The 258,595-nt window shown below is 41.6% G+C and overlaps 4 protein-coding genes and 2 long non-coding RNA genes across 15 annotated transcripts; 3 read left to right on the top strand and 3 right to left on the bottom strand.

The window, feature by feature from the left end:
- The first annotated feature begins 4,433 nt into the window (after nt 1-4,433).
- Nucleotides 4,434-36,569, top strand: CASP7 (caspase 7). The gene is made up of 7 exons (XM_041745999.1): nt 4,434-4,551; nt 11,895-12,007; nt 29,220-29,353; nt 29,812-29,940; nt 30,685-30,860; nt 31,252-31,381; nt 34,988-36,569. The coding sequence occupies exons 2-7, from the start codon at nt 11,895-11,897 to the stop codon at nt 35,209-35,211; spliced, it is 906 nt and encodes a 301-aa protein (XP_041601933.1). The 5' UTR covers nt 4,434-4,551; the 3' UTR covers nt 35,212-36,569.
- Nucleotides 36,570-50,440: 13,871 nt separating this feature from the next.
- PLEKHS1 (pleckstrin homology domain containing S1) lies at nt 50,441-71,748 on the top strand. Of its 2 annotated transcripts, none has more exons than XM_041736055.1 (13): nt 50,441-50,546; nt 52,263-52,309; nt 57,016-57,104; nt 57,216-57,322; nt 57,924-58,058; nt 60,376-60,451; nt 61,151-61,273; nt 63,292-63,417; nt 64,499-64,605; nt 65,764-65,970; nt 66,714-66,815; nt 67,870-68,005; nt 70,830-71,748. In XM_041736055.1, exons 2-13 carry the CDS (start codon nt 52,282-52,284, stop codon nt 70,998-71,000), a joined length of 1,407 nt encoding a protein of 468 aa, XP_041591989.1. In that variant the 5' UTR covers nt 50,441-50,546; nt 52,263-52,281; the 3' UTR covers nt 71,001-71,748. The 2 variants fall into 2 exon arrangements, with proteins under 2 accessions (XP_041591989.1, XP_041591978.1); XM_041736044.1 differs by having other exon boundaries at nt 61,148-61,273.
- LOC121479943 lies at nt 67,451-71,882 on the bottom strand. Its single transcript, XR_005984863.1, has 3 exons — nt 71,746-71,882; nt 68,172-68,292; nt 67,451-68,060 (listed from the first exon to the last, which is right to left on the bottom strand). It is a non-coding gene; the product is annotated as an uncharacterized LOC121479943 (long non-coding RNA).
- A 1,338-nt stretch (nt 71,883-73,220) lies between these two features.
- On the bottom strand, nt 73,221-131,563 carry DCLRE1A (DNA cross-link repair 1A). Of its 6 annotated transcripts, XR_005985982.1 has the most exons (11): nt 129,684-131,181; nt 126,029-127,717; nt 124,236-124,369; nt 123,001-123,119; nt 119,691-119,831; nt 118,013-118,158; nt 117,060-117,214; nt 113,080-113,221; nt 111,497-111,695; nt 96,163-96,242; nt 73,221-76,389 (listed from the first exon to the last, which is right to left on the bottom strand). XR_005985982.1 is itself a non-coding variant. In XM_041743342.1 (10 exons), exons 1-9 carry the CDS (start codon nt 130,144-130,146, stop codon nt 111,535-111,537), a joined length of 3,150 nt encoding a protein of 1,049 aa, XP_041599276.1. In that variant the 5' UTR covers nt 130,147-131,181; the 3' UTR covers nt 73,221-76,389; nt 111,497-111,534. The 6 variants fall into 6 exon arrangements, 5 of the variants coding, with proteins under 5 accessions (XP_041599276.1, XP_041599277.1, XP_041599274.1 ...); XM_041743342.1 differs by lacking the exon at nt 96,163-96,242; XM_041743343.1 differs by lacking the exons at nt 73,221-76,389; nt 96,163-96,242 and adding an exon at nt 131,421-131,563 and having other exon boundaries at nt 110,890-111,695; nt 129,684-130,830.
- Nucleotides 131,564-131,676: 113 nt separating this feature from the next.
- Nucleotides 131,677-188,774, top strand: NHLRC2 (NHL repeat containing 2). 2 transcript variants are annotated; one of them, XM_041743344.1, is made up of 11 exons: nt 131,677-132,117; nt 134,924-135,076; nt 151,103-151,558; nt 153,757-153,878; nt 158,567-158,696; nt 170,966-171,065; nt 173,772-174,003; nt 174,594-174,716; nt 175,860-176,069; nt 177,027-177,246; nt 181,057-188,774. In XM_041743344.1, exons 1-11 carry the CDS (start codon nt 131,838-131,840, stop codon nt 181,311-181,313), a joined length of 2,283 nt encoding a protein of 760 aa, XP_041599278.1. In that variant the 5' UTR covers nt 131,677-131,837; the 3' UTR covers nt 181,314-188,774. The 2 variants fall into 2 exon arrangements, with proteins under 2 accessions (XP_041599278.1, XP_041599279.1); XM_041743345.1 differs by lacking the exon at nt 181,057-188,774 and adding an exon at nt 178,361-178,869.
- Nucleotides 179,850-222,153, bottom strand: LOC121484305. Of its 3 annotated transcripts, none has more exons than XR_005985985.1 (6): nt 222,053-222,153; nt 220,618-220,833; nt 189,607-189,683; nt 189,132-189,189; nt 181,042-181,216; nt 179,850-179,910 (listed from the first exon to the last, which is right to left on the bottom strand). It is a non-coding gene; the product is annotated as an uncharacterized LOC121484305 (long non-coding RNA). The 3 variants fall into 3 exon arrangements; XR_005985984.1 differs by having other exon boundaries at nt 222,030-222,148; XR_005985983.1 differs by lacking the exon at nt 222,053-222,153 and having other exon boundaries at nt 220,618-222,013.
- Nucleotides 222,154-258,595: the final 36,442 nt, after the last annotated feature.

Here is a 258,595-nt window from a genome sequence, read left to right as displayed (position 1 = left end):
TATTCTCTTTTTGAACTTAAACACAGCACTTACTCAGCTCTTCAATTTCCTCCAGTTGAGGGTGGCCCCCTGGCTTCAGCTGGGCAAGATCTTTTGGTACCTTGGTTCTGTCATCCAGAATATGAGGTAATTCTTCCTGGCTCTGAGTCATTTCCAGTGCCCTCCAGGGCCGTGGATGTGAAATGGTTTTAAAATTGCAGACATGACCAATTCAGAATGAGGAGAAATCTCCCTACCCTTTGCCATGTCACTTTGCTTGGACTGGAGTTGTTCCTTCAATGCTGGGGAGGAGGGAGGGGGGGTGTCAACCTTAGTTTAGGTTCCCTCAAAAGCAGAGCTTGAGGCAAGGACTTGGATGCACATAGTTTATTTGGGTAGTGCTTCCATAAGGCAGGAGTGAGAGTTTAAGTGAGCCAGAGAAAGAAGAGCTAATAAAGTCAAATGTATTATTCTGAGCTAATTACCACTGTGGGAACATAACAGCTACCCCAACTTAGAGCTGGGATAGAGAGCACCCCACCCTCCCTACCCCAAGGCTGAGATCCAAATCTTGTTGGAGAGTATGGCTGTGGCTCACTCGGTGGCAGAGAAGTCACTGTGGTGCCACTCTGGTGGAACTTGCTAGAAATTTGTCCTCTAGAACTTTCTGGAAGCCTACCCTCTGGATGCTAGAGAGAGCTGTTCATAGGGAGGTATCTCAATGGGAGAATTCTGCTACAAAAGCATCTGAAGGAGTGCCAATGTTGCTGGGTTCTGCTGACTACCAAGCATAGCAGTAGCTGGGCACTGGAGAAACTTCTATAAGAACCTGATTCTCCAGGAGCACACCTAGACACACCAGAACCAGGAAGCAAAACCTCTTCCTCCTGCAGCCTGGCCTAAGCTGTGCTGTGAAGAATGGGAGAAGTATCACCGGTGGCACTCCTTGGGGGTGCTGTGCCTATTGGGAGGAGGGCTCACCAGGGCCGTAGGGAAGGACCAGAAGAACGTGCCAGAGGGACCAGCCCAGGAGCACCCACGAGCTAGCCCTCAGGAAACCAACTGAATAATCAGGTTGGGGGATTTTTCTGGGGTGAAGAGGAAGACTCATGTGGCAATCATGTGAGTATGGAAAGGAAGCTTAAAACAATGACATGGGCCAAGATTGGAGAGATACACGAAATAGAAGAGAATTGTCTTTTAGATCCAAAGTATAATTATTATAAGGGAAAAATTCAAAATTATTTCTTCCCTTCCATTGTCCCACGATTTTATTTGTTAATACTGTGAACAAGAACTTTGTAGTTCCCCAGACCAGAAAGAAAGTGCAAAAAGAAAGAACTAAGGAACTGAAAAAGAAAAAAAAAAAGGTTTTCCTTCAAACCATCTTTCTACGGACACCTGAGTAGCTCAGTGGTTGAGCATCTGCCTTTGGCTCAGGGCATGATCCTGGAGTCCCGGCATCGAGTCCCACATCGGGCTCCCTGCATGGAGTCTGCTCCTCCCCGCTGCCTGTGTCTCTGTCTCTCTCTGTGTCTCTCATGAATAAATAAATAAAATCTTTAAAAAAAAAACACACATGTTTCCTGAGCCAGCAATGAATTCCTGTGTGCAGTACGTTTTAACGTTTGCATTATATAACCTATGGTAGAGCCTTCTTGTGAATGGAAAATTCATTATTTTTTAGGCAACCTGGTCCTGGCTCTGCCGCTAGCCAAGTCTGGGATAGGGGCCACTCCTCTGAGCCTCAGATTCTTTTCCTATAAAATGAGCAGAGGGATTTGTTGCTAAGGCCCTTTCCAAAATCTAACATTGTGTTTCACTCTCTTTCATGAATAACTTGCAAAAAATTTAATTTAAATTAAATTTATGGATCAGTAGCTAATTTTCTTTACTGAAAGGGAGTTTTCATTTCTTAAATGATTCACAATCAAATTCCTTCAAAAAGCAAATTATCTCAGTGTCTACAGGACTTAGTTACCACCTACATTTCAGGAACATGATTGATAGAGTAGCGCAGCCTGTCTTAGCCAGTCTGGGCTGCTATAACAAAATACTACAGACCGTGTAGCTTATAAACACCAAAAATTGATTTCTCACCATTCTGGAGGCTAGAAAGTCCAAGATCAGGGTGACAGCATAACAAGCTTCTGGTAAGAGCCCTCCCTGGGGATGCAAACAGTAACTTCTGCTTACATCCTCAGAGGGCAGAAAGAACCAGAAAGCTCTGTCCAGCCTCTTTTTAGAAGGGCACTAATCCCACTCACCAGGTCTCCATCCTCATGATTTAAGCACTTCCCAAAAGCCCCAACTCCTAATACCATCACGTTGAGCATCACGTTTCAGCACATGAATGGGAGTGAGGCACACAAACTTTCAGCCTATTCCAGAGTCAGTGGAAAAATAAGGAAACTGCTTAAAATTTTTGCAGAAGTTAATAAATTATAATTACGCCCTGACACTTACGTGAGGCCAGTCTTTCTTAAGCCAAGAAAGTGTCCTCACCTGGGCGAGATCCTAGAGACAATACTGAAATCTGAGGCCCAGGGTAAAGCAAGCAAACAAAAAGACAAGATGTGGTTCTTGCCCCATCTCACGCCATGAAGGTTTCCATTCATTCAAGGCCCAGGAAGTTCTTTAAACGCAATTATTTCTGGTATAAATAAAAGTGCCATTTTGGGGATCCCTGGGTGGCTCAGTGGTTCAGCACCTGCCTTTGGCCCAGGGCGTGATCCTGGAGTCCCGGGATCGAGTCCCACCTCGGGCTCCCTGCATGGAGCCTGCTTCTCCCTCTGCCTGTGTCTCTGCCTCTCTCTCTATGTCTATCATGAATAAATAAACAAAATCTTTAAAAAAAAAAAAAGAGTCCTTTCTTCTCAGAGCCTCAACACGTCATTAGTTCATTAGTTGCCGTCCCTGAGGCGTCTTGGAGAGAAGGGCATTGCAGGCGCCGGCGGCGGCCCACGGGTGAAGGAAGGCAGAGCGCGGGGGTGTGGGAGCAGCAGCCGGCGGGACCAGGGCGTGCAGGGCCCCGCCGCGGTGGACGGGGTCACGGCCCCACGCCCAGGGGCCGACACTTGGGGGCGCTCACTGCTCTGGAGGGACCTCCCGACAAGTTCGCCGCGCTGCGAGGCGGGAGCGCGCCCCCGGAGAGCGGAGTTCGAGTCCTGCCGCCCCCGCGCGAGCCGAGGCGCCCCCGCGAGCGGACACCGCACGCCCACCGGCGACTCCAGGCCGGCCCCGGAGACGGTGCCTCCAGCTGCTGCGGGCGCCGAGCACCGCCTTCCCAGGGTCGGGGGCCGAGTGGGGGCGCGGACGGGGGGCCGCAGCGGGAGGGGAGAAGGCGGGAGCCCGGCGGGCGCCGGTCCTCGAGCGCCGCCAAGCCCGCGGGCCTGTGCAGAGCGCGCCCCGGGTCGCTTCGGGCGCCGCCGCGGGACCGCAGAGCTGTCGGCGAACTCTCCGAGGGCGCCGTCCGGGTGCGCGGCCAACTTCGCCGGGGCGCCTGCCCCGTCCCCGCCACGCGCGCGGCCCGCCGCGTTCTGCAGGGCGCGGGGCGCGCCAGACACCTCGGGGAGAGCGCGGCCGCGGGAGCGGGAGGAGGGGCCCCGGCCCCGCCCCCGGCCCCGCCCCGCCGGGAGGACTGGCCCGCGCGACTCCGACCCCAGGCCCCGGCCCCGGCCCCGCCTCCAGCCCCGCCCCCGCCCCTCCCGGAGGACTGGCCCGCGCGACTCCGCCCCCAGGCCCCGGCCCCGCCCCGGGCCCCGCCCCCGGCTCCGCCCCAGACCCCGCCCCCGCCCCGCCCGGGGAACTGGCCGGAGCGACTCCGGCCCCGGCCCCGCCTCCAGCCCCGGCCCCGCCCCAGGCCCCGCCCCGCCTCCAGCCCCGCCCCCGGCCCCTCCCCTCCCGGAGGACAGGCCCGCGCGACTCCGCCCCCGGCTCCGCCCCAGACCCCGACCCCGCCCCTCCCGGAGGACTGGCCCGCGCGACTCCGCCCCCAGGCCCCGGCTCCGCCCCAGACCCCGACCCCGCCCCTCCCGGGGGACTGGCCGGAGCGACTCCGGCCCCGGCCCCGCCTCCAGCCCCGGCCCCGCCCCAGGCCCCGACCCCGCCCCTCCCGGAGGACAGGCCCGCGCGACTCCGCCCCCAGGCCCCGCCCCCGGCCCCGCCCCTCCCGGAGGACTGGCCCGCGCGACTCCGCCCCCAGGCCCCGGCCCCGCCCCGGGCCCCGCCCCCGGCTCCGCCCCAGACCCCGACCCCGCCCCTCCCGGGGGACTGGCCCGCGCGACTCCGCCCCCAGGCCCCGGCCCCGCCCCGGGCCCCGCCCCCGGCTCCGCCCCAGACCCCGACCCCGCCCCTCCCGGGGAACTGGCCCGCGCGACTCCGGCCCCGGCCCCGCCTCCAGCCCCGGCCCCGCCCCAGACCCCGACCCCGACCCGCCCCGGGGACCCGCCCGCGCGACTCCGCCCTCGGCCGCCCGGGCTTTTACTTTCGCTTTCTTGCGGGCGGCCCCAGACCTATCCGCGGAGGGACCGAGACGGACGCCAGCCCCGCCGCCCCGCCGCTGCCGACACGGTAACCTCGCGGCCCCCGCCCCCCGCCCGCCCGCGCGCGCCGAGTCCGGGGAGAGGGCCCGGCCCAGCTCGCCCCGCCCCGCCCAGCCCCGCCGGCCCTCGGTTCCCTGCTGGCCGCCGGCGGGACAGCCCCGCAGCTCGGCTTTTGGGAAAGGGGGCGTGGAGGGAGCGGGGAGGGAGGGGGTGGCGGTCTCGCCAGGCCGACAGCGAGCGCTCCGCTGTGGGACCACCCTGGGCGCTGGTCCCCGCGCCCCTCTAAGTCAGCCGCGGGCCTCGCTGTGCCTGTCTGTTAAATGGGAACGGTGCTGATCGCGGCCTGAGGGGCGCCGGGAGGATGGAAGGAGGTGACCGGTGCTTGTAGCAGGGGGGCCTGGGTCAGGGCTCAGTGTGCAGGAGCTGCTGACTTCCTGCCTGGGGCCGCTGGTGCAGGGCCCTTGAAGATCTCTTGAGGAGGTGAAAAAAACAGGACCACAGTCGACCTTGCAACCTTTCACCGCTGTGTTCAAGTTTATCGTAATGGAGCAGTAAAATTACTTGTGGGTTACTCTGTGTGGGCCATGCTCAGGCTTTTCCCTTGAACTCTTGCTCTGGTGGACTGTGTGGCCCTGTCCTTTATTTACTTACAGGCTATTTCCTCCTTCAGGGGCTGCTGACCTTCAGCCCCTATGAACAGCCCTCACCTGGGTTCACAATCCACCTCTGCTTCCTGTTAGTTGTGTGGCCTTGGGCAGGTTACTTAAACTCTCTGAAGAAACCCAGGTTTCTTCTGCAATGGGCAGGGGCTCCAGCCTCCTAGCAGTGCTGCGAGCCTCTGGTGACGGGGGTACCCAAGTACCAGGGGAGCCTTCTCCAAGTGCCAAAGGTGAAAGGTCCTCAGGGCTGCTTCTCTTTGAGCCTTTTAGGGAGATTGTCTTCACTGGGGCAAGAGTGGGGGGCAAGTTGTATTATGCCACTTTTCAGAGGAAGTAGATGCAATGAGTCCTCCCACTCATGGAAAAAAAGTTCAGGATATAGCCAGAAGTGCTTTCCTACCAGATATGTACCAGTCGCCTATTAAAACATGTTTAGAAACAATCACTAGAGAAGTATTTTTTCATTCTCTGTAAAAGCTACTTAAAATATCCGTGAAGGTTGGCAGTTGAATGTTTTCTTGGTCTTGAGTTCTGCTGACAGTGGCGATAATAAGGAATGTTTATTGAACATCTAGAATGTGCTATACTGTACTTAGTACTTTACATGCGTTTTTCCATTCATCTCACAGCCTGTGACTTAGGCATCATTATCTTCCCAATTCACAGATGAGGAAGCTGAGGCTCAAAGAAATTGAGCCCTTTGTTCAAGGTCCCATGGCTAGTAGATGGAGGAGCCAGTTTAATCCCTGATCTGCTCTTCCCATGACTGGGCTCTCAACTTGGTTTTGTTCTCTGTCCTGTGTCAATAATTTATTCAGACACTGAATGATTTAAACATTTTAAGTACATTTTAATTAAAAAATTTATAAAAAAAATATTTATCGGGGCAGCTGGGTGACTCAGTCAGTTAAGCATTCAACTCTTGATTTCAGCTCGGGTCATGATCTCAGGATCCAGCCGCTGCGTCAGGCACGGCGCTGGGCATGGAGCCTGCTTAAGATCTGTCTCTTTGCTCTCCCTTTGCCAATTCCCCCCCATCCTTCTCTTAAAAGAAAAAAAAAGGAAGGTTTATTTATATTTTTTTAAGATTTTATTTATTCATGAGAGAGAGAGAGAGAGGCAGAGACACAGGCAGAGGAAGAAGCAGGCTTCATGCAGGGAGCCTGACGTGGGACTCGATCCTGGATCTCCAGGATCACGCCCTGGGCTACAGGCGGCGCTAAACCGCTGAGCCACTGGGGCTGCCCAAAAGAAAGATTTTTTTTTTTTAATTGATTTATGACAGTCACACAGAGAGAGAGAGAGAGAGGCATAGACACAGGCAGAGGGAGAAGCAGGCTCCATGCACTGGGAGCCTGACGTGGGATTCGATCCCGGGTCTCCAGGATCGCGCCCTGGGCCAAAGGCAGGCGCTAAACCGCTGCGCCACCCAGGGATCCCCCAAAAGAAAGATTTATTGAGTGTCCACTATGTTCTGTCCAGAACTTTTCTATGACTGAAACAAAAAAGGGCAATTAAGATACACTCTAGTTGAGATACGCTCTCTGTCCGCAAAGAGTTCGAATCTTACTGGATACTAACGACAATAAGGATGACAAGAGCTAACCGGGAGTGCTTACGTGGAGCTCCTGGCAGTGCCAGTGCTTTTTGTGCATCACGTACTGATTCATTTAGAGAGAAGATCGACACGTGTAATTGAAGACAGATGCGCTGTTGGATGAGCGGGAACACTTGTGTGATGACTGTTCTTTATGGCCTGAGCCCTAAAAGAGGATGAACACTGGAAAACAACACTGGGCCTGCCCCATCCAGGCACAGCAGAGCTGAGATAGATAGATTTTCCTAGTGGGCTCTGAGTATGAGTGGAAATAGAGGGTCAACACCACATCTTGGCTTGGCTGAAATGATGTGGCCAACATCAGGCACCCTGCTGGGTCAGCACCCTTGTTTGGGTGAACTTGATTTTCCCCAGAAATCAAGCCTGGCCTCATGGGAGTAAGAGAGTCACTGAATGTTTGCTGTCCCCCTACACAGTGCTCAGCATCAATCCAGAAAGAGGCCGTAGGTTTCAGACGGAAGACCCTTCTTGCCTCATGTTTGGGGGAAAAGCTCATGGAAAGCCTCCCACACTGAACCATAGAAGTGAGACTGAATTTTATGTCTTGGTAGCCAAGTCCAAAGTCCCCTCCATGTGGTTGGGAAGGACAGGAGTTTAAGCTGCACCCCTGCTTTGATGGAGCATGTGTGTGCAGTTCCCCTCTGCCTGCAGCACCCCATCCCCGCCCTCTCGGCTTCCCCTTCTCAGACCTCAGGTCAAATATCTCCTTCCCTGAGAGCCCTCCCTAATTCTTCCGAGGCTCAGGAGGGTCCCCCTGGTATGGCTTTGGATGGTTGGTCCCTGTGGCACTCACCACAGGGTAGCTCGACATTTGTGCCATCCTTTTATCAAAACCTCCCTGTCAAGGCAGCACCAGGTCAATGTGGTCCCAGCTTTATCCTCTGCTCCTAGCACACAACCTGCTGTGTTATCCCCCCAGTAAATATTCAATGAGTGAATGAAGGGGAGTTGCCAAAACTCTTCTCAGCATTTCCCGCAATATCAGAACAAACATCTGGCTTTCTTAGGAGCTGTTTGCTTAGGATTGTCCTTTTTTAAAAGTTGGTCACGTTAGCATCCACAAAAGGCTCAAGGCTTAAAGACCACATGTCAGAGGTAGTGTCTTTTTCTGATGAATCTTGTATGACTTTAACTTGTTATTTTTAAAAATGTTTCTGTGCTTTGCTAACAACAATGCCCATGAAAAGTGACTAAGTCGGGGCAGCCCTGGTGGCCCAGAGGTTTAGCAGCGCCTTCAGCTCGGGGTATGATCCTGGAGACCCAGGATCGAGTCCCACGTCAGGCTCCTTGCATGGAACCTGCTTCTCCCTCTGCCTGTCTCTCTCTCTCTCTCTCTCTCTCTCTCTCTCTCTCTCTCTGTCATGAATAAATAATAAAATATTAAAAAAAAAGAAAAGTAACTAAATCTGCATAAAGGAGATGAAATGAAAACTATGAAGAGTTTCTGCATGCCTGAATTTATGTGTATCTGATTTAGGGACGGGGCTATCTCTGTTTTCAAGAAACATTGCACTCTAATCTGAAAAATCTAACTGCCACCAACCCGACACTCATTGGTGGCAATGGTGGGGGGGCTCATGAGGTGTTGAAAAACAAGTTGGCCACATGGCTCCTCTCAGTCATTGTAGAGAGCTGCTGTGGGACCTCTCCCCCACCCACCCCATTCTCTTCACCCCACTAAGGTAAGCTGCAAGGTGACATGATAATGCCACTCAGAATTCCATGAGGTGGGCATGTTGCCATCTTGGACGCCTCCTCTCAAGCTGGATTCCTTCTCCTTCCCACCTCCAGAAGTCCTTACTTGTGCTCTGGGGCACAATGTGTTCTGTCAAGTGGATGCCTTCTTGTTCTCCAACAGTGATAATATCCCAGGGTGAGCCTAATGGGAATGCAGACCTGCATTTGCCAACTGTGGCCCAGTCTACAATCTCTTAGAGATCAAAACAGAAGAAATTGGGCCCTGGTGGGGCTTTCCTCCATTACTAAAAGTTGAGCCCTTCATCAGGAAGGAAACAGGATGTGATTTAGGAAAAAGGACTTTAGCACAGGCTCTACTCCCAACCTGTTACATTCCTTTTGGCTGTTTCTCCTCCCTTGGACATTGGTTTCTTCCAGCTTTCCATTCAATTAGTATTTATTCAGTAAGCACCTTTTGTGTGTTGGGTGCTTAGAATTGTTGTGTTTGAGCTGAACAATAAGCAGAGTGAAAATAGAAGACAGGGAGAAAGGGGGTGGGGGGACTGATGAGATCGGTGTAATTAAGGCGGACCTCCCTATGGAGGTGACATTTAAGCTGAATTCTGAAGACTGATTATTAGTGAGCTGGGCAAAGATGTCATGTCCAGTGAATGTACGGGTGGTGACTTCCAGAAAGAACTATGAGCCCTGATAGAACCTGAAATGAACATAATATGCTTCAGGACACTGAGAGGGTGCATGGTATGATAGTAAAGGGGGGGAGGTCCTCTGGGGTGGATATGGCTGGCTTCAAATCAAAGTTTTACTATTAATTATTTATGTAGCCTGGGACAAGCTATGTAACTTTTTCTTGCCTCACCTACCTCATGTGTCAACAAGCAGTGATCACAGGGGTGGTCTAACAGCATTATTGAGAATATTAAATAAGATAATGCTTATAAAACACATAAATAATGAGTCAGTTTTTATTCTTTTTTTAAGATTTTATTTGAGAGAGAGAGAAAACAAACGAGCAGGGGGGAGGGGCAGAGGGAGAGGGAGAAGCAGACTCCACACAGAGCAGGGAGTCTGACGTGGGGCTCAATCCCAGCACCCTGAGATCATTACTTGAGCTGGAAAGCAGAAGCTCAACCAACTGAGCCATCCAGGGACCCCAGTCAGTTTCTATTCTTATTGTTATTTTTAACTCTTTGAAGCAGAGAAAGTAGTAGATTAGTAGGAGACCCTACTTTTTTTGTAAAGGGCCAGGTAGTAAATATTCTAGGCTTCTTAGGCCACATGGTCTCGATCACAATTGCTCAATTCTGGTTGTGAAAGGAAGGCAGCCATAGGCAATATGTAAACGAATGGGTATCTTTGTATTTCAGTAAAACTTTATTTGTAAAAACAAGTGGTGGGCATAGTTTGCAGACTCCAGTACTAGATGATGAAGGGTCTTTTTTTTTTTTTTAAGATTTTATTTATTTATTCATGAGAGACAGAGAAAGAGAGAGAGAGAGAGAGAGGCAGAGACACAGGCAGAGGGAGACACATGCTCCATGCAGGGAGCCTGATGTGGGACTCGATCCCAGGACTCCAGGATCACGCCCTGGGCCTAAGGCAGGCACTAAACCACTGAGCCACCCAGGGATCCCATGATGAAGGGTCTTAAAATCTAGGGAGATCAGTTTAGATTTGAACTTTGTGGGGGTTTTTTGTTTTTTTTTTTATTTTTTTGAGGATTTTATTTATTTATTCATGAGAGACACAGACACAGAGAGAGGCAGAGACGTAGGCAAAGTGAGAAGCAGGCTCCCTGTGAGAAGCCTGATATAGGACTCGATCCCAGGACCCCAGGACCCCAGGATCACAACCTGAGCCAAAGGCAGATGCTCAACCACTGAGCCACCCAGGTGCCCCAGATTTGAACTTTTTAGACGGTAGGGATCTCTTGAAGATTCTTGAGTAGGAAAATAACTTGCTGGAAATCTATTTTGGTAGAAACATGTAATAAAAGAATCTAATACAGAAAGCTTACATCCCAGATTCCTACTGTTTTTTAATTGGGTTTGAGTGATGCCAGGAAAAGGCTGAGCACTTTATAGCCTGTCAGAAATATGGGGGGAGTTTCTTGTTGCTACAGACCTTGATGGACTTTCCACAGCTTCTTGTTTTTTTTTAAAAACATTTTTTTAATTTAAATTCAATTTGCCAGCATATAGTATAACACGCAGTGCTCATCCCATCAAGTGCCTTCCTCAATGCCCATCACCCAGTTACCCCATCCCCTCACCCACCTCCCCTTCCACAACCCTTTATTTGTTTCCCAGAGTTAGGAATCTATCATGGTTTGTCTCCCTCTCTAATTTTTCCCACTCAGTTCCCTCTCTTTCCCTTATAATCCCTTTCACTATTTCTTATATCCCACGTATGAGTGAAACCATATGACGATTGTCCTTCTCCAATTGACTTACTTCACTCAGCATAATACTCTCCAGTTCCGTCCACGTCAAAGCAAATGATGGGTATTCATCTCTTCTGATGGCTGAGTAATATTCCATTGTATACATAGACCACATCTTCTTTATCCATTCACCTGTTGAAGGACATCATGGCTCCTTCCACAGTTTGGCTATTGTGGACCTTGCTGCTATGAACATTGGGGTGCAGGTGTCCTGCTGTTTCACTGCATCTGTATCTTTGGGGCAAATCCCCAGTAGTGCAATTGCTGGTTCATAGGGTAGCTCTATTTTTAACTTCTTGAGGAAGCTCCACCCCGTTTTCTAGAGTGGCTGCACCAGTTCACATTCCCACCAACGGTGCAAGAGGGTTCCCCTTTCCTCACATCCTCTTCAACATTTGTTGTTTCCTATCTTGTTAATTTTCGCAATTCTCACCCGTGTGAGGTGATATCTCATTGTGGTTTTGATTTGTATTTCCTGGATGGCAAGTGATGTGGTGCATTTTCTCATGTGCTTGTTGGCCACGTGTATGTCTTCTTTGGAGAAATTTCTGTTCATGTCTGCTGCCGATTTCATGATTGGGTTTTTTGTTTCTTGGGTGTTGATTTTAAGAAGTTCTTTATAGGTCACCCAAGAAACAAAAAATCCACAGCTTCTTATACACATGGAACTTTTAACAAAATCTTGGATGTCGGATGAGAAGCTCCCTAAGGGCACAGATTTTGTTTCCTTTGCTGCTGTCTCATCCATCTCTGGAACAGTGCCTGAAATAAAGTTGGTGCTCAAGCATTTGAATGAATTGTTGATGCAATAGCCCTGGAGCCTGTGTATGCAAGATTGCTCACCTCCAGGCTTAATTAAAAACTGTTAACACCTAGGAAGTGCTGCTTAAAAATATCCTGAGGCCAGCAATGCCACTAGATACCAATGTTCTGGTTTGTTTTTCTCTTTCCAGATGGCAGATGATCAAGACTGTGGTATGGAGCAGGCAGCTGGGGACTCAGATAGCCCAGATGCAGTTGATGCGAGGCCAGACCGGTCCTCCTTTGTCCATCACTCTTCAGGTAAGTTTCCTTCTTTGCAGGATGAAAGAGGGGCCCTGGGCTTCCTCAGCCCACTATGCCTCTGCCAATCTGCATGTGTGTGGGGAGAGGAACATTCTGGGCAGGACACCTGTGCTGAGCGTAGAAGATTTGAACAGAGTCCTGTCAGCTGTATGTGACAACAGGAGGGCTCCCATGTGTGCTCCCTGTCTCGTAGGGCAAGCCCAGGTGCAGGGGAAACGAAACTATGGGGGCGCCCTGCCCGGTGGCGTTGCATCTGGATGGCAGCCACCCAGGAGGAAGGAGCTGTCCTGGGCAGAGATAATTTGCAGCCAGCCTCCTCTGGGGCTGAGCATGGGCTGCTGCTGCCAGATAGGACCAGGTTTTAGCTGAAAGGTAGAACCCAGGGACATGGGACAGAGGTTTTAGGGTAGCACTCCATTGAAGGAAATATCCTGTCTACTGAGTCTCGCCTTATCTTTTCTTGAGTTCACTTCTAAAATTCTAAATTTTGCATTTAATAATAATAGGAAGGAAGGTTGAATGGATGAATGGAAAAAAAGAAGATTGGATGGATGGATACAAGAAAGGAAGATTGGATGTATGCAAGAAAGGAAGGTTGGATGGATGGATGGCTGGATGGATGGATGGATGGATGGATGGATGGATAGATGTAGGTTGGAGAAAGAGGGAAGGAGGGAGGAAGGAAAGGGTGTAAAGAAAACCTAGTGCTGTGTTTCCCTCCCTGAGTCAGTGTCTATTTGCTTTGCTGTCACAGAACTCTAGCTCAAAGATGATAGTGTTAAGAAATAATAAGGAGGTAAAAAGAGCAAAATCCTTATATAAAAGCCACATCACTCCCATTTCATTCTACTATATATATTTTTATTAGTATATTTCTTAAACATATACATGAACTTGGAACAGCCCAGTGTGGCCCCAAACAGCCCCATTTCTAATGCCGTCCTTCACTCTTACTAGATTATTGTATACATAGAAAAACCATTGCACTGCCTCATTCAAGGAGACCCACAGATACTGAATTGTCTGTTTGTTAGACAATGTGGAAGTTTTGATATCATCTAAGAATTAGGATGGATGAGAGTCTGTGCTTCTTTCATATAGTAGGAAACAAGAAACTGAGAAAGGGGAGGCAATATCTTAAGCAGTCCAGTTTTAGGAAAAATACATATAGAGGTTGAGGATCTGATCAATCATTTCCTTAAAGCTGCTGGTGTCTGTACCCCTTGGAAGGTCTTCGAGTGCCTTGTTTGGATACATCTGCCTTACAGATGCATCATTTTGCAAAAATAGATATGGTCTGTGATACAGGTGTTTGTTTGTTTGTTTGTTTGTTTGTTTGTTTGTTTTTTACCCCCTTAGGTCCTTTGGAAAGGTCAATAAGCCCAGATAGTCTTCTGTATTCTAGTTCACTGTACCATTTTTTATAGCATGGCTGATGTTGACCTTAAGCTACATGTTATGAAGATAAACAGTAATTATTCTTGCAAAATCCTTGAATTATATTCCTTTTTCCAGTTAAATATTTGAATTAAATTAAATGGGCAGGAGCCAGATTTAGAAGGGCTTGTCTGCAAGTCATGTCAAGGATTTGGAAGCTGTTTTAGTTATATGGATTGTAAGAAGTGACTGTTGAATTATTAAACAACCCTGAGCTATAGTAAATGGCAATTTAGTATCTTATTCTTCCAGGTTGTAGATTGTTGGTTGCTTGTTTCCTGTACCTTCACTAGGCATCGGACTTGAACCCTATATTACATGATGCACAGACCACCTACCAAGGAGGCAGTTGATTCACATAAACTTCTACTTGGATTTGTGATATACCCTTAAAATTTAGGTTTTTCCTTTCTTTTTTACTTAAGTAAGATGGAATGTTCTTTCATCTGGCTTTAAAATTACCATGTCAGGGGTGCCTGGTTGGCTCAGTCAGTTAAGTGTCTGCCTTTGGCTCAGGTCATGATTCCAGAGTCCTGGAATTGAGCCTGCTTCCAGCTCCCTGCTCAGTGGAGCACCTGCTTCTCCTCCCTCTGCCCCTTCCCCTGCTCATGCTCTCAGTCTCTATATCTCTCATAAAATCTTTAAATATATAAATAAGTAAAATTAACTATGTCTAATGCCATTTTGGGTCACTAATTCATTACTTCAGTCACTCATTAAGTATCTGTGGAGCAACAGAGAGAAGTCCCCTGTACCAAATTTGAACCTGCATTCACCTGTCTCTCACACCGAGCTCTCAACTAGGACTCTAAGCTGCTGCCTTAATGTGCCAGGCTCTGTGTTTGGCCTAGGGCTGCAGCTGGAAACAAGGTCAACAAGATCCACATGGCCCCAGCCCCAGACAGTCACATTCCTGCAGGGAAGGTGGCTCTGCAACAGGAAACTAAGGTATGCTGCTGGTATGGAGGCAGGACAGAGCAGGGCACTTGGGGAGTAAAATTGAAAAAGGGACCCACCCTGGTCTTGGGTGAAGGAATGTCCCCTGGGAGATGTGATGTATGAGACTTGATAGAGGGAAGAAGTTGGGGAGGGGGTGGGTGGGTGCCTGAGATCAGGGTGGTGGTGCGTGCTGGCAGGAATGTGGGATGTGGATGGCTGGCAGAAGAGAAGACAGGAGAAATAGGCAGGGGCCAGATTTAGAAGGACTTGCCAGTAAGTCACATTAAGGATTTGGAATCAATCCTAAGAGCAAGGAAGTCATGAAAGAATTTTAGAAGTAGAGTGACTTAGGGGCATTTGGTGGCTCTGAGTTAAATGACTGGCTCTTGGTTTCTGCTCAGGTCATGATCTCAGGATCATGAAATCAAACCCCACACTGGGCTTCCTCTTTCAGCACAGTCTTCTGGAGGTTGTCTCTCTCCCTTTCCTTCTGTCCCTACCCTATCCCTGCACACTTACACACACTCTCTTTCTCTTAAATAAATCTTAAAGAGAAAAGTAGGGGTGCCTAGGTTGTTTCATTGGTTCAACGTCTGCCTTCAGCTCAGCTCATGAACTCAGGGTCCTGGGAATGAGCCCCATGCCGGGCTCCCTGCTCAACAGAGTCTGCTTCTCCCTCTCATTCTCCCTCTGTGCTCACTCTCTTTCTCAAATAAATTAAAAAAAAAAAAGTAGAGTGACTTTTTTTTTATATTGTTTTTTAAATTTCTATTTATTTATTTATGATAGTCACACAGAGAGACAGAGAGAGAGGGAGAGGGAGAGAGGCAGAGGCATAGGCAGAGGGAGAAGCAGGCTCCATGCACCGGGAGCCCGACGTGGGATTCGATCCCGGGTCTCCAGGATCGCGCCCTGGGCCAAAGGCAGGCGCTAAACCGCTGTGCCACCCAGGGATCCCAAAGTAGAGTGACTTAATCAACCATATCTACCTACCAAAAAAAGAATGAAAGAATGAATGAAAGAAAGAAAAGAAAAGAGAGGAAGGAAGGAAGGAAGGAAAAAAAAGAAAAGAGAAGAAAAAGAAAGAAAGAAAAGAAAAGAAAAGAAAAGAAAAGAAAAGAAAAGAAAAGAAAAGAAAAAAGAAAGAAAAAGAATCGTTCAGGATCGCCAGAGCTGCAGTGCGGGGCAGGCCCTGAAGAGGGCAGGGAGCTATTGCAGCTCTTGGGGGCCAGATGCATCAGGTGGAGAGGAGCGGCCAGACCCCCAGAGATGCCGCAGGTCCCAGAGGTAAAAGGAATGGGACTTTGTGACCAAAAGGAAGGAATGGCCGAAGAGGGGAGAGACGATGAGGAAAGTGGCACCTGAACCCCAAGGAAGAGTGGAAGTCAACTGCTGACCCCTGAGCCCTCTGATTAGAGAAAGAAGTGAAGAAATCCCTATTTCTATCGTCATAGTGTCAGAATGGCACCAGCGTTTGCCACCTTTCATAATTTCCCTGAACATTCCTGCTGCCTTGGCTCTGCTGCGCAAGAGCACATGACAGTTTTGGGTGGTGCCAGGGACTTGGCCTGTGATGGGCCAAGACTCTAAGTGCAACTCTGAACAACGGGACTTACCACAAAGAGCAGGTGTCCACGGTCACACCTGGCCTGTCGACTCCCTGCACCTCCAGCTCTGTGTCTTGAGATTCTAACGGGGATTGTTTCTTCCACTGAATTTAACTCACTGCGATGACCTGAATACGGCACCCCCTCCCGTGGTCCCCTCAGCAGAGTGCAGGACAAGAAGTATCCCACCTGTCAGGTGTGTAGGTGAGTCAGGAGCTACTTCCAGTACTCTCCGCCCCTGATGGCAGGGACCCCACCCAGCCTGTCCCATCTCCAGCTCCCTTCTCCAAAGTGTCAGAATTACTGTCAGGTAAGGCAAGGTGGGGGGGACAGTTGGCACCTCCTGCCCATTTGTAATTGAGGACACTCGCCTTCCCCTGAGGACCTCAGGGATTCTGGGAAATGAGAAAGAAGTCTCCTTCTCTCCCCAGAGCCTTGGGAGGACTCCCTGGCCCCCGGGTAGTTTTAAGCTTTCAGACTGATCTTGGCTTTGTCACCTCAGTGTCACTAGATGGCACCACAGCATCGTTTTATTTCCATTCTGTTGGGCCCTGAGTAAACACTGCTGTTCTTTAACTTACTTTAAAAAAAAACAATAACAACAAAAAACTCCACTAATTTTATTAAAGTATTTTCTAATTTCCTCATCATTGAAGAACATTTGGAAAACACAGGAAACCACAAAGGAAAAATATTCAAGATATTAATTTGAAATGAATAAAAGTGTTTGGACTTGTAAACAGAAAAGACTTAGAAGAAATCAGTGTGTCCATTCATTATGAACCACAGTTTATGGAACGAGGCCTAGAATCATCTGTGCATTTGAAGAGGGCTTCAAGGTAACCCTAGCTCCTGGCACAGGGTACCTGCCCTCCAGGGTAGTGGTGTGGTCCCTGCCCTGGTGTAAACTCGGGTTCTTACTGAGTGTCTAAGCGCAGCTACAGAAACGGCTGAAAACTGTAGTGTACTGGGAAGCGTGGGGTGTAGGGGCAGGGAGGGAGGGAGGAAGGAGGGAGAACCTGATGCATTGGAAGTGGAGTTAGTAGGGGATAGGAAGAGCCTGCCTGCCAGGGCCAGGCCACAATGGAAAGTGATGATCAGACTGTGCCTCAAAGGACAGGTTCTTGGGATGTGGGTGGAGGCCCATGGACAGGGTGAGTTGGGACCTGGTGACGCCACCGGGAGCCATGGCAGGTGCAAGACGGCCCCTGCCCAGCAGCCTCCCGCATGTCCTCTCTGGGGCACAGTGGAGCTGTGCTTCTCCCTTTCTCAATTCTGCCCGAGGTCAGTATTAATTGGAAATAGAAGACAAAGTAGCAAACAGATTTTACCCACTCAGATTTCCCCACAGCCTTCTGTGTCCCTGCAGAGGGGTGTGTTTATCCTTCCATTTCCCAAGGGAAGGGGGCTGGGGGAAATCCTTGTTTTCAAAACTTGATAAACTCCCACATTTTGAGACACTTGTTCAGCTCTCCTGGGCTTTCTGCTTCGTGTCATCCTTGTGTTCCTCCCTTGGTGCTCCTCAAGTGTATTTAGGGAAGGCCACTGGCTTCTAACTCTTTCTCCTCCATTGCTACTCGGGTTTCTCCACCAGCTAAGGGCTGTATGTAAACAGATCCCTGTAAGACTATGTGTTCTTTGTAGAATTATAGGAAAGATCCAGGTGGCTTGTCTTCTCCTGTGGAGGGGAGGGTGTTTCAGAAGAAGCAATGCTGGATCCCTGGGTGGCGCAGTGGTTTGGCGCTTGCCTTTGGCCCAGGGCGCGATCCTGGAGACCCGGGATCGAATCCCACATCAGGCTCCCGGTGCATGGAGCCTGCTTCTCCCTCTGCCTATGTCTCTGCCTCTCTCTCTCTCTGTGACTATCATAAATAAATAAAAATTTAAAAAAAAATTAAAAAAAAAAAAGAAGAAACAATGCTTTGGAATTAGAGAAAAGAACAAAGATCGCAGACCTTGAGCTCATTCCAAAGACTATATTCCAAATGAAGCAAAAGCCATTTGATCACACTCTGGTTAAAAGGGGCTAGGTCTGGCTGGGTACCCCAAAAGAAGAGGAATGTTAAAATATACCCAGGGAGTTGACTTTTCCATAAAGGAAGTCTTCAAATTCAGACTGCAGAGCACTGGATGCCTGGCTCCCGAATTTGTACATAAACGGTACTAAAGGTTGACTGCTGTATTTGCAGCAGTGATGACACCACCTAAAACGACAGCAGGGGTGATATGGAGGCTGACATCCCAGCTTCTGGTCCTGGCCTCCCAATCACCAGTTGAGGGACTAGCAGGTCCTTTGACTTTGTCGAGCCTGTTTTCTCATTTGCATAATAGGGACGTGAATACCCTCCATGAGATTGTTTGTGAGAATTGAATAAAGTAACCATCCGCTTGCTGAATTGCCTGATGAAGAAACCGTATGTCATTCCTGATGGGGAAGAAATCATACCGTTGTAATGTTGAAACTGGAAGACTCCTGAAATTGTGCTTTGTCCAGTCTCCACCTCCAACGGTCAAGGGAAGTTAAGACCAGAGAGGTTAAGTGCTTTACCCATAGTCACCCAGCAAGACCAAGACCAAGACCCAGGTCTAACTTGGGTCCAGTGCTCCACCCCTTAAATCAAGTGCCAGTCACGACTGCAGTGGCGTAGAGCCTTTCAACCACAGTAATCTACCAGCAGAGCGGTTTTTTTCTCCTACCCAACTGGGTCAGCAAATTTAATTCTTCATTGAAAGTGCTCCCTTTCTGCTTCACTTCAGCTGAGGGATGGACAGCTTTCCAACAGGGCTAGCGATGGGCTTTCTGGTAAAGAAAGCCAAGTACCCATTACAGGAGCAGGGAGCCACACCTCTAAAGCATGGACACAGGATCTAGAAACTTTGAAGCTCCACACATGTAGAATATCTCCAGTCATGTTAGGTTATGGCTCTCCCAGAAGGGGAAAAATGAGCTGTACGGTTAAAAGAAAAAAATGAAGAAGGAAAGTAAATGACCGGGTTTTCATAGTAATAAAAATGTTAAAACACTCTTCTGGAAGTAAGTCTAGTCATAGAGAGGTTACTCTGAGAGGTACTGGGGGGGCTCCATTGATTAGGTGTCAGACTCTTGGTTTCCACTCAGGTCATGATCTTCAGGGTCATGAGACCGAGCTCCCACATCAGGGTCTGTGCTCAGCGGGGAGTCTGCTCGAGATTCTCTCTCCCTCTTCCTTTGCCCCTCCCCACCTAAAATAAATAAGTAAAATCTTAAGAAGAAGGAGGAGGAGGAGGAGGGAAGAAGGAAGAAGGAAGAAGAAGAAAAGTACTTTGAAACTAAGGCTCCTGGGGATCCCTGGGTGGCTCAGAGGTTTAGCGCCTGCCTTTGGCCCAGGGCATGGTCCTGGAGTCCCAGGATCGAGTCTCGCGTCAGGCTCCCAGCATGGAGCCTGCTTCCCCCTCCTATGTCTCTGCCTCTCTCTCTGTCTCTATGTCTATCATAAATAAATAAATAAATCTTAAAAAAAGAAAAGAAACTAAAGCTTCTTAGTTTAGAAGGCCTGTTGCTTCTCCAGGACACATGTGGTCACAAGTAAGAGATGTACAGTGTGGCCCTGCATGTTCAAACTCCGAGCTTACTGGAGCTCTGGGTGTTGTCTAGCATGCACCTGTTGTGGAGAATTGCTCTGCCTTTCCTCTGAAAGTGGAAAAGATAAATGCAGTGACTGTGTAAGAACGCGGGCCGTCCTGTTAGCCGTTCTAAGTTCTGGAGCTTGCAGCCATAATACAGACATCAGTTCTAAGCTATTGAAAGGGAATTCTGTTCTTGATTTACCCCTGGCTGATTTTTTTTTTTAGTCTTTTATCAAAATATTTTTCTTTATTTATTTTTCTTTCTTCCTTCTTTCTTTTAGAGAGAGAGAGAGAGAAGGCAAACACAAGCAGGGGGTGGAGGGGTGAAGAGAGAGAAAGAGAGAGGGAGAGTCTTCAGCAGGCTACAAGCCCGGTACGGAGCCCCATTAGGAGTTTGGTCCTATGACCCTGAGATCATGACCTGAGCCAAAATCAAGAGTCAGTTGCTTAACTGACTGAGCCACCCAGGTGCCCTTTTTATCAATTTTTATTGTCAGAGGTCTCTCTATTTCATTTTTCAAAGGGGGAGGAGGGAAATGTGTATGTAGATAAGTTTGGGGGAAAGAGTCTTTTTCTCCCTAGCATATTTTAAGCAACTCTGTTTCTCAAAGTAGGTGTATGTTTGCAAATTTGAATTTCAGAAAAGAATGTACAGAGCCAAGTTTCTCTATACCTGAGGACAGCAATTGGTTGGGTTTGCCTAGAGTAGCAGGTGCTGCAGCTCCACTCTCTCAGTTTCACACCCTTCTACTGCCCAAGACCTTGAACCAGGAAGTTGAGAAAAGCAATGTTGAAACATTTGCTTAATAATTGTTTCATTTTTATGTGTCCACATTTTCCTCTTTGCATGTGGAGGTACAGTAACTGCGAGACCATTCACTTTACTCCAGACCATTAAAAAAGTTTATATGCCTTATTTGAAAACTAAGGCCATTTGGTCCACCTTTTCTTTCATTTGTGTTAGTACCTTGAGCACCTTTATAAGGAGAAAAATAACCCAAAGAATTTGAACAGTGATCCTCCACGAAGTCACCTCCTATTTTTGTTCATTTACTTACATATAATTTTCCACTTTTGCAATTTCTGCGTGTGCTGTTTTGCCACCTTTTGTAGACTGGCACTTTGGTGGGTCACCCACATCTGCATGCTCATCACTTTAAATAGCTGTGTGGGATTTTGTTCTTCTGATACTCAGTCTCTTGCTTAGCCATTCCCCTGTTTCCATGTTATCATTCTTAAAATGATGCTTCTGGCTGCATCTTTGTGGACATCTGGGGTTCCCCCCACCCACTTTGGATTCTGTGCTCCTAGAAAGTCACTTTGTCCCTAGGGAGCTGTCCCGGGGTGGGGAGGATGCGGCAGTGTGGAGCCTGGGCATTTCTGCCGGTCAGCAGAGAAGGGGAGGCCAGTGTGACTTTCCCAGCCTCAGTGTGAATGGTCCTATGGAAAACTCTAGCGTGCAGTTCACTGCTGATTCAGTCACGGGCCTTCAGGGCTGGGCGGGCTGTGCCAGTCTGCTGTCCCCTGCTGAGCCCCGAGCATGTTGAGTTTTTATTATTACAGAGAAGAAGGAAACTCGCTGCCCATAGTTGCTGGGCGAAGCCTAGTTCTGATGCACAGGGGGGTGCTTGCGGATGGAGACACGAGGTACCACCTTCACTCTTTCCTTTCCTCTCTGCCTCACTCTGTGACTTGGTATGTCCGGACTGTCGGGGATACCCACTGCTAAAATGTTGAAACCATGAATGAATCATCCCAAAAATATTTAGACAAAGCAGCTACGAAAACCAGAGCTCTAGTTCCGAATGAAACAGCCCTGGGGAAATGTGTGCCTGGTGGTGTGTTTACTTTCCTGCTGATGAATGTCTGCAAACAGATAGAGCTTCTGGGGATCCTATTCATGGAGACGTTTTAGAAAATAAACAGTAGCAGGTTTGCATGTTTCTATTCCCTTCCGAATATAGAAAGGTATAATTCACATTTCCAGCAGCCTAGGGGATCCTGTAAGAGGATAAAACCTGTATTTATCCACTCCGGTGATGGGGAAAATTATACTCACACCCAGAATGGATTGTAAAAATTCATTGTGCACTCTCTGAGGTTTTTTACTTCTTCATAAAGTAGGCAGAGTATTTTTATCCTGTGATGTTTCCTGGTATGAGTTGCTGTAGGCTCTCCAAGGATGTCTTTTTGTACAAATAACCATCAGAGCTTGGTTGTAATTTTTTTGCCTCTTGACTTTGTTGAAATGACTGAGTTGGCCTCACTCCGTGGAATCTGAGGTTTCAAAAAAAAAAAAAATGGGTCTCTAACCTAAGAAGTTAGGATCATCTAGTTTCTTCCTAATAATCAATGCTGTCATTATCTGTGTTCCTAGCAGAGATTTGAGCTTATCTGAATATGTCTGGGAAGAGAAGATAATGGCACTCGCTCCTACTGGTGAGGAAATGCAACACCTAGAAACAAGAAAGATGGTTAGGAAGCATTGTAGTAAATTAACCACCCGTTGCATTTTAGCTCACACTTGCGAACACTTGCTAAATTGTTCTGCTAGGCTATCGTGGTTATTGCACTCTTGCTTGTCTGGCCCAAAGAACAGCGATTTTATGGCCAGATTTTTTTTTTTTTAAATCTGTAGCCAGTTATGAAACACAGGAGCTTTTAAGAGGATTTAGAACTTTTAATTCACTGTTCTGGCTTACCATGATCCTTATCCTTAATAGCACGTTTCAAAACACATGTTTCTTCTTCTTCTTCTTCTTTGGCATAGTAATCTTGGCCAAAGTCTTCATAAGGTGAAAAAGGTCAAGATAAAAGCTGGATTTATCAGCAGAGAATTAGCAAAGGCAGAGGAGAAGGGGTGGGGGTGGGGAGGGCAGGCAAGCAGGTAGAAATGGGAAATAATAGAATCTGACTTAAAAAATACCATGGCCAGCTTGTATTTGCAATGTCTTTCTGTACCCCTCATCTGTACTTTGCAGAATAAATGGGATAGTGTTTATTAACAGGCTTTGTAAAGCATAAAACATTACATAAATATTATTGATACTTGTTGCTGGTGACGTAGGGAAATGGGAAGTGGTTCTTCCACCGTTTGCCCTCTTGGTCAGATTCAGGAAAAAGGCTGGTCTCCATTGACCTAGTCCAGGAAGCTCATGCCCTCCTTTTTGGGGTCTGTGCCATAGCAGCGCATACATGTTCCAGGATCTTCTGCAGAAAAGTCATATGAACTTAGGACTACAAGAATGACTACTTTTAGAAGATCTTATCTTGGGGGGTGGGGGAGGATCATCAGCTGAAGAAATTTCTCATCTGGATCTTTGAAAGCTTCTTAGTACCCTTCTCCTTCCCCACCGCTGGGCAAACCTGCTGTGCTGTGGACTGTTGCCATCTTCCTGCAGTGGCTAATTAATTAGCACAATCTCTTTGGAGCCCTTGAGGCCCTCATTCCTGTCCGAGGGCAGTTGTTTATCTGATGATCTGCTTGGCCCTGGCAATTGATTTCCAAACAGACAGTAACTCTTTATAAGCTGCTGGTACTAGGATTGCAAAGCTTCCCTCCCCGACTCTGAGTTACTGCGCCACCAGGGCAGTGCAGGGGACTCTCCAAACACTGTGCAAACAAAGGAGAAGTGGGGGTGGCATTGCATGCAGGGTGGCATTTCCTGGAAGCATTTCGGTTGTGCTGTCAAAGTAACCTCAGCTTCAAGCTCTGTGTGACTGCCCCCCAGGAGACATTGCAGGTTTCACAGACAGTTGTAAATCACACCCATGACCCCGCGTCCAGTCTCGCTGCTGCCCAGGGGCACCTTCCACCTTCCACCATGTATCTGGTTCCACCTCCTGGCCATGAACCAAAGGTACCAAAGGCAGCACCCACATTGAAAGTGGCCTTTGACAGGAGGGGGCGAGCTAGCTCTCTGTCCTGTGCAGGGGTCGGCAGGGGAAGGTTAGAGTCTAGAGGGTCCACACAAGGGTTCATGGGAGGCTTAGTTGGTAAGTGTCTGCCTTCAGCTCAGGTCGTGATCTCAGGGTCCCAGGATCAAGTCCCACGTCAGGCTCCCAGCTCAGCAGGGAGTCTGTTCCCCCCTCTCCCTCTGCCCCCGTAGCCCCTGGCTCATGCTCTCTCTCTCTCTTTCAAATAAATAAATAAAACCTTAAAAAAAAAAAAAAAGAGGACCTAAGAGGTGGGAAGACAGGCTAGTGCTGAGGCCCTCTGACATCAGAGGATGTGAACATCTCCAGGAAAACACCCAGGCCTGGCTCTGATTCTCTTAAGTCTACGGTGAGGCCCAGGAATCTGGATTTTAACAGAGGTGAGAACTACTAGAATAGGGGACTTGGTGTTGGACCTGTGAGTGAGTCTGGGCTCTCACTCCTGTCTGGCTTTGTGTTCTTGGACAAGCTAATGTCCTCTTTTCCTATGAGATGGGGCCAGTGCCTTACAGAGTTATAAAGACCATTTGAGGTCATGTGTACATGGTAGTGAGGATTCTGAAATGGTACTTATTAAGACCATATTTATGACTGCCGTTGTTACTGAGGTGGAGAGGAAGCAGCAGCCCAAAAGGCTAGGAAATCCAATCACATGTGAAATCACAGTGAAAAACAGAATCACGGGGTCTCTCAGGAGCCCTTTCAACGAGTGGCACAAAAAAGTAGGAATCCAGTAATCTCCAAAATAGGCCAGATAATTAAATCCATTTGCAGCAGGTGATGTTTAACTACTATATAATTTTTATTTTAATCCTTTGAATAGTTAACTTATTCACATGTACTAAAAAAGGAGATACAGTCGAGTTCTTCCTCCATCCTGCCACCCTGGCCCTGGCCCCCTATTATGCAGGGGACCACTCTTTATGATAGACAACAAATACCATTAGTAATAATAATAACATTTATGTACTATCTGCTCCAGGCCACACACTGTTCTAAATGCTTTGTGACTATCAACTTGTTCGTAAGCTGTGAAGCAGAAGGTGTAATTTTGTCCTTTTTACAGAGGAGGAAGCTAAGCATAGGGAGGTTAAGTAGCTTACCCATGATCAGTCAGCTGTATGGTGCCATCAGGTTTCAAAAACCAGCAGTCCGGCCCTGGAATTAATGGGTTTATCCATTATGTCACCTTTCAAGAGTCTTTATGCAAATACAAGCAACCATAAAGATACAATATTCCCCCTTCATTTTCCCCCAAAGGATAATACACAGTTCTCATTGTCCTGCTCCTCTGTTTTCTTTCATACTGAACCTACGTCTTGGAAATCCTCCCACATCAGGACATAGAGAACTTCCTCATGCTTTCTTGCAGTACTATGTTAATTTGACTAAAGACCCTCCCCTTCATGGTTCAACCTGGAAGTAGAGGCTGAAGTGGATCTTTGCAGCTGTCCTGCAGGTCATGATGGAGTGGCTAACTGGACAAATTTTAGGTCTGCCAGCCAGCTCTTTTAACTGAGGCATGCTATTAAGGTTCACCATTGGAAGTAAGAGCAGCAGGGGGAAGAGGGGAAAAAACTCGCCAGTCCACAAGTGTTTCCAAATAGCATTAGGTGTCACACACAAGAGGAATATTCATGCAAAACCCCTCTCCTGTGTGCATGCAGAAGCAGCAAGCAGGAGCTACCCTTGAACAGTTGTCTTTCAGAAATCATGTCTCTTCCTAAACGTGACACTGTACTTCATATCTCTGCAGCAGCCTTGCAGCCAGAATTGGCAAAATGGAAGTAAAGGCACTGCTCTCGTTGGGGTCTTGAAGGAAAAGTAGAATAGAGACGGTGCTCATCCCTGGGGGAGAGGGTGCCCGGAAGCCTCACAGCTAGTAGGTGGCCAACTCTGATCTCTCAGACTCTGATTCTAAATAACACAATGTATCTATCAGGCAGTGGGCTTCAACCCACTTTTTTTTTTTTTCTGGTGCTTTCTGCATCTTAATCATTTCTTCCTTGTGTTTGTCCCTCCAGTTACGTGCTTTAACCTGATCACAGGGATTGCTTCCCCAAAGTTAAGCTACAGATGGAGTTGTCCCAAGGCCAACTGTAGGAAGAAGACAAAGCTGATGCGATTGAAGTGACTGCTCCCTAAGACATATCTGTGGTCTGGGAAGACCCAGGTTTAGCAAAAAGAAGGAAAAATAAATATTAACTGACTCAAATCCGGAAAGAGGAAGCAGACGCTTATTTCATTTTGAAAAATGAGGGTTCAAATTGGGGGCAGGCTAGGTAAGGGAATTCCCTCCCTTTCGAAATACTTACCAGGAACAAGAATCACACATTTCATATTCAATTTTAAGGTACTTTTTATAAACATGGGAAGTATTTTCTTTAAAGTGTGTGTATCTTATTCCCCTTTTGGAATCCTTTAAAAAAAAAAGTGTTTTCCAAATCTATTCTGGTAGAAGTAGAGTCTTTTTTTTTCCATGTAACTTATAACCAACCCTGTTTTTCTTATAAAAGATGCTCACTGGTTTTGTTTTGCTCATCATTGTGGATGGGCTAGTGACAGCTTTAAAAAAATCACAGTGTGTTTAGTACTTGGATGTTGTTGTACAGTTTCAGAATAATTCACACTGCAGAAGATAGAAGTAGAGTTTTATCTCTTAAAGACTTCCAGCCTGTTAGACTTAATACTAGTCTTATTAGGGTCTTTGAGTGGTCTTACATTAGCTAAAGACCTGTCAGGAGGAAATGAGAAAATGCAGGGAGAATTTTAAGGGCCTGGCAAATGTTAGTTGTTATTATAACCTATAAAATGGGTATAATTAAGTCACATTCACGTCCTTCAGAGGCTTCAAGATTTTGTGTGCATATGAAAGACAACGTGCAGGGATCCCTGGGTGGCTCAGCGGTTTAGCGCCTGCCGTCAGCCCAGGGTGTGATCCTGGAGTCCCAGGATCGAGTCCCACATCAGGCTCCCTGCATGGAGCCTGCTTCTCCCTCTGCCTGTGTCTCTGCCTCTCTCTCTCTCTCTCTCTCTCTCTCTCTCTCTCTGTCTCATGAATAAATAAATAAATAAATAAATAAAATCTTAAAAAAAAAAAAAAAGACTACGTGCAGATAATTTTCCACATGCACAGAGGACACTGTCAGTATGGGTTATTGACAGGGAATTCAGAAGTAAATCCTAGTCACCCCCCAACCCCCACATGGCATGTCCTTGAATGCTACAGAAGCTCACTTTACCAATATTTGTCCCCTCTGAGCTTTTATGGAGACCCAGGAGAGGGAAAAAACTCTACAAGAGTATTACTGCCCATGAATTGGCCATATTCTTCTGTGACGGTCACAGAAGGCTCTGTTTTCTAGGACCTCCAAGGAGGTCAGTGCTCTGTGAAGGGTCTCGTGGGCAGATATCTGAGTCCCAGTCCAGTGCTTGTTTGTGCTGCCTTCCTGGGGAAAGAAAATGTAGGGAGGAAGAGTCCAGAGAAAGTGGAACAAATTGAGGCTATATCTCTTTTAAAAAATCAGGTGATATTACAGAAGAACGTTGGCCTTGTAAAAGTGGAGGATAGAGTGGGGTTACAGTTGAAAAAAAGCAATAAGCAATCTGGAGATTGGACACACAGAGTCACTTTGTAATCTAGACCCAGGTAGGGGGGGTAACAGCAAAGGCCATGTCCTTCCAGAGATTTTGAGAAACTACTACAGGTGAGGTTCAGTGAAACTCAGAATGAAATGCCCACATTTGTCAGGTAACAAGCTGAGTTTTTATTTTCACCTTCTCCTCCCAATGTTTGACCAAAATTTTGGCATCATGCTGGACTAGTCTTCTGACGAATGCTCTAGGGTGTGGGGCTCTGGAGCACCGACGTGAGATGCTGATATCACCTGGGGCCAGTGTGGTGGTCTTTGCTCATCACTACCTGGCTGACCTTGAACAACCCCTGCCCCCCTGTGGACCTGTTTCCATAACTGTAAAATGAGGCAATGCACTTGATGCATTCATTCATAGAACACCTCTTTTTAACTCTAATTCCCCTGACTGGAACCTCTTGTACGGTATTTAACAGAAATGGCAAGAGTAGACATATTTGACCTTAGAGGGGAAAGCATTCAGTGCCTCCTCACTAAGTATGATATTATCTGTGAGTTTTTCATAGTTACCCTTTTCAGGTTGAGTTAGTCCCATTGTAATCCTAGTTTACTTAGCATTTTTATCATAATAGAGTATTGGATTTTGTCAGTTGTTTTTTTCTGCATCGGTGGAGCTGTTTAGGTGGTTTTTGTCCTTTATCTTTGTCTAGTAATATAATGGATTACATTAATTGATTTTTGGATGTTAAACTAACCTTGAATTACTGGGATTGGTCACACTTGTTGATGGTGAATAATCCTACTCGGAGATTGCCAGATTTGGCTTGCTAATGTTTTCTTAATGTTTATATCCAGGAACAGCTGGATGGCTCAGTCGGTTGGGCATCCAACTCTTGATTTTGGCTCAGGTCCTGATCTCAGGGTGGTGAGATCAAGCCATGTGTCCAGCTCCACGCTGATCATGGAACCTGCTTAAGATTCTCTCCTTCTCCCTCTGCCCCTCCCCACTCACATGCTCACTCTCTCTCTCTCTCAAATTTTTTTTAAATTTTACATCTATTATTCATAAGGAATATTGGTCTGTAGTTTATAAAAAATATTTATTGAGCAACTTATGTGCCAAGCATTGTTCTAGGGATTGGGGAGTCAGCAATTTTTCAGAACAGAGAGAAAAATCTTTTCTCTCATGGAGTTTACATTCCCCTGGATGACTAGCACAGCTGCTTTCAGCTCACATTCTGACATTTTTTTCTGTGTCTGCTCAATGATGTTGCGTGTTCCAGCCTCCATGCCAGGCTTCTGGTAAGCTGGATGGCCAGCATCTGGAGATTGGAAGGGGATGGCTTTCTTTTTTAAATTGCTCCTCCATTCTTCCCCCTTTTAAAGTAACCACTTCTAATATGAGGTGTCAGTGTTCTGAATATGAGTTCTTTCATCCAATACGATAGTCATGAGATTCATTGATGGGGCTTCGTGTTGTCATGGTTTGGTCATTCTTACTGTTATATGCTATTTCATCATGTGCATATTCAGCAGTTTATCCACGACACTGTAAATGAGATTTGAATTATTTGCTGCTTGGGGCCCTTGCTGAACAGCACTGCTGGGCATATGTGTAGATCAGTTTCCCTTTTTCTGTTTGCTCGACTGTAGGATGCAGGGATGCACCTGATCTATGCATGCGCCCAGCAGTGCATCCCTGCACTCTAAACTGCTGTGCCACGGGCTGTGTTTAAATTCAGTTTGGGTAGATTCTGTGAGTTTTCAACAATGAGGGTAAAAAGTAGGTTCCCACCAGCAAGGAATGACAGCTCCAGGTGCTATAAACAGCTCCAAGTGTTACAAACACATTGTAGCCATCCCAGCCAGTATGCCCCAGGATCACACTCTCTCTGGCATCTAGTAAAACAAAGCAGGAGATCCTGTTCATTTCAAATATGACCAATTAAATGGAGCCATCTGCCCACCTTGGGCCTTTCCTCACAGGTGGTACAGCTTTCCTGGGCACCCCTGCCATGCTAGCAGTGGAATCCAGAGGCCGTTTGTGTCCAGACATCCTTCACGGTCCCTGACTGGCTTTATATTTTCCTAGTAGGAAGAAGAAAAATGACTCCGGGAGATCAATCAAGACTGCCCAGGACCAAGTGCCTACATACCAGTATAACATGAATTTTGAGAAGGTGGGCAAATGCATCATCATAAACAACAAGAACTTCGACAAAACGACAGGTAAGTATTGTGGGCCAGGGCTAACCTTTCCCGTTGCCTTCAGCTTGTATCAGACTTCACTTAGAGAAGGGCTGTGCCCACCTGCTGTGGCAGGCAACACCCCGCCTGATGCTGTTCATGGCCCGGGAAGAAGGCATGAGGGATGTCAGGAGCTTCAAGTCTAAGGTCCCACCTGGTGCATGAGCTGATGGGGGATGTGAACAAAGGGCTAAGAATCAAGGGGAGCTGTTTGGCCTTGCTGGGAGTAGATGGTTGCCGTGACGAGGCTCACCTTCTGTGGGCAGGCTGGATGATCTTCTCCTTTGAGTTTGCTTCTTATTTCAGTTGCTCATGCACACAGTGACCTTGGGGGAGCATTTACACCAGAGCCAGTAAGGCTACGCTTAGTGCCTCGACCAGATGCTGCTGGCAGGCAGGTCTCAACCAGGGATGGCTCATCCTGGGCTTCCTTCCCACAGGGATGGGCGTCCGAAATGGAACGGACAAAGATGCCGAGGCTCTTTTCAAGTGCTTCAGAAACCTGGGTTTTGATGTGGTCATCTATAATGACTGTTCTTGTGCCAAGATGCAAGATCTGCTAAAGAAAGGTGTGTATGTGTGTATGTCTCCCCGCCTCCCACCCTCCCACCTCCTCCCTGCTCCAGGATGGAGCAGCATGCCCCTCTTGGGAGGGTGCCTCTGTGTGATGGAGCGATTTCCGCCTGGGCACCCTTGCCATCCTTAGGGTTACTCGGGCCCAGGCAGGGGAGCTTTTCAGGAAACTTCGATCTCTCCCCTAAAAAGATGAAATCAGTGCCCCTGACAGCAAGCGATAGGTTTGGTATCTATAGAACGGTCTCAGTTTCAGAAAGCTAATTCATAGAGAAGGAACAAGTCTGTATCTTCCTGTCTAGAACACAGCTGAAAGTGTCAACATTTCCCTGGTGGCAGATAAATAATCTCCATATATTTAGAAGTACCTTAGGTTTTAGAAAGATTTTATAGATAGGGGAATAAAGGCACAAAATGGTGAAGTCACTTGGCTGGCATCACAGACCTAACAGAGAGCAGGGCCAAGCCCATCAGCACCCCTAGATGCTGCCTCCCAGCAGCCACCTGAACCCCGCCCACACATGGGGCGCACCTCCTCAAGAGGCAGCACCGGCTTGGTTTCAGACTGAGTGAGAATTCTACTTCTCTCCACTGGTCTTCCTTCTCTCCACAGAGGTGCTCCTTCCCCTGCATACGTGTCTGACAGTTGGTGGCCACTGCCAGTCTGGAAGGGAGGACCCTTTGGAGGTCCCATAGGACTTTTATCTTAACTTTTCAGTCCTCAAATCATTTGCTTGCAGCCTCTGAAGAGGACCACAGAAATTCTGCTTGCTTCGCTTGCATCTTACTAAGCCACGGAGAAGAAAATCTAATTTACGGAACAGATGGCATGACAGCAATAAAGGACTTGACCGCCCATTTTAGGGGGGATAGATGCAGAACCCTTCTAGAGAAACCCAAACTCTTCTTCATTCAGGTAATCACTTTTCAAAGCCAAATACCACTGCAAAAGATAAAAGAGTACAGAGTGATTACAGAGTGACTTGGGTTCTAACACTTTTACACATGTAGGTGCAGTTTCGGTTGAGGATGGCAAACTTGAGTTTTGTTTTTCTACCTCTAGATGCTTGGCATCTGTATTTGCATCAGATCACCAGCTGTGAGGACTTCTTTAAGACACTGCAATATTTTCATTTGCTTTGTTTGCTAATTTGACACAACCTTTGTCCATTATTTACTTATTTATCAAATTCTCATTGAGCTGCTAGCACATGCTGGGCACACCCCTCAGCACTGGGCCGTGGCAGTGAAGAGCACACAGGTTCCTGTTCCTGACTCCATGGAGTGATCTTTGCTTTGGTATTTAGGCTTGCCGGGGGACCGAGCTCGATGATGGGGTCCAGGCCGACTCGGGGCCCATTAATGATACAGATGCCAATCCTCGATATAAGATCCCCGTTGAAGCTGACTTTCTCTTCGCCTATTCTACAGTTCCAGGTATCAAATCCATTGCCTGTTAACCAGACCATGCCATCCCACCATCACAGTGCAGGCTTGGGGCTATATTCGTTTCCTATTGCTGCAGCGATAAACTCCCCAAAACATAGTGGCTTCACAGAATTCCAGAAGGAACATTCTGGAGGCTTTTTCCAACATGTTAGAATTCCCTAGTTTGTCGTCCACTGCCTCTGACCGCAGCTGGGAATGGTTCTCCTCTTTTAAGGACTGCTGTGATTAGGTTAGGTATCCCACCTGGAATACCCAGGATACTCTCCCCACCTCTCATTTCCATAACCATGATCACATCTGCTAGAGTCCCTTTTGCATCTCAGGTAACATTCACAGGTTCTGGGGTTAGGGCATGGACATCTCTAGGGACCATGATTCTGCCTACCATGGGGATGTGTTCACTGTTCTCTCCAAGTAAGCTCAATTCTTACATTTACTACTACTATTATTGGTCATAGTAAGAACAAACATTTCTATAGCACTTGACATTTTATAGAGTGTTTTCCTGTCTCTTACCTCATATCATTTCTATAATAATTGGGAAGTTAGGAAAGGCATTAGTATCTTAATTTGACAGATTTAAAAAAAAATGAGCTTGGGTGAGTTTCAGTGATATGCTCCAGGTCACATAGAAATTTCTGTATACAGCTGTGGCTATAGCTCAGACCCAGATTCCTTTACATTGCAGCCCAGAAACAGGCACCAGAAAATGCCAGAAATGAGCAAGCCTACTCATTTCCCAAGTTCCCATGTTTGCCTTAGTTCAGTGGAATTCCTTTCTTTGTTTTAAGTAAAACCTATCACTTGGAACTCCCGCACATGGGTAGTAGTTCTGTAGTAGGTCTTGGTTATAATAAATTGGTTAGTATGTTTGGAAAACCAACTCTGGCAGGATCTACCGGTGGGATTTCGTAAGAATGACAACTTCACAAATTTTAAGGATCAGGACACCTGGGTGGCTCAGCGCTTGAGCATCTGCCTTTGGCTCAGGTCGTGATCCTGGGGTCTGGGAATCGAGTCCCACATCGGGTCCCCGCAGGGAGCCTACTTCTCCCTCTGCCTGTGTCTCTGCCTCTCTCTGTGTGTCTCTCATGAATGAATAAATAAAATCTTTTTTTAAAAAAAAAACAAGTTTTAAGGATCATGTGAAAAAATAATTTGGTCTTCCTTCTCTCAAGAGGGAAACAGTGTCATGGGGGCATGAACCTGGATAAACAAACCCAATGGTAGAGCTATAGGCACTCTGAGCAAAGTGTGGCAGAGGTAAAGGAAGAAGGGTGAACTCTAGGGAGGCAGTAAGAGAAGCTTTCCCAGAAAGTCGCTGTAACTGAGTCATGAAAAAAATCAAACAACAATGGGAGGGAAAGATGGTTTACCAAACAGCATGCCGAAGGGTCAGATGCCCAGTGCTTTGGTAACACTCAAAAGGCCAGATCACGCGGTGTGTTAGCCTGCTTGGGCTGCTGTAACAAAATGCTACAGACTCAAGGGTAGGAATACATTTCTTACAGTTCTGGAGTCTAAGAAGTCTGCGATCAAGGCCCAGCCCTTTTGGTTTCTAGTGGAGCCCTGCTTCTTGGCTTGTAGACTGGCTACTTCTAGCTCTGTCCCCACAGGGCAGAGAGATGGTGGAGGTGAAGGGAGCTCTCTGGTGTCTCTTCTGATAAGAACACTAACTCTTTTGGATCAGGGCTCCACCCTTATAACCTCGTTCAACATTAATTACCTTCTAAAAGGCCCCGTCTCTGAATATAGTCCCATGAAGGGTTGGAGCTTCAACATTTGAGTTTTGAGAGACACAGTCCATAGCACAGGATGTGACCAGGTATGGCATGGATCAGACCTGGATGGGTAGGCAAGGGGCCGCATCTTGGTGAGTCCTCTGTGCTATGAGGAGCTATATCCTGAGCAGCCTAAACTTCACCCTGATAAAGAAGTACAATGGAGCTATTTTAGGTAGGAGAGCCACAGGATGAGTCTGTGTTTCAGGCTGGTTCCCTGGAAGACCACGTAGGTCAGGGGTTAGGGGACATGAGGGCAGGGGCAGTAATGAAATGGGGTTGGCAGCACAGGACCAACCTCATTAGTTCATTTTACAGAATGAGATGAGTTATTCGAGCCCCTCTGCAAGCGAATTGCTTTCTGGTACTTGGGGCTTAAATCCCCTCACTGGTGGTTACCAGTGCTCGGTGCTGCAGGAAGAATTCTAAGTGTGCCTCAGTCACTTTACCCACATAGGTCATTCCTAGACTTACTGTACATCTATTCAAAATTCACGTGATTGTTATCAATTATAATGGCGTTGACTGAATCTCATCAAACTGGTGAGACCATGAGACCACTTGGCAGTAGGAGCACAAAGCACAGCTTATCATGTAAGCCAAATACAGCTTGATTTTGTTTTATATGTTCCTTTCCAACTGGGGGTTGGGAGTGATGGAGTCTTCCCTTGACCATCACCAGGTCCGTGGTGCTCACACTAAGATATTAGACAGTATGGTCTCTCTCCAGGTTACAGTCACAGCACTGTAACCAGAATATCCAGACTGAAATAATAACTAAGACCCAGAACCCAATTCGGCCTTAAATTTCTTCCAGGTTCTGATCAGCCCTGCTATAGGTCTAAGGTGCTAACAGGGCCTTGATTTTTTCCCTTATTCACCTCCTTCACCATATGCCGGTTCCTTTTTAGACTCTTTCAGAGTCAAAGATGGGAGAAAGTTAGGGGAAGCTCCGAGTTGCATGGTTACCTGGCTTCTTGTGCTCTGCACCAATGAGATGATTAAAGCTGGGTCCTTTCTTCTTGGGCATGTTCTCGAATCCCTTGGTTTCCTGTGTCTTGCATCTCCTGGACTTTGATTTGCATCTCCATCCCTGGCTGTGTATTGTGATTCCTTCCTCAGCTCCTGGGAATCCTCCAGGACACTTGACCAACCTCTTTATGCTGAGGTTTCCTTGTCCCTCCAAGAAATCCTGTTGGACAGATAGAGCGAAAGCTTCTTCTGGCATAGACCAGATGTGGTCCATGAGAAGCACACCCCTTGCCCTTATGGTGTTGGCCTTCTCAGAACAGCACGCTCTCTTGGCTTTACCCTTAAGGCAGTAGGTGATCCAGCCACCTCTCACTTCCAGATTTCTTCATAAGGAGTCAGGCTCCAGTTCTGTGTGCCCCAACAACAGGAACACATCTCAAAATTCTCTAAGATCTCCTGAAAATTCCTCTCTTGAGGCTTGGACTAGAACGTAGCTCTCACCTCAAAGGGCGGTGAGGAGTTCCAGAGTGCCGGAGTGCTTTTCCAGCATTTCCCTTGGAAAGCTCCACGTGCCCATTTGTCTCATCCACACTTAGGTATTTGGTGTGTATCGTTCAGGAACATATGTGTTAAGCATCTCCATGCAGCCTTCTAAACTGAAGATGTTTGCTCTCTGAGCACACCAGCGTAATTCTCACTGGGAACTTGCAGGAAGAGAAGAGTAAGATAATTTCGGGAAAGCAGATATGAAGGCCCCATTCACTGAGAGTCCATTCCTGGTGGTGCATGGGGCAGCGGCCAGCTCAGCTGATCTGATCTTCTCCTTTCTGTCTTGTTGAAGGCTATTACTCATGGAGGAGCCCAGGAAGTGGGTCCTGGTTTGTGCAGGCCCTGTGCTCCACCCTGAATGAACATGGCAAGAGCCTGGAGATCTTGCATATCCTCACCAGGGTGAACAACAGAGTGGCCAGGCACTTCGAGTCCCAGTCGGATGACCCCCACTTCCACGAGAAGAAGCAGATCCCATGTGTGGTCTCCATGCTTACCAAGGAACTCTACTTCTGAAAAGATAACCATTTCAGGGATGCATTCTTGCTGAAAAACCATGGATCATTTGTTCATGAGTCTTTTTTTTTTTTTTTTTTTTTGATGCTTTTGAAATACCTAGAAATTCTAAAGGTTTTTAATTCAGGAACATTTATTGATTCAAAAGGAAAGAAACTTTCTGGTGCTGTCTTATGTTCGTATGTTTTCAGAGACTCTCTCTCTCTTTTTTTTTTTTTTACAATGTATCCATTTGATGGCTTTGTAATTTCTTCTTAAGACTAATTTTTTTGTTTGTATTTATCTGCTTATTGTTCCATGTAGCACATACAACAGAAACAACCTCCGCAGACTCTTGGCTGTGTCCACCATGATTGGTGGTGACACGGTAGATGGGGTCTACTTGGCAAAGAGCATTGCAGGGCAGAAAAAAAAAAAAACAGCATCTGTTCACCAGTGTTGCAGAAAGTGGATATTGAGTGTGATTTGAGTGATTTTTCATTGGCTTAGGACAGATTCTCATGCAAAACTTTCCAGATAAAGGGAAAAAAATGTTAATGATTCTAATATGTATCAAACAGGAAACAGAAACCATTCTAGGTGTTTCAGTAGAGGAAATTTAATAGAGGAAATTGACCACAAAGATGATAAAAGAAACCCCAAATAAAAGGAATCTGTTACCACGTAAGGCTATGAAAAGGTGTGGTCCCCTTAGTCTAGAAGCTGGGGTAGCCCACAGAAGTGGCAGCATGTTGGGGGCTGCCTGGTAAGAGCCGGGACCACCAAGGGATTGTGGGAATTGGAGCCCTGGCAGAGACAAAGCCCCTGCCTGAGTTGGGGCAAGACCAGTTGAGTCAGATGTAAAGAAATACCGTAGCTTCATCTCTCCTGCCCTCGACTCTTCCTCCACCACCTTACCTGGAAGCCAGCTGACAAGCGCCTTGGAAGCATGATTTCCTGCAAATACAGAGCACAGCAAAGCCAAGTGAGGTGAGGCAGGAGCAAGGAGTGGGTATCAGAATGGTCCATAATGTGAATATAAGTAAACCTGTTCCCTGAGGTTCAGCGATTCCTCCCTTCAATCATTTATTCATTGAATTGTCCGATAATCTCCGTATTGACCACTATGTGCAAAATAATTTTTTTTAGCTTTGAAATCTACCTGGAATTTTTTAGATTATTCCAAGCCTTATTCTGAGTAAATTTTTTGTTACCCCTAATTCTCTATGGGGGAAAAGTTTATGGCAAAGATTTTTCCACTTTGTTTTCAAGGTTACCTTTTGGATTCTTGATAAGTTACGATTTTATTCTGGCCTAATAACTGGTTAACACACAGATGTTCATATTTATTGATTAAAAAGTGGTTGCTTAATTCCTAACCTGCTCAGTTTGCTTTCTTTTCTTTTCTTTTTTTTTTTCTCAGTTTGCTTTCATTCTAAAGTTTTTTTATGGCAGTAGAAAAAATGGGAAAACGGGATAAGGATTCACCCTCACTGACTTGACCTCCACACAAAATATAATTCATGTCTCTTTTGAAGCTGGAACACTAACAGAAGAGCAAGTCAGTCACTTGGGAAACTAAAATTGTTCATGTAAAGGGTTAATTAATTTATAAAGCTGTTCACAATGGGCTACCATTTATCTTCTTTCAATAAGAAAACTACTTTACGGCCAGTTTATTAGATCTGTCTCTGGTTTCCTGCCATCTAAAATATCCAATTGTACAAAATTTAAGTGCAGATCATGAATCAACAAGCATCCACCCTACCATTCTCAGAATTCATCAGCTGTTCTTTGGAAAACAGACTATCCTATTAAAGGAACCTCTTGTAGAAATGAATGTGCCTAAGTACATTGTAACTGGAAGTAAAAATTCTAGTACTCTAGTTATTTCCCTTGTAAACTTCATTAAAGATTCTAAGTGTCGGGGTATTGGGTTTCTTTAAAAATTCTCTTGAGCGATCATAGGTATTGAGCTCACAAATAATATTCCTTTGTGTCCTTTATTTTTTATTTTTTTAATAAATTTTGTTGTTTATTGATGTTCAATTTGCCAGCATATAGAATAACACTCAGTGCTCATCCCGTCAAGTGCCCACCTCAGTGCCCATCACCAGTCACCCCCACCCCACCCCCGCCCACCTCCCCTTCCACCACCCCTAGTTCGTTTCCCAGAGTTAGGAGTCTTTCATGTTCTGTCTCCCTTTCTGATATGTGTCCTTTAGACCAGAGATAGAAGTGGCTGTCAAGAAAGAGCCTTCTTTGAATACTTCACTGGGCAGACACTCTTGTTTATCAAGATCAGAGATACTGTTCCAAGTTGAGTATGTGCTTAGTCACTTCTCCCCTCTTAACCTTTCTGATCTTTTTATAAACCAAAATTCTGATACAAACCCAATCTGGTGAATACATGTTCCTAGTTCTCTTTCTTATTTAGAACTCAGCCTGCCCCGTACCAGAGGAACCAGCACTTGGTGAAAGCCAGTGCAGGTGGATATTATCCTCGTGAGCATAATGGGCTCGTAGCTGGGCTTCTCCTTGTTTTTTTCTCAAGATACCATTAGCCTATTTTAAGTGTTAGCTCTTGATATGTTCACAGTCAACCTTAGACTCCACCCTGAGCCATTTCCTTGAACAAATTTCCATAAACCAGCTAAGCCTATTGTGTTTATGAATTGCCCAAAATAGGCCTCAAAGTATTGGAGTTCAGTGTATTCACATGGTTCAAAGCCTCCAGGAAAGGAAGGCCTCTCTGTGAGAAAGAAGACGATGTTTTCTGGAAGGGCACAGGCCCTAGGAGACAAATCCTTTATCTTGTCCAGTCTTGCAGCGCATTGCCTGAAAATCTTGTCACCAAATACCCTGGGATCCAAAGATTGCCTTTGGACTCCCGAGGAGCACACCCTACCTGCCTTCTAGCTTTTCATCTTTCATGCCCTTTTCCGGCAATCATGTGGCCAAGTGAGATGCTGTGGTGGTCACCAAATTAAAGCAGCAATTTATCTGTGTCATTAGCAGGGAGTGTAGTAGCAGTAGGCTAGGTAGCACTAGCCCGAAGGAATGTGATCCTTAAGAGGTCTTCAAAGATACTCAGATCAGAAGGTTCTTTTATATTGTTGGCCTTGTAGATAATGTAGTATCTTGCAGCATCCAGTGTGTGCACAGTGTTGTCAGCATCCCCTGGGAGCTTGTTGGAAATGCAGGATGCCGGGTTCCACCCCACACATGCTTGACACAAATCTGCACTGTAACCAGGTCCCCAGAGGATCCAGGTGCATGTTACAACTTGAGAAGCTCAATTCTGAGTTCTTAAACATTTTTGCTTCCATTTTGCACTTCTGAACGTGGAGCTGATCATATAGAATAGGCCTAAAAGGAATTAGTGAAAGAACATGTATATTTTGAAGCATCCACAGAAGACATGTTTTTAGGCATTGCTAAACCTTCATATCTTCTTGTGAAGTGATATAATGCCCTGAATTTACATGATAGGCTTTCTATGCTCTCCCCCCCGCCCGCTTTTTTTTTAAGATTTTATTTATTTACTCATGAGAGAGAGAGAGAGAGAGGCAGAGACACAGGCAGAGGGAGAAGCAGGCTCCATGCAGGGAGCCCGATGTAGGACTTGATCCCGGGACTGCAGGATCATGCCCTGAGCCAAAGGCAGGCTCCAAACCGCTGAGCCACCCAGGGATCTCCCTGCTCTCCCCCATTTTAAGTGAACCTTCTGAGCAACATAATAGGACTGCTTATATGTTCTCAAAGTGTCTTAAAATATGAATTGCAGCCTTTAAAATGTCCACACAAATAGGATGGGATTAAGGGAGCCAATCCTTGCATGTTTTCATTGGTGCAGGAGCTGTTGTGCATTGAAGTCTCAGAGCTTATCTCTTTCCACCTTTCCTCAGAGCCCAGGTGGACACCAAGAGAATTTTAGTTCTCCCTGCCTGTGTCCTCAGGCCATAGATCACCCTTTGATAGACCTCAGAGCTTTCATTTTGGATCAGATGGCAAGTAATTATCTTTGATTCGTAAGTAATTAACACAAACACACCAAGAACACATTTGGAAGGCCCCAGCTACCACCACAGTGCTCATGTGGACATGGAAACCCCATAGCTTGCAGGTTCATGCATGAATAGCCATTAAAAAATCACTTGGTCAACATTCAAAACCACAGAAACTAAATATGATGAGTTGGCTTTGCCATGAGTTTTGACTTATAACACACTGTAAACCTGTATGGCAAGTTTCTAGTAAGTTTGTTTTAAGCATTTAAACACAAACTATGTCAAATATTTAGATTGAAGCACATGGTGTTATGGCTGCAGATAGACAAGGCTGAGCACCTCTTGGGTTTTGATGGTCTGACCAAAGTAGATGGCATGAGGTTCAGGGAGGATTTGGGAAAGAGGAAAATATAAACAGTCTGACAGTTTTGGTCTAAATTGCTGATTCCAGCTTAAGTAGTTCAAGCATATCTCAACCAGCATGGCATTATACTTATTTCTTAGGATCCAAGATTAGCAAAGGTGTTTTAACCATTAGTGTTTAGAAATTTGGTTCTGAGTGCCATCTGAGTTCTAATCTCAGCTCTGCCATTTGACTACTTAATATTCATGTGACCTCAGGCAATCCTTCAATTCCTCATTTGTACATGAGGGTAGTAATATCGTGGAGATTAAGGTATGTGAAGTGCTTATTAGCACAATGCCTGGCACAAAGCACTCATAGAAAGGTACAGGTCAAAGATGGTGATGATGATAATGACACGAAGCTTGTAGAAAAACAAAAATGGAAGATGCTCCACTGGACCCTCTATTTCCCCTCAAGGACTGTTTTTTTGATCATGTCTTCCAGTCTATGCCTTTCAAAGTGAGGTCTCCCAGAAGTGCAGTGATGACACCAAAGATTGATTTATGCAGCTGTTGAAAGAGTCTCACTAACCGCCAGGTGTTGTATTAGGGGTGGGGCTAAAAAGATGACCAAGAAATGATGTTTTCCCCAGAGGAGGTTAACAAATCACTCCAATAAAATAGGAGCTGTCTTGTGCTTTACTCCAGAATGCAGAGGAGGGGTGTTCCTTGCTTGGAGATTCAGAGAGGGGTTGCTGGAGGAAATATCTCCTACTCTTTCATCCTAGACACCCCTGAAAGGCTGAGTGGAGGCAGTATAGAAGGGAAAAAATTAAGGTCAACAGATAGAAGATGACTTTTTTACTTAAGAGATTCTCAAGCTTTGGGTACCTGAGGATCCTGCAGGATCTGTGTATGAAGCAGATTCGTGCACCCCATCCCACTCCCATTGTAATTCAGTATTCCTGGGACAGAGACCAGGAATCTGCTCATTTAACAAACTTACCTGGATATCCTGATGCAGGTGCTTTATACTGATATCAGAAAGGTCCCTTGAAGATCACAAGTGGCTGCAAAGCCTAAATTAAACAGCTGGAAAAAGATCACCAAAGAGCCAGCAATGCCCTGGCTATTCACAGACCTAGCTATGCAGAGTCTTAATCAGCTCAGGTTGCCATAACTTCACCATGAAGTAGGTGGCTTAAATAACAAACATATATTTCTCACAGTTCTGGAGGTTGGGAAGTCCAAGATCAAGTTGCTGGCAGATTCCATGCCTAGTGAGAGTCGACTCTTGGTATCCTAAATTTCACCTTTTTGCTGTATCCTCACATGGCAGAAGGGGGAAGGAGCTTTTGGGGATATCTTTTATGAGGACACTAATCCATTCATGAGGACTCTACCCTCATGATCTAATCACCTCCCAAAGGCCTCACCTTCATATGTCATATTTAGGGGCTAGGATTTCAACATATGAATTTTAGGGGGACACAAATATTCAGTCCATAACACCTGGCTAGCCATTTTACCCCAAGATTGAATGGCAAAGGATCAAAAGCACAGGTGTGCTCAGGACTGGAGAACACTTGTCCAGGAACGTTGGAGGCGATACAGGAGCTTCAAGGCTGTGACAACTTTTGAGGAAGCCCATGATGTACAAGGGAGGAGCGGACAGTACACAGCTTGCAGTGCGTGGGCCCAGGTGCACTGCTTCTCCAGCTAGTGTCAGCAAGCACACTCTTTCCTCTTCCTCTCCAATCACTTAGGCAATCATTTCTAAACAGCATAGGCCACTGATGTTTTCCCTCCTCCAGTACATCATGGGTACCGCAATGCAAAATGCTCCCTTTGATGACATTACTAATATGTTTAAAGGAACTTTCCTCTACAACACCTTTCATAATTAGTATTAACTGGATTAATGTTAAGTAGGGAAGGGAAAAAATAATTTTCAAGTGAATGTTTTTTATACTAGGGTAAAGGACCAACTTAAAAGCTTAGGAAAACCAGCTTTTGCAAATTATCTTTTCTGAAGCTTCCAGCTGCATTAAATACTGACAGTTTTTAAGCACGGAGATGAAAGAGACAAATTCTTTTTCTTTTGTGTTGCTAATTACAATTTTGCTTGGCATTATGAAGCCTGCTTTCCTCTTGAGACATTTGCCAGCATACATTAATTGCACAAATATTTACAGACTGCTAAAGCACAGGGGCAGCTTATACCAAAAAAGATATGGAACACTTGAAAAAAAGCCTCTCTGACACATTACATTTGTGGCCAGCTACCCAGAATCAGTGTAAACTATTTGCCCCTTAGCCTCAGCAAACGTGTTTAAAGAACATTGTCCCTGGGTTGATTTAGCGTTTACTTGGCTGGCAACAGCCACTGAAGTCTTTATTCAAAAGCCTCCTCTTTCTCAGGGTTAAAAATAAGGTTTCCAAAAATGTATATTCATCTTATGGATTGCTATTTTGTCAACACTTAATCTATCAGGCCACCCACATGGCACGGAAGAGGTCTATCCAGGGGTTGATCCAAATGCCAGGGGCTTCAGAAAGCTAAGCTGAACAAGCTAGAAGACTTGACTAGCAACTCCACAAGGCTCCTGGAACCACCTTGTTTTCCTAGCATGCTAGTTAAGAACAGAGAGTCTGGAGTCAGACAGCCCTGTTCCAATCCTAGCTTTGGCAGCTTCCAAGTTGTATGCCCTTACAGAATCTCTTAACCTGCATAAACCTTTTTTCCATATTAAAATGGAAATAGTCCTAAATAGGTACCTAGGAAATGGTATCAACCTCCAAGAGCCATGGAAGGAGGAAATAAAATAGTGAATGCAAAGCACTTAGCACAATGCCTGGCACACAGAAAGTACTGAATAAATGTCTGTGGGTTTTTTTTAAGCCAGCCTAAACTTATAAATAATTTATGCCACAGAAGGAGAAAGGAAAAGGGGGAAAAAGGAAGTGTAAGTGTATTCTAATATCCAGAAGAGGCTCTTTCTGAGGATAATGGCTACCTATGCAGAAACGAGGAGAAACGTGGGCAGGAGCTCAAGCTGACGAGTCGCTAGGAGATCACAGGAAGGCAAGAGAATGGAATAGCCACCAGCCTGAGCCTCAGAAGAGGAACAGGCTCTGAGTGTACAGATGCCCACTAAAATACAGGTTGCCTAGGTCAGTTAGAATCTCAGAACAATTTTTTTAAGTATAAGTATGTCCCAAATATTGCATGGAATATACTTATATTAAAAAAATTACTGTTTACCTGGAATTCCAATTTAACTGGGCATCCTGTTTTTGAAGGGTTTTGTTGTTTTTGTTCATTTTGCTCTATCTTGTTCTGTTAGTCTTGTTTTGTCTTTGTTGTTTTATTTGTTTTGCTCACTGTGGCCGCCCTGGCCCTAACGTTGCAGACAGCTGCTCCAGCTGCCATCACCTGCTCCTGACCCTGAATTCCCACCTCCCAAGGAAGTAGGGAGGAGTCCGAGAAATCATGTGTGAGAAATGGCTTTGCAAACTCCAAAGAACCATAAAATCATGATTTTAAGACATTGCCTTCTGTGGGCAGCGTTATGAAAACTCTGAATCATCAAGCAAAAGCCGGGTCTTTGTAAATTTAAGGAGACATATGGAAAGTTCCAAGGAGTTTGGGGAGTGTACTCAGAAGGGGAGGATTCTAAAGACCCCCATGAGAGGGACTAGATGTGATGATTCTCAACCGTGGCTGCACCTGACATTCACCTGGAGCACTTTTCTAGTCCCCGAGCGGGACCCAGACCAACGAAGCCAGGATCTCCGCAAGTGGGACCAGGAATCAGTGTTGTTCAACCCCTCTGTGTGATTCCAACTTGTAGCCGAGCTTGCAGAGCAGTAGTAGACTACACCTGTGAAAGGGAAGTTGAACAGGTTAGAAACCTTGAACCCTGGGGAGTGTGCTAAGGGGTGTTACACCCTTTACTGTAAAGGGTGTAACTACCCCTAGGAAGGGAAGGTGAAAGAAAACTAAGAAAAACAAGGGAGGAGGGAATTTTTAAAGATAGGTATATTCCATCTGCTTTAAAAAAAATTTTTTTAATGTTTTAAAGTAAGTACTGGGGCACCTGGGTGGCTCAGTCAATCATCTGCCTTCCGCTCAGATCATGATCTCAGGGTCTTGGGATCGAGCCCCATGCCAGGATCCCTCTTTGGCAGGAAGCCTGCTTCTCCCTCTCCCTCTGCTGCTCCCCCTGCTTATTCTCTCTCTCTCTCTCTCTGTCTCTCTCTTTTTTCTCTCTCTCTCTGTCAAATAAATAAACTCTAAAAAAAGAACAAAAATAGAAAAAAATTAAGTAAGTACCAAGAATAAATGAGAATGGCTACTTTTAAAACCAGAAGGTTTGAATGTGAGCAAAAAGTGGTGGGTTAGATAAGAAAAGCAGGTGAGAATTTTCTATAATTAATCCACCAGCATCTAACAGCCACGTACCCACTGGGAACAGTGGTCCCTCTCATTTGAGAGGGCAAAATGATCTGTTTGTGATTGAAAAGAGCTGTGTTGGAGGATTTGTACTTTCCATGAAATCACAGATGGCTCACAATTTTTCTTCTAACTTCTGACAGGACTTGTGGTAGCTGAGGACCAATTTCTCTTTCAGGCATAAAGATTTAGAAGGTGTGGGTGGTTATATAAAAATGCAGGAATTCATGTGCTGAGTAAGTCACACCTACATGAAAAACCACCACTTGTCTTTGACTAACCATGATAGTCACCTACAGGGAAGTAGCCTTTTATATATACATTTTTTCAATCAATAAATATTTGTTGAACTATGTGCTAAGCACTGTTCTTAGCACTGGGGATAGAACAGATAACAAAACAGTCTCAGTCCTCATGAAATTTATATTTCAGTAGAAAATGCAGATAGTTGATATAGTTTCATATAGGGACAGGTGTTATAAAGAAAAATAAAGCAGGATAAGGAGCTCAGGAATGGTGAAGTAGGAGAAGGACAAGTTAGGTAGAAGGCTGGAAAGCCCTTTCTAATGCCTATACCTGGGCAGAAATTTGAGTAGAGTGAAGAGGTACACCATGTGGATATGTGAAAAAGGATGGTTCTAAGCAGGGTAAGCAGCAAGTGCAAAGGCCCTGAGGTAGCTACCACCTGACCCTGTTAAGAAACATCAAGACAGCCATACTACAGAGCAGGATGGTGGAAAATAAGGATGAAAGGCAAGCAGGGCCAGATCGTGTAGGGCTTTCAACCATGGTGAGCACCTTGGATTTCATGCTAATGCAATAGGAAGTCATTGGAGGGATTTGAGCAGGGAAGTGGTAGGATCTGATGAACTGTTGTAAAAGACATTGTGGAGACTGGATTAAAGAGGGAAAGAATAGAAGCAGGGAGCCCAGGTGGGAAGCTGTTGTTCCCCCCGCCTAGGTGGGGTGATGGCAGGTTGGAGTGGCCACAGAGGTTGTGAAAGTAGTCAGGTTTGGGCTTTATTTTGGAGGTAGAGCCATGAGGATTTGTGACAGATTTGAAGTGGGATTGTGAGAAAAAGCTAGAAACAGGATGACTCCCAGGTTTATGGCACAAGCAGGTGGATAAATGGTGCCATTTCCTGAGACTGGGAGCATGTTTGATGGGAAGGGTGAGAGTGGTGAAGTTAACCTTTCTGTTTTGCATGGGTCATGTGATCTACCTATGAGAGCCCTGAAGTAGACACTTCCATTAACCCACCCAACATCCGTTCCCCCTGTATTAGTTTCCAATAGCTGCTGTAACAAATGAGCACAAGTGTAATGGCCTAGAACAACACCAATTTATCCTCTTAGAGTTCTAGAGGTCAGAAATCTGAAATCAAGGTCTTGACAGAGCTCTGTTCCTTCTGAAGACTTAAGGGGAGAATCTATTTCCTTGCTTTTTCTGGCTTCTAGAGGCTGCCCACATTCCTTCCCCCGATCCCTCTCTCTATCTTCAACCCAGCAATATAGCCTCTTCCCTCTCCTATGACCAAATGCCTCCCTCTTCTAAGGACCCTTGTGATCACATCAGGTCCACCTGGCTAAGCCAGGATAACCTTACTGTCTCGAGATCCTTAACTTACACCTGCATGTAAGGTAATGTAGTCATAGGTTCCAGGGATTAGAATGTGGACATCTTTGGGGGGGTCATTATTTAGCCTACCCCATGTTATGACTTTCTTATCCTCAAAAACATGATTGAGGTCAAAAGAGCAATGTGCCTAACTAAAATGGCACATTTCACAGACCATTCGCACGTAAAGGTGACCAGAACATCTTGCCAAAGGAAACTGGCTGATACTGGTGGTGGTCACCCCTAGCCCTTCATGGTCATCATGGTAATGCGGTGGCTTACTCTCAAGTGCCGACAGTCATGTGTCTGCCTGAGAAGTCCCTCTGTACATGGGCCCACTTTGCTACATGTGTGACAGGCCAGAAGTGCCAGAAATTAATGTCCTCTGATGATTGACAGGAGTTGGTATATAAATACCCCAACTCTGTCACCCCTGGATGGGATGACAGGCAGATGTGTTGGCTCCCAGAGTTTTTCAGTGGGATTCAGTTCCAGTTACCCTCAGTAGTAACTTATCTAATATCAAACCTTTCTCTTTTTTTTCAAACTTTTTTTTTTTTTTTAAGATTTATCCATTTATTTGAGAGGGAAGGGAGAGAGGGCATGTGAGCAGGGAAGAGGGGCTGAAGGAAAGGAAGGGAAATCCTCGAGCCGACTCCCCACTGAGCATGGAGCTCAAAGCAGAGCTCAATCCTAGGACCCTGAGATCATGACCTGAGCTGAAATCAAGTCAGATGCTCAACCCGCTGAGCCACCCAGGCACCCCTAATATCAAATATTTTATCAGCTAGTTTCCTTTCCTGGTTGTAAAACAGGAAGAATAACATCTGACTTGACTCCCTCAGAAGGCTTTTGTGTGAACAGGAGACACTGCAAATGCTTTATAAATGGTAAAATACAGTATCAATTAAGATGATATCATGAGACCCATAGACTCATAGGGTTGTTAAGTTCCGGCAGTCATTTTGTTGCCTCCTGGCCCCAGAAGAAGAAAGAGAAAAACTCCAAGTGAATTGAAGCAGAACACAAGCATAAATTTGGTGTCCTGATTCTAGATCTGGTGGGGTTTGGCTCCATCATGATGTTTGTTACCAGGTTCTCTCTTAGATGATTTCTAAGCCTGCTGGGGCCTCTATTTATTCATGTGAAACATAGAAAGAATGACCTGGTGCCCACACTGTCACTATGTATTTTGGAGAGTCTTCAAAATCGGGGAGCTCAGCCCCTCTCATTAGAGGTGAGACTCATGCACAAACTCAGTTGGAAATTGCAGACACAGCACCATTGATTTATTTGACAAACACTTGTAAAGTACTTACTACCTTCCAAGCTCTTACTATTGTAAGCTCTTTACAAATATCTGCTTATTTAATCTTCGTCACAATTTAATCAAGTAACTACTATTATCATTCTCACTTTCAAGAGGAGGAAACTGAGGCACAGAGATGTTAAGTGACTTCTCCAAGTTCACAGAGCATAGCAGTGAACCTGGAAAGTTTGACTTCATGCTCAAAAATAGTATGCTGTCTTCTTTTTTACCATGCCTTTTTTTTTTTTTTTAAGCCTTTCTCTCCTTCTAAACTCCCTCCCCCATCTCTATCCCTGGGTCAGTTTCTAATGTTCAAATCATAATGTCTCTCGATCAAAATGATCTCCATTTGCACAAGACCATTTAATGTAAATTGATTTAAATAGTCAAGGGAATATCAGTTTCTCCTAACTAGTGAGTCCAGAGGAAGGATGGAATTCAACCATGATTTGACCCAAAGTTTGCCAGTCATTGAGAGGAATGCTCAGCATCTCTGTGACTATTTCAGCTCTATTCTTTCCTTATGTCAGATTCATTTTCATGTTGGCTCCCCTCAAGGAAGCAAAATGCTCTTCCATCCACACATTGCACCACCCAAGGGAAGAAAGGGAGCCTTTGCCCCAGCATCCCACTCACAAGGTAGGTTCCTTCTGCCTCTGAACCCAGTGGGTGAGGCCAAGGCTGGGATCAAGAGAATGTCTACTATCCAAGAGTCACATGTGCCCCAGGGATAACTGGGGAGTGGAAGGGTAGGAAGGCTTCAAGACCTAGATGAGGTGTCACCTCCTCCCATGAGATCTTCCTCTTGAAGGAGGTTTCATCCTCTCCCATCTGTGGAAGAACAGCTTCTTCCTCTGAGTTCCCATGACTCCTAATCTGCATTTTCCGAATGCCACCACTTCATATTCTTCATTTTGGATTCCTTTTGGGTCATCTTCACTTGCTTCTCCAAAGCAACTCTCCACTAGTCTCGACTCTTCTCTGCTATGTTCTGCACCCCAGAAGATGGACCATTTCTCTTTTTAACTCACTCCCATCAGATTTTCTACTCTATACCACTCCACTAAAATAGCTCTTGCCAAGGTCATGATGGCCTTCACCTTCCCAAATCCAGTGACCAGTTCTCAGTTCTCATCTTGCTCACCCTCTTGGCAACATTTGACGTGAATGAACCCTCCCTCCTTCTAAAACATTTGCTTCCACTTCCATATACCACATGCTTCTGTGTTGTCATGTACTCCTCTGCTCCCTCTAATCTCCTTTGCTGGCTTCTCCCTATCCTACCCCACCTTTACCCACCTCTGCTTTCTCCATAAGGGCTGTAGTTTTGACAGTAGCCATGTTTGTCTTCCTACGACCACTGCTTCCATGTCTTGGAACCTCACCTACAGCTACCACTCTTATCAGAATCTGGAAGAACTGCTCCCTCCTCTTATCCCAGCAGGCCTGGAGGTGGTAAAGGCTTCCCATTATTACGAGACACTGAATGCTTCTCCACACCTTGTTGAGTCTTAATCAAGCCAACGCCTCTATAGATGTTTCCTTCAATAACTCTCTTCCTTAAAGTGTGCTATTCCCTGCTAGGACTCTAATGAACACTCTGCTTATTATTGCCATGCCACTTATCTCCCATATTAGCTTATAAAGTCACTAAGAACAAAGTGTGCGTTTAACTCTTCTTTTATCCCCAGTAATGCTTGCTATCCAACTGGTACCAACAAATGCTGAAATAAAATATTCTTTCTTATTAACTGCCTTCAACTTGAACAGAAAATGAAAGTGATAAAAGCATTAAAAAATACATGCACACACAACATACACACATACACACACACCCCTCCCCGGGCAAAAGGCAAAAGAATGAAATAATGCTAAGGACTGAGTTTTGCCTGATTCCTCAAATTCACAACTTATTCAAAATCCATATGGAACATGTGTTTTTTTTTTTCCCTCCAGGACCAGAAATGAAAGATAGTTAATTCTGTTACAATAGAAATTGAAGTACAAATAAACTGAGAAGCAGAGTAGCCCCATTGCTGACCAACAGGAGATCTAAGAAACATAGGGTGCCAGGAGTTACCTCATACCCTATGCATGAGATGGGCTTAGGGGAAAGAAGCTACTAGGTGGAGTCCCAACTTTTGAGAGTCTCCTTCCTACTTTGTTGTTTCTCTCTCTTTCTATTGTGAGCTACATTGCCACCCCTTCCCTACCTGATCCCGTTGTTCTAATGCCACCCAAGAGGCAACTTGCTCCATCTTTCTTCAATCTCACCAGTACTTCCTCCCTAGGAGTCCCCTTTTATTCTCTCTCCTCCTTATGCCCCTCTCATTCCAGGCTTTTGCAAATATCCTAAGTTCCCTTACTCCTTTGTCTATCTGTGGTATCTCTCTGGCAAAAACAAAACAAAACAAAAAATATTAGCCTGAAATAAACCTCACTTCTCAGCTCTCCCATTCTGCTCCTGAACAGCTGAATGCCAATAGAAAAAAAAAAAAACCCATATCAGTCAGGCAGAAATCTTGCTAAATTCAAGGGCACCAATTTCAAGAGACTCTTAACACTTTCAGCATCAAAAAATACTTGTAGAGTGGGGAAATACATGAGGAAGAAACTCTGGAGATTCTGAAATGAATGCGCTGCATGCAGATAGAGGAGCAAGCAAAGAGACAAGACAAATAGATCAGTGCAGAAGAGACAAAATGAGAAGAGTACATTGGAAGCAAAAAGAAGAGAGAATTTCAACAAGGCTTGACTACTATTGCCTCTTATGAGCAAAATTCTCATTTTTAAAAAAGATTTTATTTATTTATTTGAGAGAGAGAGTCAGAGCACATGCACACAAGCAGGGGGAGCGGCAGTGGGAGGGGTGAAGCAGGTTCCCCACAGGGTAAGGAGCCCAGTGTGGTGGCTTGATCCCAGGACTCTAGGATCATGACCAGAGCCAAAGGCAGATGCTTAACCAACTGAGCCAACCAGGCACCCCCAAAACTCTTATTTTTAAGAGTTGTTGGGTGGCTGTAGAGGAGAGCCTGCCTTGTGCCACCTGTTGATAACAACTCTGTTATGGATGAAGAAGCAGATCATCTGGAGGCCCTTGGTATGTGCAAGTGTGTTGGAGAAGTCGGGCTTTTGTTTCCTCATCTGGAATCCTCCCTACTTTCCCCAGGAGGGACACACTGAGAGGGTATGGATGGGTGGGAAGCAAAGGAATTGTTTCAACAGCAATGAATGTATGAGGTCAAGGCAGGGCTGACACTGTTCTCAATAAGGAGCATTGTGACTATGAACAAAGGCTAGTGGGATTTTTCTTCATTTGTTTGCTTTCATTTCTTCATGCTAGACAGCTGGAATGCCAGGGGCAGTTCTGTGCCAAGCCACAAAAAGGATGAAAGCCCAGGACTTCCCCTAGGACGACAGCTTCCATTTTAGCTTAAGGCAAGCATAAAATCTGCCCTAAGGTAGTAGTTTAGGAACTTCCTGTTGGTTCACATTTCAAACAGATTGTATTTAATTTTCACCTTACCACTCAGAGCTCAGAGTGAACAGGGGTAAGGTCAGGAGACCCAGGGACGGAGTACTCTGCTGAGAACTGAATCAGTGACCACCTGGCTTCCAGTAAGTACTGCTTGGTCTGAATGTCTTAGGTTCTCAAGGCTGTGCTAATCTGAAATTTTATTTGAGCAAAATTGCTGTTTTGGGTTCTTGGTTCATAACTGTAAAGTCAGAAGGAAATCGGATCTTTTGGTATCACACTCATCAAACCCCAAATGACATTAAAATAAACAGGTTATAGGCAATGATAGTGGGTACATTCTCCTGAGTGAGATCAAAGAGATAAATCTGAAAGGCTTTTTTGTTTGCAGGCAAAAACAAGAAATGCAAGTAGAACTGTGAAAAGGTTTAATTCTTCTTTCTTAAATAGAAGGAAAAGCAAAGCGGTTCAGACGACAACTCTCAGAATTCCGTCTCAGCTTCTTTTTAATTATGTGGTCAAAGGCAAATTGCTTAGTATCTCTGATAACCGTTGTCTCATCTGTAAAATGGGTATTATACCATTGAAAAAGTAATGTCAGTTTTATAGTATTCTATGTAAAAATATATGTGAAATCTATATATTTTATAAATAAAAATAAATATGAAATTAAATGAGATTTCATATATCATGTATAATTTTGCTTATGTAACATAAGCTTCTGCTTATTTTGCTTATATAAGCAAAATTTATATAATAGGTTTCCTATATAATGGATTTCACATTTATATACATGTACTGGACTCATTATGTAGAATATGAAATTAATATATATAATATGAAATATATATTATGTAGGAAACACAGCATTTATTTACATGGACAAATGAATCTTGAACAATACGGGGGTTAGGGGTGATGACCCCCCATGCAGTTGAATATCCACATATAACTTTTGACTCCCCCCAAAACTAACCACAAACAGCTTACTATTAACCGGAAGCCTTCCCCGTAACAGAGTCAGTTAACACATATTTTTGCATGTTAACACATATTCTGTGTGTTATATATAGTATATATATATAGTATAAAGGGCCCTTTGCCCCCTCCCATTTTTCTGGCACTGCCCTGGCACTGGCCTGCTTGATGCTTCCTTCTATTTTGAGAGTCTTACTAATTCAAGGTAAAAATTGATCACCAGCACATCCCAGATGTCACAGATCTCCCCTGCCCTGAGGCCCTTTACCCTGTGGGATCCCCCTTCTCACAGGACCCCACAGGGGTCAAAGGATTGCTGGCACAGCTGCCCAGGAAGGAGCTCTGCCTCTTGGAGTCAATCTCACCCCAGAGCCTGGCAGACACCTGAGGTAGTCTGAGAACAGGGATATGCCTTGGTCCTTGCTCTTTAGTTTCCCTCTGGAGAAAGCAAGTTCCTGGCATGGAGAAGGGCTTATCTCAGGCTTCCTTTTGGCTAGTAATGCTTTCTCAGCTGCATTGGGTCCACAGCCTCTTGCCCTCTGGCCTGTTCTTGTCTCTCCTCCTTGGTGCTGTTTCTGGCAGGGACTTTGTTGTCAGAGTCACTTATGGAGCAGGAGCAGAGAAAGTCCAGGGAACACGGCTCCTTCTGTCACACTTAAGCAACACCTCGACAGAACTGCCATGTGAACGCAAGTTGCTTGGATGTGTCCTTGTTACTGTGGCTACTCTCAGCTTTGGGAGCAGAAAGGAAAGCAGGAGGCTGATAACCCAGTACAGCAACATTCACAGGCACCATCCTAATGCTGCATGATCATGTCACTCATCAGTGAATCACATTGTTGTTTAAGGACTAACTGGTGTTTAACTCTTCCTTTTGACAGATGAGAACAGACAGCCATAATGGAACCCAAACCTCAGAAGAGTCCAGGTATCCAGGGGGGTATACTCTCCGAAGTAAAAAACTTTATTGAAAATAACCAACAATTCTCACCAAGCTAATCAGGGTACAGAAGACAGTTTAGTGAGGCTAATGGGCAGCATTTCTGGGACAATGACTCTGGGTATGGAGAGTGGCAGGAGCTGTCGGATTTGGTTAATTATTTTGTAAGAGCTCACCTATGTAGAAATTTGACATTTTCTGATTTTCATTAACCAAATGTTCCATCTGTTGCTTGGAGATGGTACTAAAACCCAGAAAAGACTGAAGAGTATTTCATAATTTAGTAAGAAATTCTCACTTGGAAAAATTGCCTATGTTGTTATCATAGAGGTAGCTCGAGCTATATTATTCAAAGGTCCTTGTTCATGTTCATATAGTTCATTGCAGGTGGGTAGTTAGGAAAGCTGAGTTTAGGATGAAATAATTTAGAAATCAAATTATCCAATTCAATTGAAAATTAAGTATTTTGGGGATGCCTCGGTGGCTCAACGGTTGAGCATCTGCCTTCGGCTCAGGGCGTGATCCTGGAGTCCCATATAGGGCTCCTTGCATGGAGCCTGCTTTTCCTGTCTTTGCCTCTCTCTCTCTCTCTCTCTCTCTGCTTCTCTCTGTGTCTCTCATGAATAAGTAGATAAAATCTTTTTTAAAAAAGTATTTTTGAATATCTATTCAAAGCATCTATTATTAGTAAGGCCACTGTGCTTCATATTGCAGTAGATATACAGATTAAGTAATAGGGTCATTGCTCTCAGTGAGTTTATAGATTTTGTTGGGAAGTTAAGATCAACACATTTGAGTAGCTGTATTGAGAAGCTAAGATAAGCACAAATAACCAAGTTATGACAGGAATCATGAAATAAGTGTGAAATTTTATGGGAATCTGAGGAAGAGCTTGTAAGTAGTTGTGGGAATCCAGAGAGGCTTTATGAGAAGGCATTTAAACTAGACTCTGAAAGATGCATAGGATTTTAAAAAGAGATTGGAAAAGGGCACAACTGAGCAGAAAAGGGATGGCATGAACAAAAGCAATGCGTGGGTTAGAGACAGGATGTGTCAGAGGACAATGAGTATAGAAAGTAGAACGGGGAAGTGTAGAGGATGAGGCTGTGGCACTATCCTGTGCCAGACCTTGACCTCATATGGCCAGGAATCCTTGAAGCCTTTTGAGCAAGAGAAAGGTGTCATTAGATTTGCATTTTAGGTTGGTCATACTTTTTGAAATAGCTTTTTGTGGTGAAAATGATATACAATAAACCACATATTTAAAATGTATAATTTGTGGGGATCCCTGCGTGGCTCAGCGGTTTAGCGCCTGCCTTTGGTCCAGGGTGTGGTCCTGGAGTCCCGGGATCGAGTCCCACATCGGGCTTCCTGCATGGAGCCTGCTTCTCCCTCTGCCTGTGTCTCTGCCTCTCTCTCTGTGTGTGTCTATCATGAATAAATAGATTTTAAAAATCTTTAAAAAAATAAATAAAAATAAAATGTATACTTTGATAAGTTTTGATATATGTATATGCCTGGGCAACCAGCACCACAATCAAAAAACGGGCAAATGTATCACTCTCAAAAGTTTTGTGTTACTGATTTACAATTTGATTCCATTATGTTCTGAAAATATACTTGGTAAACCTTCAGTGCTTTCAAATTTATCGAGACGGGTTTTATGGCCCAGAATATGACCTATCTTGGTAAATGTTGCATATGCCCTTGAGAAAGGTGTGCATTCTGCTGTTGTTGAGTGTTCTAGAAATATCAATCAGGCCAAGTTTGTTGACAGTGTTGTTCAAGTCCACTATATCTTTATGATTTTCTGCCTATTTTTCTATCAGTTATGAAGAGAGGGATATTGAAATCCCTGACTGTTATTGTGGATTTGTCTATTTCTCTGTGCAGTTCTATCAGTTTTTGCTTCATGTATGCTGAAGCTCTTTTATTAGGTACATAAATCTGTAGCATTTTTATGTCCTCTTGATTAATTGACCCCTTTATCATTATAAAAAGATCTTGGTCCCTGGTAATATGTTTTTTGCTTTGAAATCCATCTCAGTTCCCCTTTCCTATGTTGGAGCCTGGAAACTCTCTCAGGGGAACAGTAGGGCCCACCTTGATTGCTTCCTGTCTTTTAGGGATCAGTGACTTGAAATGTCCATGCTCAGTGTCTTGAAAACCACTATTTTATATATTCTGTTTTGTAAACCTAGTCCCTGTTATTCTCTCTTTGCCCCAAGTGCTAGATCAGTCATATTTGTCATTTAGTCTCAGGGGTACATCAAGGACGGATTTGAAGATGTCAAGACTGGAATTGGGAGGTCAAACTGGACCACCACTGAAACACGGTGGAAAACATATAGAGGTTTCAAGTTCATGTGAATTGAAACATACTAAAAATGTTTGAAGGTCTTGAAGGAAGTGCTGGTAGGAATAGAGAAATAGGGATGGATCCTGAAGTATTCAGGAAGTGAAAATAGGCATGATTTAGTAATAGGCCATAAGGCTGATGGAAGGCTAAGAGTTAAGGCGATTCCTTAGCATAAGTTCTGGAGAAAACAATGCCATTGTCATGGTCAACAAATACCATCAGGGTTCTTGTGCCCTGGAATTGGTAGTCAGTATGAATACTGGGGACACCCTGGAAGTGCCCAGCCAAGGCAACATCTTCACAGATATTTACTTTATTTAAGATTCTGCTAATTGTAGTGGCGCCTGGGTGGCTCAGTCAGTTAAGCTTCTGACTCTTGATTTCAGCTCAGGTCATGATCTTAGGATTATGAGATCGAGCTCCACATCTGGCTCCATGCTAGGTGTGGACCCTGCTTGAGATTCTCTCTCCCTCTTCCAATGGCCCTCCCCGTCTTAAAAAAAAAAAAAAGATTCTGTTAATTGTATACAATGTTATTAGACACACATTTTCATAAAATATCTACATCTGTTGAACCCTCTAAATTTAATACCACCAAAGAGCCTCTATGTTATAGGCAGATGAGAGACTGGTTTATTCAGCATATGATAAAAGCTAAAATTTCCTCTCTTATTCATAAGAGCTATTCTTCAGCGAGCCCTAGTGGGTGCCAGGCCCAGTCCTGAGAGGTTTCCATGCATTAACTCCCTCAGTCCTCACCACAAATCTCTAAGGTCAGTGCTACTGTCTCCATTTTACAGATGAAGAAACAGGGAGATTTAGTGATCCGAGCTGTGCTATAAATACTTGTTCAGTAAATAAATCTGTGATTTATGTCCAAGGCCAAACAATGATTTTTAAAGAGGAGCTAGTTGCAATATTGTTGCCTTCTGTTCTTCTTTTCTTTTTCCGTGTGTGTGTGTGTGTGTGTGTGTGTGTAGGGATGAGGAGTGAGGAGAACCTAGAGTAGTTCTGGAGCAAGGAGAAGGAGGCAAAGTGAGGACAGCTGCCTAAGAATTACTAGATTCTAGGGGCACCTGGCTGTCTCAGTTGGAAGTCACCTGGCATGTGATTCTTGATACCAGGGTCATGAGTGTGAGCCCCACACTGGATGTAGAAATTACTTAAATAAATAAACTTAAAAACATGTTAAGAAGGGGACACCTGGGTGCCTCAGTGGTTACGCATCTGCCTTTGGCTCAGGTCATGATCCCAGGGTCCTGGGATCCAGCTCCATATCGGGCTCCCTGCTCAGCCAGGCGTCCGCTTCTCCCTATGCCCCTCCCCCTGCCCATGCTCCCTCAATCTCTCTCAAATAAAGTCTTAAAAAAACTATTCTAAAAAAAATGTTAAAAAAAAAGAATTACTAGATAGACTATAGTACAATGTGCCCATTAGCTGTGCTCCCTAATCCTTATTCTGTTTTCACTTTTAAAAAAGCTCTAACTCTTTAGTAAAGGCTGTCTTTTACAAAACCACGGACAAGCTACAACTATAGCCTGGATGCAAAAGCAAAACCAAGCTGGTTTTTTTTTTTTTTTCAAATAAATTTTATCTTAACAACATTGTGTTTTTCTTTTTTTTTTTTTTTAATTTTTATTTATTTATGATAGTCACAGAGAGAGAGAGAGAGAGGCAGAGACATAGGCAGAGGGAGAAGCAGGCTCCATGCACCGGGAGCCTGATGTGGGATTCGATCCCGGGTCTCCAGGATCGCGCCCTGGGCCAAAGGCAAGCGCCAAACCACTGTGCCACCCAGGGATCCCACATTGTGTTTTTCTAATTAATGAAAGGAGTGCATATGTCTTGAAGACATTTTTGAAAATACAGGGGAAAAAACTATAAATTTCAATACTTACTGAGAAGCTATTAACATTTTGGAGACCTTCTGATTTAATCACTCTGCCACCTGATTTTCAGGAGCAGGTGGTTTTGCTTTTGTTTGCTAAGCCAAGGTAAAGCAGAATTATCCTGCTCCTCTGGCTGGCTCCTCAACAAGGATAGAGACAAACCTTTGCTCACATCTAGAAAGCCAGCAACGGTGCCCCCAGAACTCAGAGCTAGACATTAAAGAGCTGCTACATGTCATCTGAAGCAAGGTCCTGGATGTGGATGGATAAGAACACTGTTGGTCATTTGGTTTTCTGTTTTCATGGCCTATCCTATTATAGATGTCCTTTTTCATAACTGAATAATTTGAAGACCTTTCCAGAGGTAAATAGTGTTTTCCAATTGAAGCAGTTCTTTTCCACAATTTACAGGGAACAAACTGAGTCTGTTCACTTTCTTTTATTAGGCAAACGATTTACATTTTATTATGAAAATGAAGTCTGCAAACAAGATTACTTTATTAAATCACCACCTCCTCAGCTTTTCTTCTCCGCTGTAAGTATTCACCATGATTTAACAGGCCTCCCACCAGGCTTATGAACATTTTTTAAATCCTTTCTCTTCCTCTGAGATTTAACTAAGATGCAAAATGGTTTCATTTTTCAGTCTTCTTGGAAAAAGCGGTTTTTCATTCTTTCAAAGAGTGGGGAAAGGAGTCTTCGTCTTTCCTATTACAAAAACCAACATCACCGAGGATCCATTGAAATTGACCGGTGTGTATCCAATCGGGAAAACCGTTTATAACCGTAAATACTAAAAGGTGCATGCAAGTTGAAATCTAAATCAATGACTGGAAAAAACAAAGGCTTCACACTTACAATTTTTGTTGCTGAAAAGAAGCTAAAATGAACGTTTTGAGTAAAACATAGCTAAATACCTATTTTGTATTGTATACTGTAGTTCATAAGTTATTAATTAATAAGCATCTAGTTACAAAAAGTTTCAATTCACTTAATTTATGGATGAGAGCAGATAAAATCATCATTTCATAAAGCCAAGATGGATTTTTCAAAAAGCATTTAGTTTGGCTTTTTTGTCCTCTCTTTCAGAAATTATGTACAAAAAGAAAATTAGGAAACATGATACTTTGTAGAACAAAGAATCTACATGAAGAAAGAATTTCTGAATTAAGTTTGAGGATGAACAAAATGTTTTCAATCAGTGACAAACCAGATCTAAACTTTTTATCTAAAATTATCAGACAACCTCCAAAATGTCGATTAAGCAGATCTAAATTTTATTCAGTTTGAAACCTAATATAAAACATTAGTTCTCACGTTTAAATGTTTAATACTCTATGTCTATATCTGACAGAAATTCCAGTGTAGAAGTTGGCATAAGTAGCCATGAAAAAATGCAATCTGTACATAAAATGTTTAAATGCTGCTCTGATGAGGTGATGTCCATCAGAACCACCAACAGGGAATATTTCCTCATTGGCCATGACAGGTAAGTGGTAAGATAGCACAGAATATTTCCCATGTGCACAATAAAAAAAGACAGACAAATAAAACATTTTTTAAAGATTTTTATTTATTTATTCATAAGAGACACACAGAGAGAGGCAGAGACACAGGCAGAGGGAGAAGCAGGCTCCCCACTGAGCAGGGAGCCCGATGTGGGACTCAATCCCAGGACTCTGGGATCATGCCCTGAGCCAAAGGCAGACGCTTAACCACTGAGTCACCCAGGCGTCCTGACAAATAAAACATTTTAAACCAATAAACAATAAACATACTTTGAACAGAAGCCCAGAGCCACATACTGTTCAACACCATCTTGACAGTCTTCATTATTTGTCAAAATACCTTGAAAAGTCACAGTATTCATTTCCTAGGGCAGCCATAACACCACAACTGGGTATCTTAGAACAACAGAAATAAGGGGGTTCGGGGGACAGGGCACATGATGTCATTAGCACTGGGTATTTTTTTTTAAGATTTTATTTATTTATTCATGATAGACATAGAGAGAGAGAGAGAGAGAGAGAGAGGCAGAGACAGAGGGAGAAGTAGGCTCCATGCTGGGAGCCTGACGTGAGACTCGATCCCGGGTCTCCAGGATCACACTCTGGGCCAAAGGCAGGCACCAAACCGAGCCGCCCAGGGATCCCCAGCACTGGGTATTATATAAGACCGGTGAATCACTGACCTCTACCTCTGAAACCAATAATACATTCTATGGTAAGTAATTGAATTTATTTTTAATTTAATTTATTTATTCATGAGAGACACACAGAGAGAGGCAGAGACACAGGCAGAGGGAGAAGCAAGCTCCTCGTAGGGAGCCCGACGTAGGACTTAATCCCAGGACCTGGGGATCACAGCCTGAGCCAAAGGCACACACTCAACCACTGAGCCATCCAGGTGCCCCTTAAGTAATTGAACTTAAATAAAAAATAAATTGAAACAAATTTAAAAACAACAATAGAGATGCGTTGTCTCTCTGTTCTGGTGGCTAGGCATCTGACAGCAGGGTGTCACAAGGCCACACTCCCTCTGAAGCTCTGGGGAAGGTCTGTTCCAGGTCTCTCTCCTAACTTCTGGTAGTTCCGGGGCTTGTGGCAGAACCGTAAAGTTCACACAGCCTTCTCCCTGTGTGTGTGTCTCTGCATCCAAACTTTTTATACGGATGCTTGTCATACTGGATTAGGAGGTCAGTATGACCTTGTCTGAGCTAATTACATCTACAATAACCCAGGCCGATTTCCAAATCAGGTCACATACTCAGGTACTGGGGGTTGGGGCTTCAATATCCAAACTTTGAGGGGACACAATTCAACCCATAACCCTACCACCATCACCCCAGATGCATCTCATGTAAAAGAACCCAATACACAGGGGCACTTGGGCGGCTCAGTCGGTGAAGCATCCAACTCTTGATTTCAGCTCAGGTCATGATCTCAGGGTCCTGGGATCAAGCTCCCTGCTCAGCAGGGAGTCTGCTTGTCTCCCTCCCCCACCCCCTACCGCCCTGCTCTCTACCTCTCCCTCTCTTAAAAAAGCAAATAAATCTTAAAAAAAGAAAAAGAAACCCAACCCAATACACAGATTATCTGCCCACGCTCCCTGTGTTCAGGAGGGGCAATGCTCATCCCTGAAGGGGTCTTTAGTTTTTAAGAGGGGATGTCCTGGTGCTAGCAAAGGTGCCTTAAATGGATCCGTTATAAATGATCAGCTGCTTGGCAGAGAGGCTAAGGTCAGGGGAGGAAGCTGTCAGAGGAGGCAGCGCAAGCTAACACCAAAGTGCGAAGAACCTTGATCTGTTGCCGACGAAGCTCAAGGCAGAAAGCTCTCTTTTTACGTTGTCATGAAAAGTCAATAGAAAAGAAGATGTGATTTATATAAATTCATTCCAACACCTTCTTCATAAACACATGGTTCCCCAAAGGGAGGCACACCTGGATAGCTACACAAAAGTGGCGCTGACAGGTTAAGGGGCCCGCTTAAGAACACAAAGGAAATCAGTGTCAAAGCCCAGAGCTCCAAACCCTATGATTATTACTGTTATTTTCCAGTGTTCTTCCCATTTCCCTGAGCTTTCCTCACAGAGGTGGCGTGAAGATTAATTCTAGTGTGCAAATGTGGAGGTGGTGAGGAGCCAGTGGGTCCTTTAAGCTACTTTGGAAAAAAAAAAAATCTTTATTTCCCTGGTACTTGCTCCCACGGCCTGTTCCAACCTTAATAAAAGAGCCCTTCTCTGGTTCAAAAGGAGCACAGGTGCTATTGTTGCCACACGCCAGCTGAGAATTTATTCCTATCAACAGGGAGAAGATTAAAGACTGGGTCTCCTTCGTGTCTTCGTTCTGCTGGGATGTGGAAGCAGCACGCCAGGATACAGAGGTGACTCTACATCACTAATGAAATAACAGTGAACACCACCCCTTTCACGGGGACACAATGGCAGCTTTTTCTTTTCCTCCTTAGCAACTGGCCTCAACACAAGGGATAAATAAGTGAGAGAATGTACAGCCTTGTTATTTTTATGATTAAGAGTAGGGGAAAAAATACTTTTGTCGTTTTGCAAGAGACCTAAAAATACAGACACTTCCAATCTTCATTACTGGGGTTGGAGGAGCGAAAGGTAACTGTGGCATTTTTTCAAGAGTGGCCGAAACTATAGTACTTGCCATGATTGTCATGCAAGGTGCATAACGGCTGCCTTTTGAATCCACTGGTAGACATGCCTTGGCTTCCCTCTCCCTTGGCCTCTGCTTTCATCATAAGCATTGAACAACTTAGAAAACGTGCCAATTCAAATGATTAGAGCCAAGGGGCGGTGTGCAGAGGGACATAAGCTTAAAAAGACAGGTAGAGGGAAACTCAGGGCGTCTGCAGGCCCGGCTGAGAGTCCTCAAGGGTTTGGAAATAGGAGAGAGGCATGATCACGTCATGTCTTAGTGAGTTCCAGAAGGCTGGCTGGGGGGTATAAATGTTAGTGGTTAAAGACTGGAGGCAGGAAGCCCCTCAACAAGGCTGTTGTTGAATTCCAGGTGAGAGATCGATCATGCCCTGACTGCAATATTCCTTTTCCATAAGCAGGAGAAATTCTCATCGGGTGATAAAAGGCCCTCTTCAGACCCCAGCCCTCTCTTTAATCTCTCCAGCACATTAGAGGCTGTCACCCGAGGCTGTCAGACACCAAGAAACAGTCTTCCGGATGTGGTAATCAGACTTGTGTCTACCAATCAGGACGCTTTGCCTGGGGGTCAGCTCATGCTTCAAAATTCTTACGATGTATCTGACACCTTCCTCTGAGTCCAAAGCACCAAAGAATGATGTTTAGCTCTAGTGTTGATATTATGTTCAGTCTGTTTCTTATACGGTGAATGAGCCTTCCTGCATGCCCTGACTACCTCGAAATGTATTCATTCATTCTAGGTGTTTCTTGCATGCATCTGGGCGTGTGGGGTGGAGAACTTTCCAGCTAACCCAAAGCCTACCTGGCAACCTTGGTTTCACTTTACCACAGAGGGCACAGATTACTCCTATAAAGAGATTCCTGAAACATCACTTGTTTTCTGCCACACAACCTATACTTCTGGGGTAACATCAAGGTTCTTCTTTCTTTTTTTTAAAGATTTTATTTATTTATTCATGGAAGACAGAGGGAGAGAGGCAGAGACACAGGCAGAGGGAGAAGCAGGCTCCCTACAAGGAGCCTGACATGGGACTCGAAACTGGGTCTCCAGGATCACCTCCTGGGCTGAAGGTGGTGCTAAACCGCTGAGCCACCTGGGCTGCCCAACATCAAGGTTCTTATTAATTTCCTTCATTTACCCAGATTGATCTTGTTTTTCTCTCTGACTTCATCTTCTAATGAAATCCATTTGAGGGGGGGAAAAAAGGACATCTGGCCCTTGAAGATGACTTGTGATGATACTCTCTGCTCTCTCAGATTTGTAATCTTTCCAAGTTTGGATAAATGGGCCGATTAGTTGTTTGGTTGTTTGTTTTTTTTCTTCTGCTATGGATACCATCTTGTCCTTTCGAGATGTAACCACTGACTTTCCCTCCTCCCTGGGCCCCCAGCACATCTTAATATGGCATAACCTCCTATTTTATCTAGTTGGGAGCTCTCCAACTATTTTAAAAGCTTTCTGCAGCAGATCAAATTCACCAGGCCAAACACCTCATTTGGTATTTGTAGGAAATGGGTTGCAAAAGAGAACTCTTTTCAGTAAATTATGTCTTGTTTTTCACTCATGATATCCCTTCTGCCTAGAGATAAGATGGCTGGTCGTCTTGCCCTTTTTTCACACTCTGTCTTCGAACTCAGTGCTTTTTCAACCAGTCCCAGTTAAGATTATCGTCTGCCTTGTTGGGGTTTGTTGTTGAAATTAGGTGGGAACCCTTCTTCCTCCCTAGTTCAGCCTGGTCTAGCCTCATGATCTTGGCCCTAGAAAAATGGACACAGTTGAAAGTATTATGTTTTAAAATCACTTTCCTTCAAGGACTTCTTAGAGCACATTCAAGATCTTGTCAAACCCCCCTGCTCTAAGGCATTGTTCTTAGAAGAATCAAGTTGTACTTATAACAATTTCCCTGGCATGCAAAGCAGCTGCTTTAGTAGTGTATTTTGTAGCTACTGTGGAGGGAAGGCAGTAACTAGTTGAACCTACATTACCTTGAAGACTATAATTCATACTATCACATGATCAACACCTAGCAAATTGCATTGCTATGGAAACAATAGAAGTATGTGAGCAGAACACAAAAGGGGAATATTGAGCAGGAAGAGGAAAGGTGTGGTGCCTTGACCACGGGCTAATTACCTTCTCAGATGGCACTGAGTGAGAACTAAGCAGGTGGGGGTGGGGGTGGGGGTGGGGGCCTCTGTTCCAGAGCTTCCTGCCTTAGAACACTGCCCCCTACTCCCACCAGAAAGAACCACTTGTTCTGAGTTTCAGATCCCAAGGGTACAGAAAAGCCTGAATGATGGGCTAAATTTTTAAATCATCAAGGTGACCCAGACTCAAGAGGCAAGTTCAAGTTGTGTGGGCTTCTGCATGTAACCTTGGAAGATTCTCTGATTTTCCCAACACAATTAATCTATTACGGCTTTTCCAGAGAGCATGTGGTTTAATTCTGTCCCCTGCAAAAAAGCAAAGAAAGAGAAAAAAAGAAAGGAGAGAAGGAAGAAAAAAGAAAAGAATTAATTCTGTCTCCATCTCCTCATTCAGCATCTAATGGGAAAAAAATCTCCAGGACTCAGACAAGCTCATTTACCACACGACTTCTTGTCAGGAACTACTGAAGATACAGAAGAAGAGAGTCATTATATCAGTCCTCAAAGTATTCTTTCGGAGGTAACCCCTTCCCTCCATTAATCCTTCATTCCTTGCACAAATATTTGCTGGGCCCCTGCTGTGTGCTGTTCCTGAGGCGGCGCTAGGCTGGGTTCAGTGGCACAGAGCAATGAGTCAGGCCCAGGTGACGTGCTCACAGTGTTGACGCTTGAACAGGAGCCAGCCACCATACGAGACAGAAAGGGCCCCGCGCTGAAGAGAGATGCTTGTAATATGCGTGCAGGGCATGAGGGAAGGAAGGCAGGCGAGGTGATTTCCAGACAGAAGGCCAGCGGAAACAAAGCTGAAAAACCATTGAAAAAATACTCCCCCCAAAATTAAGTACAAAACGATGCAGTAGAAGTTCAGAGAAGAAGGAGATTGGCAATGGCTGAGGTGGTCAGAGGGGGCTGTGGGGCCTCACAAGGCCAGAGGAGAGGGGGCACTCCAGGTGAAGCCAGTAGCATGAAAGCTGGCTCTGGAAGCCCACCATTCACAGGGGAGCAGCGGGAAGACTGGCTTGACCGAAATGGATTTTTCCAATTATGGGTTAATGATTGATCTGTTGGGCAGGCAGTTAAAAGCCCTCAGGGTTTTTGAGCAATCATCCCCCCCCCCCCCCCCCCCCCCCCCCCCCCCGCAATGACCTAGCTATGAGGGGCTAGTTGAGAGCCTCCTGGGGCCAATATTTGCTAGGACCTTTACAGCTCCTTGAAGCAACTTGGCTAGCCTGTGAGCAGAATAGCCTGAGGCCAGCTCTGTGTTTGTGGGAGCCTCTGACCCAGCCAGGTGACATGATTCTACAGTAGCACTGGTTGGGAAAAAGAGTTTATATCATGAAGTGCCTAGTGATGAAATGGAAAACTAAATAGCAACGTAGTCTGATAAAACACCGTATTGGAAGCATTGGGGGAAACCAGAAAGAGAAAACAGACTTTGCGTTGGAGAACTTCTGCCAATTCAGTCTCCAAGAATGAGCACCACTGTTCATCCAATGGTGGATGTACTTACTATTTCAGGGCCCAGCACCATCATGGAAGGGGTAAAAAGGTATCGATTATTGGTAGATTTGCATCCTTACACCTGTTCCTCTTGTCTGTAGTTGGATTCTTTTATTGCTTCCAGTGATTCTGGTGAATCTCCTGAACCTGGTAGTCCAGACCAGTTCTCTGAGAGAACTGAGCATCATTACATGTCAATGAAATCCTGGTAGGTAAAATTGCCATGTTCTTTTTTTTCCCTAATGATTCTTTTTTAAAAAATTATTTATTTATTTATTTATTTATTTATTTATTTATTTATTTATTTATTTATGAGAGAGAGAGAGAGTTCTAGCAAGGGGGAAAGGCAGAGGGAGAAGCAGACTCCCCACTGAGCAGGGAGACCAACTCAGGGCTTGATCGCAGGACCCTGGGATCGTGACCTGATCCAAAGACAGCTGCTGAACTGACTGAGCTACCCAGGCACCCCTAAAATTGCCATCTTATTAAAATTGATTTTAGCTAATGCACTTTTATAGAACAATTACTGTTGATATATTAATATAAAGAAGCATTACCATAGACCAAGTTCAACACATTATTCCATAATTCCAACACAAAAAGAAGTGAGAATGGTTTCTCCACCCACTGAGAGCCATTTAGTGACCTCCTCAGGCCATATTCTGTCCCCCTGGGAACTTATTTTCTATTCTGAATTTATGTCTCACGCTCTCACTTCTGCCTTCCATGCCCTCCCACTGTAAAGGGTTATTTTGCCTCCATATCCATTTCAGAAGGGAAGTTTGTTGAATTTGATTCTGTGATTCTGAGGGTTGGGCACATACTTGAAGACCTTGTTAGTTTTCTCTTCTTAAGATTTTATTTATTCATAAGAGACACACACACAGAAAGAGAGAGACAGAGGCAGAGACACAGGCAGAGGGAGAAGCAGGCTCCACACAGGGAGACTGACGTGGGGGATCCCTGGGTGGCACAGCGGTTTGGCGCCTGCCTTTGGCCCAGGGCGCGATCCTGGAGACCCGGGATCGAATCCCACATCGGGTTCCCGGCGCATGGAGCCTGCTTCTCCCTCCTCCTGTGTCTCTGCCTCTCTCCCTCTCTCTCTCTCTCTCTCTCTCTCTCTCTCTGTGACTATCATTAAAAAAAAAAAAAAAAAAAAAAAAAAGGAGCCTGACGTGGGACTTGATCCCAGATCTCCAGGATCAGGCCCTGGGCTGAAGGCGGTGTTAAACTGCTGAGCCACCGGGGCTGCCCACTTGTTAGTTTTCACATGACTCCTAATTACCGAAATCTGATTCACACACCATAGGAAGTTGAAAACAGACATGCTGAAGGAGGGTTATTGTATTAACTTCTTATACACTAGTTTTTTCAGAGAGACATCCCACGAGTCTGCTGATAACAAAGAGGAATCCCAGGCCCTTCCAGAGATCCAGAATGAGAGCCTTCACTTGCAAGAACAGGGCTCACAAAAGGACTCTTGCCTTCCACCTGCCAATATGGAAGCACAAACCACAAATGACAGAAAGGAGTTGGCATCACTTACTGTTGTGCAATTATCTATACTAATCAAGTAAAGTTCTAATTTCTAAAACTTTCTGGGCCCTTAGAGCAAGGCAGCCTTCCTTTTTTTTTTTTTACTCAGAGTTTGAATTTTAAAGTAGTTCCTAAAAATCTCCAAGTCAGCCAATATTTTGACCAGCTTCCCTTTCTCTCTGATGTGGTGTCCAAGGACAGTGAGTAACGGAGCTGGAACAAAGTGGTCCCCTGGGCTGTGGGTAGCATTTCAAATAGTTCTAAAAGTTCTCCCCTGGCTGGTCTTTGAGGCCCTGGAACTTTGGATCACACCGAACTAGGTAGCATGTCACCCAATGTCTACCATTAAAATTATGGGCACATAAATGCATGAGGTTTGGATATAGAATAGGAGGGGGACATGTAGGTTTTAAGTGATGCCAAGATGAGATTGTTCTCCATTTTAACTCTTTCCAGGGTCGCCTTCTATGGAATCATTTCTATGGAGAAATGAGCAGATGGATGTGATATATAATCAACTTAGTCCATTTCTAAAAAAAACAAAAAACAAAAAAACAAAAAACTTAGTCCATTTCTTACACCACTGTCTGCCATCCACTACCACATTCCAAGAGGGGTGTGAGGGCATTAATGAGTAACAAATTCATAGTCTCCAAATTTAGGGGACAATCTTAAACTGGAAAATACCAACTTAGGTGTAGGAGGCCAAAGTATACTCAGAAAGTACAGTTTAGAGCCAGAGACAGTTTCCTGATGTGCCTTTCACATTTTATCTCATAGTAACATCCCTGATGAAGACCAAGTGGAGAAACTAAATGTGTTCCTTTCTCCTTCTGACATCATCAATTATCTCACTCTCACAGAAGCTGCAGGACGGATATGGTAGGTTGGAGATCTGAGGAGTTGGAAGATAGGGAGATGACAATTATATCTTGAAACTCTGTATGTGGCAAAACAGAGAGCTTGGACTGTGGTGTTGCTGTGATCACCAGAGGTCTTTGGTTGAGGGAGAAATAAGGGTGTTGCTGTTGGAGCTGGGAAGTGGGTTGCAGATAGGAGGACCCACAAGTACAGTCAGCAGCAAGTGTCTGATTCTTTGAAAGTAAGGAAAAGCAGAAAGGAATAGGTATGGCCCAAGGAAATTATTCCCAATCAATGAGCAGTGATTATCCGATAAATGAATGACATTAATGAAGTCAACAAGGATATAAGGTCTAAAAGAAAAGGGTGGACCAAGGTCAAAGACTTCCAGATACCAGTTGGTCAAGGACAGATACGAAAGAGAGAATTTTCTTAAAATCAGCACCGTTTACGTAATTGTACATCATTTTTTAAACTTTGCAATTTATTTTGGTGGAAGATTGCATTTTTACAAGGCAAGAAATCCCTTTAATGTAAAGGGATGACAAGTTATATAAGAGGGCAGGAAACACCGTCTTCAACTTTTCCAAATTCCCTATACTCTCAGAGGCTCAATTAATACTTGACTGAGACTATAGACTTCTCTGTACCTGAGCTTGCCCATTCATGAGTTCCTTTATTGTTCATTAGATAGTCATTGTATAATCATCATGTGCTCACTCTCAATAAATACTTATTAAACACCTTCTGTTTACTTGGAATTACATAGCTATAAATTTTTTTTTGAAGGTAGCACTAGATTTCTGGGGTCTCATAGCCTGGCAAAAAAGACAGTCACATAAACAAGCAAATATAAAATGCATGTTATTGAAATATAAAATAAGTGGGTGTTCCCACCATGCAATAGAAGTCCAGGGGAAGGGGAGAGTAATGAGAGAAAGTGGAGGTGGGAGTTTGTCGGCCTCAGATAGGGTGCAACATGGCTGAAGAAGCTGATGATGATAATGAGGGAACCCCATTCTGCGTCCTGTGAGCACAGTCTCACACTTGCATTGAATGCTGTGTCCCATTGCAGTGTGGCTCAGTGGCAAGGTCCCCCACGCCTGGGATGTATATTTTCTCATGGCGACCACCTCTTGGCCGTGAATGATCTGAAGCCCCAGAGCCTGGACGAGGCCTCCTTATTTCTCAGCCGGTCTGTCAAGAAGGAGGTGAGTCTTGCTGACCAGCCCCGGCTGGGAATAAGATCAAAGTCTTGGGTGGAATCTGAACAGTATACATAAATACATGTAAGTCACACAATGTTATTTTAGAAACTTTTCAAAATTCTTTCACATATAGTAGTATCTGGAGAGGGCCCCCAGGTAGGAGACTAACCATCAGGATCCAAGACCTCAGACACAGCATGAAGATGGCAGAAGGAACTTGCAAGGGAATCACATTGGCTCAGGGTTTGTGTTTCTTCTCCTCTAGCCAATTTGTGCCTTGGCTTTCTCTTCTGCAAAATTGGGAGTAAGGATAATACTCTTTGGAGAATTAAGTGTGATAATATCTGTCACATGCTTACAAATGGGACTGGCACCCACTAGGTGCTCCATAGCATTACTGCTTTTACTTCTCCAACTATTGGCTGGAGAATGTTGGCCAGGGTCACCTTTTTTACTCTTTAGACACCTCATCTGAGAAATGGGCCTCACCATACCTCCCTCACAGTTATTGTAAGAATTAAACAAAATGTGTGGGTACGTATTAATGATGTATGTTTTCAAAGGCCTAGCCATGACTCTGCCTATGAGTAGGGTCTCCATGGGGCAGATTCCTTCCCTGGCCTATGTTTATTTTTAACATGCCACATGACCTTAGGAAAATCACTTTCTCCTCTGGGCTTTGGCTTTTTTTTTTCTACAGTAAGATGGTTTTCTTTTCTTTAATTTTTAAGATTTTATTTATTTATTTTACAGAGAGGGTGTGCACACAAGCAGGGGGAGGGGCAAAGGAAAAGGCACAGACTCCCTGCTGAGCTGGGAGCACAATGTGGGGCTGGATCCCAGGACCATGGGCTCAGGACCTGAACTGAGGCAGATGCTTAACCAACTGAGCCACCTGGGCGCCTGATAGTTGGTTTTCAAACCGTGTTTCCCGGGCTTGTAAGAGAACAAGGAGTTGAGGAAGAGATGAGGAAGGCGAAAATATGAAAGACTTCAATGAAAACAATCTATATTTATCATTTATCTGTTTTCTATGTTGGCTCTGTTAGCTCTCCTTGAAGAAATGTTTCCTTTGCTTAAAATTCCTAAAAACCACTCTGTTAGGTCTCTCAAATTTCTTCCAGCTCTGAGAGTTTATGAATCTATAGGTGTTATCTCTTCTGCATTATACAATAATCTCATTGGTTAAACAAATGGTGTTATCCATATTACCTAAATGGGAAAAGCCAGCAAGGATGAATGAATTTCTAAGGAATATAACTAGTTAGTGGCAAAGCAAGGACTCACTCCTTCATCCAGTCACTTATTCGCCATTTATTGAATATCTCCTGTATGCTGGATCCTGGGCTAAGTCCTAGAGCAAAATAAGTGGCTTCAGCTGAAGTTTGAGGAGCTCACACCTTATGAATCAAACAGGCATGTTATGTGCTAGTTACTATACAGTGTGTGCTCTAGGATGTGAACAGAGGGCCACAGCACCAGAAAGAAAAAAAGGAGTGAATCTATTTGAGGAAGGCCAGAAAAGTGTCTTGGAGAAGGGTAGTGTCTGTCTTGGGTTTTGAAGACCAAGTTGGAGTTTGGAAAAGAACTAGGTTTCATGGGCTCAGTCCAACAATCAGGTGACTATAAAAATTTTCCTCTGCCAGAAACTCACACTGGGGCCAAGGGTTCAATAGAATCTTCTGAAAGTTACCAAACTACTCCCACCCAAAGATCCGGCCATCAGCTCTGAAGTCAAAACATGAATTTTTGCCTGGGAGCAAATCCAGGAACTCCACCTGGGCATCACTGACTGCTGTTTATCAAGACTGCCTTTCTAGACTGTGGAGTCACTTGCATGGGAGGGAATGACAGTCTATCTCCTGTGCTGATTCCACCTACCCCTTTCTACTGGATCACAATCAGATGCTATGGAGAAAGATGGGGTGTTTGCCAACATGGTTATCTGGCAGGTCAAAAACTTCTTTCCCACTCTACCATTACTGACTATTGTTTATGTTAAAATGGATATCCAGTTCTTTTTAAAAATCCAAATAGCTGATTGAAAAGAAGGTTGGAAGAAGGGAATTGTGGAACCAAAGGAGGGGCAGCCAAGGGCCCCTGTTGTTTTAGAGCATTTGTACCAATCAGATCTACTTTCCCTCCTGTTGGGCTACAGTTGAGAGGCAAGGAGTTTGGCTTGGGGATGGAATAGGGACACCGAGAGGAGGCCATGTGAGGTTTTAAAAGGAGGAGGAGAAGGGGTTTGTATTTAAAAAAAAAAAAAAGGTGGAGGGGCATCTGGGTGGCTCAGTGGTTGAACATCTCCCTTTGGCTCAGGGTGTGATCCTGGGGTCCTGGGATCGAGTCCCACATCAAGCTCCCCTCAGGGGGCCAGCTTCTCCCTCTGCCTATGTCTCTGCCTTTCTCTGTCTCTCATGAATAAATAAATAAAATCTCAAAAAAAAAAAAAAAGGAGGAAATGCTAGATTACAAGAGACACATCAAACCTCAATTTTCCCCCAATCTTTTCAGGGGCTGGTTTTGTATGGTTTCATCTGTATTTTCTATTTCAAGAGGCTTTTGTTTCCTGGTGCAACTGGGCCCATCAGGCATCATCGGTGCTTTCTGGAATCTACCAAAAAGACTCAGGCCAGTGACCACCCAGGGAATAATCTTTCACCTGAATATACAGCTCATCCTGGCTTCCTCTGACCTAGATATTGTGGTTCATCATAGGATTTTTCTTCAAAGCCAGCTTCAAAGGGTGTTAATGAGGACAGCCTGAGAACAAACAATCCTATGGATAATCTTTAGTCATTTGATTTCCTTCTTATTTGTATTTTAGAAAATAAAACTCACCATTGGCCGGATCCCAAATTCAGAGAAATTCCATGCTGTACCCTGCATGTGCCCCTTAAAATACGAACCCTTAAAACTGGTTAAGTCTGGACTGGAGAGGACACTGAAGAGGACTCCAGCCATTAAAAAGAATCAGCATAAAGGAACTGGAGAGTAGCATGCTAGGACCCACCACAGAGGAGCAAGGATGGGCCCTGGACTCTGCAGAGGCTCCACCTCACACCTCTGTGTGAGATGAGGCGAGTCAGCACACCTCTCTGATTTTCTGCATCCATATCTAATAGCGGGAATAACTCACCTCTCTGGCTGTTGCATCGGGGATGTTGAGAGAGCCAAAGGGGAGAATGACTATGGAACACAGAGGAAATGTAAGGCCTTTTTATCTCAGACTTTGTCCCACACACCACAGAGATTGGGTAAGTCCCTCATCTAAAATGCATTGTGTGTTCTCTGAAGTTGTGGTCCACACAATCCCTTCTTTGTTAGGGAACATAGAGTTGGAAGTACTCATTCCAGGAAGACAAGATTCCCAAGAGAAGCGATACCGTATCAGCCCTCCCAAACACTTCCCACTACTTGTCATGCCCATGGTGCAAAATGCTGAGTGGCATCTTGGACTCAGTAATTATCTTGTTTTCTTAAAGGCCCAGTAACTATTCTAGAAGTCAAAGCAGTAGGTCATCTGCAGCAAAGATCTGTTTTCTCTATGAGTAATTAAGGCAACGACTTAGCGCTACTACATTTGAAAGGTCTTAACGTATTGATTAATTAATTAATTGATCCTACGAGGCCAAAAACATCAAATCTTTTCACATATGCAGAAAAACAAAGGTAGAGAGTGAAAGGACTAATCAAATATGGGGAAGCTGGAGCATAAGGAAGCTTCAGAAAATATATCTTACCATGTTGTCATTTTGTGCAGGAAGACGTCAAGGCTCCAAATGTTTAATAAAACAAGCAAAACAGAAACAGATTCATTAATACAGAGAACAAAGTGGTGGTTGCCAGAGAGGAGGGGATCGGGGCACGGGCAAAGAAAGAGAAGGAGATTAAATGGTACAAACTTCCAGTTACAAAATAAGTACATCTCAGGGATGAAAAATACAGCTTGGGGAATAAAGTCAATAATACTTCAGTAACATTGTATGGTGACTGCACTTACCGTGTTGAGCAGAGCATGATGTATGGAATTGCTGGATCACTCTGTTGTGCCATAGTATGTCAAAAAATAATAGTAATAATAATAAGATATTTCTTCTGTGGTTCCCAATTTCATAGCTATTTAGTGGCAGAACCAAGAATTTAAAACCAGCTCTGAAAAACAGATGTCTTGATCCTCACTTTGTATTTGGACTTAGGTTTGAAAAGACCTTCAGCAGATAGAAGTCACATTCAAATAAAGATCTGTTATCCAGATTGTCTAAAGATTCTTACCTACTGTTTCTTTTTTTAAGCTAGACTGAAGAATCTGGTTTTTCCTTTGTTTTATTAAAATGTAATTGACATATAGCATTGTATCAGGTCAAGATGCACAACCATAATGATCTGATGTGGGCATATTCACCTACTGTTTCTGCTTCCAGAAATTTGTCCTACTGTGTGAGTAATGTGTACTCACACAACACATCGGATTTTTTTTTTTTCACGTTCACTGGAGCATTGTTTGTAATAAAAAAAAAATTATTCCGGATTGCTGAATTATGAGGACTTCGTGTAATTGGATGGATCCTCTGCAGATGTTAGATGTTCTACATGTGCAGACATGGAAAAAAATGTTCACAATATAGTAAGAATGAAAAAAGCAAGTTGCAGAATCGTAGGTGTGACATTGTCCCTTTTTTGCAAAAATAAATTACCAGTGTGTACATATACATATGCATGTATACAAAATTTCCCCAACCCTAATAAGACAGCAATGCCTACCCCATCAGGTTGTCTTGAGGTTTAAATGGGTGATGTATGTACAGCACCTGGTCCACTGCCTGATACGCAGTGAGTACTCAAGTTTGGTTATGCAGCTCCTGCTTTGATAATGCTATTTTTTCAGTAAGAATCATCTCTGAGAAGTAGGACCAAGGTTGGCCATGTGGGGGAGGCATTTCTGTAATGTTCAAATTTTTCTTTCTTTCTTTCTTTCTTTTTTTTTTTTTTTTTTTGCAAAGAGCCTGTCACTTTTATTTAAGAAAAAAATACAAGTGTGGAAAATAAATAAATTTTATATTTGTTATATAAATATATATCTCATATATTTATATTTGTTTATATTTATTATTTATTACATAAATGTAAATATAAGCAAATATATTTTAAATAAATGTGTACATGAATATATAAAATTTATGTAAATATATACATATATATTTAATTTTTATAAGTAAGAAACCAAGCCACCTCAGTAAAGGAAATGCAAAACCATCAATATAAAACTGTTCAGCACCAACAATGTGGGTGGATACACTGCTTTGAAGCCCGAAGGTCTTTCCCTTGTTTGGCTCAGAAGTCTACACTGTAATGCTAATAAAAGCTAAAATTAGGTAGATGGACAGACATTAGCCACCGGGCCTTAAGCCCCTCATGGGATGAGCTAAAGCCTCACCCAGCTCACAGAATTCCTGGCGCCCAGCCTCTTCTCAGTACTCCAGAGTGAGGCGGTGAGCCAGCTTCCAGCCCTCTCTCCCTCCCTAATCATCTGCCTGCAGCTGAATCAGCCAGGGGTCTTGTTAAGGGGATCCTACTCTAGGGGCTCCTTTCACAGGAGGGCTTTGCTCCCCAAAGGAATCCCTAGGGCACATTCCAGGATTCCCCCACCCACAACCCAAGGATTCTGATTCCATAGGTCCAGGGTGGGCCCCTGGAATCTGCATTCTTTTTGAAAAATATTTAAATTCAACTTGCCAACATATAGTGTAACACCCAGTGCTCATCCCATCGAGTGCCCTCCTTAATGCCCATCACCCAGTTACCCTATCCCCTGCCTGCCTCCCCTTCTGCAACCCTTTGTTTCCCAGAGTCAGGAGTCTTCATGGTTTGTCTAGTCTAATGGCCACTCCCAGGTGGAGTGGACAAGGGGCAATCGAGCAGCATCATCCCCGGGGGGCATGGAGTGAGGCAGGTGTGTCTCCTGAGAGGCTACAGAATGTGGAATGTGCATGTGGGAGTTTTTCTTTTTTTTTTTTTTTAATTTATGATAGTCACACAGAGAGGGAGAGAGAGAGGCAGAGACACAGGCAGAGGGAGAAGCAAGCTCCATGCACCGGGAGCCTGACGTGGGATTCGACCCCGGGTCTCCAGGATCTGTGCCCTGGGCCAAAGGCAGGCGCTAAACCGCTGCGCCGCCCAGGGATCCCCATGTGGGAGTTTTTGAGGGGCGAGGGCCCACAGTTTTCAATGATTCTGGAAGAGGCTAATGGCAACCACCCCCTGCCTCCTTCTCCAAAAAGAACCCTATTCCGGAGGTGAGAAACCCAGTGTTCGCTCCTTGCTCTTGGCCCCTGGGGAGTGTCCTAAAGGGCCTGCCAGAAGCAATGTTGTCTGGACTCTGTGCTGCCGCACGCCGTTAGATGCCCAGGGCATTGGGGTGGACATAGGGGACTTGGCGCTCAGCTTCAGGTGAAGCCAGTCCTGCAGGCCAGGCCGTTCCTCAGCGGCCCCCTTCATTCTCTGTGCCTTCCCTTCCCAGAGCCGGGGCCAGCCACTCTCCCCCAGGATTCAACCTGGGTCCCTGCCCCATGAGGGGCCTTTCTTCCTCCTAACAAAGGTGGTGACCCCAAGGAAAGCTGCTGACTGAACCTGCCCGGAAGTCTGGTGATCAAGGCTTGTGCCCCAGAGCCCTGCTTTCGGAGTCCTTCTCTGCCGCTGGCGGAGAGCTGAGGACAGGCTGCTGAGGGGTGGGGGCAGGTCTCCAGGCCAGGCCTAGAAAGACTTGTGCCTCATATTAATATAATTTCCCCAGAGCCGAGAGACTGGGACAGGCCTCCTCACGCCGCCCACCCCCAGCCACATCCACACCCGTCCTCAGTGCAGTGATCCCTTTCCTTCCAGAGATACCCTTGATGTTCATTCCAACTCGATTCCAGGTCGATAAACATGGGCTGGGGCCCGGGGACCGCCGAGTGATTGAGCCTGCTGTCCTTGGGGGGCGGGGGGGGGGGGCTGTTCTAGGCATATTTCTGGAGGAAAGGCAGTAACAAGCATGGATTATAAGCTATTCTTGGTCATCGTATCCCAGGCCTGGTGCAGTTCTTCTGTCTTGCTGGGGAAGAAAGCAGAGCCCAGAAATGGGAAGAGGCTGACCTGGGCTCTCCAAGGCCCAGGACACACGTCCAGCTCCCAGACCAACACCTTTACTTCAGGGCTTTGGGAGGTGCCACCTCTCTGGGCACTCCTTCTTGCTATGGCCTCGTGCCCCTAAAAACCCGCTCCAGAGGGAGTCCATATCTTTCTACTTTGTCTCTCTGCTGAGAATGCAAACTATCCAGAGTCGATTCTAAATAGCAGCTGGTGAGATATGCAATGAATGCGCAAGGCCAAACACATCCACTCTTACTTGAAGTTCCTGACATCTTTGCATAGGTTCCAGAAAGGCATTTGTGGTTGAGTGAACCACTGTACACGTACATATATGTACGTATGTGTGTATGTGTATGGAGAGAGAGAGAAGACAGGTGTTATTAAATAACAATAACACTTTAATAAGCTGAGAAGCCCAAGCACCACAACACCCCCCACCCCGGCCGCCCCACCTTTCTCTTTAGGACTTTTGCCAAATGACCTTCCCTTAGGATGATAAGGAGAATTTAAAGTATCATAAACAGGCCCAAAGGGAGAGGCCTTTCAGATTCAGAATGTGGATTAACTCAGAGTTCTTTAGCGAAGTTGAATTTCCAGATATGCAAGAAATGTGTTTTATTGGAAAAAGTCTTTAAAACATCTGAGTTGATGAAATCTTTGTCTAATCATCAAGGATCTGGAAGGATTTCGGAAGCCATTCTCAATACCAACTCTGGCTAGATGGTTCTGGAAAACCAAGCGTTTAAGTGAATCTTGCACTCACAGTACTGGGCTCTGAAGCTGCCCAGTTCAGTAGCCAATAGCCACGTGTGACTTTTAAAATTTAAACTAATGAAAACTAAATAAAATTTCAATGGAGTTTTCCAGTCACATTAGCCACATTTGAAGTGGTCAGCAGTCCTATGTGGCAAGTGACTTCAGTACTGGACAGCACGGATAGAGACTATCATCACAGGACATTCTGGTGGACGGTGATGCTCTAGAATGGACTGCTCGTGGTTAAAGCTGGGGCTGGGAAAGCAGTTGATGTTCTAAACATACATAAACTAAGAGTTAATAGGCCAAGAGTGTGAGAGGTTTTGTTATTAAAGCCCATTCATCTCTAATTCGGGGTTCTGTGACATTTCTGTGAGGGGTGCTTGGTTATCTTGATGGTGATGACTGTGGTGCTGTCATTTGCTTACCTCTTGGTTCCCAAGTATGTTCTGGAGAAGTGAGACCACCAGGAAAATTATTGGAAGCCCAGTACAATCACCCTATCAGAAAAAGTAGAGAACAATTAATTACCAAACTGCACAGCAATGGAGGAGTTCAGAGAGGAAAGAGATGAGGGTGAGTGCTAATCATGCCTTGCGTCCAGGGTGGTCATGCTACCCAGCCTTACCACAGCTTTGTAAAACCATGTTTTGGCTGGGGCAACTAAAACATAGAGAAGTTAAATAACTTGTTCGTGGCTAGAACATGACAGAACTAGAATTTAAACCGGGCAGATCGGCTCTGGAGGCCACAAGCTGAACTCTACACCGTGATGAAAGCCTCCTGGAGGAGGAGGTGGCTTGATGTCCCAGAAGAAGATAATCCCCAAGGCTCAGTGATGTAGACGCCGAGCCTAGAGCACACTTTCCCAGTGAAACAGGGAATGTGTGGAATGACTCAGTTTTCTCATCCAGCACTGATTTCAATAATATCCATTCATCTTCTGGGCCTCTTGCCCAAGGGAACCTTAAAAGTCCACACCGTATGTTCCGGGAACCAGGAGAATTCTCTGGAGGCTCCTGTCATGACTAGTTAGCATTTTTTACACCTCTCCTTTTAGATGGCCATCTGGTTCCATATAACATTCAAGTTAACAAGCAATTAATGCACAGCTCTGATGACAGAGGCTGCTAGGCTGCTCCTCTGGACAGAAGATGAGTAATAAAGAATCCTTGACTTTGCAAAGCTCATCATCAAATGAAGGTAATACAAACATACACATAGAGAGCTACAAGGCAAGTCCATGATCCTAAATCCTTTGTTCAAAGAACCAATTCAGCATTAAATGAATAAATAATTTACAGGCTAATCCTATATAATAGGTTTGGGAAAAACTTCACAGGAAGGGTGACTTTTCTTTTTTTTGCAGGTGTGGAGGATGGAATTGTACCTCTGGCCAAACCCCCAGTGTACAGCCATCACAATAGAATTAGCAGAGCCAGAGGTTCTCCAAGTCCTGTAGTACAGAACTCCTCCATACTTACACAATCCGAGCCCTTTGAATTGTCACCATCAGTGACAATTTTGAGCACCTCTTGGGTTCAGGGTGCAGTGCCAAGCACCAGTGATATTAACAGGAATGAAATATGTTACCTCAGAGAGGTGATAACCTAATTAAGGATATGGGTGTAAAAATTGCTTAGAGCTGAACATTTCCCAAATAGAACTTAGGTATAGATTCACACAAAAACTTTTCCATAAATATTCATAGCACCATTATTCATTAATGGCCAAAAAAAGTGGAAATGTCCATCAATCAATGTAGGGATAAGTAAAATCTGATATATCCATATGATGGGATATGATATAGTCATAAAAAGGAATGAAATACTGACCTTTGCTACAAATGGATGAACCTTCTAAACTTTATGCTAAGTGAAAGAAGCTAGTCACAAGAGGCCACATGTCATATGATCCTGTTTGCATAAAATGACCAGAATACACACAATCAGACAGATGGAAAGTAGATTTAGGGGAGAAGTGGGATAAGAGGGTGACTGCTCATGGATACCGATGGGGTTTCTTTTTGGGGTGGTGAAATGTTTTTGGAATTAGTTGGTGGTGATGCTTGTAAAACCCTGGAAATACACTAAAAACCACTGAGTTGTAAACCTTAAAAAGGTGAATTTTATGATATGTAAATTATATCTCAACAAAAACATATAAAAGTAAATTTCACTCATTTCACCCAGACTCTAAACTGGGGTAGGGAAATTGGATACCAAGGCATTCCCCCCAATCTTGGAGATAGGCTTCATCTATAGCTGATGAAGAATAAAGACAGGAACAGTCTTCCCCTTGGACTGATTGAGCAGCCTTTTCTAAAACGTTACCTCATGCATGGATGGTAAGGGCATCCCTGTGTAAGAAACAATGATTACCTGATTAATAAAAAATCTCCAACTCCCTTATAGGTTGTAATTCTCATTACCATCAAATCTTATAAGCACCTCGGAATGCCTGGGTGGCTCAGTCAATCAAACATCTGACTCCCAATTCCAGCTCAGGTTGTGATCTCAGGGTCATGAAATCGAGTCCCACATCAGGCTGCTCAGTGCAGAGTCTGCTTGAGATTCTCTCTCTCCCTCTGCCTCTCCCTCTGCTTGCGCTATCTCTCTATATAATAAATAAATAAAATCTTTTTAAAATTTTTAAAAAATAAATAAAAGTACCTCAAGGACCAGAGAACCTGCTTAAAGACTCATTCATACTAAGGTGTAAACAACTATACGAGTCTTCATTTAGAGCAGAAGGATGGCAAGAGAGGACAAGAGAGCACTCAGTACCTAAAAGGGTAGGATACACAGTACCAGACCACAGAAAAAGGAGAAAGATACCAAAAAACCATCTAAGACAAACTTTCCCAAATTGCCAATAGCTAGGTAGCTATCGATACTGTCTAAAGGAGTTAGAAATTATCTTCCCTACTCTAAGGACTTCTAGGAACTGTTTTGAAAACATACCTGCTCTTTTGCTCAATCATATTTAGGCCTGGTAGGATTTCTTGTGCTCCAAAGAAAGGTAACTCCTTGATCAAGTGTTTTTTGCCTTATATGCTAATCTGATCCTGTTTTCTCATAAACTTATCTTGCCACCAAAACAGAACAAAACCCACAAAAACCAAAAATCACACAAAATTTGACACTATAGTAGAAAAGTCTTCCCAGAGCCTAAACAATGACCAAATCGTGAGGACCCAGCTAGGAGATGAGAAGCTCTAGCAATGGCTAAGCAGAGGAGGAGTAGGGCTTGAAGTCAAGGGAGATCTTTAGGAAGAAATCGCTCTTAACCAATTACAGATGGCTGGCAAGCTGCTGCCAGCGCAAATCAGCCTGCATGCAATAATCCCGCTTTTCTTTAATTAATATCTCACACTTCCAAACAAAGTGGGTGAAACTGTAGAGAAGTCTGCCAGGATTCCTCTCAGCTTACATAAGCCAAACTTGAGCTGGGCTGTGGATTTATTAGGCTGTGCTGTGAACATTTTTAATGCAGTATTTATTTACTGAGCTGTATAAATAGACTTGATACTAGTGTCACCATCAGTTTAGGAAAGATGCCTCTCTTCGTATGGTCTTACAGTGGCTGTGAGGCATTTGCACATTATTCAGTGCTTCAGAGCATTTCCATACCCACCTCCGCCTCCCGCAATCCTCCCCTCTCATTTTGCTGAATTTGAGAATGTAGGCAACAATCCACATCATTAAAACCGTATCAGAACTGCCTGATTCACTCTCTAGGATTCAGGAACTAAGGGAAAAGTAAGAGTAAAGCAAACCCCGGTGCTGTAAGCACTTTTAACGGAGCATTTACTCATTTTTACTCTTTAAACATTTGACCCACAAGGTCCAACCAAATCGCATCCTTCTCTATCTCTCAGGTAGACTTGACTGCCCACCAGTGTTTCCACACCACTTTGTATATATTTCCTCTGTGGCACAAAAAATCTGTTAAGGATATTTGTCAGTATGTGTATTATTCCACGTAAGTCTGGATTCTTTGCAAGCAAGCTGTCTCTTGATCACTGTTATGGTGTTAGGGTCTTTTAGAGTGCTCAGACTAGTAATAAAGGCATGTTGAATTATTATTTTTTTATAAAGGAAGTTTTATTTATTTTCTAAATTTTATTTATTTATTCATGAAAGACACGAGAGAGAGAGAGAAAGAGAGAGGCAGAGGGAGAAGCAGGCTTCATGCAGGGAGCCCGATGTGGGACTCGATACCGGGTCTCCAGGATCATACCGTGGGCTGAAGGGCTGAGCCACCAGGGCTGCCCAAAAGACATGTTGAATTAAAGTAGAATACAAGGTTACCATCTCACAACCTGAAGCTTTCCCCAAAGTTCAGCCACTATGTCCACAGGACACAAAGTCTCCACTTGGTTTTGGCTACAAAGATGAGTTCTTAGGGCTACATAGGTCAGAGACTCTTGGGATACAAGAGTTCTAACATTCGTCATTAGCAAATACCCTCCACTTTGCTCTGAGTCAATAAACAGGTATTTATTCCTTGCTGCTTAATGCAGGCCTGGAGCCTAGAAACTCTACAAGGTACCTTCTTTATTCTTACAGTTATAGAAAGGAATGGAAAGGGTCTGATTTTTATTTTTCATTTTTTTGAGCATCTACTCAACAATGCTAGGCACTGCACAGGGGCTTTATGTACATTATTCCATTTAACCTTTCAAATAATCCTTCAAAAACCTATTTTACAGGTGAGGAGAAAGAAGCTCACAGAGGTTAAGTAATTGTCCCAAGGTCAGAGATTCAAATCCAAGTTGGCCTGGCTCCAAAGCCCATGTAGCACGATGTGGGGCATGGTCTTTGGAGTCCCACTGACCTGTCACTTAGTTTGACTTTGAGCCTAGATCATATACTTCACTCCTTGGGCCTCAACTACTGAATCTGTAAAACGGAAATAATTTAGAGAAATGATAATCTAATCTTTTAAGGAACCCTGATTGCCCTCAGCCTATCATTCTAAATCTACTCAGAGAGATATGACTAATTATCATGAGACAAGTGTGTGACATAAGAAAGAATTTATTTAAGTGCTAAAATCTATCATGCAAACAACAAGCAATGAGGGATTTCAGAGGAAGAAGAGGTGCATACAAACTAATGTCTAAGGCTCCTTGGAACAGACCAGGCTTAAATTGGGACTATAAGGATGGAATGATATTTGGAAAGAGGAGGGAGAAAGCAGGTTGAGCAAAAGGACAAAGAGGCCTTTGAAATGAGCATGACAGTGAAAAATATCACTGCACATAATGATAATGAAAAACACTATTTTTAAAAAGGACTTTATTTATTTATTTGAGAGAGTGAGTGTGCGTGTGTGTGCACATGAGCAGAGGGGAGGGGCAAAGGAGAGAAGATCTGAAGCAGGCTCCCCACTGAGCACAGAGCCTGATGGGGGGCTCTATCCAAGACTAAGAGATCATGACCTGAACCAAAACCAAGAGTTGGATGCACTTAACCAATTGAGCCACCCAGATGTCCCAGGAAATATATCATTTATTGTGTTTCCTGTACAGCAGGAATTGTGCGAGGACTTTGGTAGCATAATTTCATTTAACCTTCACACCGATCTTAAGAGGTTACCTCTTTGATTGCCTCCATTATACTCCTAGGAAAACGAAGGAGCAGAGAGGTGATATGATGTGCCTAGGGTTACATAGCTATTAAGTTACAGAACCAGGAGTCTGGCTTCATGCTCTTGACCAACCCTGAAAGAGTGCACACATTACAGAGTGCTTATGAGAGGGATATGCCAGGGGCCTCTACATGCACTGGGATGATAGGGCTACTTGAACTGATTGTCCCCCACAAAATGTTAAGATATGCAAAATCTTAGAGATACTTCCCCTAAACTCCTAAAACTTGTCCTACCTTTTGATGTAACAACAAATCCAACTCATTGGATTTGACCTTTGGGTATTCCCGGTATCATTTCAGTTTTGCCAATGTCAGTAGATCTTTCTCTTCCTTCCTTCCTTTCTTTCTTTCTTTCTTTCTTTCTTTCTTTCTTTCTTTCTTTCTTTCTTTCTTTCTTCCTTCTTTCTTTCTTTCTTTCTCTCTTCTTCCTTTTTTAATGTCCTGATGTCAACATAAAATCAAGGTGGTTTCCAGTAACTTCTTTCCCTTTGGAAACTTATCCTTTCTTCCCCTTTTTAAAGTTAATATCTAAAAACTGTTTTTACTGATTAATTTGTCTGTGATTCCCTGTCGAAAGACAACAATGAGAGGTTGGCTTGTCAATGAATTAGCGGGTTTAGTCCCTTAATCCCATCTGATAGATGGCAATCACGCTCTTTGAGATCTTTGTCTAAATTCCTTTGAATTTCATTATGTTTAGCAAAGAGTCCCCAATTTCATTTTTACTGTAATATTTCTAGATGCATTTCTTATGTGCCTATTAGCGTTTTTTTCCCATATCTGTTTCTCCCAGGCTTTTTAACTCTCTGCTACTCTCCTTGAGCTGTTTAACCAATACAACTCTTCCTGTATGTTTCTGTATCAGAAAAATTCTAGGCCAGAGGCTTTATTTGCTTCTAGCATGTGTCCAGTCCATGTGCTCCAAGCAATTTAAGAATTTAAAGCTAGACCTTTCATATAGAAATGACATGATAAAAATTAAAAAAAAATTACATGATATAAGTCACTCTCTCGCTTCTCTGCACAAAATAAAACCATCAAAAGCTGTGACTTAATTGCTTTCAGAGTCAAGAAGTGATCTGGCTTCAAATAAAGCCACCCTCTATCATGGACCCTTTTTGGTTCAGAAAAAAAACACCTTTAGATGACCATTATGGTTTGGGGCATCCCTACTTGCTTTTATTCATCCATAGTGGCAAAGATTCAGTTGACCTGTTCTGTTACTCAGCTTCATGGCATTAATGTTATGCCTTCAAATTGGAGCTCTCAGCTGCTGGCGGGAGTCTGTGGCCAGAGTGCATGGCAGGAGCAAATCACTAGCTGCCTGTCAGGTGAAGCTGCTACTATCACCCACTACATTTGTATTGCCTTTCTTGAGATATCAATTATTGAAAACCAAACTGAATACCCAGCAGAACTGTAAATTTTTTTCAGACGGGAAAAATTATGGAACGCATGGCCTAGATGTAAAGATTCCCACCTGGAAAGGAAGTAAAGTGTGTTGAAAGCGGGTAATGATGTTCACTGCACCTACTGGGAGGAATAAGTATGGACAGAGGAAGGTGTGGCCGGGAGGTGGGGAAGGACACTCCCTGTATGCTCTCCTAGGGTGTTCAACTCCCCCAGCACCCTCCTGGGAAAATACAGCCACAGGGTCTCTAGCTCTGCCACAAGAATCCTGGTTGGGTGTGGGCGGCATTGAGCAAGTTCAGCCCATTGATGTCAACCACCTGGCACTTGAGGGGCCTCATATTGAAATACTTAACCAGAGCATCTTAATAGAACATAAATCTATTACAAACCCGCATGGAAAATTATGCAGATAGCACTCATTTTGAAAATGACTGGCAAATGCAAAGGAGTTGTGTAGCATTTCTCCATATGTTAACTGCTTTTCATTTCAGGTCTGGAAATAAAACCGAACTTAATCATTGTGGCAGGCCTGAATAACAATATGTCTATGTGTTCAGTCCTTATGTCGATTTGTTTCCAGATTAACATTTGCCAAGAAAAATAGAAAGCAACCCTTAAGACGTAAGTTGCATCATCCAGTGCAATTCTACAAATATGTATTGAATACCTACTGTGTGCAAGACACCCTGAAGATAGACAGACAGATGAAATATAACCCCTCTTTCCCTTGCCATCTCTGGCATTGCAAATTGTCAAGGTGAATACCTACCTGTAAACATATGGGCTGAAGAAGTCAAAGTCAAAGCTGAAATCCCTTCCTTATTCCCAAATTGATGATCAACCTCAGCCTGAAAGTGAGACTAAGATCCAAGTATTAAATGCACTTAAACCTTGGTAAATCTTCCCAGTTTTCCAGTCCTGTCTCTTTGTTGGCCAATTTATACCTGTTTAATAAAAAGCCATTGGTTCAGCAAGTATTTCCAGAACCTATTATGTTCCAGGTACTAGTCAAGGCACCAGAGCTACAGCAATAAACAAAAGAAGCACAAGTTACTGCTCTCATGGAGCTTACATTTTGGTAAAATCATCACCTCCAGCATAGAAATTATAATAATAGATGTGTTTTCCATGCAAAGTTGGCAGAGGTGGTATTTTCTACCAATTTTTTTAGGACCGACATCTGAATTGAGAATAAACTCTTCTAAAGAATATGCATACTGGTTATTACTTAATTATACCCATATTTTAAAAAATAATAATATACTTATGCTAAAATTAAGTGTAACTATGCTATTGCTTAAGTACTCATATTTTTAATCATTTAAAAATATATATAACTTAACATGCTGACAATATCAAAACACTTTCATAAATTTTGTTACTCCTAAAATCTTGGGTCTTGCTGGATTGCGGTTTCAACTGTCAGCATAATCTTGGCTTTCCCTTCCTGACAAATGTAATGTCTTGAATAACTTGTTTTTGTCTTGAGAAGTAGTAATCCCACATGTGTACCCTTGTAAGGACTTCAAGTATTTTTCACCTCATAATTTTGCTGCATTTCTGCAAGGTGGCTGGGATGGATCAGATGTTTCTCAGCAACCTCTTTTGGATATAAGGAGATCTGAATTTAACATTCAAATGATACAGAGCACCATTTGAAAAAAAAAAAAGAGGAGAAATTGATTAAAAACTTGCAGAGGTTGGCATTTATCAAAAGAACTAGAAAGAGCGTAATGTTGCCAATGAACTCAAGAGTAGAGTTCCCAACAGTGGGGTGTTGGTGAATAGCAAACATCTGGATTTAGTCTGAGCTCCACCACTGACTCACTGTACAACCCTAGATAAGTGACAAGCTCTCTGGTTCCCCACCCTCTCCTCTTTAAACTTACATCTGGACTCCAAATAACCAACCTTCCCTCCCAAACAAATTGATGTTAAAGTCAAGTAGACTGGATCTCTGTGAGTAATCCCATTTGGTTTTAAATAAAACCAGGTGGAACAATTCATCTTCATGATAGCTTTTTGGTTGATACATCGTCACTAATCTCAAGGATTTAGGGCCGTCTACTTTTCAGTACCAAAGGGCACTGAAATGATTTCCTCCAATGCACAAAATGATTTTAGCAGAAGTTCAAAAAGTCACACTATTTCCCTGAGATCTGTTCTGAGTGATCAGAATTAGAATCTTGCCTAATCCAAAATTATAACATTAGGAAATTCACAGAACTAAAATCTAATCCTATAGATAAAAAAAGGATGAGACTGGGCTGGTGGACTGTTTTCAGATTATTTCAAGATCCCATCTCCCTAGTTTTGCAACTTATTTCTTCAGCCACGAAAATAAATAATTGCCCAATATTTTCAGAACTTAAATCAGGATGAAATCAGGCAATAAGACTAAAACCAACTGAATTTACTCTGCCTCTCTTCCCCATTTCCTTATTTTTCGTAAGAGCTACATTTATTGGAAATCTTTTCAGTTCAGTGGAAATTTCAGATTCATTTTACTGAGGAATGGGTTATATCATGTAACTTTTTTTTTTCCAATACAAATTGACTTTGAGGCTAATAGTGACAACTCCCCCATTAGACTGAGAAAACATTCCTTAACAAGATTGTGAATCCTTTGTGTGTTCTTAAAATTGTTTAAGCTAAGAATAAGTCTAGAGGCTGAAAGATACCAGGTGGGATTTTTCATTTTTGGTTCAGTGTTAGGTTTTGTTTTTTTTTCCAGAAAGTTCACACAGTGAAAACAGAAAATGCCCTCGCTGCATTTTTCCTGATGCCAGGGAGTCTGGCAGGTCGAAGGTCAAGGCCTAACAGGTACCGGTGATGATAAAAGATTCTGACATTCATAGTATAAGTACACCATGTTTTCTTTTCGGTTTGAGATTGGGGTTGGCTCTGGTGTGGGGACACTTCCTAACCTGCCGGTGTACAGAACATCTCCTGGAAACACCAGATAAATATTTACTTATTCTAACAGATGTTCTGTGAATCATTTGTTAAATTCACTTCCAAAAAGATCAAACCTTATTCCCACTCATTTTCAGTTTGTAGAAAATATATAGGGTCTATACATGATGTGTGTATGACGTTTGTGTGTTTATTTATTTTTTGTGTGTGTTTAAATCATACATTATTTTCTCCCTCTGCAAATTTCAATTTTCCTCATGACTGAACAGTGATTCAATCTCAGATAAATTGCATTTTCAATTTGCCTGCGTAAAGTAGTAAGAAAGCCTCTGATTTCTTAATCTAACATGGACTCATGTGGTAAAGGAATGCAAACTTTATAGGAACGTGAATTTGAAATGCAAGCCTACCTTTCTGAATCATACATTTTTCATAATTTATTTTATTTTTAGCATTTGTTTGTATCAGAGGTGATAAATATGAAATGTGGAAAATAATAAAGCTGACTCATTTTAGGTTGGACTCTTTTTTAATCATGAGGAAAATACCAAAACTTTGCAAGGAAATTATTTCAATTTTGTTGAAATGAATTGTATTAAGCATATGAAATAAATTAGAAAACTGGTCTAGATATGACAAAATTGAATGCATATTTCTCATGGTTACATTAATCTTCCTAATTATCTCTGTACTAGTGAGCTTTAATTGATAAGGTCAGTGGTTCTCAATTCTGGCTACATATTAGAATTCTCTGGTGAGCTTTTCAAAAAACAATGTCAATGTATGAGCATCTTCCCAGACCAAATTGAATCAGAATCCCCAGTGGGGTGGGGAGCCGTTGGGCATCAGTATTTTTGGAAGCATCACATATGATTCTAATATGCAATCAGAGTTGAGAATCACTGATTTAGGTCTTAGGGAGAATCCCAGAAACATGAATGATCACGTGGTCTATGTTCTGAAGATGCTATTGCAGATGTACCACCAGCAGGTAGCAGTAGAGGGAAATAAAAAACCAGGCCAGTTGCCAGCCCTGATTAAGAAGCTTGGCCAATGCATATTGGACACCAAAAGGAATCTTTAAAGACTGAAGGATTTCTTGAAAATTATTCTTGGGGCACCTGGGTGGTTCAGTCAGTTAAGAGTCTGACTCTTGATTTCAGCTCAGGTTGTAATCGCAGGGTCCTGGGATGGAGCCCCATCTTGAGCTGCTTGAGTAGTGAGGAGTCTGCTTAAGGATTCATTTCCTCTCCCTCTCCCTTCCCCCTCACCCATTCTCTTTCTCTCTCTCTCTCTCAAATAAATAAACAAATCTTAAAAATAATTATTCTGAAGGTTATTTTTTTTGGCTTTTTCTTAAACTTAAACCTGGCTTTGATATTTCAAAAATTCAGTGCATGCCACAAAGGCAAGGTATGTAATGAAAGCCTAGAAGCTGGGCGAGGGGATATAGAGGGGGAAAAATCATAGATAAAAAACAATTCTTTCTCAAGGACTTCCTTACCTCCAAAACATGCAAAGTTATTAGAAGAAATATCTCTATCCATATTTATGTCTGTACACATCTATGGTTTAAGCCTTCAGGACTTTGGAAAGAACTATGGAATTTAACATTAAAGATCGAGAATCTTGATACCCTGACAATATAATCTTGGGCAAGTTAATAATCTCTATGAGCCTCAGTTTCCTTATTTGTAAAATGGGGTTTAGATAGAAAAATAAGGGAAATCCAAACCATTTCTAAAATTTTCAAGTGTACAAGTGCTAGTTATTTCCTTTAATTAAAATTGGCTTTTGGGTATATTGGAATTTCAAGGTCATTCCATCAGCCATCATTTTTTGAGAGCCTCCTGTGTGTACAGCTTTATCCTAAGGTCTGCGATCCAATGAAGACCCTGACTCATTGTCAAGTATGACTGAGGATACACACCTAAAATGTAGCCGTTTTTCTAAATACCTGTACATGCCTTGACTTTTTCTCAAGAACTAGCTAATAAGGAGTTAATAGTTCAATTAAAGTTACTTAAATGTGACTAAAATAGGACATTCTCTTCTCAGCAACTGGAAAGAACATTGCTGCATTTTAGACTGCTGGCTTCTGGAAAGCAGCCGAGTTTTAAAATGTTTATATCCCCATGTCCTCCTGCCCCAAAGGGCTTAATAAAGATTCTGGTTGGAATTAAATTTATAATATGGTGACTGGACATTTCATTTTTACTGAAATGTAGTCTAATCCCTTTAGAGTATTGTATTTCATCTATGTAAATATCTACAATTTGCAGATGTCTGTCCCTACGCCAACAAATTGCAAAAGACTGTTGATGATATTTGGCCTCCCAAGAGCTCACAGATTTGTTTACAAACTATAATCAGTATTATTTTCAAGCTTTGCAATCAAAATTGTGAGCCTCAGAAGTCAGCTGCTTGGGCATTTCATAACACGGAGACTGAGACTGATAAACTTGATTCCTGTTTGTATGGCTGCCCTCCCTGACTGCACCATAGTTACTGACGGGCAGGCTCCAGGACTTCTGTTATGTGTCTCATTCAGAGCAGACACTCAAAAGATCTTCCTAAGACATGGAGTACCCGAGCTAAAGGGAGTGTGGGATGCCCTCAAACCTAATATTATTCTCTCCAGCCTGAGGTTGAAAGATGGGGGAGGGGAAAGTCAATCGACTTGCCCAAGGTAACTCAGTTAGTAGCAAAATGAGAACTTGAACCCAGGACTCCTAACTCCCAGATTTGTTGGATGAATTAACAAGAGGCATTGAAAAGCTCATAGAAGTCTCTGTTTGAAAGGCTGCCTGAGGAGGAATATATGGAGTCACTCATTCCCCTAGCCCTCTGCTGGTTCCCTCTGATGGAAGGATCTAGGTTATGAGTCTCAGTAGAACACACAGAAGCAGAATTGGTGGCATTCAGGGAGATATAAGGATACAGAAAAAAAAAAAAAGTGGGTGAGTTCTTCTATCCCAATCTGCCTCCAGGCATTTTCCCAGCTTGTCCAGACCTGGTTTTTTGTTTTTTTTTTTTTCTTTGTAAGATTTTATTTATTTATTTGACAGAGAGAGAGAAAGAGAGAGAGAGAGAGAAAGCGTGCACAAGCAGGGGGAGTAGGAGGAAGAGAGGCAGGCTCCCTGGTGAGCGCACCAGACAATCAAGAGGGAGATTGCTGTCCATCACACATCTTAATGCAAGAGAGGCTTGGTTTTCATTTATGTTGTTGGAATTTGGAGTCAGAACAAAACAGTATCGGGGATGCTACAGTATTCACTCTTGGCTTTTAAAATGCAGAATGGGAGGGTGCCCAGGTAGCTCAGCGGGTTAAGTATCTGCCTCTTGATTTCAGCTCAGGCCGTGATCTCATGCTCTCAGGGTCGTGAGACTGAGCCTGATGTTGGGTTCTGTGCTGAGCTTGGAATCTGCTTGAGTCTCTCTCTGCCCCTCTCTTCCCTCATGCTCTCTCTCTCTCTCTCTCTTTCTCTAAAATAAATAAATAAAATCCTTAAAATGCAGAATGACCACACTTGTTCCCATCATCAGAGGACAGGCCCAACTGCTAGCAGTGAAGGCCTTTCACCATTTCCTCACTTTAATGCATGCGGGAAGCACATATCTTTTATTGGAATGAAATCCACACCTGGCTAATATTTCAAAGGCTGACAAAACACAAGAACAGAAGGACAGTTTTGCGAGTGATTCCTGTGTAATGTAGCAATTTCAGGCATTCCAGTACTTGACATTTATAAAGTTAGATATCAATTTCAGCTAAGTTACTTAATCCATGACAAGAAATCTCTGGGGTGGGGCGCCCGGGTGGCTCAGCCTGTTAAGTGGCTGCCTGTGGCTCAGGTCGGGGATCGAGCCTTTTGTCAGGCTCCCTGCTCAGCAGGGAGTTTGCTTCTCCCTCTCCCTCTGCCCCTCCCCTCTGCTTGTGCTCTCTCTCTTTCAAACAAATAAAATAAAATCACACATATATATATATATATTAAGAGGGACATCTGGGTAGCTCCGTGGCTGAGCATCTACCTTTGGCTCAGGTCGTGATCCCAGGGTCCTTGGATCAAGTCCTGCATCAGGCTCCCTGCAGGGAGCCTGCTTCTCCCTCTGCCTATGTCTCTACCTTTCTCTCTGTGTCTCTCATGGATAAATAAATAAAATCTTTAAGAAGAAAAAAAATTAATTAAAAAATGTTTTTAAAAGAAATTTCTGGGGTATAAAGACATTAAGATAATTAGGATTGCAATATTTTTCCTTTAGTGAAGACCAAGCACACATGTTGGCACAATGCCCGCAGAGGAGAGTTAGCAGAATAGCTAACATGGCTGTGTACTTGGGGATCGGAGAAGACTTGGTGTCTCCAATCTGAGGTCTGCACTTATTCTCAAGAATGGGTCTCAGGAGCTCAAAACTAATTGTGCAAAAAGTCAAATCTCAAACACAGATGGAATAGCCATCTAAAGCTAACATGCAAATAAGCTTGGGCCTATGGCTTTAGTCCTAAAATAAATCCAGACCAGAAGAACTGGGAACTCAATCAAAGATTAGGGACAGATAGATGGTTCTTCTCTAAGTAGAAAACTACCAATATTAGTGCCTTCTTAGGAATGTGTGCCAGAATTAGTCCTAAATTTTTACAGATGACCCAGAATCGGAATCTCCGAGTCTGTATGCCATGCTGTTTTTCCAGAAGCTGAATGCCCAGCGAATAAGGATAAATGGTAGAGGGGCTTGCTAGGTACTGAGAGTGGCCAGAATGGAAATAGGAAGTTTCAATGTAGGCAACCATGCTTCAGTAATTATGGGACCCAGCTCTCACTTAGACTCTAGCAAAGTCATAATGGAGTCTTCTGAAAGCAAGGGCTCAAAGTACTGCAGCTGAAAACAAAGGCCAACAAAACATCATGTCCTTGGGAAGAGGTGTGCAAATGGAACTGTACAAACCGTAGTGCGCTCAAACACGGTCAGGCGAGCTCAATGCCCTGTTCTAAGCCGGGAAGGGAGAGGGCTCAGAGCTCCATGGGAAGGACCTGGGGGCTGCCGTGTCTGGAATCCTGGAGATGAAAGCTTGCCCTGGTGATGACCCTCTGTAAGGTCAGAGGTGGCTGGAGCCCATCAGGGTAAACGTTCTAGACTGCTGACATGCCTGCTTTGAGCTGAGACTCTAGCATACATCCATCTTCTCATTTATTATACCCAGGCACCGCATGAAGTGAAGATGAATTATTAGCCTACTTTGCAGAAGGGATGAGGCTTAGAGACATTAAATAACTTGCTAGTGAGGGGCCAGTACTTCACCCATGCTACCTGATTCCCCAGCCAGATGACTGTGGCAACCCACTGTCCTTAGGCTTTCCATGAAGCTTTTATTTCCTTTCTCCTAAGGAGGCCAGGTTACAGCTAGTAAGCAGTGGCTCCTTTTTGATTGTGTCTGAGTAGTGTCCCCTCCCTGCTGGGTGTCCTCCTCATCAACCCCTCTTCTGGGAATACAAAGGCGTATTGCGCTCCCTCTCCTTGCAATGTCGCCCCAGAAGGAGGGGGACACCAAACTTGGGTAGAGACTGAGCATAGAGCACTAATGATATTTTGGAAGTCTAATGATAGGAAGGGAATTTAAGATAAACACATTTCTGAACACCCATGAAATCAAGGAAAAGGTAGAGGTTGAAAGCATAACATTAAGAGGTAGAGGCTGAAAGCATAAACAAGCTCAAAAAGGGTTTAGGTAAGTTCCCGAATGATACACTCAATGGATTATTAAAGGACACTGGGAATATTTGAGGGACATATCTAAGCATTTGGGAATGGTACAGCACTGAAATCACATTTCCTCTCAAAGGTCATTTTTACACTGGGTGAGTTAGGGTCACATCTACGTGGAAAAATGTTATTTAAGTTTCTTTAGGTTTCTGAGTGTCAACAATTTTATCTGGGAGATTACGGGGGGGGGACAATTTTGAAGCTGGGCTTCTGAAAAAAATGATGAATGGACTGACTACCAAAGCAACAGTAAATACAGAAATGATAAGAAGTGGGGAGGAAAGTGATGATATTTGGAAATACAATGGATTTATCTTTCAAAATACGTAAGTGATGAATGATCAGTCATCTTAGCAGAGCCTGATAACGCAGGAAAATTTAAAGAGTAAATGGATAAACGCTTCTATAGTGAGGAATATTACAAATCATAAGCAGTGACTTCATGAGTGTAGTTAACAGCTCTGAAGTTCAACACCTATTTCATGACAGTTTTCCATTGTTTCTGTTCATTGTGTTCATAATATCCTTTTGCACCCCTTTTGATAATGTTTTATAGACATCAGTGATTTATATTCTTTATCTGTGTCTTTCCCTCCCAGACAGAAGTAGAGTGAGCAGCATTAGCAAGAAGAAATCATCAAGCATCTATCATGACTTGGGGGCCTGTGCTGGTTGCTGGCTATGGATATTTAGTCCCCAGAGTGTGGTCATTGTTTTAAGCACAGGTTAGCCTCACCATCTGAAAGTAGAGTGCACCTATGAACCCCTTCATAAGCCAATGTTACGAAGTGAAGAGGTAATTACCGTTCATTTACATGGAAAATTTTTCAGTGTTCCCAGAATCAAAAAAGATAACCTCTCTTAGGCTTTTCTTTTTTCCCTTTTTACAGACAGAGAGTGGGAGGAGGGGCAGAGGGAGAGGGAGAGAGAGAGAATCTTAAGCAGGCTCCATGCTCAGCATGGAGACCAACGAGGGGCTTGATCTCATGACCCTGAGATCGTGACCTGAGCCAAATTCAGGAGTCAGATGATTACCTGACTGAGCCACCCAGGTGCCCCTTAGGCTTTTCTGATACCTTAGGACGGATAAATCGTGCTAATGGATGTGCAAAATCAATGGAAATAAAGCACAGGTGCTCACAGACACAGTTCAGAGCTCTGGAGGCTTCATGCTGGGATGCAGTGTCATTCCTAGGGAAGGAAGTTGGCAGCACCACTCTCACTGCTCCGGTGTGCTGCCTCTGTGAGGGCTTGCCATCAAAGACCAAACAAACACTGATTGCTACTTTCTCTTTTCATCTTTTTTTCCGACAGCAAAGACTCTCTCTGGATTTCTTTCAGTTAGTGAATGCAGGTAGCGAATTCATGTAGGTCCTTTGGGAAAGCAAAGTAAGTGGTGGAAAGTGAACTTCTGAAAGTTCAAAACTTGGGAGATATTTGCATTTATTTCTCTTAAAATAATACAAAGTCAAATCAGTTAACTGTCAGCAACACGTAGTTGACCAACCAAAAAAACCAAGAAAACAACAAAATATGGATTGTTATATTTCCCTCTTATTCTGCCTTTATTTATTGTAAATTTTGAGAAACAAATTCACATCTTTGAACATATGAATCAGGTCACTCCCAGGGATCTCTGAGAGCATCCCACCACCCCCGTGAAATCCAGTTTCCTTGTCACCATCACCCAGCCTCATGTGATGGCACTCCTCCCATCAAAGTCACTGTCCCTGGGCTCCCCACACCAAACAGCTGGTTTCCACTTAGCACTTGAAAGGCTCTAAGCTCTTCTCCACTGCAAGATGTTTGCACATGCTATTCACTCTTCCTTTTCTTTTTTTTTTAGCTTTATTTATTCATGAGATACACACACACAGGGAGAGAGAGAGAGAGAGAAGAGAGGCAGAGACACAGGCAGAGGGAGAAGCAGGCTCCATGCAAGGAGCCCGACGTGGGACTCAATCCCGGGTCTCTGGGATCATGCCCTGGGCCAAAGCGCTGAGCCAACCAGGCTGCCCTATTCTCTCTTTCTAACCAGATTTTTCTTTCCTGCCTTTGCTAGCTACAGCTTTCTAGTCACTTATCTCTTTAGAAAAACAAAAACAAAAAACCAAAACCAAAACCAAAACAAAAACGATGTAGGGTCAGTAGGTAAGCAATATTTATCAAAACCTATTAGAATTGAGTAAAACTAGAGAACTAATCTATTAAAATAAACCTTTATAAATAAAAAACAGAATTATTTTATTCCTTTTTTAAGGTTTATTCTTAAGTCATCTCTACCCTCATTGTGGGATTTGAACTCATAACCCCAAGATCAGGAGTCACATGCTCCCCTGACTGAGCCAGCCAGGCACCCCCAGAATTGTTTTCTGTTCGAATTCATCACTTCGCAAAATGTTCACTTAATCCACTCAAGGTGAATTATTGACTGCCAAAAATCTTTAATTCTGTTTTCTTCTCAGAATGTTTGACTCTCCAATCTCATTTACTTAATGATCCTGTTCTTTGATAGATTTAGTTTGGTTAAGTTTAAATGCATGTGGGAATTTCTTCATTCAACTCCTATCCGTGAAAAATGAAACTTAACAGATGGGTCATTACGGGACATAAAATGGAAAGCATGGGGGCCTCTGTGTTGTTCATTTCTTTGTTGCCTTGAGTATTCTCGGACACCAGGTTTTCAGATCCACTCGATGTTTTATTTTTCACCACACCATTAGCAATCTGGGCCCCATTGTGTGCTCCTTCCTTCCCTTCCCTTTGTGGGTCATTCATGAGCATCTTCTGGAAGTTCCTGTACATTGAGCCCATCAGAGAAAACATGGCAGCATGGGTTTGTATGAGGAAATGAGCCAGCCAACTGGCTAGGCATTAGATCCTAGTGTGTTTCTGCCTGAGATTACAGTAGTGTTAAAAGTCAGCTGGCCCTACAGCGTGCAAACTGTGGGTACTGAGCTGTGTGCCCTCCCAGAGGCAGTGAGGAGTGCTTCCATGTGCTAGAAATTCACTGCAGTGCAGTCTGTGAAGAGATCCCTAGCAAAGCCACTTCCTTATTGGAACTTTGATTTCAGGTGCATCATCTGTCTCCGGTTGCATATTTACATGCTCAAGCTACCAGCCCATGAGGTTCCTAGTTCCCATTATTTTAAGTGACCTATTATGCTGGTATACTTTTATGCTCCCTGACTCTGTGTCATAGCAATGCAGCCACTGTTTTCTCTTTCAATATTTGTACACACATATTTCTTCAATGTCTCAGGATGCTTAGAGCTAAGCAATGCCCACATATCTTGGCTGATGATTCAAATGCTAAAAAACTGTTAAATTCTCTTTTACAGAGATAAAAACAGAGCTCTGAGTCTTATGGATTAAAGCAGTGGTTCACGAATTTTTATAGGCATTAAGAAGCATCTAGGGCCCTTCCTCCTTAGATATAAAAGCAAAAACCCCTGAAGATTGCAAATTCCCAGAACCCACCCCTAAAGATACTGATTTAGGTCCAGGAATTTGTTCCCTCTCCTTTTTTTTTTTTTAAAGTAGGGCCCTAGGTGATTCTGAAAAAGACCCACAGACCATGCTCTGAGAAAGCCTGGAATGAGGGAGAGCTGGTTTAGCTCTTCCCACTCCCTTACTAAGCTTCCATCTGGAATAATTTTCGTCTAAGCTCAGAAAGAAACCCATGAGGAGTTAAAAAAATCCTTTTGTGAGTGAACTAAACATTACACGGTGGGAAGTTTCTGGAAACCTTGGGAAGAGATAAAGACAAATGCTTTCTTTCAAAAACTGGCCAGATTTCATCATCTAGTTACCTTCCCCTCCTCCCTCTCCTTCTTCCCCTTCCTGTTCTCCCCACTTCCCCTCTCTTCCTTCTCTACTTCCCTTCCTCCTCCCCTCCCTTCCTCCTCTTCCTCTTCCCTTTCCTCTTCTCTTCTTCCCCTCCTCCTTTTTTGGTTCATTTAGGCACTATATTCTTTTCTCCTCTCACCAAACCTCTTTTTCCAGAAGCTGTTGCAAACTCTGTCAGGTGACTACTTTTATTTTTTTAATTTTTTTAATTTTATTTTATGATAGTCACACACACACAGAGAGAGAGAGAAGCAGGCTCCATGCACCGGGAGCCCGACGTGGGATTCGATCCCGGGTCTCCAGAATCACGCCCTGGGCCAAAGGCAGGCGCCAAACCGCTGCGCCACCCAGGGATCCCAGGTGACTACTTTTAGAAGGCAGAATAGGTCAGTATCAATTCCTAGCAGAACTTGGAGATGAGATTCAGAACTTCTGAAAAGCCAAGAGGCCACCCTCTCCAGCAGCTTGGCATTGGCTGGAAATAAATCCCCTTTCTTATGTTTAAGATAATTATGACAGGTGTGATGCGAAGTGGTGGGGAAATCAGTAGCACACCATTGCTCAGATCCTAGCAAGGGAGCATCCCCTTCTCAACTCCCCGGCTCCACACAAACACCCTACTGCACCCCAGCCAACGCCCCCCCCCCCCCCCACCATTACCAGGTGCAGGCCTACCTTCCATGGTCCTCAGTCACCTGTCTCACCACATTCAAAGCCATCACACACAGGTGCTAAAATACTGCCTCCATGGGAACCTTCAAGAGTAGATTATCAAGATTAGTCACCAGGGTAACATAGCCTAGGAATGGAGCAGAGCTTTTGAAGTAGCAGTTGGGGAATGTGAGGGTAGCAAGACGATTTAAGAGGTTGCTAACACAGGCAAAGCTATTTACAAGCAAGGGCTTTCATTCTTTTATCGGTGAAGCAAACCAGCTGCCCTTTAGTCTTGACACTGTAATCTCACCAGTAAAATGGCAGTTGGTTAACAACATCCTCTCTCACCAAGCCAGGAAATGATGAAAAAAATGTCTCCATGGACCCCTTTAGGGATAAACAGAGGGAAATGCTTATTATCTCATGAACATTAGCTATGCGGTTGAGGGGAAAGGAGTTGCAAGAATGGGTGAACATTAACAGTGGGGTCTGAACCCTGGCAGTGTTTGTAGCCATGCCTCCAGAGAATAATCAGGAGAGGGAAAAGAAAGAGAGAGGCAGAGGGACTGAGAAAAGAGGGAGGAAGAAAGAGAGAGAAATTTAATTCTAAAAGCTACTCTTTCTTTTTCTTCAAAAGCAGAATAGCTGTCTCCTTGTGACCCCACTAGGGGCCATTGCCCTGTCTTGCCTTTCCTGATTGGGAATAGACCCATTTTCCATCTGGAAACCTGGCTATCATAAGGCTATAGAGGGAATCCTGGATGCATGGAAGGGAATGGGATGTGAAAGTTCTTTCCTACGAGTAGGAGTTTTTACTCAGAGCCATGCAGCTTCTGTATGTTTCAATTTCCAATTCTCCCCATAGCCACCTCAAACTTTAAATATATCCTTTTCCTTAATGACTCTTGAACCATCACTTTATTCTATGTGCAGAAAACGAGCAGATACTGCAGCATATTATCCACCCAGGGAATCACCAAAGAGGTTCCATAGTTCTGCCAAAGCCTGTTAATGCAATCCATCATTAAGTTGAATCTGAAAATTGCAGTTTTGAAATATAAGTCATCATTTGGCAAATAATGTAATATATAGGTCTTACCAATTATCTGTACCAGCACATTTTTTATCAAAATGAATAATCTGCATCTATGGGTTTGTTCTGTTCCTGTGTTTCACCATACCCCGAGAATACCAAAGAATGAATGTGCTCTAGTCTCTCTTTTCATCACTTACTGACAGGCTGTTCTGTTGCTGTAGACCTGACCCTATTTTAGAGTTAATACAACCATTTTACAGTTAATACTCATTATAAGGGTCTGATTTCCCATTGCCACACCTCCATGGTCCCATATCTAAGCTGGGTAAGTTCTGCTTAGACAAGAAAAGTAAATATTATGTAAAAAATACACAAAACATTGTCTCATCTGACATATTTTAATATTGCAGAAAGATTCATTGCAATAATTAACTTGATAAATACCATCATGTCTAAGCCCTGGAAAAGCATGAAACATTCTTTTTTTTTTTTTTTTTTTTTAAAAACTGAGTTAAAAGACTCACAGAATTATAGAGGCATGATCTAGAGATGAATCAGCTCTCTCAACTGTAGTGGAGGAAACTGAGCTCAGGTTTCATTAATTCAGAGAAGTGAATTAATTTGCTAAAAGCCATAAAATTAGTGGCAGAACCAGGCCTAAATTTATAGTCTCTGGAAGCCAGAAGTTTTCATTACTACATCTGATGCATAAGCAATATTTCTTCTCAAAGAGTCCTACATTAATTATAGGTTGTATGATGACTTTTGCAGAGCTAACCCCTGGCCCCTCAGACCATCATGAAATGGTATTAATATTCCCAGCACACCTGTCTAATGTTGCCATGCTCAATTGGAACTGGGAAAATTCCCCTCTTCCTTTGGTTGGTGGCCATTCCAATCAAAAGGTTTTTATCAAGGAAGAGCGATGGTGGAGTGTGGGGTGCTTCATCCACTCATGTTCATCACTAAAAGGCACTCAAGACCTGCCATTCATCCCTTTAGCTGCTCTTGTCTGGGCTGCTGTAAAAGAGACCACCACTCCCTCTGTGGAATGCTGCTGTGGTTTTATCTCCAGGATTTTCCAAGTGTGAGGACTAATCTCTCTCATCCTGTCCTCCAAAACCTCCTGTCAGTGGCTGCTTGAGGTTTCTCATTCATTCACAGATTTACCGCACAGTTGCTGGGGCCTGTATTTGCTATCAGCATTTACAGCACATATGTGGTACCCATCACCCAGAAGGTGCTCAATAAAGTGTTTTTTAAATGAATGTGTTGATGATAAAACAGGTAGCATACAATTAGAAGCATTTTGTCTGAACACAGTATACTCTACCCCAAAAGCATCATGCCCTTAATATTCCTATGTAATTTCCAATCACTTATTGCTTCCAAGAGTTATTACAAAGAGGAAACCACAAAAGGGAAGATGGGAAAGATGATAGAGAGAGATTTCATGCTGCTCATGGAGAAGCAAGAAACAGGACAGGTTGATTATAAAGGAACAGTAATAATATTATGGAGCAAGGATAGAAAGGGAAATAATGGCTTGAGAGAGGAAAGAAGGGGAAAAGACTATATTCAGAAAATAGCCAGAGGCTGAGAATACCCTTGCCCAAGAAAATTTGAGAAAATACACAATGCATATCTCTGTCAATAATCTAGACTGTGAAGGCAGTGGCAGTGTAATTTTTAATGTCATAAAGTCTATGATCCTTCTCTGGATTTGTGTATAGGTGTGTGACTTTATTCTAGAAAAGATGGAAAAGGCACACAGGAACCATGGGTGTAATCATGCAGCAGGGAGAGCCAAGTACTTGGAGGACTGGTTTTATGGCAGCCACGTTCTGAACTACCACAAATAAGTCCCTGTCAGCCTCCTGATAGTGTACTGATTACCAGTGTGACCAAGGGGAAAAATCTCCCTGCTGCCAAACTAGTCATCGGAACTGTGATGAGAAGGTGACAGTGCCGCAGTGGGTACAAGTTCAGGGATGTGTTCAAAATCAAGGGGAAAAAACTAAAGAGTAAAGGTGGTAGCTCATTCCATCATTCCATCAGTCCCCTTTACACAGTAAAATGGTTCCCAATCTCTAGTTCCCCTGTGTGTCCTAAAACCCCCACTTGATGTCACCAACAGCCTCTTTGTTCTAAACACAACAGGTGTTTTTCAGAACTGATCTTGATGGCCTTCTCTATTGACAACACTCCTCACTGCTGACTCTCCCTATGTTTGTGATGCCAGATTTCCCCTTCTATCTCTCAGGTCACTCCTTTTGATTCTCCCCGTTGGCCAGCTGTCCTTTAATTCGGGAGCTGCTCCAAGGGTCTGTCCTGTATCTTCTCCTCTCACCCAATATACTCTTCTAATGAAGTATTATTCCCTTCTGGGTCTCAAGGTACCACCTTTACACTGATGACTCTCAAAACTATCTCAAGCCAAGATCTTACAGCCCTGGAGACGCAGCTGATCACTGGCTGCCCTCATCTGAATGAGCACCAGGAATTGATAGAGTCCAAGTTCCTCCCTAGTCTCTCTCTACCCACACTGGCCCTTGTATTACTGCTCAGCAAACAACCCAACCCTCACCCAGGTAATTTCATCAGACTTCTGAGCCTCATCTTTGATTCTTTTCTCTTCTTTAGATCACAAATATTTATTGATGTCACTATGTACCAGAGACTATGCTAGGTGGGCCCCAAGATGAAGTAGTATAGGTCAAAATGGTCCTTACTCTTGGAGAACTTATAGCCTCAGGCACTTTTCACTCTCGCCACCCATCCTGCTAACATCAACCTATTGTTCTTCAGACGGTCCCCTTCTCTCTACCAGACTGCTACTCTCCTATGGTAGGGTTAGGGTATCCCTGGTTTCTTGCCTTGATTGCCTCAACTGCTTCCTAACTCATTTCTGTAATTCAAACCAATTCCAAACCATTTCCACAATACAGGGAGAGAAATCTGTCTAAAACCAATTTTATCACACCGTCTCTGCTTAACACACTTGGGTGGCTCCTCACTGCTCTAAGAATAAAGGTAAAACTCCTCATTAAATGACTGAAAGCAAAGGCTTGGCCAAGGCCTATGGGAACCCTAGGAATGAAGACAACACAGTATCCTTTCAAACCTGAAGTCTTTAAATATTCATTCAACTGGTGTTAATCAGGAAAAACTGATTCTATTAATAAAAATTGAATATCCACTTACATCTAAAGTTAGGAATTTGCCATATGCATCGAGTATAATGTAGCATTTTTTATGCATATGTGTTTTATACATATACAAAAATGGATCCTGCTCTACATATTGACATGTTATGTAACCTACTTTTTTTATTTTCATGTTGTGGATGTCTTTCCATGCCATTAAACATTCTTCCATCACTTCACTTGATGACTACACAGTGTTTTGTTGATTTGCTTAAGTTTGACCTTTCCAAAGTGATATATGACTAAGTTTAAAAAATTCAAATAGTATTAAAGCATTTGTAATAAAAAAGTAACAGCACCTTGTGCTACCTGTCCCCATTTCAGCCCTGGTTTCTAGAAGCAGCCATTTAAGAATATTTTAACTATAGTTTCTCCAAACTTACCTCTATATTTCCAAGTAATATGGGCATGACACATTTTTTTAAAAAGATTTATTTATTGGAGAGAGAGAGAGCATGAGTGAGGTTACGGGAGCGGGGGGACGGTATAGAGGGAGAGGGAGAGAGAGAATCTGGAGCAGACTCTGGGTGAGCGAGGAGCCTGACTCAGAGCTCAATCTCGCGATCCTAAGATCATGACCTGAGCTGAAATCAAGAGTTGGACATTTAACCAACTGAGCCACCCCAGGTACGCCAACACTTTTTTTTTCTCGATTCGTCTATTTTATCTATTGACTTGTGGTGTGATGTAGTCAATCATTCAACAAATATATATTATTCATAGTGCCAGGCCTCTTCCAGGCAATGAATGAAACAGATAAGATCATTGCATTCATGAAACTTATATTCTAGGAGAAAGGCAATTACAAAGCAAATAACTAAGTAAAACAATTTAATATATAGTGCTATGTGTTATAAAGAAAACAAGACCTGATATAGAAATTAGAAAGGCTGACTTCAGGTAGGGTGGTCAAGAAACATTCCTTGGTGATGGTATCTGCATGAAGTTGCATTGTGAAAATCTGTGGCAAGAGTTGCATTAATTGGGATATGGGTTGGATGCATGTAAACAGACCCTTAACAATTTTTTTAAGTGAGCCAAGTCTATTTTTCACTTTACATGACAGCCTGAGGGCCTGTCCAGGCTCTCAGGGGTCCAGGCTCTGCTCCTCATCTGTATGGTCCACATCTACATATCCAACAGCAAGATGGGGGAAGGACAAGGGCACATCTCCTCTCTGTAAGGGCACAACTCAGCCATTTTCCACCTCTTCTGCCTACATACTTTTGGCTAGAACGTAGTCACACAGACATACCTAGCTGCACGAGACGCTTGAAATGTGGTTTGGGCAGCCATGAGCTGAGCTAAAATTCTATCACTGTGGAAGAAGAGGAGAATGAATATTGGGGCCCGACTGATTCTCTGACAATAGAACACATCACACAGAGAAAAGATCAAGGGCAAAGGACTTGAGGAGAGAAAGACACTGACTTGTTTAAAGAAGAGAAAGAAGGCTAGTGTCACACCATGGTGGTTGCAAAAGGGAGAGTTGGAGGTCATGAGATCAGGGAGGCAGATGAGGACCAGATGATGTGGGGATTTTTAAAACCACAGCAAGGAATTTTACTTTTATTCAATCAGGAGCAATAGGAGCATTTTCAGAGGGGAACAGATGTAACCATTCTTTCTTCACACCTTCCCCTTTCCCCATTCCTTAACAGCATCCTATCACTGACTTTGATTAAATCATTCAGCACTATTTACATCATCATGAGTATGTAAATATTGTTCATTGCAGAACCACAGTATACTAAGGTTCCATTTCCTTTCTTGCACAGCTTTTAGTGTGCATCAACATCATTAGTTTTTCACTTACATCATTATATACACACAATGCACACAAATACATGGCTTTAATTCATTCTAGATCCTCTATCAGACTATCTACCCTCTGTTCTGTCCAGTTTATTTTTTTCTGTCTTCCAGACATCTTTTGTTGCAATCTCTCATCCACCCAGGAGATTATTCTTGTGAATCAGTTCCTTTTTAATAACTTTACTACCCTGTTAAGGCATCTTGAGATAGAGAGAGGACAAAAAATAAGCATGATCTAGCCACCAATTTAACTGAAATTCCATTAATGCTTTAGCTTAAGAATCTTCTCCTTTTGCAGTAACTTTTAACTTGGTAAAATACATTGAAAATGAGACCCCCTTCTGACATTTTTGTGAACCCACAGAAAAGATTCAAAGGGCTTCTGATTTGTTTTTGTCACGTTGTTCCTTTGAATGTGACTGAATGCCAGGAGGGGATGATGAACTGATTTGGCTTTAATCCGGCTATTCTCCTCTGTCTCTGGACGGCCAGCTTGGACACTGCCTCTGCCCCCAATATCCCATTTCCTCTATAATGTATTATAATTTCTCATTTGCTTTGTGTATTCCTCTAGCCCTGTAAAGGCAGGAATCTGTCTTGTTGGTTGTTTTTGAACCACTCAGCTTATTGCCTGAATGACTTTTTATGGATACTTACCTATTTCTTGGATAGTGGATGCTATCCACCTCTTCCCTGAGAAGAAACTTTTTTACTTGTAATTATGTTTGATTTTTTTTTAGATGTAAATGCCACTCTTAGCTTTATCTTTCCTCTGAGAATCCCAGTTTTACTCAAGTTTAAAAGCCCACTTCAAATGCTACCTGGTCCCTGAGGACTTCCCCGAGGAAACTACATCCCTTCCTCTACTTAGCGTGGTCAGCATCTCACCCTTAATTAGCATCCAGTAAATGTTGCCTGAATAAATAAATTAAGTCATTCAATGAGGAGCCAAATAAACTTTTTAATACTGTGTATTTTTTAAATTTCAAGCTTCTATCATTAAATGGTTAGCAATTGACAAGCTAGCATGGTTAACATCAAGCACCCTTCCTAGCCTACATGCAGACATGCAGCAAAAGGATAGTTAACGTTTTCTTCAACTGTTTATTTGGCACGGCAAGGATAATGTAACCAAACCTCTCTGTTTTCTCTTGTCCAGGGATTTCAAATGGTGACAAAAAGAACTTTATGCTGAACTTCTAATGACTCCCAACTTATGTCACCTGTTCTTTGTCAGAAACTTGTTAAAAATTTTAATACAGATGAATAAATTACTATACTGGAAGAAGTATAGAGTTCTTACATAAAAGTCAACAGCTTTGAAACAAAAAGATAAGTTTCTTGGCTGATTATTCTCATGACATAAGAATAGCTGAATTGTTTAAAACAGTATGCTTTTATTATGTACTTAAAGGAGAACTTGATGTTAGCCAGGAATTATATAATTATAGGATTCAGGGCTAAACAAGACCCCAATAAGTTATTTATTTCATTATCCAGCTTTCAGAGATCTTAAATAGCATGGGGCAATTTTAAAATTTAAAAACTGGGTAAAGATTTACGGTTATATATCAACATAGTGGACAATTTTTATAAATAGCATTGCTTATTCAAAGTCAGCTAGTGTGATCCATCTTGATATTTAAAACCCTCCTATCTTAAATCCTCCTAACTTATAATTATGATAATTTTGCTTCCTTTCTGTAAGCTGGGGCAGTAAGTCTGTCTTACCTGCACCACATATAACCACTTGATGATACCTGGAATGCTGCTATGCATTTCAAATTTGTCCTGTTACTATTCAAAAAAATTCTTATTGAACCAAAATTGTAGGCATGTAATTATTAAGCATCATCATTTTCTAGGAAATCAAATCAAAGTCTATAAAACTATTTTGCTTAGGCTTCATAACACATTTTAGAGCTTTCATTGAATTGAGCTTTCTGTACGGAGTTTTCTTTCGAAACAGTGAAAAGATGCTCAATATGAGTAGTCATTAGGGAAACACAAATAAACACCACAATGAGACTACCTTGCACACACCAAGATGGCTGTAGTAAAAAAGACAGACAATAACAAGTGTTGGAGAGAATGCAGAGAGGTTGGAACCCTCCTAAATTGCTAATGGGCATGAAATAATGATGCAGCACTCTGGAAAGCAATTTGCCAGTTCCTCAAAAAGTCTAAATACATATGACCCAGCAATTCCATCTCTAGCTATATAACTAAGAGAAATGGAAATATATGTCCACACAAAAACTTGTACAGAATGTTAAGAGCAGCATTATTCAGGCCAGCCGAAAAGTGGAGACAACCCACATGTCCACCAACAGATGAATGGATGAACAAAATGTGTTTTCAAACAACGGACTATTTTTGGCCATAAAAAGGGAATAAAGTATTGATACATGCTACAACATGGATAAAACCTGAAAACATTAAGTCAAAAAAGCCAATCACAAAAGACCACATATTATATTCCTTTTCTGTGAAATGTCCGGAATAGGTAAATCTATAGAGCCAGAAAGATTAGTTGCTGTCTAGGATGAGAGTGGGGGTGGGGGTGTGGCGGGGGAGGACTGAGGAGTGACTGCTAACAGCTATGGGGTTTCTTTTTGGGTGATAAAAATAATCTAAAATTGGTTGTGGTGATGGTTGCACAATTCTGTAAATATACTAAAAACCATTGAATTGCACACTTTAATGAGTGGATTATATGGTATGTGACTATATCTCAATAAACCTATTTAAAAAAAAGTAACAGAGTTCAGCACTCTTTCCATGGATAAAAGACCCTCATAAAAATAAATTGATTTAGCAAAACAAGAGTATTTGGCTTTTATTCCCCCTCCAGACACTGTTGCTTTTAGTTCATTTACAATTTTATCTACTTATCCCTTGTGATATGTAATCAGAGCTCAGAGCCTCAACAGGAAGTCCATAACTGTTCTTTCAAACAAACTTAAAAAAACAGTTTAATAACATTATCTAATAGTGTATTAAAGCATTGCTTTGATGCCATTTTATGATCTTAAGTTCTGCTTTCCATTTTGAAATAACAGAAGGGCTTATACAGATAATCTGACTTTACACAACTTTTTCTCATTGAAAAAAAGTCTATCATATTTAAGACAAAGCAAACTGTGTTCTTAGGTGTTTTTAAAACCCTATGTAATCTACAATAGCTCTATAGGGAGTTAAGCCATAAAATGCAGTCCCAAACATAAGAGCAGCACTTACATAAGCAAGTTTCATTTAAATTAAATGAGCTTTTTAAAGAGTTCAATTAATCACTCATGAATTATTTACCTGTGTTTTGTGTCGCTAATTTCTCATGTATCCTATTTCACCAAGTAGCTCATACAATTCCAAGGTACCCCAATCTCTCCTTTCTCAAGATATAAAACTGCACAAATTTATCTCTGAAGTATTTTACATATGTTAGCCAACCCCCTAAGGGAACGCCAAACTTCTCCAAGGCAACGACCTTGTCTTAAATATCAACACCTCACAGATATACCATAATTGCAATGTGTTTGCCGAGGTTCAAGACTTGGCCCAGTTCTCCTGTTAAACTCTAATTCATATGCTTATATACTATTCAATATGGGCATGTGTGTTGATACCTAACTCAGTTTTTCTTCATTTCCAACACATAAATTTGTGTTGACTGCCCTGAAATCTTCAAAAATTCTCGCTTTTCTTCAGACTAACCTCCCAACAGCCTTAGTATGGCTATCAAAGCTCTTTGCCATCTTCTCCCACCTACCCTTTCTAGGCTGAGCTTCACATGCTAACACATCAATGCTCAAAGTTCCTCTCCCACACTCTACTGTCACATCTCCAGGACTTTGCGGTCTCTTGGATTGCTCTCCAGTCTCTCAGAAGTCTGTCAGTGTTTTTAAGAATCATGTAAAAAATCATCTTCTCTACGGACTATTCCTTATGAGAATTAACTTTTCCCTTTTAAGTGCTCCCAGGCACTCTGGTGTTATACCACTTTTCACAGCTTGACTTTTACAGTGCTTAGAGGCATGTCTTTCTTCCCTAATATTCTCTGATGTTTGAAACCATTTTTTCATGCATTAGTCCCCTAAAGGTTTGTAAGCCCACCCTATACAGAATAATCACTCAATACATGCTTGCTAAGTTGTTTTTTTTTTTTTTTTTGAGATCTTATTTATTTGAGAGAGCAAGATAGAGCATGAGCAGGGGAAAGGAGTAAATGGAGAGAAACAAGCAGACTCCTTACCCAGGGAGCCTGTTACAGGGCTTGGTCCTAGGACCCCAGGATCATGATCTGAGCCAAAGGCAAACAACTGACTGAACCACCCAGGTGCCCCTAGACTGAACTGTTCTTATCTTAATTTCCCCACAACACCCAAGAATAGTGTGGAGCACATAGCAGTTAATCACAAATAATGCTGATTGATAAAAGTTCTTGCAGGGAGGATTTAAATGCTTAATGACTGATTTTAGTGTCAAAAAAAAAAAAAGTGTCAAGGGGCACCTGGGTGGCTCAGTGGTTGAGCATCTGCCTTTGGCTCAGGTCATTATCCCCAGGTCCTGGGATCTGGTTCCGTGTCAGGCTTCCCACAGGGAGCCGCTTCTCCCTCTATGTCTCTGCCTCTCTCTCTCTTTCTCTCATGAATAAATAAATAAAATCTTTTTTTAAAAAAAGGTGTCCAAAAAAGGTGATACATCTTGACAAAAAAAAGTTTATTCTCTAAGTTGTTTCCACACTGAATTGGACCTAAGTAACAGACGTTTTGGTGTATGGAAAACAATGAGCTGAGTAGTTTGAATATATTTTTATTTTCAGTGGTTCTTCTGGAGTGAAAGAATTTTGGATGCAGTGAAACGGCAGGACACCTGCACCCCAATGTTTCTAGCAGCAATGTCCACAATAGCCAAACTGTGGAAGGAGCCTCGGTGTCCATCGAAAGATGAATGGATAAAGAAGATGTGGGATGTATACAATGGAATATTACTCAGCCATTAGAAACGGCGAATAGCCACCATTTGCTTCAACAACGTGGATGGAACTGGAGGGTATTATGCTGAATGAAGTCAATCGGAGAAGGACAAACATTATATGGTCTCATTCATTTGGGGAATATAATAGTGAAACGGATTATAGGGGAGAGAAAATGAGTGGGAAATATCAGTGAGAGTGACGGAACATGAGAGACTCCTAACTCTGGGAAACGAACAAGGGGTAGTGGGCGGGGGTTGGGGTGACTGGGTGATAGCACTGGGTGCTAGGCTATATGTTGGCAAATTGAACTCCAATAAAAAAAAAATACAAAAAAAAAAGGAATTTTGGAAGTCAAATTCTTAGAATGTACATGGATTTTTCACTGTTTATTCAAGATTCATTCAAGTACTTACCATTTATTAGTAATGTCTCTGGACCAGACACCGAGAAAGGTGCTGGATGATAAAATGAATATGATAAGCCCTCACTTGAAAGTGTTTATATATCCTAGGGGACAAGTCTCAGCAGAATCTGGGTTGTGGTGGCTCAGAAAAACAGGACTAATTAACTCTATGCTGATGAATCTGGAAGTTCTTTAAAATGTACACTTTTAAATTCAGATTATAATCTATATGTTTCAATGTATATTAAAAACAAATATATATGGGCAGCCAGGGTGGCTCAGCGGGTTTAGCGCCACCTTCAGCCCAGGGCGTGATCCTGGAGACCCGGATCAAGTCCCACGTCAGGCTCCTTGCATGGAGCCTGCTTCTCCCTCTGCCTGTGTCTCTGCCTCTCTCTCTGTGTCCCTCATGAATAAATAAAATCTTTAAAAAAATATGTAACACTATTTTATTTAGAAAACCACTTTAGATTCAGCAAAACACATAAATAGATGCTATAAAGCAGGGCCTGGGAAGATGGTAAGGCAAGAGTTTTCTAGTATAAAATGCAGGGAGGCTTTCCCTCCCCAGGCCATGCAAGTGCAGGGTCAGCCTTGAGAACCAGTGCTCTGCTTTGAATCATGTACCGGTAACCTCTCCTGCCTCACTCTAGTTCTGGCTCGGCTATGAATATTTAAGAAAATAATCATTTTGTGTTATACTCAGTTTTGTGCACTTGGTACACTTCATAACAAATGTTTTATAAATTATTTCTGGCTTACCAAAAAATGGAGCTGTGAACTCATGGGGCATTGGAATGAGACCTATGCAAAGAACAGGTCTACTTTTTTTTTTTTTTTTAAGATTTTATTTATTCATGAGAGACACAGAGAGAGAGAGAGGGGCAGAGACACAGGCAGAGGGAGAAGCAGGCTCCATGCAGGGAGCCTGACATGGAACTCGATCCTGGGTCTCCAGGATCACACCCTGGGCTGAAGGTGGCACTAAACCGCTGAGTCACCCGGGCTGCCCAGAGCAGGTCTACTTTTTGGAGGAAGGGGCAGATATTAAGGGAAAGAGGCAATAATATAATTAGCACATTATAATGACTATAATGCTAAAAGCTTCCAACTATTCAGATTAGAATTCTTATACCTAAACTGTTCTGCTATTATCTATAACCATTAACTTATGGTTTTGCTGGCTTTGAATAACATTTTTTTTTTAAGATTTACTCATTTTTTTTTGAGAGTGAGAAAGGGAAAGTGTGCAGGGGCGAAGAGGGGTGGGGAGAGGGAGGAGAGAGAATCTCAAGCAGACTCTCGACCCAGTGTGGAGACTGATAACAGGGCTTGATCTCACAACACTGAGATCGCCACCTGAGCCAAAACTAAGAGCTGGATGCTCAACTGACTGTGCCACCCAGGCACCAATCAAATAACTTCTTTATTGGAATTTTTCTAAGGTCAATATTGAGTGAACAGTAATATTTCACTCAATATTACTGCATGAACAGTAATAAAACCACCAGAAAGGTCACAAGCCAATATTAATATTCTTTCAAGACAGATTATTTCAAGGATTAGTACTTGAAGATGACTTCCCTTCTTAGTTCCTGAGTCTAGTTATTGATGGGTAATTCAGGACCAAATAGGGAAATTTTGAAGGCATTTGGTTTATAGGACTGGAACTCAGTAACCGAATACATCATGAACTTAAATTTATTGTTCTGAAAACTAGTTTCATATTTAGGTACGTTAATAAATACAGCAGCAGGGATAAGTGATTTAGATTTGAAAGGGCATTGACATCGACTAGGAAAGATTTTCCTGTTACACTGAAGTCATGACAACTGGGAATCAGTTTGTCAAGTGTTACTGCCTCTGGGAAATCAATGTTCAGTGTCAGGTAAGATTGCAGAGCAGCTCTCTGAAAGGTTCCAAATACAGATATAGTAGAACATCTTCCTCTGGGATGGCTTAATTCATTTCTTCCTTACATGTGTATAAGATGCTCGAGAGCTGTCATCCATTTATTTTGGGTTGATTTATTATGGTAGATTTCTTCTTTCATTTCACTTTAAAACTGAAATTTTTTATCTACTGAAGTGTGAGGTGTTGGAACTAAGAATTTCATATATAGCTCTCCATGGAGCCTCGAGAAGTTTGGCTGTGACTGTGACTTATATTTAAAACTCTTTGGGGTGATCCCTAAATGAGGTTCTGCATGTTCTGTGGCAATGGCAGCACACAAAGTCATTCTGAGCTGCTGTAAATAGTGCTGTTTGTGTAGAAAGAGGTTTTTTGTACTGAATAATAAAAAGGCTGAGGCTACCCTTAAATAATATGCCTGGATTTTCCAAGTAAAACCTCTAAAATCATGAAAAAATCTTTTTTTTACCAATGAAAAAGGACAATTCCTAAGAAAAAAAACCTATTACTCAAATAATAAGTTAAAATGACCATAAATGACTTGACCATCTCCCCTGTATTAAAAATGCCTATATTTGTGGGCTACACAAAGTCTTTCTAATTTAACTCTTACTAACTAAAGTTTAAAACGTCAACCCCAAACAAGTTAATATATTTTAAATGTGTAATTGAAGTCAACTGGGAGTAGAGTTAAATTGAGTTTACTAATGTTGTAATAAGTTACAACAAGCCCCTAAAAGTTTTTCTTCCCTTAAATGTGATCCCTATCACCCTTACCTACATAGCAATGTAAAAGCCAAGCTTGTGAAAATAAAGTTCATGAGGAATACTATCCTTACTGAAATCATTACTGGAAATAATTTTCCAAGAAAACATTTATTAAGAACTGTCTTAGAGGTGGCTTGGTCAGTTAAGCATCTGCCTTCGGCTCAGGTCATGATCCTGGAGGCCCGGGATCAAACCTAGTATCAGTGTGTGTGTGTGTGGGGGGGGGGGGGGGCGCTCAGCAGGGAGTCTGCTTTTCCCTCTGCCCCTACCCCTGCTCATGTTCTCTCTCCTTCTCAAATATATAAATGAAATATTTAAAAAAGAAAAAGAAAAAATGTCATTTCTAGAGGTAACATAAGAATATGCATTTATACATATATGTATACATATTCATTATACTTGTTTTCTTAAATCCCAGAAAAACATTTTTAATATGCATTGGCTTGCCCCAAATGTTCACTTTTGGATCAGCTACTTAGTCTGTGTTGGAGATATCAAGATTCATAAATAAATTATATAATCTCATTTATTATTGCAAATCCCAATGTTGCAATCAGAATTTCTAATTATCTGATGTAATTGAATAAACAGTTGAACTTGAATAAACAGTTCAAATAAACATCTATTCAGGTAAACTTTTCACCATCCTTTATTGGGTTATTACCTAGGGTGTTTTTTTGTTCCATTTATTTATTTTTACCTAGGGTCTTTAAATCACCTTCCTTAGTATTAAATGTTATTTTCACTGAAATTTGATAATTGTATGAACATCACAGTTATAATTCCTAAAAACCTAAATTATAATTCCTAAAAATTCCTAAATTCCTAAAAAGACACTGTGGCAAATTTAAGATTACTTTTTATTTAAGTATCATATAAAAGTTATCTCATAAAAATATGCTCCATATTAAATAATTTTAAAGATACATAATTACTTATATACAATGCTTTCAATGTCATTTATCTATTACCATGAATCCTTTGGTCCCTAAGGCTGCCTTTGTTGCCTCTCCTAAGGCTAGATGCAGAGGATAACTGCTCCTGAGGGAGGAGCAAGAATCAAGGGTACTTCGGAGACTAGTGTCCATCATTACTGATGATGCTGCGAGATACCTGGCACCATAAACATGCTATTTAAACATAAATGAGAAAACAAGCTCTCTAAGCAGCCTTCACAGGGCTTTCCATACAAAGCATATTTCATATCAATAAAGATTTAACTAAGTAATGAGCTATACCTAAGTTACTTAACAGTTCTGAGTCCTTTCGGGTAAAGTCAATATCCAGCTTCCAATTTCCAGTCTTTAAAATATTTCTCCATTGTCCTCCTAGATTTCAAGGTACCAACATTCACAGTAGGTATGATTTTCTGGGGCTTCAGCCACTGAACAAAACGTTTCAGTTCTAGGTAGCTGCTGTGTTCACTATAAGGGATTCCTGAAAAACAAAAGAGAAGATATTGCAGACAAAAAAAAAAAAAAATCGATTATTTTTTAAAAATACACAAGGCCAAAATAAAATAAAAAAGGAAAGCAATCCAGAGTATTTCTGTCAAAAACTTCCTGGTGCTTTATTTCTGATTTTAAAAAATGTGTTAATAACTTATATGGAGAATAACAATTAAAATATTAAAATGATACAGAAACTTTGAGCATTAAATAATTCTACTGCTTTTCCTATAGACACTTCATATGCATGTTTATAGATTCTTATTTTTAATTAGGCTTTCTTTTTATTTTTTTTAATTCTTTTTTTTTTAAAGATTTATTTACTTATTTATGATAGACCTATATAGAGAGAGATAGAGGCAGAGACACAGGCAGAGGGAGAAGCAGGCTCCATGCCGAGAGCCTGATGCGGGACTTGATCCTGGGACCCCAGGATTGGGCCCCGGGCCAAAGGCAGGTGCTAAACCACTGAGCCACCCAGGGATCCCCTAGGCTTTCTTTTTAAATTAGGCTTTTCTCTTTAAGCACTTGACTCAGCTATGGACTTCAGGAAAATCCTGGAAAAAATAAGAGTAAAATTTGAAGAGTGTCAAGCAATTGACTCTTGGTTTCCAGAGCAAGTAAACAGATTATAGTCCCTGAGCTTTGCACACAGAAAAAATAAGCAAAAAATAATAAAAATAAACATAAAATCTTAAAAATCCCTTTATCTTTACTGAAGATCAAGTGCCACAGAGAAGGGGAGAAGGATACTTGTTTTAACTGGGATCTTTAGGGGCTGAAATTAAGTCATTAGTCTAGGGACATAGCAAAAACATTTCTGTCAGCCACAATTACAATAAACAATTTCTGAGGACAAAGGCAAACCTCCTCCACAAAATGAGAAAAATGAGTCAAGTCTGTTCCTCTTGCTGTCATGGCATTGAACCCAATCTTCCTGCTGACAGTTTGCCAGTGGCACCGGACTCAACTTCCAGAGCTTCCAGACTCAACTGCATTGCCCACCCCTCCTCTCAAGCACTTTTAGGGTTCCTCGAGATAGCACTGATCTCAAAAATAAAATAATCTGTATTAGCCAGTGTCTTTTTACTCTTGTCACATTCCTTTCTATCACTGTATGTACTAAAAGATGCAGTTTTAGAGTACAAAGAGCAGAAACTAGATTTTAAAAGATTCTTTGGTGCCTGTTCTTCTTGGATCTTTTTTTACAGCTCTTTTTATTTTTATTTTTTATTATTTTCATTTTTAAAATTTAAATTCAATTATCCAATATACAGTACATCATTAGTTTCAGATGTAGTTTTCAATAATTTATAGCTCTTTTTAAAAATGTCGTAACAAACATTAAAAGTGAAAAAATTTCATAATTATACCATATATTGAAATGTTTCCTTTGATCTGAGGAACAATGTCTCCTATATTAGTTAACTGGTTAGAATGCGTCCATCCTGTAGGCCGAAAAGCCAAAATCTGATTAAATTTTCCACCGCATTTCTTCAAATGACTCTGTAAAGCCTGTTAAATAAAAACAGGATATGTATTTAATAGTCAGTGAAGGTGGGTTTTGTGGAATAAAACAAAATGATCACATTGGCATAGTGTTAGGGAGTATGCACTTGGTAAACATTAATTTGCAATAACCTAGAGTTGTACTTCCAGAAAAAAATAAAATCACTGAAAAAATAATTTTTCCTTTTATCTAAACTTTTTTTTTTTTTTTTTAATTTTTATTTATTTATGATAGTCACAGAGAGAGAGAGAGAGAGAGAGGCAGAGACACAGACAGAGGGAGAAGCAGGCTCCATGCACCGGGAGCCTGATGTGGGATTCGATCCCGGGTCTCCAGGATCGCGCCCTAGGCCAAAGGCAGGCGCCAAACCGCTGCGCCACCCAGGGATCCCTCCTTTTATCTAAACTTAAAAAAAAAAAAGTGTAGTCTGAAAAAAAGTAAGATGAAGCAGCCTTTAACATAATAATTACAGATTGAAAGATTACAATTCAGATAGCTACCAAAGAAAGAAAGAAAGAACTCTCCTAATCCTACTACTATTAGGATACTGAATATACTGTTAGGATGTTACAGATACTAGTATCTAAGAGTATTTCTGTTAGAGATACCAGTATCAACACTGGTAAACAGCAGCCCAAAATTATCCACATGTATACAACGGAGGACTGACAGATAAATGGGAATAATTCTGTGAACGGCATTATATTCAACATGTACTTATATTTCAAAGACACACACTAGCACTCTTCTCAGGGTCTCACTCCTTTCCACCCTTTAAACATGAACTAGAATACTTTCAAAACTTTTTCATGCTACTACAGTTGGAAGTTCTATGCTTCCCTAATAAATCGTGAGTAGAACTTTCCAAACTAAAGTCATCATAAGTGATGACATTTGATGGAATCTGAAAATCAACAACTAAAGTTCAATCTTTGAAAGGTAAGAAAAATCCAAAGAAAGACAGTGACGGTACAAGAGACACCAAAAGTCTAATACTTTTGGTCTTCAGGCAAAACCCACAGTGTCAAGGGCTTAGTATAAATTTATAATAAAGTTCTAATTTTCTTTAAAATAATAAAAAAATCTAAACTGCACATGGTGCCATCTTGGATTTCCAGAGGTCTCCTTTTTCTTCCTTAATTATTCATACTCTGAACTGTTATAAAAGATGCTGGTAGAAAGTTCTGAAGAAAACAGACAAATCCATGCATCCATCTACTTTGTCCCTCATTCAATACATGTCTGTTCCAGTATTAGGCCACATTGTGGTGTCAGAATGGTGAATAAGAGACACAGCCCTTTACCTTCCGGAAGCTGAGAGCCTAGTGGGGAGATGGTCAATAAAACCCACTTTCTGGGTCTTTTTTAAAAATGGAAACCATATGCCCTTTCTTAACTTTTTCTAATTCTTATCATCTATTATACCATCAGCAACTAGAAGCCTTACAGACTGACCATTTCACAAAGGGCTCATTTTTTGTAGAAATTCCTAGAAATGGGATTGTTGAGTTAAAGGATTTACCCCTAACTTCCACTTCTATCCATGATGGATGAGCATACTCATTTCTCTAAATCATGGCATGGGAATATTACCTTTTAAAAAAGCATACCAATTTGGTAGGAGACAAACATTCTTGTTTTGTTATTTTTATGTTTGATTACTAGTCAGAGGCTAAACATGATTGTGTTTTTTTTTAAAAGATTTTATTAATTTATTCATAAGAGACACAGAGAGAGGCCGAGACATAGGCAGAGGGAGAAGCAGGCTCCCTGTGGGGAGCCTGATACAGGACTTGATCCCAGAACCCTGGGATCATGACCTGAGCCAAAGGCAGGCACTTAACTGCTGAGCCACCCAGGTGCTATTCTATATGATTGTGTTTATCAGATATTTATACTTCACTGGTAAATTAATAACAATCTTTTGATTTCTCCTTTGTATCAAACAATGATCTCTTATTAATTCAAATACCTACCATTTAAAGAGTTGTATTTCTTACCAACTACTGCCTCCCCACAAAAAAAGGTTAAGTTATGGATAGATAGCTAAGTTTTCATTATAATCCCTGCAAATTTTTGGATTTTTGTCTAGCATAGTCTAGGATCTAGGTAACGTGATACTATCTGCTTAATTACCAACCCTCTTCCCCTGGTCCTCACAAAGGAAAGGGAACAATACAAAACTGAGGTTTAGTGCAATTACACATTTAATATCATAAAGTGAGAGTCCAATTTCCAATACAGGTCATAAAACATATCCATTCCTATTTGTTTCACAAGATCACTCAGTAGAATTAAGTGAGAATTTCTGCTTTTCACGAAACAAATTAGAGTTACCACAAAAACATCATTAACCTGTGCCACAAACAAAAATTGATGATATTATCATCCAAGCCAAACATACGGGAAGAGGCTGCCAGCAGCTGCTAGTCATTCATTAACTACAATCCGGGAACTACTGCCATTTTATTAACTTTATTAAGAATGATCTAGTCAAGGAGTGCCTGAGTGGCTCAGTAGGTTAAGCATCTGCCTTCAGCAAGGACCTGGGATGGAGCCTTGCATCTGGCTTCTTGCTCAGCAAGCAATCTGCTTCTCCTCCTCCCTCTGCTCCCGCAAGCCACTCATGCTTGCTCTCTCTCTTTCTCTAATAGATCTTTTTTTTTTTTCTTAAAAAGAATGATCTAATCAACATAAAGTCTCTGATCCATGACCTGTCTCTGTTTATTGGTAACCAGTTTGTGATAAAAACTGATTTCGGTATATGCCACTAGAATTGTTTTTCAGTAGGTTAATCCTCTATAACATTATTGTTTATTGTCGTAATGTCTTACCACATCCAGTCAACCAGCTTTAAATCAGAGGTGGTAGTCAATCCATATCACATATATGGATTCAGGATGTTGAACTAGATAGCATGAATGGTTTTATAGGGTTTCTAGGACTTTCAAGCCTGCCTTACAAACCCTGAAAATCATATCTGTTTACATTTTCACAAAATGTCATTAGCTCTGATGCAACAAAACTATTTTTGGTGGCAAAATAAAAAAATTGGCTTTAAGAATTAAGATATAACCTCATGGAAACCATTGGCTTTCTGCTTTATCTGGGTTTTTGAAGACAAGAAATTTTTTAAAGTGTTATTTTTTGAAATGTCATTTTGGAAATATCTGGTCACATATGTATCTTTTTTTGTTGTTTATTTGTTTTTTGAGTAGGCTCCATGCCCAATGTGGGGTTGAACTCAACTCTGAGATCAAGGGCCACATGCCAACTGAGCCAGCCAGGTTCTCTATATCTTAACCTGCACCTCTCTATATCTTAACCTGCACCTCTCTATATCTTAACCTACACCTTAGAACTGACACTACAAGTTGCTCTCTTAGGATACACTTCTACTATTTCACTTAATCCTCACAACAAGTAAGTTTCCAACATATTATCAATGTTATTGGGATTAAGGTTAATACAGAAAAGACCTGAAAAAAAGAACTCCTTAGAATTCTCTGTTCATTTCCCAACTCAATGGAAAGAACTAGAAGACAATCTTAAAACACGGAAGATTTAAATGACCAGACAGTTGCACACTTTTCTATTTTTGTTTCTTTTAGGACAATTCTCTAGTCCCTGTGGGCATTTGAATTACTCCATGCAGCTACACACACATAACAAATTAAAAAATTTTAAATTACACTTAAAAGATTTTCTGGGGCAAGGTTTACTATGACTCCACTATAACTGAACTTCTCTGCCTTAAATACACGTAAAGTGGGATTTCAGTTTATAATCGTTGTATTAACTTTTCTAGTCCATCCTAAAAATACATATTCTGTGAATGCTTACCTTAAAGTTAATTTGCATCATTGGGAGAAGGTGAACCAGTGAATTGCACATGTCTGTAGTGATGAAGGAATTAAGATCTGGTATGTTGAGGCACTGTAAGGTTTTATATTTTTCTTGGGACATGGCCACTTTTGAACCTAAAACATCAGCAATGGCTACAGGCAAAGGAAAAGGTTAAAAATAGCATAACTGCAGCTTATGAAAAAAATTATAAAGTTACAACCTAATCAAAATTTAAAATAATAATTTACCAACAATAACAAAAGAAATTCAAAACATTCACACTTTTGCTATATTTCAAAAAGGCTGAATACTTTTGTTGGTTAACTGTATGAAATAAATTGTGAGAAATCCAGAGAATTTATTTTTAAGGACCTAGTATTTAAAAACTGCAAAAGACGAATAGAAAGGGATAGAAGAAAAGAAGGAACCAAATTTGGAGGAGTTAAAACTCCAGCTTTATCACTTCGTATCTTAATGTTTGACATGACGTGGCCATAATTAGGAAGAAATGGAAAGTATTTTGTGAAATAGTATATATAATGCCATCTTGACAAATTGCAATTACATATTCTAAATCATTTATGTACAAAAATGAAAACTGTTCTCTAAAATAATTAAATTGATGGTTATCCTCAAAGAAGGCAGCAATATGACTATACAGTAGTTATTTTTCAAAGTTCCCTGAAATACTAGTGTAGCCTGGACATTTCCTCTGTAAACATTCTGCAGATGTAAAGGCTGCCATAAACACACTTATCAAGTGTTTCTAATAAGTTAAACCTTTCAACGTTTAAATGAATCCACTCTATCAAGTTTTTCTTCAAAGGTAATATTGCACCATTTCAGGAAATAAGTATCAAGTACAAGCATCCAGACTGAAAGGGCTTTATGCAAAAGAGGATCTGATCTTTATAATATATTAATGTAAATTAGATACAGCTACTACCCACCTAGGAAGACTTTCTCTTTTCCAATAGAATAAGTGCCACAGACAACCAGAACACGTGGGTTTCGAGTTACTGCCTCAAAGGCAGTGTTGATGGCAAACTGGATAACCTCTTGCTGAGACGGAAAGGAATATTCTGGGCTGCAATATCTGTAATATGGAAATATGGTACTTATTAAACGAGCACCAAGAAAGCCACAGCATTAAGGTAGATGCTATTTTAGAAACCAAGCTCTAGCTGACTTACATGTAGTGGTTGTATAATATATTAACAGCACTGCAGTTATTCCCTTGCCTATGGTTAAAATATTTGTTATGAGCCATGGATAATTTATGTTGGAATTTTATATCTCCAATACGTCTTTTATATTATATTTCTTTTATTGTCCTCACATAAAGAAGTTGCCTCTTTTTCTTCAAAAATAGTTCTAGCTGGCTATTTTAGGTATGAATATATACCCCAGCATCTTTTTAACTTCAATCACTATCAAAGGAAATACTAGTGATAGGGATTATCTCTGAACTAAAGAAGTCTGATTTAGTTTAAAAAATTCTTAAAATAATGAAACCAATCATTATTAATTTAATAAGGCAAATTTATTTATTATTTTTTAATAAAGCAAATTTAAATCAAACAGTTAATAACACATGATTATCTGCTCCTCTGAGGAGATACAGAAATGTATATAGTATTACAAGAATATAATAGATCCAGTTGAGTTAACCTCAATGCAATTACACCTAATGAAGAAAGGCTAACCGTAAGACTACTAGCTAGCTATTGCTACTTGGGATGAAAATTAAGCATTTTTTTTCACTTAAAAAAAGTCATAAAGTACAAACATTGAAGAAACATTTTTTCCCATTTTCAAAATTGTTTTTGCTGGTCAGCCATAAGAATAGAGAAAACACTTGTCTTTTTTCTGATGAAAAACCAATAAAGAAATTCAGAATTCTATTTGTAGAGCAAAACGAAGCAAAAAAAAAAAAAGCTTGTTTTTTTACTATTTTCTTAATGTATTTAGTGTTTAAAGTACATATAAAATAATTAGCTATAGTGTTAGAAAACTGGATGTGAAAGACCATCTTTTACTAAAATATGCCATCCAAACTCACTTAAAACAGGTTGAAATAGTTGACATAATTCATTTCTAACCAACTGATGAGATACTTTAATATATAATAAAAAATAGCTTGTACCATTATGTTTATAACATTTAGGAATTCAAAGCTGTCACTTATAAATTACTTTTGGAGAAAGGAACAAAGTACTTTGGATATTCAAAAATACAACCACATTTTGGCCTCTGTTTCTTCTTCACAATTACAGTTAATAGTCATTCACATACTTTGAAAAGGTAACTTAAAAGGGTATTTTCTTAAAGTTTGCCTCCCAATTTTTCTTCCTTGTTTCAGTAACAGGATTCTCACATAAACCAAAGGAAATCACAAAAAAAGAAAAAATGGAGTTGTATTTGGTTAAGACAGGTCATCCAAATTTGTTCTTAAGCAAGTATGTATTTTTTCAAACAGCAGTTCTCTGATAAAGGCTTAAAATGATCACTGACAAGAAGCCATCATTTTGGTTACCTAAGCAACTGTGCAAATTGTTCATAATAAGCAGGGCAAATATTGTCAGTGGGGTTAAAAAAAAAAAGGCATACAAACAAAGCCTTTCTTACGTTGTATCTAAGTAAAGCGTGTGGACTTTCTGGCCTGCAAGACGAGAACGTTCCATCGTGGGATCAGCTCGGAAGTCGCCAGTGTGTAACAGGACATTACCATTAGGAAGATAAAACAGGATCATGACAGCACCTGGACAGCTGAACACAAACATTTCAAAGGAAGAGTCTTAATGCATGCAAGGCAGCTGAAGGACTTCAATATCAACAAGTTAATACCCTCTAGTAGGGACCACAGGACACAGCACTGTACTATAGAGGAAACAGCGCTTAAGCAAGTTTACATCACAATAATAATAAAAAAAAGTGGTGTGCAGGATAGGATTGATTCAGCAGGCTAGGTTTGTTTGAATGCCACACTTCCTCACCTAAGGCCTGTCTTTAGGATTCATCCTTGGCTGGCCCTTGAGAGAGGAGCTGAATTCTTGGAATATGCTGCCTGGTAAGAGTGCTTTTTATGCCTGAAGCATAGGCCATGTGTTACCAGTTTGACCAGATAGTTTATACTAATATTGTTATCTCTGGTGAATATCTGTTTTGCTCTAGGGGACTGGAGTCTGAGGAGCTGAGGCAAGTCACGTGGTATTGTATGTGTATGTAACTGACCCTCAGTAAAAGCCCTGGCTGGACTCGAGGCTCACATTAGCCTCCCTGCCTGGCCATGCTTGGCATGTGTGGTGACACAGCACTGCTGGGAGAACTAAGTGCGTCTGTGCTACTCATTAGAAAAGGATACCTGGAAACTTGTGCCTGGTTTCTCCTGGACTTTGCCCCCCATTTGCCTTTTCCCTTTGCTGATTTTAATCCATATCCTTTCCCTGAAAGCATGAGTACAACAGCTCTTGAGTCCCATGGGTCCTTCTAGTGAACCACTGAGCCTCAATACTGCCAAAATACATAGAGCTTTCATTATTAATTCTGGGAAAACACTGGAAATAATTACTTTTGTAATTAAAACTTCCTTTTGCCTTCCCACCCCAAACCTTCAGACCACAATGACGTTACTGGGGAATTCTATCAAACACAAAAGGAAGAAATAGTACCAATCTATACAACATCTTTCAGAACAGAGTAGAAGGGCATAGTTCATGTGGCCAGTAGTACCCCAATATCAAAACCAGACAAAAGCATTATAAAAAAGGCAAAAACTACAGACCAATATCCATTACGAAAACAGACACAGAAGTCCTTAATAGAATATTTAGCATATCAAATCCAGCAACACATATTTTGTAAAGGATACTCCATGAAGACTGAGTGGAGTTTATCCCAGTGATGCAAGGCTGGTTTAACATTCAAAAAGTCCAGCAGCATCATTTACCCTTTTTAACATCATAGAGGAGAAAAATTATATGATCACCTCAGTAGATGTTGAAGAAGCATTTGACAAAAGTCAACACCTATTCATGATTACAAACTCTCAGCAGACTAGGACTGGAAGGGATTTTCTTCAACCTGATAAAAGGCATCTAAGAAAAACCTATTGCTAACATCAAGCTAAAGGGAGAAAGAGTGAAAGCTTTCCTCTTTGGGTCAGGAACAAGGCACATCTGCTCTTACCACTCCCATTCAACACTGTACTAGAGGTCTGAGCCAGTACCATGAACAAGAGGGGAAAGAAGCATTCTGAATGGAGAGTAAGAAGTAAAACAAGATTCTCTATATTTGCAGATGACACGATAGTACATGCAGGAAATTTTCAGGAATCTATAGAAAACCTACTACAATTAATGTGCAAGTTTAGCAAGGTCTCAGGATACAAGGTCAAAAAACAAAAATCAGTTGTCCATCAAGAGGTGAACAAAGACATCATAGTGTGCCCATACAATAGATACTACTCAGCAATAAAAAGAAACAAACTATTGATACACACGTCAGCATGGATGAATCTCAAAAACGTGATGAGTGACAGAAGCTGGATGCAAAAGAGTATGTACTATGTGATTTCATTTTGCTGAATCTCTAGGAAAGACAAATCTAATCCATGGGGACAGGAAATAGAGCAATGGTCCCCTGGGCTGGAATGGGGCTTGGGGATTGACTGCAAAGGAGCACAAGGAAACCTTTTGGGATAGTGACAATTTTCTGTATTTTTACTGTAGTGGTATTACATGTGCTCAGTGGGGAGTTGGCTTGAGAGTCTCTTTCTCCCTCTTCCTCCCTCTTAAGAAAGAACGAAGAGAAAGAAAAAAAGAAAGAACAAACAGCAACAAAGTTAGCAGACAAAAAGTTAAAAGTAACCTGAAGCGGGAGCACGGGTTTGGATTTTTAGAGATCTAGTCTTAATTTTAATTCTCTAAGCACCTCTGACCATTCAAATCATATATAAAAAGTATGAAGAAGCACAGCTGACAGTTGGATTTCGGTAATAGGATACTGACAGTGCTTTACATTAAAAAAAACCAAAAGGGAAAAAGGGAAACCACTTTCTAAGAAAAAAACCTTCCAAGTCTTTAGTATTAAAAGCCTGAGGGATTTCTTTTTTTCCATTCTTTTTAAAGATTTTATGTACTTATTTGACAGAAAGCAAGGGAGAGAGAGTACTGGCCGGGGCAGAGGGAGAAGCAGACTCCCCGCTGAGCAGGGAGCCAACTTGAGGCTCAATCCCAGGATCCTGGACCATAATTCAAGTCAAAGGCAGAGCTTAACTGACTGAGCCCCTCAGGCACCCCCTGAAGGATTTCTTTAAAAGGGAAAAAAGAAAAATCCTCTGGTATCTGAATGGAGTGCAAACTGTTAACTTACATAAGTGAAATTAAAGAAAATGGCAAAAAATAAAAAAAAATAAGGAAAATGGCAAAAGGTTAGCTCTTCAAAACAGCAGCAACTTGTTAAAATATTTTTTTAAAAATTAAGATGGAGTCTCCGATGTCAAGGATAGTAATTTAAACTGCATTAAAAATGAATTAGATAACATTTAAAGGACCTTTCTACATTTAATCTGATTCTGTAATTGAATGTTATTTTTTTTCAAAAGGAGAACGGTTTTTACTCAAAGTTTTAAAAATATCAACCACATTAGTTCCAATAAAAAGTTCTTAAATAGACGTACTAATACTTTATTTTAAATATTTTTAAAATACAAGCTAGTCTTTTTTTTTTAATTTTTTATTTATTTATGATAGTCACAGAGAGAGAGAGAGACAGAGACATAGGCAGAGGGAGAAGCAGGCTCCATGCACCGGGAGCCCGACATGGGACTCGATCCCAGGTCTCCAGGATTGCGCCCCAGGCCAAAGGCAGGCGCTAAACCGCTGAGCCACCCAGGGATCCCAATACAAGCTAGTCTTAAGGTAACTTTAATACTTACTGATTGGCATCAAGCAAAACAACTTTTACACCATTTACTATACATTCAGTGTCCATTGGCAATGGATGGATGTATTGTTTTTGCACATGAAGTTTGCTCTTCAACAAATTGCCAGTTATCTGCAAAACAGAATGTGCTTATTGCTGATACAATACAACACTAAATTGTTGTGGGACACAACAATAAAACACATAAAGTCTTTTATTTCAGATCTAGTTTGGAACCAAGTATCTTAGTCTCTCTGTTTTCCCACTTACTTGTATTCATGGAAACCCCCCAGAATGTCAGGAGGACCTTCCTACAAGGACTATGTCACAACTGTGCTTAAACATGGTTCACTGGCTCTCCCTCTCCTGCGGAAAGTCCCTCATCCCCAGATGATATACAAAACCCTTCATGATCTGGCCCCTGCACATTTCTGCAGGTTTATCTTCTGTTATTCTCTTTCTCATGGTTAGCTGTTCTGAACTGTCTCAAGTGCCTGCAATGGGTAGATTTCCCAGGCGTCTATGCCAGTGTACAAACTCTACTCTCTACCTAGGATGCCCTCTCCTCTTTCTTCCGCCCGGTTCTGGAATTGGACAGACCTATGTTCAAATTCTGGCTCTGCCACTACTAGCTCTGTGACTTAGGACACACCACTTAGTCTCTCCCAACCTCGGTTGCTTCATTCATAAAAAGAGATTCATTTTATTTCAATAAAAATAATGCAAGAATGCTTGAAAATTAAATTGAAGTTTTAGCCAAAGCCCTTAGTAGTAGGCACTAAAATAGTCACCTTTTAATAATTAATTCAAGGTATCTCTTCCACCACTTTCTCTGACTTTGGCCTGGGGCAGAATACAGCACTTTCTTCTTCTATTTGCTGGTGTTCCATTCAGTTTTCTGTCACAATATCAATCCTACCACAGTGTATTTGCAAATGTATCCCGTGAAGGCTGTGAGCTCCTTGAAGTTAGGTATTTTGCTCTGAAAGTCTTTTTGGGCACTCAATAAATGTTTACTAAATGGAACTTAGGTGTTTTAATACACCATGAAGTAGTTTACTGTTTCCATATAATAAAGCATTTTTAAAAAGTCTTGTAACCATTAGCAATAACTCATTTAGCTTTAGACTCAATGTTTTCTCACATCTTTTCTAGTAGAATGATAGATTTTACAATGTTAATTGTTCTTTTTTAACCACATGCTTAGAAATTCACTGCATCCCATAAATTTAGAAGGCAAAAACTTACCTCACTACAATAAACTGGAAATGTGAAGTTTTTAGACAATCCAGCATAATGATCAGAATGAAAATGTGTGAGAAAATAGGCTGTGCACCCTTCAACCAATCCGTACTGGAAGGCATCAACTGTAAAGCCAGTCCCTGTAAAATGAGAAGAGCACACAACTGCCTGAGCAATAGCCAACGGAGTAAAATGTGAAAGACATCCAATTCGAATATAGTGAACTCCCTTACGTCTTTACATCTGTTTCAACTGAGCTTCATAATTTAAAAACTTATGCCACATAAATTCAGCCAAAAGAGGATACTACAGATGAAAATGAGTCTTTTAAGTTTATGCTAAATATCCCAGTTTTGGCTCTTAAAAAAATTTTTTTATGTACTTTTTTTTTTTTTTAAGTAGGTGCCACATCCAGTGTGGAGCCCAACAAGGGGCCTGAACTCACGACCCTCAGATCAAGACCTGAGCTGAGATCAAGATTCAGATGCTTAACCGACTGAGCCACCCAGGCTCCCACTGGCTTTTTTTTTTTTTTAATGAGCAACTGTACCAAAAAAGTTAAAATACTAAGTTACAAACCAATTGTTTTACTGATCTAAAATCCTTTACTTCTGCAAAACTGCAAAAGGAAAATGCTCATTTTCTTCTTATTTTATTCTATTGTGGCAACTGATACTGGAGGGTACGAACGGTCAAAGGCCCAAATAACCATACATATTACAGTGGTTGTGGCCTCCACTGGGTCACAGTACAATAACTGATGGACAGCATATCTGTAGTATTTGAATTTCATTGTGGGGGATGGGAGGTTGGAGGTGAAGAAAGGAAACAAGAAAATAAATTCCAAAAAAAAAAAAAAAGGCTACCTGAAGAAGCAATAAAGAAAAAAAATAGAGCTGAGCTGTTTTGAAAAGGGTTCATGAAAGAAATAAGCACCACATGTGTAAACTGTGATACCTAAGTCAGTAAGCACACCTTCACAATCCCACTGAGGCTTAGCCACACATGGCACACTAGTCTCAAGCTCACTTACAATATAGAAAATTCATCAAATAAGCATTAAAAAACAAAACTGGTGCTGTAAGGTACATAAATCATATGCCCTATATAAACATTTTGAGCAAATTACAGATTGCAGCTATCAAAGTACTTTGCACAATCTTTCTGAAACCAGGTGCATTTTGGCAGATTTTATATTATTTTTAGAAGAATTATTGGTCTACAATAAAGTTCATTTTACTACACATTTTTCTAACTCGTCTATGAAGGCATGAGAAATGACAAAGTATAAAAAAGGCTGTGGAAATAAGTTATGATTTAGAGGTTAAAAATGTTTGACAATTATTATGACCTATACAATCTGTTAATTTTCCTTCTTTGAAGCTATTTAGTGCTTTGTATTTCTAAGTGCTTAGAGACCGTTTTAATGAAATTTTATTATAATTTATATGTTTTTATAATTACTTACAGAGAGCCTTCCCTCCTTCCACATTAAGCTGACCTTTACTCATCTGTGTCCATCTGTAAAATCTATATACGACTATCTTGTGTGCAAAATACTATATATTTATACTTAATAGACATATTTATATATTTAATAAAAGTTTGCTGATTGGGGCAAAAACATTTAAATAGGCAAAAAATCTATGTTACATATCAATGAAGTATAAAAAAACAAAAGAAATACATACACAAAATTGTTCTATACAAATACACACAGACACAACATGGGTAATAAACATGAAATTTTTAAAAGTCGATTTTTTGTAGATATATTAAGCATTGGTATTTGAACTTACCAGGTATTTTCTTATAGAATGGACATGTCTTTTTTCTTAACTGTCCTGTATTAGGTGACTCTGGAATTTTCATATTCCCTCTCTGCAGCCTGCCACAAGCTGATTTTATGGAGACTTTGTCTTTCTTTAAATTGACTGTTTTGGATTCTGTCCTGTTAAGGTGATGTGACCGCTTCCGAGGTGTTCCTTCCTCTAGTGAATCTGACTTTTTGAGTCTCTTTCTTCTGGGTTGTGGCCTCTCATTAGAAGCTTCCACAGAGGGCTGACTCTCATTTAAATTCTTTGCATCAAATTCTAAATCACTTAAAGATTTTTCTGCTTTCCTCTTGCGCTGCCGGGACCTCTTTTCATTAGGACTTACAACTGGATTTAAGTTCATCCCTCCTACTGCACTTTCCCCCAGCAATTTCTCTTCCTTTCTTTTGGGGGGTAGTCCAAAATAAACACCTATATCCATTTGTTTCATTACCTTGGGAGATGGCTGTGTTGCAGGACACTTGGGACCAGATGGTGACATTTTCAGAGACTCGACAGCAGTAGGTGCGCCAGATTTCTCTGTATTTGGAACCGTAACTTTACTGTCTAGTCTACCACTTAATGCCTTTCTGCAGACACATGCTGAGTTAGTATTGTTCTTAGCACTGAAGTTCTTACTTGATAATTTTCTGATTTTACTTTGGGTTGGATGGAAAGAAAGATCCCCTTCTCCTTGGCTTTCGATTGCCTTCAGGATCTCACTATTACGTGATGGAAGAGGAATCTGATTGCAAACACCTGATTCTTCAATGACCTGTTTCTGTTTATTTGATTGAGATAGGTGACATTCTGGCTTTCCAAGGTTTGCTTTAGCAGCTTGATAACTAGAAGTAAGCCCCTGTGCTAATGCAGATGGAAACAGCACAAAATCATGACCAGGATGTGCTGGATCCTCACATGAAATAACACTTCTATTTTGGGAAAAAAGTTGAGATGAACCAGTTAGAGTGTTGTATTTATATAATACTTCATGGTATTTATCCTGAATTAAGAAGTTGTCCATGTGGGGGCCACTTTCCTGCTGGTCCATCAAAAAGGCACCATGGAGTTTTTGAGACAAAGTAGAGCTGTTGTCATCCTCTTCCAGGCTGCCATCTTTAGAGCTTCCCGTTAAAAAGAGTTCCTGCTGCGAATCACCCAGCTTTTCATCCATAGTGTAAGTCTCCTCGTCACTCTGAAGCGGAGAATAAGAGATTTCACAGCTGCTAAAGTCATTTTCTGGCAATGGGGAACGTATGTGTTCTGAGTTGCTTTGGATGCCTAGTTCCTCAGCAAGAGGGAGACCGACTCCTACCAGTTTGTCATTATTAATACCTTCTGGAAATTGTGGGGTTTGTTGGGACGTTTGGCTATTTGTCGAAGAAGAAATCGTTTTATTGGTTTCAGTTGGAGATTGAAATTTCTTGAGACACGGTGTCACTAATGAGGGATGAGTTGAAACATTTAAGTCTTCTGATTGCTTCCAAGGCAGAGACCATCTTTCCTCAAGGCCACAGAGAAAGCCTGAGTTAGTCTCATGGCAATAATCCCCTGACGGATGGGCTGGGCTGCTGACAGGACTCCTGCTCGCCCTGCTCTGAGCCAGCAGGAGGTGAGTGTATCTCTTGAAATGAGAAGGAATTGTTGAGGTGCACAGGAGACCATCAGGACACTCTGAAAATTTTAAAATAGAAAAAAAGTAGCGCAGGATCAAAGCCCAGTGTTAACACGTAAGTGATAAGTTACCAACCATACTTTGAGGCCTTAAGAACTTATCTTTACACAATCAAAATATCTGGCATAAAATAACAGTAATCCAGTATGGTTTTGCAACGCGCTTATTATTTTTTAAACAAATACTTAAGATTTATTTTCAGATAATCTTTTTCCAAAAAAAAAATGTTGTAAGACTAACACCTTTTCTTCCCCTTAAATAACTCTCAAAAATATGAGCCCCTTCAAAACTCAGTTCATGTTTACACAAGGTATTCACAGGCCTTCCTGGTTCACCATCGCTCTGGCAATAGAGAGTGAAAAAGACTAGTGTGTCTCTCAGAGAACTAAAGTTCTACCCCAGTTTTTGTCTTATCAAGCAATACAGACTTGGGACGATTAGAGTACCCTATTAGGGTCCATCATTTAATACTTACACTGCATACAAGAGTAACAACAATCTTAGTTATAGCTCTTCATACACTAAATAGTTTAGATTCTAAGATTCGAAATTCAATTTGGTAACTTGTTAATAATATGGCTTTAATAACCTGGAAACTATTCCCTGTTATACTATTATAATTGAGAAACATTCTGTAAACCATCTTGGTATATCCCCTTCTATGTTAATTTCCAGGGTTTTTTGTTTTGTTTTGTTTTTAGGTTTTATGTAAGTAATTTCTACACCCAACATGGGCTCCACCTAACAACCCTGGGATCAAGAGTTGCATGCTCTTCAGACTGAGCCAGCCAGGTGCCCCAATTTCCAGGTTTATCAAAAAATGACCCATTCTCCCTCCCAAAAAAGACTGGTTACATTAAATTAGAAGACCTCGTCGATGAACATAATTTAAAATCATCACATAAAAGTATTTGTTATGGCACAGAATTCAGTTCAAGAAGAGTCCCTCTGCGATGCTATTCAAAGTAGTTTAGTGAAAAATCAAAAGAAAAATCTCTTTGAGGTGGCTTTCTCATAAGACCTTTCACCCTGAGCTGCTCACCATAGGACTCCAACTTCCATTTCTGATTTTGAAGCCACTTAAAAGCAAAATACTAGCATTTGATGAGACTTTTGCTTTACATGAAAAAAAAAAGCTAATGCCAAAAATTTTTTAAAGTTCCTTTGCGTCTTTATGCAGCACTTTAAAATAACTAGAGGTTAATAATAAAATGTCTCTGAATCATACATAACATGAAAGCCATACTGAGTAGTATTTTTATTTCGCTGAATTTTAATTCTTTGAGATTACAAAAAATCCATATATGGTATATATAATTTTGAAATATACAAATCATCATAACAACCCATTCTTCAGGTACTCCAAGTTAAATATTATATAAAAGATAATAAAAGCATAGCATTACTTCAGTTATCACTTGGCACATTTTTAATTTGAATCTTAAAAATGTAAGACTCCTTCCCAGATCTTCTTCCTTTACCACAGCATGACAAATTCAACAGAATCCTGTTTAGAAGACTCATAATTCTCTAAATTTGTTTCACAAAAGATAATAGGCATTCTTTTAAGAATGCTCATCTATAAAACATCAATACCACTTTTTGCAGTTATTGTGAGGCCATAGTGAAAGCATCTAGTAGAGTATGTGCTCAATTAACATTTATGAAAAATCACTGAGATGTTTAGGAACTTCTATGACACAATATAATGCATTTCAACTGTTTTCAAGTTTGCAACATTCTTTAAAATTATACCATTAACTATGATCTTTTTTACCCTTCTCAAGAAGGGTTTCCTTGTTTCCTTCCAGGGTAAATAAATTATCGATACTTTACTGCTTGCCTTGCTTGTTCCACCAGACTCCATCTGGCTTAATGCAGGTCATTTATTTATTTATTTATTTTTTTTTTTTAATGCAGGTCTTTTAGACTATTTAAAGACCACTCCCTTTTTTGTAGTCTTACCTGTTTCAGAGACTGGTGGAGAATCCAAACACTCAAAAACATGCCATCGAGGTGTCTGACCTAGCAATGAGGAAAAAGGCATCTGGCAGTTTGGGCAGTATCCATCATAAACTGGACGTATCTTTGGTGATACTTGTTTATTTTTGAGGGTCCTACAGTGCTTTCCTGGAGTGGTTTCCTTGTCCTGGGACTGGTGAATACCATCGCCACAACTAGAATTCTGACTAGAAGCTACGGAAGTCTGACTACCTGTTTCTCCAAGGCACATTTCAGGGTCCTTTGTCTTCTCTTGGGCTTCTACAGTTCTCTTTTTATTTCTCTTTCGTGTTGACTGGCATTTTCCATCTGTTGCTTTTTCAACAGATTTTCGAATATTCTCAGAGCAATTGTTTGTATGTACTGATTTGGGTTTTCTTTTAGACTTGTATTCCCAGATGTCTTCTTCCAAAACATCTTCTAACATGGCAAAATGATTTTTTTTTTTTTTTAGCAAATTAAGAATCTATTTCTGGTTATAAAAATTTTTTAATGGAAATATATTTTGCTGAGGAAAAAAAAAGGTAACTTGATGGGAATCTAAAGCTCTGGTAGTGGATATATTGGCAAACTACAGACCTTACACCTGCAAGCACCTGCTATTCCATTTATACCACAATAAAATTAAGAGAACCTACCACAGGGGTAGCCTCTGAGAAGTTTCCCATTGTGACTACTATTTCATTCAAGTGTGTTGGCCTTTCCAAGGACTCGATTCATAAATATAAGAATCAGTAGCACTTCGAAAACCAAGCGCTAAGAGGAAGTATAGGTTCAACGGCTTAGCTTAGAATGAGGTTTGCACAACAGTTATGATGAAGGTCGGTCCTGTGGGTTCCCTTTGAACTGGACAATGCTCCAAATAACTCACAAATGCCACAGTCCCTGGGCAACTGGTTTAGCAGGTTTCCCGCACATTACAAGGCTGTCTCAGCTCACTAGTACCACCATAACCACACACCAGAAGCAAAGAGGTGTGTCGTTCAGGCGGGGTAGGGGCGGGGTGGCGGACTAGTAATTAATTGCCTGCATCCGTGACTCTTGGATATTCGATCACTGCACTTTTCCTGGGTCAGTCCGATTATCTTCTTCCAGCAGCGAGGAGCCAACACTGCACAATGAACAAACAAGATTCAGATGCATGAAGTTGTGTTTGCACCGAGGCCACCCACACTGCACTCCTAAGTCCACACTGCAGAAGCGGCCCGCCCCAGCGGTGGCCAGCCTCGCTCTCCATCAGCCTCAAAACCAAGGTTCACCTGCCGGAGGCCTCCCACCTGCTCCGCCTGGTCTTTGAACTCCGGAGGCTGCAAGGCCAAGGAGCGGGGCCTTACGCTTTGCAGGGCGGGGAGACAGTGAGCTGCGAGCACAGCTGGTTCCATAAAAGCTGGAGAACCGTCCGCTGCTGACGTCGGAGGCCAGCCCTCCCCCTCCCTCCCCCGCCTCCGGGATCCTCGCCTGAGCCCACCTGCCCCGCACACCCTCGGGAGCAGCTCCAGCTGCGTCCGCTCCCCTCGGCGCCCCCCTCCCCCCTGCTCCGCTGGCGAAATGTTCGCGCTCGCACTTTCAGCTCCGCGGGGCGACAAGATACGGTGTCCGTGTATAAGCCAAAGCCATCGCCAGTCACTCCCAACTTAAAACAAAAACAAAAACAAAGAAACACCTATATCAGGAGGCTAGTCCTACTCCCCCGCCCTTTACCTTTGGTGTCTTGGCGGGAACAGCTTTTCCCCTTGCTAGTGCTGTGTCGAATCGGCTGACCCCGGTCTCAGGGCGGGACTTTGAAAAAGTTTGTGTCCTTTTTAAATCCTACGGAATTATTTTATTTCCGCTTTGTTCTAAAACCCGCTAATTTCCAAAGTGAGGTGTGTGGGGGTATAGGCTGTCAGGGCTCCTGGAATGCGGACCCGGAATCTCTCCCCATGCTGAATCTGGCGCTCCGAATGTCCAGCCGAGCCGGGGAAACGCTCTGGAAGGGGTGGGGGTGGTTGGGGCCGGTGGTAAAAATTACGGGCCCCGGAATTCCAACGGTTTGTGCCTGAGCCCTGGAATGCAGGGTCACGGAAAAGAAAAAGGTGTCGTGTGCGTGGAGTGCGGGGCTGGCGGAGGGTGAGGTGAATGTGCCGTTGTGAAACGGAAGGCCGGCCAGCGCTTCCTCTCGCCCCACACGAGACCCTCCCGCGGGCCCCCGCGGCCGCCTGTGGACTGTCCGGAGAGAACATGGCGGCCCCCAGAGCCCGGGGCTGCAGCCTCGCGGGCCTGCTCCCGGCGCAGACCTCGCTGGAGTACGCCCTGCTCGACGCCGTCACGCAGGAGGAGAAGGACAGCCTGGTCTACCAGTATCTGCAGAAGGTGGACGGCTGGGAGCAGGACTTGTCAGTGCCCGAGTTTCCGGAAGGTGAGGGGCAGGCTCCGGGGTGGGGACCCCTGCCGGAACCTCCCCTTGCTCGGGGCCGCCGCCCTCCGCTCAGGCGGGGGCGAGGCGGGGGGCGGGGGGTGCGACCGCGCGGCCGGGGCGCCTCGCCAGCCCTGCGGCTTCCCCCGGTCCCAAAGGTGGTCCCCCGGGGCGCGGCGACGTGCGCCTCCGCGTCCGCCCGGGGCTCGTGGGAACCCAGCGGACCTGCCATGCCTGCCCCGTCCCTCCCATCCTCTGCGGCCCGCTGTGTGCTGCCCACAGACGTCAACACCAACGGGGACTCTCGTATTTACTCCTCCCCTCCCCCCCCCTCCAGGTGGTGTCTGTTTTATCGTGGGGGAAACTGAGGCACAGGAAGGCTGGGCCCGAGCCGGATGACCCGGAGCCCCCGGCCCGGCGTGTGTGTCAGCCGTGAACCATTCTCCGTTCAGGGCCTTTGAACTCTGTGGTCATTTTTTTCTTTTTTTTTAATTGAATTGATTACAGCCTATCTCCAGGGCTTGAATGCCGGCCGAGTGTTTGGAACACCCGGGAACTGATATTCCCAGTAGCGCCCTTTGGGAAAGCACATCTTGCCGTTGATAAACGAAACCGTACTTTGCCTTCTTTGGTTGGGACTGGCCTTGTTTTGTTGGTGTTGGCAGGTCTCCTGGGCGGACACTGAAACCACATGTATAGTTAATGGGTTGGGTATGGCCGGGGTCAGTATCTCATGGGAGATACCGCAGAACCTTGCCTTTCACAACAGTCCTGTGTGGCTTTCCAAGCCTTTTGCTCCCACCTTCGAACATGCTTTTTTTTTTTTGTTCCCCCCCCCCCCCGTTACTAACCCTATACAGAATTTGAAATAATGAGAGGGGGGGGGAGGTGATGGCAGGAGAATCAGGTGCAAGACTGCTTGTCCCGTCAAAGACACTAAGAAAAAAAGAGAGAGAAAAAAAAGACACTAAGAGATGAGACACATATGCGCATTTTCTTTAAAAAAAGTTTGTAAGAAGTTAGTTACAGTGCTAGAAAGTAGCAGGAGACCCGCTAGGTTTGGGGACAGTGTTGTTCTATTTATTTTCTAGTGTTGTTTATATTCGCAGTGGGTGTATTTTATTACCAAGAGATAGGACCTTAGTGACTCATAAATAATACAGCAAAATATTCAGGCTTCGTATCTGACGTAGTCAGATTTTCTGCTGGATCTGATTATTGAGCTCAGAATACTAGATAACCAGTTTCTTCTTGGTTTCATTATCGGTAAACTAGAATCAAGAAGTCATAAACATACTCTATCAGAAATCAAAAAGAAAGAAAAAAAAACACAAAACATACTCTATCTCAGAAACAGTGTACTTTGTTCATTTCTTCAAAGAGATATGTTTATGGGAAACTGTGGTATAAAGGATGATTTCAGACAGATCTGGGATGAAATCCTAGTTCATTTGTTAGTTGCATGAGCAAGGGACTTGATTTTTCCAAGCCTTATATGACTTCCTTATAAAATAGAACCAGTATTTAGCTTTCAGGTTAATTATGTGGATTAAAGGTAATATAGCTAAAGTTCTTAGTTTGTGTGATATCTCAATAAATGTTGATGGCTTTTTAAAATTATTTTCATTGTGATTATTGTTATTGTAAAATTTATCACTATTATTATTATTAAGCCTGGTAAGCCCAATAACTGACATGTAATAATACTTTCTTTACCCTCCAGTCTAAGTCACACTTGACCTTTTACAGAAAATACATTTAAAAGACCGATTCATAAATATTTTGCAATTAAAATATGAAATATACATTAGTTTGAAGTTTTATATAATCGATCTATACAATGAACACTTTATTAAAATGCATAATTAAGAGCTCACTCTACCCTAAAACCTTACTAGGTGGGACTAATTAAGGCAGAAATGCTAGTTTGATTTGCAGATATTAATTTTTTTTAGAATTTTGTTTTGAGTAACTCCAGTGACTATTATTAGTCATTAACTGTTATTATTCACTTAATTCCACCCAACTTTGGCTTTCAGTTTCTATAAACTGTTTCCGAATACTTGCTTTGAGATATAATTTAGTGGCTGCATTTACTTATAAATAATAAACTCATTATCTTTGTTTTTCTAAATTGGTAGAGATACTGTACTTTAAATTTTTAAGAAAAATCTTTATAGTGCATAGTTAAAATTGTAAGTCATGCTCAAGTAATTATAAATTCTGATTTACAAAAGTACGGATTAATGAGATTCCATTTTTCTTTGGAGGGAAGGGAACACATTCTTCATCAATATTAATATTGCTTCCATGAAATCTATAATAGTGCATTTTGCTTAACTTTGCATTTAAAGTATTTTGTATTTAAGGTCTTATTCAAATCCAGAGCGCTTTAGTTCTTATGAAATTGGCTTAGGCATTTTGTATGTTTATATTTTAACGCTTTGCTCCTTTTTGAGTTTAGTCCTGTCTCGAAATTCTTAAGATTGAGCTTCATTCTCAAAGCTCATTTGAACCTGATTGTGTCCTCTTACTATCTGATATTTACTCTTGTTTTTTCCTAAATGTGTTGGATCTTGCTTTCTTTCACACACAGACTATTTCACTATTTCTGAAAGAATCTAGTCACTTTTTTTTTTTTTTACTATATTTGCATACTGCCCCATAATAGCATCTTTCCCATTTTACCCCAACCCCTCATCCCTTCCTTAGAAGTAATACTGGTTTACATACATTTCAATGGAAAGTTTTAGATGATTATACTTGCCTTTTCCTTTAATCATGATAATTTATTTTGTGTAAATTTCAGGATTAGAATGGCTGAACACAGAAGAGCCTCTTTCTGTCTACAAGGATCTGTGTGGAAAAGTAGTCATCCTTGATTTCTTCACCTACTGCTGCATAAACTGTATTCACCTATTGCCTGATCTTCATACATTAGAACACTCATACTCTGATGAAGGTATCTGCCCTTTAATTGGTTTCTAACAGACTGTCCCGGCATAGGCACTGGAGGAGTAGCTGACTCATTTGCTCATAGGAAAATGAACATTTGGCAAGACTTCAATGATTCTAAAAGTAATTTGTAATCTATGATTTAAGGACTTCATGTACCTTCTCATGAAGAGTTAAGCTTAGTGATAATGGTTTGCCTTCCTAAAGAACCAGCATTTAGTACATTTTTTCCCTAAGGTTAAGGACATAATTTACTTTCTTATGATCAAGTATTTTTAAAAGTTCGTTTTGTATATTTAGACTTACCTAAATTTTTCCTATGAGAAAATGAAACTTGTGACTCTAATCTTACACTCTTCTCACTAAGATATAAAGGTTTGAAGTTCTTATTAGGAAATGTGATTAGGCTTCCTTTAATTTCAGATGACATGAACTACAGTGGAATGCCAAATATTATAGCAGATACTTTTTCTGTGACCCTGCTTTATTAAAAAATGATTTAGAAAGGTTAATGTTTTCCAAAGCACACTAGGAAATCCTCTTTTATGGTATTACAAATTCTGAAGATGTAAGAGATTACTTAGTATTTGCTTTAGAACTTTGAAATATTTTCAGATCTTTTTTCTCTTGTTTTCTTTCTGAAAAGGAGAGCATATGGGGTGAATGCAACTAATTAAAGGTTCCATTTAATTAGTCTTAAATTAATTGAAGCTCCACAGTTGGAGTGATAAAAAGAAGAGGGAATCAATGATCTTAGAGTAAAAATGAGAATGGAGCATTGAAAGATAACTTAGTTTTTTAAAAGGAGTAATTTTTAAAAAGGAGTAATAGATTAAAATCTTCAGTACAAGTAGAACCCCTGATGCTTGTAAATTGTAATACATTCTCTCTTGAAATTGCCAGTGAGATTTATCAAGAACTCCGGTGTTCCTGGTAGCTAAGTCATGTTTTCATAAATTTATCTGTATTAATTTGAGAAATAAGAGTATCTCATTACCTCCTGGTTTTGGATGCCTATGTGTCTTGGTCAAGCTCATGTAAGTAAGTGCATTTATTGAACATGTAGTATGTGCAGGGTACTCTGAACTGCCGAGGAAATATGTACCAGGAGTTGAATAAAAAGCATTATGGAACCTGAAGAAAGGAGGAATTCACTTTGCCTAGAAGCATTGGAAAAGATTTCTCAGAGGGGGAGACAGTTAAGCTGGAACTTGAAAAATGAGCAGGAGTATGGCTGAAAATGAAAAGGGAGCTGGAGGAAGCTGGCTGAGGAAGTGACAGGTAAATAAGCAGGGAAGCATGGAAGAGTAGGCTTCTTGGGGAGAGGTTAGGGTTAGGGTTCAGTGTGGCATTGTAGCGACTTCTGGGAAGGTGGGTTAGGTTCTGACCATTGTGAAAGGTTTTGTCATTAAGAATGAACGTTTCTTAATAGCTTAGCCTTTGTCTTCCATTGAAGATACAGAGAGATATTTAAGGTTGTTTTTGATTTGTTACAGCAAATTGTGACAAAAAACTATTTTACATACAAATACACTTCTGAGAAGTAAGATTCTTGAAGTGATCTCAACGCTATAACGCTATAACGTCAAGGAAACATTACTTCAGTAATGTGCTACTTTATGAAAAAGCTGGTAACAGAAATATTTTTACATTACAAGGACCCATTTCAAGAAGTTCTTAAATTTGCTTCACGTGTGGGATTAACCAATTAAGTTAACCAACTACAGTCTTCTGGAGATTATCTTAAATATGGTCAATTAACTTAATCGGTTGGTAATGCTGGTAAAATAGAAATATTTTATATTTTTAAAAATATACATTCAATTCATATACACAAAAGCAGGTATACCCAGAGATTATCACATAAAAGTTCAATAAGCTGTCATTACGTTATTTTGCTTTCTTACAGCAATGTTATCTTGTATCATTACTATCTACTATGTTTCTGAACGTTTTTGCAGCAATGTTAGTAGTTCTTGAAGTGACATTCAGCAGCCTATTTTAAATTCCTTGGAATATTCAGTTCATTTTATCAGTAAGCCAGAAATGCTCAGCTAAGTGAGGAAGTGCTTATTAATTCTAAAACAGCCTGAAAATGATCCAAATTAATACCCAGTCTCTTTCCTTTGTAAAACAGCCTTTAAATAAAATTTGTAATGGTGACCAGTATCATTTTCACAATAGCAGGAGACATTATAAATGCCAGAGTCTAAAGTAAAAAGATATTTAATAGTAATGAATGGTTCTGGTCTTTAGATATTTAAGAATGTAGCTGTGCCCAAAACTTGTTATTAATAATGATTTAGCACGTTAACATTAAACGGACTGGTACCTCAGGTTTTAGGATTTTTTTTTTCTGTTTCTACTTGCGAGTTTATAATTTGTCTTTTTATACTAGATGCATTAATGGTATGTTATTATGTAATACCCAAATTTAGCACAATGGCTATTAAGGAAAGGTACTCTTGAGTTATAAGAAAACATCTATTAGGAACACGACATGTTTTAAAATGTGACTGCTAGGTATATGTTAATGTATAATTAAATCAGACTTTTTTTTTAAAGATTTTATTTATTTATTTATGAGAGACACAGAGAGAGGCAGAGACATAGGCAAAGGGAGAAGCAGGCTCCCTGTGAGGAGCCTGATGGGGGATTAGATCCCAGGACCCTGGGATCACGACCTGAGACAAAGGCAGATGCTCAACCACTGAACCACCTAGGTGCCCCTGATTAAATCAGACTTAACCTAATGCCATGGTACTACAGGATAATTGCTGGTACTCTCACTATGTAGTAGATACATTTTTCTGTTTTATACTTTATCAAAAATTAGAAGAATGCAGTTCTAATTTTATAATAAAACTAAACCTTTCAGTGAGTCCATTTATAATTCGATTGTCAAAGTTCCCAGTACCATCCCCAGGTTCCTTAATTCTTTAGGAGGACTGGCAGCTCTAACTTGATACAGCTAAAGGATACAAAGTGAAAGCAGCAAAGGGAAAAAGGTGCTTGGGTGAGGCTAAGTCCAGAGGAGACAAAACATAGGCTTCCTCCTCTCTTAGTGGAATCATACAAAACAACTTAATTCCCTAGCAAGGACTTGTTACAGCACATTTGAAATGTTACCAGGGACTCTCATTAGAGACTCAGCAATCAAGGTTTTTATTGGGGGCTGCCTAAATAGGCAGCTTCTGCCTGGTGGTATGTAGGGAAAATTCTAGAGTCCCACAAGGAAAGTAAGTGTTCAGCATAGACCATATGATTTGTACGACCAGTTTAGAGGTAATGAATCGCTCTTATCTGTTCAGGGAATGGCGAGAACCCTCCTGAAATCCAGGCAAGGGCCAGCCATATAAGCAGGCCTTCGAAAGAATACCAGTCAGGCGTGCTATGTTAATTCTCATCTGCATACATTTTTTTTTTTTGCAGCAGTCCATATGTTATTTTGTTTTTAAATAGATGAAGTATGGGCAGCTGGGTGGCTCAGCAGTTTAGCGGTGCCTTCAGCCCAGGGCGTGATCTTGGAGACCCAGGATCGGGTCCCACGTCGAACTCCCTGCCTGGAGCCTGCTTCTCCCTCTGCCTGTGTGTCTGCCTCTCTCTCTCTCACTGTGTCTCTCATAAATAAATAAAAATCTTTAAAAAAATAAGTAGCTGAAGTATGATGGGAATATTGGTCAATTTATGACAGACTAGTTCTAGGATGTTTCAGGAGAGACATGGCAACGTAAGTTTTTGAAATTCTAAAAAAAAATTCAAATTTGTTTGGCTCTGTGCTTTAGTGTTCGGTGATTCTGATCGTTTCATGTTTCCATTGTTAGTATGAAACCGAAATTCCTACCTCTGCATATGCTTCTTCCCTCAGGGTGTTCTAGCCTTAGTTCCTCAGGGTCACTGTTCCTCTTGACTTGACTCAGTGGTCACTCTGCTTGGAATAAATACCCTTATGCTTTCTTAGTAAAGTATCATGTTTGTCTTTTAGATCTTAGAATGTCTCCATTTATAATTTTGTAACATGTAAAACTCAACTGTTTTCAATCCTTGTATTTAACTAGGTTATTATAGTGTTTGTGATTAAACTATGCTTTCTACTATATATTATTATAAATATAACAATTTTGTATATATTGCTATATACAATTGTAATCTAGTACAATTCTATATATCTACATCTCTCTGAAAACTAAGACCTTTGAAGCTTTTAAAATGATTTTTTGAATTTGTTATTACTAATATTTTATAAGCAGTTATTTTATATGGCTTCTTCTTCCCTTCTCCCTCCCTCTTTTCCTCCCTCCTTCTGTCTCTTCCTTTCCTTCCATATTTTATTGATCCCTGTGCTGGCAAAAGATTCATAAAGTGAAGAATCTTTTACATTCTGTTTTTTATTGTGTACGATTAACAGGAAAAAGCAAAATTTTTAAAAAATCTCTATGCTTTAAGATTGACACTAAAAATGTGAGGCATCGTTATTTAGCAGTTGTCTTTGTAGATTAATATAGATGTTCTATTTAGACAATATGATATGGTCTATATATTATATAAATACATAAATTTCTTCACTATTCATGTCCCATCTATTCATTGTTTTATTTTCTATTATGTACTAAGCACTGTGCTAGTGAAAAATAAAACATGCATTATCCCTAAATAATGATTAGGAATTGCAGTCTTGTTAACAGGGGCAAGACTTATAATCAAATACTCACAAATATTTTTATAATTTCTGATTAGTGCTAAGAAGGAAAATCATAGGGTGCTATGAAAACAAATAATGGAGTTTAATCTGGAGAAATTAAGGCTTTCTTAAGAGTAAAAATTGAGTTTGAGGTCTAAAAGAAGTGTAGCTTTACTAGATGAGAAAGGGTGAAGAACCACCCTGTCCAGGCTGAAGGAGCATTGTGTGTTAAGCATCAAAGCAAGAGGAGTAATGATATTCTGGAGGAACTGAAGGAAGGCCAGGTTATTATAACACCCTGAGGGGAGGGGTGAAAAGGGGTGGAGAACATGCTGGAGAGCTGAGATTTGGTTTTTATACAAAGGACAGTGGAAGATTTTCTAGAAGAGGGTGACATGATGAGATTTGTGTTTGTTTAAAGATTAGTTCCACTCCCAAGTGAATAACTAATTAGTGCACAAGAGTGGATACAACAGATCTGTAACAAGGCTATTGTGCTCCCTGTGTGACATGATAATAGCGTGAAACTAGTTATAGAGAGATAAGATTAATAGGATTTGGTCATGGATTAAATATGGATGGTGAAAGAAGGTTCTTTGGTTATTACAGAGATATCCTAGGTAGGTTTTTGGCTTATATAATTGGACAGATGTTAGTGCCATTCAGTAGAAGGAAACACGATAGAAAGGACAGCTTTGGAGGGGGATGTCATGAGTTTATTTTAAATTATCTGTGAGACTTGCACTTCATTCTCCATGTGACTTCCATTGCTCTGAAGGATAATCTAAAAAAAAATCCTTTAAATGACTTACAAGGTCGATCCTATCTATAGGTTTATTCTTTTTTGACCCACACTCCCCTTCGTTGTCTGTGCTTAGTCAGCTATTTCAGTCTCTTCGTTCATGCACTCTTTTTTGCATGTGTTGTTTTCTCTCCATGGATCTCCTTCCTTATGCTCTTCATCTAGTTAACACCTTTTCACAGTTCCCATTTCCCCATAATCTTTACTTCTTCAAAGAGGTGTTTGGCTATGTTTATCAGAAGGAATATATATATATTATATATATATATAATATATATATTTTGAAGTAATAATGTATTATGATATATACACACACTATGTATATGTATCACACATGTAAAATATATAGATATTTGACTTACAGATTCTTAATTTATTGGGTAATAATCATCACCATCATTATTTTAGATGTTCATATTGTCCCTCTTTGACAAATGGAATCCTCTTTAGGCTATCACTGATGTCCTTTCGACATGTCCTTATCATTTTTTGAGCACTTCCTTACTTGTCACAACACAATATTTAAAGGTTCCTCTTGTACTTTCCCAGCCCCTTCCCTGAATCGGCCATTTCTCCAGGGAGCTTTGATTCCTTTTAGTATTAAATATTGGGAATGGTTTTGAGAAACCAAGATCCTGTGTTTATTGCCACTGGGATGTCTTTGCTTCTGGTCACTCTCAACTAAATTTAAAATTTACTTAGACTAGTCCTCCCCACTCTCCATGAGGTTATGTTATTCATTTGAAGTACAGCTAGATACATTTGTTTATATTTTTAATTTTGTTTTTGAAGATATAAAATTTAAATATGGTCCTGAAAGTCAGAACCATACAGAAAGTATAGTTCCATCTACTCATCTCTTGTGTTTCCCTTTTCCTTTTCTTTCCATCCCATTCTTCCATTCTATTGTCTCTTTAAAAAAAAAAAATACTAATGGTGACTTACTCTAGATGTTTTTGTGCATTTTGCTTTTTCAAATATAGCTATGTATCCTGGCAGCCACTCCATATAGAGAACTTCCTGATTATTTTTAATAGCTACGTAGCACCTCTTTGTGTATGTGTGTGTGTTGTAATTTATAACAATAAATATTCAGTCATTGTCCTATGTATTGACCGTTAGGTTGTTTTCAATATTTAGCACTTACAAACAGCTTTGTGAATATGTCTTTATATCACTGGTGGCATATCTTAAGCGTAAACTCCTAGAAGAGGGATTGCTGGGTCAAAGTTAAACGCATATAAATATAGTTTTACTGGGTATTGCCATATTATGCACCAGGAGGGTTGGTTGTACTAGTTTACATTCCTGCTAAGACGGTGTGAAGGGTGCTGCTTTCCCCACTCCTGCTCCAGTAAAATGTATTGACATGGTTTTTAATTTGTACTGATTTAATAGGTGAGAAACTGTATCTTGGTGTAGTTTTATTTGTATTTTAAGTGAATGCTACACCCAACATGGGACTCAAACTTATGGTCCTGAGGCCAAGAGTTGCATGCTCTAATGGGTGAGCCAGCTAGGTGCCCCTTGATGTATTTTTAAATTGCATTTTAGAGTGTGATTGAAAATCTTTTCAAGCTTATTTGTAGCTATTTATTTTAAGTGGGGTTTTGTCTACCATTATATACTCCCAACTGATTATTGTCTAGGTACATAAAAACTATTTGTTTTTATCTGTTAAATTTATATTCTGCTTTCTGAGTCTTTTACCACTTGGTTTAGTTTTATGATTGATTCTCTGTGGTTTCTCGAAAATGCAATATTATCTGCAAAAAATTTTTCCAAATCTTATGTCTATAGTTGATTTCTATTCTCCAATTTGGTTGGCTAAAAACTCCCCCCCCCAAAAAAAAAATAAAAAAAAAACTCCCTCCCAGTTCATTATTTGATAGTAGTAAAGACAGTGGGCATCTTTGCCTTGTTCTTTATCTTATTGGAAATACATATCATTTTTCTCTGTTAAGTAAGAGGCTGGTTTTAGGATTTAGTTTATTTGCTCAGTTAACGAAGTATCGGACAAAATTTAAGTAAATTATATCTCAATATAACTGATGCTAAAAACAGGAATCTATCTCTCCTATTTCTGAGTTTGGAGGAGAATGGAGGCCATCTGATTTTGAATCTCTTCACTTATCTCTTCCTCTCCTTTTAAACGTAAAACCAAAAAAGAGTAACTAAAACCACACTTGATCATTCTGTAATACTAGGAGACAAAGAATATCATAGCCCTCAAATTATCTGTAAGTTGAGAAATAAACTGAATTCCATTAAAGGTCCTCTTCCTGCAAGTGCTAGAACGGGAATGGGAGAGGCTTAAAAGACTCCATGAAAAAAAGAAGAGTGGTTCAGAGGTCTTGGGTGAGGCATAGAGTAACCCCCTTACCAGTAGAAAGAGAAACTCCAACACTAAGTGCAAAGTACTGAACACAGGTTTAGATCATATCACCAGCCCTTGAAAGAGTAGGGGCTTAAGAACGGAAGCCTCAGAGAAGCATTGCTTCTTGGAGGGAATCAGATACAGAGGTGTGATATTCTTTGAAGATACTACTTCTACTTAAAGTGAATCAATGAATGAGTTGGGAAAGTTAAGGATCTTGCAGAAAACAAAGAGTATATATATCAATCTCTCCTTCCAACAGTGCTATCCAAAAATGAAACTTCACAGAAAAAGGGAACTATCAGAAAAGTGCACTCTCACTCAACCTAGGAGCCTTGTCCACAAAATGGGTGGGAATATTAAAAAGCGTATCTCATCCATATAAAACTGTAAATAGCTGAAAATGTGATTCAGAGTTGAAATGTAGATTAACTTCTTACTTAAAAATGATCCACAGAATTGACAAAAACTGTAACACATTCCTCTATATTGAGTTATATATCCTCAGACATAATTTAGGAGCAATGATAAAAGGATCTTGAATCAGAATTTTGAAAACTAAGAAGGGAATTGTGCCCCCCCCCACCTCCCTGCCGCCGCCACCCAAAGAGGTAGGAAATGAGTGGTGATTGAATTCTGAAAAGAAATAAGAAGATCAGAATTATGTAAGAAATAAAGACTAAATTACAAGGTGCCCAAGGGGCAATGAATTCATATAAAAATGTTATAAGGGGCATTGAAGTAAAGCAGAAGGTAAAACAAACTTAGAGAATGAAAATAATCTAAAAAAAAAAAAAGTAAAAACAGGAAATGATTGAATAGAAAGGCAGGCAGAGTCCAACATAAGACTGCTTGGAGACTGAAGTCAAAAATCATAACAACTAACTAAAACTAATATGTAAAATTAGAATCCAGTCTTGGATTCTGGAAATAAAAAACCTTGAATCTGCATATTGAAAGGAACTACCAGATACCAGGGAAAATTAACACAGAACAACAGCCCAAAAAGTATCCTACTTGAAACTATTACACTTTAATGATATTTTAAAATTATCTTCAGCACTTTCAGGAAAAATGATCACTTTTAGAAGCATGTAAATTAGATGGGACAGACTTTATACAAATAACATATAGAGCAAGGCAGTCGTACATTTTCAAGAATCTTATATAGAGAAACTACAAACCAAGGATATTATATCAAACCAGCTATCTTTCAAGATTCAGTCAGGGTTATGGAAAACCAGTTTTGAATGTCTAAGAACTCAGAATCACCTGTGAATAGATGCACCTGTGAATCTAATTTCTGGTAAATCTACTTGAGAAACAGCTTCTTCTAACCAGGGGTGACTAAGGAAACTGCCAGATGGATGGATGAAGATATCATATGTGTATTCATGATGAGGAATAATAAAGGATTTATTATAGGCACTTGACCTTGTATAGTTGTAGGAGCTGTATATCTAGTCTACATGTAACTGTTACTTGTGCGTCTGCTGCCTCAACTAGAAGTCAGCAGATCTGGCAATTAAAAAGGAAAGATGGATATGAAATAAGGGAGAGCAAGAGCAGACTGCCACCTGCAAGCATGACCTGGAACCCAGGTAAACTTCAACCTAAATAGTGAGGTGACCAACAGAATTAAGTCGGTGTCCTTTGCTGTGGAGCTAAACATTCATCCGATGCAGGAGTTGGAGAAGCTGAGGGAGGAGATCTGGCAGGAGCTGTGGTACATCTATGGGGTATACATAGCTCCTATCCCACAACCAGCCACCAAGGTGAGACAGCAGATAAACTACAAAGTGTGTGAAATGCAGTAGCATGTGGTGCGCTGCACCAGTCCTCCAAGCAAAAGAATATGGCACCTGCTCTTAAACCTCCGAGTTTGCTCATAAAATCTCTCTTACGGGAGAGGATAAGAACTAAGCCGGGAATAGAATACTGGAAAACGGTTCCATTTTAGCTAAATTGGCAAAATATAAATCTGTCACTGGTGGGTAGAAGAATAATATAAAATCATATAGAGGTAGAAAGAATACAGCTAAAGAGAGGGAAGAAAGAGGGAGAGAATGGGAAACAAAACTATTGATTATTGTATACGTAACAGGTGGGAATTAAAGGATGCCATTTAAAAATGATTGACCAGGGGTGTTTGGATGTCTCAGATGGTTGAGTGACCGACTCTTGGTTTTGCCTCAGTTCAGAATCTCAGGATTGTGAGATCAAGCCCGGCGTCCCGCTCTGTGCCCAACATGGAATTTGCTTGAGATTCTCTCTCTCCCTCTCCCAATGCTCCTCCCCTGGCATGTTCTCTCTCGTTCAAATAAATAAGATCTAAAAAAAAGATTGACCAGATAATAAAACGTTATGAAAAGTGGAGTTTGATACTTTTAAAAATGATAAAAAGCTTTAAGGAAAAGGTAACCACTAGAATAAAAATACAAACCCTCCTAAAGTCCAAAGAAATTTTTTTAATTAAGTTTTTTATTTTAATTCCAGTATAATTAAGATATAGTAAGTTAGTTTCAGGTATGCAATATAGTGATTCAACAATTCCATACAGCCCAAATTTCCATAAATGAATGGATATATTATTATATGCACACAATGGAATATTATTCAGCCATAAAAAAGAATGAAATCTTGCCAGTTGCAATATGGGTAGAGTTAAGAGAGTAAAATGCTAAGTGAAATAAGTCAGAGAAAGAAAAATACCATATAATCTCAGTCATATGTGGAATTTGAGACAAATGAGCAAAGGGATAAAAAGGAGAGAAATTTGGGCTGCTTCCATAGTTTGGCTATTGTAAATAATGCTGCAATAAATACAGGGATGCATATATCCCTTTTAATTAGTGTTTGTGTGTTTTGGGGGTAAATACTGAGTAGTGTGATTACTGGCTTGTAGGGTAGTTGTATTTTTAATTTTTTAGGGAACCTCCATACTGTTTTCCACAGTGGCTGCACCAGTTTGCATTGCCACCAACAGTGCAAGAGGGTTCCTTTTTCTCCACATACTCACCAACATTTGTTTCTAGTGGTATTGATTTTAACTATTCGGGCAGGTGTGAGGTGATACCTCTTTGTAGTTTTGATTTGCATTTCGCCGATGATAAATGATGTTGAGCATCTTTTCATGTATCTGTTGGCCATCTAGATGTCTTCTTTGGAAAAATGTTCATGTCTTCTGCCCATTTTTAAATTGGGTTATTTGTTTTGCGGGTGTTGAGTTGTATTTGTTCTTTATATATTTTTGATCCTGTTCATTGGACGTATCATTTGCAGATATCTTCTCCCATTCAATAAGTTGACTTTCAATTTTGTTGATTATTTCCTTTGGTGTGCAGAAACTTTATTTTGATGTCAAACCAGTAATTTTCGTTTTTATTTCTCTTGCCTCAGGAGATATACCTAGAAAAACATTGCTGTGGCTGATGTTAGAGAAATTAACAATTGCCTATGTTCTTGTCAAGGATTTTTAGGGTTTCAGGTTTCACATTTAGGTCTTTAATCCTTTTTGAGTTTATTTTTGTGTATGGTGAAAGAAACTGGTCCACTTTCATTATTTTGCATGTAGCTGTCCAGTTTTCCCAGCACCATTTGTTGAAGACACTGTCTTTTCCCCATTGTATAGTCATTCCTCCTTTGTCAGAGATTAATTGAGCATGTAATTATGGGTTTATTTCTGGGTTTCCTTTTCCATTGATCTTTTTGTCTGTTTTTTTGCCAGTACCATACTGTTTTTATTGCTGCCACTTTGTAGTATAACTTGAAGTTTGGAACTGTGTTACCTCTGGTTTTGTTTTTCAAGATTGCTTGGCTGTCATTTTGTGTGGTTTTGTGTGTGTGTATATTTTCCTAGATTTTTATAGCAGGGTGGTTAATTATGTATTTTAATTTTTTATATAAATGTTTAAGACTTTAAGACTATGAATTTCTTCTGTCCGTGCATTAAGTATACCCCTGTAAATTATGATATATAGTATTTTCATTATCATTTTTTAGAAATTCTGTAATTTTGACTTCTGTCTCACCTTTCTATCAAGTTGATAGAAAATGTTTAAATCTCTAAGTGGAAAGCTATGAGATAATAGAAAATATGTATATTGGTCTCTGGCCTGAGTTCCTGGTACAGAGGTCCTAAAACTCTTGTGACTTCCTAAGTGATAAAAACACTAGGTTATCTTTTGTTTTAATATTTGTTGGGGTTTTTTGTGTGTTTTGTTTTTTTACCCCAGTTCTTGACAGAGTTCTTGAATCTCTTGGAATTCCTTGGGAGATTAACAATGTGTTTCATTCTGAAGGGACCTTTGGTGGGCTTTCTGGATGGGAGCTGGTCACCAGAAGGAAAGAATAATACATGATAGAAGCTTGGGATTTTCAGCCCACACCCCATTTTCTGGAGAGGGGGAAAGGGGCTGGAAATGGACTTAATGATCTATAATACTTATGTGATGAAGCCTCCATAAAAATCCCAGAGGTACGGAGTTCAAGAGCCTCCAAGTTGGCAAACGTGAATGTGCTGGGAGAGTGGAGGCCTTGGTGAGAGCATGGAAGCTCCACCTCCACTCTCAGAACTTGTCCTGTCAGTTGTCTTCTGTCATTTGGATGTTCATCTGCATCCTTTATCATATCTTTTTATAATAAACTGTTAAACATAACTGTTTCCTTGAGTTTTGTGAGCTGTTCTAACAAATAATTGAATCCAAGTGAAGAGTCGAAGTAATCTCTCAATTGACAAGTCCAACAGAAGTTGAGGATTACCTGGGGACCTATTACTTGTGGTTGGCATCTAAAGTGGCAGAGTTGTCTTGTGCGAGTGAGGCCTTAACCAATGGCATCTGTACTAACTCTGGTTAGTATTAGAATTGAAACAAACGACACCCACTCTGTTTCACAGATAATTGCCAAATTTGGGGGGGAAACCCCACACTTAGGATGTCAAAGTGTTGTGAGTGTGGTCATATTGTGAGAATAAAGGAGAAACACAGAAATAGTGTGTTTTTTCTAAACAGAAGATCTTTTGGGGTGCCTCCGTGGCTCAGTTAGTTTGGGTGACTCTTGATTGCAGCTCAGGTCTTGATCTCAGGGTCATGAGTTTGGGCCTTTTGTTTTTTGTTATTAATATCCAGTTCGACTGTATTGTGGTTAGAGTGTGTTCTTTGTTTCCTTTGTGTGGTTGGTGTTTTTAAATACTCTGTGTATACTTCAGAGGAGAGCAAAATGTATTATCATGGTACAGTTTGATATGTATCAATAAGATCTACCTCACTGTTTACGTTAATTTGGCTTTCTATATATTATTTTTTGTCTACTTGACCTGGTTCACACTGAGAGTGGTGTGTTTCTGCTTTATTGAGTTGCTTTTATTACTTGGTACATGGATATTCATTACTGTTTTATCCTTGTTATGAATGCTTTTTGCATTAAAATGGTTCTTTGTCATTTAATGCTTTTAGGCTTGAAATCTACTTGTCTAGTATTAGGATCAAGACCCTTGTTTTGCTTTTGCTTGCCTGGTGCACATTGGCCTATCCCTTTAGCTTTTCTGGTTAACTTTGTTTTAGTTGTATTTCTGATATGCAGAATGTATCCAGATCTTTTTTCTTTTAATGGATGAGTTAAGCCCATTCATATTTACTTATCATTATTATGCATAATCATTATATGTATTAGCTTTTATTTGTTGTGTTTCTTAACAAATTTTATTTTACTAATTGCTATAGTTAGAAAAAGTTGTATTTTTTTTTATTGGTTATCTTTGAACTTACAACTTGTAAAAATGACAGTAAACATTTCTTGAGCTTTCACAGTATACTAGATACTATGCTAAATACTTTATAACAGATTATCTCTTTTAATCCTCAAAACTGACCTATGAGGCAGTTACTATTATTTTCCCAATTTTACAAATAAGAAAACTGATGCCCAGAGAGGTTAAGTAACTTGCCCAAAGTAACTCAGCCAGTAGTAAAGCCAGAATTTGATTACAAGAAATAGGACTCCAGAGCTAATGATTTTTTTGGGGGAAAACTTTATTGTTGTATAATTGACACACAGTAAACTGCACATTTTTTAAGTGTATAATCCTTCCCACACCTCCCCCACTTCTTCCCAGTGCCTAAGCAAACAGTGATCATTGTGTTGTTTTTGTATGTATCTTCTTTCAAAATGTTTGTGGGTTTTTTTTTTAATCTCTCATTTATGATGTGTCTTAACATCCTTTTTTTTTTTTTTCATTTATCCTATTTGGAGTAAATTTCTTGAATTCTTGAACCTCTTAAATTTTGTAAATTTATATCTTCAGTCAAATTTTGGAAGTTTGGGCATTAATCAAATATTTTTTCTGCCCTCATCTATGATTCCAAATCTACATACATTAGATCTTTTGAAACTGTTCCACAGGTCCCTGAGGTTTTGTTCATTTGTTTTTCAGTCTTTTTTCTTTATGTTCCTTAGATTGGTTAATTTCCATTGAGTTTATCCAGTGAATTTATTTTAAATAGGTATTTTTGAATTCTAAAGTTTTCATTTAGTTCTTTTTTATAATTTCTGTTTGTATTTCCTATCTTTTCATTCATTTCAAGTGGGTTTTTCTTTACCTCATGGAACATAGTTATAGTTCCTTTAAAGTCTTTTTTAATTCATAATTATTTTGGTGCTGGTATCTGTCACTTGTTTTCATTGGCCTTCAGCTTTGCTGGTTGAATGTCTAAGTTCTAAGTTCTGTCTCCTCTTTTATCAGCTCTGCTCTCCTTTCATCAGCTCAGCAATTCAATTCTCCATATTTTAAGCTTTGGCTGTGTTTTTGCAGGCCTGCCTCACAAGTGGTGTATAGTTTATAGGAGTTAAGCCAAGATAGTGTTCATACTCAGAAACGGGGAGCCCCCTTCTCGGCTCTCTTCCCTTTGGGGTTCCCACCACATCCTTCAGTCTTGCTGGCTCCCTGGGCCAGAAAGAGGTTTCCATTGTTTTCACCACCCTCATTGCTTCCTAACTGGGGCCTACCTCGGTGTAAAGCCATGAAGTGGAAAAAAACATTGGAAACTCCCCTTCAGGGTTTGCTTCTTCACGTTTTGACCCCTTGTTAGCAATGTACCTGCTTTTGTGTATTTTCTGGGTCATTAGGCAGGGGTATGTGTACATGTGTGATGTGTTTTTTTGGGAGTTAATAGTTGCAAATGGAAGAATGAGCTATCAGGAAATTAAACCCCCCAATTTGCATGGTTTTATTTTTTCTTTATGCTGATGTGCATGGTTTTTGATGAGTGTGTTGGGAAATTATAATTTACATAGCCATTATTACCTGTGTTACCTTGATAGTCAATATTGAGTTTTTTCTCTGAATCCAAACACTTTTTACTTTTTTTCCTATATCTTTTTGACATACTATGTTGATTAGGTGAAAGAAGTATCTTGTTCTTTGTTTTTAGCAGTTTGCTATCTACAATTAAGGCTTGTTTTAAGAACTATATAATAGGAGTTTTAATAAATCAAAGACCTTATATTATAGAAACATCTTGTTTATATTTGTTCCATTAATCTGTAATGTAGGTAGGCCAGAAAAATCTAAGAGGATAATATAATGATAAATATTAGCAAAAAATAGTCATAGTCATTATGAATTTCAAAGGCACTTATAATAGGTAGGGGATAATAACAATATTTCGGTATCTTCATAAGATATTAATGTTTTTTTTAAAAAAATTAAGACACAAAGAGGTTCACCCCTGAAATAACCACATGATTTTGATCACATATATTTTTACATAGTTACCAAGACTGTCATGAGATTTAGATGTTACTTTTTTTATGCATGTGTTTATTTTTTTTTAAGATTTATCTATTTATTTATTAGAGACACACAGAGAGTCAGAGACACAGGCAGAGGGAGAAGCAGGCCCCATGCAGGGAGCCCGATGTGGGACTTGATCTGGGGGCTTCAGGATCACACCCTGGGCTGAAGGCGGCGCTAAACCGCTGAGCCACTAGGACTGCCCTATGCATGTGTTTAAATGCAGTTGAAGACACTATTTTAGGTCTGCCTTTAAAAAAAAAAAAAAAGGCAAAACAAAACTCTTGTAGTGTTTATTAATGACTCATAACCTAATGTATGGATGATGACATTCAAACTTTAATACTTCCTAATGTTTAACTTATAATTTTTCCCATTTAGATGGTCTTCTGATTGTTGGTGTTCACTCAGCTAAGTTTCCAAATGAAAAAGTCCTGGATAACATTAAGAGCGCTGTTCTTCGATACAACATCACTCACCCTGTGGTTAATGATGCAGATGCCAGTCTTTGGCAAGAACTAGAAGTTTCCTGCTGGCCAACTCTGGTCATACTTGGACCCCGTGGAAATATGTTGTTTTCTTTGATCGGAGAGGGACACAAAGATAAATTATTTTTATATACTTCCATAGCTTTAAAGTATTATAAAGACAGGGGACAGATCAGAGATAATAAAATTGAAATAAAACTCTATAAAGATTCGTTGCCACCTTCACCATTGCTGTTTCCTGGCAAAGTAACAGTGGACCATGTTTCTAATAGATTGGTAATAGCAGACACTGGACATCATAGAATTTTGGTCGTCTGGAAGAATGGACAAATTCAATACAGCATTGGAGGTAAAGTTTGCATCTAATTGTGATACATAATATATTTTATAGTAAAAAAAAGCTTGAGGAAGTGTATTAAAATTGAAATTTATCACCCTGGTTTTACATCTAAAACAGGCTTTTATTGATATCTACATAGTTAATAAAATCTGTTAAGTACATTCTTATTAATCCTGCTTATTACTCAGGCTGAATTGACATCTAGTAACATAATAGCAAAGAGAAAAGTAATTCATCTCTTTGCAGTCCTGCTTTAATCACATATGCAGCATTAGTACTAAAGTAGGGGTATCTGCATTCCTAATGCAAATAAACTAGTCTTTTTTTTTTTTTTTTTTTTTTTAAGATTTTATCCGTCTGTTCATGAGAGACAGAGAGAGGGAGAGAGGCAGAGACATAGGCAGAAGGAGTAGGCTCCCTGCAAGGAGCCAGATGTGAGACTGCATCCTGGATTCTGGGATCACGTCCTGAGCTGAAAGCAGATGTTCAACCACTGAGCTACCCAGGTGTCCCCAAATAAACTACCCGTTTTCCTAAAACCTAGTGTTATTCTTAGTGTTCCTAGATATTGTTCCCCTAGCTCTTAGATTTTTCACATTTCTTCTTTTTCATTTTTATTAGAATATGTGTTTTGTGTTTCTTTCGTTTCAGCAACTTGATGTTTGGGTTTACGATGGGCAATTATGAGAATTGTTGCTTAAAATTTATCTATTATAATAGATTGAGTTAAATGGTTAAAAGGTTTTTAACTGTATAATTTTCAAAATAATGTAAATGAATATTTTCCTTTGTTAAACAGAGAAACCATCAGCAAGCTACCTTTTCCAAGCATATTTTTAGGAATGATGTTCTCTTGTGATAAATTAAAAGTTATTCTACAGTAGTTTTTAAAAAGAATTTCTGTGATCAGATATAATTAGGAAATATTAGTTAGATGTGGTTTAAGAGACTTTTATTGGTGGTGATGTCACTGTACTCTGCTTTTACTTTTACTCAATCTTTTGCTCTGCTTATGTACCTCATGAATATTTAAGAGAGGTTATAGCATACAATATTTTCCAATCTGAAGTGACTAGGATACTCTCCCTTTATTCCCACAGGGAGCTCCCTTTAACAACAATAATAGTATTATTAATAATAATAATAATAGCAAACACATATATGCCCGGCATTATTCTAAGGACTTTACCCATATTAATTTAACCCTCACAGAGCTATGAGTTAGGTTATATATATATATTGGTTCCATTTTACAGAAGAGAAACTGAGATATAAAGAACAAGTTTAGATCATCAGCTAGGAAGAAGGTAGAGTTTAAGTCACTTGGATTCTTGAGTTCATGTTCCTAGCCACTACCTTATACTACTTCTCTTACTAACATCTAGGACAGTGGAGTTCTGCAAAGTGTAGTTTGGGAGTGCTGACTTAGAGGCTTTGAATGGCTTATTCTCTGGTCACAGAAGTAACAGTTACATGTTTATGTTGTGTACTCTCCACCCTTGAAACTCTGCCTGTATTAGAGAAGCTGAGAAGTAGGCCATTAGACCAGTATCATTCTTTGTTTCTCCATGTGTTTATAGGATACTGTAGAACTTTGTGACAAAGTGAAATAGCAAATATGATGGTTTGTTAACCTGAGGTACATAGGCTAGTTAAGAAATGCTTGAATGGCCTTTAGGATCTAGGAATCCCGTGAAATTGTTTGTGACATCTTATGGGCACATATATTTTTCTGAGGAAAAATTCATAATTTTCAATGTATTATCAAGGGAGTATATCTTCCAAAATTGTTAATTCATTCATCTAGATGTGAAAAGATTAAAATTATTTTTAATGCTTTCTAGTCTAGGTAATAGATAATTAAGATAATTTTTAAAATATTCTCTTCTGATGGATACTACTAAAGTAACCATTATCCAGTGAGCCCTGTCATTAGCAAAATTTATTCTTGAGAAAAACATATCTTGGGAAACAGTTTTTATGTGGAAGTATCATACTACTTATATTAAAATCCCAGTTTTAAATACAAATTTTATTTTGGCAGGATTTACATATGTTGTAAAATGATTACAATAGGTTCAACTGACATCCATCTTTCCCTATAGATACAATTAAAAAAGGGGGGGGGGAATATATTTTAAGGGGGTTTACTTTGAGATAAATTTTTAAGTGGAAAAAAATTGTCTTGTGACTATCTTGTCTTTTAGGACCCAACCCTGGAAGAAAAGATGGAATATTTTCAGAGTCAACTTTTAATTCACCACAGGGTGTAGCTATAAGGAATAATATCATATACGTAGCAGATACTGAAAACCACCTTATAAGAAAGGTAATTTTCAATTTTAAGTAAACTTTTACTACTTCTAATCGGAAAAAAATTGTATTTACTTGCTACATTAAATATTTGAAATGAGAGGGTGATGCTTAAATCCTTCAAATCCTCTTTGTTACACTTTTTTCAGAGTTAACTGCTTTAGTTTTATTCTTAGGTGTCTTAATTTCCTGTGTATCAGCCTGTAGTTGTCACAGAAGACAAACCTACCAATCAAGTCCTTTTTTTATCCTTTGTTTCAAAGTGCGTAATCACCTCAAAGCTCCTTATTTGGAGGTATTTTCTAACCACTGTTTACAGAGTGAAGCTTTGTCCTTTTTTTGGTTAAAATTTCCTCAAACCGGGATCCCTGGGTGGCGCAGCGGTTTGGCGCCTGCCTTTGGCCCAGGGCGCGGTTCTGGAGACCCGGGATCGAATCCCATGTCGGGCTCCCGGTGCATGGAGCCTGCTTCTCCCTCTGCCTGTGTCTCTGCCTATCTCTCTCTCTCTCTGTGACTATCATAAATAAATAAAAATTAAAAAAAAAAATTAAAAAAAAAAATTTCCTCAAACCTTAAAAAAAAAAAAAAAATACCACTCCCACCTCCCTTCAGCTCTTATGCTTTGCCTGGAAATACATATCAGTTAGTCTTAAAATTTGTTTTACCTCATTCCAAAGTTATTTATTAAAAATGAACTAATATGGGCAGCCCGGGTGGCTTAGCGGTTTAGTGCTGCCTTCAGCCCAGGGTGTGATCCTGGAGACCTGGGATTGAGTCCCACGTCAGGCTCCCTGCATGGAGCCTGCTTCTCCCTCTGCCTGTGTCTCTTCCTCTCTCGGTGTGTGTGTCTCTCAGGTATAAATAAATAAAATCTTAAAAAAATAAAAATAAAAAAGAACTAATTCATAAAGGTAAAAAAGGTTCATATCATCTGTTCTAGCTCCCCAGAGGTAACCAATCATTGTTAAAACTTTTATCATTTTAGTAATTTTTTTAAAAGTCAGCTGAATTTGATTATCCTGAATTAAATATTTTAAAATTCATGTTCACAAATTAAATGGCTCTATATTTTCTTATACTGTTCTCACCTGATTTTGGAATCAAGGTCACACCAACTTCATTAAACGAGCTAATTAGTTTTTGCTCTTTTTTCTGTTTTCTTGGAATAATTTGTCTAATATAGGAATTAATGGTTTTTGAATATTCATTAAGACTCCTCTGTAACATCATCTGGACCTGTGGCTTTTTGCAAAGAGGAATTATCTTAACAGTTTTTGATATATTTTTTAAATCAAAATGGATTCCAAGGGCCCATCCCTAGCTGCCTGTTGTATTTTGCAGATTGGGCTCAGTTAAAATACAAATAAGGTTACATTGATGAATATTCTTTACAATTTCAGGAGATTATAAAACAGCCACTAAAAATAATGCAAGAGGATACTGCTTAAATCAATGTAACTCACCATAGTAACAGAATAAAAGATAATAACTATGATTGCTTTGCTAGATTAGATATTAAATGCTTTTTAATGTTTTTCTATTTATGATAAAATTAATAAACTTGAAACAAGTATCCTCAATATGATAAAGAACATCTACAAGAAGCTTATAACTATGATTAATGCAAAATAGTGAATGATTTTCCTCCAAGCCTGGGAACAAGGGAAGGATCACCATTCTCACCACACCTGTTAAAAGTTACCCCCAGTATAAGTACTAGCCATTGTGATGAGGCAGGAAAGAGAAAAGGCATATGCTGAAAAAGAAGAACTGTCTATTTGCCAATTACATGTCATGTACATAGAAAATTCTAAGAAATCTATAAAAAAAACTACTTGAACAAATAAATGAATTTAGGAAGGTTGCAGAATACAATGTCAATATAAAAAGATGAACAGTATTTTTATATACTAGTAATAGTAAATTAGGTTGGAATTTTAAAATTTTATTTACAATAATAAAAAATACATAGAATAAATTTAACAAAATACATGCAAGAACTGTATACTTTAAACTCTAACATTACTAAGAAAAAAAATAATCCAGTAATTGGATTGGAAGGCTCAATATCCATTCTCTCCAAATTGATCTGTGGATTCAATGCAATCTCAATCAAAATTCCATCAGGCTCTTTTGTTTGTTTGTTTTAAAGATATTGGCAAGCAGGTTCCAATATTTTTACTTGGAGGTTGCAGAACAAAGGTTTACTGTATCTAAAACAATCTTGGAAAAACAAAGTTAAAAGACACACTATCTAATTTCAAGACTTACTCTAATACTACACTAGTCAAGACAGTGTGGTACTTTTACAAGGATAGATGTATAGTTCAGTAAAAAAGAATAGAATGTCTAGAGGTAACCTCATAACCTACACAGTTACTTGATTTTTCAAAAAGCATCAAAATAATCAAGGGAGAAAGGAAAGTCATTTCTGCATATTGTACTTGAAAAACCAGATACTCATATGTAAGGAAAAAAAGAAACACGACCCCTACTTCACACATCAAATACAAACATCAATTCAGTATTCATCAGAGACCCAAATATAAATGTTAAAACCATAAAGTTTTTTAGAAGAAAACAGAATTTTTGTGACTTGCAGATTGGAAACGTTTCTTAAAGACTGAACACAGAAAAATCCTAAAAGAAAAAAATGATAAATTTGAATATATCAAAATTTAAACCTTCTTAAAATTTACTGTTAAGAAAATGAAGACAAGCTACAGGCTGTCAGAAATTAGTCACAACAATTTACAAAACATATCTGAAGGGATTAGAATCCATGAAATATAAAGTTTCCTACAAATAAGTGGCAAAGATTTAAAGACATTTTTTCAAAAGATGTAAGAATGGACACAAACTCATAAAGTAATCAATATCACAGGTTAAAAAGGAATGCAAAGTAAAACCACAATGAAAGGGGCACCTGGATAGCTCAGTCTGTTAAGTATCTGCCTTTGGCTCAGGTCATGATCCTAGGGTCCTGGAATGGAGCCCCGTATCAGGCTCCCTGCTCAGTGGGGAGTTTGCTTCTCCCTCTGCCTCTGCTGCCCCCTCTGCTTGTGTTCACCTTCTCTTCCTCTCTCTCTCTCTCTCACACACAAATCTTAAAAAAAGAAACCACAATGAAATACATCCACTATAATGGTTAAAATTAAAAAGACTGACCAAAAATAAAAGACAACACCATAGGTTGACAAGACAAGGATGTAGAGCAGTTGGAACTTGCATACATTGTTGGTGGAAATTCAGAAATGATAGATTACTGGGGAAAAAAAACCTTCTGGCAGTTTTGTTTTGTTTTAATCAAACTTATCCTATACCTGCCCTATATAGTCCTGGGTATGTACACAAAAGAAGTGAAAAAATACATTCACCAAAAGGCTTATATACAAGAATATTGAAAGCAACTCTATTTGAAGGCCCCAAATTGGAAATAGTCCAAGTATCCATCCGTAGAAAAATAAGTTAATGAACTGTGGCATACTCCTATGATGGAATACTGAACAAACTACTTATATATGAATAAATCTCAGAAACCTGTTTGGTAAAAGGCTCACACGCAAGAGTCCGTACTTTTTGGTTCAGTTTATCTGAAGTCTTAGAAGAGATCCATGATGGAAAAACAGTACTCTGCCTCTGGGGGTAGGAGTGATTGGAAGGAGGCTTAAGGGGTCTTAACAGAATGAAGATCTCATTCGATATCTTTATGTAAGTTGAGGCTACACAGAGGAATGCATTTATGAGAATTCATTGAATGATACATTTAAGGTATGTGCATTTCATTGCGAATTTTGCCTCAAGAAAAAAAGGAACTGAAAAAATACGGAACTCTTGTTAATTTTAAGTATGCAGAGATATTTAGGGTCAGTGTACTCTTGTTTACAGTTTATGTTGAAATGCATCAAAAAATGTAAATGAATTGAGGGACAGCTCAGTAAGATACATGATAAAGCTGGTAAGTGAAATGTTTATATGAAGTGGTGGGTGTATGGATGTTTGACGCAAAATTCTTTCAACTTTTTTGTTTGTTTGATAATTTTTATGGTAAAATGTTGGGGGAAAGGTCTCAGGAGTTGAAAACCAAAGCGTCTTGTTTCAGTAGACTTCATTATCTTAGTTTATAAAGTAGAGCCAGTATAATGTAGTAGAGCTAGAACTGCCTGGGTTTAAATCCTAGATCTCAACATACCAGCTATGGGATATTGGGAAAGCTGCTTTATTATCTGTGCCTCAGTTTCCTCAATATTAACCATAGGATTATTATGAGGAAGAAAGGATGGATGGATGGATGATTCTTGGATCAATGCCTAGCACATATTAAGCTCTGTATTTGTCAAGTACTAGACATGCATAATTGAAATACATTTAGTTTTAAGAAACATGCATCTTTCTAGATTTTGCTTTGAAATTTCAAATTTCACTTTCTTTTAACATATTTTATAGTTAGGATGACATCAACACCAATCCTGCTAGAGGCCATGATGAGGGAGGGGGAATGAATGGAAGGGGAAATGAAAAGGACTGAGTTTTGTGCATTTGAATAACAAGCTCACCCTATACTTGATTAGCCTTTTTCTTTTAACTTTTTTTTTAAAGAGTATTTGTGTTGCAGAAACTTTCTGTATGTTCTGTTGGAAATCTTCAGGTACCAAAAGGAAAAAAAAGTAACATGCATTTCATAAAACATGTTGATTTTTATAGATTGATCTAGAAGCTGAGATGGTGAGCACTGTAGCCGGCATTGGAATTCAAGGTACAGATAAAGAAGGTGGAGCTCCAGGAGAAGAACAACCCATTAGTTCCCCTTGGGATGTAGTTTTTGGAATGTCAGGTATGTAAACTTTCAGTAGTAAATATAAGTTACTTTTCCTTTAATAAATGTAAGATTTTTAAAATATTTGGGTTAATTCTAGTTGCTAGTTATTTTATATTTTTGTTACCTATGGTGGGATTTGTTAATTGTGTAACAATAAAGCCAGCAGTAATATATGTAAGTTACAGTATATATTATATGTAACATTTTATACACACAATAGACTATATATTACTCTGAGGTTAAAGAATTTTGTCGTAGCTGCAGTTTCCAATTAATAATAGTTCTGAATATTCTTAAATTGGAAAGACTGTAGTTTCAGAACTTCAAATGATTATTCATGAACTATGCTATTTAACAATGTCCTTTTTATTCTAATTTGAAAAGAAATCAAGACGTGATAGCTGCTTTTTATAGATTAAAATTTGTACTGAAATAGGATAGCTACTTTTGGGTAATTAAAAAAACTTTAGTGAATTATGTAGGTATTTACAATGAGATATTTACATTATTTTTATAATCTTATCTATATTAATTGACTAAAATATAATGTAGGAGCATTAGTACTCTTTATTTTTCATTGGCCCCCAGTGATTCTGAGATAGTTATCTACACATCTAAAACCAGAGTAATGAAAAAAGAAAGTTAGTAGAATACATTGAAAATGGAATTTGGGATTAGATGGTTTGTATGATTTGAATTATATTTATAGGGTGAATAAGCACGGGCTTGGTTTAATGGCTTTACATTTGAGATAATTTCCTATTGTGATGTTAATTTGGTTATAATTCTAAGACCTTCATTTTTTCCATTGTGATTATCTTTATAAGACTTTTAATATCAAATAATTGAATGAACTCTAGTATTACTGCACTTAATAAGAACTTAGGTATTTTGCATAAGTTACTTTTGAGACTTATTTTTGGAATTCTGTGTCCTAATAATCATGAGTTATTTTAGTGGCTCACAGGGAGGAGGGGTTGGGAAGGGAGAGGGAGCAGTGTGTCCCAGGTGCAATCAGTAAGGGAATATATGCAGAGAATTGTAAAACATAGTAAAGCCAGCTACAGTTCAGTCTTCTTTTTGTTACCATACACCCACAATTCTAAATAATTTCAGGGTTAAAAATATTCATCCCCACCAGGACTTATCTATCAGTCCTGCCTCCTTGGCAAGAGTACACTGAACTATTGATACACTGAACTATTTGAACATAAATCTTATAGATAGAAAAATAGGGAAACATCTCTCAGTAAAATAGTCAAAGTGGATGAGAATTGTTACTTTGATGTGCTGTTACCCTCCCTCATGGGAAAAAAAATGGTCTCTCCTTAGTATGTAACCCCCCCCCCCCCGCCCCCGGGATTTAAAGCTAATAGTGCATATAGCAATTCAGCTATAGATATTTACATTTTTGCAAATTACAATTTCTGTTTGCTGTATCTGTTAATAATTGCCACAGTAACACTTCATAATAAATCATCCCAAAACACTCATACAAACCTAAACCTTTATTTCTCAGATAGGATTGGGGTTCAGCTGATCAAGGCTAAGCCTGGGCCTGGTTCCAAGATGATGTTTGGGTCTAGATCTGCCCCATTTGTTTCTCAACTTCTTTGAACCTGTAGCTGTCTGAGGCATATTCTTTTGGCAAAAGGCAGGAACACAAGAGAATAAGCCCAGTTACACACATTTTAAGCCTTTGCTCACGTGGGATCTGCTTACCTATATTTTATTAGGTGTGTCACATGACTAAGCTCGAAGTCATGGGACAGGGCTATGCACTTTGCCTACAATGAGGCCATGATAGGGGTGTGGATGTACAATAGAACAGAGAAGTGAAGAAGTAAGACTAGTAATTCAGTCTATCACATAAATCAGTTTATATTGCTTAAAAATAGGATGTACTTTACTGGATACTTTATTTAGTCGGATTTACTTAAATATTTTTTTCTAGGCTAAAAGTTTTTCATACTTTGTAGCATGGCATCTCTGGTTGTTTATTTCTTATTGAGAATGTACCCCCCCCCCAAAAAAAAAAAGAGAGAATGTACCCAAATTGTTTTCTAAGGAAATCTTGGCTCTATAGACAAAGTACTCTCTCAGCTTCCAACTGGAGTAATATGCTGAGACTCATGTCTTTATTAAGCTCAGTTCTCAGTAAAGGAAGTGAGACTTACCTTAGCTCAACAGATCATTAAGAACATATGGCTCCACATTTCACTTACAGCTCAGAATAGCTTTGCTCCAGGTACTTGGCAAAAGGAGTAATCTTGAGTGCACTTAAGCTTAACAACTTTCAAAATGCTAAGAGAAAATGGTTTTCAAGCATTATATCTTGAAGGACTTATAATCACAATGACTATTCTAGTCCAACAGTTTTTAACCTTGAGTTATACTCCAGGCATTCTTGGTTAGGCTTTTTCAGGTACTTAAACTTCCCAGAAATTCTATATTAGATTTGGGGCAATTGATCAGATTCTCATCAGAATTTCAAAGTTGTACATTACCCAAAAACATTTTAGAGCCACTACTTTAAATTACTCTAAAATCTAATCCTAGATTAGATTTGCCGAGTATGAGGAAATTGCATCACAGAATATTTGTTCTTACAATTGTGTTTACTAAACAGTATTTTGGCATCAAGTCATTCATTAAAAAATGTATCAAAACATAAATACATTTATTTATATCTATGCATATGTGTTTCATATTATGTATTTCATCAAAACACAATCCTATAGGACTTGTTACCATTTTTATGATAGGAACTTGCTGGTAGTTTAATCATTACCTTATAAATAAATTTCTTTACTAAAGAATTTTTTTTCTGATCTCTGTGTTATAGATAATACTTTTTTCCAAAGTATCAAGTTTGTTTTAAGCTCCTTGATAATTTGAATATCATAACTGATTATATTTGCTTTGTTTTATTACCAGAAACCTTAGAGACAGATTATCTTTAGCAAAGTATAATGAGAGCATGCATTCATTTTTTGGTATTAGTACAGCTGCATCTCTTTTCTACCCTGTTTCCTGTTGCTTCAATTTCTTTATTTTAAATTTATTAGTGTTTGTTTCTTTGTAAGCTACCTGAATCCTTTGTGGAAATAAAAGTATAAGTAAATGGAGTAGGATCCATTACTGGTGTGATTAACTGTGATAATTGATCCACATAGGAAAAAAAACTTTAAAATCTGGGAATCATAAAAGTAAAAATGCTTTCTTCTAAGAACTATAAATGTACATTTTTTAGCCAATCTTTTGATGTAGAACCAAAACCTTTTCTTCATGTAGCCTCTGATGGGTCTTATACCACTCAAAATATATTGCTTTGGTTTCCTTGAAGTGTCATGAGAATTGTCTTTCCACACTTAGTTCAACAATTTGACTTAGATAATTGATTTTATTAGGTCTTTTCCAAAGTGTACAACTTTGTTTTCATAAAAACAACTTTGCATTCATATTGAATTGGTTGCTGTACATATAAATTATGTAATCGTACAACTGGTTTAAATAGATGTGGAATTAAATGCAACTTGAGGGACACCTGGGTGGCTCAGCGGTTGAGCATCTGCCTATGGCTCAGGGCATGATCCCACAGTCCCGGGATCGAGTCCCACACTGGGCTCCCTGCATAGAGCCTCTTCTCCCTTTCCCTCTGCCTCTGTCTCTGCCTCTCTCATGAATAAATAAATAAAATCTTAAAAAAAAAAAAAACAACTTGAAGGGGACTGGCTGATAAAAATGGTTCTTGTAAACACTTAAGTTTTTTAGTACATTAAGAAGATATTTCTGAAGTTCTACCATAGTTAGGAATTTGAGAGAGGACAGAATTATCAGGAGGAATACATGGGAAATAGATTCGATGTTGTAATATCTTCATACATTAGGCTGTCCTGCAGTGCAAATAACAGACCACAGCTACAGCTAGCATTTGCGGACAAGTCTTAGGCATCTGAGTAAGAAACCAAGTTACAGAAGAGACCTACGATATGATTTCTTTTACAGAAAGTTGAATAGGAAGCAAGACTATACAACAAACCTTTGAACAAGGGGGGAGTTAGGGGTGCTGACTCTTCTGTGGGAAAAAAAAATCTGTGTGTAATATTGACTACCCCAAAACTTAACTACTAATAGCCTGCTGTTGCCTGGAAGCCTTACTGACAACATAAAGTTGATTGATGTGTATATTGTGTATTATATACATTATACATTCTTACAATAAAGTAAGCTAGAGAAAAGAAAATGTTAAAAAATAAGAGAAAATACAGTATAGTATACAAGACCCATCAGAGGCTACATGAAGAAAAGGTTTTGGTTCTACATCAAAAGATTGGCTAAAAAATGTACATTTATAGTTCTTAGAAGAAAGCATTTTTACTTTTATGATTCCCAGATTTTAAAGTTTTTTTTTCCTATGTGGATCAATTATCACAGTTAATCACACCAGTAATGGATCCTACTCCATTTACTTATACTTTTATTTCCACAAAGGATTCAGGTAGCTTACAAAGAAACAAACACTAATAAATTTAAAATAAAGAAATTGAAGCAACAGGAAACAGGGTAGAAAAGAGATGCAGCTGTACTAATACCAAAAAATGAATGCATGCTTTCATTATACTTTGCTAAAGATAATCTGTCTCTAAGGTTTCTGGTAATAAAACAAAGCAAATATAATCAGTTATGATATTCAAATTATCAAGGAGCTTAAAACAAACTTGATATTTTGGAAAAAAGTATTAATTATCTGTAAAGAAATTTATTTATAATGATTGAACTACCAGCAAGTTTCTATCATAAAAATGGTAACAAGTCCTATAGGATTGTGTTTTGATGAAATACATATGAAACACATATGCACACATAGATATAAATAAATGTATTTATGTTTTGATACATTTTTTAATGAATGACTTGATGCCAAGATCCTGTACAGCACAGTACTATACTGTTTTGATAGAAAAAAATCTTTATATAAGTGGACCCATGTATTCAAACCTGTTCTCAAGGGTCAGCTATCCATTGAAAATCCATTGAGACATGGTAAAATTGAAAAAGCAAAAAAAAAAAATAAAAAACACAAATTTTTAGATCAGTGGTTCCTTGTGGGAAAAGGAGGTGATATGATCATGGGAGAGAACCATAAGATTTTCAGACAGTACTCTTCGTCTTCAGCTTAGTGGTGTGCACATTGAGTTTTAGTTATTAAACCTTGTATATAACATGTATCTTTTTTATGTTAAATTAAAAATTGAACTTTAAAAGAAAGCCATAGATTAAGTAAAAAGAATGAAAAATGAGGACAAATACATAATTGAATATCTTATCAAGAGGCCCAGTTAATAAACAACATACTTCAAGAAATAACGTGAAAGGTACTTGAATATCTCTGTTTTAAATATGTATGTAACATGTATATGTATGTATTTTAAATAGTGACTGAATAGCCCAATCATGCCATTCATATTTTTATCAGTAGTAAAAGCATAAAAATAATTAACATAAAATGATTTGTACAGAAGATTGTTTCATCATAGTTAATTTTTTTATTATCACTGTGATTATAGTCAGAGCTTCATAATGCGCTAAAAATAATTACTGACTACAATAAATTTATATTTTTTTCAGAATGCTTGCCATGTTTCTAAGAGATTTTTTATCAGAAAGGTCAAAACCCCTGCCTGTCTCTAAGTGCTTTAGACTTTACCTGATTTAGAATAATTTATGGAAAGGAGAATGTGCCTGAATCCCATTAACCATCCTTGGCCCTTTAATCAGCATTTGATAATTTAGCTGTTCTTACCCAACCTTAAATGATTGAAATCCAATTGTTTGGTGTGCTAGCTTAAAAATCTCATGTTGGTGCTTATGTGCTTAGATAATATGCTTCTCTGACTTCCATTAATATGTTATAATATACCTCTAAGATAATCAAGTGATAGATTTTTCTTTTTAGGAATAAATTTTTTACAATATGACTTCTTATTTTGTTAAAAACAATTGTAGTTTTATATTTAAAGTTCGAGAGAAGAGTCTTTTATTATCACATTGACTTTATTTATAAGATTTTTTTAATATAAATATAAAATATATATAAGATATAACTTATAGAAAGTGACATTCACCCTTATTAGAAATAAGTTCTACGTATTTTGACAAACATATACAGTTTTATAACCATTACTACAATCAAGATAAATTTCTATCAGCCCAAAAAGTTCTCATGACCCTTTGTTCAGTCTCCTTCCTACCATCTCTACTGCCCACTCCTTCTGCTGGCAACAATCCTCTATTTCTTGTTGCTCAGTATAGTCTTTATGTCTGGCTTCTTCCATTTAGCATAATGTGCTTTTGACATTCATCCCTGTTGCTTATATCAGCAATTTGTTCTCTTAATTTTAAGTAGTATTCCACTGTATGGCTGCATCACTATTTGCATATTAATTTACTAGTTGAGAGTTGTTTTGGATATCTCTAGTTTTTGGCAATTATGACTAAAACCTCTGTAAACATTTGTGTACAGGTTTTTATGTGGATATATGTATTTATTTCTCTTGGGTAGATGCTTAGGAATTGAAATTGCTGGGTCATATGGTAAGTGTGTGTGTTAGTTTTACAAGAAACTGCCAAACTGTTTTCAAAATAGTTTTCTTAGAGTCCCAAGTGTCCTTCTGGAATAATATTCTTTTAGCTTAGAGAACTTCTGTAACATTTCTTGAGGCATGTATCTGCTCACACTAATTTCTCTTGGCCTTCTTTAAGTGGGGGATTGGAGGTGGGATGTCTGAAAAAGTATTTAGCCTTCATTTTTGAAAGACATTTTTTTACTCCATATGCAACTCTGGATTGACTTTATACACACACACATACACACTTTGAAGATGTCATTCCATTATCTTATAACTTACATAGTTTTAAACAAGAGGTATAATTTAATTATTTTCATAGTTTCTTAATATATATATAAAGTGCATTTTTTCTTTGGCTGTCATCAAGATTTTCTCTTTGGTTTTCAGCAGTTTGACCAATATGTCTAGGAGTTATGCGGTTAGAATTCTTCAGTCTATAGTTTTGTGTCCTTCATTATCTGTGGAAAAATTGTCACCTATCATCTCTTCAAATATGTTTTCTGTTCCTATCTTGTTCTTTCTGGGATTTCAGTTACTTATATGTCAGATTCTGATACGTTCTATCCAGCAACTTTTACATACCATGTTGTTTTATTTCACCCTTTTTTTGTGTGTTTCAGTTCAGATAATTTATATTGATTTATCTTTAGGGTCATTGTTTCCTCAGCTGTGTTTAGTCAACTGATGAGCCTATTGAAGGAAATTTTTATCACAGATTCTTTTCTGTATAGCATTTCCATTTTAGTATTTCCTATCGATTCCATCTATCTGCTTAAATTCTTCATCTATTTTGGTATGTTGGCTACCTCTTTTTCTAGATTCTTTTTTTTTTTTAAGATTTTATTTATTTATTCATGAGAGACAGAGAGAGAGGCAGAGACACGGGCAGAGGGAGAAGCAGGCTCCATGCAGGGAGCCCAACGTGGGACTCAATCCTGGGTCTCCAGGATCACACCCTGGGCGTGCTAAACCGCTGAGCCACCCGGGCTGCCCACTTTTTCTAGATTCTTTAACATAGAAAGTATAGTTCTTTCAAAGTCCATGTGATACAATTCTAAATTTCAGGTTGTTGCTGAGTCTGTTTCTGTTGATTGCTTTATCTCTTGAAAATGGGATTTTGGTTTGGGTGGTTTTGTTTTGTTCTGCTTTGCTTTTATGTGTGTCTTCTCATTTTTTAATTATATTCCAGTAATTTTGAATAGAACTCCAGAGGCTGATAGGATCAGTAGTGTTTATGCCATAAGGGAGGTTGAGACAATTTAGTCAGAACCTAGGCTAGGTCTGGGTTTTATTATTGCTGTGGTTACTGTCAGTTTATCATAGCTTTCAAATTCCTCTTGCAGTGGTTGCAGTTGCCTTAGCATGGGGGCCTGTAGCTGGAGCGTTTTTCTCAGTGTCAGTACACCATCAACTTTCAGCTATCCTGCACAGCTGAGCCACGGAAGGCTTGTGTCTCTGCACTCTTGCAGTGCTCCGAAGATAGATTGCTGCTGTTTATTCTATACCAGGCTGCACTGGGCCTAAGAAGGTATTCTATTCCAGTTAGCCTCAGTCTTGGAGAGACCCTGTGTCCCTGCCTCCATGAAAGGAGTTAGGGAGCTTTTTGTTTGTCCCCATTCCTTCTCTCTCTGGCAGCTAAACACTGAGTGGTTTTGAGGAGTTTTCTGCTTCTCCCCAGCAGTGGGAAACCTATATTGGTATCAATCAGTATGGGGTCTTTGGCCTAAAATAGTTCTCTGCCCCTCCCCCAGAGGTAGAGAGGGTTTTTCCTTCTACCCTTCTCCTGTGTCCTGCAATTGGTCTTTTCCTGTGCCCAGGGGATGTTAGGTTTTACTGCTTTCTTCTAATGGCCTGAGATTTTGCTTCCTAAGAGATTTAGAGACTAGTGTAGAAAATCTATTTATACAAATGGACAATTTCATAGATGCTATTTAGAGGGTTCTAATCACTGGGATCTATTTTTGATCATAGCTGCTTAAAATAACAGTGAATTTTTAAAGGCTAGATGGCAGGTAATTTTATTTCCATATTTCATTTGCTGATTTTATTCCTATCTTCTAAAATTATTTCACTAATCCTTACAATTATGAGAGATATTGCCTTTTAAAATACTTGCAAAACCTTTTCAAACTTTTGACAGTCTTTTTTTTTTTTAAGTGACTTGAAAATCCGTAATACTAAATGCACTCTTAATTTAAAATTGAAATGTTCATGACTGTCACATTCTTGTTAGAAGGAACAAAACTAATACCCATACTTGGTGATATAATTGTGTGCTTTAGATTTCAAAATCCAGGGTGAACAGTATAAATTATTAATATGATTCTTGTTGGTTTAGTAGACATTATAAATGCCAGGCTACCTTTTTCCCTTTTCCCTTTTTTTTTTCTTTTCTTTCTTTCTTTTTTTTTTTAACTCTCATTTTATCTGCAAGAACAAACTCTTCAGCCCTCAGTGAAGTGATCAGGCCAAGTAAAAACTTCCTGAGAGGCAGCGTAGCATTGACTGGAGCCAGACCTTTTGGGATCTAATTAGTTTTACATTTTAGTAGTTGTGTGACTTTGGACGAATTACCTAGTCTCTTTATGCCTCAATTTCCTCATTTAAAGATATTAATAGTATCTAGCTCAAAAGCTTATTGCAAAAATTAGAATAGTGCCTGGCACATAGAAAAAGGACCATAGAAGTATTTGCTATAAAAAAAAAAAGAAGTATTTGCTATAATATAGAGTTTCATCCTGTGAGTCACAAAGAGCTGCTGATAAGCTGAAACAACCCAAAAATGGAAAGGCAACGGATTGGAAAAAATACTGGTAAGAGATTATTCAGACATAGGCTATTCCACAGGCTACAGGGAGGGAAGGACAGGAGTGAACCTAGGCACACATCCTAGAATAGAGAGCCATTGTTAGATTTGATCAGATCCTTGCTTCTGAGCCTCAAGCATGAGCTAATAAATCCATCAGGCGGAGGAGGAGGAAGGCAACAGGCCAAGCAGGGACTTGACCAAAAGAACCCAGGCTCACTTCTGTAGTTTCTTCATTCTGATCAGAACACTAATAATCTGGAGTCAGACTCACTAATAGATTAACTAGTCCAGGTTTAGCCATGTGAGTTTCAGCAAATTATTTAACCCTTTTCTATGGAGATGATAAGATTAAGACTTGCTAAAGTTGTTAAAGGAAATAATCCCTGTAAGGTGCTTGGTCATTAGCTCAGTGCCTTAAACATAAGAAGTGTTCTAGATGGTCATCATTCTCGCCCCCTCCCCTCCCACTGTCATCATTGTCATCATAAGTTGTCACGGGGAATCCCAAGACCCTGAAATCCTGATTTGACACAGCCTTTGCTTCTATACCTTTTCTCATTCCTCAGGCTTCTAAAGGAAATAAGTACACAGAGAGCAAAACCAAACAAACTGTTTACACTTTGCTACTATGAAGTTTGGCCTTCATATAGTAGATCCTGGTTGAATTAGGTTGGTCTGTCTGGAGAACTGATGGGGTCTCTCACTCAGCTATACACCAACACAGCTCTCCTTTGGCAAGGTAGAGGCTTTAAAAGCATGTCAACTTCTAATAATTACAGTTTTACTTCTATTCCTTTTGGGGTATTTTTTGCTTCTTCTTGTACAAATTAGGACTTTTATATGATGCTAAATAAAAGTGTTGATAGCAGATATCTTTGTCTCATTTCTGTTCTCAGGGAAAATGTCTTAGTCACTTTGGGCTGCCATAACAAAATACCACAGATGGGGTGGCTTAAAAACAAATTTATTTTCTCACAGTTCTGGAAGCTAGAAGTCCAAGGTCAAGGTGCCAGCATGATTGGTTTCTGGTGAGACCTTTCTTCTGGCTTATGGATCACCTTTGTACTTTGTCCTCACATGGCAGGAGCAAAATAAATAATTTTGAAAAGCTTTTGATTTATACAAGGTGATTAAGCAGAGACTGAGTCCCCAGAACAAATGGATGCCCTTGTCACCTGTAATATAATTTTTGTTCATAAAAATACTTAACTATGAAAAATTAAATTGAAATACTTAGATTTCATAGGACAGCAATTAAGAACACAGAAAAAGAGGCATCTTGTGATACAGATTTTTTTCTGTCGGACTGCCTGGTGTCAGATTCCAGTTCATTTACTAGTGCTGGGGTCCTGGCAAGTTACCTAACCTCTCTAAGGCCTCAGTTTCTTCATCTGTAAAAAAGGCCTAGTCATAGTACCTGTAGGTGTTTGAGAAAAATGTGAGTGATAATTTCTATAAAGTGCTTGGCACATAGCAACCGCAATTTATTGAGAACTGTCAATATTATTTTTGTTGTTGTTAAATTGAAAGATATTGAAGGTAATACACTTGAAGGAAGAAAAGTTCCATTTGGACACACACTACTTGAAGTTAAAGAAAATACAAGTAAGATGGCCTTACCAAGATACTTCTTTTAGCATAAGGTATATCTGACGAAATATTTTAGTTAAAAATTCTCAATTATATATAAAAGTCGCTTCAGAATACAGTTTAAAATAGATATATTTTGTAAAGTAGGCTTCACACCCAACTTGGGGCTCAAACTCACGACTGAGATCAAGAGTCACATGCTCCACTGAGCCAGCCAGGTACCCCTAAATTAAAATAAATATTTTAACAGTAGAAATAATTTGAGAAATAGAGCCTTGTCACATTGTAGTAAGTTGTAATATCAATCTAAGAAAGTAGAAATTTACTTATGAATTTTAGTAAACAATTATATATTGTAGTCTATATTATAATATATTGTAGTCTTAACTTTTTTGCATGTCAACTATATTTTTTGGAAAAAGCCTCATAGCCAATTAAACAATGGATTTTTAAATAGCAACTGTGATGTGTATCTAAGTTTAGCTAATCCTGTAGTGGAAATACATTTTTTTTTTTATATTTTACTTTTAAGTAGGCTCCATGCCCAACATGGGGCTCAAACTCATGACCCCGAGACCAAGAGTCGCATGTTCTACTAACTGAGCCAGCTTGGTGCCCTAATGGGAATACATATTTGTTACACTATTGAAAGATACGTTTTTTTCATGAAACATTGTTCAAGGGCAGCCCTGGTGGCACAGCGGTTTAGCACCACCTGCGGCCCGGGGTGTAATCCTGGAGACCCAGGATCGAGTCCCATGTTGGGCTCCCTGCATGGAGCCTGCTTCTCCCTCTGTGTCTCTGCCTCTCTCTCTCCCTCTCCCCGCCCCCCTCTCTCTCTCTGTCTCTATGAATAAATAAATAAAATCTTTAAAAAACAAAATTGTTCAAAAACCTGTTATTAAAGCATATGATTTCAGTGGTTACTGCTAAGTATTTGACTGGTGGAGTTTCTGTGGAGAGTATATGTCAACTGACTTTCTCAAGAAATCAAATATTTAAAAACATTGTGCCCAGAGATGCAGAGGGACATCCTGCTATTAAGAATACTTTGGATTTCTGTGAATTTACACGTAATTTATAAATCTAAAGAAAGAAACCTTTCACAAAGAAAATGGAAAAATTTCAAAAATAACTTAAAACTATAAATATGATTTATAAACATACTGCTGTCATTTTTTAAATATCTGAAACATGTAGAATATTGATATTAACGAGATACATATATAATCATTACTTTTTATTTTATAAAGGTTCAGAGGTCCGAGGAGATGACATTCTATGGATAGCCATGGCGGGGACTCATCAGATATGGGCACTGCTCCTGGACTGTGGCAGACTACCAAAGAAAAAGTAAGCGACAGTATCTTTCTTTGGGTTAACAACACGAATTCACAGAACTCCCTCTCCTCCAGTCTCTGTTCTTGCAGTGCCTCTGTGCTAGTCAGGATGTGCTGAGCTTTGGTACTGTACAAACAGCTCAGATTCTCAGGAGCATCAGACAAGGTTCGCTTCTTGCCCACTCACATAGGTTCTCTGGGAAGCGCTCCTCTGCCACCAGGCTGATGAAGCAGCCACCACCTGGAGCTTTACCAGTCATCCTGGCAGAGGGAGAGGTGGTGAGTAGTTCAGGGACTCTTCAAGCTTCTACTCTGAAGTGACACACATCACTTTTACTTACATTTCATCAGCCTGAGTAAGTCTTGTAACCACCATTGCTAACTTCCAAGAACGTGCGAAGATCAGTCCTGTCAAGCTTCCAGAGAGAGAACTAGAAATGTTTGGTGGGCACTCACCCCTTCACATTCAGTTCACACATCCCTGCTCATGAATATAAACATTTAAGTACTGTGTGGCAGAGTGGTTAATGGCTCAGGTTTTGTGCCTGAGATTGAATCCTACCTCTGCCACTTACTCTCTGGGAGCTTAGGAGAGCCAATCTAACTTTCCATGCTTCCGTTTCTTTATTTATATCCACTTCCTAGGGTTGTTTTGAAAATTAATAGTATGGGGATCCCTGGGTGGCGCAGCGGTTTAGTGCCTGCCTTTGGCCCAGGGCGCGATCCTGGAGCCCAGGATCAAGTCCCGCATCGGGCTCCCTGTGCATGGAGCCTGCTTCTCCCTCTGCCTGTGTCTCTGCCTCTCTCTCTCTCTCTCTGTCTGTGTGACTATCATAAATAAATAAAAATTAAAAAAAAAATTAATAGTATGTATGAAGAGCTCAGCCTCATGCCTGATTTATACAGCAAATGTAGGAATTTTGCTGCCACTGTTGGAGATATAAAGATGAAAAAATAATGTCTCTGTGCAGTTTCTTATATCCTTTCTGTAGAGCGTTACCTCTTCTCCCTAACACTCCAGGTAGAACTGATCATGTTTTTCTCTGGGATCTCACTACACTCCCTATGTAGTTATATTAACTGCCCTGATAAGTTTTTCTCTCCCCCCCTCTCGGTTTCTGATTGCATTTATTGGCTTACATAACTGTTTCTTCCTACTAGACTGTCCCTTAAAGTAAAATTGTCCCTTATGTAAAAAAGAGGAATACCTGATACCAATAAAATATGAAGTATCAAAGAAGGCTTCCTGGAAGAAGCTGCTAAACTAAAACCAGATAGAGGAGTAGGAGTTAGGGAGAGTGGAGGTATTCCACTCAGAAATGACACGAGTCATTTCCACTGTCAGAAATGATGCCACTGATGTGAGTAAAAGCTAGATCGTGAAGCGCCTTTTATGTCCTTTTAAGAAATGTGAACATTATTCTGCATGCCTTTATGGAAAGTTTTGAGCTGGCTAGCGACATGATTAGATCTGTGTTTTTGAAAGAACACTGGCAGCATTTGGACTGGGACAAAACTAGAGACAGAGATAGCAGTGAGGGGGCTATGATTATCTCCAGGCAAAAGATGATAGTAGCCTGAACAGTGAGGTGACCAGAGACATTAACATGAGGCATAATTATAAACAGTAGAAAGAAGTAACAGAGATGGCCAGAATACACTGTTCAAGTGATGGCTATTTTCGACCTATATGGTCAAGAGTGGGCTAAATTTCCAAATAAGTAGAGTTGTCACTCTTGTTCATAATAGGAAAATGTCCAGTTGGATCACATGGACATGTATCATAGTTTTAAGGATGCTTGATCTTTATTACTGATCTTCCAGTGGTAGAGTCCTAACATTTTAGAAGTTACTTTTTCTCCCCACTCTTTCTTTTATTTAATTAAGGAAACTCCTATTTGAAATTAAGATTCACATTAATTACCTTTCATTTGTTTGGCAAATTAGATATCATATGTATTTCTCTGATTACATTTTTGTTTTTTTGAATAAGTGGCCATATTTTATACATTCTATATTCCTTTGCCTCTGCCCCCTGTTCTCCATCTAACTTAGCATTGGGAACATATCAGTAAGTGATTGATGGTCACCTTAGACTTCTGCCTGCTGGAGATGATACATATGTCATCTCATTATTTTGCATCCTGAGTCTGCTTCTTCCCCTCCCTCAACACAGCATACCACTGCATCTTCCTTCCACTTCCTCCAGCATAAACCTAGAAGCTAAAGTGTAAAACTTTCTATTACAAAGAGAATCATTGCAAATTCCTTTAAATAGAAATTTCCCTATTGTATCTAAGAAATTGATTTTACAGTTGATTAAAGAAGCATAATGGTCCTGTAAGAAGTTAAGGTGGAATCCAGATGTACTATTTCTGGCCATTTGTAGAAGGGGAAAAATAAAAATAAAAAACACACAACTATCCAATCAATGATATAATCATTATTCTTGTCAGGGATTTCCTATCTGGCCATTGAGAATAGTTGCAATTTTGTGTATGTAAAAAAAAAAAAAAAAAAAGTCCCAACACAGTGAATAAGTTAATGATTTAGAAAAACTATAGGGAAAGTAAAGCTGACTTGCACACTTGAGGTCAAGGTCACGAGTCTGTTTTTTAACAATGTTTATCACCACCGATTTCATCACTTACATTCATAATAACTAAATTGGACACAACATAATGCTGCTGATTCCACCTATGAACTTGGCTTTTTTTAGTGAGCTGAAAAAAGGAACCTGCCTTCGGTTTGCTGGAAGCGGAAATGAAGAGAACCGAAATAACGCATATCCTCACAAGGCAGGCTTTGCCCAGCCTTCAGGTCTTTCTCTGGCTCCCGAAGATCCCTGGAGCTGCCTGTTTGTCGCAGACAGTGAGAGCAGTACAGTGAGAATCGTGTCACTGAAAGACGGAGCAGTGAAACACCTCGTAGGAGGAGAAAGAGATCCCATGGTAATACATGAAAATCACTTTTGCATGCTATGCCCAAACCATTAACCATGCTTGCATATTTTGAATTGTGAAGAATTAATAAAATTCAGGAGAGCCAGTTCTTGGCCTGTTCATAAGTTAAAGTGGAAGTCAGGCCAAAGGAAATGTGAATATAAAGAAACACAAGTAATAAAACTATCTATGAAAAGTCAATTGACTCTACTTGATTACCCAAATGTCAAGGCTTCAGGAAGAACAGAAGGATAAGATATTGATTACCAAGGGGGGAGGAAAATGTAAATTAGATACTTGACAGTAGGGTAGAAAGAGCACCAGATAAGTAGACTTGACCTGTTCCTGACCAGATATGTATTAATGTGAATAAAACTACCAAGTCCCACAAATTAACATAGGTTCAGAATTCTGTCGTTTTTTTCTTGTCTGAATCAAATACCCAAGCCTGTTTATATGAAATCAGACCCATTTCCCCTTTAGCTTAAGTAGCATATATAGTCTTTTTACTTTATACCCTATTCTGTAGCACTATAAAAATTTTAATTTTTAAAAATTAAATTAAAAAATTTTTTTGCCTTTTTTTTTTTTTTTTAAAGAATTTATTTGCTTTTGGTGATGTTGATGGAGTAGGAGTCAATGCCAGGCTTCAGCACCCACTTGGAGTAACTTGGGACAAGAAAAGGAATTTACTTTACGTGGCAGACTCTTATAATCACAAGGTGAGTCTTAACAGAATTATAGAATACCCTGCTTTTCATCTGTGGCATTTAAAAAGCTGAAAGTTCTGTGAGCCTCCTCCAACTGCCACTTTAAAGTAGAGAAGAGTAACAGTCTTTGACAACTATGTACAAGCCTTTGCTGTTCTTTTCTTAGTCCTTTCGTTGCAAAGAGGATATGATGGCACTCGGAGCTGAGGAAGAGACTAAATAAATTGCCTCTGACTACAGCAAAAAATTGTGCATTGCGGTGCATCAAAGATGCCTAGTAACAGGGTAAATAAGAAGATGGCAGGTGGCAGGGAAATTAATATGTTAACTAACAAAGGAACAATTTTGAGCTGTTGCATAGCTGCAGTGCTTGCTAGCAAATAATTCCATTTTCAACAGCATTTCCAATTTTGTCTCTTGCACAGATTATTCAACTGTTGCCGTTTTTCTTGCATTTTTCTTTTCTGTAAAAACTAGTGGAAAATGTTAATACCTTGTGATGATACCATAAATTAACATAATTGAGGCACAATTGGGAGTCATTAGGTTTAACACATGCGGCCAATTCTAAGCCCTTGTTAGATGCTCGTGAAAAAGAAAGTCCGTTCAACTGTGTCTCTTTGTAAGGAAAAAGAATAACATTTAAAATTTTTTTTGATTCCAGAAATAATTTCATCAAAGATTGCTGCCGGGAGATAAGATGTAACTGGGTGTTTTACGTAGTTTTTTAGCCCTCAGAATGTAGTATCTCCCCTGAGACTGTAATTTGAATGTTTGACTTTTCAAGAAAATATGGAAATGCCTTTTTTTAAGATTTATTTATTTGAGAGAGAGCACCCACGTGAGTAGGAGGGAGGGAAAGGGGAGAAGGCGAGGCAGAGAATCTCAAGCAGACTCCCTGCTGTGATTGAGCATGGAACCCAGAACCTGGCTGACTCAGGCCTGGATCTCACATCACTACCTGAGCTGAAGTCAAGAGTGGCACACTTAACCGACTGAGCCACCCAGGTGCCCTGGAAATGCCTCTTCTTTTTCTGAGATTTATTGAGAATGTTAACGGCACTCAAGTTCTCTGGCTTGTTTTCACTACACTTTTCTATACTACTGACATGAGATTGATCTTCAGGTACATATTGCATTGTTCTTTCTTTTTAGATTAAAGCTGTGGATCCGAAAACAAAAAACTGCACAACATTAGCGGGAACTGGAGATGCAAGTAATGTTATCACTTCCAGCTTTACCGAGTCAACTTTTAATGAACCAGGAGGCTTGTGTGTCGGAGAGAATGGCCAGTTATTATATGTAGCAGACACCAATAATCATCAAATTAAAGTGATGGATTTAGAAACAAAAACGATTTCTGTGGTAAGCAATCTAAAAGTATAAGTTTAAAGAGTATCATTTTGAGAATGCTACTAAAGTCCTCAGAGCACAGGAGGAGGCACTTTTGGTTAAATCATCTCCAGTCTTGGAAGTGAAACGTGTACGTAGAGTAGTCAGTGACGGCCTCCTTCCAGGATGCCCTGCTCTTGTTAAAATAAAAATTCCGTTTGTGATGACAGTGTTTAAGATACTGGAAGTTGGAGAGAATTTGAATTTTCATCTATGTTTAAATGTCTGAAAAAAATGTATAGACATATACACACTGCACGTACATACTGCATGGGTTGGGTTGTCCAGGTATTTTGTTTTTTTTATGATTCTTGGATTCACCATAGGAAACAAAGATCACACATTAATCTGTTACCAAATAATCTCCCCAAGGAAACTCTAGGAGCCACATTTCTCAACACACTGAAAATAACATTGGAAGAAATTTAAATGCATTATAATCAATTTAGTCTCCCCAAATTTTCAAGCTACCCCTTGATATATTTGAAGAAAAAAAAAAACAACAGTTTTTTTCCTGGAATTCCCAAGAAATGTTATGATGGCAGTCTGTATCTTTATTTTAAAATATAAGCGTCCTTTCTCCTGACATACATCATCTTATATTCGGCAGTGAAACCTGTAAGTGGAATTATATCCCCTACATTTAAATTGATAAAGTTTTACTTTAATTTCATACTATCTATAAGCATACTGGATGATGAACTTATTAGTTCTGTTTCATTAGTAATGGTAATCTTTTTGATAGGATGAAATGTGTTTCTGAACCTATAAAATAATCAGGATGTGTAAGTAGACACATTTCCAATTCAGGCTAGAATGCAATTAAGTTTCGTTGACAGAGAACCTCATTTTTCTACTAAGGTTCAAAGATAAGCTCTTTATAATTACTATAAACTACTTGTTCTTTAATTAATAGATTTTTTTTCCTAGCTCCCAGTCTTCAGACCTGACAACGCTGTGGTAGATGGCCCATTCCTAGTAGAGAAACAGAAGACATTACCCAAACTACCTAAATCTGCTCCAAACATTAGACTTTCCCCAGTGGCTGCCTCTCCAGGCCAGACTCTCCAGTTCAAGCTAAGATTAGACCTCCCATCAGGAACAAAGCTGACTGAAGGAGTACCCAGTTGTTGGTTTCTAACAGCTGAAGGTATGAGAATAATCATGCAAACATTCATGTGTGAAATTGTGTTTACCAGGGTACCTTCCAGTAATACAGTGATCTGTATCTCAGAGTCTGTTCTAAAGAATGAAATTGATTTTCCCCTTGAGTAGGACATTTTTAAAAACATACTCTTTTAACTGAAGTAACTTAGGTTCTTTCCAGTTCAGTTTTTTTTATTGTTTTACTATTATCTTTTACTTTTCCAGATCTGCATCTATCAAGTGCTTTAGAGCTTTCAAATTGTTGTTCATTTTATTTCAAAAGGATTTTATTTACCAGTTATTAAGCCTAAAGCTACATTTTCTTCTTTAGTGATGCCAGAGGTAGAATTCAAGCCCCATTACTTGCTCGCTATAAGAAAATGGATGCCAAAACCGTATCTTAAAAGGATGCCATCCAAGTAGAAGAATAAAACATTGTTGGGGGATATGTAATTGAATACAAATGAATCACTGTGATCAGAATGCAGGCAGAGCCTTTGTCCTTACTCGCTAATTTGTAGTCGTTTAAGCAAAGAGCACTTCCTTTTCGAGTTTATTCTCAAAGTACTCAGTGACTGTAAATCGTGTAGAGATTTGAACGTGTATTTGAATCCCTGTGTGCTCTTGATTAATTTATAAGAAGAAATCAGCCTGCTGTTTGCCTGACAGCAGTGCTTCCCAACCCCTCTGATAGAGTGGACAGCAACTTTAGAGTAAAATATTAGTGGTCCAGAACTAAATGCTGACTTCTTGTCTCAAATGACCTTCCTCTGTCCTGGTCTCCCACGCTCTTTCACATGTTCTCAGTCTCCATTTCCTCCCACCCCACCCCCTTCCTACCCTCTCACACACTTCTTTAGTGCCTTAACCCAGACCCAGGCTCATTGCCTTCCTACCTTGCTACTTTCTCAGGGTAGCTGCTATTGTCCGGTCTGGCAGCGGGAGAAGCAGGCTCCTCTCAGGGAGCCTGATGTGGGGACTCAATTCCAGACCTGATCCCGGACCCCAGGATCACGCCCTGAGCTGAAGGCAGACACTCAACCACTGAGACACCCAGGCATCCTGAACATGTTAATTTGTCAATATCGAATTCTAAAAACCAATCCACTGCTCTCCAGGCCCAGCTTCGCTGCGTATCCAGACCCAGAGAAGGGAGATCGTGGTGGTCTAGCCAGGAGGAACTGCTGGCTAGAGTTGGGGAGCCTGGCCCTGGGGTGATGAGCTCCGGGAAAGCACCCTCTACCCCCCAAGGGAGAGGGCTGATCTCTGCAGATGAGAAGGAGGACGTCTGGAGCCAGCTCCGTAGACAGGAGAGTACTCAGATGTTGGCCATTTGTCACCTCAGTCCCAGGTAGATAGATCACTGTTGGGCCTGAGTTTTAGTCTGAAAACACTGCATCAATTGGAGATCAGTATTTTTTTTTTTTTTTAGATTTTATGCATTTATTCATGAGAGACACACAGAGAGGCAGAGACACAGGAAGGAGAGAGGAGAAGCAGGCTCCATGCAGGAAGCCTGATGGGGGACTCAATCCTGGGACTCTGGGATCACACCCTGAGCCAAAGGCAGACACTCAACCACTGAGCCACCCAGGTGTCCCTGGAGATTACTGTTAATTGAATCTCTCTGTGTGTAATTAAAGAGCAGTGGATTGGTTTTTTAAATACGATATTGACAAATTAACATGTTCAGGATGCCTGGGTGTCTCAGTGGTTGAGTGTCTGCCTTCAGCTCAGGGCGTGATCCCGGGGTCTGGGATCAGGTCTGGGATTGAGTCCCACATCAGGCTCCCTGAGAGAGGAGCCTGCTTCTCCCTTTGCCTATGTCTCTGCCTCTCTGTGTCTCTCATGAATAAATAAATAAAATCTTTAAAAAGAATTAACATATTCAAGTCTACTTGGTCCAACACACAGATTAATAATGACCTACTAGAATACAAAATACAGATAGGAATTTTCTCTACAGACTACTTCACCTTAATACTATTTTATCACTTGTCGAAAATAGTGGTTCCATATTTATTGTATATGGGCAAATAAGCTTTCAGACAAGAGTCCTAATAATTTAAGGCTTTTGAAAATTATTTTATAAGGTACATTTGTACACCTATGATTAAAGGAAAGATTGTTTTCTTGGCCAGTTATTTAGAGACTTTTAAAACACCTATTTTTAACTAAATTGTGGTCAATATTGTCTTCAAGTGGTCAGCACATGTGAAGATTTTAAGTACACCCCTCCCTCCAAAAAGGCAGTATAAAAGCACCCCTGGCATATTATAACATCACAAATCACACATGTGATGTATCTGAAAAATATCCAAAGAAACTTTGTATTTTATTTCTAGAACTAGACATTAAAATAACATAATTGGTTTCCTGTTTTGGTTTAAAATCTATCTAGTAAATCCAAATATTTAATAAAAATAGTCTTCAATACAGAAGTAAGCAAATAATTTTTTTTTGCAAAGAATTTTATTTTATTTTTTTTAATTTTTATTTATTTATGATAGTCACACACAGAGAGAGAGAGAGAGAGAGGCAGAGACACAGGCAGAGGGAGAAGCAGGCTCCATGCACCGGGAGCCCGACGTGGGACTCGATCCCGGGTCTCCAGGATCGCGCCCTGGGCCAAAGGCAGGCGCCAAACCACTGCGCCACCCAGGGATCCCTGCAAAGAATTTTAAAGAGAATTTTAAAATAATGGTTTAAAAACTCTTCACTTAACTCTTTAGATTTTCAACTTTCACCTTCTCCTTACTCTGCCTTGACATATTTTTCTCAAATTTGATTTTTCAAATATCAGAGAACTAGAAGCAGTACACTGGAAGGGAGATGGAGAGGCCTAATAAAGGCAGATGCTCTGTTGACTCATCCTGAGGTGAAAAGAAAGAAAAAAGCTAAAAAAGTACATATAGAATTTCATTACCACTCAATAGGTGGTTCAGTTTTTGTACAGATGGCCAGAGTCATTGAGAAATCATGAGACTGTGCTCTGTATCTTCTGCTTAAGATGGCAGGAAATATGTTCTGTGTTTTCCAAATGTTGGCACTTAATATCTAACCCTGCTTTAAGTTGAATGTCTACTTAAGCATGTCCTTCCTCAACCTGACACGGACGTTCCTTCTGAGAGGTGGCACTATGTGAATAAAGACATTTAAAAAATTCTGATATTAGAAGCTTGAAGATTTTTAGTTTATTAGACTTGTGGCATAATCTATGTATTTAAATCTAAGAATTATGTATTAAAATGAGGTAGACAAAATCTTAGTATTTACATTGTTGAGCTCATCTGAATAATCTATGCAGTGTTACTTGTTTCTAAAAATATATTTTTTTAGTTTTTACCTTTGGCTATTTAATAATTCATCATTATCTTGAGTTTGAAAGTCACCACAGAGTTGTACATACATTTATATACCCTAGATTATTTTGGAGTTTCATATGCTATTTCTAAACACTTTTATCTGGTAAAAATGACCTATTTATTTCTAGAGCTTAATAGGTTTCATTTTTAATTTCAAGGATTAAGGATCTATAGACATATTTGCATTATTTGGTTTGATTTCAGTAGAAATTTGCATTTACAGTGTTCAAAGAAAGAATTTTAATGATATGATACCAAGATTATTAGACTAGGAACTCCTCATGGGTGGTCATTTTATTCCATTTATGTCCTTCACACAGAGCATAATACCTGGCACTTAGAGGCTTTCAGTAAGTATCTGTTGATTGAATAAATTTAGTCTTCATAAGGTTTGTCTAACTTCCTACTAGTCTTATACAGTCTTAGTAAATTACCTTTTCATTTTCTAGGCAACGAATGGCTTCTTCAAGGACAGATACCCTCTGGAGAAATAGAGAGCATTTCCAGTCAACCAGCAATCTCACTGCAGATTCCTGGAGATTGCTTATCACTTGAAGCTGTTATATCTATCAGCGTGTTTCTTTATTACTGTAGTGCAGACAGCAGTGCCTGTATGATGAAGGGAATTTTGTTCAGTCAGCCTTTACAGATAACCAGTACACACCAAGAGTGCACAGCTCCAGTAGAGCTCAAGTATGTATTTTAGCAAAAGCCAGTTAGCTACCCAGTCACCACAGCCGCTGTCCACCATCCTCCTCGTCACTATAACTTAGGAAAAGCCGCTTTATTTCTGCCTCTGGATACCAAGAAACCTACTGCTCAGTTCTAGTAATTGATATTAAAATAAGTAAATATGGAGTGTGGCTTTATCTATTATAAACAAATAACTTCATTCTGGCTGTGTACCAGCTAAATCACTGACCATCATTTGAACCATGATTTTGTAATCTCTGCTGCTATTTGGCACAAAACTTAAATCCACATTGTAGTCTAGAATACTATCATGAAGATAATTTGCAATGAATGCTGATAATAATAATGAAACCAAATATTTCAACTTTTTCTACTTTTACTAGTAGCAAGGAGCATATTTGAATATATAAATTTCACAGTAACTTTAAACAGAACCTAAGATCTGGCCCATATGTTGGTATAAGGACACCTGCCATTTAAGGCCTAAGGTCTGTTTCAAGCCAAAAACAAAACAAAACAAAAAAACAAAAAAAAGGTCTTTACATCACAGTAGAAACTTAAAGAGTATCTGGGTGGTAAATATGTCATTTGTTCTGTGATTCAGTTAAGAGTGATTTAAAAGAGAATTTCTATTTTTATTATAAATTATTTGCTATTTTAACATACCATTATTAATGCCTTACAACTCTATACAGAAAAAGTATGTCAAAGGATGTACAGACTCACTCCCTTAACTTTTTTCTGAATGAATACAGTCTTAAAGATAATGGATGAGTCCTCAGAGATTACTGTCTGTGATACTATTTATGATAAAGAATAAATTGTGACAGCTGAATTTAAATGGGTATATATGTTGTCTTAGAGATTTAAATTTCACTGTAAGCATTAAAATTGGGTTTGGGACTTTTGATTCCCATATTCAGAACTTAAATTATGATTTATTGTGATATTTTTTAAATCACTTATAAGCCTTCAAAGAAAATTTTAGTGTGAAGCACTTTCATGCTATTAATGTGTATATATATTTATTACTCTTTAAAATATTAGGGCTGAAATATACAGGGATTTAATGACACTAGGGTTGTTTTTAACCCAAAAAGAAATTGTCACTATAAGATAGTGAAAATTATTTTTATTATCATCATTTCCCTTTGTATCTATTTAAAAAGCCTATTCTTGTTTTTACTATAGTTGATTCAATATGTTTATGATTTAATCAGCTTACAGGATTTTGAAAATGTCAGGTAAACTGTATTTATCCAATAAATATTTATAGACAAGGTGGCATAAATATGCCTTTCCTCCCTTCAAAAACATTGGAAATGTGATCTGTTGAGCACCATCATCTGCCATTTTTCTTTTTGAAATATAGTTTTGAACACATTAGCTTTATTTACTCAGGTTAACTAAACCTCGGAAGTAAGGAAGTATATAGTCCTGACTTTAATTTGTAACCTGCTAAAGCTATTTTTAAAGAGATATGTAAATGTAAAGTTAAAAGGAATCTTGTTTAAAATTATATATAATTACCTCATAAGCTTTTTCTTTCTACAAAAAAATATTCTGTAATAAAGGGACGTATAACATTAATACTCTTTTATGGAGAATAGGCCGAAGTCATGTTTTAATCTCACTTGAAATATAATACTTCTCATTTCCAGTTGGACATGATGATAATATTTTCACTCCCTGGGAAAGAAGTATATGCAGTTCTAACCTATTTCAGAAATACCTGATAATTAATTTTTCAATATAAAACACAAAGACACAAATAGTTATGTATTTCTTAGAATCTATTAATATTCCTTTTGTCTAGACAATTTAGGTTAGTATTAAGCTTATACTTTTCTTTCAAAGTACAGTTTTCTTGAACGTTGTTATTCTTACCTAGTCACCAGTTTGCACCGTTTCTTATGTTGAAAATATTATTTATATGGATTTAGTATGGTTTTTTGTAAATCCTACTAGAGCTGTATAAATAGGTTCCTAGAACTTATGACTAACATAAACCTCTTACATAAGACGAAGCACTAGAAAGTTTATTTTTAAAAACTTCTTGATTCTTGCCTGCCTTCTGTTTTCTATAAGGACTTCCATATTTTTTTAACTTTTTCTTCTCTTGTATAAATTATGTCCAGTGATAGTTTAGAAAGAGTAAGATTTTAGTATAAGTCACCTTAATCAGAGTGCCAGTAATATGGCATCACATACACTTTGATGTAATACCTAGAATCTTTGCCCTACATTATTGTGCTGGTTTGTCACTATTTTTTCCACCACTCTTCAAGATGTCATTTCACAATTGGTAAAACTTTTTTTCCCCTGACTTTATACTCAGGATTAGTATGATCCCTGAAAAGAATTTTGCTTATCTTAAATATGCTGCCTCAAGCAAATATTTAACCTATTCACAAGGAAAAACTTTATAGTTTAATCACCCATAAGTGTAACTTTGATAAAGTTCAACAACTACAAAACAATTTTCTCCTTAACTGTTCTAATACTATAATAGTTCTAGTATTATTAGGCCTGCAGATAGCTATAAATCTTAGCCAAAAAATTCGTATGTGTAGATGAGTGTGTATGTATGTGTGTATGTGTATACATACACAGATAACAAAGATCAAGTCAAGAATTTCCATCTAAGTTTATTTTTTCAGCCGTATACTTTTGAGTTAATAGTATCAAATTAACCTATCCATTGCTTGTTTTTCGATGGTTGGAAGATTTAGGAAAATATTGAAAATATATATCTGTAATAATTTTCTGCCTACGCAAGATTTACTATTAGTTTATTATATCTGCCAATTAAAAAGACTTCAGTCTGACCATTGTATTTGGCATGTTCAAGAACAATCGTAGTTCACAGTTGCATAGAAATATATAGAGAGGAACTATGTCAACAGTGGTTCTCCTGAATGATGAAATTATTAAGATTTTAATTCTGTGGGTTTTTTTTTTTTTTCAGTGAACAATGTGTTATTTTCAGAGAGAAAAAAACTGGAAGCATTTTTTAAAGATTTAAAATGAACTGAATTGTAAGCACTGATACAACTTTTCTAAAGTAATCTTTATTACCAAGGATCAAAATGTAGTTTGGAACCATTTATTCTATTGGTTCTTTTAATTATGTGATTTGGTGAAGACAGAAAAGATCATTACTTTTTCTTGTGTTTTTCCTGTGTAATGTAGTATAGTGGTTAAAAGCATGTGTTTTCAGGCTCTAGAATTCTAACCCTATAACCCTAAAAAAGCATGTGTTTTCCAGGCTCTAGAATTCTAACCCTATAACCCTAAAAAAGCATGTGTTTTCCAGGCTCTAGAATTTTAACCCTAGAGGGCCACTCTACCTGTTTTATGGGATTGCCATAAGGATTCAATGAAATAGTGTGTTTGTAAAAGCATTTAGTAATTATTGGAACTGCTAGTTATTAGCTTAGTGAATAATGACAATAATTTATGACCATTAACACATACCTTGACATTTTCTTTACAACTGCAATTTCTAAAGGAAAATATTTGTCAACCAACTATTTGATATGTTAATAATCTCCATAGACCTGGGATTCAAGAAACACGGTTTTATAATAAAGTATACTGCTATTTTATAAGTGATCTTATAGTTAAAAACATAGTTTTATAAAAATTTTCTTAAACAGACCCAGAACTATAAGTAATAAACTTCCTTTGAGAGGGTCCAGACATACTTACCCTGTAACACACTCTGATGGTGCTTTATAAAATCTTCAAAGTGCCTTCATGCATTTTGCCTCATTTGAACTTCAAAGTAACTTATGAATCAGACAAGTAGATATTATGTCCATTTTATAGATGCAAAAATGGCTCTAGAATGTTGTTGATATATCTCAAGTTCTCAGAGTAATGCCTAATGCTGGAGTGGGACCTGGTAGGAGCTATTGCTTGGCCAATTTTGTGGGATGACTAAAAGGTGAATAGTGACTGATGTATCTTATTTGAATACAGGTCTCCTAATTCCTACCTCTATTCCTAGATGGAGAGTGAAAACAAACTGCAGAATTGAGTACTTCTGTGAATGCTTTCTTCAATCTCTAGTATTAAAGTAATACAAGTAGCAGAATTTATTGAGTGCTTATTTTGTGCCTGGCACTTTTCTAAGTGCTCTGTATGTATTAACTCGTGTAATCCTTACAACAGCATTCTGAAAGAGGTACTGTTTTTCCTTATTTCCCTGATAATGAAACTGAAACAAAAAAGTTCTAAGCAGTTATGCCAGTAGACTCAAGATCTCACATTTAGGAAGTAGCCAAGCCTGGCTGAGTCTGTTCGACTACTGTGCTACACTGCCTCTCAAAAGTAGGGGTTTTTTTAGACCTAAACCTTTCAAAGCTGTATATAGTAAATAGTAATCAATCCAAAGAATCCAAAAATGATTGTTTTTGAAATTTAAGTTAAATCCATTTGACTCTATAAGCTCTTTGGACTTTTCCTATATAATCTTCTTCATGGCTTGGGAACACTCTGTATACTTTTGTTTCCCAAAAGATTTTATGTACCATTCTTTCTTAAATTCAGATATTATCCAGATGTATTTTTCTTGGCAGACAGATGTATTAATTAAGCAGATTTTCAGTGTTAGTTCCAGCAATGCTATTTTAATTGGTCTTCAAACAGTAATTATAAGACTTTGTCATAAAAAATAACTGAGTTCTTAGCACAGGGCTGTCTCAATCCCTAAAAATCTTCATATTTAAGAACATTTTGTTTTAATAACCAATATGAGTTCCAGAAGCATAATATTTGGCCAACCTGTTAACATACATAAAGCACATAAAGTCCTCTGCTTACTTGTTTTATAAATGACACTGGCATGCACCCCCCCCCCCCAACCAGCCCGTGACTCAAATAGATGTAATGCTGTTACAGTATTCACCAGGTAACCTATTCTAGTGTTAGTTACTGAAAGGAATAGAGTATAATTTTACATACCGCTGTGATTCATGATCATCCTGGAACAAGATTATAAATATCTTTTCATTAGATAATTTACTAATTTAAATTAGAATTTGGTAATTATTATAAAATCCCATTCCTGAAAGCGATAAGGAAATGTACAACTTAAAAGGTAATTATTGCATCATACTTTAGAAGTAGAATTCACTGTTAATCACCAAGATTTCCTCTTCTTTGTCCTGGGGCACATGCATAGTTTTATTTAAATGAATTTAAATAGTTTTGGGTTTTTTTTTTAAAGACTTTATTTATTTATTCTTGAGAGACACACAGAGAAAGGCAGAGACACAGGCAGAGGGAGAAGCAGGCTCCATGCGGGGAGCTCAATGTGGGGCCCAACCCCAAGTCTCCAGGATCAAGCCCCTGGCCGAAGGTGGCATTAAACCGCTGAGCCACTGGGGCTGCCCCGAATTTAAATAGTTTTATGAATTCACACTAACCAGAAGTCACTATTGTGTCCTGAATAATTGCAAATTTATTTTCCCCATTTCCTTGCAGTAGGATAACTTAAAGAATAAGATTACACATTAGGGGCTTACTGATTTGCCTATATGTGTTCCATGACCAGCAGACCTTGGCCCTTCTGCATAGTAGACCTGCAGTTTCCACTGGATGCTTCTGGCCTCCCAACAGCCAGTCTGACCACAGAGGGCCTGGGCATGGTAGGCCAGACAGCAGCTTTTCTGATTTCAACCTTTCTATTTCTTTATGTGCTGATTTGGTTTAATTATTTTCAAAGGTTAGAGCTGGAAAGAGAACTCTAGCTTCTAGCTGTGGAATGTTTGCCTAGGGTTCTCCACTGTTTGGTATGTCCTTTTTTGAGGCATGTCGCTCTCAAGTACACCAAGGGACGTTTAGCTGTGTTGAAAGCTCCCAACCAAAAGGAAATATTTGCAAATATGCCTCCCTGCCTGTACCAGCAACCATATACTAAAAAACACTACATAACCATATACTCAGGCGTTTTTGTGACTGTCAGAGTACAGTATGAACTCCTTCCTCTTTTAGTAGCAACTGACAGACCTGGTGTTTTTCAGTAATTAAAGAAAAATATGTTAATGTTGAAAACTTGAGACTATGAAGTATGTGGACAATTTATTGCCTTCGGTTTTAATATACTTTGTTACATACATTTGAAATAAAGTGAAATGAGACTTCATAATGCTGAGAAGTAGAAAAAAAATCAGCCGTCAGATTTAAATATGCCCTGTATAAACAGCCTTATGATTCTTTATCTAGTGTGCTGTGCTCGTGAGAACTAGATCCTCAAGTATACAGGGCAAAACATTAGTTGATTAATTATGGTAATGAAGGATAAAAATAGACATGTTCCTTTCTGAAAATGTAGAAGGACTCAGCCATGTAACAATCTTCTATCATTAGAATTCGCGGTCATTATTCTTAATCCCACCAGAATTACAATCATGCTGTGGAGCATGTACAGGATGGCTGCCTACTTTGTTCAGTACACAGTACAAAACGAACACGTTTTTGCTTGTATAGAGTTGACATGTATTATTCATGCATGCCTGTGATACTCATCACCCAAATTTACCTGTAAAACATATACTACCACTTCCTTTCCACACCTTAGGCTTCCCTCTCTTTAAAAACAATAGTAGTTTCTGTAGAAGTTTCAGTGAGGAGCTATGGTTTCACAAATAACAGAGCAGCATGGTTTTGTTGAAGTAAAATTTTTTTCTAGAATTCCTAATAATATATTAGTTTCTGGAGGAGAACAGTACCCTATATTATTTAAAGATTAATTTCTAATTTGCAGTACACCTAATATTTTCCATAGGCTAATATTTTTTAAAAGTTTGCAATTCTCACTGTTAGGGTACATTGAGAACCAACTTAGAAATGTTTGCATTGCTGTCATTACATTTGATTTGTGGATAAATCAAAAGTTTGCTGTGTATTTGAGATCTATATGTTTAATACACTCTCAAATTGTAACATTTCATAAATTTGTCAAATTTTAGAGACTCAGACTCTCCCATCTTTTGTGTGGATAAAGTTCAGGTTTTATTTTTGAGACTAGAGTGGGTCTGCTGTACTGACTTTATATCTGTCATTCCAAAGGTTTGATTATATATTTTTCTCCAAAGATAAAAGCAATGAAATCCCATTGACAATTTCATACATTGGTATTTCCATTCATGCTCTAATTCTAAAAATCAACGTGGTCTGCATTTTTCAAGTGTTTCATGTAGGCGGATTAATATTTGTTTTTACAACATTGTATTTCTACATACATTTGAAGACATTTTTAGTGATCTTTTCGAGTGCATGTGTTAATAGAAGATCATTTAGAATGAATGTGTGCACTGGCCTTCATTAACTACTCAAAAGAAGTGTAATACATGTGATTATAAAAGCAAGAATGTATTTATACTGTACGCTAATGCCTAATGCCTCTTTTCTAAAACTTTGCACATTTTTTTCATGAAATAGATTAAATATTTTCTCTCTAAAGCCATATTTTTGTTTTTAATATGCTTTCTAAGTGTACCATGAGATGTTTACTGCTTAAAAATCTGTAAGTCACAATTTATTATTTAAATATTTGGGTAAATGAGTATAGTATTTAATTTAAAAAAAAACCACTGTAAGCAAATAATCAAAATAAAATGCAAGCATAATTACATTAATTAAAATAATAAATATAAAAATTGCATTTAGGAAAGGTGATCTATTCAGTAAATGGAACATTTGAAAAGAAAAAAGCTCTTTAGGGGTGCCTGGGTGGCTCAATTAAGCATCCAACTCTTGTTTTTGCCTCAGGTCATAATCTCAGGGTCATGAGATAGAGACCTGCGATGGGCCCCACACTCACCTGCTTGAGATTCTCTCCTTGTCCCTCTATCCCTCTCCCGGTTCACTCTCAAATAAATCTTTAAAAAAAAAAAAAAATATCTCTACTTAACACAATATATAGAATTTGAAAGGAATTAATGACAACATAATACAAAATGCCAGAAGAAATGAAAGACAATATAGTGTCAGGTGGGGAGGGCATTTGTAAGTATGACTTAAAACCCAAAATCAGTAATGGGAAAGATTGATATGTGTGACAAGATAAAAGCTTCAAGCATCTGTATAACAAATGAGAACAGAAAAGTTAAAATGAAAAAATATTGCAAAACATAAAACTGGACATAAAATCATATGTGAAGAGCTCTTATGAACTAATAAGAGAAAGATACTCCAGTTAGAAAATAAGCAGAGAATGTAAGCATTCAGCTCATAAAGCAGTGTAAAGATACTCGCTTTACTACATTAAATGCAAATCCATCCATTCATCTACTTACTAAGCATCTCTGTGTTGTACTCTAGGTCCAGTGATGAATAATTCACACACAGTCCTTGCTCTTGAGCTTGTGTTGTACTTGAGAGATAAGAATGAATAAATTAACTGAAAGGGTAACTGATGAAACAAGGTAAATAAGAGACTCAAGGCCTCCACGGAATTACAGAAGTATGGGAAAATGAAAAAAATAAAGCTAGTATCACACTGTTTAAAACATTACAAATGTTGAGAATTAAACTTTCATTTCTTTGTAAGAAACCTTGTCAAAAGTATTTGAACATTGCCTGCTTTCTTCTTGTAAAATTTATGATAGCATTTTTCTCTTTGAAAGGCAAAATCATCTTTTGCCTTTCTAAGTTTGGATCAGTTCCCAACATATTCATCTGTGTTTTCAATGCTGTCTCAATCTCCCAGTTTCCTTAATGTGAAACTTTTTACCATCATCACTTCCTCTGGGCATCATCCTCCTCCTCACAGCCACTTTCCTCATGTATGTCAAGGTCACCCTCACTCAGTGTCCCTGGGCCACATGGAGTCTATCGAATAGCAACAGCATTCCCAAAGCCAGCTACTGCCTATCTGGTTCCACCTACATTCAACTCACATGTCACTTCTACTGTATTCACGTTTTGTTTCTTTGGTATACTTCCTGTCTTTCTGGCCAAATCCCCCTTCTGGTTATCCATTTTGTTAAAGTGTCACATGGCCTTATCACTAGGAAACAAGAAGTCGTCACAACTACACACTTTGCTGCCTGTGCACAAACTATCACAAACAGTGACTAGTCACCAACAGACTGGAAGAATGACATCATTGGTCACTGATCATGGACACATCTGTTATTACACAGTGATTTGTGGACTGAAGAGCTAACAGTGAAGTTTGTACTTAGGTAATTACAGTTAATAATCCATGCAGCTGAAATTAGAACCACGTTCTTGAGGGAGTGGTGGTATTCAAACTGTTGTGACTGAAACTCATCATATTGTTCAGGGCAAGAACTGCTTGCACATGTATAGGAATTTTTAAAAAAGGAATAGATAAATGGAAGGATACAACAAACACTAATAACTACATCCCCTTAATATAGGAGATAGGGAGGACCTGGTATTTATTTACACTGTACATTTTGTATTGTTTGAAATTCTACAAATTAATATTACACATTATTAGAGCAAACTAAAGTGAGAAAAAGATTACTTCTGTTTCCCACAATCACAATGCTTACTGAAAAAATGCATCCTGAAAAAATTTGCCACTGGTAATGAAGAGTAATAGAAACAGGATTAAATATATAAATATTTGTGGGGGTGGGAGGGAAAGCCTATACTGGTTATTTTAGGATATATGAAGAGATAGCACATAAATGAGAACAAATAAATAAATCTGTCATATGGTATATCATCATATCTAAAACACACCAACTCTCTGCCAGCTGACCTGACACCATCACTTAATCACAGAATGATCATGAGCAAGTTACTTCCTCTCCACTGACATTCAATTTCCTTATCTGTTAAACTAGATATTATTACCCCACAGAATCATTTTATAACATTAGAAAAGCACTTACCACAGTGACTAACAACTAGTGAATACTCCAAACACTGAGTCATTCATGCCATGGAGAGCATTGACTTCTCTGCCTGTGAACTCTTCAAAGAGAGATTCGAAGACAATTGATATATTTATCCCAAGTGGGGAACGCAACCCAAAGACCTCAGGTTCTGAGCCATTCTAAGACTCTGCAATTTGGAATATACAGGGGAAAATCTGCTTGTTTAGCTTTACTTTAAAATAACAATAATTTGCTATTTACACCTTGGGACTTAATTTTTTTAGAATGAAACACACATTTATAAACCAACCCAAGTTTTAGTACATTTAAAGATACACAGATTTTTAATAGGATTGAGAAAATTATTTAAAACACTTTTACCTCACCAAAGGCAACCTTGTTAGTGTAAATAATGTGTAACTCCATTCTCTAGTTAATTCAATAATTACGTTTTTGCACTCCTAGCTGGGTAAGATACTTCAGACATAAAAGAATCTTGAGGGGGAAAAAATTGGATATTCATTACCCTCCCCATTTTTAATGAATATACCACAAAAATATTTGAAATATTGTTTGTGTATATAAAACCTTATTTAGGACATTTTAAAACTTCATTTATTTTTAAAGATTTTACTTATTTATTTATTTATGGTAGACAGAGAGAGAGAGAGAGAGAGAGGCAGAGACACAGGAGGAGGGAGAAACAGGCTCCATGCCGGGAGCCCGACGTGGGACTCGATCCAGGACTCTAGGATCGCGCCCTGGGCCAAAGGCAGGAGCTAAACCGCTGAGCCACCCAGGGATTCCCCTAAAACTTCATTTAAATGAAGGCTTATTTAAAAAATCACGGGTTATCCAACACATAGTCACGCTATTTTATAGATTCATGACCTTGAACTCAACAGCTTTCCAAAAAAATATTGCTCTTTATTATGTGATTTTTTTTTCATGACACAGGGAATACCTCTACACATTGAGGATAGTTTGTCCTCAATTCTTCTCTTCAGCTATTAAGGAATCAAGGAACTTAGATAACCGACATGATAGGCAAATGTATTTCCAAACTCCCCCAGTCTGAAACGTGCCTGTCAGTCTGGGAAGCAACCCCTCAGCAGCAGCCAGTGATGTATTAGTGCTGTGATTACTGTCCAAGAGGGCAATGAGCCCTTCAAAGTAAATAAACAGATTACTTCAAATCAGTCTCTTTAAAAAAAAAAAAATTTATTTATTCATGAGAAACAGAAAGAGAGGCAGAGACACAGGCAACGGAGAAACAGGCTCCCTGCGGGGAATCTGACATGGGACTCCATCCCAGGACTCTGGGATCACGACCTGAGCCAAAGGGAGATGCTCAACCACTGAGCCACCCAGGAGCCCCTTCAAATCAGTTTTTAAATCATCAAGTTTTAGTGACACTAAGATGAGATATCAATTTGTCACAGGAATGCATACTGTACTTCATTTTGCTATTCATCAAAGCACTTTAAGAGCCTTCCTTTATGTTCAGATAGAGTTTCACTTTTTAGCTTAAAGACTTCTCTGGAACCTCCCAACCATGCTTATGCCTTAAGGCTTTATAATATTCAGTAATATAAAAAAATTTTTCTTAGTTTCACTAAAACCTGATAATTTTCAGACTGATTTAAAACCATCCTGTTTATTTATTTTGAGGGGCTTCTACTCCTCTTGAAAAACAATCAGCAGCACGGACATGACACTGGATGCAGATGAGGGGGGTTGCTCCCCATACCAAATGGCAAGGTTCAGAGTGCAAAAGGTGGGAAATGTATTTGCTTGTCATTTCAGTTATTCAGGTTCCTTGATATAGGCCTATCTATCCAGATATAGTTTCATTATAATCACTATGGATATATCATTTTCCATAGTGTATATATATATATATATATATATATATATATATATATATATATAATTGTGGCCTACATACATAATTTAGTGTGAATAATAAATAGGTGTGTATATTTGGCCAGTTGTAGTGTCCCCTTTTTGACCCAAAACTCAAGCTCCAGTCAAGCTTAGAGCACAACTTTAATAAGCAGTAAGTTTAGTTAAACTTTGCAAATTACACTTTAAATCTATAAACTGTATACTTTAATTTCATTGCTAAGAGAAACTGATAGACATTATCACTGTGTCCGTTATTCCTTCTTCCTCTTATTGAAGAAAACACTGACCGCCCTTAGCAGAGTGGAAAGGTCAAGTTCTGCAATCCTGCCAACACAAGAGAGCATTCATGTCCCCTAATATTTTTAAGATTTTAATTTGAAAAGCATCATCTCGTTAAATAACAGCTGCCTCTTTAAATTGAACTAGTTCTATATTAGGCATTTCATTGGAAATGGCACCGCTACCAAGTCCCTTATTAGAACAAGAAAGATAAGGAGGATAAATATTTGAAGTGTAGTTTATCTCCCCATTCCTGGAGAGGGAAGAAACAATAGCTTACCCATGTTCAGGAAGCTGACATGACCTAAGAATCCAAGCATTGCAAGGGATCTAACGAGGCTGTTTACCTTGTGCCCTCATCTTTGGGCAGCAACACACCTAAGTCAGCCTTGCATAAAAGCAAGTAGAAAAGACAGCTGCTTTTATTTAACTTTCTGGAGGAAGAACAGAATAATCATCAGTGTGGTCCAGAACCTTATTTGGTTGACTTGCACTTCAGTATTACAAACTGTAAGATATTCTTCGGTGCTTTGCTGGGATTCAGAGTGGTAGGTGAAAGGTAAAAACGCTGAAGTTATTTTGATAATTTGTGTTAATAAAGTGCCTCTGTCAGATTTTTTGTAACGAATAAGTAATAGAAAAGTTGTATTTTAGTCACTCATAGGATCTAAAAAAAGAGTCTAGCCTGTTTTAAAAATGCAATTTTGGGCAGCCCGGGTGACTCAGCGGTTTAGCGCCGCCTTCAGCCCAGGGCCTGATCCTGGAGACCCGGGATCAAGTCCCACATCAGGCTCCCTGCATGGAGCCTGCTTCTCCCTCTGCCTGTGTCTCTGCCTCTCTCTCTCCCTATGTGTCTGTCATGAATAAATAAATAAAATCTTTAAAAGAAAATGCAATTTGCAACCTTTATGGGTAGTACATTCTATTATTTAACAACCTTGCAAAGAGGAGATTCCTTGAGTCTAAGTACTTTGCTCTGCATGATAAAGCATTCTACTTGTTTGTTGCTCAGTGAATGCATGTACAAGCTCTTCATATCTTTAACCTTCTCTTTTCAAAGTTAATCGTTTCATATTTCAGCGTTGTCTTCAATTCAATACTAATTCCCCATATATATGCCCTCTAGATTCTCTTCCTCAGCCTTCTGTTTTCTATCAGCCTTGCCTGAGCCGTTCACAGCCACCTGAAGCCATAAACCAAGAATTAAGCAATACATTTTGCGAAAAGAATAGCTAATAGTGGAGATTAGGCTTAGTTCCAGAATGTCACATGAGGAGCTCTGAGGACCTTCCCTCCATTGAACCACCATAACTGGTGAAAAATTTTTATAAATAACCATCTAAAATCTCTGTACATTGTTCCAAGGGCAAATGAAGAAGCATTTGTTCAAGAAAATACACTAAATCTAGCTAAAAAGCTTGAGAATCTGTGGCACCATGACCCACTCCCTTACACCCCCACCCCAGATCAGTATGACAGAAGCTCCATTCCAGTAGGTGTACCCAAGCTCAGACTCCTTCTTCCCTGGTTCCCAGGAGAGAGCTGGAGCAGTTCCTCAGGAAATCAGGCTGCCAGCATTCTTATCTCCCCAACCTGGGTGTTGAAAAAGCTAAATTCCAGGGGCATGCAACTAAGAGATCAGGGTCTGCCTTCCTTCACCCCTGGCTACTCACACGGTGCTGACTCCACCCCAGGCATGGCAAGCCAAGAACACCGGGACCCTAGACAGTCTCAGCCCACCTCACTCAGAGCAGAGTTTCCACACCAGATGCCAACCGAAAAGACTAGAGGCTACCACCGCAACTAGTGCCCTCTTCACAAAGCATAAATGTCACTCCCCCAAAGCCCGACACTCTATTCAGAACAGTGATACAGAGAAGTAGTAATGAAAGGGGGGGGGGGGCCTTACTACTGACCTTAGAGAAGTAAAAAGGATTATGAATGAAAGATATCAATAACTTTAATAAAATGAACAAATTTCTATAAAGACAAAATGACTGAAACTGACTCCAGAAGAAACAGAAAATATTCAAAGATCTACACAAGTCAACAGTTTGAAGTAGTAATTTAAAAACTTCCCACAAAAATATTCCCAAGAACAGATGGCTTCACTGGTAAATTCCGCCAAGCATTTCAAGAGGAATTAATATTAATTCTTCATAAAACTCTTCCCAAAAAATAGCAAAATACTTCCCAACTCATTCTATGAGGCTGGTGCCAAAAACAAGATAAGCATGTCACTAGAAAACTACAAACCAATATCTCTTATGAATAAGGGTTGTACAAATCCTCAATAAAAAATCTAAAAAAATGAAAAAAATCCAACACACTGAATCTAATAACATATTTTTAGATTGGCATGCCATGACTGTGGTATAATAAAGTATTTTCCTGGTCTTTGCCTCAGGTTCCTGGCATGGAGTTTCTAAAACCCTCGGAAAATGGGACGCCTGGGTGGCTCAGCGATTGAACATCTGTCTTCGACTCAGGGCGTGATCCTGTGGTCCTGAGTTGGAGTCCTACATAGGGTTCCTTGCATGGAGCCTGCTTCTCCCTCTGCCTATGTCTCTGCCTCTGTGTGTGTATCTCTTGTGAATAAATAAATAAAATCTTAAAAAAAAAAAAAAAAGAAACACCTTGAAATCTCCTGACTGATGAAGTGTCTTTGTTGTTTATCAGCCCCTTGGACCACATCTAACTTTATGCTGATGAGATGACTCATGGTGAGCCCCTGGGTAGGCTTCAGGATGGGGACTGATCATGGTTGGAATGACTAACAGTGAAGGTTGAAGCTTTGAGCCACATGATATCAGCCTGATTTCCCGACCTCAAGGAGGAGAAGGCAAAGCTGGAGAGAGAGTTTAATCACATGGTCAATGTTCAATAAATCATGCCTCTGTAATGTAATCCTAATAAAAATTCTGGACACTACTGGTGGAACCTCCCAGTTGGTGAGCACATCAATTTGCCAAGAGGGTGACAGATGCTGATTCCATGGGGAGAAAGCCCAAAGCCCTATGTTTGGGATCCTCCCAGACCTCACCTTCCCTGTCTCTTCATTTAGGTATTTTCCTGAATTCTGTGAATTGTTCTGGTGAATTATTGAACCCATGGAGGACATGGAAAACCTCCCAGGCTTGTAGCAAATTGATCTGACATGAGATCAGTCTTGTTGTGGACCTTTGCTAACCCTTTACACTTGTGGGGTCTCTACCAACCCTGTCTGGTTGACAGTTTTTGTCTTTGGGCACTTTGAATATGTTATTCTACTGCCTCTGGCCTTCATCGTTTCTGCTAATCTTATTGGAATTCTCTCACATGTAACACATTATTTTTCTCTTACTGCCTTCAAGATTTTTCTGTCATCTTTGACTTTCATAATATTTACCATGGGATTCATAGATCTCTGTTTTTATCCTATTTAGAGTTTAATTTCTTGGATGTGCCAGATATTGTTTTTCAACAAAGTTGGGACATTTTTAATTTCTCTGATTATTTTTCTGTTCCTTTCTCTCTCTTCACTTTCCAGTCCTTATGTTGATGTGCTTGATGGTGGCCCCCATTTTCCTGAGGTACTGTTCATTTTTATTCATTCCCTTTGTTCTCTGTTCTTCAGCAACCATAATTTCTATTGATTTATCTTCAGTTCACTCATTCTTTCTTCTGATAGTTCAAATATGCTGTTAAGCCTCAAGTAAATTTCATAGACTTTATTTTTTTAGAGCAATTTTAGGTTCCCAGCACAATTCAGCAGGAAGTACAGAGATTTCCTATATATTTGCTACTCCCACTTATGCAGAGCATCCCCCACTAACAACATCCTACACCAGAGTGGTGCATTTGTTACAACTGATGAGCCTGCATTGACATATCATTTTTACCCAAAGCTCATAGCTTACACTAGGGCTCACTCTTGGTGTTATACATTCTATAGGTTGACAATGTGTAGTGATATGTATCCACCATTATAGTGTCATACAGAATAGTTTCACTCCCCTAAAAATCATCTGCCTATTCATCCTTCCATCCTACCTAACCCTGGACAACTACAGATCTGTTCACTATCTTTATGGTTTTTCCTTTTCCAGAATATCATATGGTTGGAATCATATAACATGTAGCCTTTCAGATAGATTTCTTTCAGATGCATAGTATGAATTTAAGATTCCTCCGTGTCTTTTCATGGCTTGATGTCTCATTTATTTTAGGGCCAAATAATATTCCATTGTCTGGATGTATCACAGCTTATTTATCCATTTATCTACTGAAGGACATCTCGGTTGCTTCCAAGTTCTGGCAATCACAAATAAATCTACTATAAACATTTGTGTGCAGATTTTTGTGTAGACATAAGGTTTCAACTCATTTGGGTAAATACCAAGGAGTACAATTGCTGGGTGTGATAAGAAAAATATGTTTAGTTTTCTATGAAATTACCAAACTGTCTTCCAGAGTGGCTCTACTCCTTGGCATTCAGCTATGAATGAGAGTTCCTGTGGCTTCACATCTTTATCAGCATTTGGGATTGGTAGCATGTTAGATTTTGACCCTTCTAATAGGTATGCAGTGGTATCTCATCATTTCTTTAATTTGCCTTTCCCCGATGACTTGTGATGATGAGCATCTTTACATATGCTTATTTGCCACCAGTATATTCCTTTGGTGAGGCATCTGTTCTGTTCATATATTTGCCTTTTAAAAATCAGGCTGCTCATTTTCTTACTGTTGACTTCTTAGATAATAGTCCTTTATCAGAATGTCAGTCTGTGACTTGTCTTCTCATTCTCTTGATTTAGTGAATTTTTAATTTCCATTATTATATTTGTAAACTCCGGGACTTCCATTTGCTTCCTTTTTTACAATTTTTATCTCTTCACTGATGTTCTCTATGTAATGCAACGTTGTCGTCACGCCTTCCTTTACTTTGATAATCACGCTTTCCTTTAGTTCTGTGGACATATTTATGGTGGCTATTTTGAAGTCTTTTTCTGTTACATCCAACATCGTGTCTCTCACAGGCAGCTTCTGTTGCTGGCTTTTTTTCTAGAGTGTGGGTCATACTTTCCTGTTCCATTGCATGCCTCGTAATATTTTGTTGTAAACGGAACACTTTAGATAATGTATTTTAGCCACTCTGGATACGGGCACCCCAATTGTTAATGTTACCGGCCTGTTTAATTTTAGTGACTGGCTGGATTACAGTTACCCTGGGGTGACAGTGGCATTCCCAGGGACCCCTTCCTCTCCTTCACTGACCACACCCAGCTGTTAAACTCTACCAATTTCCAGCTGACTGCTCTATTGTTTTCAACAGTGCGCTAGGGCATAAATTGCTCCACAAATGAACTCAGTCAAATCGTGGCTCCTTTGAAGGAACAGTTTCTGAGGTCAGTGTTTGGTATTCATTCTGACCTCGGGACCCAGCTCTTATTCCTCTGTTCTGTCCTGTGGACTAGCCATCCCTCTAATCTAGGCTGTTCATGAAATTGATGAATCACCTATCAATTGCCTTTAACCACGACCTCCACTGCTCTTGAAAGTGCCTTTATATTTGAAATTTTGCACTCTCTGTTGTAAACGAAATCCATTCCTCCAGGAAGAGATTAATTGTTTTTAAAATTGTTGCTCTCTTCTCCTCCCCCAAGCAAAATCTCTGAGCCAGGGCCCTGAAGCTGGGAATGTCACAATGGCAAGCTGCTCTCAGGGTGACATTTTTGCTCTAGTGGCTGAATACTCCCTGCAAAGAAGCGCAGCAGCAGTCTGAAGTCCTCCTGGCATGCCTCTCTTGGCATGGGACCATGGCCTCATGAGCAGGGGCAAGGAGGTTCCAATGTTCTCATCACACTTTTCCCAAGGTCAAGTCTCTATTCCACGAGCAGAGCCTGGGCAAAAGAAGGAAGTCCACCCCTCTTGACCATACTTGCCAGGACTAAGCCTCAGCAACAGGTAGCTGGGGGTTGAAAACACTGAGTTCCTCCCCCTCCGAGGAAGAGAGCTCCTCCTGGGAGCTGGGAGCCAGGCAGCCTGTGCTGGTGGCCACAGGAGTCCAGAGTGGAGTCTTCACTTTGCTGAGCCAGCAGGATGAGGAGGAAGGCAGTCTTGTTTCAGATACCCCAGATTCTCAACTTTTTACCAAATTTGCATAGATTTTCTCAAACACATGTTTCTTCATTTACTGTTTGACCTCCAGACCATTTCCAGACACTTTAAAAGGTTGCTTTTTTAAAAAAATCATTTTCACCAGTTTCACTGGGGAGCAGATCAGCAGAGTTTTACCAACTGTCATTCCAGAAATCTGTCTCCTCTCCCACATCATCATGTGCTATCCTCTGGGCAAGAACCATCATTCCCTGCTTTGCACTCATGAGATTTTTCCTTCCTTTATGATTGTCAGTGCTAGCCATCTCCAAAGCCATCATGCATCTTTCAATCTCATCAGAGCATAAGGATTTCATCCAATCACTAATGAAAATGCCAAGCTGTGCTAGTAGGAATTCCAAAACAGGCCTCCTGTCTCACCTGGCACTCATGGGTTCGAAGTGTGTGTGGGTGTGAAGGACTAGGACTTGAAGTCAAGAGTTTTACTGTCTTACTTCCTTTCGGGCTGCTATTATAAAAATACCACCGACTGGATGGCTTATAAACAATACAAATTTATTTCTCCCAGTTCTGGAAGCTGGAAGTCTAAGGTCAGGGTGCCAGTGTGCTCAGGTGGTAGAAGTAGGGCACTAATGCTGTCCTTTTTTTTTTTTTTTTTTTTTTACAGGAGCACTAATCCCTTCCATGAGGGCACCATCACTTTCATAACCTAAGCACCTTCCAAAGCCCTCCCCCCAACCAAACCCAGTACCATCACCTTGGGAATTAACATATGAATTTATGATTTTAAGGGGTAAAAGGACACATGAATTTAAGAGGTAGAAAGGACACAAATGTCCATCGAAAGATGAATGGATAAAGAATCTGTGGTCTATGTATACAATGGAATATTACTCAGCCATTAGAAATGACAAATACCCACCATTTGCTTCAACGTGTATGGAACTGGAGGGTATTATGCTGAGTGAAATAAGTCAGTCAGAAAAGGACAAACATTATATGGTCTCATTCATTTGGGGAATATAAAAATTAGTGAAAGGGAATAAAGGGAAAGGAGAGAAAATGAGCGAAAATATCAGTGAGGGTGACAAAACATGAGAGACACCTAACTCTGGGAAACGAACAAGGGGTAGTGGAAGGGGAAGTGGGCGAGGGGTTGGGGTGACTGGGTGACGGGCACTGAGGGGGACACTTGGCGGGACGAGCACTGGGTGTTATGCTATATGTTGGCAAATTGAACTCCAATAAATAAATAAATAAAAGAAAGGACACAAACATTCAGATCACACTACTTACATCTCTAGTTTTATTATTTTTACTTGACTCATAAGCCATATTATGAAATTGATGTTTCCCAAGGTACATTCTGGGAAATACTAGATTACATGAAAAAAAATTTCCCTTGTTTAGTAATTTTCAGGTTATATAAAAATAATCCCAGAGGAAGTTTGGCTTCCGATTTCACTAGATCTCAGGAGTAAGATTCAAAGAATGAGTCTTATATTGATTATGTTAAAACCACAGATGAACAAGCAATAGTATTCCTACTTTATAGGCAGAGAAGCTGATCCAAGGACATGGGAGCTGTACTGTGTTGAGTTGACCTCCCAAATTCATGGTCACCCAGAACCTCAGAATATAAGCTTATCTGGAAGTAGCATCTTTGCGATATGATTAGTTAAGATGAGGTCATAATGTTTTAAGGTGGTCCTAATCCAAAGACCTGTGTTTTTATAAAAAGAGGGGAATTTGGACACAGACACAGGAGAGAGGAAAGGCCATGGGAAGACAGTGAGACCCTAAGAGGGACAAGGAGAAGGCTACCTAATGAGAGAATCAGAGATGCAGCTGTGCATCTATAAGCTAAGTAATATCAAGAATTTCCAGAAGCTAGGGAGATGGAAACGTAACAGATCCTTCTCTGGACCCTCAGAGGGAGCATGATCCTGTCGACACCTTGAGCATCCAGAACTAGGAGAGAAAATATTTCCGTGATTTCAAGCCACCAAGTTTGTGGTATTCTGCTATCGCAGCCTTAGGAAATTTATACAGTAACTATCTAAATAAACTCTGTGAGTGTTTATTATTATTTAAAAAAATCAACAGCAAAGCAATATTGAATTCCAACTGGGCAGTATGCAACTACTGTTTTAACTTTTTCAACAAAAAACAGTTGATTCAGAGGTGTCCACATTACACACACTGACTTCATTACTACCAGTAGATCTCTAAGTATGATTTTTTAAGGAATTGAGAGTATTCGTTTCTTGTGAGCTAAGTGGCCATGAATTTGGAGTAAAATCTGTATTTTCTTCCCACTCCAGCTTAATTTGTAACATTTTTATCAAAAACTTATTAGGTATTTTTTGAGACATTTCTGTAGGTGACAAATTTACTTAATTTTTCTTGTTTTTTGGCATCTTGCTAGTCCAACTTGTGCTGAAAAATAAGGTCTTTCAATTAACTAATCTTTCAGAAATGACATATGGTAACCAGATTAAAGATTAAAACACGGACAGAGAATTGGTCTTTGTCAAAGGACTATTAGCTTGCCTTTTCCTACCCTCACACTATCCCAAATGAATCTCATGACCCACAGCAGGCTACTGACCCACAAGGAAGCTTTATGAACATTTATTCAGCCTACCCCCTTTAAAAAGATATTCCTTTGGAGATTATCTGGGGAGAAAGGGGATGGAAAGGAAAGGAATCTTTTAAAGCAACATTAGGCTCCCAAAGAAAGGGATTTATCTTTAAAACTGTGGATTGTCTCAAAGGCATAGGTGTATCTCCGTGGCTCTTATTTTTGGTAGCTGTGGTGGCAATTTGTTTTTTGGAGGGAAACTCAGCAATAGTCTCTGCTTAAGGAAGGTTCAGATTTTATTTACTTTAGGGTAAGGATTAGGAGCAGACAATGGCAAACATGGGCAGGGCCTAAGTAAATGCAGTAGTTTGGTGAAAACTCCCTTTACTCACTTCGAAAGCACTCCAGGATTTTTCCGATCTTCTACTACAGACACAATTCCTCTGCCTAAACTCTTACCTAAAAGATTCAGAATCCTGCCTGCCTATGAAGTGCTGAATTCAACAACAACAACCTTTCCTTTCCATTTGTCTCTTGGGTACCTTAAGATTTGTAAAATATAATAGTTAATCTCTTCTAGATCTATTTACACATGCCTCTGTGTATAACTGACAAGTCGAGTTAATGTTTTGATAAAATGCATAGTGAGCTGTATGGTTTTGTAAGAAAGAACTCTGAATGATAGGCGTGATTTAAATCCATCCCAGCAGCTCTGGACTCCTGGCTTCCTCAGAAAACTAATCCAGTCTGACGTGAGCATCACTGTCATGAGCAATCATCGTGCTCCCTATCTGCCCCCACCTTTGCACTCCATGAATCTGGGTTGTGTGATGAGTGGACTAATGACCCAAAGATACCCACAACCTAATCCCCGGAACCTGTAACTATGTCACCAAGGAATGTGGGGGTCTCCTCAAGCTGGAAAAGGCAAGGGAACAGTCTTTCCTAGAGCCTCCGGAAGGAAAGCAGTCATGTTTTTGGCTCACTGGGACATTTTGGATTTCTGATCTCCAGAACTGTTGTTAGACAATAAATGTGTGCTGTTTGAAGCCACTAGGTTTGTGGCCATCTGTCACAACATTGCATGGAAAACTAATACAGGTGGGAAGTTCTGGTTTTAAAAAAAGAAAAGGAGAAAGAATGGAAGAAGGAAAAAAAAGAAAAAAAGGAAAAACACAAGCAGGTTCTGGAGCCTCTCCTGTCTCAGCCCAGTAAAGGTATTGGTGTCTTAAATCAACCTACTTTATAGAACTGCTCTCCTTGGAAGGGCTGGGAATGGGAGTCTGAAGGCCAGGCCGTGTGCTACACACACACACACCAGGCCTGGCGGAAGGCAGGCACTCATTGGTCAATGGATGGTTTGTCCCTGTTGCCCAAGGTCACGGATTTCTTTTTTTTAACCACTATCCTAGATTCACCCTCTCCCAGCATATAAGTGTGTCCCTCATAGCCACACACTCAACCCTGTCTCATCTCAGCCTTTGGTTTAAAAGAAAAAAATGGTGGGTTAGATAAAACCTTCTTCCAGTAAACTCAAGTCTTACAGAGAGAATAAAAATAAGAACAATTAGGAGAACAGCAAGAGCGTCACCCATCGAATGGAAAGCAAGCCCACCCCAGCAACAGATCCTGGGACTTCATGGTGTCCTGACGACAGATGTCATGGTTGCTGGCGTGCTAAGGAAAGGGAAATGGCTTACTTGGGGAGCAACCTATTGGCAAATGAAGCATTCTTCACCTCGATTTCCATGGTTTGCTACCAGGCTTTCATTCTGCCTCTGCAGCATTTTGAAAGAAGAGCTGTCCTGGGACCAACACTAGGCACACAGCTGAACTGGGGGCCCATGTCCCAGCAAGACACAGCTTCATCCTCTGAAGGCAAGAGAGATCCGCGTCTGAGTTTTAAGTGCTTCTGGCTGGAGCGAGTGGACTCTGCTTTCAAACGGAGCAAGCACGACAGTGTCAAGTAAACCCACGTCAGGAAGAAACAGCAGCACCCACTCCCCCTGGGAGGCAGCTGGCCTGCTGACAAACTGGAGCCAAGGACGTGCAGCTTGGAACTAAATACGGAAGGTTCTGAAGCTCCCTGTAAAGACCTTCCATCACTGTGATGGGACACTGGGCCATCTGGATCGTCACCGCAGGCTCTGGCGAAACGTGTTCCTTCTCCAGGGAAGCCCCCATTCAAGCACGGTCCCCGTCAGGTTCCGAATGGGCGGTGGCCCTGGAAACATCCCCACGCGGATCCCCACGATGGGTGCTGGCTGTCCTGCCGGGAGGTGCCCCAAAGACTGGCCGGGTGGGGTCTTTCCCTGGGGAAACGAATATCTGGCTGGGATATTCCCACCACATCCCACCTGGGAGCCTTCTTAGGAGGCAGGTATTACTAGGGGGGCCCCGCTGTCCTAAAGCACCCCTCACGGTGGGTGGGCACAGCCTGCGAGAGCTGGCCTGGGGCTCTGCAAGCAGTTCACAGACTCGTGGGGACAAACTCGGGGGGCCATCGGAGCCTCGGGGGGAGTCGGGCCCAGGGAGCCTGTGACCTCACGCACGAGGCCAGCACGGGCTTCGGAAGCCAGGACGCCCGCGCCGCTTGCTCTTTGCACCCAACGCGCATCACCGTTTGATTTATTGTCGTGCAGGTGCCTCCCGGGCCGCGGAGCCACTCGCGGTGCCCTCTTCTCGGCCTGCACGTCAGGAAGACTGCAAGGCTGACGTTCTTTCAGCTACTGTTTACTTGGTCTGGAGACTGATAAAATGTTTCCGTACCCATAACAGAATGCACTTGCTTCCCCTGAGATTAAATCTGTTATTTGCTCAGGGCTTACGCCGGGCCGGAGCAGGAGGTGTCCGGCCGTCTGGCTTCCTCCTGGGAAGGTGGTGGGGAGCAGAGACGTTGGCAGATGCAGCCTTTGCCCCACGCGACGGAAACTCCCAGAGCTGTGCCCCTCGGAAATCCCCAGCTGCACACTCGGGGCCCAGCCCGGGGCAAGTGGCCTCGCTCATCGATCGGATCATCTCCAGTCCACCGTGCCGCCACCAGGACGTGGGGACAGTCATCGTTCCTGAGGTCAATGGCAGGCCCAGCCCTGGGGCAAGTGGCCATGCTCATTTATCGGGCCATCTCCAGTCCACCGTGCCACCAGGATGTGGGGACGGTCATCGTTCCTGAGGTCAATGGCAGGCCCAGCCCCGGGGCAAGTGGCCATGCTCATCCATCGGGCCATCTCCAGTCCACCGTGCCACCAGGATGTGGGGACGGTCATCGTTCCTGAGGTCAATGACGGGCCCGGGCTCACCCAGAGAGTGCTGCCCACCCAGGATTCAAACCCCTCGGTCCCCGTGACTCTAGAGTCCCCAGGGCCGCTTCCTGGCGGGCACCAGAACCCTTTCTATTAAAATAGTGTCAGATGGGAATCTGACACATTTCAGAGATAAAGTATAAAAAGATCTTAGGAGATAGTGTTAAAATTACATACCAAAATAAATTCGCAACGCGTCAAAGTCCCTAAAAAGAGACAAGTGACATTAATTAAAAATATTTGTTATTTTCTCATCTGAGCAAATCCCCAAGAGACCTCCCTCTCCCGAGCAATTTGCTGCTGGTCTGCGTTTCCTCTGCAGCAGCCTGCGCCCACTGGGCGCGCGGTCAGGTCGGCACCCACTTCTTACCTGAGAGGTCACTTCCCTTTACTAACATACGAGGAAACGTTTTAGAGTCACGAGTGAGACACTCGACCCGTCCTCTCTGCCTGGAAACAAGGAGGCTGCAGAAGCGGACGCACAGTCAAGCTTGAGGACACCACCAAGCCACCCCCGCTCTCGCTCTCGCTGAAGCCACTAACTGTCCTTGCCTGGGAAGCGGACATCGGGCCCCGGGAGAGCCAGATGTCCTCCGCGTCTGCACCTGGCATTTCTTTCTGCTCGTCGTCCTGCACTGATCCTCTCTTTGATGTCCCTTCCTTCTGTGTGTACAGGTGCATCATAACTTAATTTCAGGCACCATCAACGTGGTTTTCAAAACCAGCTCCAGGACCCCTGAAAGAGGCTGCGATTAGGGTTAGGCACTTGAAAGGGTTCTTCTGTTTCCTTTGAAAACTGATCTCTGCACTGCTGGTTCCTAACCCTCAGCACAATGACTGGGGACCCGGAAGGGTGGGACTGCGCTCTCACTGGGAGGACAGGCTAGGCTGCTTTTTCACAACGCTCCATGTCCAGGCAGGGCACTGTGGCTCTGTCTGGATGGAAAGCTCTCGCCTGGCCTGGGTGCGTGAAGAAGAAGAAGAGCCAGGAGATGCTCACAGGGGAAATGGAAGATAGAAATATGCCACTGGGCACCTAGGGGCCTGTGAATCTTTCTGCCGATGTACTTCTAATTCAGGGCAAGGCCGGGGGAGGGGAGTGGGCTGGTGAGAAAATGGAAAGCACATTTTAAGCCAGGGAGAGCTCTGAAATCTTATTATGCTGAGTAATTGCAGAAGGCTTAGAAATCCCTGGGCTGCTTGGGAGATTTGGCATCAGATAAGGACAGAGGGATGTGATCGTGGCCATGTGGAAGCTGGAGGGTCCGAGAAGAGCCACCAGCACCAGATTTCTTTATTGCTTGTCCTTGCAATCATCCCTCCAATGCCATGCAATGCAGGGACACGTCTATGCTGGCCCTTGAGGCAACCAGATGTTCAGGCCAGTGAGCAATTCATTCAGGAACCAGTGGCACAGACAGATGTGCACCAGACCTCGAAGAGGCTTCCCCAAGAAACAAAGAAAATGAGAACTACCTTTCAGGGAGCCCATCTGTGAAACCCAGAAGGATCTGGATTCTCCCTGGTGTTGAGCTACAAATCCAAATGGCTTTAAAAAGAAATTTTTTAAAAACGTTAAATGCCTAAAAGTCCCTAAACCCTCCAGATTGTGGACACAATAGTGGGAATCACTAAAGCAGGACATTGTTTGAAGAAAACAGAGTGTTCATGGGACCTTTGGGTCTGCTCCCCATCAGAACTGGAGATTGGAACCTGGATGATGGGAAAGACTGCTCTTACCTCACCTGCTTTCTCACTCAGTTAAGAGAAAAACTCCTAGAAGAGAAATGTCAAGACCAATTACACGAACAGCTCAGAGCTTCATTTCTCTCTTTCCAGAATCTACCGCATTATCATTAATCAAGGCAAAGCTTGCAAAACTGTAGCTATGTAAAAACCCTTCACAGAATCATTTGGTCCTTGTTTTTTTCTACTTTGTTCCTTTTCAGTTAATATGAAAGAATTTTCTTCCCCCTAAACATCTCCCACTTCAGAAAGACTTTGACAACCCCTCATAAGCCTGTATATTTTGTGACAGATCTATGATTATATTTAAGGAGGCTTGTCAGGAGAAGCACACTCAAGCTTTTTTTGTTGTTGTCCTGATTTTAAAGAGTGCAGTGAACTCATTGATGTTCTAATGAGAGCCTTCTAGAGCTCAGTAAAAGGGGGGATGGATGGGACTTATAGAAGGTGGTGGTTACCATTAATAAATAAAAGCAAAATAAATAAACATTCTGAACTAAGCCATGCTAAACACAGTCAGTCTGGGGCAGGGAAACTGAGGCAGGCTGAGCTGAAACAGTCCAGTTGACTAAAGGGATCCATGGTGAGGACAACTCTCCTAGGACACAGAGACTGTGGGTTGGTTGTGCTGTGTGTGTTGTGACCCTGCAAGGCAGCTGTCAGTGGATACAGCAAGAAACTAGATTCTCTTGATTACAGAGAAGAGCTTGATAACAATGAAATAGGTCTATTAATGGAATGGACAGGAAAAAAAAATCATGCACTCCCCATTTCCAGAAGTGTCCAAGCAGAGGCTGGGTAATCAACTGGCAAAGAGAGTGTGGAAATTATTGTTCCTTTGGGTTGGAGGTGAAACTAGATAGCAAAAGGCCCAAGGTGCCTTCCAGCTCCAGGAGTCTGTGATTCTCTGGCTATGGACAACCAGTAACCCACCCTGGGTCTCGGTTTCTTTGTCTGAAAGATGAGGGCCCTGACACAAGGTAGACATCTAAGATCATTCTCAGCCCAAGATGGTATAAGTCCATCACGTGGTAAACTGGTGTAAGTTGGGAGCAGTGTTCAGACATCCAGACTCGCTGTCCGACCTGAAAGAGGTCCCTGAACTTCTCTGGGCCTTGCTCCAAGATCTCTGTAATCCAAAGACAAGACTGAAGACTAGGACCACATAAGCCCACCAAGTACTTGAAGCACCACGGCAGAAAGCAATAGGTCAAAATGACTGAAGTCCAAACATTTGTGAAACAGAGCTTTTCTGAAGTGTACTTCAGACAAAATCAATCAAGGAGAGCATTTGGGACAATGCCTTCGAGTTCCCGGCCATGGGATGTAAGGAAGCTCACCATGAGGCTCCTGATGGTGACCTGGCTTAGAGAGCAGCTTTCGGGTCTGAAGAGGAAATTCTTTTACTACTTTACTCTGGGGCTGGGAGGAGGCTTCCTTCCCAGAAGACTTTACACCTTGCCTTACCCGAGGGACTCTTGCCTTTTCAGCCCCATTCATGTTTGGTATGTAGTTGGTGCTTAAACTATGTTTGGATGAACAAAAGGAGGTTTACTGAAGAAAAATGTAGCAAATCTACTCTGAACTTGCATATCTATCTCTAATATGCATATTATATAACATACCTTTTAACTAGCTTGGTAGCTGTTGAAACACCAGTAAGACAAAGTCGTGGGGAGGAATGAGGACATCTGTGACAGGACAGGGACATATGTCAAGGCTCCCTGGGTGGAGGAAGCCCTGGATAACTTGAGACCATTCCCTAGTGTGCTCTCTAATTTCTGGTTAAATTTCTCCACGATTGAATGAAGATCTGCCTCACAGGGAACTATTTGTCCTTGTGTATAGAGAAGAGGCATTCACACAAATCCAGTAAGCAAAGTTGACTTATTTTCTCTCTAAGCTGTTGGGAAAAGAGAGAGAACATGGCTTCTTTGACTATGAAACTTAAATGCAAAGACTTTAAAGGGTCTCCTGGCTTATGGTTTGGATCTCCAGGCCCCCAGCCACTGAGCTCCTGTCTAATAGGACTGCCCCTGGGGTAAGGTAGTAAAATGGCCAAAACAATCAAATTCTCTCCCACTGCCCAGGACCTTCTCTCATTTTCTTCCTACCTATCCTAAATACTTACTCCAAGGCCCAGTACATTCTGTTGGTGCCTATTTTGTGATCTTCATAGGATTCCATCTCCCATTCAGCTCAGTGCTCCCGGATACACTTAAGTAACTCCGTATCACCCAAGCAGTGCCCTGTCCAAAGTGAAGTTTCATGTAATTGCTGAAAATACAGCTGATCTAATGGCATAGGGTGTTATTCTTCCAAGAATAGATACATCCTACAACTGCGGTCCAAAGAATGAATCTGTTGGAGGCAGAAAAGGAAGGGGGCAGAGAAGTTGGATTGGATACAGAAAATCCTGACTGCTTGGCATTCAGTCTTTCTGACCAACAGTTAAGACACATGAACTGGAAGGAGAATATTTTACATCAGAGCTATTTTGAAAACTTCAGGATGTATATGGTTGCCAAATATATGTTCCACTAATTTTCAAATTATATAGGACAAAAGATGATTCCTACTTGTGAGGCTATGGCCGCTAGTGGCAATTATTTTCTAATTCTTCGAATGGTTTGCTAGATGAGAACTAGTCTATACTCCCTTGAAGGAGTCTGGTTTGAGGTCTAGTTACTCACATACAAGTGGTCGATCTCTGATGAGACAGTAAACTTGCCGACAGCAAGGATCTTGCCATAATAATCTCCACGTCCACAGTACATAGTGATGGACCCATAGCAATTTCCTCAATAAATACGTGATGGGTAGTTGGGTGAATGGATGGAGGGTTACACTACACTGGAGCCCACGGTGCAAACTATAGATGCTGTAGGGATAGAGATTATACAGGCAGATGTGAATGTGAGAAGAAGACACCAGAATGGCAAGTAGGGAGACAGAGGGCAGAGCCCTTGGCCCAGCTGGTTTCACAGGGGAGAGGGAAGCTTCTGGGTGGACTGGAGAAGGTATCTGTGCCTTTGCTTCTCTTTCTGCCAAAGGAGTAGGTTTAGACCATCTCTAAGGCCCCTTCTAGTCTGGGATGCTTTTGGACCACAAACTATGAATCACTAGTCACCGGGCCCTGCAGAATACAAGTGGTATAGTCGCTTTCACCCGGTCAGCAGGAAGGTGGCAGGCATTTTTTTAAAGCACTATTTTAAGGATAATCTTTAAACCTTAATCACAATTCACATGATGAGCTATTTTTCCTCGTACAAGAGGAAATTCTTGCATTTCAAAGCTGCAAACAGGAGCAGAAGCCCCTTGCCAGAGCACCTCACCCAGAGAACATCCTTTGAGCCTCCCCCTCCTTTGATCCAATGCTACTGATTCCTCTGTGTGAACTTACCAACTAGGCACCCAGGAGGACGTGTCCCACAGCCATCCTACCACACCCACCCCTTTTTCAGCTGAACCCTGACCTCTGCTTCTTATTCTAAGCCAGCACCTACAAGGCTACAGAGACTACCGACAACTCCACGTACACACACAGAGTTACTGTGAGCCAATTGCTCCAAGTGCCTTCAAGTTCAAGGGAATGAGTGGAAGAAGGGCAGAGGGATTTTAATCTTTGGCCTATCACATGGAAGAAGAAAGAAAATCTCACATACCCATGCTTCTGTCCTGCAATGTTCATCATCTTAGATCACAGGCAGTGAATCTACTCAATGTATCCCTTTTCTTCCCCCAGTCCTGGGCTATGGCCGCTGGCTTACAAGATGGGCTATGTTGGCCAGGAGGGGACCTGGGAGACTGAATTCTGGATGGAGGCTGATCCAGAGTAGTTGTGCTTTGTGAACCACTATCAACAAACCCTTTCAAATGCTGCAGACGTCAGGAAGTTTGTGGCTAGAATCTTCTAGGGAGATAATGCATGTGTTGGTTTCCTGGGGCTGCCATAACAAGTAACCACAAACTGGATGGCTTCAAACAACACAAATTTATTCTCCCACAGTTCTGATGGTTAGCAATCTGAAATCAAGGTGTTGGGTTGACGGGGCCTCTGTAGGCTCTAAGAAAGAATCCTCCCTTGCCTCTTGCCAGCTTCTGATGGCTGCTTGTAATCTTTACCCTTCCTTGGCTTGTAGCTACATTGCTCCAATTTCTGCCTCCATCTTTAAATGGCATCCCTACCTGCACACCCCCCTCCACGCCCGCCATGTCTCTGTATCTTCACATAGCCTTCTCATAAAGACACCATCACTGGACTTAGGACCCACCCTAATGCAGTATGACCTCATCTTAATAATACATCTGTACAGACCCTAGTTTAAGAGAAGGTCACATTCTGAGGTTTTTAGTAGACATGAATTTGGCAGAGGTGGGGGTTGAGGAGGGGGGTCACTATTTACCCTAGTACCATACAGCAAATGGCAAAGGCCACAGCCTAGAACTCAGGAGACCTGGGTTCAAGGTCTGCCTCTTTTGTGACTCTTTTGCTTACTTATGTGGACATAGAGGAGTCATGAAACTTCCAACGTCTTTCCTTTAAAATGGGACCACCACCACTGACATCTCAAGGATGCTGTCAGACAGGGGTGAGAATCTCTGGGGGACTGGGGCATGGAATTACTCTGATATGATGCCAGCCCCCAAGTCCACCACTGCGATGGCTAAGCTGGAAGTCACAGAACTTTATGTGACAGGCAGCTTCTGAGATGGCCCCCAACGATCCCTGCCTCCTTGTGAAATCCCTTCCCCTTGAGTATTGACTGGACACCTAGTGACTTACTGTCTAATGAACCTGGCAAGTGGTGGGCTGTCCTTCCTGAGACTCCAACTTCTGTCTTACCCCCTCTCTTGCTTTCTCACCCCCTCGCTGCGATGGGCAGCAGCTGCCATGTTGTAATTGTCCTGTAGAGAGGCCCACGTGGCAAGGAATGAGGGAGGCCTCTGACTGGCAGCCCAGAGAAACAGGAGGATCTGCCAATACCACTTAAGCAGTTTAAAAGCAGAACCACCCCCAGTTGACCTTGAGAGGGCTGCAGCCCGACCAACGCCCTGATGATAGCCAGCAAGAGACCCTGATCAGAGGATCCCATCCAGCTTCCTGACCCACAGAAATTAGAAGAATAAATGTTTGTTATTCTAAGTCACTAGTTGTAGGATAATTTTTTACACAGCCATAGAGAACTAACTGCTATAGACTGAATATTTGCAATACCCCCCCCCACACACACACACCCAGTTCTTCTGTTGAAGCCTAATCCTCAGTGTGATGATATTAGGAGGTAGGGCTTTGGGGAGCTGATTAGGTCATAAGAGTGGAGGCCTCGTGAATGGGATTAGTACTCTTATAGTAGAGACCCCTTAAAGCTTCCTCTCCCCTTCTACCATGGGAGGACACAGCAAGATAACAGCCAACTATGAACCAGGATGTGGCCAGACACCGAATTTGGTAGCTCCTTGATCTTGGACTTCCCAACCTTTCACAACTGGGAGAAACAAATGTCTGTCATTTATAACCTACCCAGTCTGTGGTATTCTGGAATAGCAGCCCTCACTAAGACATTAATACAGTTTATTAAATCACTTTAAAAATCGAGAAACAAGGCGAAAGGGATGGGGCCACACCACCTGAGACTTGGATTATGCAGTATTTGGGTATCCAGCCTCTCTTGGCCACATTAATCTTCCCCACTGATGGTTTCACTAAGACGACCAGAGTTGAGGTTTGAGCAAAAAGGACCCACAAGCAGAAGGTACGTGGGCCAATAACTCACATTTGCTCCATGGGGGAAATCCAGGGGCAAGCGTTCACGGCCATAGCTGTAGGTTGTCAATTAGCCTGTTGAGCGGCTATGACTTTCATCTGGAGGGGCACACAGGGGACCAGAATGGGTAACACCAATGTGTGGCCATTTTAAGACCTTATGAATATTCAGTATCTGGTATGACTATATTTAGTACATCATGAATATTTGGCACCTTGTATGCTATTATGAATGTTCAATGCCTACTGGGTCTTTCCATCATTTCTGACTTGTTAAAAAAAGTAATTTCTTAACCTTGAAACATTATAGAACTAAGAGAAGCCCTATTATTTTCACTCACACCACCCCCTTTAATGGCCACACTTTTGCCACATCTTTGCCTTGTTTAGAATGCCTTCTGCCAGGCCTATCAAACTCCTGTTCACCCTCCAAAGCCCAGTTAAGTCCCACCTTCTCCAGAAAGACTGTTCTGAGCCAGTAGTGTCCCAGAGCTGGTTTAATATCAGCTCACAACAGTTAACTGGTAATTTTTCAGGAATGTTGCAAGCCAGTTATTGAACATGGGCATTATTAAAAATTACATTATGTAAACTTGAAAGAAATTTAAGGCAAAGGTAGTAAAATGCTCAGAACTCATCACTTCTGAACTACTATCATACATTTGATAACAATCTATGTTTGAGTTTATTTGCATCTACTGCACCTTTGTGGTGGAACTACTCTATAATGGTGTGCTCTTGTGTGTCTCTTCCCAACTCCACATTTTAGGAAGTCAACTTGGTGACTTAAAATTAACCATGGTAGAATTAGGGTATTTATACCATGGAAGGTTGTTTTTTTTTCCCCAGAAGCTGGTGGTTAAACATTTAGCAGCATCGCCACAAATTCCAGCCAAAGTAATCCCTCTGAATTCTAAACTCTCATAACGCTCCCTATCTTTTCTGCTCAGTGAATGGGCATTTAGCATTTGCTGCCTTAGTTACCAGGTACACTTCCTCTATGGGTGTGCACACATGCACACAAGCCTTCTCCCCCAAACTGGGTTGTTACCAGCTTTAGGGGCGGGAACAGTGTCCCCTTTATCCTTTCTGAGCCACTCTTTTCCTTAAATAGCATCCTCCTCCCCAGTGTGAAACCCAGCACCATCTCTAGACTTCCCAGTACCCCCAGGGGCTCACATTCTCACCATCTCTTCTAATTCCATTCTGGCTCCTGGCTTCCCCCTCCAGCTGCTCTTTTGCTTCCACCCCACACTAGCCCCCCATCACTCCTCCTTCTCCAGCCGCCCCCTACCCCCAGCCCAGCACCATGAATATGGAAATATATCTTTACCATGGGTTTGGATCTAATTCAACTGGAGGATAGCAGAGGAATCAGTAATAACTCAACATCAGGCATCATTTCCCTGGTATAGATGTTCCTATCCCTCACTGGATCTCTACTTGCCCTTTTTTGTTGGTACTGTCCTCTCCACCACAACTCTTATCTCCATGGTTTGGGTCCTCAAACTCCTGTTTCTTTACTCACCAAGGAAAACCACAGTTCTGTGACCTTATGATGCCAAGAGATTTGCTATGAATCCCTCCCTAAGGACCCACTTTGCACATTTAAAAAATTATGATAAAATCTCTCAACAAAGTAGGTATAGAAGGAACATAGTTCAACATACTAAAGGCTATATATGACCAGCCCACAGCCAACATCATGATCAATGATCAAAAACTGGCAGCTTTTCTTCAAAGATCAAGGAACAAGACAAAGATGCTCACTTTCATTTTTTTAATTCAATATAGTACTGTAAATCCTAGCCAGAGGAATTAGGCAAGAAAAAAAGGGGCATCCAAATCAGAAAGGAAGAAGTAAAATTGTCTATTTGCAGATAACATGATATCACATATAGAAAACCCTAAAGACTCCACTGAAACTGTTAAAACCAATAAACAAAATCAGCAAAGTTTCAGGATCCAAAATCAATATACAAAAATCAGTTGTGTTTCTATACTCTGCTATCAAAAAGACAAATTAAGAAAATTTCATTTATAAGTGCATCAAAAAATCTAGAAATAAATTTAACCAAGGAGGTGAAAGACCTGTACCATGAAAACTGTAAGATACTGATGAAAGAAATTAAAGAAGACACAAAAAAATGGAAAGATATGCCATGCTTATGGATTGGAAGAATAACACTGTTAAAATTTCCATACTACTCACACAATCTACATATTCTGTGCAATCCCTATCAAAATTCCAATGCCACTTTTCACAGAAAGAGAACAAATGATCCTAAAATTTGTATGAAACCACAAAAGACCCCAAATAGCCAAAGCAATCTTGAGAAAAAACAACCACACTGGAGGCATCATGCTTTCTGATTCCAAACTATGGTGCAAAGCTATGGAAATCATAACAATATGGTATTGGCATAACAGACAGATCAATGGAACAGAGAGCCCAGAAATAAACTCATAATTATATGGGCAATTAATTTACAACAGAGGATTCAAGGAAATGAGGAAAGATCATCTCTTCAATAAATGATGTTGGGAAACCCAGACACCCACATGTGAAAGAATGGAACTGAACCACTGTCTTAAACCACACACACAAAAAAAATAAACCAAAATAGGCTTAAAAAAATTTGAACATAGACCTGAAACCATACAATTCCTAGAAGAAAACTTAGGCAATAAGCTCCTAATCTTGTGGTGATTTCTTGGATTTGACACCAAAAGCAAAGGCAACAAAAGCAAAAATAAACAAGTGGGACCACATCAAACTAAAAAGCTTCTACACAGCAAAGGAAACCATCAGCAAAGTGCAAAGACAATGTACTGAATGGGAGAAAACATTTGCAGATCATATACCCAACAAAGGGTTATTATCCAAAATATACAAAGAACTCATACAATTCAATGGCAAAAAAATCTGATTAAAATATAGACAGAGAAACTAAATAGACATTTTTCCAGAGGACATACCAATGGCCAACAGGTACATGAAAAGATGCTCAACATCCTTATTCAGGGCAATGCAAATCAAAACCCCAATGAGATATGAATGGCTATTATCAAAAAGAAATAGAAAGCGTCAGCAAGGATGTGGGGGAAAGGGAACCTTGTGCACTGTTGGTAGGAATGTAAGGTGGTTGGGAACCCTGGGTGGCGCAGCGGTTTGGCGCCTGCCTTTGGCCCAGGGCGTGATCCTGGAGACCCGGGATTGAATCCCACATCAGGCTCCCGGTGCATGGAGCCTGCTTCTCCCTCTGCCTGTGTCTCTGCCTCTCTCTCTCTCTCTCTCTCTCTCTGTGACTATCATAAATAAATAAATTAATTTTTTAAAAAAAAGGAATGTAAGGTGGTGCAGCAACTATGGAAAACAGTATGGAAGTTCCTTTAAAAAATTAAAAATAAAACTAAGATATGATCCAGCTATCCCACTTCTGGGTATTCATCCGAAAGCATTTAAAACAGGATCTTGAAGAGATACTTGCACACCCATGTTCACTACAGCATCATTCACCACAACCAGAAGGTAGAAGAAACTAAATGTCCATAAACAGATAAACAAAATGTGGCCTATACATACAATGGAATACTATTCAGCCTTAAAAAAGAGGGAAATTGTGTCATATGCTACAAGAGGGATGAGCCTGAAGGATATTTTGCTAAGTGAAATAAGCCAGTCACAAAAAGACAAACATTGCCTGTTTCCATTTATACAAGGTATCTAAAGCAATCAAACTCATCAAAACAGAAAGTAGAACGTGGTTGCTGACAGCTAGGGAGAGAGGGAAAACAAGAGTTGTTCAATTATAGAGTTTCAGTTTGCAAGATGAGAAAGTTCTAGACATCAGTTGTACAACAATGGGCATACCATTAACAATATTGTAATGTATGATTAAAAATTGTTAAGAGGATGAAATTATGTGTCTTACCATAATTTTTTTTAAAGGGCACAGACCAATCTCACTCTGCAAAGAGGTGATTCTATAACAGAACTCTAGAAACAATACAAGACAATCATGTGTGTGCCTGATAGAAGTTATTTTTGGGCTCTCAGGGGTTTGGGAATATCTAGGTTGCTCTTCACCACCATCATCGTGGATAAGTAAGAGGTACATTTAATGAGGTGTCCAAGTGTCTCATTGCTCCCACTCTTAGTCCTGGAACATTCCGTACACCGTATATTCTTTTTATGATTGGAAAAAAGTCTTCTCCCATGTTATAAATGCCAAGTGCACATGGTAGACATAGCAAAGGGATGGCCCCACGTAGGGAATACTGAAGAGAGCTGGTCACCTGTTATCACCACCCAAGGCTGCTCCGGTGCCTGGCCCAGCATTTGCCTCTGCCAAACCTCTCCCTGTGCATCCAGAACCCACACAACTGCTGCTTCCAGGACCCAGGCAGATGGGCTTCCTTTCGACAGCAGCGTGTTGGGAGATACCGCCCTACTGCAATGAACTTACAGAGGTGAAAAAATCCTCTTTATCCTTCTTTCCTTATTTGGTGAATTAAAATGTTAGTGAATAGTGTTTTCTTGAAGCAGAGTTCCCTCCACAATCATACTGGATGGTTTCTCTAATGCTCATGCAAAAGGATGGCTACCCATCATCAGAGTGACTTTGATACTCCCCTATAAGAAAATATTTTTTTCACTTCCCACTCCCCCCCTTTTTTTAAAGGAGAACAGCAGATGTTTGAGATAGGGGTCAGATGCTCCTGGAGACCGGCTTAAATGCAAGGCAGTCTCCACATGGGAGTTGTCTTGCTTCTCCCTGGTGATGCCAAAGCAGGGTCTGAGAGTCTGTTCTGACAGCCTGTGTCAATGTGACTTGGAGTCTGGTGCGTCCCTTGGAAGAATTTTAATGTTCTTGACAGACTATCTATTCAAATGCTTGTGTTCCCATTTGTAGTTTCCAGTCTGTGTTTGCACTGAGCTCCATCCAGGTAAAAAGTGAAAGAAAATACTCCATGTGTTCTTTGCTGCGGGGTCCAGCCAGATACGCCCCAGCCTTTATTGTCAGTGGCACCAAAGTCTATACCATCCTGTCCAGCCTGGAGACTCCAAATGGCTCCCCACCACTACGAGCCTTGTTTAGACTTGGAAAATGTTTGGAAAAGGTCGATTTGGATCTTGCAAGTGTACCACAGGCCACCTTCCAAGCCTGAGAACATTTATCAAAATTATTTGAAGCCCAAATTCACATCAGATGGTTTGAGCCACCGTGCCCCCATCTAGGTCATAAAATTGTGCATTTTCAGAGCTAGAAAGGATCTGAGAGGTCTTCAACACTCTCATGCTACAAAGAAGGAAAGGAAGAGGGGGGCGGTGAGTCCAAGAGGGTCATCGAAGGACACCTGCTGGTTGGTAACAGAGCCTGGGCCGGAAGCCAGCCAGGCCTCCTGACTCCCCACAGAGATATCTTCCCACCACAGCCTGGCAGTCTCCAGATAACCAAAACAGTGACAAGACCCTGCCAACGGCCCACCAACTTCAGTCAATATTTGCCATGACAAAATTCCAACCGAAACTAGAGATTTGGAAATTTGTGCTCATGTGTTCAATTGGAAAAAGAGGATTTTTGACTTTTCTATAAACAATCTGTTTACTTAACTTACTCATGTGGAGTGTTTTGTACCAGACTCATGTTCAGTAAATTCACACTCCACAAACATCCAGCCCATTTCCCCTGCCTCTGCGCCCCTGGAAAGGACCCATGTGACCAATGCCTTCTGGGCCCACAAGGCAGACTGAGGGGGGTAGCAGGTAGATCTAGGAGGTGGGGCTATTTGGTCCTGGGGACTCACTTAATAGAGCCATTGAATCCAAAGCCAGAGGATCTGGGTTTGATTGAGGGTCTGGTCAGTCCCCATCTGGTTCCCTCAGGAGGGTTCAGGCCTAGTCTGGCCTGCAGGAGGGATTTAAGGATCTCCGGCCCTTGTCTCTCAGCTTCAACTCATGCCAGCTGCCAATTTCCTAAGTTGGTACCCACTCTGTCCCTCTGTGCCTAAGGGTCAGCTTCTCCTGGCATCACCTACCAGGTTCTGTGACTTGTTCTCTGCACATGCCCAGACTCTCCCGCACAACCCTATGATAGATGTCCCTAGTGCTGGGTTCTGGAATCCCTGTCTCTGGATCCTGTCCTCCTTTGGGGAGATAGGACAATCTTCACAAGACCTCTTTGGTGCTGCAGGCTCACCTGGCTGGGCTTGAGTGAAGCATCTGGTGATTCTGATCCCTCATGTCTGTCCATTCCACCGCTGCCCCACCAGGATGGAGGGCCTATAGACTAAACAGCTCTCTGGCTTTCCTCCTGGACTCAACTAAGTCTGCATCAACCCCTGACACCATCCCTCCTTCAGCCCTTGTCTGGGTCCTGCTCCAGATAAAGCCTGTGTTGTCTTATAGAAGTCAAAGAGGCCAGGCTGGTTACACCTGATTTAAAGAAGCACTGTGCACACATAAATACGCAAGCACGTGGGTTATTTTTCTGGTTGTTGGAATGAAGGCATACAGGACAGGGTGCCAAGAATTTGGCCATTGGAAAAAAAGGCTGTTGGGTCTCGTAAGGTGAGTTTGATTATTTATTGTCTTTAAAGTGATCTGGTTTCGAAAGGGAGCTGAAATGTTCTCATTAAATGAAGATGGAAACTTTGAGGATCTGAATGTGGTGATTCATTCATCCTTATCCCCAGGCTCCCAGGGATGCCCCTGATATATGGGAACTTATCAGCCATAGGAGAGAGATCAAAGCAAGTCTTGGAATTTTGAGGACCTATTTTGAAAGCATGTGTGTATGTGTTCTTGTTAAAAGTACTAAATCGGGTAATATAATGAATAGTCTCTGTTTCTATTTAAGTTTTGTTGATCAAAAATCTGAGTTCAAAAAAAAAATCTGAGTTCATGATTTGCCCCCTTGACAATTTCCAAAAGCATGCACCTTGTTTACATGATTCTCAAAAATGAATCCGGCCTGGGCCCTTGTCCGACACTCAAGACTTGGCTTTTTCCTGGAGCCCTGAGAAAGGTCATGCAGGGACCGTAGTGGGAATAAGCTGACGACCCCTGGGGTGGAAAACAGTGCAGCCTTAGCTGACAGAGCAGCAGTGGAGGCCCCCAGAGGCCCAAGAAGATGAAGGCTCCCAGTTGATCTGGTGATGGGGTGGTAAGCACAGAGTCGGGGGGGGGGGGTGCTCAGTACATTATAGAACAACCAGCGTCAGGTCCCCTTTGACCTCTCGTTCTGTCCGGACCCCAATAATTCAGAGAAGTAAGATTTGTACAGTCAGTTCTGAAGCGACTTCAAATGGTAACTGGTTACAAGCACGTGTCTCACGTGCAAATTTGCAAAATGCTTTTGGAAACTGTCTTCAGTTGGGTTCACTAGATGTAGGCTCAGGGGAAGCTTCGAGTGGGAGGGATTTAAAGTGGAGCTGCTCCCAGGAGAACCCAGCAAGAGTGGAGAGAAGCAGCTACCCCAGCCCAAGGGCAACCCACCGAAAAGGAGGTCTCCAGTTGGAGTCTTTGGAAGCAAAGCACCCCGAAACCCTGAAACCCTGGGGATGGGTGCACAGGAGTGCTGGGGAGCCAGCTCTGAGCGGGTCCGGGGGGGGGCAGTGCCAGTAGTGTCCTCCCCACGGAGGCTGGCTCTGGGGGGGTGGGGGGACAGGAGGGACTGTGCCCTCCCTTCACAGGATGTGGAATCAGAGACAAAGAGAAACTGCCCCCCACGGTCAGTGTAAGTAGGAAGATGTGCAGAGCTCACCGGCTGCCAGTCCTCTGGGCTCTTCTTCCTCTCTTCCTTCTTCCTCTTCTTCCTCTCTCCCACTGACAAGGAGTCCTCCTGCTTTCGTACCATGCCGGCCTCCCACCTGGCCATGGCAGTGGGCGTCCAGGGCAGCAGGGTACTTAGGAGATCAAAGCAGCTGGAGATTACTTTGGGATTTGCCGATGTTGTCAATGGCCCGGCTTCGCAGCCCCCCTAAATCAGGACAGCGAGTCAGGATTTGGGAATGCTTTGGTGCCTCTTAATCTTAACACCTCTAGGGAAACAGGCTGCAGAATGGGGTTGTGCTTGATAAGCTCACTCTCTCCCTAATGTGCCTTCGCACTGTCCTGGCCTGACCCTGTGCGGTTCCTGCAGGGGCGAGGCCCTCCCTGCTCCCCGCTTCCTCCGCACAGGACCCCGCCACCCCCCAGGGGACTGACCCCTGCGACACCGGCCGCCCGCGCAGCCTTCTGGTGACATCTCGTCCTGCCTCCCTTTCTAACGGGTTTGCTTCTCGGCCCAAAGCGAGCATCTGTTGCTTAGGACTGATTTCCCAGCCAACGCCACCTCTGAGTATCCTCTGCAAAGTCCAGCACGAGGCTTCGAGAACAGTAGGTGTTGGAACAACGGTCGGTTACTCGGTTTTGGACACAGAAGGATGGAAGCGCCGGGAAGGAGCTGCCCAGATAAAGCAGGAGCCCCGGGCAATGCTTAGCTTGGGATCACTTCCTGTCGGGGTTGCTCCCTGAGACCCGTGTCCAGGACCACCCCTTTTAGGGCAGCAGAGAAAGGGGCAGGCTCTGGACTCAACCTTCCTGCCCGTCTTTCCCACTCTGTAAAATGAGGTAAGTACCTGCACCTGTGTCACGGGCCCATCGGGATTAAACGAGTCTCAGGTGCGCAAGGAACTCGGCAGTGTGCAGATCAAGCACGCTGCATGGATCTAGGATTACCATGACTGTTGTTCGGAGTAAATAGGATAAAGAATTTGCCTAACAGCCCATATCTGGGGAGACTGTGCTCAGACAGCAGCTTCTCTGCAAAGCCTCCCCTGACCACCCTAAATGGCAGCCCTCTCCCTTCCCTTCTCCTTAACCCCATTCCCTGCTCATCACCTTCTTCTGACCTATTTTATGTCATTTGCTTACTTTGTTCCTTTCACAAGGGGAAAGGCAAGAACAGGGGTTTCTGACTGTTTTGTCCCCTGCTGGACAGTGGGGGTCTGGAACAGTGCCCGACACGCACACAGCGGCACAGAGGATCTACTGAGGGAGGAAGCAGCAAGCCTGGGACTCAGTGTTGCGCTGGTGGCCCTAAGCCCGACCCCGGACAGCCCTGGCGATGACCTGCGGTATGGCTCCCAGACTCCTTCTCCCTCTCCATCCTCCATCCCCAGCACCCACAAGTACACAGTGACATTTCAGCAGCAAACCACAGAGGAGGCTCTCCTTCCACGCACAGGCGCTGCCAGCCAGAGACACGTTCAACTCCCAGCGTGGCTGCTCCCTTGCTGTGTGACATAGGGGCCTCTACCTCTTTGGATCCCTTCTTGGGCACGTGGTCTCCAGGCCTCCCCCAGATTCCCGGGTCGCAGCTTCAAGGCTTCTTCACTTGCAGAGGCTGAGATGCCAAGGTCTGCTGGACCTGCCTGGTCTCCCTTGATTCAAATCAGCAAGGTGGCTCTGGGTGTGGGTGCTGTGAATGCAACCCTGGCACAGGGGAGAGGAAGGGGATAGACCCTAACCGACTGGCTCTCCCCAGACCTGCCTCCCTGTGATGGATCAAGGGCAGCGGGACCCAGAGACTTGCTGAATCCCTTGCAGCTGGGAATCGCTTGGGTGGGGCATGTGTCTGCATCAGGCAGGTTTTTTTCTCATTGCCAAGAATTTCCGCTTCCAGTGGCATTCATCTTTCCCAGGAACACCCTTCAGCTAAAAAAGAAAAGAAAAACCAAACAAAAGAAACCCTCCCTGAAGAAGGAGACTTTCTTTCTCTGACTGTGAGCCCCTGATAAGAGAAATCCTCTGCCAATTGTGGCATCCTGTTCTAGACCTCCCCCTGGCCAGGCCCTCAGGGATCCTTTCTCTGGGTGTGATTAACGGAGGTGGGGGGCTGGGTGGCCTATAAGGTCAGCAGCAGACAATCTTGAGACTTGGGGATGTGAATTCAAGCTGTTGGCCAAATGTTCAAAACTGCCCAGCTGAGGCTAGTTAACTTCTCTCTCCCATACACACCTTTTTTTTTTTACTTACTTACTTATTTATTTATTTATTTATTTGTTTATAAGTAAACTCCACAGCCAATGTGTGGCTTGAACCCATGGCCCTGAGATCAAGAGTCGCATGGTCTACCAACTGAGCCAGCCAGGCGTCCCATCTCCCATACACATTTCTTAATAACAACTTAGACACATTGCTGCCAGGCATTTTAAAGATAGAAACAACTGTATCATCTTTTCCATTCTGATTTACCTCTTCCACTTTGCTAACGAGCTCATAGGCATGGGCTCACCGGAGACTGAATTCTGTTATTTAGGGCTCTTCAGTCCAATAATTCTGTTATTTAGGGCTCTTCAGCCACTTGCCACATGTGGCTACTGCGCACTGGAAACGTGGCTAGTCCAAACTGAGATAGGCTGTAAGAGTAAATGCAGATTTCAAAGATTTTAATATGACCCCCCAAAATATAAAATAGCCCAATAATAATGTTTCTGGAGACTACATGTTAAAATGATAATATTTGGGATATATGCAGTTAAATAAATACATTAATAACATTAATGTTTTATCTTTTCAAGTGTGCCTACCAGGAAATACAAAATTATGTCTATGGCTCGTATTATGTTCTACTGGATTGTGCTGGTCTAGAACTTAGTGTTCTTTGAATTCTAAGTTTGCAAAAGGAAGACAACATTTTGCTTTGCCCACTGTCCTTGGATAAGGGATTCGTTTTCCCTAGGTTCCAAGATAAGCAAGAATAATGCTGTATCTCTCACTAGTTATTCATTCCAAAAGCTCTGAGAAGGGAGGTGAGCACAGGGCTTTCATCAGCTAGTCGAAAGCTCCAAAAGGCATTAAGCTCTCATTTTTCTCCACAGGCAAGCCATGGTAGTTTCTACGGTGGGCAACCTTCATTTCCAACTGTACCTCTTAAGGCCAATGTGCGGCTTGAATCCATGGCCTAGTCTTAGAAATATCATTGGATCCTTTGTAAAACCACTGTTCTCCTAATTAACCAATCAAGGGAAGGTGTTTGAAAAGCCATTTATTAGCAGCTGAGTTGAGGATAGCGTGGCAGGAAATGTTTAAGTTATATAACCTTTTTGCTGTCTGCTGCCCTGACTTGAATCTCGTAAGAGAAGTTTCTATGGAAAGAAGAAGAAGTTTCAGGAAACATGAATGCCGATACCACCTGTTGACTAGTGGTTACGTGACCTTAAGGAATCCATCTCCCTGGGCTGAAGTTCTGTCATCTATAAAGTTGGCAGGTGGCTTCTAAAATCCCTTCTGCTTTTTGTACTATATTTAAAATCCTAGACTGAAAAACAACCCAAAACTCGGTTTTTCAGTATTGCATCTCGATTGTGACAAATTTAATGATTTGTGTCATAATCAAAGTGAAATAACAAAAAAAAAAGAGACCTTTTTGTAGTCATTGTTTCAATATTATACAGGGGTTTTCTATCTTATAAAGATTTTTCTCCTAAGTCTGGGGTTGTCACTTCTAAGCAAGAGAAGGACCCATAGCCTGTCCCTGATTATTTTATAGTAAAAGCCATATCAGCATGTGCAATTACCCTAGGCTAGCAGTTTGGGCATGTCTACCAAGAACTGAAAGTTCATGTCCCATGATCCCGTAGTTCCCTTCTTATAATCTATCACAGGAAGCTATGGGAAATTTGAATAGATTTATATGGAGAGTTAATGAACCAGGCTACTTAACATAGCATCATAATAATACAAATAGAAAAAAGTCAGATGTCAGGTGAATGGTAAATTAAATAGATTAAGTAAGTCTGTACAATAGAATATTATTACAGCAATAAAAATGGTTTTAAAGAGCTATTTCAGAACCTAGGAAAGTATTCCTAACACACAGTTTTAAAGTCAGGTTATAAGAAAATTATTCAAAATCATAACCGTGATTCTCCCCACATAGTGGCATTTTGTGAGTGATTTTTGTTTTCACAGTCATGCTTTTCTGTTTTCCAAATTCTTTAACAACTCCAATTCCTTTAAAAATCAGAACAAAGGTGACTTTTACAGAGAAACCCATCACACTTTTCTCAGCCCTACAAGTGCTCCAGGCTTTATCTGGTTCTGTGGCAGATTTGTAGCTGACCTGGAAAATCTGGGGCCCTCATTGCTTTAGAACAACGCATAGTAGGGCTCACTAAAGATTTGGTGAATGACTAAAGAACCAGATGGGGAAAAATACATCACAAAGAGTCAGAATAATTTTTAAACTGTTTAATTTTCAAATGAATGGTACAGAAAATAATTATGAGTGGAGAGGAAGAATGACTGCAATGAACTTGAGCTCAAAGGAAAGTTTTTATGGAGGGCACCTGTGCTCTGGCCACCATCACAAAGAACAGACTGGGGCTGGGGGCTTCAACAACAGAGAGGTATCTCTCATAGTTCCAGAGGCTGGAAATCCAAGGTCAAGGGGCCCACAGGTTTGGTTTCTCCTGAGCCCTGTCTCTTTAGTTCACACATGGCTGCAATCTCACCGTGTCCTCATATGGCTTTTCCTCTGTGTGCTCCCATCCCTGGTGTCTCTTTATTTGTTTAAATTTCCTCTTCTTACAAGGTCACCAGTCAGGCTGGTTTGGGGCCCACCTCAATAGCCTCATTTTAATTTACCTCTTTAAAGGCCTATCTCCAAATATAGTCCCATCCAGAGGTCCTGGGGATCAGGAATTAAAATTCAACATGTGAAAATTACGAGAGTGCAATTCAGCCCATAACAACATCCATCCCAAGTGATCCCAATCCCAATTCCTGGGCTTTCCGGGCTGAAAGGCCAGGAAGCTGGCCAGGTACTTAGGATCAATGGCCATAAACTACTGGTTGCAGGCTGCTAGTGAGGAAGATGGGAGAAGGTGGGGCTAAGTGTCACGATTTGGATTGGAGAACCAAAGATTTTAATGTGGAGCTGAGAATCTCTTTACAGAAGTTTCTGGAGGAAAAGTAAGGCATCAAGCTAGAAGAGTCAATGTAGCAAATCCTTTCATCCTTGGCTAAGAAACTGGACTGGATCCTATAGATAATGGGGAATCATTAGTATTAATATAATACTTGTGTGACTTCCCTGTTTCTTATTTGTTTTGTGTTTTAATACCTGCAGCTGAAAATAACTACTCTGCGTGAGCCTACAGAGGTGTTGCTTATGAACATGGAGCATTTGAATAAAGATAATCTTGGCAAACAAGCCTTGTGGTTCAAAGAAAAGATGGCCTTTGTTCCATGGAATAAAAATATCACAGAGTTGAATAAGCCCTACTCTGTTACCCTGTGCCTACACAGCCAAAGGAAAAAGTTAAGTCAATCATCCCGATAAGCCTGTTTTACTTATGGAGCTTTCAGCTCTAGTGGAGGATGCCTACCTAGTCTTACTCCCTTTTAAAAAAAAATCATTAAATCCTGAGCCATCTAAATGCTAGAGGTAAAATGGATATTCCTTCCAGAATTTTCTTTTTTGGAGTTTCTGGATTGTACAGGCTGATTTTTTCCTAACCTCTGACTTCCTCTGCTACCCTCAGAAGTTGCCAAGTTCCCCACCAAAAGATCCCCAGAGGAAGGCCGCTAGAAGAAAACTCACTGGCTGTGATGGAGCTGCTTTTCTTATTGAAATGGAGATTTAAGGTCAGCGAACCAAACAAAAACCAAAACACAGCAAACTCATCAGAATGCAAGCCCCTAAATTGAGAGGAACACTGCTTCACTCTTAATTTAAAAGGGAGATGGAACAGAATGCCACTGGCTTCCCAGAAAACATGGCACTTTTCCCTAGTTAAGCAAAATAGATTTAATTTGCCTTCTATTTTAAGGCTTGGCCCTATATTTTGTCTCTATCCCTGTCCTTTTACCTCATCTCTCTTACTGCCTTCCAATACTTTTTATCTTTGCAAACACCTTAAATCTTTTTTGGAACAAGACACACCTACAGACACACTCATCCCAACAAATATCACTTGAAGGTCCTCACTGGTCACACCACATTGCTCTGGCTCTTTCCTTCACCTCACTCTGGCTCCTGAAAGCCTGGTGGAGTGTGCGAAAGGAAGCAGCTCAGTCTGCCATCTACATTCTCAGCTGGGTGTTGGCCAAGGTGAAGTAGAGAGAACATCTGACAGAGGGTCTATTATCTGTGTCCCAGCATGGTTACCATGAGTTATGGACCGAATGTTTATGTTCCCCAGATTCTCCAAGCTCTACCCCCACTGCGATGGTATTTGGAGGTGGGGCTCTCCAAAGGAAATGAATGTTTAGATGAGGTCTTGAGGGTAGAGTCCTATGATGGATCAGTGCCCTTATAAGAAGACTCCAGAGCTTCCTTTCTCCGCCATGTGAGGACACAGCGAGAAGGTGGCCATCTGCAAGCTAGGAAGAAGGCCCACGCCAAGAACCCAATCTGCTGGCACCTTGATCTTACACTTCCCAGCCTCCAGGACTGAGAAAGAAATGTGTGTTGCTTCAGCCACCCAGTCTGTGGTATTTTGTCATACCAGCCTTGGCTGACTAAGACACCACCGTTGTACTGGCCAAGGCTTGAAGGTAAAGCAGCAAACCTCCCAGTGGGTTTGGCTTCCAAGCCTCCTGGCAAGCCCTGTGCATGACCCACAGACAGCTCTGATGGGTTTCCATTAGCTCCTTGCTGAGTGCCTGTGACTGCTGGTGCACTCTTCAACCCCGAGGATCCCAGAGCCCTCACCATGTCATTTCTTTCTCTCTTAGAAAAACGAGAAGCACCGTCCTTACACACCAGCTTTTGCTATACTCCTAGGATCTGGTGGTATTTCACAGGAAGTACAATTTTCCTCTTGTGTGTTCTTGGGAGTTAGCCTTTTCTCTGCTAATGTTGCAGTTTCCATAAAGTTTTACCATGTGCCATCTCTCTAAATTTATGGCTAATTTACTTTTTTTTCCCCTATCCCATTCAATGAAAACCAATCACAACAAATTACACATTGCGATTTTCAGCCCCGGCAGACATTCCAGTTGACGACAATATGGTAATTACAGAAGCTTGCACTGTTCATCTAAATGAAGACTGGGGAGGCCTAATTGCCTGAATGGGGGGGGGGGCGCCCTTCTAAAACCTGTGCCATTGCCAAGGTCTTTGCTGCCTTCCTAGCAAGCTGACCGAGTTCCCCTGAAGCGGCTTACAGAGCACAGGGGAATTAGGATGATTATTCTGAAACTAATTATATGAAACCTACCTAAACTAGAGAGACATTGGGATTGTGATCAAACACAACTTTTAACTCTTCCTCTCTCATGTCTTTTAAATTTCATCCTCACCTGCAGCCAGGTGAAAACTCCAGTAGTGGCTCAGGGCTTTCCACATCCCACAGTCCCTTGAAGGCTCACATGGAATCAATTTGGAAATAGTCTTTCCTCCTTCCCCAGTATGGCATTATTTTGGGTGGGAAGGCTGATAGGGAGGAGGCACAGTTCTTCTTCTTTTTTTTTTTTTTAAGGTTTATTTATTTATTTTAGAAAGAGAGGGTGAATGTGGAGGGGGAGGGCCAGAGGGAGAGAGAATACTGAAGCAGACTCCCCATTGAGGGTGGAGTCTGACGTGGGGCTCCATCCCAAGATCCTGAGATCAGGACCTGAGCTGAAACCAAGAGCCAGCTCACGCTTTACCAATTGAGCCCCCCAGGTGCCCCCCAGGGTGGGAGGGGACAGTTCTAATCTTTATTCTCAGTCACCTGCCAGGTGGAGGGTGGGAAGAGGTAGGGAGAGAGAAGAGAAGCAGAGGCTGCAGACGGCTCCTATTCCAATGGGAGCTCCTAAGCTCTGTGTTCCTTTTGGCCTCATGGAATCCAGGCTGATGCTTGGGCAGGTCCCTTTCAGAAGCTGACCGCTGGGCCCTCTCTCCTGCAGCTCCCTCACTGGATGGTTAGATCCTTATTTTCGGCGGCCTTCTTCATCAGGCCTTCCTGACTTCCTCCAGGTTACACCTCCAGTCTCCCTTGCTTGGGTCTCCTGACTCCTTCAAGCTGGTCAATGAGCATAAGAACCTAGATGGCCTCATGGCAGTTCTTCTGCTCCCACAGCTGTGGGGAGCAGGGGGCTCCCACTCAGCACCTCTGACACACTGAGTCCTCTCTGGCCTTCCAATTTCCTGCAGCACTTAGACCCCAGCCCGTGGAGTTGGAGGCCAGCCCCCTGGGTCTCCCAACTACACCAACACATTGTCAAACCTCTGAAGGGCTGCTCTGGAAATCCCACTTAGGCTTGGGTGAGGGGTGGATGAAACTCACAGCACAACCCCCTGCCACTCCTGAGCACTCATTCCACCAAGGTGACCCCTTCTTTGTCATTTTTATTGCCTTTGGAGTCTAAGAGCTGTGGGGCAGTTTCTAGGGTCACATGCTTTGGAAAGCTACACATAGGAGCTACATATGGGGAGGGATCCATGTCTACCCTAGAGTCCAGTGGTTCTCAGTCCAGCAACATGGCCCCCCAGGAAGCACACAGAATATACTCCTTCTGAAGGTTGCTACAACAATGCGTGAGAGATCCTTCTAGCATTTAGTGTCTGGGAGCAGAGCTGCTAAATACTCTAGAATGCATGGGACATCCTTACACATTGACCCAAATGTCAGAGAGATTTCCCTCCTAGAGAAATCCTGGTCATCAGAAGTAGGACAAAAGAGCCACATTCTTATAAACTCATATATTCTGGAGACCCCTTCATGTTTAGTGAGAGCTTCTCCTAAGACCGTGTTACCAGGCTAAGCATGACTAGGGAAGAACCCTCCATTTGTCATTATTTCCTTTTACTCAGACCATAAGCACCTTGGGGGAAGATGCCATTTCTGACCCTTTGAATGGCACTGTGGACACGGTGGGTTCTAACAAGGTCTGTTGAATGTGGTGAAATGAATTGCATTGCACAACTTCATGAGAATATGAGCGAGGACCCAAACACACAGAATCTGAGAAATAAGAGAGAAAAGCACTGACACGACAGGAAAAATCCAACAGTGTACAGGAAGTGTATTCACTGTCCCTTAATGTGCTCACTATCCCTTCCCTGACGGCTTCTACATCCACCCCAACACTACCCCTCCCTCTCCTCAACCCCCCAATCTCCCCTATCCCCCTCCCTGGCCTGACCAAGAATTCCATAAATACCCAACTCTCAACTCTAGGCCTTATGCTGATCAAGTCATGGATGAGAGCCATGACAAGTGAGCAAAGCAAAAGAGATGTACTTTGGGAAGGCATAAGTTAACAGCCTAGGAGGTCAAAAGGTCTCAAGGAAACTGAAAGGGAAGAAGGGCCAGGAGAGACAAAGTATGGGCAGGGCCATGGTGGGGAAGAGTCTGGAGATGGGGAGAAATAGGCTAGGGATGGCCTCAATATGTCAGAACTGGGGAGCAGCTTCTCAGGGTCTTCAGGCCCTTTATGCTCATTTGTGTTTGTTTCTCTGAGCTTCTCTCTTAGGTTGAGAGTTCACAACAGGAATATGCTCTGCAAATATCAAGTCAACAAACAGTTGACTGTTACATGAGGATCGACTATACAAAAAGCCCAAATTATCTTTGAAGAGCATTTTTTTATTGTGGCAAAACACACATAACATAAAACTTACCAGCTTCATCATCGTAAGCGTACCTACCAGTAGTATTAAGTATATTCACACCGCGGCACAACCGATCTCCAGAATCTTTCCATGCTCCCTCAACAGCTTCCCATTTCCCTCCTCTCCACCTGCTGGGAGCCACCGCCCTGCCTTCCATTTCTAGGGGTTTGACCTCACAGAAGTGGAATCCTACGTATTTATCTTTTTGTCGAGGAGCACACATCTCTAAATCCTACTATGTGTCTGTGACTGTGTGTGACTCTGAACTACGTTGAAACCGGGGTTGTTGCCACTGCCACCAATATTGTCTGCATATCCAGGGAGAAACCTGCCCTGTCAACAGCCCCATTGCATCACCCAGGCCTATGGCAGAGGCACCCTCATTCAAGCCTTTATTTCCATCCTGACTTTCCTCCCCATTCTGTCCGAAGCGGCCTGGACCAACTGTCGCATTGGATTCTGAAACAAACTAATTCACACAAAGCTGCTAACAGCTGACAATATAACAAGTCACATTGTGTTTCAACATAAAGGACTAAATCTCTAGAAGTGGCAGAAGACAGCCTGCCATAGAGTGAATGTTTGCATCTGCCACCTCCCGCAAATTCCTATGTTGCAACCTACTCCGTATTGTGATGGTGTTCGGAGGTGGGGGCCATTGGGAGGTAATGAGGTGATTGTTGTGCCCAAGATTGCAAATCCGAGAAACCACCAAAGAGCCGATGCCGATGCAAGTACATGAGGGTTTATTTACAAGCTCAAGCTTGGGTCCAATTATACCCAACACGGCAGAGCAGGGACTTGGACCCCGAGACTAAGAAGCATAGTAGTGTTACAGGGGTCCGTGGCCAATGAGATTGTAACATACGTAGAAAGTTGCACAGTCATGTCGGTCCACACGCAGGTGGCCAATTGAATTACGATTCACCCTATAGTGACCATTTGAACTGGCCTATTCTTCTGGTTAGAACTGGCGCACAGGTTTGGCAGGCAAAAGAGGGGTTTTCATTCCTTGGCGGTTAAAGATCAGAGGTCCCGCATTCCTATGTGTGCTAGTTTCTGATAAGGGTGTGCTTAATAGCTAAACTAGGGTGAGGGAGTGCCTTAAACAATAGGCAGGTCGTGTGGGGGGTTTTACATGAGATGGCGGGTGTAGCACAAAATAGTCCTGCTCTGCTTGTACAGGGGTAGGGGATTTTTGTTAGATTTTCTGGGTCCCACAGTGATGAAGGTGGAACCCTCAAGTATGGGATTTGTGGATTATAGAAGGGACATCAGAGCTGCCCTGCCCCTTCTACCATGTAAGGGCCCACCAACAAGACATCTGTCTCTGAGCCGGGACGCAGACTCTCATCAGACACTATACCTACTAAGCCCAGCTTCCAGAACTATGGGAAATAAGTGTCTGTTGTTTATAAGCACCCCCTCCCCCCACCCTGCAACCTATGGGATTCTGTTACAGCAGCCAGAACTGACTCAGACCCAGCTATGGTTTGGTAGAGGAGACCCGATGCACAGCAGCCCTTTAGATGCCTGTGCAAGGTGATGGGGTCCACCTCCATCTGTCACCTTACGTCTGTGGCACTCAGATCTGAAACGCTCTGCCTTGTGGATGCATCCTAGGAAGAATTCACTTACTGAAGCTGAGGTCAATCGGCAGAGCACTTTCCAGCAATACGACTTGCTGCCTCCTTGTGCTGGAGCCCGAGCCTCCACCAACAGCCTCTGCTGCCCAGGCAAATCTCTAGAAGAAATGAGAAACCAGACTGGGTTGGGGCGCCATCTATGACACCAGGGGAAAGACCTCATAATGCCAGCTCTTTGGGGCCACCAACACAGGACATGCTGTCTTTGCTGAGGTTCCAGAGGCAGAGCCTGAGACAGGAATTGGAGGCACGTGATTTATGGAGGGAGCCTAAGAAGGAGGACAGAGCGAGAATGGGTGTCAGAGCTGTGACCCGAGGCACCAGGGCCCTGGAGTGTTTGCATACGGCAGTCCAGTCGCAATGTCCTTTAAGGCCTGGGGGTGGGGGTGGGGGGCTGGCCCTTGTGCATCCCCCACCTCCACCCCCTGCAACGGTAGGGCAAGCCTCCCCAGTGGGCAAGTTGGCAATGAGGGCCCTCGCCTGGTAAAAGGATACGGCTGGTTCTTCTGGAAGAACCTTAACACCTGCATGATTCATGTATGCAAACCACCCACATGCTAGAAATCTGAAGTGGTTCCCCTTGACCCGGTAATAAACTATGGTCCAATCATGGAGAGATTTCCCTAGCTGGGAGACAGCTGTGGGGAAGAACTTTCCGGGGGGAGAACTCAGGCTCAAGTGGAAGGTGCTGATGATTTGCATAAAGGCAACAGAGCCATTACCTGCTACAAGGTAAAATATGGACCCGGCACTTTTTTTAGGAGGGAGGAAAAAAACAACTTGGTACATGAGTTTACTGCTCATGAAACCCAATATCATAAAATTCCCTCTGATAAGAATCGGCACCAGGCAGGCATTTAAATATTTAGCATCTTCTTCGGAGATGTAATTACCACTCAGCCTTGTCCATCTGTGTTTGCTGTCCCCTCCGGATGGAACAGGATGCTGTTTCACTGATTTGGCAGATTTATCCACCTGGCTTTTGAGCAACTGGTCACATTTTTTGTCTGATGGCGAATGCCTCCCCTGCCCCCACTCCCGCTTCAGCACACAGGCAGGTCCCCCCACCTCATTGCTCCCAAATCCAAGGGGAAAGCTCAAAAGAGAACTCAACAGAGGAGGGTTGGTTTTCCAGTCACTTGCCTGTCCTCTGATCCTTCTGGAACATGCAGTGGGCAATCCACTGGGGCAGCTTGGGAGCCCAGAAATGGCATATGCCTCAATGCCCTATCCCGAGGGACAGCATCTGCTTGTTGACAAAGTGGGTGGGCCCCAGCCAGGTTGGCCAGGCCGGGCGGGACTGGACCGGCTGGAAGGCCCTGGCGCAGGGGACGCAGCCAGCTGGCAGGAAGGCACAGCCGCTGCCATCTAATGGAGCTTGATTCTGACCTTCTAACCCAACCAATTAGCTCATCTGGACTTCCCCTGGCTTTCTGGCCGGATTTGTCATCATCAAGGTAGCAATGATTTCAAGGAAGTACCTTCTTTGTTTCTTTATGGCTGAATACTCTGTCAAATAATGGCTTGCCCCACCCAGAAATTCCAAAGTGAGGAGACTATGCCCTTCAGGGTGGGGTGTGCCCTCCCCCCTCCTTCAGCCCGCCCACGGATGTGCCTTCAGTCCCTGGGAGTCAGCCTCTGGGGTGAGTTTCCAGCGCTGGGGCCCAGCCAGGAAGAGTCTAGAGCCCCTAATCACATGAAAGAAATGAGCCTCCCCTTCTCCCCAAGTGCACTGTCCACTCTGTCCCAGGGCCCCAGTAATGCAGCTCCACCCTCTGGAGTAGAAAGGCAGGTCCTCAAGTGCTGGGACTGGCATCGCCCAGCACCAGGGTCTCCACGCTTGCTCTTCCTTAGCAGTCTTCAAACAGAAGCAGAACAGAAACGGGGGTGGGGGGGTGGGGGTGGGGGTGGGGGGGGTGGCTCAGGTTAGTGTAGAGGGGAGACCTGACTCGCTGCTCCTTTGACCACCTCCCCTCCAATCACAGGCCCTGAAGGAGCCCCATGGAACCTGCTGGAATCCCCAGAACCTTTTGGAAACCACTGAGCCAGCGCCACTCCCATCTTCTGCACATGAAAATAAATAAATAAAAAAACAAACCCAGGCCTAAACAGGGAAACAAATTATGCAGATCTGTGGGGGAGCCGGGCCTGAGACCCTCTGCAGTCCCCAGGCAGATGGCCTGTCACAAAAGCATAAGAAGATTCCTGCTTGGGCCACATCCCTTCCCAGGTCAACCCCTCTCCCTGGTCACTGCTCAGCACTAAATGCCAGATGGGGTTTTTATTGTTCCCAGACTCAGGCCTCTGCCCCAAGGACCCTGCACGCCCCTCTGGCTCCTGGCCCCATCTGTGTGTGTCCTGGGAGGGAGGCACCCAGGCTGGGGCAGCGACTGTTTGCCTTGCTGAGGCAGAGGACTAGCGTGACTTCCTTTGTTTGATGTTGCTAAGTTATCAGAAAAAAATAAACCTACAGCTCCACAATGAGGTTTTCCATCTCCCGGGGCCTCACGGGCTAGAGCCGGGGCTGAGGCTGGGTGATAGGACCACTGGGCAGAAGCATAGCAAGGAAGTGACATCAACCTTCCAGGAGCTTCCAATTCCACCGCCTCCCCTAAAGGGCATCTCTTACCTCCAGAAATGACATCGGCCTCTCACCCCTGGTCTCTCCTTTTCTGTGTCTTGTGTGCCATCTTCTCCCTGCCTTTGTCCTCTGTCGCCCATTCCCCCCTCCTTGCTTCCTTCACTCACTCGTTCTCTGTGTCTGTCCCTACATGTGTCTGCTTTTCTGTCTTTCTCTGTTGGTTCTCTTTTCCTGTGAGGCTCCCATCTCTCCGTGTCTCTCTGTTTTCCCTTTGGTTGCATGTGTGAGCACACGTATTCCATGCACACGTGCACGTGCACTATACACATGCATGCACATAATTCATATTCCCAGAGACACACTCACACACAGAAGCATGCACACACAGGAGTGCCCATATAGTGCGTGCCAACACACCTGTGCACAACCCCACACAGTTCACACTCATACACACATACACACTCCCTCACCCCTCCCTCTCTAGCCAAGCTAAGTAAATTCAGAGGAAGACAAGATCCGATCCAACAGGCTTGTTGACACCTCTTTGTATTAACAGCGATTAGTAACCATAGGGGTGGCTCAGTTAATCAAATAGGTCCACGGGAGGCCAGGATCATAAGCTGGGAGGCCTTGTGTACAAAGCTGGTTCCAGCCACATCACCCCCTGGAAAGGAGCCCCCTCTCTCAGTCATCTGATAGGTGATGACTTTGGTGGCTGCCATCAGACTGCTAAGAATGCAACAGCTCATATGCCTTTTGAAGATGGTTGTGGTTGGAGTTTGGAGGCCTGTGTTGGTTTAGATTTTCTGGAACTGGGTTTGGAAAGGAAATATTGTTTTGAGAAGGGAGACCATAATCATGCTGGTTGGTTTGGTTGGTGGCTCTAGTCTTGGAACCCCTCTGGGAGACACGCTGGGGCTGCTACTGAAGTCAAAAGCAAGGTAGTAGATCCACCGGGTCAAAGAACAGAGTGAGACTAAGGGTCAGGGGTTCTGAGTTTTCCTATTGGCTCCGCTACAGATCAACTGCTTGGCAGGACTGCCAGTTAACTTCCTGAGGCCTCTTACTCTCACCATGCCAGCAGCCCAATAAGGATGACACAACTAACTAAACGGTTGGGGCAGAAAATCCTTCATCAGGGCTGAAAGGTAACACACAGGAAACTGCAAAATATTTTTATTTCTTTTTAATCTATTCAAGGCGAACACACGATTTAGAATTCCCTTTTGCACAGTAGCTTGGGGACAATTATTTTGAGGGCAAATAGCCATACAGCTATAGGACCAGGGTCCTAGCAGAAAATCAGGAAAGGTCATTTGACCAATATAAGGAAAGGGAGACAGAATATTTAAAATTGGGATCATTCTAGAAAATCTGCTACATATGGTAGTTTTTCAGTACTCAGTCAGCCACACAGTGATGCTATAATATTGGGTAATAACTAATGCTCAAAATAGGAAATCCCCCCACGCACTGCAAAAAAATGTTAAAGAAAGTTTAATGTATTCTGCTTAAATAGAAAGGAATATATATGTATATATCTGTGTATATGAAGAAATACGTGTATATATATTTTTATATATATGTATGATATATACATATACATATGATTTATAAAGGATTTAATCTTCCTAAAGGTTAAAATGTTAAACTCGGATGTTTTACTTAGAATGTTAAATTTTAAACTTCTTAAAAGTTACGAATGTTCATCTTACGAAATGTTTAAAATAAAAATGTTGAGGCACCTGGGTGGCTCAGTCAGTTAAGCATCTGCCTTCAGCTCAAGTCATGGTCCTGGGGTCCTGGGATCAAGTCCCACATCAGGCTCCCTGCTCACGAGGAGTCTGCTTCTCCCTCTGCCCCTACCCTTTTTGTTCTCTCTCTCTCTCTCTCTCTCTTAAATAAATAAATAAATAAATAAATAAATAAATAAATAAATAAATAAAGTCTTTTAAAAAAATAAAGTAAAAAATGTTTCGGGTCTTACATAAATAAATCCTGAACTGTTTGGAGAAACTCAAGTATCATCACCTTGACATATTTTGCAAAAGTCCCAGGTAGCTGAGATTTCCCCATATGTGATTTATAAGCAATTGTCAAGTGCCTAGCTGTTATGAAGAATTGGTTGGCTTTGCATCTTGTAAGGGCATGCCAATCTGGACGAGCGCGGTGTATTGGTTATCTAATACTGCTATTACAAATCACAGCAAACTTGGTGATTGAAAACAACACATGCATGATCTTACAGTTCTGTAGGTTGAAAGCCTAAAATGGGTCATGCGGAGGTAAATTCAAGGTGTGGGTAAGACTGTGTTCCTTTCTGTAGACCCTCTGAAAGAAACTGCTTCCCTGCCCTTTGTTTAGCTTCTGGAAGCTGCCCACATTCCGTGGCTCATGGCCCCCTTCCTCCATCTTCAAAAACAGTAATGGCAGGCTGAGTCTTTCCCATGGTACAATGATCTGACCCCTTCCTTCCACAGTCACATCTCCTTCTAACCACTGGGAAACGGTCTCTGTTTTTAAGGATTCATGTGATCAGATTGGACTCATCTGGATAATTCAGAAAAATCTACCCATCTCCCCAGTCCTTAACCATGTTTGAAAGTCCCTTTTGCCTAATAAGGTGACTCATTCACAGGATCGAGGGATTCAGAGGTGGATATCACTGGGGGCAGGTGGAGGCCAGCATTCTAGACGTGGAATTAACAGAGGTCCATTCAAGGGTAAGAAAAATTAGCAAATCGGGGCATGCTAGAAGAAGGCACAGAATTGCTCTGAACTGTTGCTTTCTCTTCCTGTCAAATAAGAAAAATGGGAGGGGTTCTCTCCTCAGTTGACTGTGTCAGATGGCAATCTGGGATTGTCACACTCCTAAACCATTATATTAAATTCTGGAATGCAGCTGTTTGCAGCATCTGGTGGGAAGTAGGGCACAGAGAGAGCTCTGTGCATGTCAGAGCATAAACAACCGGCTTCTGATAAAACAGCTACTGGATCAATACACTGGGTTTGACATCTTCGAGCAAAGTCGTGGAGTGAATTGGCCTACATTTCGGGAGACTCAGGCTCTAGTGCAGTAAAGTAAGGGACCAATAATGGGAGGTAAGGAGAAAAGCAAGATGATTGAAACCCTTGAATCCCTGGATAGAAGCTCTATGCAGTTCCATGAAGGTATCACACACACGCACAGCAAAGATGCATGTCAGGACAAAACAGAGCCGACGACTCCATGAAGAGTATGCTAGAAGGCTCATGCCACAGTCCCCGCAGGCCATTTTGTGTCTCTAAGAGAGACACAAAGAAACAGTTTGGGGACAGCTCAGACAAACTGGGAAGCCCGAGGATATCCCCCTATGTTGGCCTCATTTCCCTCTGATAGTCTGTGATGCTTCTATCTTGCTTTCTTGAATCTCATTTTTTAAAAATTTAATGCAGTGTAGAGACCTTTCAGAATCCTGCAAGGATGCAGCGTAGAGGTGGTGCTCTTTCCTTAAATGACATGGAAAGAGGTTTGTGAAATGCCTTTTGGCTTTGTTCCCACTTGCTGCCTGCCTCCCAGGGATGAGGAGGTTGTGGGGAGACCCTGGTTTTTTGAACTTGGTGTTGGCAAACATGACTGATACCCACTTATCTGGGTGTTTATGCGGTGCCTACTATGGTCTTAGCACTGTGCTTGTTCACCACGTTAGAATGGAACTTTCAACATGGAGATGTTACAGGGTTTGTTTTTTTTTCTGTTTTTCTTTTTGGCACATTTAAACTGATGGGATCAAGAGATGATAGGGATGGCTGATAGCACAAGAAATGGAGATCTAGGTATATATTCAAAGTTGCAGAGATAGCTGGTGGAGGACTGGACGGTGGTGTCTTTGGTGGGGAGGAGGGTGAGGGGGATGGCAGGGGAAACAGGGATGATGTGGATAGTGGACAGGGCTAGCGTCCAGGAGCAAATCCACATTTCCCAAGGCAGGAAGTCAACAGACAATGTCTCAAGTTGATAAAATGAGAACTAGCAGCGTAAGCTTGTTAGTTAAAGATAGGGAAATAATCACCAAAAGCAAACAAACAGAAGTGAGCAAATGCAATTAGCTGTGGGAGCAGGCCTGGGGTTGTGGGAGGTTGAGCAGAGAGGCCAGTTGCTACTCACCCTAAAAGCCCTTCTACCCCAAGCAGTTTTCTAAAAGCCAATGTGTAGGTGTTATCTGAGGGGGAAAGATGTTAAGCAAATTAATATAAAAAAGAGTCTCCCTGTTATCTTTACAATATTCTACTCTTTCTGAAGGATTCAATTCTTAAGAAAAATGCCTCACAATTCTAAATATTAACTACCTGTGTCATGTATTGATATGATATGTAGAGTGCATGTATATAGATCTTATTTACTACACTGATTTTTTCATTCTTTGCCAACATTTCATTAGGAATATTTCCTAACATGCAAGAAAGGTAAAGAAATTTTACAGTCGCCCCGCTATATCCACCATTTTTTATAGATGGTAAGTCAGGAAGCTCTCAGGGCAAATCCAGGAATGGAATTTCTCTTTGCAGTAAATTTCATTCTTATTTCCTTGTGTTAAATCCATGTCAGTGTACAAGTCAGTCTAAAAGGCTATAGGCCTGGGGTGCCCAAGTGGCTCAGTTGGTGAAGTGTCTGCCTTAGGCTCAGGTCATGATCTCGGGTCATAGGATCAAGCCCCACATTAGGCTCTCTGCTCAGTGGGGAGCCTGCTTCTCCTTCTCTTGCCTGTTCATGCTGTCTCTTGCTATCTCTTCTATCTCAAATACATAAATTAATTAAATCTTTAAAAATAAATACATAAAAGGTTACAGATTTGTCACCATTGCAGATACTAAGAGAACAGCAAATTCTTCCTATGTATGAGTAGTCTGACTATGGACCTAACTAAACTAAAGTTTACTTGTTTCATATCCTGATTTTTCCAACTAATTCTGAACCATGGGGGTTCAGACAGTGTTTACACCAGATTAAGGCTTTGTTATCTGGTGAAAATATCTTTCAGATTAAAATAATGGTTTTTGAGCCAAAGTTACATTTTTGGGATTCTGGAACATTCTATTTAATTTTCCTTATACCAAAATGTTCGTCCCACAGCTGGACAGACAAATGTCCTCTTTCTGGCTCCATTCATGCAGGTAGCCTGGTGCAGGTAACCTTTTTAATTAACTCATGAAGAACTCAGGGACAGGAGTGCACTCTGGCCTCATCATATTATCACCTTGGAGTTGCATTACAGTAGAGTGATCTAGGACTAAACCTGATCTTGGGATATTTGTGAAGCTGGTAAGGAGATTAGCAAACGGAGACCTTAAGAACAAGTAATCCATTTCTACACAGCTGCATGGCAGTTGCCCTACAAAGACAACTCTGAAAATGGATTTCTTGGTCATTTCTAGTTCTGTGCTTGCTTCTGTGGCCAATCGAAAGGCTGAAGATGAGGAAGTATGTGGGAAAGCAGGTGATTACTGCTCCTTGAATACTGTGTGACACTCAGTCAACCCTGACATGGCAGTGGCCAGGTAATCCCACCGTAATTGGTTGATCTCGACTAATCCTGTCTCTAGATCATATTTACTTGGCAGGTCATTTCAGTCATTTAATTAGCATCTTCAAGATTTTTCGGCCCCCTAAATAAACTCTTTGGAATACCAGATGTACTGTGAGGCTTGATCAAGAAGCAAGGTGTTTGTTCTCCTTTTAGATTACTAAATAAACTAATTAGTATTAATCAGCCAGCAGAGCATTTACCACGTAGTCCAACTCCATGCAAAGCATTTAGCAGCAAGATCTTATGGAATTTTCACTCTTCTATGACACAGGCACTTACTAGTCCCACATAGTTGGTAAAGGGAGGCTTGGGAAGGTTAAGTGCTTGCCCAAGGAGAACTAGGATTTGAACCAGGTATGTCTGAGCATGGAGCACACCTTTCACCCATCTCCTAAATTACCATTCTTTAAAGTGTTCCTGTGTTCTCAGAGCCATTCCACACTAGGGAGCTAGTGCATTGCTGTTTCCCAGCTTAGTGATAGCCCCCAACCAGACAGTGAATTCTTCAAGGAGGGACCATGTCTCTTCTTCTTCACCTGACCCATAGTTCTGGGCATAATTCTGGGTACACAGAATGATTGCTCGGTGATTGATCAACGTGCCTCCATACAATCTTTGCCCTTGAACTTATTATACCAGTTTTTCTGCACAATCACCTCAGGTGCATAGAGAACCCTGCATGTGGTGGGTGATTTGGGTCCAATTACTCTCAACCCACCAAGTGAGAGTGGCCTTGGATGAGTCACTTAGCCTCCCTGGGCCTCTTTTCCTCTCCCACAATTTGAGGATTTTAGCCATATGATCTCTCTGGAGATTACCTCCAATGAAATGCTACATTTGTAAATATAGCTCATAATAACATATTGATGTCACTTGGGGCCCCAAATCAGTAATGAGGACCCAGAGATGAAAACAGAGTCCTTATGTACTCCAGCCTCTGAAAAGAGCTATCGGGTAAGGGGCCAGGGAACCTGGGCAGCACTTACTAAGAAATGGCAAAACTTTCCTCCCTCCTCCCACACACAATCCACAAAGGGCATGGGAAGGGCAGTGCCACTGTGGTCTTTGGTCTCTGAGGAGGCCCGGTGTCTGGGGAAAAACGATTCTCTCCTTCCCTTATCAAGGAGGAGAGACGAATGCATCTCTCTGTTGTGATCTGACTGAAATCAGCTTGATGGTTCCCAATGATGGAGTGTTTTTTCAGGTAGTATTGGTAGCTTCTAATAGTTTGAGATAGAAGAGGGTGAACCATGTCTCACTCTACAGTCTAGAGGTCCTAACCAAGTTCTGACACATATACTGACTTTTATAAGCAAGGAGATATAACAAAACAAAATTAAAAAAAAAAAAAACAGTCATCCAACCTGCCTGTGAACTTGATAAAGTCCCTGCACTCTGTCCTTGGATTCCCTTGAGGCAAATGTAAGAGTGTTCTACTGGCTGGAGAGTTTCAGCCAACTGACTAGTTATCATCAAGATTCCCAGGTTAAGGGAAACAGGTAGATCTCAGGCTCAAAGTGGTAATCCAGAAGGAAGAGGCTGTTGAACTTTCTCGGTTCCTATACTCTGTGCAAGGGCAGAGGCACTCATACACCATTCCTAGTCAACTGATTCACGTATCTTGAACACCACGCATTTCACCAATATAAGAATCATGTCTAAAAATCCCCAGACTAATTAATAAAACTTTGAGTGTTGATCTGAGATAAAAGTGTTTCTATTGGGATCCCTGGGTGGCGCAGCGGTTTGGCGCCTGCCTTTGGCCCAGGGCGCGATCCTGGAGACCTGGGATCGAATCCCACGTCAGGCTCCCGGTGCATGGAGCCTGCTTCTCCCTCTGCCTGTGTCTCTGCCTCTCTCTCTATCTCTCTGTGACTATCATAAATAAAAAAAATTAAAAAAAAAGTGTTTCTATTGTCAAAGTCTTGGCAGAAAACAGACAGCACACTCACACAAGGGGATGAAAGAATGTTTAGAAAGGCGCTGTCACAAAGGGGTGAGGGCAAGGGTGAAAAGAAATAACAAACGGAAGCCGGAGCACCCCAGAGTGAGCAACCGTGAGAGGCTTTGCCATCCTTGTCCAAAGCCTGAAGGCACAGAAGAATTGTTCAGAACCTGGAGGGAGCTGTAGCTGAATGGAAGGCGGCTCAGCAGCAACTGGAACCTTCGTGGAGGAAAGGAGCCACTGTTGATTCAGAGCCGCAGAGGGCTTGCTTGGGCTGTGGGTGGGAAAGAGGGATAAACACCCCAGCCTCTCCATCCTTCCAGCTGGCAATCATCTGTTCTGCCTTCCACCAGCTGAACCTTACAGGAAGCCAGAGGCAGAGAGGCTGGGTTAGCACCTCTCACCAACATCAGCTCTTAGGGCCCACCCCGGGCAGTGTGGAGGATGGAGAATGTATTGGAGGTCATCTAGCATAAGGGCTGAAGGCCTTTAGTGACCTTAGAGTTCTCAGATGCAAACTCACCATTGTGAGAGTGGGGGCTCCTGGTTAGTGTACTCTAAACGTTGACTAGCTTCCCAGAGTTTAACGCCAGCACCCACGTATATATCATACCATGTATGGTAGAGTGTTTGAAAGTAAATTACAGATAATACAACACCTTCCCTGAAGTTAGTCAAGTCACTCATGAAAATTGGGGGAACTTGCAAAGTGCAGAGACTGGCATGTCATTCTCCAATTGGATATGTGCTTGGGCAGCTGACTTGGTGATTAGCCTACCTCCTGGAACAAGCTTCTAAAGGTGCAGCTCAAGTGTCAACTCGGATGAAACCCTCAGAAAAAATAGGGTGTGTCCTTTAGGATGTAGTATGTTTATTAAGTCAGAGGCTCCTACATGGTTCGGTCTCTAGTAGGAAAGATACATGAGTTTAAGAACCAAAGGGGTAGATGCAGCAGTGAGTGGCTCCACTCACCATCACTCCCAATGGCTCATTGGAGATCTTGAACTTCCTGTCCCTGCAGCTCTGGACTCTGCCCAGTTGAAGGTCCTGGTCTCCCAAGGGGACACAACAAACAGCCCATTGAACTATAATTTATGGCTGCCACCAGTGTGTTTTGAATTCATGGTCAAGGATCAGCAGGAGAAGAGAGAAATCATTATGCTGGCTGGGGCTCTTGACCTTGATAATCTGGAGAACAGAGAGATGCTTTTACATGATGGGGGCACAGAGGAGTATGTGTGAATCCAAGCAATCCACTTGGGTATCACCTGGTATTTCTTGGCTTCTCCCTAACTATAAGCAGACATGAGCACCAACCCAAGCCTGAAAAGAGTTTGTTATCAAGGGTTCAGGTATTCCCAGGAATGACAGTTTTGGTCATACCACTACATGAGCCATCAGGACTTGCCAAGGTGACAGAGAAGATGAGAGGTATTTAGAATGGAGAAAGGAAGGGAGGGAGGATGAGTACCAGCTGTGAGTCCAAGTTCAAGTGCATTGAGGTGGCTGTGAGAATGTGTCAGTAGGGGACGCCTCGGTGGCTCAGCAGTTTAACTCCTGCCTTTAGCCCAGGGGGTGATCCTGGAGTCCTGGGATCGAGTCCCGCGTTGGGCTCCTTAACTCTCTGCCTGTGTCTCTGCTTCTCTCTCTCTCTCCTCTCTCTCTCTCTCTCTCTCTGTCTCTGTCTCTCATGAATAAATAAATAAAATCTTAAAAAAAAAGAGAGAGAGAATGTGCCTAGGGTCCCAGCTGTCACCCCGGAAATCCACTGCCAGTCTTTCACAGAGGCCAGTGAATGACATGGTAGGGATTCTAAGTTGGCCCCCTTCCTGGGAGACATAAACTCCTCCCCTAGCTGATTTTGGCTGCCCCACCCCCAGCAGCCTTGCTAACCTGACTTGGACCGCACAGCAGTCTAGAATGCTTCCACTCAGATCACACCTGCCCCGTGGCCTTGTCTGGCTTCTTCCACATTCTCCCCCACATAGGTGTTCTCGCTAATAAAATCCTTGCCTATTGAGTCCTGCCTTGGAGCCTGCTTCTTGAGGACCAGACCAATGCAAAGCCTTAGGTAAAGCCCATCTCACCTCCAGGTCACACTGTCTCCTACTGTGAAAGAAGGGTGCCCTCTAAAGTTCCATTTTGCCCCTAGATTAGCTGGGCCAAATGGTGGCCCAAACTGATGTTATAGCTGGGGTTGCGCACTGCCCTCTGGTCACGTTAACTCTCTTAAGCCTCATGCTAAAGATTCCAGGCCCCCAACTAGAGCAGAGCAAAGACCCTTTTGTCTTGTTCTAGAGTCTATGCAGAAACAGCAGCCAGGCTCTTTCCTACACTGCCTGCTTCAGTCCTTTGCATGCAACAACTCACGACACCCCTGGACCACAAGTCAACCCCCAACCATCAAGGGTCACTGTGCACGTCTACAAAGCTCTAAGTAAAGCCTACAAGTGCCATCCTTGGAGACACCTTCACCCTTACAAACGTACATTCCAACTCAAGATCTTATGTCCAACCAGCCTCAAGATAAAGAACCAAAATAAGTCTTGGGAAAACTGTGGTTTTTGCTCAATTGGAAGCCTTATTTTTTTTTTCCACCCTGGGAAATGCAGGCTCAACCTTTCTGCTTCCAGAACAAAGGGTAACTGGTCTTTGGAGGAGAAAAGACTTATGTTCAGCTCTATATCAAAATGTCTCTGAATCTTGAGATCCAATCTAAGACAGCCTATATTTTCAAGCTTCAGTTCAAGTTCATGTCCTTTGGTTGCCTTTAACTCGCTTTTCCCCCTTGCTGACGCAGGGGGAAACATGTGCTTAGCTCTCAAAAATAAAAAGGAAAAAAAAAAAGAAGAAGAAAAAGAAAGTTCACATCTCAGGCATTGGGTTTTGTTCTGGATTAGGTACTGAATTCAGAAACATTTAACTTTGATGAAGAAAGAACACTTTGGATTTTCTTTACCACACAGCCTCTCCCTCTCCTCCTCCTTGGAGCACCGGCAATCAATCATATCTGCATTTTATCTGCTTCTGCCTCAGTGGCTTTCTTCCTCCGATGGAATCAACACAAGTGGTTGAACGCAGGCGTTACAATGAGCTAAGGCGGAAGTCCATCTTGGCTTGAGCACTTCCGTTCCCAAAGTGGCCATGTAGATTGGCAGGTGATAAGATTCCCAACAGAAGTGCCTGGCTCAGAGAGCACCTCAACTATGGAAACCATGAATAAAAACAAACCACAGGAGCTGGGGTGGGTTTTTCCAAAGTCTGGCTCCTTCTGCTTCTACGTAAGCCTTGAGCGATGCATTGACCACTGAGTCCCTGTAGGTGGGAATGTGCCATTAGGCAGGGAATGGTCCTGGGTACAGCTTACCCTCTCTGACTTCACCCCTTGGCTGTAGGTATGCCTGCCTTCCCCCTCACAGCTTAGTGCTGGTGGGCTCTCAGGACACAGAATTATCAACCAGGGAGCTTGCCGCTTTGCTGTATAACAGTCCTGCTGGACCCTACATCCAAATAAGGGAGGCCTTCTTCAAAGCAGTCACCCTGAAAGCTGCTCCCCACTTCCCACCTCCTTTTTAAAAAACAAGGCTATGGTTGCTCAAAGTAGTTTGAGCATTCTTTTGAAACCACCTCGCAAGATAGTTCAAATAGCCTCAGAGGACATTGGGCTACAATAACTATACCACATCTCTCAGTAGTTTGTGAAACAGATTGTCACCCCCTTGGAAACTACCACTTTTCTCTCATTTCTGTTCCATGTAAGGACTCATCCAACCCTTGTACCACTTTTTTTTTTTTAATTTTATTTATTTATGATAGGCACACAGTGAGAGAGAGAGAAGCAGAGACACAGGCAGAGGGAGAAGCAGGCTCCATGCACCGGGAGCCCGACGTGGGATTCGATCCCGGGTCTCCAGGATCGCGCCCTGGGCCAAAGGCAGGCGCTAAACCGCTGCGCCACCCAGGGATCCCCAACCCTTGTACCACTTGTATCACCATCAGGCACTTACACATGAGCTGCTCTGGTCCATTTCTGGTAATTGGACAGATGGGGTCACGTAGCCATTGATAACTTGTGTACCTTCAGAACAAGAGTGAGGAAGAAGTAAATGCAGCCCAGCTCATCCCCCCACCCCCTCCAGCTCTCTGTTGGGGGGGAAGATTCTGCATGGCTCCCCTTCATTTCTTCACATCTTGTGAGCAGAAGCACCCACTGCCTTTGTTCTGGATTGTTTTTCCAAGGATGTTGGTATAATAAACAGCCTTTAGAAGATGTTGCACACTGTGTGTGCAGGCATTATCTGGTCCTCTTCACGTCACTCTGTGGAAATTGGGGTACACTGAACCCACACAAATGCTCTGGCTACTACTGCTGCTGCAAGAAATAAACTATCCTTTGTCTCTGACCTGGCAATCTTGCATCTTCTGCCAACATCTATGAAACTGTGGCAGGCTGACTTGTAGATAAGAAACCCTGCATACTTTTTGGCATCTCTTTTCCAGCTGTCTTGGTGTGAAGCAGAGCAGACCAGAGAAAGTGTCCTAGAGGAGGTATCATAATAGGCCAGTCCTGTTGGGAGCCTGTATTGGTTTCCTGTAGCTGCTGTAACAAATACCACTAACCAGGGGCTTAAAAAAAAAAAAACAAAACAAAACAAAACAAAACAAAAAAACACCAATCCCCCCTCAAAAAAAAAAAAACCCAGAAATTTGTTCCTTCACAGTTCTGGAGGCCAGCAATCTGAAATCAAGGTGTTAGCAGGGCTGCATTCCCTCCAAAGGCTCTATGTGAGATTCTGTTCTTTTCCTCTTTTACCTTCTGGCGGCTGCTGGCATCTCTTAGCTCTGACTCCTCTACTCTGTGCATCTTTCCTTTGTGTGTCTCTTATAGGGACACTTGTCATTGGATTTAGGGCCCACCTAGATAATCCAGGCTGATTTCATCTCAAAATCCTTAGCTTAATTACACTTTTCCAAATACGGTAACATTCGTAGGTTCCGTGGATTAACATGTAGGTATGTCCTTTTGAGGGCTATCATTGAGTCTACCACATGAGCCCAAAATCATGTCTCCTGGAGAGCCAAAAGTTTTGTAAGCTATCCATATCATTTAAAGAGGTTCTGAATTGGTAGTTTGTTTGTTTGGGTTTTTTTTTTAAAGATTTTATTTATTTATTCATGAGAGACAGAGAGAGAGAGACAGAGAGAGAGAGAGAGAGGCAGAGACACAGGCAGAGGGAGAAGCAGACTCCATGCAGGGAGCCTGACGTGGGACTTGATCCCAGGTCTCCAGGACCATGCCCTGGGCTGAAGGCAGCGCTAAATCCACTGAGCCACCCGGGCTGCCCAGTAGAGTTTTTAAGTACGTAGCAGGAGCAATCACAAATTCTATTTGGAAAAACTGTATCCCTAACCTAGGCCTCAAAACACTCCTACAAATCATTTCTCAAGGAAAATGATCAAGTCATGGTAAAAAAATAACCAAGCATGCAAGAAAACCAGCAGGAAGGGATTTATATGAGCTATTCTAGGAAAAAGAGTATTGCAATGGAACTAAAATACTAAAGTCCAAATAACCCCCCTACCTTCCAGCATTTTTAACCAGGAGCTCAATGGATCCCTAGAGATCTGTGGGTGGGTCTTGGGAATGGCTGAATGTCCCTTGCAGTTTTATGCAGAAATTTTTATATGTGTATATTTTTCCTGAGAGAGAATTCATAGATTTCACGAGTCTCTGATTAGATTTTTTTAAAAGATTTTATTTATTTATTCATGAGAGAGGGAGAGGCAGAGACGCAGGCAGAGGGAGAAGCAGGCTCCATGCCGGGAGCCCGATCCTGGATCCCCAGGATCACGCCCGGGGCCGAGGCAGGCGCTAAACCGCTGAGACACACAGGGATCCTCTCTGATCAGATTTTAAAACAGTACCTAACCCAGAAAGAATTTTAAATCTATTCCAGGTCTACCATGGCATCAAGTAGAAGCTAAAGGCATTTTGGAAGATGTTGAAGATGTAGGTTACTCCCTATTAAGAAGAACTTTTAAATCATGGAAAATAAGATGCTGTGAAACTCAAAATTATGACTATTCTTATCATGATCATTCCCCATTGGGAATGGGATTCTTGGTGACTTGGGAATTGTGAGAATGCCACTCAAAAGTTCCAGAACACTAGCACTATCGATCTTGGAATTCTTGCAATAGTAGGGATCATTAGTGAGGACAGGGATGCAAAAGAAATAGCCCACATTCTGAAAGAATTTTCAGTTGAGATCAATAGATGAAATCAACCTTAGGAAAGCAAGGCTTAAAGTAAGAGTGTGCCCACTTCTATGTTGTGCTCATTCTCTCCTTCTCCTTCATAAGCCTTCTTCCATACCATTTCACCTGGAAGACATTCCCTTGTCCCCATCCCTTATCTTTTCATATCCCATCCTTCTCCAAAATCAAGTTCAATCCTCATCATGAAGGCTTATGTGGCCAGCCATGAAGTCTCTTCTAGATTCTGGGGCCAGTGCTGCTTGCTGGCTTGCTTGTTAGCTCTCTGTTTCTTTCTTTGTCTCTTTTTCTTTCCCTCGAATGTCTATAACTTTCAGTTTTGCTCATTTAACAGATATTTAGTTTAAATGGCCAAATTTAGCATTCATCTTAATTCAAAACTACCTTCGTTGCGTAAGAAAGTCCACTTAAATTAGCCTGAGCAAAGAGAGGAAGAGGAAAGAGAAAGAAAGAAATACACAGAGAGACAGAGACAGAGAGAAAGAATTTATTGGACCTCTGAATCAAATAGGGGGAAGAACAAAAACAAAGGCAGGATTCACCTTGGGCTTTGAGGAGTGAGAGCTGCCAAGCTTCTCTCTCAGTATCTTGTCCTCACTTTTGTATTTTAATCTTTCCTCCATATGATGGAGGACCTGGCTGCTGGCAGTAGAAACTCATAACCCAGCAGTTCTATGATCAGAGAGAAAAAAATATCTGCTGTCTTTTAGATCCATTGTTTTTGTTGTTGTTATTGTGGGTTTTGTTTTTGTTTTTGTTTGTTTATTTACTTAAGTAGGCTCCACACCCAGCATGGAGCCCAACTTGGGACTTGAACTCAACCCTGAGATCAAGACCTGAGCTGAGATCAAGAGTCAGATCCTTAACCGACTGAGCTACCCAGGCACTCCTCTTTAGATCCATTGTTAAAAATTTCAAAGAACTCTTACTGACTTGCCTGTGACACATGTTCACCTTTGACTCAATCACTAAGGCTATGGAGTTGAGGTCCAATGATGAGCCTATCCTGGGTCACCTGAGCTCTGCTGTGGCCTAAGATGTCTCTTAGAAGAAAGGAGGAAGAATTGTTAGGCAGCAAGAACAGATCTTATATGGATTAATATTGATCTGCCTTTAAGTCTTATCTAACTATAATAAGCTCTTTAGAGAGTTTGCCCTTTTTTACAAGAGAGGTCAAATATTGCCTTTTGCACCCACTCCATTCTTTGAGAAACTGCCTGGTCCACAGACCCCACAGCCTAGGAACCTATATTTTGAACCAGTTGACACTGACTTCTATCCTTCACTCAGCTAATGATGAAAGTGGGCATCAGATGAAGGACAATCTTCTAGGTGGCTCACAATCTATGACCTGGTACAAATGGATGACCTAACTAATTGGTTTTCTCTCTCTCTACCTCTCTCCCTCCCTCTTAAGAATTTGAACTAATAAATTAGACTATCCTAGTTTGCTAGCCTACTTGGTCAGTTAATGGTGGAAGCTAAAACCAAAAGGTCAAAATGGAGAAGAGGTTGAAAAGATCATGACAGGTCAAATGCAATCCAGGGTTATGGGAGAAAATTTTGGAAAAGCAGAGGCACCAGAGAAGCCAACCAGGAATAGGCCTGATAGAATCAAGAACATGGAGTTAACTGGTCACTGAAAGAGCAGAGCATCAGGTGAAGATCCATGAACTCACTGAACAAAAATACAAGGAACATTTCCTTTGAGCCACACTTTGTGCTGTGAATTACAGCTGTGAATAAGATGAACACCTTTCTTATAGTCTCTCAGGAGTGCAGAGCTAAATAAAAAGCACACAAGCACACACATTTCTGGGGAGTAGTATGAGGAGGAAAACACCTGCTGTTGGCATATCTAGCAGGAACCCCCAGCCATTCCCCCTGTGCACTCTTTGTAATGCCCACTACTGGCCCTATTCTTAGATCTCCATGAAATTGTGCCATAGGAATTCTTATCTCAAGATAAATAGGTCTCAGCTCAGCTGGGTAGGTCTCTGTTCCATGCAGTAAAGACACTCAGCCTCCTCTTCTACTCTTTACCTCTAGAAGCACAGGACAAAGTCAATAATTATTGGCTACTAGGTGATTTGAAGGAGCCCCGACTAGAGTCAAAAGTCCACTCCTTGGAATCTTGGAATTTTATGGAGATGGAAGGAAAAGAACTTTGAGCTGCATCTGCCTGCTGTGCCAACTCCTTCCCTAATGCAGGATTCTAATACCACAGCATCCTATCCATTCAGGGATCTTGGGTTATTACAAATCCAAAACTATTTTCTAGACCTTAGTCTTCCTGGAACATGAATCAGAAAGACCAGGATTTTCAGTGGAAGGTATGCTACATGCTCAAAAGGGAAAGGTGGGTGGAATCAAAGGAGAGCTCTGGAATGGCTCATGGCCCAGCAACCACAGAGAAACAGTAGGACTTTGGGGTGCCGCAATGGAAGAGGCTGAAGCTACTGTCCCCTTTGGGTGCTAAGGTAGATTGTAGTGGATGTCTGCTACTTCTGCCTATGTTGTTTCCAGCTATATGACCTAAACAATGTCAAGCCCCCCCTTTCTTCCCACCCTTTTTGTGTGCTTATAAAGTAGTTCAAATTTGGTTCCTGTCACTTGCTACCAAGAGTCCAAAAGGTTCGATCTGGTTCTGTCTCTGCCTTCAGGAACCATGCGCTTAAACAAAGAAAGCCTACGAGCTGTGTAAGTGGAAGGTCCCATGGGATAAATAGAGACAGACTTCCTTATGGAGAGATTCTCACCCAGACACCTGTACCCCTGGTGTGAATGTGGGGCCAGTGCAGGCTCTCCAGAGCACGTGTTGACATAAGATTAAGTTGCACTGGGATACTCTACTTAAGAGCTATTTTGATTGAAAGAACAAACTAAAAAATACTAATTATAATTATAGCTCATTTCCTTCACTGAGTTATACCTTTTTGTGAAGGTGACTTGAAAACAAGAATCTCCCCTTTGTGTGCAAATGGAAATGGGATCCGAGAAGAGTGCACACTTTGGGTCACAGCTTCTGGCATTTCCCTGTTCGCTGCCTTTATTGCTCTCAAAAGAACAGAGTGCTTACATTTTTCTTTGTTTATGTCACAATTCCTTTATCAGTGGTTTCCTTTGAAAAAAAAAAAGTCATTTGGTTTTCTTTATCTATTTTTAAAGAGCCCAGCAAATTTCAAAACCATCTTGCTACTCTGCTGACCACTAAGCTTCTACTCCTGCTAGCATGAGTAGCTTGATCAAGTCCAACTGCGCTTGAGGCCCCGGGTGTCTTTCTGTCTCTGGCTCACTGGGCGTTTTCACGTGGACAGAGTGTGAAGGGCTAGGCCTGCAGGAAGCCACACAAACACTCTGACACACTGCCTTGCAAAATCTCCCTGTGAGCCACGTGGAATGAAAAGTCCAATCTTCATTTCAGCCTGCATGAAAGAGCCCAGTGGTCAAGGACGGCGACCCGCTGTGCCCTGGACAACCCCTCCTGTGACCAGTGAAGGCCCTCTTCTATAGGAAGCACAGGAGTGGCCAAGGGAAATGCTTGTCCGGGCTCCTCGGTTACCCACAGGCCCCTTCCTGCTGCTGAGCTGGGCCGGAACAACTCCACTGCCAGGCCACTCGAAACCTGCAGAGCCATTCCAGTGCTCCATGGAAGAGCATAGAGCACCCATTGTCATGTAAAATTAGCCTGGGCAAAGCCCCAGAGAACATACTGTTGGATGCCATCCTGTCCTCCCTGCACAAGGGCATGTGAGAGATAAAAATGGTGCCAACGCCTACTGTGGGGCATCAGCCTTTTCCCGGTTCCCTACCATCCAGCTCCTACTTTGAAGCTCTCTCCTGCCCTGGGTTCATTGATCACCACATTTTTTCCCAGAGGAGCCTAGGAAAAGGAAGGCTCCTGGTGACCAGGAAGAGCAGGGACAACCCAAGGAGTGGATCTAGTGGCCTCCTATTTGCCAACACTCCGCCGAAAGCACATCTTCACACCAAATTGGCAGATTCATTTGGCTCCCCTTCCAGGCTTGCCTCTGTCCCACAAATGTCTGCTCTGCCCAAGATCACCTTTCAGCCTGATAACACAGAATAAGGCCACTGACTGTCTGGTCATGCCCCTGAGGCCTTTCATGCAAAGCCAAGAGGACTGACATCCTGCATAATACCTTCCCCAAGAAGGCTGCAGGTTTCTCTCTATTCCTATGCAAAACACGGAGCTTGCCAATGGCAAATTATTCTGACCCAGAAGAGCCAGCTAGAGCCAGGATAACTTTTTTTTATAAGCTTCTCATCAATTACTTTTTATTTTCCAAGCTGGACACACCTTGTGGAGCAAGGCTAGAAGCGGAACTACCCTCAGAGAATACTCTGGCAGTGAAAACACCAGGGCGCTAAATGAAACATTTGGGGGGGAGGGTTGCACTCCCCACCAACTTCTCCAACAAGTGGGCCTCACAAGCCACAGCAAGGACTAATATGAACACTGTCATTTCTTGGCATCTCAGGCTGAATTTTCCAGGACACAAAGGCATGAGGTGTTCCATCATCTTGATCATTTTTATGGCCAGTGGGGAAGTAGAAGGGAACAAACTATCGATGCACCAAGCTATGGAACAGAGGAAACTATAAAACATTCGTGATCAAGAAAGTCCTGGATCAAAGTGACTGGCTCTTAGAGATGCAAAAAAAAAAAAAATTGATCTCTTTCAAAATAAGAAGTGATGATGGAGCCTCCAGCAATAGGTCTAGAAGTAAGTCTTTCCCAGGCTTGAAGAAGTGTGCAGCATTTCCCATTAAGCAGCCAACACTCAAGACAAAGTGTCATCTAGGAAACTGACTTTGCTTTACAAACTAGGGGGAAATATTGGAAGGAAATAAATCGAAATATGCACACTAGTTGTGCCATGATGATGAGATTATTGGGTATTTTTTTTCATTTCTTTATTTTCCTAACTTCCTTTGTATTATAATAATTCATAACTTTTTCAGTTTCTTAAAAGAACCCCCTTATTTTTTTCAGCATGTTCACCACCCAAACAGCCAATTAAAAAAATTTAGCACTCATTCTTGACTCTTCTGCTTAAATATCTCAATGCACATGTCCTCTCCACCTCCCCCTTCTGGTCCCCACTGCACACTGGGTGCCATGTCAGTCCTCTTTCCTGGCCATCATCCTCCCCTAAATGGCTTCCCCATTGCTGGTCTCACGAGGCATTCCGTCCATCCTCCAATGGCAGCCAGAGTGACTTTCTAAAATAGAAACCCCGTCATGTCACATTCCTGCTTAATTTCTTCAACAGCTCTTCATGGCCTCCAGGAGACAATTTAAATTCCTCTGTGTAACATGCAGGGCTCTTCAAAACCAAACGTGCTGAGCTCTTCAACTTCATCTCTCATTCCTCAACAACCTTCCCTGTGGCCACTACCACTTGGGGTCCTCCAGGTATCCTATTCCAGCTCTGGGCCTTTATACAAGCCATTGCCTTTCCCTGAAATGCCCCACCTCTCATCTGGGCAGCCTCCCAGGCCTCCATAAAGCTCAAGCATCCCATACTTTCCCCACCTAAGGAAATGCTGGTGGCCAAACACTTTGTCCTGACACTGGGCCTGCCCACATCACAGCACTGTACACACAGCTTTGGAGCTACTATGACTATTTTCATCTTTCTCACTAGACTGCGGGGTGCCAGAGGACAGGGGCCCAGTTGGATTCATTTCTGGTCCCCAGCACCTGGCTTCTATAGTACTCGGTGAAGGCAAGAAGTTTGGTAAATACTTGTCGATTTCCGAAAAGGAGTCAGTCAAGGAATTAAAATGCAGCTTTCTGCCATAGTTGTTATATTATTTAGAACTGCAACATCTACTACTTTACCATAATTAGAATTTTTTTTAAAAAAATTTTTGTTGTCTAAGATACTTAAGAAAGGCCAGACCACATCAAATATCTATTGGTTCCCAGATTCTAGGCTTTTTTATCTCTAACACTGCTTACCCAACCCCCAGGCTGGCCCAGCCCCTTCTGCCAGCCCACAGGTGTTTGCAAGGAAACTATGAAGAGAAACCTAGAGGAGTTTTGTTGCCTGGGTTTTGGTGTAGCTGGGCTCCCGACCTCAGCTGGCAAAAGACTATAGGTGTCAACACTGTATCACAGGAGGGTTCCTGTTTTGAAAAGTATCTTCTCCTTATAGAAGTATCCGTCATAATTACAGAATTACAGAAGCCCTAATTCAATCTCTTTGTGCAGTCACAGATCACTGACTCCTTGACAGAGGATAAGGTGAAGCTATAGAGAAGCCTGAAGCCAAGGTTGCAGAAGCTACTACCAAATGAAGATGAGCTAGAAATGTAGATAAAACATCCCTGAAATTAGAACGTATGTTGGAAACTAAGGGACTGTTTGCACACAGCGAAGGGTCCAGAGTCTAGGTTCTTCGTACCCATCCATCCGTTTGCTGTGTGACCACCCAACCTGTTAGACCCTCAGTTTCCTCAGTACAGTTCGTGTCTCTCCTAGGAAGAAATTGTTTCCAAGCACTAAAAGTCTTTGCACTTAAAGGTAAGATACCAGGGCCAGTGGGGAGAAGGGTATGACTGTATATCCTTGGGGGGAGTTCTCAAGCTCTGTGAGCTTTGGTTTCCTCATCTGAAAAATGGGGTTTATATTTATTTATTTATTTACTTACTTTTTTTAAAAGATTTTATTTATTTATTCATGAGAAACAGAGAGAGAGAGAGAGAGAGAGAGAGAGAGAGGCAGAGGGAGAAACAGGTTCCATGCAGGGAGCTCGATGTGGGACTCCATCCCAGGACTCCAGGATCATGCCCTGGGCTGAAGGCAGGTGCTAAACTGCTGAGCCACCCAACGATCCCCACTTATTTTTATTTATATTTATTTTTTGAGAGAGAATGGGCACAAGAGCAGGCTGGGAGGGAGCAGGAGAGGGAGAATCTTGAAGCAAGCAGACTCCCTGCTGAGCGTGGAGGGCTCCCTCTCACCACCCGGAGATCACGACTTGAATCGAAATCGAGGTGGATGCATAAAATGGGGTTTATAAATGGAACTTCCAGAGCTGTCAGGAGGAATAGAAAGCTGCATACATGCGGTTATGACTGGGTTTTGAGGCCACAGGGCACAGTGATTAAGGATGCAGACCCACCTGGTTTCAGATTCCAGTTTTGCTGTGTCACCTTGAGCCCTTGGGTTAGCTTCTTACTCCCTCTGAGCCTCTGTTTCTTCCTGTGACAAATGAAGATAACGGTTGTGTGTACCTCAAAGGGTCATTGTGAGGATTAAATAAAGCGGGTGCAAATAAATAAGTGTAAGGGCAGCACCGCAGATCTAGCAGACAGTCCCTTCACCCCTCCTCCTGTCTAACAGGTGCACCAGACCAGGTGCTCACCCCACTCCCACTCCTTCAGCTCCCTCCCCCTGAGGTTATAAGGGTCCATCCTTCCCATCCTTCAAGAGGGAAGAGGAAAGCAAGGTCACCGATGACAGCGGAGGGGCCCAAGGTGACCTTGGAGGCACAGAGAAAGCTGGCCTGGAACTCATCTGCCCTCAGAGCCCGCAGGTTCACCCCGCCTAACCTCCCTTGGTTTCTGAAGCTTAAAATAGCTCGAACCGGTGTGGTCACATTTTAGTGTGCCACTCGGAGAGAACCCCTGGGGTGTTTGCAAAGCCAGCTCTGCACTTCGCACTCACCAAGCCCCAGTTGTGAGTGATTCATACACACTGGGCTCCACCAGGCCTGCCACGCAAATGTGCTTTGAGTGCTTGGGTCCTCTGCTAAGGCCCCTCTGCAGGGACCTCTGCCTCCTGACAGGGGTCGGGCCAGCTTCTGTAGCAAACCTGGACTGGGAAGCCCTGCCAGCTGCCGGGCTGGCTGATGGGCCCTAAGTGGAGGACCGCATGATGGGGAGAAGCTTGCACGGGGTGTCAGGTGTTCTAGATCCAGTGCTGCCCGTCCCTGTTGTGTGACCTTGAAGGAGTCACCTCGCTGGACTCTTAAGAAGCGTCCTTCTAGATCTCTCAGATTGACTCTGTTCTGCACTAGGCACTGGCTTCATTCTCAGACCTTATCTGATGTCAAGAGAGCTTCCGGCAGCTCTAAACCAACTCTTCTCATGTTCACATCCGACAGGAAACAGAGAGCTTTTCTTCCCCCTCAATGACCAAACCAAATTCCTAACTCTTGTTTCCTGAGGGGGGGGTGGGTCACAGGAACCGGCCCTCAGAGCCCTTCTAGAAATGCTTCCCTGGGCTACAAAGGCTGCAACCTAAAAATCTATATCCCCGGCCTCCTGGTCAGCCAGGCAAAAGAGCTGCCACCTGTTAGATGTCCTTGGGTGAGATCTGGAAGGTAGCAGTGACCCGGGTGCCACTGTCTTGCTGCCTCGGTCGTGGCTTCTGGACAAGGACCACTGTTCCCGTGGACAATCTCTAGTTTCGCCGGCATTGAGAAGCTTTTGAGGCCTGGAGTATAACAACTGGGTACATTCTTGAATACTATGGTTTGGGGGTTGGTGGCTCCTACCTCTCTACCTTCTTACTTGATCTCTGGTGAGCAAAAGCATCTTTCCTGAAGACCCAGCCAGAGCCTGCTCTTCCAGCCTCCCAGGGACCTCATGAGCACCTATTCCCTTGCATAAAATATCTTTCTGCTTCAAAACTGCCAGAGTCATTCCCATTCCCTGTATCCAACTCCTGACGGGGGTACTATCCCTGAACCAGTCACCAGTCACGGGGCCGTAGGGAATGGACTGTGCTGATTGCCGGGGCCTTGGGCATGTGCTCACCCAGGAGGTCTGGGCGAGTCGTCTCTGCCAAAAGATACAGACTAAGAATCGTTTCCTGAAATTACTATTAGTTGAGTATTGCCCAATCACCTAATAATAATTAAATTACAGTGATCAAAGGAAAGAGGGATGGCTATTGGGCAACCAGAAAACAGCAAATGTCCACTGCACATTCCAACCCAGATGTCTGGGTAAGAAACCCTGGAAGACAAACGCGGAATAGCGGATAATGTCGAGATTCTGTTCAAGCCAAAGCTGGGGTGCAGCAGACACTGGCAGGACCATGCCAAGATCCCTTCCATATCCCTCCTTGGGTCATGTGTCCAAGCCCTGGCCCTGTGTGCTCTGCTTCTGGCCCGCACCCGTGACTCACTCCAGAAGACTACTCTCTGTGTCTACACCTACAGAGAACTGGGGCCACCCGGGAACCCACTTGGTCAGGTCAGCCCTTACAAAGTCCTGGCCCAGGACTGCATTCCCTCTGAGGGATCATTGACATTGCAGGGATCCTCTGTGGGATCAGGCTGAGGCAGGGCTGTAACAGGAGAGCACACCTGCACTCAGCTTCTCTCGATCCTTGTCCTGCTCCCCTAGTCCCTGGGAAGGCTTCATTCATAAGGTATTCACACATAAGTCCGCATCTCAGGGTCTGCTTCTGAGGAACCTGGTGCATATTGAAATGGCCATGGGCGTTCACACCTATGACATCCTTGGTCTTTACTCTGGCGCACTTGGAATGTGACACCGTCAATAGAGAGGTGAGTCCTACTTCTGAGCTAGGATTCTGGATGCAAAATGGTGTCCTGCTTTATAGAAAGGAGGTCACTACATGGGAAACTTTTTGTAATCCCTTCTTTGCCCCTCAACCAAGGCTATAGCTGTGCAAACATAGGAAGGAATCAATTAATCTTGGTTTTATTTTCACTGCTCCTGGATTAAAAATGCTAATCGTGACCAGAGGTGTTCACTTAAAACCCCAAGTTCCTAAATTAGCATTTGAGAAAAGGACCATTTTCCTTTCATTTACTAAAAAAAAAAAAAAAAGATCACTGCTGAAGAAAGCCACCCTAAGGTGCAGGAGCTTCTTGGCAGCTCCGGTCCCACAGAGTTTCCTGAGGAAATGGAGGTAGGGGACACAGGAGAGGCAAGCCATGGGGAGCAGGCAGCAGGATGGACAGGTCTCCTTGTGGCTCTGCTGGTGACAGATGAGGTGAACCAGCCATCATGGGACCACAGGACCTGAGTCCACTTCTTTGTCTACTGAAATGATTGCCTCATTGGGTCCCTTCTAGCCCTAAAGTTCTCTATCCCCTTCAGGAAGGACGTCCACACAGCTATGTGACAC

This window comes from Vulpes lagopus, chromosome 2, assembly GCF_018345385.1.
Source record: "Vulpes lagopus strain Blue_001 chromosome 2, ASM1834538v1, whole genome shotgun sequence".
Classification (NCBI taxonomy): domain Eukaryota; kingdom Metazoa; phylum Chordata; class Mammalia; order Carnivora; family Canidae; genus Vulpes; species Vulpes lagopus.
This window is presented reverse-complemented; position numbering and strand designations above follow the sequence as displayed.

Bases quoted from the DNA above. Each gene is read 5' to 3' on its own strand.
- NHLRC2 (XM_041743344.1), top strand. From the start codon at position 131,838: ATGTGCCGTTGTGAAACGGAAGGCCGGCCAGCGCTTCCTCTCGCCCCA. The intron at 153,879-158,566 runs GTAATTTTCAAT...TGATTTTTATAG, and splicing joins AAAACCACCTTATAAGAAAG to ATTGATCTAGAAGCTGAGAT. The intron at 171,066-173,771 runs GTAAGCGACAGT...GGCTTTTTTTAG, and splicing joins GGCAGACTACCAAAGAAAAA to TGAGCTGAAAAAAGGAACCT.
- PLEKHS1 (XM_041736044.1), top strand. From the start codon at position 52,282: ATGGAACCCAAACCTCAGAAGAGTCCAG. The intron at 52,310-57,015 runs GTATCCAGGGGG...TTCTTTTATTAG, and splicing joins CAAACCTCAGAAGAGTCCAG to GCAAACGATTTACATTTTAT. The intron at 57,105-57,215 runs GTAAGTATTCAC...TTCATTTTTCAG, and splicing joins CTCAGCTTTTCTTCTCCGCT to TCTTCTTGGAAAAAGCGGTT.
- DCLRE1A (XM_041743343.1), bottom strand. From the start codon at position 130,146: ATGTTAGAAGATGTTTTGGAAGAAGACATCTGGGAATACAAGTCTAAA. The intron at 127,718-129,683 runs GTAAGACTACAA...TAAAATTTTCAG, and splicing joins TCCACCAGTCTCTGAAACAG to AGTGTCCTGATGGTCTCCTG. The intron at 124,370-126,028 runs GTAAGTTCAAAT...CTCATTTTACAG, and splicing joins ATTCTATAAGAAAATACCTG to GGACTGGCTTTACAGTTGAT.
- CASP7 (XM_041745999.1), top strand. From the start codon at position 11,895: ATGGCAGATGATCAAGACTGTGGTATGGAGCAGGCAGCTGGGGACTCA. The intron at 29,354-29,811 runs GTAAGTATTGTG...TCCTTCCCACAG, and splicing joins GAACTTCGACAAAACGACAG to GGATGGGCGTCCGAAATGGA. The intron at 30,861-31,251 runs GTAATCACTTTT...TTTGGTATTTAG, and splicing joins CCAAACTCTTCTTCATTCAG to GCTTGCCGGGGGACCGAGCT.